The 284,790-nt window shown below is 39.8% G+C and overlaps 2 protein-coding genes across 2 annotated transcripts; one reads left to right on the top strand and one right to left on the bottom strand.

The window, feature by feature from the left end:
• Positions 1 to 55,576: 55,576 nt before the first annotated feature.
• Positions 55,577 to 215,116, bottom strand: LOC124802613 (zinc finger protein 771-like). The gene is made up of 4 exons (XM_047263499.1): positions 214,960 to 215,116; positions 115,176 to 115,239; positions 74,469 to 74,915; positions 55,577 to 56,320 (listed from the first exon to the last, which is right to left on the bottom strand). Exons 1-4 carry the CDS (start codon positions 214,964 to 214,966, stop codon positions 56,209 to 56,211), a joined length of 630 nt encoding a protein of 209 aa, XP_047119455.1. The 5' UTR covers positions 214,967 to 215,116; the 3' UTR covers positions 55,577 to 56,208.
• Positions 178,381 to 207,074, top strand: LOC124802614. The gene is made up of 4 exons (XM_047263500.1): positions 178,381 to 178,490; positions 189,737 to 189,999; positions 203,669 to 203,836; positions 206,855 to 207,074. The coding sequence occupies exons 2-4, from the start codon at positions 189,831 to 189,833 to the stop codon at positions 206,965 to 206,967; spliced, it is 450 nt and encodes a 149-aa protein (XP_047119456.1). The 5' UTR covers positions 178,381 to 178,490; positions 189,737 to 189,830; the 3' UTR covers positions 206,968 to 207,074.
• Positions 215,117 to 284,790: the final 69,674 nt, after the last annotated feature.

Raw genomic sequence — 284,790 nt, 5'->3', positions numbered from 1 at the left:
TTGTCACAATAGTCAGGATTAGGTACTTTGTGTATGATAAATTTACTAATAGTGCATAACAGTGTTTCATTCTGACAGTGTGTTAATTCTGTAAATACTAGCTGTTCCAGTTTACTGCACTGTATAACCTATTTCGACTATCTTCTGACAGATGATCAGAGTAGTAAGTATTATATTGAAATGTTTTATGTTTTTATGTTATACTTTCTGACATGTTCCACACCACGAGAATCATCTCATTTTTTGGGTCTATGGAACGACAACTTAATCTAATCTACTCTAATCTAATCTAATCTTATCTTATCTCATAATGGATGTGATGTCTTGACTAGATCCACTACCAGCGGTATTTTTATCATGCAAGGAGGACCCAGAGTCTGACATACTTGAAAGTAATATCTTGTGGCAACTTCAATGGCCAAAGCACAATATGGAACCACCATCTCTTCGATCGATGAGGTATGTTGGATGTGATACATTGAACAATAACTTGGAATTTCAGGTTTGAATGAATTACAGAGGTATGTACTGATGATCAAGCTCCCATACAAATGTTGAAGAATACCTATGAAGTACAAATAACAAGAGACAAGTGACGTATTGACATTCCACGAAAATTCTTAAACAACGTACTGAAACGACCATAAAATTGAAGCAAGTTGAAATTTAAAGTAAGCATCCTGATGTACTGACAAAACCACCGATTTGTTAAGTGTTTTATGAATTAAGAAGAAAAATGATTAAGAAGGAGTGTTGAGAGTTAACTATTTTTCTATGTCTTGTTGTTATATGTTGTGCAAGGCGCTTTTATATATGTTCCATGTATTTTTCATCATAATGATATACATAGTAATTACTCTTTTCAGTCACTTGTCTGTTGTTTCTTCTTCGAGCAAACTGTAAGTGAATAAGCTACATTAAAGTGTACTCCTTTAAATTTAATGTAATGGTTACTTAACTTTAAAACAAGAATTTACCAAGATGCACTTATTTATAATGAAGTACTGTCTGAAAGAAGCTGCACAAATATTGAGTCAGATCTTGACTAGATTTTAAAGTGGAGTAAAGATTGACAAATTGCTTTAAATGTTCAGAATACAAAACTGACTACTAAAAATATGATATTAGTACTGATCACTGTATTTATCGATTTTATACTGCCTTACGTGTTTTGGCTTTTTACCATTCTCCTACGTTGTAGAAGAGAAATGTATGAAACGATATAGAGGAAAAGCATTGGTGCAGTTACATATGAGTAAAATGTAATTCATAAAAATGGAATAAGCAAGCACTGAGTAAAAAAACTAATAATATATATAAAATGCAAATCATCAAAAACAAAGAGCAGTAGAATCACCAAAATGCCAGCAACACATTCTTAGCAAAACGAAATTAAAAATTGTCAAACATGGATACAAAGTATCTGGACTACATTCATTCATGACATTTGAGTGCAAACTGACTCATTGTACACATCGAAGTTACTGTACATATCGAAGTATTAGGCGAAGAAGAGCATCGCATGGTAGCATTATATGGCTTTTACAAAAGTTATATGTTTTGAAATACGAAAGTTCTGATACAGTTGTCTGATACAATGTACAGTCTATGACAAAAAAGGGATGCACCATGAGAGAAGTATCGAAATGGAATGGAAATCAGTAGATGTGATGGACATGTACAGAAAATGTAAATGACTTATTCAAGAGAAAGAGCTTCACGAGTTGAGCAAATCAGTGCTTTGTTCCACCTCTGCGCCTTATTTTTTACGCCTTATACAAGTAGTTATTTAGCTTGACGTTGACTGATAGAGTCGATGTATGTCCTCATGAAGAATATTATGCCAAATTCTGTACAGTCGGCTTGTTGGATCATCAAAATCCCAAGCTTGTTGCAAAGCTCTGCCCATAATGCTCCAAATGTTCCCAATTGGAGATGGATCTGGCGACCTTGCTGGCCTAGGTGTGGTCTGGAAAATGAAAAGACAAGCAGCAAAAAACTCTCACTGTGTGTAAGTGGGCATTATCTTGCTGAAATGTATGCCCAGGATGGTTTGCCATGAATGGTAACAAAATGGTCTGTAGAACAGCTTCGACATACCACTGTGTTATAAGGCTGCCACAGATCACAAACAAAAGAAAACTGCTATGAAATGAAATGGCACCATCACTCCTGGGTGTCAAGCCATATGGTGGACGACTGTCCCACCACTGTCTGGGACATTTCTAGGCATGTCTTCGTTGCTCATTGGGGCTCAGTTCGAAGTGGGACTTACCACTCAAGACAATTCTAATACAATCAGATTCCAGGCCAAAAATGTGTCTGGAGATGCCCCAGACAGTAGTGGATTCCAACCCAGGTCTTTGACCCGACAAGCAGGAGTGATGGTCAGGGTTCCATTTCATTGATAGCAGGATGCCTTTGGTTGTCATTCATGTCACCCTCACAGCACAGTGGTACGTCGACGATATTCTACGTCCCTTTTGTTGCCCTTCATACCAAGCCATCTTGGGCTTACATTCTGGCAATATAACACCTGCCTGCACATGGCGGGAATTTATACTGCTAGACCTTGTGCTTGCCAAACACCACCTCTGCGTATAAGGTCGTCGAATCTCTCCCCAACTGAGAATGTTTGGAGTATTATGGGTAACGTTTTCCAACCAAATCGGTATTTTAACGACCTAATGGCTGACTGGCAAAAATTAAGGGACGTCAATGGTAGCATAGACTATAAAGCTCACATCCTGACCTACGTGTTTCAAAAAGCACAACAATTATCTAACCCAAAGACCGAATCTGCACCGAAACAGAAAGTCCCTGGTCCAGTGAGTCAACAAAACTGAGGAAAGACGCTAGAGACAAAGGAAACAATACCAAAAACCAAAAACAGCACTAGAGAGGGCGGTTAGATTGGAACTATACCGTGATACAAAGTAAAGTTATAAAAACAAATTGTACAACGCCAGACATGGTCCTGGAACAGTTTTGTCAAAATTCAGCTATAAACAATACATGGGGCAAACCATTTAAATTTCTAAAAGGAAGGTAAAGATGCCAAAAGTACTGTCAACTCTTAGATGCACAGATAGCTCTTCTACAAGGAGCTGGAGATGTTCAGCAGAGCTGAACAAGCTTCTCCCTGATGACAAAAAGGCTACGAAACATGCAGACACCAACCATCATATAATAGCTTACTCGACTACTGCAAAGACAGGGTTTTGCAATGACAACCAGGAACACAAATGTTATCAAGAAAATAAGAAAAGGATGCCCACAAAGCTCAATCTGTGGGCCAATTTTCTTGGATATTGTCATAGAACTGATCCTAAACAATCTGCATGAAGATGATAGGATGAAGGGTATAGTAGTCTATACTGACTACTTGCTTGTAGTAACAATTTCAAACTCGAGAATGCAACTCGAAAGTAAGGCTGCACAGGTCCATATAAAAATAAGTGACTAGTACAACCATAACAAGCTCACAACTGCTGCAAGCAATACAGTATATTTACTGATCAAAGGGGCCTTACAAAGAAAACCCACCGTTAGGCTGAACAACATTAGCATAGAAGGGAAAATAACAACAAGATACCTAGGGATACACCTCAATGAATGAGTAACATTCACTCACAACCCAAAGAAACACATGAGGCGTGGACATAGAGGTGTACTGCTCAGAATGTCTGGGGCATTTGGCACCATATCTGTGGGAGGCCTATGCATTGTACTTGCAACATACCATATTGATATAACAATTAGACATGGAGCAGCCAGCATACTGGCTCAAAGGGGGAAGACTGGATAAGGTATATGAGATAACAGGGGACCGTATTACAGAAAAAACGCCAATTAAATCTTTGGAAGGTTGAGACATGCCTAAAAGAATGGGAAACATCTGACAAAGGTTGTTGGGTTTTCTCCTTCTTTCTGAACAACCGGAAACGGTTGAGGCTCAGATATGTTGACTCAAACCATGATATGGTTCACTTCCTGATGGGCCATGGCCTGTACCCTACACACCTGCACTGCTTTGGCCTTAGCCAAGTGACATGTGTGAATGTGGGCAACATGGATCCCCCAAACACATTCGTACTAAAATGTGACATACTCACAACTGTAAGGCCAACATTAGAAATTGAAGCCATAGGGGAAGCTTTAAGAGACCAAGATAACTGGTGCATGCTTAACAGCACCACTCATGAAATGTCAAGATACAAGATCATGACCCAAAGACATCTTACATCACAACATGATGTGTGAGACAACAGACATTCAAACACTGATATGGAAACAGATAAACATATAAACACAGATGATGACATGAACACTCAAGTATCATTACATACATATATGACATAGTAGCAGATCACATGCCTGCAACAATACTACAAGTGCCACAATCATGGAATTTAGAAATAAGTTAGTAATAGAAATAAAACAACGTATTTTCTTGTTTGTACAAGCAAATCAAGTAATTTTGTGACATCTTGGGTTGTCGGGTGTTCTGCCGGATATCAGCGTCGTACTGATGGATCAATTGGCCACAGTGTGTACCGAAAACCAACACACACTGATTTATATCTGCAGGCCAGCAGCTGTCACCACCCTGCACAGAGGAATGGGGTTCTGAAGACTTTGGTCCACAGAGCACATGCCCTGTCAGACCAAGAGAATCTACCTATAGAGATAGAACGTCTCAAAACAGTTTTCTCCAAGAATGGATACACAGACAGACAAATTGAGAGGGCACTCCAACCAGCCACAATACCACAGGTTCCTGAATGAGACCAAGATGAAACAAAGAAGGTGGCATATCTGCCCTACGCTGGCTCTATTTCTGCCAGAATCAGTAGGATCCTCCGTAAACACAATATCAAGTGTGTTTTCTGTCCATCCAACAAGATTGGGGGACTACTGGGGAGTGTCAAAGACGACCTGGGGTTACGAAAACCAGGGATTTACAATATACCTTGTCAATGTGGCAGGTCCTACATTGGCCAGACGACAAGAACTGTGGAGGTCAGGTGCAAAGAACATCAGAGGCACACTAGATTAAGACAGGTGACTAAGTCAGCCATTGCTGAACACTGTCTAGAACTAGATCATGCCATGAAGTATGAGAATACCAGAATTCTAGCACAAACACCCAGATTTTGGGACAGTGTTATAAGAGAATCGATAGAAATTAAAATGGCTGACGATCTTATGAACCGTGACACAGGGTACCAGCTAAGCAGAGCCTGGGATCCGGTTCTGGAATTGTTAAAGGAGCAACGGGGCCAGCTGCAACACTGCACAAACAGAAGAACCAGAGACATGGAGATGGAAAACGAGCCCCTGACGGACTGCCAGGAGCACCAGACCGAAGATGGAACACCCAGAAGTGGGACTGGTGGGCGCGGACCGCAGAGGGAACACCTAGAACCGCAGCGGACGGAAAACGGGCAGCAACGCTCCAGCAGGTCGCAGGGAATGGGCGCGGACCACAGAGGAAGCGCCTGCAGCCGTTGGTGGAGGGGGAAGGCCATAGGCATAAATACTGGACCAGGTCCACTCGAGGAGCAGTCTCAGGTCGCACCTGATGAAGGTTACGAGCTACGTGACCGAAATATCGTGCAGTACGACGCTGATATCCGGCAGAACACCCGACAACCCAAGATGTCATTAGATCGACGGGAAAGCCTGAAGAGTTACAAGTAATTTTGTGTTACTGGATCATTATTTTCAAACATATAAACGTCTAATTTGTGAAACGTATACGATACGGACTGTAAAACATGTGGACTTATTAAAATCGTGCATAAAAGTACATATGTAGTATAATAACATGTAAACACACTAACACAAGCGCACAATATAGATAAGAGGCTCCCTTCAGGCAGACATGGCTCAAGGTCACCTTCTGAGGCTCTTCTCCCGCTTACAGCGTGGTTAAGTGGAGAAAGCAACTGTAGTAACAAATAATATTGTCATATCTTACAGATAAATCGCTTAGAGTTAATATCACAACATACATACATATATGCACTACGTGATCAAAAGTATCTGGATACCTGGCTGAAAATGACTTACAAGTTCCTGGCGCCCTCCATCGGTAATGCTGAAATTCAGTATGGTGTTGGCCTTGATGACAACTTCCACTCTCGCAGGCATACGTTTAAATCTGGTGCTGGAAGGTTTCTTGGGGAATAGCAACACATTCTTCACAGAATGCTGCACTGAGGAGAAGCATCGATGTCGGTCGGTGAGGCCTGGCACGAAGTGGGCGTTCCAAAACATCCCAGAGGTGTCCTATAGGATTCGGGTAAGGACTCTGTGCAGGCCAGTTCATTACAGGGATGTTATTGTCGTGTAACCACTCCGCCACAGGCCGTGCATTATGAACAGGTACTCGATCGTGTTGAAAGATGCAATCGCCACCCCCGAATTGCTATTCGACAGTGGGAAGCAAGAATGTGCTTAAAACATCAATGTAGGCCTGTGCTGTGATAGTGCCACGCAAAACAATAAAGGGTGCTCCCCTCCATGGAAAACACGACCACACGATAACATGATTAGCTCTAAATTTTACTGTTGGCACTACACACACTGGCAGATGACATTCACCGGGCATTTGCCATACCCACACCCTGCCATCGGATAACCACATTGTGTACCGTGATTCGTCACTCCACAGGTTTTTCCACTGTTCAGTCGCCCAATGTTTATGCACCTTACACCAAGCGAGGCGTCGTTTGGCATTTACTAGCGTGATGTGTGGCATATGAGCAGCCACTCGACCACGAAATCCAAGTTTTCTCTTCTCCCGCCTAACTGTCATAGTACTTGCAATGGATCTGTGTGATGGTCTGGATAGATATCTGCCTATTACGCATTACGACCGTCTTCAACTGACGGCGGTCTCTGTCAGTCAACAAACAAGGTCGGCCTGTATGCTCTCGTGCTGTATGTGTCCCTTCACGTTTCCACTTCACTATCACATCGGAAACAGAGGACCTAGGGATGTTTAGGAGTGTGGAAATCTCGCTTACAGACGTATGACACAAGTGACACCTAATCTCCTGACCACATTCAAAGTCCATGAGTTACGAGTTCCATAGAGTGCCCCATTCTGCTCTCTCACAATGTATTATAACTACTGAGGTCCTGATATGGAGTACCTGGCAATAGGTGGCAGCACAATGCTCCTAATATGAAAAACGTATGTTTTTGGGGGTGTGCAGATACTTTGATCACATAGTGTAGTATGAGCTATAGTAAAACAGAATATGCAAATTCAAGTGAGACAGGTTCAGAGTGTTTACTGAAGCCCTCCTGCTTGAAATAGCTGGGTAAAGCGATCTCTTTTGCTATCTAAATTTGTCCTTTCATGTGTTATTTTCTTCATAAGGATACAGTAACTTTTTCCAGTTGTACAATATGTATCTTTTGTTTTTATTTTTAATTAACTATTTAATTACTTAAAAACAAGAAAAGTAGCAAAACTCTGTAATGTTGATAATTAAAAAAATAACAAAAGCCCAAAAATCTAATGTGCTAGTTGGATAGAATTTGGCATGATATCCGTCAGGAGGACATTCTGTAACAATCAATACCAAGCCGAATAATTGCTTATGTAAGGGCAAGAGGTGGACCGATGTGTTATCGACTTGCTCAATTTGTGAAGCTCTTTTACTTGAATAAATCATATAGTTTTTCTGAAATTGTAATATTTTCTTTGTCTGTTCATGTATATCACATCTACCTATTTTCATCCCATTCAGATAATGTAATTCTTATTATTATGTAATAGAAATAAGTGAGCATTTACCTTTTCAATAGAATAACAGATGTGTAATTTTGTACCCAGAAATGTATTTATATACAGCCCTTAAAATAGATATAACAGTGTTCCGTCCATAGAATAAAACAAATTTACAAAACAGCATGCAAAATGTAATATATCTAAAGATAGGAAAACACCTGATGAGTGTGTATTTCATATACAGCTCAAGGTGATCAGTAAAAAAATTATCATCTGCTATAGCTTGTGATCATGCACAATGTGGAGCCAGCTATACAAGGTTGTGAGCTACAATAAATCGTTAGTATGCCATCAAACATGTAGTAGTCTTGTGTAACAATATTCCACTTATGGTAGAACCAGTAGTACATAAACATTAAGGTAACAGTTGCAAACATAGGATGCAAAGAATTAATCATAGTGACAATATGCTCTGACACCTAAGTCTGGATGGTTGAACAAAGTAAGATGTTTAATCTCTAATTGCTGTCGATATCACCTAATACTTCGATGTGTACAGTCTACTAGTAAAAATCAATGTCAACAATCAATGTCAACAACCAATTTAGACCAAATAGTTTGTCTCTGCCTATGGATAAATTCAGTTTCATTTTAGGTAAGAATGTGCTACAGATATTTTGGTATGTTCTATCTCTCTTCGTTTTTACAATTTGCGTTTCATCTATTTTATCAATGCTTTTTTTCATGGAGTTCTTGCATCTTTCATTTTTACGAACTGTGTTTTACGTAATTGTACCCTTTCATGTGTTTCCTTCATAGAGCATTTGAGAATGGTGTAAGGCCGAAATGCGTAAGCCAGTACAAAATCAATAAATAAATTGGTCAAGGCTAATATCAGTTTCTGAGTGCGTTAAAAATGTTCTCAACATCTCATAAAACATTTACGCATTTTCCTGCTAAAACTGTGCAAATCAGAAAACGAAAAACCATAGTATCCCATGAGTAAACACAGTTGGAATCGCTCAGCACAAACAAATACCTGAGTGCAACATTTCTTAGGTATATAAATTGGAATGACCACCTACATTCAGTTGTGAGTAAAGCAGGTGGTAGGTCCCGATTTATTGGTATAATACTGGAGAAGTGCAAGCAGTTTACAAAGGAGACTGGTTAAAAATCACTTACTTGACACACTCTAGACTGTTGCTTGAGTATGTGGGACCTGTACCAAAAAGGACTAGCAGGGGATGGTGAATATATACAGGGGAGGGCAGCACGAATGGTCACAGATTTGTCTGATCATTGGCAGAGTCTCACAGTGAAGCTGAAGAAACTAAACTGGTAGAATCTTGAAGAATTCCCAAGAAAACCTACTTGCAAAGTTTCAAGAACTGGCTATAAATGGCGATTCTAAGAATATACTAAAAACTCACATGTGTCGCTCACATAGGGACTCTAAAGGACAAGATTAGATCAATTAAAGCATGCAGTGAGGCATTTAAACAATCATTCGTTCCTCTCTCCATTTGTGATTGGAATGGGGATAAAAACAACACTTACTGGAACCGTGAGATGTACCCTATGCTATCACTTCACAGCAGTTTGTGGAGTATCGATGTAGGTGTAGTACTTATTTCTGAAACTCGCTCTTATTTATCCATGGAATTGCCAAACAAGCCCGTACGTGATATAACAAGTTTGGCAGTTTAACTCACTTGTGAATCAGACGCTGTTCGTGTGTGCCGCATTTTGACAGAAATGGAAATGGCTACAAATGCAGATAAAGTATTTCTAACATTGACTCTGGTACTGTGTTTAAAGGAGATAAAAAGGAAGAAGATGACGAAGAAGAAGAAAACAATAAGCTGGCCCAGGGAATGGTTTAAAATGAGAGGGAAATATACACATTAAAAACCTATTAAAGGAAATTTTACACTCAGACTATGATGGTTACACCAACTTCCTGCACATGGACAGTGAAACTTTCAAAACCTGTTTACAGTCATTTTACCCTGACATGGAAAAAGAAGACATAAGTATGTGAAAATTTATTCTCTCCTAATTGGTACTACGACGATAATCCTTGATTTAGTGTGGAAATACACAACAGAATGAGATAAATTGTAAAAGAACTCTTTTTCAGTAGAGATTGGAATCCATTAGGAAATTTGTGCACCACGACGACACAGAAAGTTTGCAAACAAGAGAAACTCCAACATGGATCATATTACATTACATTAGTACTTGTCCCATAGATCATGAATACAACATTTCGTAATGATGTGGAACGTGTCACTTAAACATAAGTTTTCTTTACACAATCTAATTTTTTTACAAGTACTACTTCATATCTAAAAATTCATCTACAGAGTGGAACGAGTTGTCATTCAGAAATCCTTTAATTTGTTTTTAAATGTTGGTTGGCTATATGTCAGTCTTTTAATTATATATGGCAAATGACCAAAGACTTTTGCAGCATTTGAAACTTTTTTTATTTTTTCCTATCGATTTCAGTCACAGAGTGAACATCTTCAGTGCTAAAATAAAATACATACACACAAAGTCAAACCTAAACGAGCAGTGCCACGTGTAAATTTTTAGTAGAGAACATTGAGTTTTACAAGATAAAATACATAACAAGACTAAGTCCAGTGGACTCATGTAATCATGCAAAAATATAACTTCAGGCAAAGGTGTTTACAGAGAAGAACATCCCACATAGCAGGTAAGATTCAAACTGAGCCAGCTGCTTACGAAAACTTACACAGCTAAGCTGCCCTCTTTATTGAATACATTTACGATAAAGAGTATTTGACTGCACAGCAAAAGGCAGTAGGTTCTACAGAGATTAATATTAAATAAAAACAGAATTATAGACTTAAAAATATATAGCTATAAAAATATAGTGTACGAAAATATGACGCTTCTAGCGCTAACTAGGTCGTTCAATGGAATTACAGGCAATTTAGAATTGTTTATGTATCAACAGAATTGTCTTTTCTAGAAATATTTGTTAATTAAATCATGATATCATCAATAAAACTGTAGTTCCATGTGGCCAAGACATTTTAATAAGAACTATACGTGTCTTAAATGTCTGCTAAGGTTTTATTGATGATATCATGACTTCATTAACATAAATTTCTAGAAAAGACAATTTTATTGTTAAATAAGCAACTCGAAATTGGTTTTAATTTCGTTCAACAACCTAGTGTTCATATTTCCTTGCACTATGGTTTTCTGACAACATATTTTAACTCTACCATTTTTCTTTTTATTTAATATAAATTTCTGTACAACTTATTGTCTTCCACTGTAAAAAAAAAACTCTGTATCATAAATGTATTCAATTAGGAGGGTACCAATGACGTTCTCCACAAGCATGGAGCTTAACTGCATAAGTTTTTATAAGCAGCTGGCTCAGTTTGAATGTTACCTGCTAGTTGGCATGTTTTTCACTATGAACACCTATGTTTGAGGTTGTATTTTGTGCATGATTGTATGAGACCAGTGGATTTAGTCTTGGTATGTATTTTATCTTCTAAAACTCAATGCTCTCTATTGCAAGTTGACACATTTGTTTGTGCATTGATCATTTAGATTTGACTTTGTGTGTTTTTATTTTATACTAGCACTGAAGATGTTCACTCTGTGACTGAAATCGATATGCAATAATAAAGAAAAGCTGTTTCAGATTTATACAACCAATGCTGTATTTTCCCTTGTTTGCAATTTCTCTTTAACCATATACAGTGAAACGTCAATACAAACAACGATCGAAATCTTGTCAAATTTTCCGTAAAACAAAATGTCTCTAAAACGTATCAAATATGCTCTATGTTACACAAACACACCAAAAAGCTTTGCACTCAGTCAGTTATTTTGCAGACATAGTAAAGTCTGAGAAATTGGTTGATGATGTGCAGGAGCCTTAGAATCAAAGCTCAGAATCTTACCTCTAGAGAGGCAACTTCCTTGGAGCCTAAATACAGAGAAAATAGACTCTCTAACTAACATATAACTGTGTTTCCACATGCATGAATTTGTTACAAGTGCCTGCCACTACCAATAACTTTATATCCAATTTAGCATTTCCACAGACTCAAGTTAGAAGCAGTACTTTCAAGAAGTCGGCAAGTATATTTATTTGTACAAGAGGTAATAGTTGTGCAGTATCTAGCTAAGGAGCTTATAGTGACATAAACGAAGAAAAAACAGGCCCACAAATGACGGGTATGGAAATGGGTATCTCATAGAAAGCATTTGAGAACATCCGATATGCCAGTAATAGAGCTAATTGTCAAGGACGCATCAGAAATGATTTTCGAAAGAGTAAAATCAATTTTAACTCCTTTTGAGCCTCGACACAATACATGTACATGAGATGTCATGCCGGCTCATGTTATATTACATGAAATATTGTGTTATCTGGCAATTGGTGAGACTTCAACATCACTACAATACCCATACCACAGTGGTAATATATACAACACAATATATAGGAAATTAAGGTTTTTATCTCAGCAGTTCTCCTTTGTTTCATTTTTGGAGCTAGTCAAGATTCTGATGGATCACAGGTGCTGTCAATATAACATTTCATTTAGGTACTCAGTTTTTTACCCAAACTTTGTACTACTCTGTACAACAGGGTTTACTAAATGATTACACCAATATAAACACTGTTGTATTTACATGGGATTTTAATTACAGTCCAAAGTAATTTTAAATCTCTAAAGCCACAAATAAATTTTGATATTTCCACTTCATCATAAAATTCGTATTCAATGATTAAAGCAAGAGATTATTGTCATTATACTGAAATAAAAAATATCTTTATGCTATTGACTGTTCTACACTAATACGAACTTCAGCAACTCCACACTTTCGATAACAGTACTTTTCAACTCCGTTCACTTCAACTGATGTTCTGTTACTTCAGTATACATAAGTAATCATGAGAAATTGTTGCATCGCTGTAATAAGATTCCTATTGCATTGTTTAAGAACTTTTGCCACTTAACAAAATATTTATTTACTTAGTTGCAGACCAAGAGCATAATTAGCTGTGATGCCAACTATTTAGGTACATAAGCAAACAATTCAAGAACTGTGCTACTGAATGCATGAGAACAGAATGAGAGCAGATCCTTGTACTGACAGTAGCTGAAACTCATAGGTGATGGTGGGGCAAGTGACTTTACACAAGAAAGTTAAATGACTTTAACTTTCGTAAATTGTATGAAAGCTGGCATGACAGTGTGTGAGTAAGGTTTTTCCACATGAAGAGTGACATACTCAAGTGGTGGTGGAGATATCTATTCCAAATGGCTTTGGCCCAAAAGTTAATTTCAACATGCAACAACAGTGGTGCCACAGAAAGTGGCATGACAGTTCAAATGACAGTTTTGCCCTGAGATTCTGTTTCCAGATACTGCTGTCAAAATTCTAGTGGCACCATTTTGTTATGTGATATTACAATGGCTCACTAAAATGAGTATGGACATTTACAGATATTTCTCCAATGAGGACATCGCTCTAAAATTTTCGTCTTTTATAGAATTGAGTCGGTTAGTTTCGAGACATGTCATGCTATAAGAATTACATTTTAGGTGAAACAAAAAACTTATTATAGCCCAGAAAATTGATGGTTATTCACCCAATATCTGAATAAAAATTCTGTATTTCAGTTCATGGAGGGCGAGGGGGCAAGTGGGCTCTCTTGCTCCTTCCCACACCTTGTATACTGCTATTAGTATAGTACAAATGATGTTGGACTGAAATCGGTCTATTTGGCTGTAGAGACAGACGTATAGGCAGGCAACACGGCCGTTTGCCCGAGACATCAAAATTTAGGGGCGCCATTTTGGCCGTTAGGTGTGAGAAAAATATTGATGTGTTAAGCACTTAACAATAGAAAATTATTACTGCAGGGAAACATAAAATTTAAGCTCTAGTGATGTGAATGGTTTCTGTCATGAAGGTTATCTACTCTATCATAATTATGATGATGAATCTTGCTTTGTGGCCTGTTGCTGCAAGATCGAGACTGTTAATTTGATCATCACTGCTCTATGTGGTGGTGAAGGTTCTCCACTCACTCTGGGACACCACTGTCATGATTGTGTGGTCTACTGTTATGTGACTCACAGTAAAGTGAGCAGCAACTGTGTGCCCTTTGTGGTATGGAACTCTCAGGCCGCCACTACTACTCACAATTGCCCATTTTTTGGAGGTAATCACATCTCTAATAAAGCATTATTTAATTTGATAGATGCTAGTTTATCGTAAGCGATTATCAAATTGAAGCAATGAAAGCGTTTTTAAATAAAATAAAAAATTGATTTATTCAGAATGAATGTTTATTGAATCAATAAAATACTGTCCCAGATTTGAATGTATAGTATAAGTGTAATTATTTGAATTTTAGTTTTATGAAAATATTTATTAATTAATAGTAGAAGGCATTTATTAAGTTCTTTGCATCGACAAAACACGTTTTATTATAATATATTAGAATAAGTGAAATGATTGAAATCTCAAAACTCAAGATTAACAAAAAATTTTATGACCATCCTTATTTTACTAAAATATTTTTATTATAAAATACATGCATAATATCGTCAGGCTTTTTTACATTCATAGGACACAAAAAAGATATTCTCTGTAGGCTATAAAATTTTTTGTGTCAATTGATGGAATATAATTTTGAAGTAATGTCAATTACGATTATATCTTTTTTAGGACAAAGATAAATCTTTATTTTGTATATTTTTATAGTTTGCATTGTTTAATTTGGGTTACATACATACCTTTTTTTCAGAATGTCTAGCGATTTCAACTTCTCTCCCCATTAAACTGAAGTTAAATTATTATGACTGAATAATATCTGGTTACTTGAATGGGAACGTTTGGGCAAGGCAAGTCGCTTCCCCAATATTTTAACAAAAAAATCTCCCATTCTCTCAGGTATAAATTTAATTCCTGTTTAATTTCTCAAGTGTATAATGCAACATGATGAATAATATAAAACAATTGTAATCATACTTTGTCTGTCTTTCAATTTCAAATTCTGCACCTGCAATAAAATTGCTGTGGTTCTGCGGACTTCCTACAATCATTGAGTCTGAAAATTCTTAAAATAGTCAGAGGCACAATTGAACGCCATGGGGAAGCCATCTTGGGTGCTATGATGTACTCACTCTGCAGCATTGGAATTAGTGTCCAAGACGTGCATTAATTTCGATAAAAATCCATAAATTACTCTCTCAAACTAGTGCATGGTTCAGGCTTTACTGACTTACCAGGAAACAAAGTTCCCTACATTATTAGATGTGTCCACTAAATAATATATGAAGCCACAGACAAGAGAGAAGTCAAAATAACCAAAGAATTAAATGTACCTATCCCATTCATGAAATTACATTTTTCCATAAATGATCTTTATAACTACATTACAGAATACATGATCCTCTAGTACAAGATGAAATGTTTTCATAATTAAACAAATTACATGCCATATTCAAAATGTGAGCTGCCAACAATGTCGCCAATTACTGTTCCACTGTGATCATATTCTCCACAATTGCTAAATTAGAAGTAAGTACGTTTATTGTACACATAATGGCCCACATTACATCCACAGAGCTTTTGTATCACGAGTTACAGATGATCTCTTTCTCTCTCACACTCATAAAGAGTCTCTGATTCACATAGACCACTCGCACAGCTATGCATAAACATTTGCGCTAAAAGAAAAAAAAAGTGACAGAGAAAGGGTGATATTACAGGGTCTAGGAAAACGTTACCAGTACAAAAAATAGGTCTTCAAAAGCAGACCGAAAGGCGAAAACGATCTGGCACATCCACAGTTGCACCAAAACAAATGCTGACACTGAGAACGGAACATAAACTAAAATATAAAAGTAAATACAGATGATGATGTCAAACATATATACACAGTTTCGAATCAACTAGAACTGACAACACTCTGATTATCATTATCAGATGAAAGGTTTCAAAAAAATTGACACCAATGTGACACACACAGAAGGCGTTATACAACATTTGTGTACAGATTCAGCATTATGGTCAAGAATTTTAGGAGACACTGAAATAAGTTTTTTAATAAGACAAAGTCCACCTAAACTACTGCATAATTACAATTTTCCTTCCAATGACACTAGCTGACATTTTAGCACAAAATATTATACAGAAATTTTAAGCAATGGAGAGAAAGTTTTATGAGATGGCTAGTGCAGCCACTTTCACAAAACTGCATTTACTGTTTTTATTGCAAGTTGTTTTACTGCTGTATAGTTATCTCTCTTTCAAATAAGGATTTTCAAAGTTAGAAGCTCCAGGTGAAACTTTAAAAGAGCACGAAATTTTCAAAAACGATATTCAGGCAAAAGTCATGGCTAGAAAGAATCTTAGGTTAAAAGTTATAAAACCATAGATGTAGCCACTGAAAGTATTCATGCAGAAACAAATCGCTGGAACAAGGTGCTTTTAAGAAGAATAGCAATTACTAAACTGTGGCAAAAGTGGACTGCCTTTTCAAGGCTCAAGTGATAAGTCTAATAACGGTAATTCCTTAAAACATAGTTGAGTTGCTTTGTGAATTTGATACTATTATGGAAGAGACCATCTGTAGAGTGTTCAAGAAAGAAGAGACAGAAGCCTCACTATCTTGTGAAAAATGTACAAAATGAGAAAATACATCTGCTTCAACAAAGCGTAAATTCTCATATTATTGATGAATTTTAAAAAATACAAAGATTGTACCATAATTTTAGACTGTATTCCGGACATTAGCATATGTGGTAGATGACTCTTGTAATTAGACATGTTTAACCCTTTAATGGGCGCATTTTTTGTGGCGACTCAGCGAAGCTAATTTTTTTGCATCAAATTAGAATTGTGATCAATTTATTATTTTTTAATAATTTATATTTGTGATTTAGGTCTAAAAGTTATGGTGGTAAATATATCAGTACAGCACTTTTTTAAACCTTACATTTTTGGTGGTAAACCGATTTCCCACTTGTGAGGTTTACACTTTTGTGGGAAGAAGATATCCCATTTCCATTTTATAAGCTGTAACATGTTGGCATTACATGTAAAAAAAATTTTAAGTAGATGGTGATTTTTTTATTTTACTTTATTTCAAAAACATTTACATTACAAATTTACAAGTAATAATTATTTTTCAACAACATGTTCAAATGATTGATTTACAAGTAATAATTCTTTTTCAACAAAATATTGAAATGATTGTTATATTTTCTTTTTATTTTCCATGAAACTGACAGAAGCATGGTTCGATACACAGGGGTACGGTGCAGGAGCAGCATACATATTTCGTTCGCTTGACACGAGCTTTTGTTGAACACTTTCGGCACCGTCTGTAGGTTGTTTCTAAAACTGGCATATGATCACCTACTTTTGCCAGTCGAACATGATCTGGTATGGTGTTCTTCTTAGTTAGAATGGTTACTGGACGTCCTTTTTTGTGGGATGTAAAGCCATCTATCAATTGTTTTGCGAGTCGTAATCGAAAGTTCAATTGATCATCATATCCCTCTTGTCCTTTATTAGTTTTGTACAGTACAAAGGCATTTACAGCTGCCATGTCTAATAGGAAATAGAGAATATGATGCCACCACTTACGAAAACGTCGACCTATTGCATAATGTTCCCTAAGTTGATCAAAGTGATCTACACCTCCCATTATGGTATTGTATGTTGCCACAGCTGTGGCACACGTAACCATGCTGGTTGTGCCATCCTTATTCTTTCTTGAGACAAGTGTGGTATCTCTAGGATTGTCTGAAGTTGTCAAAATAGTGACAGGTTTGTTGACCATCCATTTTATAGCTGCAATGCCACGTTTGCATTGAAACTGAAATTCTCCTCTTTTCAAGGTACATTTATCTTTCATCATTGAAGGAAGCCCTTTCCGGTTTGCTCTGACAGTCCCTATAGAGTAGATTCCATTGTTCAAAAGCATTTGCATTACATTCATTGTGGTGAAGAAGTTGTCAAACTCTACTAAACTGTTACTATATTTCAGGTCTAGGGGGAGGCTAATGACTACACACTCTCCCAGAGAATTTTCTGTCCATCAGACATTTGATTTTCCTGTGTAAATATCAAATTTCATGACATAGCCAGTCTTTGAATCTGCTAAACACCATACCTTGTATCCTCGTTTTCCTGGCTTGAGAGGTATATACTGATTGAGCGAAGATCGTCCCTTGAAAGATATCATGCTTTCATCCACAGCCAATACCTTACTAGCAGTGTATGGCTTACGAATTGCGTTGTTCAGAAAGGTTATGAGGTCTGACCTTGTGAAGTTTATTGTGGTTTGGATGCCCTCCTGGAGGATTAGGCCTGTTGTCATTTATGTGAATACTTTCACATATCTTTTTGAAACGTTTGCATGTCATAGGTTTCGATATGCAAGGCTGGCCTAAGGCAGGGTCTGAACTCCAGTAGTGCACTACACTTGACAACACAACCACACCCATCAAGATATTCATTCCAATCCAGGCCTGTAACTCCTCTACAGATAAATTTGTCCAGATATTTGTTGACTCACTTACAGTCTGACCAGATTGCCGTTTTTGTTTCTGTTGCTCTGCAAACAGATTTGTCTGCTGAACCACATACTCCAGCATCTCATTGGTAAATAAAGAAAGGAAGTAGTCTCTCTCTGTGCTGTGTTTTGTCAATGGGTGGTTGACAACTGGTTCTCCTTTTGTATCAACGCGAAGAAAGTCGAAAACAGCAGTGTCATAGGACCATTCCTCTTCTGCCAATGGCTCTTCTTCACTTACGGTACTGTCACTAGAAATATCGACGTCCATGGAGCAAGAATTGTTTGCACTGTTATTGATATTAGGTTGTGGAACCAAACACAGATCAACGTCTGAAACAAATTCATCTTCTGATGCTTCATCACTTTCTATTTCATAATCCTCAGGATCGCTAGGTAGTGAAAATAGCAACTCCAACGGTTTTTCTGGTGTGTATTTCTTAGTATAGGCGTGCTTCTTTGACATTTTTGCTACGAAAAGCAAGGAAAGATCGTGAGACGAACAATAAGTGATATGATATTCCAATTATATTTGCCACCAATATTAAAATTTACTTACCACAATGTGAAAAAAGTAAAGCTATGAGCTGATAATAGTGACACAGACATATACTTCAGAAGCAAAGCAAACTCTTCCGACAACAGTAGTGATCCTGTTATACACACAAACTGATTGTTGTAGCAGTTTTCATACACCTGGTACAGTTTACTACCACAAGATGTCAGGCAAATGCAGCGATGGTAAAACGTATTCCCAGAAGCACTGTGGTACCTCGATGTTTGTGGTAAGTATGCTTCCCAAAGAAATTGTGGTATATATATTTCCCGAGGCCCTTTCAGGAACGACTTTTGGTGGTAAGCATACTTCCCAAGAACCCTGGGAACACCATTATTTGGTGGGATATATACTTCCCACAGCCCTAAAAGCTATGTTTAACAACAAACAGAAACCAGAGCTAGTGCAGCAGACTACCACTAGGGGCCAGGAGCGTACGGAAGTGGGACCACGTATTTCCATGAATGCAGTAAAGGAATACCATTAGTGGGAAGTATATCTCACACAGCCTGCGAAAGGATTAACCTACAAGTAAACAAACACATGCTCAGTGACTGGTCAGTAACCCTATCACACAGCCAACGAGTGTTGTTACGCCACTGGAAATAGATCCAACTTCCAGGTGGGAAGAGGCAACACATTAGAATTCCCATCGTTTATGTAAATGGGTTGTTTAGTTTCGGATCATACCATGCCATATGAACAATACTGGATAGGTGAAACAAAAATGTGTGGGACAAATAAAAGTGTCCTGGAGAACAGAGTTCCAGGGTACAAAGAAAACATCAGAGGAAATTAAATACAGTACTAACCTGACTATATCAGTTTTATTGCAAGTGACCACCATTCATCTCTTGGCATTACTGGGCCCTGGTCAGCAAGTTGCTAATGGCAGATAAGAGTTGGGCTGCTGGATTTACTGTGATTTCATCCTAAATGTTCTGCTGCAGGGTTGTTGCGATGAACCTTAGACTTCGTGGTTCCCCACACAAAATAATCACACACTGGCAGATCAGATGACCTGGATGGCCATCTAGGGCCGCGACCAGACCGACCTCTGCTAACAGCTCCATCATGTGTGAAGATTGTGTAAATGTGCTCCAAGGTTCGACTGGCCATATGGGCAGTTGCTCCATCCCATTGGCAAGTAACTGTAAGTCTACAAATGGTTTCAAAATGTCTGGGTCACTTTTATTTGCCCAACCCTGTATCAATAAAAAAGGGTGGCAGGTGGGGTGGCTGGAGAGTTGACAAGTGCACCCTGTTGCCTCCCCTTGTGGACACACATGAGTGCACTGTTGTTAGGTACTACTACTTAGACTTCGAGACACTCTAATGTCTAACACATAAAAAAGTGTTCAGGTTTTTTGGAATCATGATGTTGTTTAAGCCCTGTTTATCTCAAGCTTTAAGCCGGGTTCACAGATGCGTCTAATGTGGTGCCACGCCTTGTGGCTTGCTGTAGTGGCATTGTCATCTACTGTTCACACAGAACACCACAAATTCTCGTAGAAAGATAAATCAGGGGAAACAAACACATTTATAAAAGAAAGAATACTTAGGGATGAAAATGCTGTATGCAATGGCAAACTAACCAACAGCTGCCGTAGACACGTCACTTTCGTATTATATTCGTTGATATGGCACTTTGAATAACTAATTTTTAGTTTAACAGCTGCCACATCACACTCTGGGACTATTTCCTGCGTATAATCCACAGTTTATACAATGATTGGTCTCACAAATTATAAAGTTTATACAACTCGCATTTTTGTTTACATATATTAAGTTTCTTTATTCATTCAAAAATCTTTTAATACTGTGGGACACATCATTGGTTTGAGCGCGCGCACAAACTGCTGCAGATATTCAAACACTGGTTACTGTTCTTGTAGTTCTAGAAGCTGTGGAAGTGTACCTGCTGACTACTGTTTTCACTTTTTTCAGAAATAAAATAAAAAACCAACTGAAATCGAATGGTGTGCAGCAGCAATTACACCGCGATAACTGCGACAGAATAATCGTGTTTCGAAATATTGCCACCAGGGAGCAGTGGTGATAGGAAAGTGCCACAACAAAGTACAACTAGCTGAACTTTTTATGGCGTGAGAAAAATTAAGTTTCTTATGTTGCGCCACTAAAAACTGGGAGTTCACACTTGCAACTGCAGTATGCCACTAGCTGTGGCGACACTTTTGTTGCATGAGTGAATCCAGCTTTAGTGATGCACCCTAACTGATTCTCTCTAAAAGACAGTCCACACGAATGTAATCTTGAGCACAGTTCCATATAGATACAACATGCAAAAACTGAACAGCAGAATCTATGCTGCAAACAAATTCTCAATGAGCACTGCGAAATATTACGAGCATGTATTGGTTATGGATGTCAATACATTTCTCAGCAGAAGTGAATATACAAAGCATAGGCTTCACTTACGACTTGAAGGCAAAGAGAAATCATTTAGACATTTAAACCTAGCCATAGAGACCAATCTGCAAATATCAGCTCTAGCAAACATACAATGTGAAGACCTTTCAGCAAATATGGAAGTGGAAATACAAGAAAATCCAACTCGACAGTGATGAAAGGAAAACAAGGAGCCACAAGAAATCCATTCAACACCTTCATCATCCAAAGAAGTCGCAACAAAACAAAACTATCGAAGAGTAAATCCGGACATGACAGCAGAAACACCATCTAGCCCAAAAATAGCAACTCAATCAAGTTCAACATCCGAAAATGTTCAATATACAACAAGAAATGTTCAACTACATTCTGTATCAGTATCACTGAAAGTTGTAACAAGATCTTCCACATGACAATGCAAACCTCCAGCCTACAACCAGGATTTTCTCTGGGCAAGAACAACAACAGCTTCCCGCTAGCAAAGGTGCAGAAAGTAAACTCCATAAACCGACCTACAGGAGAACTTGGTGAGTGGTGCCCCAAAACTTTATCCACACTCTAAAGTACATAAAACGCTGACATAAATCAGAAACTAGTACACCTTAAAATATTACTCCATAACATGCAGACAATCGTTAGAAATAGATCTATTCCTGAAAACTAATTTACGATTCGGTGTTCTCTGTATCGCTGAACATTGGCTAACAAAAGATAAAATTGAAAACCTACCAGTTGGAGAATATAATCTAGCTAGTTACTCTTGTCAAAATGAAAGTAAGGGAGGTGGTACAGCTATCTATGTTAAAAGGAATGTGAACAACAAATGCCTGACAAAGCACAGCAGTACACTAATAGTAAATGATTTTGAATTTTCTTCTATTGTCTTGGCAGACTCTGACATACTGGTATTGAACTTGCATAGATCTCCCACATTAAATATCCAGGCTTTCAATCACTCTCTTGTAGTGCTACTAAATAAACTTTATGAATAAATAAATTTTTTCTAATATGTGGAGATTGTAATATCGAATTCCCTAAACCTGGAAAAAGCAAAGATGAATTGCTAAATATTGTTGATTCATTCCACTTATCCCCAACTGTTACAACCCCAACCAGGATCATTGAAAACTCAAAATCAGCTCTTGACCAGATCTTTATAAATGTAGATACACAATAATAATCAACTGAAACCATTAACACAGGCTACATTGACCACAAAGTCTAGATGCTGACAGCAAATTTGAATTGTGAGAAGCAATGTCCTCTAAGAACAACAGTGCAAAGGCAGTTTAATGAAGAAAACACTGAGGTTTTTACTATCTTCTAAAGACTGAGAACTGGTCACAGGTATTTGAAAAAATTATGGAAACAGCATGTTTAATTACTTTAATAAACAGTTCTTAATTATTCCCATTAAAGTCAAAGAGAATTGGAAACAAATGCACAAATTAACAGGTAACAAAATAGATAAAAATCTCTGGCCAAAAAAAGTGCTACCTGAAACATGAAACACCATGAGATGGATGATAAGTTTAGAACATACTGTAAGCCTTATTGTATTATATACAAACAAGTAATTCAGCAAGCACAAAAATTATATACAGATATAATATATTATATTAATAACAGAATCTAAAAAAAAGAAAGATATTTAGAAAGTTGTGAAAAATAAAATTAGTGACAAGCACCATGCTACAAAACAAAACTTTGAAACTAAATCTAAATGTTGAGTCGACATCAGAACCAGAAAAAATCTTAAATGCTTTTAATGACTATTTCAGTACATTAGCTGAAAAGCTGATGAAGAAGAACTTCCATAGAGCCAGTACTCAGCACCCAACACATGAGGAAACCGTAAGAGCAACTAGATTTCTCCACAAAGCCTCAAAAACTGCAGTGCTCACAGTTGTAAAAAGACTAAAAAATAAATACTCCAATGGCAGTGACAACATACCAGATTTTATTGTAAAGAAGTGTGGGGAACACATTGTCGAACCACACACTGTTATAATTAATGCATCCTTCACTAATGATCTTTTCTCTGACGACCTAAACGTTGTTAAAGTTACTACACTCCACAAAAAGGGGTCAGAAAATGATGTAGCTAAGTACAGCCCAGTAGCACAGCTCAGCGCATTTCAAAAATATTAGAGAAATTGTTTTACACCAGATTAGAAAGTTCTTTTAACAGATTCTCTAATTTTGGAGCACCACTGTGGATTTAGAAAAGCTAAAACAACCACCACAGCAGTGTATGAATATTTCAACACATCCTTAAAATCATTAAATAATAAGGGAGGAGGAGATTGGTGTTTAACGTCCCGTCGACAACGAGGTCATTAGAGATGGAGCGCAAGCTCGGGTGAGGGAAGGATGGGGAAGGAAATCGGCCGTGCCCTTTCAAAGGAACCATCCCGGCATTTGCCTGAAGCGATTTAGGGAAACCACGAAAAACCTAAATCAGGATGGCCGGAGATGGGATTGAACCGTTGTCCTCCCGAATGCGAGTCCAGTGTGCTAACCACTGCGCCACCTCGCTCGGTCATTAAATAATAAAGAAATTACTACTAGGAGTATTGAGATTTGTCTAAAGCTTTTGACATTGTTGACCACACCATACTCCTTAGAAAGTTAGCTAATAAAGATGTGAGGGGAACTGCAAACCAATGGCTAGAATCATATTTATCGAACAGAGCGCAAAAAAGGTGAAATGCGATGTGCAAAAAGAATACCAATGTTCATCAGTGTTCCGTGCACTCCTCCGAGAAAATGCCTGTTACATATGGTGTACCACAAGGATCAACCCTGGGACCCATACTGTTTCCATTAATATTGATGGCATAAATACGAAACTAACTTCAGGGCATACTACACTATTTTCAGATGACAAACGTATTCTGGGAACAGGCATGGACAAAGCTGAATGTGATCACAAGATTAAACCACTTATGTCATCACTGAGTGAATGGTTCAGTGAGAACAATCTCACCATAAATGTGCGAAAAACAACCTACATAAGTTTCAGCCTCTCATCTCAAAAACGATAAATATCCGACATGCTCCTATACAATCAAGATCTCTTCAGTGTGAGTTCCGTTAAGTTCCTTGGTATAGGGCTTGAAGAATATCTTAAATGGAACACACATTTCAGTCATATCTCAAAACATAAAGAGATAAGATTCATGTCGCACTCTTTTTCCTACTCTAAAGATACTGAACCTTCCATGCCTATATATATTTGAAACAATAGTCTTTGTAAGAGAATATTTAAGAACCTCCAATGCCTATCAGCTGAACAGCTCTGTGCACAATTACACAACAAGAAATGGCAATAACATTCATGTCTCATATGCCAGAACATCAGCCTACCAGAAGAGTATCCTTCATAGAGGCACACAATTGTATAACCACCTTCCTAACAACATCAAGTTGGTAAAGCAAAACAGCTTGTTCAAAAAAAAAATAGTTGTACATGTAACGTATTAATGTAGATATGTGTAGTCCACAACATTGTATTGATCTTATTACATATATACACTACTGGCCATTAAAATTGCTACACCAAGAAGAAATGCAGATGATAAACGGGTATTCATTGGACAAATATATTATACTAGAACTGACATGTGATTACATTTTCACCCAATTTGGGTGCATAGATCCTGAGAAATCAGTACCCAGAACAACCTCCTCTGGCCTTGATACGCCTGGGCATTGAGTCAAGCAGAGCTTGGATGGCTGCCCATGCAACTTCAACACAATACCACAGTTCATCAATAGTAGTGACTGGCATATTGTGACGAGCCAGTTGTTCGACCACAATTGACCAGACGTTTTCAACTGGTGAGAGATCTGGAGAATGTGCTGGCCAGGGCAGCAGTCGAACATTTTCTGTATTCAGAAAGGCCCGTACAGGACCTGCAACATGCGGTCGTACACTATCCTACTGAAATGTAGGCTTTCACAGGGATTGAATGAAGGGTAGAGCCATGGGGCGTAACACATCTGAAATGTAACGTCCACTGTTCAAAGTGCCGTCAATGCGAACAAGAGGTGACCAAGAGTGTAACCAATGGCACCCCATACCATCACGCCAGGTGATATGGCAGTATGGCGATGACAAATACACACTTCCAATGTGCGTTCACCGCGATGTTGCCAAACACGGATGCGACCATCATGATGCTGTAAACAGAACCTGGATTCATAAGAAAAAATGACGTTTTACCATTCGTGCACCCAGGTTCGTCGTTGAGTACACCATCACAGGCGCTCCTGTCTGTGATGCAGCGTCAAGGGTAACCTCAGTTATGGTCTCCGAGCTGATAGTCCATGCTGCTGCAAACGTCGTCGAACTGTTCGTGCAGATGGTTGTTGTCTTGCAAACGTCCCCATCTGTTGACTCAGGGATCGTTACAGCCATGCGGATAAGATGCCTGTCATCTCGACTGCTAAGGATACGAGGCCGTTAGGATCCAGCACGGAGTTCCGTATTACCCTCCTGAACCCACCGATTCCATATTCTGCCAACAGTCATTGGATCTCGACCAATGCGAGCAGCAATGTCGCGATACGATAAACCGCAATCGCGATAGGCTATAATCCTACCTTTCTCAAAGTCAGAAACGTGATGGTACACATTTGTCCTCCTTACACGAGGCATCACAACAACGTTTCACCAGGCAATGCCGGTCATCTGCTGTTTGTATATGAGAAATCGGTTGGAAACTTTCCTCATGTCAGCACCTTGTAGGTGTCGCCACTGGCGCCAACCATGTGTGAATGCTCTGACAAGCTAAACATTTGCATATCACAGCATCTTCTTCCTGTTGGTTAAATTTCGCGTCTGCAGCACGTCATCTTCGTGGTGTAACAATTTTAATGGCCAGAGTGTGTGTGTGTGTGTGTGTGTGTGTGTGTGTGTCTATATATATATATATATATATATATATATATGTGTGTAATTTTTAACTTTCTGTATCATTAATTGACCTGCCCAAAATCTGTACAAGTTGACACAGGACCAAAACTAAATAAAAAAGTTCTCAACTGTGTGTTATATACTAAGGGTACTCAGCAAATCAGTCATCAAGTTAGTCCTTACACAAGTATATTATTCTTACTTTCACTCCACACTACAGTATGTGATCATATTCTGTGGGAATGCAGCACATATACCTTTAAAAAGCAAAAGAAAAGGGAAAAAAAGCAGTATGTATAATATGCAATCTGAGATGTAATGAATCACGCAAGCAACATTTCAAGAAACTTGCCATTATGACACTGACATCTGTTTACATTTGTAGTATTATAATATTCCTTAAAACCTACCTATTAAGCAAAGACCGCCCATTAATATTAAATGAACACATTCATAAATACAAAACAAAACATCAGTCTGACCTACATATGGTCCAGTCCAAAACAACCTATCAGCTGAAATTGAAAATAAAAGTGAAATACCAAAAGTTTTCACACATATTTTAAAGAAATTTCTTTTTGTGCAAAAGTTTTACAGCGTAAATGATTTTTTTAAAAGCTAATAAATGTTAACAAATTTCTTAATAACTGATCACTAAAGCCTGATTATAATGCATGTTTCCTTTAAGTATAAACAATTGAAAGTGCAATGTAATGTCTATTACCTTCTTGTAATATTGAACAAACTTTCATCAAACAACAAAACTGTAGCAATATAATTGTAAAAATTACTTGTAAAAATGTATGCTGACTTGTCCAATATTACTTGTGCGAATTGTACAATTTTATGATTACTTGGATCAATAAAATACAATACAGTACAATTTAATACAATCCAATCTCAGTCATCATAGTTCCACTCTGCAGATATTGATAGAAGTCGATATAAGTTGCCATTGCTGAGCTAAGCTTCAACATTGCACTACTATAGTGCTACAGCTATTAGATCACTAGAGTTTGCAGTTGTCTTAAACATAAGACAGTCGATACAAAATATACCGAGGTGTACCTAGAACGAGTAGGTAGCTGAAGCTCGGCTTTGCATTTCAACATATGGATTCGTGCCAATTCTCATTGCAACCTAACGATCACTGCAACTGTTCAACAAACAAAATTTAATCTCATATTGATTACAACTAAAAACTACCACATTTTAAAGTGAGTGGCTTAAAAAAAGCTCTGGGAGGGAGGGGGTTGGACCCCTGTATCTATGCCCCTGCACACTTAACAGGGATCATAGAATAATTTAGAAGTGGAAATATTTAATTTGATTGTATATTGTGACTTACAGCAAGAGTAGGTATTAATAATGGAATTGCATTCTTCCCATAGCTTACAGTTATTCATATTGCCTGGTAAGGTTAGTTTCATGACACTGACCTTTTAGACCTATGTTGTAAAGTCAACTGTTAGTTTAGCATGTTATTTGTAATTATTTAGGCATGGGAATAGGACTGGGGTACTTACTTTAGTGTTCACAAGAATGCTTTAGGCACCAATTCCACAGACGTGTGTATGTGGAAAATAACATAGTGTTACTTGACACAAAAATTGCACTGTTTACATATTTTGCAGCTATTTTAGTCTTGGAAAGAACATTATGACACTTGGCAAGCATCGTAGATGTGGAAAATAATTAATTCAAGCAAGAATGGTACACGAATTGAAGTGTGAACGCCACCACCTGTTGGTGGTGACAAATAAAAAAATCTTAAAGCAACCATTGATTTTATTTTGCGTTTTTTATGTTCCATGGGATAGTATTTGAAGTAAAACTCTTCTTCAACTACTACATTTTACTATTTCATTTACTACACTGCATATGCAACCATTGGTTTTTCAATATTTACGGAGAATATGTTTTATACTGATTCTCATATTCCATAAAAAGTTTACCTACCTGTTTAGCAGGTGACGTGTTTACGCATAAAACAGCACAGGAGTACTTTAGAGTTCGCAATCATGTTCTAGACTTCAGTCTGATGCAAACACTGCACTTTTTTGCGTTGCTGACGTATTTTTCAGATATTTTAGACGTGGAGAAAACATTGTGGTACTTGGCAAGTATCACAGAAGTGGGAAATAATTAATTTGTGGTGTCACCATCATGTTTGACTGACTTTGGTAGCAGACGAATTTTCGACGTGGTTTGACATTATTTACTCTCATCAACAAGTGCGCTTTGAGCTGCAGTGCCTGTGTGTGTCTTGCCATGTGGCACGCATGTCATGTTACGCTAATCGGATGTCACATCAAGACAGGACTTGTCAAATGCTCAGTCAGCGAGTTCGGTCTTACCTATGCCTTGTGACACTTCACAATAATTCAGATGTGGAAAATGATTCATTTCAGGCTTCGTTCGATCTTTGCAAGTATGCAAGTGCTGTTTTACGTAATTTTTATACAAATACATTTGAACATGGTGCAAAAGAAAAAATTCTAAGCGTTCAGATACTTTCCTCCATGTTGTAAAGTACTATGAAATACTGACAGTTTCACCCTTCACGTAATTTTTTGAGAAATATGTGTGTGTATTATTTTGTAAGAGAGATATCATGTGCAAGGGAACTTTTTTATTTTATTTCTTTATTGAAACTTCATTCTTGCCATGCCACTGCACGTATGCAAGCAGTCTCTGCATGTAGGCAACCTGATGGGATGCGTTCAAAGTGGTCCAGAATCCTCATAAAAATGGTTCAAATGGCTCTGAGCACTATGAGACTTAACAGCTGAGGTCATCAGTCCCCTAGAACTTGGAACTACTTAAACCTAACTAACATAGGGACATCACGCACATCCATGCCCGAGGCAGGATTCGAACCTGCGACCGGAGCGGTCGCGCGGTTCCAGACTGACGCGCTTAGAACCGCTAGGCCACACCGGCCGGCAGAATCCTCATAGCTAGTGGTACTGGTGCTAATCGGTAAAGACCAGTGGCGGCACAAACTTAAAATGAGTTTGACTTATAACTGGGGTGCATCACTATAGTTGCCTTTAGAAATTCAGCATTATAAACGAACTTGTTTAGTTATTTATCAATATATAGTAAGTTAATTTAGTTAACAATAAAACGCTTTCTGCATATTGATCAAAGTAATGAAGTTATTGACAACTGGGCACGGGAAGGGACTATGTTGACAGTACATCCTAACCATAGGGCACAATATGCTTGGGACTGTAACAGCTGTCCACTTCACTTCAGTTCTGAACACATTCGCATGCTGTCCAATGAGCTGTATTGCGTTTGCTTACCGATTATGACATTCGCTGTGTAAATATGTGAATCATCTTTATAGATACGGGAGGGAACACACACAAATGCTTAGCACACTGCAAATGAATGAACACATTTATTTTAAAATAAATGAAGATCTGCTTTTACACTACATTGTAACAATAAGACAAATAGGTACTTCGAAGACAGTCCGCATCACTCAGATTCTCCCCAGTCCTTGACACCCATTAACTTCTGATGAGTTTTAAAACCTCAGGTTCTCGGTTACCTTTGTCAGACAGTCAGCGAAATTCTTCTAACTTACAATATACTCCAAACTTATGTTACTGGCTTGCACGAAGAAAGTCTTTAAATCCATCTGCTTGGTTCTTTCCAAAGTTTGACGACTTTTAGCAAGTTCCTTGATATCGATAAAAATCTTCATCGGATGAGGCAGAAAACAACATTAACCAATCACACTCACTATATTTACAAGGGTGCTCCCAAAACAAGATTTCGCAAACCTCTCTCACAATACCGTTTCTGGTTGGTCATGTAAACATTCCAAAATCGATTCTTGGAATTCGTTTCTAGCTGCCCGTTTTCCACTTCCGCCACCGATTTTCGCTCCCATATAAACGTAAAACCGTTTACGAAACGTGCTTGGATTGCCAGGTTATGTCAAATGTTTGAGCAATATGGACGGGGTGACTTATTGTGCAATGAAGGAGAATCAGAAATATTAGACTGAACCAAAACTGTCTACCTCTAATATTTACGTGAAGAGAAATAGCGATTATACTTGGCATGGCCTTGACCTCAACACGAATGGGGAGGGTAAACTGGCTGGGAAAATAGCAGCAAAGTGAAGGGGTGTGGGGGCGGGAGAGGCACTGTCATGAGTGATAAAATACCAGTGATTATAGGGTTCAGAAAAGACCCTTTCTTACGTTAGGGAGAAGTGAAGGGATTTTTGGGGGGGGGGGGGGGAGGAGAGGCACTGTCATGAGTAATAAAATACCAATGATTATAGGGTTCAGAAAAGACCCTTTTTTACGTTAGGGAGGACAGAAAGAAAACAAGTTTTGAGAGAGATTCTAGCTTATTACATCAGCATAAACAGCTGTTGGTAAAAAATTTTCAACAATCGGCAGAAATTCCAACTCTACCATCTGGTGAGCAAGATGTATGAAACAGGTGAAATACCCTCAGACTTCAAGAAGAATATAATAATTCCAATCCCAAAGAAAGCAGGTGTTGACAGATGTGAAAATTACCGAACTATCAGTTTAATAAGTCACAGCTGCAAAATACTAACACGAATTCTTTACAGATGAATGGAAAAACTAGTAGAAGCCAACCTCGGGGAAGATCAGTTTGGATTCCGTAGAAACACTGGAACACGTGAGGCAATACTGACCTTACGACTTATCTTAGAAGAAAGATTAAGGAAAGGCAAACCAACGTTTCTAGCATTTGTAGACTTAGAGAAAGCTTTTGACAATGTTGACTGGAATACTCTCTTTCAAATTCTAAAGGTGGCAGGGGTAAAATACAGGGAGCGAAATGCTATTTACAATTTGTACAGAAACCAGATAGCAGTTATAAGAGTCGAGGGACATGAAAGGGAAGCAGTGGTTGGGAAGGGAGTGAGACAGGGTTGTAGCCTCGCTCCGATGTTGTTCAATCTGTATATTGAGCAAGCAGTAAAGGAAACAAAAGAAAAATTTGGAGTAGGTATTAAAATTCATGGAGAAGAAATAAAAACTTTGAGGTTCGGTGATGACATTGTAATTCTGTCAGAGACAGCAAAGGGCTTGGAAGAGCAGTTGAATGGAATGGACAGTGTCTTGAAAGGAGGATATAAGATGGAATGTAGTCTAATTAAGTCGGGTGATGCTGAGGGAATTAGATTAGGAAATGAGACACTTAAAGTAGTAAAGGAGTTTTGCTATTTGGGGAGCAAAATAACTGATGATGGTCGAAGTAGAGAGGATATAAAATGTAGGCTGGCAATGGCAAGGAAAGCGTTTCTGAAGAAGAGAAATTTGTTAACATTGAGTATTGATTTAAGTGTCAGGAAGTCATTTCTGAAAGTATTCGTATGGAGTGTAGCCATGTATGGAAGTGAAACATGGACGATAAATAGTTTGGACAAGAAGAGAATAGAAGCTTTCGAAATGTGGTGCTACAGAAGAATGCTGAAGATTAGATGGGTAGATCACATAACTAATGAGGAAGTATTGAATAGGATTGGGGAGAAGAGAAGTTTGTGGCACAACTTGACCAGAAGAAGGGATCGGTTGGTAGGACATGTTCTGAGGCATCAAGGGATCACCAATTTAGTATTGGAAGATGGCGTGGAGGGTAAAAATCGTAGAGGGAGACCAAGAGATGAATACACTAAGCAGATTCAGAAGGATGTAGGTTGCAGTAGGTACTGGGAGATGAAAAAGCTTGCACAGGATAGAGTAACATGGAGAGCTGCATCAAACCAGTCTCAGGACTGAAGACCACAACAACAACAACCCAATTTCAACTCAGTCAGTGAGAAATGTCAGCTATCTTTATTGCATCAAAGTATTCGAGGACTGAGAAATAAAATTAATTATCTGCACAGATGATTTAGAGTCCTCAAACCCAGCTGACATAATCTGCCTCTCTGAACATCATGTGACCACTGGCATAGAACTTTTAAGTGTTACAGGATTTAGGTTAGCATCTCACTTTTATAGAGAAGAAATTGAGAAAGGAGGAATTTCCACATTCATCAGGACATGGGGTGACTTATTGTGCAATGAAGGAGAATCAGAAATATTAGACTGAACCAAAACTGTCTACCTCTAATATTTACGTGAAGAGAAATAGCGATTATACTAGGCATGGCCTTGACCTCAACACGAATGGGGAGGGTAAACTGGCTGCGAAAATAGCAGCAAAGGGAAGGGGTGTGGGGGCGGGCCGTCGTTGGATAAGCAGCTGCAGCAGCAAGTCGTATACTCCTAGCTCACTCATTTGCTACATAGTTTAATTCTCAATTTCTTTGCGTGTTTTTGGTACTTGCATTGTCTAATTCATAAATTTCTGGCGTATTATAGTATTTGAGAGTTGTAGCATCGCGTTTTAGTACCTGAATAGTGTGAAATCACGTAGTCTCCTTCCGCCGCCGAGCAGTGTGTCAGCAGTTCGCAAGTAGCAGCATTACTGCATTTACTAGGCAATCTTGTATTTTAATAACCGTTTAAATTTTGTGTCGATTTGTTTGCGCTCTCTGTAGATTAGTTCAGACGTTCTTTGCACAACAGTTTTTAACATGGATAGGGACTGCAACTGCTGTGTTCGATGCAGGCTGAGTTGGCATCCCTTCGCTCCCAGCTTCAGGCAGTGTTGGCTTCGGTCACACAGCTTGAGGCTGTTGCCAATGGGCATCACTGTGTGGTTCCGGATGGGGGTTTGTCGGGGACGTCCAGCTCGTCCCACGCATCCCCTGATCGGACTACAACTGTGGTTGCCCGGGATACTGCCCGCATTGAGGCTGATCCCTCACCTGTGGTAGAGTGGGAGGTCGTCTCAAGGTGTGGCAGGGGGCGAAAGACATTCCGGAGGGCTGAACGGAAGGCCTCTCCAGTCTGCCTGACGAACCAGTTTCAGGCCCTGTCTCAGGCTGATACTGATCTTCGGCCTGACATGGCTGCTTGTCCTGTTCCAGAGGTTGCCCCTCAGTCTACAAGATCCGGGCAGTCGCAGAGGGTGGGCTTACTGGTAGTTGGGAGCTCCAACGTCAGGCGCGTAATGGGGCCCCTTAGGGATATGGCAGCAAGAGAGGGGAAGAAAACCAATGTGCACTCCGTGTGCATACCGGGGGGGAGTCATTCCAGATGTGGAAAGGGTCCTTCTGGATGCCATGAAGGGTACACGGTGCACCCATCTGCAGGTGGTCGCTCATGTCGGCACCAATGATGTGTGTCGCTATGGATCCGAGGAAATCCTCTCTGGCTTCTGGCGGCTATCTGAATTGGTGAAGACTGCCAGACTCACTAGTGGGATGAAAGCAGAGCTCACCATCTGCAGCATCGTCGACAGGACTGACTGCGGACCTTTGGTACAGAGTCGAGTGGAGGGTCGGAATCAGAGGCTGAGACGGTTCAGTGACCGTGTGGGCTGCAGATTCCTCGACTTGCGCCATAGGGTGGTGGGGTTTCGGGTTCCGCTGGGCAGGTCAGGAGTCCACTACACGCAACAAGCGGCTACACGGGTAGCAGGGGTTGTGTGGCGTGGGCTGGGCGGTTTTTTAGGTTAGATGGCCTTGGGCAAGTACAGAAAGGGCAACAGCCTAAACGGGTGCAGGGCAAAGTCAGGGCATGCGGGGAACAAGCAGCAATCGGTATTGTAATTGTAAACTGTTGAAGCTGCGTTGGTAAAGTACCGGAACTTCAAGCGCTGATAGAAAGCAACGAAGCCGAAATCGTTATAGGTACAGAAAGCTGGTTGAAGCCAGAGATAAATTCTGCCGAAATTTTTACAAAGGTACAGACGGTGTTTAGAAAGGATAGATTGCATGCAACCGGTGGTGGACTGTTCGTCGCTGTTAGTAGTAGTTTATCCTGTAGTGGAATAGAAGTGGATAGTTCCTGTGAATTATTATGGGTGGAGGTTACACTCAACAACCGAGCTAGGTTAATAATTGGCTCCTTTTACTGACCTCCCGACTCAGCAGCATTAGTGGCAGAACAACTGAGAGAAAATTTGGAATACATTTCACATAAATTTTCTCAGCATGTTATAGTCTTAGGTGGAGATTTCAATTTACCAGATATAGACTGGGACACTCACGTGTTGAGGACGGGTGGTAGGGACAGAGCATCGAGTGACATTATACTGAGTGCACTATCCGAAAATGACCTCGAGCAATTAAACAGAGAACCGAGTCGTGGAGATAACATCTTGGACCTACTGATAACAAACAGACCCGAAATTTTCGAATCTGTAAGCGCAGAACAGAAAATCAGTGACCATAAGGCCGTTGCAGCATCCCTGAATATGGAAGTTAGTAGGAATATAAAAAAAGGGAGGAAGGTTTATCTGTTTAGCAAGAGTAATAGAAGGCAGATTTCAGACTACCTAAAAGATCAAAACGAAAATTTCTGTTCCGACACTGACAATGTTGAGTGTTTACGGAAAAAGTTCAAGGCAATCGTAAAATGCGTTATGTGCCGAGTAAAACTGTGAGGGACGGGAAAAACCCACCGTGGTACAACAACAAAGTTAGGAAACTACTGCGAAAGCAAAGAGAGCTCCACTCCAAGTTTAAACGCAGCCAAAACCTCTCAGACAAGCAGAAGCTAAACGATGTCAAAGTTAGCGTAAGGAGGGCTATGCGTGAAGTGTTCAGTGAATTCGAAAGTAAAATTCTATGTACCGACTTGACAGAAAATCCTAGGAAGTTCTGGTCTTACGTTAAATCAGTAAGTGGCTCGAAACAGCATATCCAGACACTCCGGGATGATGATGGCATTGAAACAGAGGATGACACGCGTAAAGCTGAAATACTAAACACCTTTTTCCAAAGCTGTTTCACAGAGGAAGACCGCACTGCAGTTCCTTCTCTAAATCCTCGCACAAACGAAAAAATGGCTGACATCGAAATAAGTGTCCAAGGAATAGAAAAGCAACTGGAATCACTCAACAGAATTAAGTCCACTGGACCTGACGGGATACCAATTCGATTCTACACAGAGTACGCGAAAGAACTTGCCCCCCTTCTAACAGCCGTGTACCGCAAGTCTCTAGAGGAACGGAAGGTTCCAAATGATTGGAAAAGAGCACAGGTAGTCCCAGTCTTCAAGAAGGGTCGTCGAGCAGATGCGCAAAACTATAGACCTATATCTCTGACGTCAATCTGTTGTAGAATTTTAGAACATGTTTTTTGCTCGAGTATCATGTCGTTTTTGGAAACCCAGAATCTACTATGTAAGAATCAACACGGATTCCGGAAACAGCGATCGTGTGAGACCCAACTCGCTTTATTTGTTCATGAGATCCAGAAAATATTAGATACAGGCTCCCAGGTAGATGCTATTTTTCTTGACTTCTGGAAGGCGTTCGATACAGTTCCGCACTGTCGCCTGATAAAGTAAGAGCCTACGGAATATCAGACCAGCTGTGTGGCTGGATTGAAGAGTTTTTAGCAAACAGAACACAGCATGTTGTTATCAATGGAGAGACGTCTACAGACGTTAAAGTAACCTCTGGCGTGCCACAGGGGAGTGTTATGGAACCATTGCTTTTCACAATATATATAAATGACCTAGTAGATAGCGTCGGAAGTCCCATGCGGCTTTTTGCGGATGATGCTGTAGTATACAGAGAAGTTGCAGCATTAGAAAATTGTAGCGAAATGCAGGAAGATCTGCAGTGGATAGGCACTTGGTGTGCAGGGAGTGGCAACTGACCCTTAACATGGACAAATGTAATATATTGCGAATACATAGAAAGAAGGATCCTTTATTGTATGATTATATGATAGCGGAACAAACACTGGTAGCAGTTACTTCTGGAAAATATCTGGGAGTATGCGTGTGGAACGGTTTGAAGTGGAATGATCATATAAAATTAATTGTTGGTAAGGTGGGTACCAGGTTGAGATTCATTGGGAGAATCCTTAGAAAATGTAGTCCATCAACAAAGGAGGTGGCTTACAAAACACTCGTTCGACCTATACTTGAGTATTGCTCATCAGTGTGGGATCCGTACCAGATCGGGTTGACGGAGGAGATAGAGAAGATCCAAAGAAGAGCGGCGCGTTTTGTCACAGGATTATTTGGTAACCATGATAGCGTTACGGAGATGTTTAACAAACACAAGTGGCAGACTCTGCAAGAGAGGCGCTCTGCATCGCGGTGTAGCTTGCTCGCCAGGTTTCGAGAGGGTGCGTTTCTGGATGAGGTATCGAATATATTGCTTCCCCCTACTTATACCTCCCGAGGAGATCACGAATGTAAAATTAGAGAGATTAGAGCGCGCACGGAGGCTTTCAGACAGTCGTTCTTCCCGCGAACCATACGGACTGGAACAGGAAAGGGAGGTAATGACAGTGGCACGTAAAGTGCCCTCCGCCACACACCGTTGGATGGCTTGCGGAGTATAAATGTAGATGTAGATGAACAGTCATAAATTTAAGAACATAGACATTCATAAATTTTGCCTAGAATAGCATACGAAAGCATGTGCAAGAAAAGTAGAATTTCATTTAAAAAACTCCTTCATAATATTAAGTATATATCAAGCACCTGCAGTTAACTTTAATCTATTCGTAAACCACCTTGAAGCTGTACTGGCCCATTTAACAGCCAAAAACAAGGAAATAGTGGTTGCTGGTGACTTCAATGAAGATTTCCTTAAAGACTCTCCCAATAACAACTCATTTGAGTTAGTAACACTATCATTCAACTTAATTCCCACTGTAAAGTTCCTAACTAGGGTAGCCAATTGCTCACAAACAGCCATTGATAATACCTTTATAGACAAGTCCAATGAACAAAATTATATTACAAAACCAATAGTCAATGGCCTCTCAGGTCATGACATGCACTTCCTTCTGTTAAATGTTAATACTGAACAGGATATAAAATTTGTTAAATCTGAACTCAAGAGGGTAACCAATAAGCCAAAAGTGATTATTTTAGGGCACTCCTCAGAGACATTCACTGGAGTCATGTTTACAGTGCTCATGGCACAAATGAAAAATATAACAATTTTGCTAATAAAGTGCTTACCTCATTTTAGCACTGTTTTCCCCCAAAACTAACTAACGTTAGAGCAAAGTCTACAAAGACTAGAGGTATCTTGTAAACCTGTACCTGTCAAACCAAAACAGTTTTGAGGTTGACGCTATAGCACATTACAAGAAATACTGCAAAATATTAAAGACTGTAATACGGACATCAAAGCAAATATATTACAATGAAAAGCTACTTATATCAGACAACAAAATAAAGACAATATGGGATGTAGTGAAGGAAGAGACTGGTAAAACCAGATGTGAAGAGGGGGAAAATAGCATTAAGAGAAAAATGATACAATGGTGACAGATGTGTATAGTGATACAGAACTTTTTACCAAACATTTTATAACTGTTACTGAAAAGATGGGGTTGTCAGGTTCTGTAGATGCTGCCATGGGATACTTCAGACCAGACTTTTCAAGTAACTTCCCTAATATGAATTTGACCCTCACTACCCCAGCAGAAGTAATGTCCATCATAAAATCTTTAAAATGAAAAACAAGTAGTGGGTATGATGAAATATCAACAAAGTTAATTAAAGAATCTGATTCTCAGATAAGTAACATGTTATGCTGTCTGTGTAACCAGTTGTTTATCAACAGAATATTTCCTGAATGGTTGAAATATGCTGAAGTTAAGCCACTGTTTAAGAAGGGAGATAAAGAATTAAGTGTCAAATTTCCATCCATTTTCACTTTTGCGAGCATTCTCAAAAATTTCAGAAAAGGTAATGTACAATTGGCTTTATAACCGTACACTGGACTCGCATTCGGAAGGACGACGGTTCAATCCCGCGTCCGGCCATCCTGATTTACGTTTTCCGTGATTTCCCTAAATCACTCCAGGCAAATGCTGGGATGGTTCCTCTGAAAGGGCACGGCCGACTTCCTTCCCCATCCTTCCCTAATCTGATGAGACCGATGACCATGCTGTCTGGTCTCCTTCCCCAAACCAACCAACCTTTATAACCGTCTTATCACAAATAATATACTGTCAAAGTCGCAGTTTGGATTTCTAAAGGGTTCTAATATTGAGAAGGCTATCTACACTTATAGTGAAAATGTACTTAATTCATTAGACAAAATTTTGCAGGCAAGTGGTATATTCAGTGATCTGTCAAATACATTTGATTATGTAAATCACAATATCCTTTTAAGTAAATTAAAAGATTAAGATGTAACAGGAAATGCTACAAAATTGTTCAAATCTTATATCTCTGGCAGGAAACAAAGGGTGTTATTAGGAAAGAGACATGTATCAAGATATCAGGCATCATTCAACTGGGAACTAATTACATGTGGGGTCCCACAAGGTTTCTTGTGTATCTCAATGACCTTTCATCAGTAACATTACCAGATGCCAAGTTTGTTTTGTTTGCCGATGGTACAAACATTGCAATAAACAGCAAATCAAGTGTAGTCTTAGAAAGATCGACTAATATAATATTCATGGACTTTAATCACTGGTTCCTAGCCAATTCTTTGTCGCTAAACTTTGAAAAAATACACTACGTACAGTTCAGAACTGGTTAGGGGTGTCCCACGAGTATATTCCTAACATATGAAGACAAGCAGATAGAAGAAATGGACAGTGTTAAATTCTTGGGATTACAGCTTGATAGTGAATTCAACTGCGAGGAGCACACCACAGAAATGCTGAAGCATCTAAACAAATCTCTATTTGCAATGCAGGGGATATAAAAAAGAAAAATCTGGCATACTATGCTTACTTTCACTCCATAATGTCATATGGGATTATTTTTCAGATAACTCATCAAGCCAAGCTAAAGTTTTCTGGGCACAAAAACATGCAATAGGAGTTATATGTGGTGCGAACTCAAGAACATCCTGCAGAGGCCTGTTTAGGGAACTAGGGATACTAACTACTGCTTCCCAATACATTTATTCCTTAATGAAATTTATCATTAAAAATATATCACTGTTTCAGACCAACAGCTCTGTTCATGGAATCAATAGTAGAAATAAGAATAATCTTCGCATGGATTTAAAGTCACTTGCTCTTGTACAAAAAGGTGTGCATTATTCAGGAACACACATTTTCAATAACTTGCCAGCAGCCGTAAAAAGCTTAACAACCAATGAGATTCAGTTTAAGAGAAGCCTAAAGAATTTATTGGTGGCCAACTCCTTCTACTCCAGTGATGAATTTCTAGTAGAACCAACTGATTCAAATGAGAAAGTGCTGGTATGTTGATAGACACAATAAAATAAAAAACACACAAACCCACACAAATATTCAAGCTTTCGCAACCCGTGGTTGTTTCATCAGGAAAGAGGGAAGGAGAGGGAAAGACGAAAGGATGTGGGTTTTAAGGGAGAGGGTAAGGAGTCATTCCGATCCCGGGAGTGGGAAGACTTACCTTAGGGGGAAAAAAGGACAGGTATACACTCGCGCGCACACACACATCCATCCGCATATATATACAGACACAGGCAGACATATATATTTTTCCCATGCAGAATGTTTCCCTCTGCATATATAAATATATGTTTGAAATTTGTGTGTGTGTTTGTGTGTTTTTTATTGTGTCTATCTACCAGTGCTTTCTCATTTGGTAAGTCACAGATCTTTATATAAAATCTAACTTCTGCACCATTTCAGTGCAGTAAAGTGTTCATTGCAAATAACTATTGTAGTAGTATAAATAAAAAACATTTTTTAAAATTTTAAATTCAATGCATTAAGGCGATGTTAATAAATGAGTGTTGTAAAATGATCCTTTCATATAGTGCTCATTAAAAAAATGACAATCATTCCACTTGGGACCTGTGGAAGGTACATTAGCTTATTTGTTTTAGTTGTAAATATTTGTCATCTATTACTGTTTTTCTGATATGTTCTACATCCTGGAGGACCTTCTCACTATGGATCAATTGGAATGAACTATCACCACGGCACCATTGTGAGGTATTTGCTTTCTGTTTTTATTTTATGTTTTCTTTTAGTTTATTTAATAGATATTTGTTACCAGTATTAAAGTTTACTTACCACAATATGAAAACAACCCTAGAAACTATATTACATAATAAAGGTATGATCTGTTACATGTCACAATAATGTATATTGCAGAAGCTGATCCCACGACAAACAAACTGAATGTTGTAGCAGTTTTCATACACCTAGTTCAGTGTACTAGTACAAGATATCAGGCATAGGTATAGTTGGTATGATGTATTCCCAAAAACTTTGGGATATGCCTAAATTGGAGCTAAGTGTGCTTCTCAAGGACAGCAAGTAACAGATTAATTTTGTGAAGTATCCTTTCCAAGCCTCATCCAGAAACTATTTCAGTGGTAACTGTACTTACCAAGAGTCATTAAAACACAGTTGTTTGGTGGGATGTATACTTCCCACAGCCCTGAAGGCTATACTTCACAACAAACAGAAACTACAGCTGGTGCAGCAGACGGCCACTAGATGCCAGGAGTGTATGGAAGTGGTAACACATATTCCCTTAAACGCTGTAAAGAAATACATTTAGCGGGAAGTATATCCTCCATGGCCCGCGAAAGGGTTAATAATATGTAAATATGACAGCAAAAAACAGTTTCCGAGATTCTATTTTCGTCTTTCGGAAGATGTGTCACTTGTAAACATAGTGACTGAAAAAACTGTTCATTCACCTCTCTTACCGATTCTCTCAGCGCAGCAAACTCTGCTTCAATGATACTTACAGTACACCAGTTCGCTGCATTATGCTGCTCCAGATTATAGCTGCACTCACAAAATCCATCAAATATTCAATAAAGAACTCCCTAGTCTACTTTGGTACACATTTCAATTTTCTTACCACCCTTGCGGTAAGCGTGTGCATCATTTATTCTACCTTGCAAATAACATAGTGTGTGCTTACGGCTCGCCACTGCTCCTTACTTGGAATGTTGCTGAACTGGCTTAATTATGACGTTGGATGTGCAGTTTTGTATTTTGATGCATCCTGTTCACTGAGATTGCCTTCATCTGTCACTTTTTGGGGCTTTATGTTTATGATGCGAGGTGTTTTAACAGGTCTGCAATTTTCCATTTTGAATTCCTCATTTGTAATTAGAACTGATGGTCTATGTCATGTTACTCTAAGTCCTTACTTCAGATTCAGCACTTTATTTTGCTTTTCTCGCCATACAACATTAGATCATCCACATATGCAATTACTATGAGTTCACATTGAAGATCACAGTACACACACGGTTCAATTACCAATCGCGACATCCCTTGTTTGCGCAGAAACTCACTGATTGTTTCATTCCATCTTCCACTAGACTGATGCTACCCCTTTTCAAGTCTTCATATCCACTTGCCATTGTTCAGTTCCTCTTGATCTGGTATGCCACTGAATTATCTTCATAGTTTGTCAGTGGCATCTGTGGCACCAAAGGGTAATAACACACAGACTTCATCTTTCATGTCAGCCATCAAATATGCCGCAGGACATCTGAATGATGAATTTCCTAATCTCGTTCAACTGCTATTCCCACAATTAGTCGCATAGTTTTGAATTTTGCAACTGGGCTGTATCATTTGCAAAATCAATTCCTGGTCTTCGCTTACTACCTCAAGTTACCACTTGCAGTCTATATCTGGCAATTCTGCTATTTTCATCACATTTTCGCTTCAAAACCCATATTGTTCCAGTTGTTTTGATATTGCTTCTTGCAATTTGTTTTATTGTCAGTTGACATGGCTTCCTACACACTTCATGGATTTTTCTCCTCTTGTTCCATTCTCCTTTTCAACTGTGCACACCTTTTTCTTTTCAGTTGTTTTTTAGTCAGTCAGTCATTTCGGTGGTTCGACTTGTCGCCCAGAATGTGTTCTGTAGTTTTCGTTTGTGGTGTTTTCTTCTAGTTTGCAGTTATTATCTTCTGTTGTGGAGTAATTATTCTCAGCACTCTCATCCTCCCATTCAGTCTCCTTTACTATGTTGAAGTGTTCGGAAGCTACACACTTCCAAATCTTCACTTTGTTCGACATCTGGTACTACTCCTGCTCGATTTGCAAGTACAAAGAATTTCGTATGACAAACTAATTTTTTTTTCAGTGCTTACGCCGCTAGGTGACACTACTGAATAGTTTGCAGCTCTAGACACCCTGTATAGGCACGAAGTGGCAATTATACAAGAACACCTGGTCATAAAGTTTTACTGATGAAAAAAATGGCGACTAAAAATATAGTCTGGTAATCTCAGAACACTTGCGATGACCCCAGAGTCCTTGCCGTTTGTTCACTGTGCTGCTTAAAACTACATTTACACCTCAGACCGGATATTACATGCATATTTTACATGCATAATTACAGTAACTTTGAACCTATGGATCTCTTGAATGGATAATGATATCGAAATAGTTTCAGGGTTCCTTGAGGACATCACCTTACGAACGTGTGGTAAAGATTTCAACGACTTGCTGTGGACAAAAATTATAGAAGTGGTGATTCCCACTCTTGGTACTTTTGGTACCCAAAAATCTGAATTTTTCATGGTTTTCTCAGGAACCGCTCATGAAGAAATGGTGCTTTTAAAAGGCTCCTAAGGCCTATCTTAGACCACACTAATGCAAAAGCTCCAGGTGATTTGCACAATTTGCCTGGGCTGGAGGAAGGTTTTTAGACACTGTTTCTCATAAGCAGCTCCTAATCAGACCACATGACTATAAAGAATTGCCTCAATTGAGCAAGTGAATTTGTGACTCCCTGTCAGAAGCGTCACAGTTCATCACAAAAGTGATATCTGACATTCCCCAAGGAAACATTATAGGCCCTCTGCTGTTCTTAATCCATGCAAATGGCATAGGACACAATCTGAGCCATCTAGTAAACTCATTAGAAGATCAAAACCAACTGCCAAATGATTTTGACAATACATATGCATGGGGCAAAAATGGCAATACACCTTAAATAATGAATAGTGGAGGTCGACCACATGAATACCATGAGGAATCTCTTAAATTTTGGTTATACAATAAATCACACAAATCTAAAGGGTGTCAATTCAACCAAATATCTTGAGATTACAGTTATGAACAACTTAAATTGGAACAATTATGTAGAAAATGTTGTGTGGAAGCCAAACCTAAAGACTTGGTTTTATTGGTAGAATACTTCGAAAATGCAACAGTCTACTAAAGAGACTACCTATACTACTCTTGAGCATCATTTTCTAGAGTAATATTGCATGGTATGGAATCTGTATATGATAGGATTGATGGAGGACACTGAAAAAGTTCAAAGATGGGCAGCTAGTCTCACATTACTGCGAAATAGGGGAGGAAGTGTCAAAGTTGCAATACACAAGCTGGGGTGGCAACCATTAAAACAAAGGCGTTTTTCATTGCAGTGAAACCTATTCATGAATTTTCAGTCAACTTTTCTCTCTGAATGTAAAAATATTTTGTTGGGGTCTCCCTACATAGGGAGAAACGATCATCATGATAAAATAATAGAAATCAGTGATCACAAAGAAAGATTTAACCATTTGTTTTCCCATGCACTGTTCAGGAGTGGAATGGTAGGGGAATAGTCTGAAGATCCATCTGATGAGCCCTCTGCCAGGCAATTAAATGTGAAATGCAGGGAAGTTATTTAGATGTAGATAAGTGAATAGTTTGTATGCTATTATTGAAACATTCAACATATTTTTTAATTATCAGCGCTCATAAATTTATGTAAAACAGTGCCAATTTTTTTTAATCCAATGTTTTTTTCCCCCCTGACAGATGTACTGAGCTGTTGGTTGTTGGAGCTGTCAAGGCCAGTCAGGATACGTTCTGTAGAAATGGAATTCATACAGTTTTCTTTAAAAATAGGCTGCAGCTCAGATACAAACTGAGTTTAAGATATTGCACAGTCATTAATGGTTAATAATTTCCAAACCGTGATTAGAAAAGTTAAAGCAGTATCCAAAAAACTTCTGACATCTTTCTGTGACTAGCTGAAATGTGGATGCTACATTTCGCAATGGAGATTAAATTGCTGTACAGACAGTAGATTGGAAAAGAGGACACAGCACAGAATCAGATGAAAACTGTCTGCTATTGAGACCCACATGGTATCAACATGAGTGACTATTTAGATGTCACTCCCACTTATCACATTACTGGATGGTTTGGATAATGAGTTGATGCATTAGTGACTTAGATTACTATGCGAAATGTACTGTTGCATTTACGTTATATGTCTATTGTTGCAAGGTATTGTTCCTATGCTCCATGCCTCATTCATTTATCACACAATAAAAACTATAGCATACACAAGTGCACTTCATATTAGCATGCAAAATACCTTACAGCACATTTCTGCAGAATGTTGAACTATCAAATTTAAATATCCATGTACTCTGAATACTTCTCACTGTATAGTTTAATATTAGAGAAAACGTGATTTATTAATAAAAACTTAACAGAACTATAAACAAAAAAATTTAAAATGAAGGAAAATCCTGTTTATTTTTACATCTTTTATCCAGTTTCTTCAATATAAAGAAAGGTACAAGAGTTTACCTATCCATCAAACTTCAGTTCCACCAAAAACAATTTAGTGCAGCAAATTAAAAACGACTAAGTCATTCATGTTAGAGCGGGCTGAGCCAGCTTTGGCAGTGTAGCCACACTATGCATTACCGCTCCATTCGACTGTTGGCTACTGACCGCCACGCACTGCAGTACGTGCGCATGCAGGAAAGGTGACGAGCGCAATAATACCTATACGTCTTTGTGAGAAAGGTGTTGTCATCGAATCGTATGCCTTTAAAATAGGGAGTTGTATAAAATGTGTAAAAATAAAAAAAGCTATGAACATTGGTAACAATAATAGACAGACTTGCATAGTTTATTGTGTCTGTCGTTCAACACAAGAATACCGTGTTGAGTAACTCGGAAAACTGCTGTGCATTTATTTATCTTTCCTATTCTAACTCAGAAAATACAATCTTCTTGTGCTGCCTTGAAAAATAAAATTTGAAAAGTAGAAGAAGCCTTGCAAAAAAATGTATGCCTACTGATACTCTAACAATTTTTATAACACACATAAAATATTTTGCAATATGTGTGAGTACTGGGAAAAATCGCGGCACATACAGGAGTCTTTCTGTCTCCCTTTCGAACCCAGAGAATAAGTTCATCCCAGTGATGGCTTGCCATCTGTAGTCAAAATTATTATTCGGATTGCAGAGGAAATATTCGCACGTGAAATTTTTACATGCCTGTTTTTTAAATGACCTAAGCAAATGTCTGAGCAGTCTACATGTAGAGCATCTTTTTGACACATAGCTGAAAGAATCATATTTCAGAAAATATAAAAAGAGCCTGTCATACATTAAAAATCGTTATTAAAAGAACCAATGGCACATTCTGTTTCTAGACACCTCACTTACAACAAATAACTTATAGTTGTTGATATTATGTCTATTGTACGTAGTTATTGTCATACATAATATAAAACAAGTTTCCATGTGCTGTTTGTTGGGACTAATTTTCGGGAAAGCAAGAACAATTACTATTTCAAAAATGAAGACAGCAGTCCGACTAGCATAAATACAAGTGAAATTTTACATATTTTGATGGATAATACAATAATAAAATTGACGAGTGTAATCACTGAAGACAAGCTTTAAACAAAGTCCACAATGAAATTGCGTAAGAAACTAAATTTTTTTTTATAATTTCTTTACCAGCCAGGCAAACCTATACTCAAGTTAATTAAGACAGGCTTATGATTTACGATATATGTTTAAATGCTTACCGCAGCATTGCAGTACTGTCACAGGGATCCCAAAACATTGTCTTCATCCTTGCTGTTTGATAAAGACGAATCCGAATGGTGAAGATTACTTATGAAAGGCTCCATCACCAAGTCTCTGTTGATTTCATTTTTAAAATCTTCTTCCTGGAGTGTTTCTGAATGTCTTACGCAGTTTGCCCATGCAGATATGCTTACGTTGTCCACTGCTTCATGTGTGAGTCTTTCCACGTCAGCAATTTGGAAGGTACTGTTTCTTTCTGAGATACGGGCTTTAACTTGTGCCCATACCAGCTCAATGGGATTGTAATGGCAGTGATAAGGTGGTAACCTGATTACTCAGTGACCATGCTGTCTTGCCAGTTCATCTATCTCATAAGTGCGGTATTTAGGCTCGTATGCATTTACGAGCACGAGTAACTCTGCCCTGGTCTGTGAGGCTGTGTGAAGAATTCCATTAGGCAACAACCATGAAATAATTTCATCCTTCCTGGTATTTGAAGTAGGCGCCTTATTCACTTGTACAGAGTGCATGCTTGAGTTGTCCATGACAATAACAGAATTCTCTGCCATGTACGGTAGTAGCTGTTGCACAAATCAATGCTTAAAGACAGCATAGGTCATTTCAGACTGATAGTCATCTGATTCCTTTGTCTTCAATGCTTTAAATATTAATTTACTCTCTGGTATAAAGCCTGTCTCTGCAGAACCAGCGTGAAGCACAATAAGGTGTCTCTCTTTTTCCAAAGGAACCTTCAGGCCACCAACATCATCACTTGTCTTCCAGCACATTGGTCTTGAATGGTTCTGGTGAATGTATGTTTCATCGAGATAATAAATACGTGATTTTCCGGCTTGTGCATTTCTCTCAAGAACACGGTTCTTGCTGTCACTTCTCTCTAAGAGCAGTTTTCTTCCGTCATTGCTCTTTCTGTATTTAAATCCCATCTCCCTTAATATTCTGAGCATGGTTGATTTGCTGCCATTGAAACTTTTGGTTTCTTTCATGTAGGAACATAATTTATCTGCCTTAGGATATTCACCTTTGCTATACATGTCGAATATTTTGCACTGTAACACATTCTTGCTGCAATCATCGAGCTCACTTACAAATTTTTTTCGATTTCGGCACTTACCAGGTGACTTAAAAATAGGTGATTTGTTCTTTTCAGTATGTGCTTTGGCTTCACTGGTGATCCGTTGTACAGTTCTCAAACCAATACCACACACCTTAGCTGTTCGTTCTTGGCACTTTGCAACACTGGACAATGCTTTTTTGTCAGCTGTGGCTGCTGCTTCCAGCTCCCCTCTACAGAACTGATACATGTAAAATATTATTTCTCTCACCTGCCTGCATAATACTGGGTGAGATTTGCTGTTGCCACTCATATTACCACAGTACCTTGCAATAACTTCCGAAAAAGCACCACACACAATGCTAAAATCAGTCGTAAACTTGCTCCACATAGAACGACATTAAATCGGGTGCTCGCTATTGCTGACTGACTCCTACTGGTAGGCAGGTCACGTGACTTCCGTGCTACTGTGATTCAGTCCTCACCAGCCAAGTTATATGATGCTCGCTCTAATGCATTAAAATTCAGCTGGTGAAACTATGAAAACTGCAGCACTAAAAGATGATACACAATATTTTCACTGCAATTCTTCAGACTTTCCTGGTGATCTATTGATATCTTTAGGTGTCAGGTATTCTGCAAGATATCAGTCACGTTCTTGTATGATACAGGGTGTCCCACTCAAACCTCCTTGATTTCAAAGACCCCCAGGGGGGGGGGGGGGGGGGGGGGGAACCACACAAAAAAATCCACAGTAGGTACAACAATGAAAAATGCACCACATTGTAGAGCATCTCAAAGAATTTATTTATCATTAATACACCTATACATGTGAACCATTTGTAGCACAAAGAATATCGAGTCTATATACAATTTCTTGCCATGTTCTTTGTAACATTTCCTCTGTTATTGTTGCAATCGCATTAGTGATACAATGTCACGACATAGGAATATCGTCCACTTTGGTTGCATACACTCGGTCCTTCACGAATCCCCACACGAAGAAATCAAGTGGCGTAATGTTGGGTGAACGTGGTGACCAGGCAGTGGGTCCTCCGCATCCGATCCAACGATTGGGAAATTTTCTATCCACGAACTTGCAAACAGCTGTTGGCCAATGCAGCAGAGCTCCATCTTGTTGAAAAATGATGTTTGGTTGCAAGTCTTGTTTCTGAGGGTACGCGAACTGCTCCAACATGTCCAGGTACAGACCTGTTCACTGTTTGTTCCACAAAGAAGAACAGTCCAACAATCATGTCGTGCATTAGCCCACACCAGACATTTAGTTTAGGGCTATCACGAACATGTTCAATGACAACATACGGATTGCGCAAATCCCAAATCCACCTATTAATCCTTCCTGATAGATGAAACGTTGCCTCATCTGAGAATAAACATCTTTACAGGAAGCTGGCATCCATATCAATATATCAATATGCTGCAGCATATCTGTAGCAAATTGTTGTTGGCGTGGTTTGTCATTCAGCATCAGATGTTGCAGAATTTGCACTTTGTAAGCACACATACGAAGATAGTGGTGAACGACATGATGCAATGTTGATCGAGGTACATCATGCCTAGATGCTTGATGAATTGACTTACGTGGGCTTCTGAGAAACATATGTCTGATGTCCTCCACTGTCTCTTCTGAAACTCCGTAACATGCACCATCAAAATGTTTCAGAACACTTCCTGTTGCCAGAAACTTCCTATACCATTCCTTAATTGTTTTCACATCAGGTGGATCACATTCAGACACACGATGATAATTTCTTTGCACAGCAATCGGTGATTTTGTTTCTGCAAACTACACTACTGCTTGTACGCACTGCTGTGGAGTCACAATTTTCACTTCATACGACCATTCTGCACTCTGGCGATGATACTTGGCACTTCTGACGCGGGAATATAAATTCTTTGAGATTCTCTAAATGTGATGCATTTTTCACTGTTGTATTTACTGTGGTTCTTCTCTCCTGTGTCCTTGAAATCAGTGAGTTTTGAGTGGGACACCCTGTATTTCAACATCATGACATATTATCTTCATCAGCCACTACCTGAGACTGCTCATCAATTGGAATGGGGCCAGTACTTATATCTACACTCCTTGGTTTCAGGTGTTCCATCTGCAGCCTCCATACACACTAGCAGCATTCCTTAGACGTTCCCTCTTTGGTCTGGAGCATCTGTCTGTGGGCTGATGTTCTGTTTTTGGTCTGGTTCCAGGCAGTTCCACTTGTTCCCTCTGCAGTTCTCGGTCTGGTGTGGTTCCAGGTATTCCCTTTGCTGTCTACTCCTGCTAGAAGCACTCTGCAACATTCCACCTTCCGTCCAGTGCAACTGTTGCTCCATCTGGTTCATTTCTCATGTTTACACCTCCTGTTCTTCTTTTTGTGGGGTTCTAAAGCTGCTCCCATTGTGGTTTTTCAACTCCAGTGCAGGATCTTAGGCACAAGTGAGTTGGTACCCAGTGTCACAGTTCATCAATGTATTCATCACCTCTATCTCTAGAGACTCTCTTATAGAAGTGTCCCATTATCTGGAGGTCTGTGCCAGAACCCTAGTTTCATCATAGTTCATGGAATGATTGATTTCCAGACAGCAGTCAGCAATGGCTTTTTTATTTGCCTGTCTGAGTCGGGCGTGCCTCTGATGTTTTTTTGCATCAGATGCCCACTGTCCTAGTTATCTGGTCAATGTAAGACATGCCACATTGCAAATATATATTACAAATTCCTAGTTTTCGTAGTCCCATGTCATCTTTCACATTTACCAGTAGCTCTCTTATTTTGATAGGTGGGCAGAACACACACTTGATGTTGTTTTTCACAAGAATCCTGCTGATTTTGGCAGAAACAAGAGCCCGCATAGGGCAGATATGCCACAGTCTTTTCCTCAACTTGCTTGTCTTCTAGATCGTAGGGTGGTTGGCTGGTTGAAGGTCTTTCTGCATCTCTTCAGCCACGTATTCACTCTTTCAGAGCACTGATTGTGGATGCTCTACTTCTACAGCTTGACTATCTGTGGACCAGTGTCTATGGAAATCCATTCTTCTGCAGTGGGTGGTGATAGCTCTGGCATGCAAGTATAAATCAGTGTGTGTAGGTTTGTGGTACACACTGTGGCCAAATGAGCCATCTGGTCTTCTTCTGACAAGAACATCCAGAAATGTCAGTTGGCCACCCTTATACAGTTCCATGGTGAACTTAATATTTGGCGGCATGAGTTCAGATGTACCGGAAGCTCACTGAGCCAATCCCTACCGTAGAGTCAGAATGCAAAAATATCACCCATATACCTGAGGAAGCATGTGAATTTGTATCTAGCTGTCTTTAATGCCTCCTCTTCAAGTCTCTCCATAAATATGTCGGCAGCCACTGGAGACAGAGAGAGACAGAGAGTTGCTCATAGTTACACCTTCTGTCTTCACCTAATATTGGCCCCGATACAGAAAATAAGTTGAGGTCAGTATATTCTAGCAGAGCGTAATCAAATTTCTCTGCAACCAATTCCAGCAAGTCTTTCAGTGGCACTCTAATGAACTGGGAACCACATCAAAACTGTCACTTATATCAGATTCTGAGTCGCGAATCTGGTGAATACACTTCCCCGTATGTAGGAACAGCAGTTCCTTCAAGTACTTGGCTGTTTGGTATGTTGATATGCCAATGTTGCTGACAACTGGGAGCAGTGGTACACACTTTGTGTACTTTTGACAGCCCACAGTCGAAGTTGAACGGGCACTCTCATTTGTAGTTGTTTAATGACCTTGTCAGGCATACCGGTTCCCTTCAAGAGAGCCTTGGTCTTCCTGTCCACTTTGTTTGTAGGGTCAAAGCCCTTGCTAAATCACTTCCACCAAATGTGGCAGAAGAAATTCACTGGGAGACCTGCAGGGTGCTAACCAGGAACATGCCTCGAAAACTGAACATCTCAAGTGATGAAAATGTTTGCACAGATGAGGCCCTGGGAAGACAACAGGATCATGGTGTTACCAGCAGACAAAGGGAACTCTCTAGTCATTTTTCAGCACGCTGATTATGATGAGAAAGTGTTTGGAGGGCCTGCATGCAGACTTTTGGAATGTCACTCTATGGACAAAGTGGACAAGAAAGACAGGGCACTGTTGAAGGGAACCAGTATGCCTGACATGATCATTATCCAACTACGAATGAGAGCATCAAGTTCCACCTAGACTACAAGGTGATTATAATTAAAGTTAAACTTTCAAAACACTGTAGAAATAATACCACTGGTCACAACGACGTCAAATCGCAATGGAATATTATCGGAGAAGGGGGAAAACGTATGACAGAAGAAAAAAAATAGTGTGAAAGTTGATCAATAGATGGTGCTGTATGTGTTAGAATATGTAAATAAAAACACCTGTCATACATATGACCCACTGAAGTTTGTATAAACATGACGGGTACACGGCTTTTCCTCCTTTCACGTCTGCGACGTTTGCCATGACTGTCTCAATGCAGGATCGCGCCCTCCTTGCAAAAGCTGTATTAATAGAATGATGACTGTGCACACGTCGCTCTGTGAAGTTCTGGACACTGAAGGGTTTGAAAAAAAGGCATTGATCCGATGGCTGCTGTGCTTCTGGAGAAAATGATTTGGAAATTCGAAAAGACGGATTCTTTTGGTGTGCAACCTGGTAGAGGGAGGAAATGAATTGATTCAATGTCAGTGGAAGCAGTGGCCACAGCAATGCAGGAGGAGACAAGCTGTGGTGTGCAAATGTATAGTGCACAGAGAATTGCCCAAACATTGGACATACCTGTGAGCACAGTGTGTAAAATCCTAGAAAACATCCTTCTTTGCTATCCGTTCAAAATTACCCATGTGCAGGAGTTGCTACCTGTTGACCTGCCAGTAAGAGAGACCTTTGCTTTAGAATTTCTTGCTCGCATGGAAGTGGACAAGCACTGGCCATGGAAGATTTTGTGGACAGACGAAGTCCACTTCCATCTGACAGGATACGTCAATACACAGAATTGTGAAATATGGGCAACGGAAAATCCACATGCAGATCAACCAGTACAATTCCATCCTGAAAAGGTCACTGTGTGGTGCAGGTTTATGGCACCATTTATCATAGGGCCATATTTATTTTTCCGAAAAGACAGGTGCTTCCGGCCCTGTTACCTGTACCATCACTGGTAAGTGCTATGAGTGTCTTTTGCGCAACCATATCATTCTAGGTCTCCATAAGTGTGGATGGGATCATTTTTATGCAAGATGGCGCACCTCTGCACACTGCAAATCCAGTTAAGCAGCAGCTGAAGCGCCATTTCGGAAATGCTAGAATTATCAGCCTCCATTTCCCTACAGCCTGGCTGTCCCGATCACCTGATCTTAATCTGTGTGACTTCTGGCTATCTGAAAGATGTGTTCAGTGTTCTGATTGAAAACTTAGCTGCATTGAAGGCACACACTGCGCAACACATTCTGAACGTGACCCCTGAAACACTTCGATCAGTTGTGGAATATGCTGCTTCTTGATTTCAACTTGTTGCAGAAAACAGTGGACAGCATATTGAACATGTTTTGTGCCAGTCACATGGAAATTAGTAATCCGATTTGATTTTGATTTATGCTTTTTATGCGGTTTTGGCCTCAGGACAATTAAAAACTGATGTGATTGATGCTTTTTATGTGGTTTTTGGCCTCAGGACAATTAAAAACTGGTTTTTCCTATCCAATGTGATATCACCTTGCCATGATGGATGGGCTTAAGTAACTAACAGTATCAAACCTCTAAACCCATGCAGACTGGGCGGTACAGTTTGTTTAATGTCAAATGTATGCCTTAGGCATTGTTGTATGATTCATTTGTAGTTGACCACTATTATATTATGATGCTTACAGTGCCTTCTATTGCTACATTTTGTAACTATTTATTTTTCTTCTGCCGTACTTTCCCCCTTCTCTGATAATATTCTGCTGCAATTTGATATCGTCGTGACCAGTGGTGTTATTTCTACAGCAGTCTGAAACTTTAACTTTTATTATAATCACCCTGTATATCGACTGCCAAAAGTACACAAATACGGCATGCCACTGCGCCCAATTGTCAGCAATATTGGCACATCAATATACTCAATGGCCAAGTACTTGAAGAAACTGCTGTTCCTATATATGGGGAAGCGTATTCACCAGATCTGCAACTTGGGACACTTCTTGCAATGTCTCAAGCAACTACATATCACAGAATCTGATATAAAGTTTAGTTGCAGAGAGGCACAAGGAGAAGACATCTGCACACGTGAGCTTTCTTTCTGCTGCTCCTGTTGGAGACTCAACATCTCCTCTGTACGGTTGGTGAGTAGCAATCTATCATTATAAAATATTTTCATTATTCCATCCTAGATTTTCCATTGTTTAATCTGATATAATGGTCAGTTTTGATGTGGTATCCTTGTTTGGAACTGATTGCAGAGAAATTTGACAATGCTCTGCTGGAACTGTTCAGGCATATACTAACTTCAACTTATTTTCTGTACGGGGGCCAATATTAAGAGCAGATAGAAGGGGTAGGTATGAGCAGCTCTTTGTCTCCATAATGGGTTCATGGGGAGATTTGAAAATGAGGCATTAGGGATGACTAGATACAAACCCTCACGCTTCTTTAGGTATATGGGTGATATTTTTGTGATCTGGCCTCATGGTAGGGCTAGGATCAATGAGTTTCTGAAACATCTGAACTCACACCACCCAAATATTAAGTTCACCATGCAACTGGAAAATAATGGCCAATTTCTGTTTCTGGATGTACTTTTCAAATGGAGTGCAGATGGCTTTTTTGGCCTACACACACTGATTTATCCCTGCAAGCCATCAGCTGTCACCACTCAGTCCAGAAGAACAGAGTTCTGTAGATGTTGGTTCACAGAGCATATACTTTGTCAGACACAGATAGTCTGGCTGTGGAAATATAGCATCTACGACTAGTGTTCTGCAAGAATTGTTACACGGCCAAACAGATTCAGAAGGTCTTCAACCTGCCACATGATCTAGAAGAGCAAGAATGTGGCTTATCTGTCCTATGAAGGATCTACTTCTGCCAAAATCAGCAGGATTCTCAGGAAGCACAACATCAAGTACATGTTCTGTCCACCTAACAAAATAAGAGGTCTACTGGAAACTGTAAAAGTTGACCTGGGAATATGAAATGTAATATAACATGCCAATGTGGCATATGGTACATTGGCCAGACAACTGGGACAGTGGACATCAGATGGAAAGGACATGACAGGCACACCCAACTAAGACAGGCAACTCAGTCAGCCATTGCCGAGCACTGTCTGGAACTCAATCACTCCATGAACTATGATGAAACAAGGGTTCTGGCACAGACCCCCAGATACTGTGACAGTGTTATAAGAGAGTCTATATTGATATATGTGATGAACAACCTGATGAATCGAGACACTGGGTACCAACTCAATACAGCCTGGGAGCCTGCACTGGAGTTGCTGGAAACACAATAAGAGCAGCTTTAGAATCCCACAAAAAGAAGAATTGAGGGTGTGGACATGGGAAACAAACCCTAAATAGAGCACCAGGTGAAGGTGACAGATCACAGAGTCCTTCCAGTGGGAGCAAATTACAAAGAGAATACCTGGAACCACAAAGGACTGAAAACGGAATGCCAGCATGCAGACATGTGCATAGAACTGCAGATGCCACACCAGCATTTGGCCTGATGCACCAGGCCGAAGAGGGAATGCCTGAGTATGATTTTAGTGGGAGCAGACTGCAGAGAGAACACCTGGTACTGCAACAGACCAAGAATGAAATGCCTAAGGATGCTGCCAGTGGGAGTAGACCACAGATGGAACACTTGGAATCGACGATGGGGGGAGGAAGAGAGTAGCTATAAATACTAGACCCATTCCACTTGATGAGCAGTCTCAGGTAGCACCTGGAGTCATGCTGTTGAAATACCATGCAAGAATGACGCTGGTAACTGGCAGAGTACTCGACACCTCAAGATGGCAATACTCTCACTTCTTTAGAAGGCTTTTTTTCTTTTTTACTGACTATATGAGACATTGATAAGAGAGATGAATCTACTGCAGTATGTAGCACATAGCTCCACTCTTTGCTTTAGTTACTCTGAAATATAGTATGAGACAGAACAAAACAAAGTGTGAGGCACCTTGTGTGTTTTACAGCTGATATTTTCTTTTTATCTACTATTTGATTAACCACTGTAAAAGTTGCAGGTTTCTCCTTTCTTTTCGGTCTATAGTTGTGATAACTGTGAACTACTTCTACTGGTACCTTGAACTTTTTTTTTTTTATACTTACACTCTCAGAGTTGCACCATATTACCTGTTTTCTCTTGTCTGCTCCACTGCTAATAACCTTGGCTGTAGTTTCTGAAAAAACTCACTTGGATATGCTTTGTCTCACTTTGTTTCTCCCACTTTCAAAGAAAAACAAAATCAATGGCCATAAATAATTATTTATTGTATTGTTGCCATTAGTTTGCAGAACTAGTAGAACTACAGTTACTGTTGTACCTTTCTCCTCAGCAAAGCTTTTTATGTCCAGATAACTTCCAGCAACTTTTAAGTCATTACAGACCAGGTTATCTGTATGGTCCCCTGTGGCTACGTAAATTTTAGTATTTTGCATGCTATTTGCATGCTATATGTGCACTTAGACTTGTATGTTACTGCAATCAAATGCCTGGAATATAAGCAAAAGAGGAGACACTCATCTGTCATTTATGATTTTGTGATTTGCAAAGAAATGTGGGAAAGCTTTGCAAATCACAATGCTTGCTAGAGAAAAGAGGATATGTACCAAACTGTCTGATAATATATTATCACAGTGTGCCTAAATTACCTCGAAAATCTAGTAACACACAAGTGAATGGCTAATCAGTTGGTTTTTCTCTCTGTATCTCCAGCCTATTTAAGGGATAAGTACCCTTAACTTACAGTGATCAGTGCCTGTGTCATTACATGGACATCATTAAACACATCAGTAAATATGATGTAGTGTCCATGGTAACTGTTGCATTTTTACACATTTTGTGTTGTGCTCTCACAACGACATGTGATCATCATTGTTAAGTAGAATGTTTTTCATGAAGGTGTGTCAGGAGGATGTACAGCTGTGTGAAATGTGTGTTACACACAGGACAGGAGAAAGATCGCTCACTGCTGTGGGACTGCATGTGCCTGCAACAGAGTTAATACAACCTTTGTAAACATCATAGTGGAACACATAACAAAGAGATGTTGTTAAGTTGATAAATTAACATATGATACTGAAATATTATTCTAGGGCAGTAACTGTAAGGAGTTGTCATCTATCATTATTAGAAGTAACAATATATGTCAGTAACCAGTAATATTAACATCAGTAAATTTCAATTACTGACATTTAATACTGACAACACTACATCTATGTAAATAATCTATACAGTGCCTTCGTGACAAAGTGAAACCTACAGATTCTTAGAATGTACATGGTGTAAGGGTACAGATATCGATCCTACACTTGAAGGATCTAATCTACCCTTACACGTCTTTGCTACAGCACTGTGGCATTGCTGACACAGATGCCCCATACCTCTAGAAGGGAGAGACTGGTGCCTGTAGATTGTTTGGCATGAAGGAGTGAGTCGGTTGAGCCAGAGCATGTTTGCAGGGCAGATCTCAAGTGCCCGTGTTTCCCGCGATCACACATAACAGTGAAGTATTTTGTGGAAAGATTATACAGAGTCTTGCCCAAGCCACCACAAGAGTAGGATGCGTATGTGTGTGAGCAGAGTGAGAATTTTGAAGCACAGCATTAATTCCATATCAGGGTAGTTGTTATATAATGAAAAGATGATCAAACAGCAAGGAATCGGCAATAGTAAACTCATATAAGTTAATGACAGATGAGTGACTGTAACTATAGTATGAATGTAATCTAAACAAGTGGGGACATGTTGCCTGAATTTAAAGTAGAATAAAATAGCTGTGTTTTACAAAAATGTTCACATATTGTAACCTCCTTCTTTATTATTAAAACATTTTGATAGGGAATGAATTATAGAACAGTGTACAAGAACAGGCAGGGCATTTGCTGTATACTCACAGTCAGAATTTTAATTAATGATGCATGTACCTTGGGGTAAGTTGTTCTCTGAACCCTGGCCACTTGTGACAGTCCAGTGCTTAATATTTTCCAAAGAGCCAGGTTATAGCAATTAATAATCAACTAAAAATCAACAAATAGTATGGGGGCAGCTTAAAACTGACAAGAATATCAGATTAGTAAACAACATTAGTACTATCCTGGATGCACAGCCGAAAGATGATGGAATACAGAACACTGATTTTATATGTGTGAAAAGTAGAAATGGTTTTTATCTTCTATATATACATCTACACCCACATTGTACTAACCACAGTACATATGTCTTGAGTGTGAGTTCTGCCCTTAATTGGTGCAGCATTTCACTTCACAGATCCCTCCTCTGGACACAGCATGAACTGCGAGAGTGCTGAGGTGTGATGGCATGTCAGAACCTTATGGGGCTGTTTCTTACAGGGATCAGTGGAAGTCTGCGTATTTAATGCACTTCTGAGTCAAGATGGCCATCGTCAACTAAGTAAGGCTTGGAACCCAGCTTTTAGTTTGCTCAAAGAACAGAATTAATAAAACCCTGTACCACTACTAGCCGTTTCTTTCCAGTTCCACCTGCAAATGTAGTGAGGTAAAAATGACTGCCTATACAGCTCCATACAAGCCCCAATTTCTCTTCTCTTCTCTTCACAGTCCTTATGCGAGATGTACGTTAGTGGCAGAAGAATTAGTCAGCATTGAGCTGCAATTGCTGGATCTCTAAACACTTCAAAAGTTTTTTGCAAAAAGAACATTGTCTTTCCTCCAGGAATTCCCATTTGAGTTTACAGAGCATGTCCACAATACTCAACAAAAATTGTAGCAAGCCTCTGAACTGTTTTGATGTCTTCCTTTAATCAGACCTAGTGGGGATCCAAAACACTTGAACAATAGGGCCTACTCAAGAATGGATCACTCTATTGTTCTATGTGTGATCTACTTTATAGATGAGCTGCACTTTCCTAGAATTTTCTCAATAAACTGAAGTAGACTATTCACATTCCCTACTGCTGACTTTATGTGCGTGTTCCATTTCATTTCGCTTTGCGATCTTATGCCTAGGTATTTAACCAATGCGACTGTGTATACCAGCACACCACACACTGTATTCAAACATGACAGGATTGTCTTCCTAATCATCTGCATTACCTTCAATTTTTCCATATTTAGAGCAAGCTGCCATTAATCTCATCATGCAGAAATTCTGTCTAAATCATCCAGTATCCTCCAGACATTAATTGATAACGCTTTCCCATACACCACAGTATTATAAGCAAATAGTCACAGATTGCTCCTCATCCTGTCTATCAGATTGTTTATGTATACAGAGAACAAGAGTGGTTCTAGGCACTCCTGACAATACCATTGTCTCTGACATACACTTGCCATCCTGGACAATGTACCGGGTTCTATTATTTAAGTCTTCGAGCCACCCAAATATCTGAGAACATATTCCGTAAGCTCAGATTTTTGTTAAGAGTATGCAGTGGGGCACAGTTGTCAGTAACTAAAGTATATGGAAGACGTTACATGCAAAAGTTTTTGACAAAGAGGAAATTGTTGCTGCCACAAAAGCAGACAGACAATGCACCATATATGGAAACTTAAGATAAACATAAATTACAACAAGCCAGTAGAAATGCAAAAATGGTCCCACAAAGTCAACATGAATTCATTCCCAAGGCTGCTGTGAATCCGGCCACAGTCATAAAGAAGCATGGGGAGCCACCTGATGGTTGGCACGATGTGGTCAGGTTGCAACAACTCGGACTATTTCCTCTACAGTTCCTGGCTGAAAGACTATGTGCTAATGTTTTTGTACACAACACACACCAGTGTATCCGTATATAATAAAAGCACAACCTCATGCTGAAAGGAGGACGGGACTACAACCCAAAGAGCAGGGTCCTCTGTAGGCAGCAGCAGCAGCACTCCATCCCAAATATAAATACAATTTCATAATGCAAAATAATTTCTCAAATGATCAGAAGCTTGGCTCGGAGGTTTGTCCAGCCAGCTGTGTTGTACAAACAAAACAACTAAATTAAAACAGCATCTGTGGTTACTGAAGCTGCAATTTTAGTGCTAGTAATAGGAAAACCATCAACAACAATTTGGAGTATTGCCGAACTCAACGTGAGAGATACAATGAACATACTCATTAGGGCAGTGCAGTGAAATTTAGTGTTAATGGGTTATGGCAGCAGATGAATGACGCACATGCCTCGGCTAACAGCATGACATCATCTGCAATGCCTCTCCTGGGCTAGTGACCAAATCGGTTGGACCCCAGGTGACTGGAAAACTATGGCCTGGTCAGATGAATCTCGATTTCAGTTGGTAAGAGCTGGTGATAGGGTTAGAGTGTGGCATAGACCCCATGAAGCCAAAGACTCAAGTTGTCAACAAAGCACTGTGCAAGCTGGTGGTGGCTCCATAATGGTGTGGGCTGTATTTACATGGAATGGACTGGGCCTTTTGGTCAAACTGAACTGATCACTGACTGGAAATAGTTATATTTGGGTACTTGGAGACCATTTGCAGGCAGTCATGGGCTTCATGTTCCCAAACAACAATAAATTTTTTATGGATGACAGTGCAGCTAGTCACATGGCCACAACTGCTCGCAAGTGGTTTGGAGAACACGCTGGACAATTCGAGTGAATGATTTGTCCACCAAGATCGTCTGACATGAATCCCACTGAACATCATTGGGACATAGTCAAGAGGTCAATCTGTGCGCAAAATCCTCCAATGGCAACACTTTTGCATGTATGGATAGTTATAGATGTTGCCTGGCTCAGTCTTTCTGCAAGGGACTTCTGACACTTGTTGGGTCCATGTCACATCGAGTTGCTGCACTACGCTGCAACAGGAGGTTTTCTATGATGTCGGGAGGTATCCATGACTTTTATCACATCAATGCAGATTTAAAAATGTAGACTATGTCAGTAAAAATTTGAGGTAAATTGGTGAAAAACTTTTCAAGAGTTTTGCTAAAAATACTTCCCCTTTATACAGTATATACTTATATATGCTGTATATTTAAAAATAAGTAGCCTAAGTTCCTCCAAATGTTCATAAGAGTTACATGTATAAATGTGAACTAATTCAGTTAAGAAATTTATAAAATTTTGGTAACAACATTAAGCAATTACTTGTCTTTGCAAAGTAGTATAGATTTTATTTATATATTTATATACCACAAGTATCTTAATAATATATAGCCTATAACTGTCTGAAAAGTTATTACAGTATTGCATAAAAATTTGAAGGAAATCAGTCATGAACTTATCAAGATTTTTGCTAAAAACGTTTCCCATTTATATACATGTGTATATATTTTTAATATATTTTATTTTTAAATATACATCATATATAAGTATATACTGTATAAAGGGGAAACATTTTTAGCAAAACTCTTGAAACATTTTTCACCAATTTATCATGGACCTTGCCGTTGGTGGGGAGGCTTGCATGCCTCAGCGATACAGATTGCCGTACCGTAGGTACAACCACAATGGAGGGGTATCTGTTGAGAGGCCATACAAACGCGTGGTTCCTGAAGAGGGGCAGCAGCCTTTTCAGTAGTTGCAGGGGCAAAAAACAGTCTGGATGATTGGCTGATCTGGCCTTGTAACACTAACCAAAACGGCCTTGCTGTGCTGGTACTGCGAACGGTTGAAAGCAAGGGGAAACTACAGCTGTAATTTTTCCCGAGGGCATGCAGCTTTACTGTATGGTTAATGATGATGGCCTCCTCTTGGGTAAAATATTCCGGAGGTAAAATAGTCCCCCATTCGGATCTTCGGGCGGGGACTACTCAAGAGGACGTTATTAGCAGGAAAAAGAAAACTGGTGTTCTACGGATCAGAGCGTGGAATGTCAGATCCCTTAATCGGGCAGGTAGGTTAGAAAATTTAAAAAGGGAAATGGATAGGTTAAAGTTAGATATAGTGGGAATTAGTGAAGTTCAGTGGCAGGAGGAACAAGACTTTTGGTCAGGTGAATACAGGGTTATAAATACAAAGTCAAATAGGGGTAATGAAGGAGTAGGTTTAGTAATGAATAAAAAAATAGGAATGCAGGTAAGCTACTACAAACAGCATAGTGAATGCATAATTGTGGCCAAGATAGACACAAAGCCCAAACCTCCTACATTAATACAAGTTTATATGCCAACTAGCTCTGCAGATGACGAAGAAATTGAAGAAATGTATGATGAAATAAAAGAAATTACTCAGATAGTGAAGGGAGACGAAAATTTAATAGTCATGGGTGACTGGAATTCAGTGGAAGGAAAAGGGAGAGAAGGAAACGTAGTAGGTGTATAGGGACTGGGGCTAAGAAATGAAAGAGGAAGCCGCCTGGTAGAATTTTGCACAGAGCACAACTTAATCTTAGCTAACACTTGGTTCAAGAATCATAAAAGAAGGTTGTATACATGGAAGAAGCCTGGATATACTGACAGGTTTCAGATAGATTAGATAATGGCAAGACAGAGATTTAAGAACCAGGTATAAATTGTAAGACATTTCCAGGGGCAGATGTGGACTCTGACCACAATATATTGGTTATGGACTGTAGATTAAAACTGTAGAAACTGCAAAAAGGTGGGAATTTAAGGAGATGGGACCTGGATAAACTGACTAAACCAGAGGTTGTACAGAGTTTCAGGGAGAGCATAAGGGAACAATTTACAGGAATGGGGGAAAGAAATACAGTAGAAGAATAATTGGGAAGCTTTGAGGGATGAAGTAGTGAAGGCAGCAGAGGATCAAGTAGGTAAAAGAAGAGGGCTAGTAGAAATCCTTGGGTAACAGAAGAAATATTGAATTTAATTGATGAAAGGAGAAAATATAAAAATGCAGTAAATGAAGCAGGCAAAAAGGAATACAAACGTCTCAAAAATGAGATCGACAGGAAGTGCAAAATGGCTAAGCAGGGATGGCTAGAGGACAAATGTAAGGATGTAGAGGCTTATCTCACTAGTGGTAAGATAGATACAGCCTACAGGGAAATTAAAGAGACCTTCAGAGAAAAGAGAACCACTTGTATGAATATCAAAAGCTCAGATGGAAACCCAGTTCTAAGCAAAGAAGGGAAAGCAGAAAGGTGGAAGGAGTATATAGAGGGTCTATACAAGGGCGATGTACTTGAGGACAATATTATAGAAATGGAAGAGGATGTAGATGAAGATGAAATGGGAGATATGATACTGCGTGAAGAGTTTGACAGAGCACTGAAAGACCTGAGTCGAAACAAGGCCCCGGGAGTAGATAACATTCCATTAGAACTACTGACAGCCTTGGGAGAGCCAGTCCTGACAAAACTCTACCATCTGGTGAGCAAGATGTATGAGACACGCAAAATTCCCTCAGACTTCAAGAAGAATATAATAATTCCAATCCCAAAGAAAGCAGGTGTTGACAGATGTGAAAATTACTGAACTATCAGTTTAATAAGTCACAGCTACAAAATACTAACGCGAATTCTTTACAGACAAATAGAAAAACTAGTAGAAGCTGACCTTGGGGAAGATCAGTTTGGATTCCATAGAAATATGGGAACACGTGGGGCAATACTGACCCAACGACTTATCTTCGAAGCCAGATTAAGGAAAGGCAAAACTACGTTTCTAGCATTTGTAGACTTAGAGAAAGCTTTTGACAATGTTGACTGGAATACTCTCTTTCAAATTCTGAAGGTGGCAGGGGTAAAATACAGGGAGTGAAAGGCTATTTACAATTTGTACAGAAACCAAAAGGCAGTTATAAGAGTTGAGGGGTATGAAAGGGGAAGCAGTGGTTGGGAAGGGAGTGAGACAGGGTTGTAGTCTCTCCCTGATGTTATTCAATCTGTATAGTGAGCAAGCAGTGAAGGAAACAAAAGAAAAATTCGGAGTAGGTATTAAAATCCATGGAGAAGAAATAAAAACTTTGAGGTTCGCCGATGACATTGTAATTCTGTCAGAGACAGCAAAGGGCTTGGAAGAGCAGTTGAATGGAATGGATAGTGTCTTGAAAGGAGGAGGATATAAGATGAACATCAACAAAAGCAAAACGAGGATAATGGAATGTAGTCGAATTAAGTCAGGTGATGCTGAGGGTATTAGATTAGGAAATGAGACACTTAAAGTAGTGAAGGAGTTTTGCTATTTGGGGAGCAAAATAACTGATGATGGTCAAAGTAGATAGGATATAAAATGTAGACTGGCAATGGCAAGGAAAGCGTTTCTGAAGAAGGGAAATTTGTTAACATCCAGTACTGATTTAAGTGTCAGGAAGTCGTTTCTGAAAGTATTTGTATGGAGTGTAGCCACGTATGGAAGTGAAACATGGACGATAAATAGTTTAGACAAGAAGTGAATAGAAGCTTTCGAAATGTGGTGCTACAGAAGAATGCTGAAGATTAGATGGGTAGATCACATAACTAATGAGGAGGTATTGAATGGGATTGGGGAGAAGAGAAGTTTGTGGCACAACTTGACTAGAAGAAGGGATTGATTGATAGGACATGTTCTGAGGCATCAAGGGATCACCAATTTAGTATTAGAGGGCAGCGTGGAGGGTAAAAATCGTAGAGGGAGACCTAGAGATAAATACACCAAGCAGATTCAGAAGGATGTAGGTTGCAGTAGGTACTGGGAGATGAAGAAGCTTGCACAGGATAGAGTAGCATGGAGAGCTGCATCAAACCAGTCTCAGGACTGAAGAAAACGACAACACAACATTGGATGTCACAGCCTAGATAAATATCTGAGATCAGTTTCAAAATTACAGCTACCAGGAAAGTCTGATGTCTCACACAAGGAGTGATGTAGAGCCTCAGTTGTACAATTTCTAATAATTACAAAAAACAGTGGAGACAGCTTTTGGTTTAAAAGAGTTTAATTGGGGCTGTAGTTTACCTCCACTGACGTATAATATTTAGAGTTCGACAGAGGGGATGGATATCAATGACAAGATTCACAGTTGACTTTGCTCTCCCAGTTGAAACTGCAGAAGGTTTTGAAAATTTATTGTTGAGTGGACATAGTGATTTATGTGGAGCACAAACAAAGACAGCCATAAAATAATCAGCAGTATCAAAAATGAAAACAGCTTGGTAAACTATACAGCTTGAGGAGATAAAGTGAAACACTTTAAATAATGCTGTTATCTAGACAAAAGACCACAAAAGCTGGTGAAACTAGCAGTGAGAAAAATTAAGAGAATGATCAGAAACTAGAAAAGGATTTGAAATGTTTGTGGTGAAGGACATCAAAAATTGAATGGAAAAATAAAGCATAAATGAAAAAGTATTGGTCAGAATACATAACAAAAGAAGTTAATTGGGAACCCAGACTAAAAGCAACAAAACATTTGTGGGATGTATAGTGCAGTACTCTGTTACAGTGAGATAGTAAGGATAAGAAACAATTTCAGTGTATTATATAAATGTTCCGTTCAACAGACATAATAGATGTTCTGATACGAAAGGATTAATACACAATAGAAACAAGTAACACAACGGATGTAAGAACAAAGTTCACCAATTAATTCTCTCTCTCTCTCTCTCTCTCTCTCTGTCTTGTGAAAGAAAGTTTATAGAACTGCTGGCGAATAATTATGTTGAGAAAGTTTTTAGTATTGCCAATAGGCACATACAATGGGATGTGTACTTCACAGTGGTTTGCAGGTTACTGATGTAGATGTAGATAGAAAAGTACACAAAACTATCCTGGTTTTTGGTATATTACCTCCTTTCTTGGCAAGGAGAGAGGGATAGATTGGGGACAGTTGGAAATGAAGGGTACTTCACTCAAACCACAGCATGAGAGTTTTCTCAAGTCAGTGTTCTTTTTCATACAAGTAAATTTATAATTTGTCATAATGACTAACCTCATAACTCACTGTTACAGAATAATTACTTATTGTGATGCATGGAAAGTATTGGTTAAGAATCACAAATTATTTAGGAATAAAAGAGGCAACTCACCTAAAGGCAGAAGGGCTGTGTTGTTGAGATACACACACACACACATAAGGTACAGAGCTTTCGGAAAGTAATTCCCTTCTCAAGCTGCAGGGAGACAGGTGTGTGTGTGTGTGTGTGTGTGTGTGTGTGTGTGTGTGTGTGTGTGTGTGTGTGTGTGTGTGTGTATTTCTCCTACAGCTTGAGAAGGGAATTCCATTCCTTAATTACGTATTGTAATGGAGATAGTTAAATATTTATCAGTATTTATCAGTTACCATGAATAATAATCAAGTATCACTCAAATCTCATCACCAGTTACTATTAAAAACAGTATTGACCACAATTTATTTAATAAGGTGACCGGTTTCGACCACTACTGTGGTCATCTTCAGACCTATAAGTTGTATACAAAGCTCTAATTAGAGGGCTACATACATTAAACAGAATACATAAAGTTATAAAGCTATAAAACGTTGAATTACCATTGAGTAGGAACCTCTTTGTTGGAGAATCACTACTGGAGAAACCAGTGCACGTCTTACTATATATAATGGAGGCTCCACCCACTTCTGACTGCATGATGTCATTATTAACCAATGAGTTATAAGTCGAATTACAAATTTAAAATTTCTTAGTTAAAAGAACATTGTCAAGAATTAGAAATAAATACACACTAAACTTAGCTTATTAAACAGCTATTGTCAATTAAGAAGCATTAAAAATATTTAAATATGTAGGAAAATGAACTTCGGTTTGGCAGTAGATGAGTTGCCCTCTCGAGGCCTGTCAGTGAACCATTTGGAACCACTGGTTGCTATGGTGAAGTTAGACGCCGTTGCAAAGATGATGCAGCAGGCTTTCTTCACTGAAGTTGTTGTACAGTCGATAGTCGAAGTGGGTGGAGCCTCCATTATATATAGTAAGACGTGCACTGGTTTCTCCAGTAGTGATTCTCCAACAAAGAGGTTCCTACTCAATGGTAATTCAACGTTTTATAGCTTTATAACTTTATGTATTCTGTTTAATGTATGTAGCCCTCTAATTAGAGCTTTGTATACAACTTATAGGTCTGAAGATGACCACAGTAGTGGTCGAAACCGGTCACCTTATTAAATAAATTGTGGTCAAGACTGTTTTTAATAGTAATTATTTATAAGACATTGATCACTGCTGTTCCCATAATGCATTCAAAAGTAATTCATCACCAGTTGGTACAGTTGTGTGATGTGTAGATTAAATATTTAGAGCAATATCACTATTAGAAAAACATCTGTAACATAATCACCTGGACTCTGGAAACTGAACAAGTTACTGTACAAGGATATTGGCACATACTGTGCATCATCTGCCATTGTGTAATATTGATAGTCATTGGTAAATGACCTGCAGGTCATCAGTTTGACTCTCATCATTCACAATTATTTATCATCTGGCAGTTATGATTTCCAGAATACTTTGGGACTTACCTGTTTATGAAATACTGTAAATTTCTAAAACATTCTTTTATAAATATAATGAGGAGAAATCTCTGCAGAGGCAGACAGTTCAGCTCTGTGTGTACTTTCATGAGATCAGTAAATGTGCTTTCAGTGTGAAGTGATAGTTCTTGTTGATGACTTGCTGTCATAACTGGTAATTCATTTAAGATTCTAAAAGACACAGTTTGGAAGAGTCATAGGGTGTCTTGGACACTGACACTGCCATAGCTTCAATAAGGCTACATGGAGCCTTCACCTTAATGAGAAGGAATCCAAATACAAACAGCACATAAAAGTAATTTTTGTCCACAATGGATGCAGTTGAACTCTATGACAGTTTCTTTATAGGGTGTAGAATAATAACCACTACCAGAAACAATAGAAGGTGATTTTATTTAACACATGACAGGTTTTGGGTTTGCTCTCATTTTCAGGTGGTTTACATCCATTTACACATTTCTGTTTGAGTTGTGTCTATTAGGTCATCATCACATTATTTGCTTTTTATTTAAACGGTGAGCTCCAGCACTGAATATGGAAACATGTAAATGAATGTAAACCACCTGAAGATGGGTGCATGATCCCAACAAAATAGTTAATGAGATCTGACCTTGTCATAATAATTGCAGCAGCTGGGATGACACGATGTGTCTTGTCAGCACCTACTTTTACTTCTACGATACAATCCAGAAGAGTTTTGATAACCACAATGAAAAGCTCAAGAGGTGGGGCACACTTCCAGTGGGAATAAAGCAAACATTTGGTGACAACCAACAGCAGGTCTTCATAAGTGAAGAACAATTGAGAGACAGAGCCCAGCAGCAGGGGAAGGTAACACATTTGTTTACACGAAGTGACACTGGACACACAGTGAACCTGACTACAAAGGAGGCTGAATAAGTTTCACACTAATGAAGGATGTGACTAGGGATGTGTATCACAGAATACTGTCGACATATATCAACACAACAGAGAACTTAATTAAGTGACATCAATTAGTTAAGTCAAGATTTTCATTTATCATTGACACCAATCTCAATAAGGCAGACTGACTCAGGAAAGGCATCAAAAACCCTGGGCTTAAGCTGCAACCATCAGGTAAGTTCTTGATAAAATACATTCAAGTGGCTCCAATACCAATTCAAAAGCTGTGCAGAAAAAGGACACTTGGAGAATGAAAGAAATATACCAGTATGTTTCTGTTGTGGACGACTTGAACACATTATATGTTATTGTAAAGAAAGAATATTATTTGATGACCATTATGCTGCAAGACAATAAACATCAGGCCAACTCTGTCCACGTATTTGGGCCTGCTGGTCTAGTGATAAAGAGTGTACCTGGAAACTGAAAGATTGCAGGATCAAATCCTGGCCAGACCACAGACTTTTCAATCTGTCTTTAACCTAGCCTTCACCTCCCAATGACATCAGAATTTACCAGGAATGACACATGGCTCAGGTTCCATATGAAAATGTAGGTCTCCTTTTCCGTGGTAGGATTACTGTGGCAGTTTGTGGACACAGAGGTTGCTGCAATGACATACAACTGAAAGACTTGCACAAGACCACTAAGCAACAATGAATATTTCACTTGACATTTGGTAATTGCAGATGACTACAGCCGACTTGTGTGGCAAAAACCTATCTCCTTACCCTGGTTGAGGCTGCTTTCCAATTTGCTGCAGTAATTTAATTCACTGTGGAGTGGTTTCAGCTGCTTTCCCAGTCACCAAAACAATGAGAACTAAACAAGACGACGTGCTATGTAGGTGATGCCATCACATTTTGCTGAAGATTGCACATGGAAAATACACCATCAAGAACATGCCTTGAAGGACCACTGTCAAAGGGCAGAACACAACCCTTTTTGAATTTCCAGTTTTAGTGGAATGCAGCCATAATGGTGTCCTTGAATGTGAATTACTGTAGGCATCACAAGTAATAACAAAGTGTCGAAAATGTAAATACTCGATTGACGAAGACACTCCAACAAGTTCATACAACAATGGTTGCTTTGGGCAACTGTCTACCACAGAAAACACATTCTTATGCCACCACCATCAATGGGATGAGTTGTGGTTAACAGTCTGGATGCTCAGTTAAAATGTGAAACTCTAGATAACTGCTAAATGTTACACACTTTCAAAAAAGAAAATATATATGAAAATGGGAATCATAACCCTCAAAAGTCAGCAGGGAGAGGGAGCTGTGGGTCACCAACTGCCACGAACAGCTGCAACTCACCCGTCGAACCTATCCAGCAGGGTCAGCTCAGTACCATCAATGAAGACTCATGCTACTCTACCATTACCAATTACCCACTGAAGGAAACCACTATCCAGCCACCAACAGATTCTGCCTTGATTGAGGAACAATGTTGCTGTCTGTAGGGTATTCTCTGTCAATTTTGGGTGCAGACAAGGCAGATCAGACAAACTAAAGTGAAACACCAAATAAACACTGGGGATCAATCCCCCCCCCAAAAAAAAAAAAAAATTGGCTGTCTCCAGCTGAATAATGAAAAATACAGAAGAAGTGAAGAAGATCTTGTGAAGTGACATCATTCAGCCATCACATTGTCCTCCTCTGTGGTCCTAGTGAAGAAGGAAGATACTACATAGTTTTTCTGTGCTGATTATGAGCGGCTGAACAACCTCATCAGAAAGGATGTATACACATTGCTTCAAACTGATCGCATTTTGGATCACCTGAAGGGAGGGAAGTATATCTCCACTACAGATACCCAAACTGACCACTGGCAGATTGAGGTTGACACAGATGACTGGAAAAAGAAGTCTCTCATAACACCTTACGAGTTCAAAGATATTCCATCTGGTCCATGCGGCAATCCAGCCACCTTTGAACACAGTTGGACAATATGCTTCAACATCTAACCTGTTTGACAGCAGTGATGAATTGTGTCCTTGATGCACGTTACTGCCTAAATCTGAAAAATGACTCTTCATTGCCCAAGGAAAAAGAATCTTGGGGTGATAAGTTAACTATTTATTTATTTTCAAGTTCCATGGATACTCTATGTGAGTGTACCACTAGGGTGTAGAATGTGTGAGATTATTACAATAATAACTCTATGCAAATGGTCATGAGGCTTACAAGCTAAATCATATGTAAACAGATATACGAGGTTCAAGTGTCCAAATAACAACACAGATTATAGTAGTAATGATGGTTACACAAACAAATTATAAGGCTTACATTCGAATTCATACAAAAAGCATTCTGCCAACAACTGATATACCAGTGCTATATAGCCATTTCTTATAGGAATGCTTAAAATTAAACACATTTCACTAATTATTACACATTGTCAGAAAATTCTTGTAAAGAACAGAAAGAACTATTTAAAAGATAAAGCTACTTTTTTGAATTCAGTCTTATCCCCAATAACTGGTATAACATGGCCTGGAAGTTTATCATATAATTTTATGCTTGAATAATGTACTCTTTTCTGAAGCTTGCTAAGATTTTTTATATCTTTGTAAGATCATGTTTATTTCTTGTATTATTATCATGATATTCACTGCTTGTTCTGTAAATTGTATTATTATTGTTAACAAAGCAATTTAGTGAAAAGATGCATTGGCTTGGCATGATAAGAATCCCCAGTTGTTTGAATAAATTTCTGTGAGAGCATCTAGGGTGCATTCTACCCATAATAACTAAAAAGTGTCTTTCCTGATCCAGAAAACGTGAGACCCATAACAGATTTTCCAAGCCCTTGACAGATTCTTGAAGTGACAGGCTACTGTGGAATGTGATTTAACTACAGCTGCTTTGTAAAGGATTTCATTTTCAAGGTACAATCACAACAAGAACTAATGTAGGGAGACATCTCATTTTTATGGAGGTAGGAGAAAGAAAGATCTTTCTCTATCCTTAAAGAGGTATTGAAATCTTCATCAGCCATGACACTTTTCGATGAGATGTCATAGCTGTATACAAAAATGGATACAAACAAAGGCTATCAACTGCATTTCATTAAGCCCAAGAAAGGAACCTTACAATGGTGGTGATATCACACTCATTGTTACATTAACAAACATTGAAGCTGAGTAAAGTGAAAAGCCAGCATTTTCGAAGACCAAAGAGGCCTTGGAGAAGAAAGACTTTGTCAAAGGAGAATTCAGGTTAATACATAGAACATTTTATAAAAGGAATTACAAGCCAATGGAACACAAATTGTTGCTAATCATCCAAGCTGTTTTCAGCCTGTGTTACTGGCACAATTTCATAATATTCCAACATCAGGTCACTTGAGTTTTGCAAAGACCCATGACAGAACTGGAAACTGTTTATCACTGGGCATGTCTCTACTGGTATGTCAAATATGATGTAAGTTACTGTAGGGAACACTAGTGATGGAATTATATTCCTCAGTTACCCCCAGGAGATCTGTTACTAGTTCTTCCTGCAGTTGCTACATTTCCCTGGATTTAAATTGACCTCTTGGTGAGATTTCGTAAGTCAACAAATGGGAATAAATGGACAGTAGTGTGCAGTACACATCTCACCAGCTGTGCTGTCCCCAAGCCTGTACTGACTGCAGAAGCTCCAGAAATTGCAATACTTCTTGTCAAAGGAATAAGTCTGACACATGGAACACCACAACTAATAATATCTGATTGTGGAAGAATACACCAGTCAACACTAGTGTCAGAAGCAATTTAACAAAGCAACATTGTTCATAGGAGAATGATTACCTACCACTTACAGATGAACTGCCACATGGAATTTTCTAATAGGATGCTGGCAGATATGCTCTTGATGTACATTAACTTCAGCCATAGAGGCTGGGCTACAATATTGCTTGTCGTGACATTCACATACAACATAACAAAGCAACACACTACAGGTACTGTGCCTTTTCCCTGAATCACAGTAAAGAGGCTGACACAACAATGGATACTTAGATTCCATTTCAATTTGGCTATCACGAGCTAATCACCACAACTGAAGAAGTAAGACAGCTGGCATGTGTAACAATCTTGTACAGGATAAGGATCTCGGATGCTGTAAAGACAAACACACTATCGTTTAAGATAGAGGACTGCAGCACCATTCCCCCATTCAATTATCGAACAAACGAAAGGATGGCTGACATAGTGTTTAGTGTATCTGGAATTGTAAAACAGTTAAGATCCTTAGATGCCAGAAAGGCATCTGGCCCAGACGGTATCCCTGTACGATTAGATGTTGACTATGCTACAAATATAGCTCCATTCTTAACCGTCATCTATCAGAGATCATTGGAACGGCAGAAAGTTCCACAGGACTGGAAGAAGGCCCAGGTCATAGCAATCTATAAAAAGGGTAGAAAATCGTATGCACATAATTACTGGCCAATTTCACTGACATCAATTTGCTGTAGAATCATGGAACATATTTTGAATTCAGACATAATGATCTTTCAGGACTCTGAGAAGCTCATCTGCAGAAACTAGCATGGTTTTAGGAAACAGCGGTCATGCGAGACATAGCTGGCCCTATTTGTGCATGATATACAACAGGCTCTAGATACCGGCTCCCAGGTTGATGCCATATTTCTCGACTTTCGAAAGGCGTTCGACTCAGTTCTGCATCATAGCTTGCTACAAAAAGTGCGCGCTTACGGTCTATCCAATGACATATGCGGTTGGATAGAAAGTTTTCTAACAGACAGGGAGCAGTATGTCATCCTGAACGGGTAACTTCAACAGAAACAAGAGTAACTTCAGGTGTGCCCCAGGGCAGTGTAATAGGTCCTCTGCTTTTTATGATTTACATAAACGATCTGGTTGATGGTACTGACAGCGGCCTTAGACTGTTTGCCGATGATGCTGTAGTCTATAGGAAAGTAGAATCACACGAAAGATGTGAACAAATCAATGAGGATTTGCAGAAAATAAATGTGTGGTGTAATGACTGGCAGTTACCTCTCAATATTAGTAAGTGTAACCTACTGCGTATAACAAGGCAAAAATTCACATTAATGTATGAGTACAAAATAAATGATCAGTCTTTGGAAGCGGTAACATCCGTCAAGTATCTGGGTGTGACTATTCGAAATGATCTCAAATGGAATGATCAGATTACACAAGTAACGGGTAAGGCGAACTCTAGATTGCGGTTTATTGGTAGAATCCTGAAGCGATGTAGTCCTTCAACAAAGGAAATAGCTTACAATACTTTAGTTTGTCCAGTCTTAGAGTATTGTTCGTCTGTATGGGACCCTTACCAGTTGGGTCTGATTCAAGAGATTGAGAAGGTCTAAAGAAGAGTGGCAAGATTCGTGACTGGTACATTTAGCCATCGCGAGAGCGTTACAAATCTCATAGAAAGTTTGAAGTGGGACACACTTGCAGATAGACGATGCGCTAAACGGTAGGGGCTACTCACTAAATTTTGAAATCCAATCTTCACCAAGGATGTAGAGCATATATTATTACCACCAACTTTCAAATCGCGTTATGGTCATCAATCAAAGTTTAGGGAAATAAGAGCTCATACTGAGGCGTTCAGACGGTCGTTTTTCCCTTGCGTGATCCGCGTGTGGAACAGGGGGGGGAAATATGACTTTGGCGCGAATTGTGTCCCCCGCCACACACTGCTTGGTGGCTGGTGGAGTATATATGTAGATGTAGATGAGGTATAAGCTATATTCTAAGGAACCTAGTATGGATTTTTACACCTGTGGAAAAGGTAGAACTTTCAGAAAAAGTATTAAAGAGCTACTTTGGCCTGTACTGAATCACATATTGCTTGTCAGAAATCATCTGTGAAGTTCAGTTTGATACCCATCAGCACAATCATACAAAAGATCACTGTCTAGATAAAAATCCAGGAAGCACACAGGTCATTTTTCTGTGAGAGAAGGGAGCAATGTCATGCTCTCTATGGTATCTGCATTGATAAAGCCATTAAAGTTACTTGCCGGTGAATGCATGTCACCTGTTGAATTTCCGCCATTTCCGGTAATGTATCATTTGATACTGCATTTGTGATTTCTATGTGGTATTGAGAATTTTATACATATGGAATATTTTAATTTATGAAAACATTCTATGTATGAGCAAATAGGAACGCACACTCTCATTAGGCATGCAGTTAAGCTTGAAAAGTACTTTTGTGTGAGATCAATAAACGTTTCCCGTGTGAAGTGTTCATTCTATAATCGAAGATACTGCTCTTGTAATTAGTAATTGATTTCAGGTAGAGATTTTAAAAATAACCACATAGTACAATGATGTATCACGCAAGTAGTGGGTAAAATAATTTATCATAAACAGATTAATTTCTCACACAACTTAAACCATTACTGGCATTCAGCATCACTTGTTGTGTTGAGGCTAGTGGTCTAGTAGCACAGTGTGTGCCTGGAAACCATGATGTCATGGGATAAAATCCCAGACAAACTACAGAACTTTTTAATCTGCCTTTAATCAAGCCATCACCTCTCAATGATGTGAGGAGTCATCAGGAATGACACATGGTTCAGATTCCATATTAACCTGTAGGTCCCCTTTTCCTTGTTGGACGCCAAAGTGGCATCCAATTGAAAGACTTGCACCAGGTCACTGAGACAATGAAATTAAATATTATCGCTCCTCACAAAGAGTATATGAAGAACAAGATTCGAGAAAAATGAGACTGCAACATGATAAGTGATGGTGCAAGAAAATGTGAAAGGTAACTTCTTATCTTTTATGTGTGCCTGTTCTACCGTGAACGTAACAGCAACTTGTACATTAGATATAAAAGTCAGATGAAGTTACCTTTGGAGATGTGTATTCTGGCCAAATGCCTTCCCACACTGGGCCAGTGGACAAAGATACGGGCGGTCACCAGTGTGTATTCTCTCATGTTTACGCAAGTGATCAATACGGGAGAATCTTCGCCCACAACCTGCTTGAGAACACACATGGGGACGTTCACCAGTATGTGTGAGAAAGTGCTGGTCAAGATGCTGTGCGCGAACAAATCGTTTCCCACATCTAGGGCATGTGTAAGGTCGAGTGTTGTAGCCTTCATGAGATCGGCGGTGCCTGGCTAAGTTATCAGAGCGTGAGAAACTCTTGCCACAATCAGGACAGGTGTGGTTTGATTGGTTTTGTTCCAATTCCTCATCTGTGCTCTCATTCTCCAGCTTCACCTCCACAAGAAAGGGTGGCAGAGCTTCATGAGTCTCTTCATCTAAGTCATTACTATCCTCCCACAGGAACCTGGAAATAAATACCAACAGATGAAACTACATAAAAAGTATTGCAGACTACAGAGCAAGACAAGTTTTATATGGCATTTAGCTAGCAGAATAACAGGTTTTCAGGATAATCTGTCAGCAGGATTATATGATACTTTTCCAATAAGCACACCTATTTTTTTCTGCTGTAGAAATGGAATTACTCTGGATACATAGTTTGAATATCAACTTATGTATATTATAACAAGAAAAACAATCAATTATTGATAAAATTATTTAATTTAATAGATAAAAAAAATCTACTCACCAAGCAGTGGCAGAACACACACATAAAAGACTGTTGTGATTGGCAAACTTCTGGAGCCAGGGGTTCCTTCTTCTGGCAGAATGGTTGAAGGGGAAGGAAGAAGGGTGAAGGAAAAGTGCTGGAGAGATCTATGAAAAGGGGAAAGTTACCCAGAACCGTGGGCCGGAGGAGACTTACCATATGGGATGAGAAGGTAATACTCTAGACTCTCCTTCTCATCTGTAAGTCTCCCCTAGATTAGATTACATTAGTTCTTGTTCCATAGATCATGAATACGACACTTCGTAATGATGTGGAATGTGCCTCAGTTTGGGTGACTTTCCCGTTTTCTTCTGCCTGAAGAAGGTGCCTCTGGCACCGAAAGCTTGCCAATCACAACAGTCTTTTATGTGTGTGTTTTGCCATTGCTTGGTGAGTAAACTTATGTATACTGACACTGTACTTTCAGTTAACCCACTGAAGGTGTTTTTTTTTTTTTTTTTTCTTTCTTTTGGCGTAGACAGTGGTCTATCTTTCCACAAGCTATTGTGCCTTGTAACGTGCTACCATTGAAAAATCTTACTGAAGGAGCTACCGAGTCAGAAGTCACATTTCCTTCTCAATGAAGTAGGAGAAATTGAGTGAAGGGGACTAAATGATGAACTATACGAAACTGTAGGTATTAGGTGGTAAAGGTTGTTGATTTGAAGCAAAATAAATTATATTTGTGGTGAATTTTAGTTTTTATTCAAAACACTCTTCTTGTCACATTACACAACCACTTGATTTAACAGTCTCAAAATCTGTTTGTTGTGCAGCCCTTAATGTGATGATCAAAATAAAGTTATTGCAGTTCATATATCTTGAACATCAATGTTATTGCTTCCATTAGCTCAATTCTTCTACCTCAATATTACTCTCTTTTCAGGTTTTCAGCTGCAATTAATTCTGTAAATGTTAGCAGTTCCAGTTTACTGTAATATATTCACATATCTTGATGATCTTCTGACTAATGATCACAGAAGTGGTATTACATTCAAATGTTCTATGTTTTTATGTTACCTTTCTGCCATGTTTCACACCCACAAGAATCATCTCATTTTTGGGTCTATGGAATGAAAACTGAATCTAACCTAATCTAATCTTGGTTCCAAAACTGCGACAATATTCAGTATACTGTATTTACTTTCAAACTTAAGGTTGCAAAGGTAATTCATTACTTACAAAATAATTATATATGTGCATTATTCATAAGATTTAATATCTCAAAACAAGACTTATTTTCCTTTTGTTCTTTTACTGTTCATAAATGCAAACATTGTATTTTAAAGTCTCAATCCAACTTGATGAAAGTTAAGATCCTTCCTCTAAAATTGTGATCTAACACTTTTTTACATTTGGAAAAGCTGTAACACATTTTTCACTTACAATTTCAATTTTTAAAATATTCTGAAGACACATAACACCTATCCAAGAAAACAGCCTACTAAATATGTTGTCTGAACAGCATGATATAGGAACAAGAGAAGACTTCTCACCAAATATGAAACAAACTTATTTACCAACTTATTGTCCTTTTAGCTCAATGTATTTTATTCAATGGTCTTCCAATGAGCAGATTCCATTTCTTAAGTCTATGTTCAGGAAATCTGAAAAATATCCATATACAGCTGTCAAAACCTTTTCATTTGCTTCAAAAATTCCAGTCACAAATATCTTTAGATTTGGGAATAAGTGAAGTCAGAGCTGTCAAATCTGGTTTTCAGGTCAGCTGTTCCTACAATCTGAACTTCACTTCCCTCAGGTTTCCTTAACTTAAGCACCTTCACAATTAATTCCATTCACCTGATGAAGATTATTTTCTTTCTTTCAGTGACAGTTCTGGTCTTTCCTCACATATTTTGTTCCACTTGGTTCAAAAGATGTAATACTATTACTCAAGTTACTGTTATACCTTTGGCAAGGTAGTCAATAAAAATAATTCCCTATAAATCCCAGAAAACACAGCCCATAACCTCTCCACACATGAAATCAACACTGGCTTTTTGCAGCACCATCAGCTTCCACCTACTGCTTTAAATGGTATATCATGTCTAGTTGGAAGTTGTGGACCAACACCTTGGCACAAAGCTCTTTTTAAAAGGACCAAGCACTACTGAAAACTTCATTTCCATGCCCACTACACAAAGCTTTTGCATAGTTAGCTGTGCCAAGTCACAAGGCAACAACCTCACAGTAGAATTCAGGGCTGCTGCAGAGTATCACAGCCTCGGCTTGTTGAGCAAGCATTCCCATGTACTTACTGATAACAAACCTGGGCTACGTGGTTTCTCCTGGTCTGTGATTTAGACTTTATTGTTACCTGCTATTAAGATTGGTTTGCTAGACTTGCCTGTCTGCCTATTGTAGTTACTGTCTTTGCTCACCATTAGCCAACACTCATGTTTTCGGTGAATGAATCAACAGCGTATTGGTGCACTGAGAACACGGTTCGTATTCAAATGCTTCCCAAATGGTACTACTGTGGTGTCACCGCCAGACACCACACTTGCTAGGTGGTAGCTTTAAATCGGCTGCGGTCCATTAGTACATGTCGGACCCGCGTGTCGCCACTGTGTGATCGCAGACCGAGCGCCACCACAAGGCAGGTCTCGAGATACGGAATAGCACTCGCCCAGTTGTACGGACGACTTTGCTAGCGACTACATGGACGAAGCATTGCTCATTAGACGAGCCAACAGTTAGAATAGCCTTCAGCTAAGTCAATGGCTACGACCTAGCAAGGCGCCATTAGTAACATTGCATGTATCTAAAGAGTCTCACTTGTATCGCCACAATCTCCAGATGTACCAAAAGGATGGATTAAAATTAAGTATTACAGAAGCTACGTACTTTTCTTTATAGCATTCATTACGTATCCTGTTACAGACCTATCGCTTGCCTGCTAAACGCGTGCCTTCAGTAATTTTCCTTTTGTTGTCCGGATGTCTTCCACGACGTCAACTGCCACAATCCAAGCGTTGTCTGCTGTCTTTTGCATTGAAGGTCTTCCGCAGACTATTGTTTCCGACAATGGCCCACAATTCATGTCCGCAGAATTTCAGTCATTCTGCCGGGCCAATGGTATTCAACATCTGACATCCGCGCCGTTTTCGCCTCAGTCAAACGGTGCCGCTGAACGATTGGTCCGGACTTTCAAGTCACAGATGTTGAAGTTGAAAGAGTCGCATTCTCGGGAGGACACGTTGTTGCTCTTTTTGTCATCGTATCGCTCTCAGCCCCGAGATGGTCGCTCGCCGACTGAGTTGCTCCACGGTCGTCCTCATCGAACCTTGATGTCTTGCTGCATCCACCGCATCAGGTTCCTGTGCAGCGGCAGACTCCTGCTTTTGCTCCAGGCGACGTTGTATTCTATCGCAACTTTCGCGGTTCACGGCGTTGGCTCGCAGGGCGCATTCTTCGCTGCCTCGGCCACGCGATGTATTTCGTTTTGGGGGCCTCTGGTGAGGTGCGTCGGCATCTCAATCAGCTGCGCCTCTGTCGTCGCACGGGTTCTGCCGCTCCCCGTCTGCTTTCAGCGACGGTGCCGTCCGGTCAGCGCCCTGGTGACCCATCTAATGGCTCGCCTCATCCCCAGGTGTTACCGACGATGCCTTCCATTTTGCCCCATGGCGACGCGCCGCCGCCGCCTGTCCTCCAGCCGGCGCGCCCGCAGTGGACGCTTTGCTGCAGCCGCCAAGCGCCTCCCTGGGTCACGCGCCGCCGATCGCTTCCCGTGACCAGCTGTCCTCCACCATGGACCTCTTGCCCGCTCCAGACCACATGACGTCATCGCGCATTGGATACCCAGACGCAATGGAGGTCGACCCTTCGGCCCCTCCTGTCTCTTTACGGGTGCATACACCGCATGTTGACGAGCACCCTGGACTAGGTTTTCAGGCGTTTCGCAGCTCCCCTCGGACCGAATGGCCGGGTGCGGGTGGCACAGCCTCGCCTGTTGTTAGGCTCCCCACCTCATCGCATACGGCAACATGGGGTCCTCCCCACGGCGGGCGGAAGCCTTATAACACGACCGTTCGCCGATTTGCGGGGGAGGAATGTGGTGTCACCGCCAGACACCACACTTGCTAGGTGGTAGCTTTAAATCGGCCGCGGTCCATTAGTACATGTCGGACCCGCGTGTCGCCACTGTGTGATCGCAGACCGAGCGCCACCACAAGGCAGGTCTCGAGATACGGAATAGCACTCGCCCAGTTGTATGGATGACTTTGCCAGCGACTACATGGACGAAGCATTGCTCATTAGACGAGCCAATAGTTAGAATAGCCTTCAGCTAAGTCAATGGCTACGACCTAGCAAGGCGCCATTAGTAACATTGCATGTATCTAAAGAGTCTCACTTGTATCGCCACAATCTCCAGATGTACCAAAAGGATGGATTAAAATTAAGTATTACAGAAGCTACGTACTTTTCTTTATAGCATTCATTACGTATCCTGTTACAGACCTATCACTTGCCTGCTAAACGCGTGCCTTTCGGCTACTTCCGTGGCGTGGCTGTCTTGCTACGCCACAACAACTACAATGTTCTCCTCGACTAACGTGTGAGTTATTTAACAAAATTCCAAAGTATTGTGGTGGTCAAGAGGCATCCACCTGCAGCAGTTTTTCATTTTGTGTATTCCCAGAAGAGTCAGAAACTATTACTTTCTGTGATTTATTTATTAATAATTTGTGCTTAATAAAATCTGTGTTGTTGGAGAAGCAGACTTATAATAGTTACAGTTTTGGAATGTTCTTTTATATACACCGTCTTGAAGAAAAGTGTGGCCATATCAGAGTCCAGTCACCAATTATTCAACTGCTGAAAATGGAGGAGCAGGTTTGTTACACACCCTGCTCAAATGCACTTCTGTTCACAATAAAAGTAAAATAAGTAAATAAAAATAAAACAAGTACACATGGCAGCATGTTGTTACACATTAGTTACTTGAACAAAACACATGCAACGTGACTACTTAGCAAGGTTGTCAAAAAACTTTTCAGAAGAACAAGTTGACACTTGACTTACACTACTGCACAGGCACCAACATAAAAGAAAGTAAAATTTCATTGTTTTCAATGTCATCTCTGTGTCTAACCGAAGGCTTTTCTTCTTGCCTTCATGCTTATTTTTTGTAAAGAAATTGTGTACAACCTTACATCTGGATGATGCTACTTTAACATGGCACTAGGAATGCTGACTCTGTCGGTGCTCCAGTGCTCGTGCACCCTCTCCAAACTTTTTTTGGGGTGTTCAGCAACCACACAAAGTCAGGAATGAAAATAAAACAGAAAAAAATAGAAGTTGGGGAACAATTCAAAACTGTCAACTATGCCAGTTTTGACACTGTGGCCTCATGTTGGCCCATGCAAGCATGGCCTAAAACTTCTCACTCCTCCAGAAACAACTCACAAGTGTTCAGCACTAGCCTCTCACGAAAACATCATGAAAGCTCTCAAACATTACGTCCAATGGGCAACAGGTGGCAGAGACTTAAAACGCTGGTTTTGTGTCGATCAATATTCACTCACTCAGTACTGTTCTTTGTGGAGGAGTAAATTTGTACTGTGTAGCATGGTATGATTTAGATGAAACCAATGACATCTGTCAACAAGAGCAGTTTCGATTTGCTTTATTTTTTGGTTTCTATAATACTGAATCTACTGTAGCTGAAGTATTGTTGACTATATTAATGTATGTTCTCACTTGTTTTTCTCTAGATGTCAAGTCATGCAGAAGTATTGGTACTGACTGAGCTGCAAATATGACTGATGCTTTCTCTGGGTTGCAAGCAGAAATCAGAGGAACTGAGCAGCAACTTCTTCATGTTAACTGTCTGGCTCTTTCTTTGAACTTTGTGACTCAAGAGACAATGCAAAATGTGACCATGGTGAGAGATACCTTTCAAATGTGACAGAAATGTTCAATTTTGCACACGGGCCCCTCAAGTGACTAGCAAAAGAGTCTCTGCAAGCTGCCCAACATGTTAGTTTTATTTGTCCTGTAGCTCTCTGGCCTTTTTGCACTGTAAGGTGGTGCTGTAGAATAAGTTTGCTGAAAACTGTTTTCCAGAATACGAACACATAATTTTGTTCTTCGAGGAACTAAAGTTCAAAAAAATTGGACGCCGGTGCTAAAGCTAAATATTTCTTATATTTTGTGTTCTTTTGTATTTGTCTTTGTTACAACATTTCTCATCCCAGTTTTAAAGCCAGTTGAAATTGTGAACGCTTTTCTAAAAAATTCTCTCTACAGCTCCAAAAGGCCATGGACAATAATAATAGTGTCCAAGATGTTGTGAAGTTATCTCAAATTGATGACAGATTTAATGAAGTATGAAACTCTTGTTTGAAACTGTCCAAAAAATTCGACATCAGAGACCCAAAACTTCCAAAAATTTGAAAGATTTCGCAAACCTTGATGATGGCGCTCTACCCTGTGCTTTTGACAGCACCCATGATTATTGCCAGATAATTTATTTTCAGGTTTTAGATATTGTGATTTATTGTTTCAAGTATCAATTTTTTAAAGTTCCTCTGACTCTTCTTCAAACAAATAGAAACATTTCTTCTTTCCAAAACTAAAGATTGCATTTATCTAGTAGAATTTTATTAGGATGACTTTGAGCCAGAGAGATTAACTTTGCACAGAAACATGATGTTAGATGAGTGTAAATCTAAAAATTATTTTGTTGGAAGTACAGATGACTTAGTGATCTTCTGTTCCTCAAACATGCATGTCGGTGAATTGATTCCAGAGGTGATGAATTTGATAAAGATCACTTTAGCTATATGAGCCTCTAAATTTACAGGAGAATGCTCTTTCTATGCCTCTATACAATTAAAAACTTTAGAGAAATTGAACAATAACACTGTCATGTGTGTCCATGCCATGAACAAGAAGCAAAAAAACTGAAACGTGACACTGCAGCGAAAATTTTCATCAAACAATCCACTGTTGGTAGGAACACATTCTTTATGTGTATGAAATAGAAATTACAGGAAGATTTGAAAAAATAAAACAATTCTCTGTGGACTATATTTTGTATTAATTAACTAGTGTGGTAAAATAAATAATAGTTTGTTTACCTTCATCAAGTCCTGCTCACTGAAAAATTCCTGAAACTGGATTTTAAGGAAAGTTAGTTTTTAACATTTGTGAACTTTGATTCAAAGCACCCGCATTGATTTTCAAAAGCTGGCACTCCTGCATGGCACACTGTCCACTTCCCTTCTTCTTCTTCTTCTATAGTCCTAAGTTCACTGTGAACCTTGGCCTCTCCAACAATTCTCTGCCATGAACCAACACTGTAGCTTTCCATCCTCTACAGCCTATTTTCTGCAGGTAATACATTACTCCATCTATCCATCTGATTTTCAGTTGGCTCTGTCTTCTTTTAAACACTGAGTTTCTGTCTAACATGCTTTTAACTACTTCTGTATCATTCATCCTTGCCATGTGCCCCACCTATTCCAATCTGATTGATTTCACCATTCTTCCAACCGGTGGGTCTTTATACACAGCATAAAGCTCTTGACTGTACTCGCTCCACCATCTTCCTCTTTCACAGTTTAGGCCAATGATTCTTCAAAGTATCTCTCTCTCACAGACATCAAGAATGCCAATATCTTTTGATATTAATAGCCAAGTTTCTGAGGCATATGTAAGCACTGATCTTAAAAATGTTTTATAACTCATTAATCTGGTGATGTGAGTTAAGAGAATCGAGGAAAATAGATTTTTTAAAAATAATGCAAAACAGGTGCTGTTGGCATTCAGTCAATATTTGTGCTCGTCTGCTCAAGTACAATGACATCTCCTCACTGACTTCCAAGTTTTTGCAACAATACCTATGCCTTTGGCATAGATAGGTATTTGCACCGATTTATAAAAGATAGTTCCCTTGTAGCAGGTGCACATACTCCACAACCTTCTCCGAGGCGACATTAAAAAGGAGACATCTCAGTGCATCTCCTTGTCTTAAACAATCTCATATATCTACTGGATCAGTCCCATTCTCATCCATCTGTTGACCTCTTTCATTATCATTCTCACAAAACTTGACAATTTTGCAGGAGCTCCTAGTTCAATCGAAACAAGGTACAGTTGATCTTCGTCTTTGTTAGCATATGCTGATTTTTAGTCTCTGAAGAAATGATGCTTGTCAATCACAAAATCAACAGTCTTTTCTAAAATTTGCTTTGAGGTGAAGATCTGATCTATTGCTGATTTCCCTGGGAGAAATCCATACTGGTATGAGACAATCTCTCTCTGAACAACTAGGAAGAGACCATCAAACAAGATGTTGGAGAACACTTTGCATTCCAGTTTAGCACCTTCATTCCTCAACAGCTCCACGTTACCATGATGCACTGTCCACTTCCATTGCTTTTAGTGTTTTTTCCCTATTTTTTGTTCAGAGATGAGACTTCAGAATGACTTGATGCAACTTGCCACAACTTCTTCTCCTGTGCCACTCTTTACATCTCACAGTAGCACTTACATCCAATTTTCTTGATTAGTTGTTAGATACCGTATATTTCAATCAAAGAATTTGACGAGCACTGGAAGACCTATGAAGAAACAAATCCTCTGCAGTAAATGACTTTCCCTCAGAATTACTGAGATCCTTGGGAAAGCCAGCCACTACAAAACTGTTCCACCTGATATGCAATGTGTCTGACACAGGCAAATTACCCTCATGCTGCAAGAAGAATGTATGGTAATAATTCAAAATCCAAAGAAGGGAGATGCTGAGACATGTGACTATTACTGTACCATCAGTTTAGTAAATAGTGGTTCCAAAATACTGACATAAATTATTTTTAGTAGAATGTAAAAACTAGTTGAGGCCAACCAGATGCAAGATCAGTTTACATTCTGTAGAAATTTAGGAACACATGAAGCAATACTGACTATGACTTATCTTACATTGAAGACCAGTAAACATACATTCATAGCATTTTTAGGATTAGAAAAAGATTTGGACAATGTTGGGTGGAAGAGCCTACACTCTTTGAATTTGTGAAGGTAGCAGGCGTGTAAATATAGGAAGCAAAAGATTACCTACAACTTGTAGAGTACCCAGACTGTAGCTATAAGACTCATAGGACATGAAAGGAAAGCAGTAGTTGAAAAGAGTGTGAGACAGGGATGTATCCCTGATGATGTCCAATCTGTACAGTGAGCAAGCAGTGAAAACCAAGGAGGAACTTGGAAAGAAAATTAATGTTTAGGGAAAAGAAATAAAAACTTTGAGGTTTGCAGAGAACATTGTAATTCTATCAGAGATGGCATTGGACTTGTAAGATCAGTTGTACAGAATTGATGGTGTCTTGAAATGAGGTTATGAGACGCTTATCAATAAAAGTAAAACAAATTAATGTGTTATAGTCACATTAAATCAGGTGATATTTACACAATTAGATGGGGAAATAATATGCTAAACATAGTAGACCAGTTTTGTTATTTGGCCATCAAATGTAAATGACAATAGCTGAAGTAGGAAAGATATAAAACGCAGACTGGCAACAGCAAGGTAAGTGTTTCTGCAACATAAATGTTTGTTAACATCAAATATAGATTTATGTGCTAGGCAGTCCTGTCTGACAGTGCTTGTCTGGAATGTAGCTTTGCATGGAAGTGAAACATCAATGATAAACAGTCCAGACAGGAGAATAGAAGCTTTCTATGATGCTACAGGAGAATCTTTAAAATTGTATGGGGGGACTGTATTACTAAGGAGGTAGTTAGTGTTCCATGGATCACTTGCATGATAAATTGTAATGATGTAGAACGTATTACTTTATAATTTTTGTACATATGACTATATTTACATTTACATGCTTTTTTTTAAGCACCGTGACCCCTTTTTGTACTAAAGACAACCTTAGAATGTCATAATGAATGTCATTTTTTTCTTCTGGTATTGTAATCATGTACATCATTATTACTTTTGGACTGCAGTAGATTGTTTACAACAAACTTCAAACTTCATAAGGAATTACATATACTGTGAAGCAGCAGTCAGAACGCCTGATTCCTCAAACAGATGTCTACAAGATGATTATGGATGTGCACCACATTAATCTTACAGCATGTTTTTGAGCAAAGAAGACTTTCTTTCTTAAAGATGAGTTACAGCTGAATACTATTCCACATGACATCACTGAATGAAAATGTGAAAACTATGTCAATTTCCTGATTTGCCTCTCCCCAGTTTTCACAATGATTCTAAGTGCAAATGTGGCTCTGAAGTGAGTTGTTTTACAAGTTCCAAAATATGTTTTTTCCAGTTTAAATTCTCATCAATATGGCCACCTAAAAATTTTGAAGTTTATACTCTATTTATTGTTTACTCACCAAGTGTCACACTTATCATTGGTGTAGTACCTCTAGGTGTACAGAACTGAACATATTGTCTTTTTAATATTGAGAGTGAGACTTTTGCAGAAAACCAATCAATGATGCTTTTAAGAACATTGTTTACCATTTCTTCTGTTACTGTATATATGCTTGGACTGATTACACTACTAGCGTCACCCGCAAAAATAACTAATTCTGCTTGTAGTATATTAAATGGAAGATTCTTTACATGTATGAGGAACAATAGTGGATCTAAAAGTGAGCCTTGGGGGCACCCCTATGTGATTCCTCCCCAGTCAGAATTATATCCCCAGGACTACATTGGTTGAATTACTAACTACAGCTTTCTGCAGTCTTTTGGTTGGGTATGACATCATCCATTGGTTGGCTATATCAACAGTGTCATAAAACTTCAGTTTATCTAGGAGAATTTTGTGATTCACACAGATAAATGCCTTAGATAGGCTGCATAAAATACCAACTGGCGCTGTTTTGTTACTTAATGCTTGTAAAATCTGTTGAGTGGACATAAAAATGCCATTCTCAGTAGCACAACTCTTCTGACACCCAAAATGTGATCTACTCAGGATATTATTGTCTTGGAGAGAAAAGATATTTATGATACAATTTCACTAAGAGAAGATATTGGTTGATTGGACACAACCTAAGGCACTGAGGAATCATCAGTTTGGTAATGGAGTGAATTGTGGGGGGTAAAAATTCTAGAAGGAACCAAGAACTGGCTGCAGTAAGCAGGGTCAAACTGATGTAGGTTGCAGTAATTATGTTGTGATGAAGAGCAGTGCACAGGACAGGTTAGCTTGGTAAGCTGCATCAAACCAGTCTTTGGACTGATGTTTATGACAGCACTTCAGTTCCTCTTTAAAGTTTTTGGTCTCTCAGACTTCCTTTAGAAATTCCCCTATGTCTTAGCATGTGCTGTATCATCCCGCCCCTTCTTTTAGTCAGTGTTAATTTTTAGCATCCTTCTATAATAACACATCAGAAATGCTCCAATTCTGTTCTTTTCCAGTTTTCCCATGGTCTATAATTCACTTTCATACAATGCTTTACTTTAGAAATACATTATCAGAAATTTCTTCCTCAAATTAAGGGCTATGTTTGATATTGGGCGACTTAGTGAGGAATGCCACCTTTTCCTGCACTAATCTGCTTCTTACACCCTCTTCACTTTGTCTGTCATCTGCTACCTTGCTTCAAGGTAGCAGAATTCCTTCACTTCATCTGCTACATGGCACTCAATTGTGACAGTAAGTTTGTCACTTCAGCCTTAATTATTTTTTATTTTCTTTGGTATTCTATTGGTTGATATTCAATGCTCATTAGACAGTTCACCCACTCAGCTGGTCGTGTGATTCTTTCATACATTCACTGAGCATAACAATGTCATCAGCACTGATGTCCTTTCGCCATGAATTTTAATCTCGGTGCTGAACGTTTCTTTTATAACCGTAATTGCTTCTTCCATGAACTGGTGCAACAGCAGTGGAGAAACACTCCATCCTTGCCTTATGGATTTTTTAATCTGCAATATTTTCCCTTGATCTTTCATTTACATTGTTCTAAAGTCTTGCCTCAATTGTAAACCACACCACCAAAACTGCCTCTCAGCTGCCTTTTTCTTTCATGTAGCCAAACTGATTGCCATCTAACAAATCTTCACTTGGCATTCCTGTTATTCTGTATATTATAGTTGCCTGCAATTTTGGAATCATGAACTGCCAACCTGACAGTACAAAAGTTCTCACATTTATCTACCTTGAATGTCTTTGGCATTGTGTGGAAGACATACTTCTGAAAAGTCTGTTGGTATCTCTGCAGTCCCATAGGTTCTAAACACAAGCTTCAATAGTTTTCACCAGTTCGTTGAATGATTTTAAATATCCTGAAGTATTATTATCTATGCTTTCTGCATTTCTTGTTCACAAGTCTTCCATAGCTCTATCAAACTCTGACTGTAATTCTGTGTACCCTATGTATTCCAAGTCAACAAACATTTGGATTAATAAAAAAAATTCCCTGGATCACCATTAAGCTTGGTGTGACTGTGCCACAACTCATTGTATTGCTGTATTCCTTTCTTTTCCTGAACATTTTTATATTTATTTCTTTCACTGAGCAATAGAAGTATTTCCTCTGCTACCCTATATTTCTTCACAGTTGGCTTCCTTGTATCTATACTTGTCTGTCCAACTTTTGAATGTCCACTCTTCTTCAACTAAGCTACTTATTTACGTAGTTCCAAAATTTGTTAGGGAATGACCTGGAATTAGATTTGGTAATTTTTTTTTTCCATTTCTGTCACAGTTAGGTGTAATTTATACCGGCTACTAGTTTCAAATGTGCCATACAATCTGAAATCAGACCTGTATTACAAGTGCTTATCAAAGCAAAATTCCAGTGACATACTTCCACACAACACACAGTCATTGATTGTTGTTATTACAAGCATGATACATTCAATAGTGCAGTGCAGTGAGAGCTGAAAATTTGTGCCATACTGGGATTCAGATCTGGATTTCCTGCTTATTGTGAGAAGTTGCCTTAAGCATTAGGTTATCTGGGCACACCTACAGGACTGATTCAAATTTTCATCACTGCTGATGTTTCTTCCTACAATTTACAAATACTGCAACCCGAAGTTGACACTTGAGATATGTGGTAGTAGCACCTTAAGGGGGATTTGATGGAGGACCATGACTTATCCTACCATGAAGGTATAGATAAAAGAACTGAATTAGCTCCACTGAAATGAAATGAAAGTTTTGATGGGGATGAAATAAATGAAGATCAATGAATTGAAACAACATAAGCGTAAACTATTCAGAAATGCTGAACCTGTAATGTAATAAATCCTTACTGACTACATATTCATTACATTTCAGGTTCCTCAGATCTGAATCATTTGAGCTGATGTCATTTTATATGATTACATTGCTATTGTTTTCATTATTACTGGTCAGATTATTTCATTCAGTGTATTTAATTCATTTAATACTCAAGAGTCTCTACACTCGTTGCTGGTGTAAGAGTCACCGCGAATGTGCCTGGACTTTCTTTCTCCTTTAACCATTCCTTCCAGTAGCTGTCTGATTTCTCTCACACATGCACTGAGCCAATTCCAAGTTTATTCTACATAGTATTTAGTGTTAACTGTATAAGGAAAAGGATGAAAAGACTGCTACAAGTTTAGCTTTTGGCCAAAGCCTTCTTTATAGAAAGGAACACACACACATTCATTCACACAAGCAAGTAGCAAGTACACTTCACATAAATATTAATGCTATCTCTGGCAACTTGGACCAGAATGCAACTGTCATATGAATGGAAACAGCAATCAGGAGGGCACAGGAAGGGGAACTGGAAGGGAATGGACAGCATGATAGGGGGAGAGGGGTGGCGTTTGGCAGCGTATGCAGGGACTAGATGGAGGTGTGACAAGACACTCACCAAGCACAGCATAGAGGGGCTGCAGGGAGAGAAGATGGGGAAATGGGGGGAAAGGAGAGTAGCAGGGGAGGGGAAAGATGTGGGGGTTTGTTGGTAGAGAGCAGCACACAATGATGGTGGGGGACATCTTTTCTGCTAATGCACCCACCCATCTTTCCCCATCCCAGCTCCTCTCCTTTCCCACTTCTCCTTTTCCACTTCTCATTTCCCCCTCCCTCCCCACCTCACTGGCTTGTTACGCCTCCATCTACTTCCTACATGCTCCATCACACAGCGCTCTTCTCTCCCCCCATCCGTTTCCTGCTACCCTTTCCTTATCCCCTTCAGCCCCAACCCCTCCAGATTGCCACTTTTGCTCATATGACATTTGCATCCCGGTCCAAGCTGCCAGAGATAACAGTCATGTGGTGAGGTGTGCCTGCTTGTGTGAATGAATGTGTGTGTGTGTGTGTGTGTGTGTGTGTGTGTGTGTGTGTGTGTGTGTGTTTCCTTTTCTTAAGAAGGTTTTGGCCAAAAGCTAAATGTGTAGCAGTCTTTCTGGTGTGCCTGTGTGCAACGCAACATGTCATCTCAACACTGAGTAGCAATCTATCCTACTTTTCGACATTCCAATCTGGAATTTCCATTGTCTGATTTAGTATTTAGTGTTGCTTTTTTCAGCCTAGCTTTTTAATCTGAAAAGAGTACTTTACTCATATATTACATTGTAACACTAAGAAATGTGTATGTTTTCTGTATACTTGTAAAAACCAAATAAAATTGTTATCTATTCCAAAACTATGTCAGTTAGGATGATACAAAACTTTGAGACAGTTCTGCCTGCTTTATTTATTTTGTTTGATGTCCTCGGTGGCGACGTACTGCATTGCTACACTGGCTGAAAATTGTGTAGTGGATTCCGACACTGACTACTGTAAATAATTAAGCTGACAGGTGTACAGTTGCGTTTCACAGTACTTTAATTTCACTGTTCACAACTCCCTAATAATACACAGTTATATGGCCAATGCACTATTGTTTAACTTTCGATAAGCCTCATTAATAGTTTGCAGGCAAACCTCCATATACTGTTACAATAGTTTCCTGTTGAACGTCTATGAGCAGTACAACCTAACCACAAAGTTCACCGTTCTTGAAGAATAATCAGGTACGTATGGAGCAGACACTGCCATTGTTTTTACACATGGCCTAATTGTTTAACACTTATTACACGGTTAAGTTGAAGCATTGTTGTTTTTCTAGTCAACACAGATTTCTCGTCTGAAACTCAGCTGTAGACTGACTGTCTTGTGACCAAAAATCGGGCCCTTATATATCATTACAATAATAGGTACTAAAACTACACATTGTTTAAAGTTAAATCTACAGAAATTACAATTAAAACTTGACTCATTAAATTAACTGAATACATCGAAAAATTGGTTCTTTTTAACAGTTTCTTCTACTACAAGGGTTAAGCTGAATTATTTGTTTAAATCATGAAATTAAAAATATAAGTAGGCAAACACTACTTTTGACAAAACTGGTAACTACTTTGGAATGAATTAAGGGCTGGCTTTGTTAACATGTTTTCGAATAGAGATAAATAGATCCTTTAAGATGACTAGTATTTCATCTTCCAAATGTTTAAAATTAATACAGAATTTATATTTGTTTATATGTCAACAATAGAATTTCAGTTACAAAACAATTACTGATTTCACCCTATAATGAAAGATACTAACTAGGAATAGTTAAAATAAATTAGAAAATCAATTATGACATAAAAAATAAGCACAAAATTAGATCTGGCATTATATTCTTTAAAACTGAGGGTCAATCTTTCTCTTATATGAAAATGCACATTATACACACATATGTTAATGGTAATTAGGTCAAAGTGAAAAAACAAAATTAAAGAGGCAGACGGCAAAACAAGAGCGGAATTAAAATTATCCCAGCTTGCTTCATCACAACTTCAACATTGTGAATAATATTGCTACATGCAGTGCATAATTTGCTGTGATGTAGCAGATACTGGCACCACCTGGCAAAGAGCAGGTCATCGATTCGATTCCTGTTTCATGCACTTATTTATCATTTAACATTTGTGTTTTCTGGAACCTTCTGGAACAAAAGTGATTTGTCAGGAAGTTCTATGTATGTATAAACAGGAGAATTCTCTGCTGAAGCAGCCAGCTGAGATCCATGTATACTTTGTGTGTGCTCAAGAAACAACCATTCACTGTGAAGTGTAAGTTCTTGTTGATAATCTTGCTCTCCCAAATCATCCTAGATTCTACATGAGAATACCTTTCTTTGACTCTACTGCAAATTCTACTTTTCAGCTTCAGATACTTTGCAGTCTTCCATTAGTGTCACTGGCTCATACTAACAACATGACATTCACACACCAGTGACAATGTTTCAAATGAAATGTGAGTTGTAGCTTTAAGTGTCCCTATAGTTTTCTACAACATACACTGACTATACTTAGATTATTTGTCTTCAGTATCAATCTATCTGCTGCCTTAGTTTTGGGCAAGATGTTTGATTTCCCCTTTTCACACTCCATTCTTGTTATGTATCAGAGGGTGATGTGTATAATTTTTTCGTCAAATAGTTTATTCAGTTTTTTTGTGTAAGTCTATGTGTTTATAAATCTGATTCGGGCCTACTGTGTCTACATGCTGTCTAATGTCTACAATTACTATATTGATCTCTTTGTTTTGTATATTTGATAATTTTACTTTGTCCCTGCTCACTTTATTGTGATGCACATCCATTGTGCTCAACAGTAGACTATTTGTTGAATCTGCTCTGTAGTGCAAGTGACTTGTACACTATAACTGTGATTTCTCATGATTTTAACTTCAGTGGTTTAATATATTTGTCACTCTTGCTAATATTATACATTTTTACTGCAATGGACATGTTATCTATATTTCCTATGTTATTTTTTGTTGTTGTTATTGTAAGGGATAGTGCAAAGCATACTTTAGGATCTGCATGTGCATCAGTCTTCTTCTGGGTATTTAGTATGGCCTTTTACATATTGGCATCTGTCTGATGATCAATATTCAATATTTCATCTTTTAATTCTTCAATTCTAGCTGCCAGCTGGGTTTGCAGCATTGTACATTGAAATATCTGTGCTCTGATTTCTGTGGCTAGTTCACTGGCATAAGCTCTTGGATAACTGAGTTCTCTATGTATTCTGCCAGACTTAAGACATTGTGACTGATTCTAAGAAAAATATTGTTCAGAGAGGAAGGATGTTTAACAGTATCCATTTCATTTGGTAATAATATTCCTAAGGAGTGCCACCATGGTACAGTGCATCACCAATTTCTAAGTACTGTAGCTGGAGGTTTTCTTTTCCTTTCGGTTGTAAGTGATGTGAAATCTGATTAGGTTTTAGCTGAGGAGGTTGCACTGTGTTTCACAATGATGTAACTGTATTTACTCTCCATTGTCTATCCTGGCAAACAGCTGTTGCAAAAACATTAAGTATGCCACACATTCTTTGCTGCTGTGGTTGCAATTTATCTTATGATAATGACACAGTATGCATCCAACTGACTCGTTGTTGCATTAATTCACAGTATGCATCCAACTGACTCGTTGCTGCATTAATTCATCTGGTGACCAAGTTGAGCACAACTGCCACATATCTGGTGTTGTGCATTACAATGTTTCATTCTGTGGTTAAGGTCATGGCGGTTAAAATATACTGGAAATGAAGCAAAGTCTTTAATGTTATGTTTCTGGAATCCTATGTACACCTTTCCTCTTTCCAGTAGTACAGTCCTAAGTTGTGGAGTTACTTCAGTAGCCCGACGATATCTGTTTCTAAGCTGAGGACCCATATTGAAGCAGTGTTTTATCTCTAAGAATTCAGATCTCTCCACTTTGTCTTTTGAATTTAATTCAGAAAGTTTTTCTAATAGTTCTTCATCAGTTGTTTCTTTTTGTCTGTCATGTATTGTCAGCAGAGGTCTTTTCTTTTTCATTAGTTTGCATTTGATATTCACAATTATTTTAACTTTATTGAAGGTTTTTTTTACTGTCTTTTTTGGTTTTGGCCTCTATGATTATTCTCTGTATCATTCTAATGGCTTAGACCTTGAGATTGTCCTTTACAGTGTTAATTCATCTGTGAAGTCTTTTCCTCACCGCCTTGGCATCCTCATTGTCTGTTGCTGGGATGATGACAGTGTTTATGTTCTTTACATATTGTATTTTTGCCACAGAGCTCGAACCTCTGTTTGTAATACTATCCCAGGTGAGGTGGCCTTTGCTGCATATAAGACAGATGACCTTGCAACTTGCACTCTACATTTTTCATTTTCTTGTTTGAGCCTGCAGTTTTCCTCTTACAGCAGTTTAATTTTGGTTTCAAGGTCTGGTCTTGACTTTCTAACTGATTCTGCACAAGTCTTCAAGTTTCACAGCAGATCTCATAAATTTGTCCTCCCATTCACACCTGTTGGTGCCTCCACACATCTAATGTGTCTTCGATCTCTTCTAGGGTTTCCATCAGTTTTTTTCTGTTTGTGCCAATTTGAAACATACTTTATGATATCCTGGATTCCATTTTTCCATTTTAGGGAGTTGCAAGTCTTCTAGTTGGTAGCAATCCATTCCCTTACTGGGAGTCCTGCAAATGCTTGATCTTCGGGAGTCCATGGTTTAGCGGTAACAATGCTTATTTACTTTTCCTTTGCCCACTGATGATGTGATGCTCACACAGTGGATGTGTTCTGTAGTGATGGTGCAGCTGGAGCCAAGTCCGCTCGGCTGATGTGTTGCCAAGGAATGCGGCAAGGCTCCGCAGCCCCATGTAAACAAACATGGGCTGCTTGTGAAAGCAGCGTGATGATCACAGTCAGAGATATGTATACAGTCCACTCAGCAGACATGTATTTCACTTAGATTACTTCGGCATATTCTTTGTGGTTCTAGGGCAAAGGAACACCACCATTGCCACAAATGCCACTGCATGGCTGTCACATATGTTGCAATATACACTCCTGGAAATTGAAATAAGAACACCGTGAATTCATTGTCCCAGGAAGGGGAAACTTTATTGACACATTCCTGGGGTCAGATACATCACATGATCACACTGACAGAACCACAGGCACATAGACACAGGCAACAGAGCATGCACAATGTCGGCACTAGTACAGTGTATATCCACCATGCAGGCTGCTATTCTTCCATGGAGACGATCTTAGAGATGCTGGACGTAGTCCTGTGGAACGGCTTGCCATGCCATTTCCACCTGGCGCCTCAGTTGGACCAGCGTTCGTGCTGGACGTGCAGACCGCGTGAGACGACGCTTCATCCAGTCCCAAACATGCTCAATGGGGGACAGATCCGGAGATCTTGCTGGCCAGGGTAGTTGACTTACACCTTCTAGAGCACGTTGGGTGGTACGGGATACATGCGGACGTGCATTGTCCTGTTGGAACAGCAAGTTCCCTTGCCGGTCTAGGAATGGTAGAACGATGGGTTCGATGACGGTTTGGATGTACCGTGCACTATTCAGTGTCCCCTCGACGATCACCAGTGGTGTACGGCCTGTGTAGTAGATCGCTCCCCACACCATGATGCCGGGTGTTGGCCCTGTGTACCTCGGTCGTATGCAGTCCAAATTGTGGCGCTCACCCGCACGGCGCCAAACACGCATACGACCATCATTGGCACCAAGGCAGAAGCGACTCTCATCGCTGAAGACGACACGTCTCCATTCGTCCCTCCATTCACGCCTGTCGCGACACCACTGGAGGCGGGCTGCACGATGTTGGGGCGTGAGCAGAAGACGGCCTAACGGTGTGCGGGACCGTAGCCCAGCTTCATGGAGACGGTTGCGAATGGTCCTCGCCGATACCCCAGGAGCAACAGTGTCCCTAATTTGCTGGGAAGTGGCGGTGCGGTCCCCTACGGCACTGCGTAGGATCCTACGGTCTTGGCGTGCATCCGTGCGTCGCTGCGGTCCGGTCCCAGGTCGACGGGCACGTGCACCTTCCGCCGACCACTGGCGACAACATCGATGTACTGTGGAGACCTCACGCCCCACGTGTTGAGCAATTCGGCGGTACGTCCACCCGGCCTCCCGCATGCCCACTATACGCCCTCGCTCAAAGTCCGTCAACTGCACATACGGTTCACGTCCACGCTGTCGCGGCATGCTACCAGTGTTAAAGACTGCGATGGAGCTCCGTATGCCACGGCAAACTGGCTGACACTGACGGCGGCGGTGCACAAATGCTGCGCAGCTAGCGCCATTCGACGGCCAACACCGCAGTTCCTGGTGTGTCCGCTGTGCCGTGCGTGTGATCATTGCTTGTACAGCCCTCTCGCAGTGTCCGGAGCAAGTATGGTGGGTCTGACACACCGGTGTCAATGTGTTCTTTTTTCCAGTTCCAGGAGTGTATTTTAGGTTTTCGTGAGTTTTGACAAAATTATAAAAAAAGTTTGTGTAAACATGAGGCGAAACAAATTATACAATGAGATCACAAGCACACAACGTATTACCCATCACATAATGTCCAAGCACCAACTCACAATTAATTACTTGGATTAATCCCGAGAAAAAGCATCACAATATGGAGTGACTGTCTATATAGTCAGTGACATAAACTGTATAAACTACCAACAGAGGAAACAAAAAATCCAGTCATTTTATCCACAATGACAGCCAAAGATGTATCAATGATCCATGGATGGAGACAGTCAGCAGAATATCTGCCTGGCAAACTCCTCTCAGATGAAGGTCAAAAGGATAACCAACTCCTTAGGCAACTTAGATATGCGCTAAACAATAGATAGAACAATACTTTAATAACTACACTGCTCACTGAAGAAGTAGCCCTAGTCGTAGTGAAAATGAAAAATGTTCATGCTGAAGTTCTCAAACAAATAAAAGTACAACTGTTACATTCCTAATCAGAATGCTGAATGACTCCTTAACTCTGGGTAGGATGCCTCCCAGCTTGAAATTAGCAAAAGTTGTTACAATAAAAAGGTCTGAGGATAAAGAACTGGCTGATCAGAAAAGCTACAGACCAACTTATTTGATTAACATGCTTGCAGAGGTTCAGGAAAGGATGTTCTGTGGCAGGTTACATTCACACAGGGAGCTTCAGGGACTTATCAACCCAATTTGGTTTAACGAAAGTGAAATGTATTCACAGTGCATTTAACAAGGCAAACGTAAAAGTAGAGATATGTAACAAAAATATGTAATAGCAACGTGAACTGACATTGCACAAGCATTTGATAGTTTATGACGGTCCACCTTGTTTGCCCGGATGCTTGAACTAAAGGTCACCAGTCCCCATATTACAGCCTCATATATTATTGTACATACAGAGTTGTGGAATGGTAAGCCGGTACACAAAAAGTAATAAAAAGTACTAGCAAAGGGTGTTCACAGGGGTCAATTTCTGGGTCAATATTTTGTGATTTGACAATTGTAACTCTCTTGTGCCAACTGGAAGAAGACTGGCAAGTAGTTGGTGTGGTGGCACATGCCAATCATGTTTTGGCTGTTGTGTCAGGGAAGTTAAGAGCCAAGTTGAAGGAAATGTTAAATATGGTCCCCTCTTGGATACAGTGATGTTGGGTGACCAAAAAGTTAACTATACTCCCTAAGTATCAACTATCACTACATAGAAATCCTGCAGTTAAACTATAAATCATCTCTATCACCAGACAAACAATCAGGTGATACATGTCAGTCCAACTGGTCGAAAAGCAAACATAACAAGCAACATTATGCACAAAACCTTGACTGTGCCTCATGAGCTAAGTACAAGCTGCTGCTGAATGCAGTGCCAACCTATCATGATGCCATTTTAGATCCAATTTAGGCTACTCAGCAAATGTCAGGGCTCACAGACTTCGGTGTGCATGGAACAGGCAAATCTGCAACATGCACAGAGGTATATGCTCATCTGACTCAAAAGGGTCTTTGGCACCATGCCAACCAATGATTTTCTATTATCCTCAGAAACCTTCCAGTAGACATTACAGTAAGATGTTTTGCAGCCTCCTGCTGGTTATGTAAAGGGGGTCTGCTGAAATTCCAGATATTGTTAGACCAAAGGGTAACAAACAAAGTCCAACTTCTGAACTTGAAAGTGGGTACATGGCAGAATGACTGGAACAACAGTGAAAGGTCTCAAATAGACCATCAATTATTCCCACATATCTGAGAATGCCTAGTCCTTGGCCATCTAAACCCCAGTCAGGGCATGGTACATTACTTAACAGGACATGGCCCATATTCAGTTCACTGTACAAGTTCAACAAGAAAGTCAATGAAGCTGGTCATTGTGGACATAAAGCAACACCCCACCACATTGTTTTTAACTGTGACACATATAATGGAACTGGAGAACTAACAGAGACTAACTGACCACCATACAAAGTTATAAGAAATAATGAATGGCAGACTACGTTGTTAACATCATGAAAAAGACAAATTTTCCAGGGTATGGCAATTGTCCTCTACAAAATCCCTTCCATCCTGCACAGCATCACCACAGGAGCATCAATGTGAATAATGAAGTGTTTACAGTATCACATCAGCACAGCATCCAGCTCTACCTTGGTGACAGTGAGGAGGAGATGTGCGTTGAAGGGAGGTGCATAACATTGTAGTGCCTCAAGAATTTCAGTGTAAATTTTCAAAACACTCGGCCTTCCACCGTCTTGAACATACAATATTTTAGGTATGAGTGCGGTATAGTGAGAACATTTCTACTGATCCACCTGTTTCTATGTGCAGGTCAGAAGTTTGTTATTAGAAGACTGTAAGAGGGACGAGTCACCGACGACGACAAGTGTTTGCCGCCAGTGCTACAGAAGACGTGATGAAAACTCAAGGAATAATTATGTAGTATTCTTTGATGTGTTAGTGTCTGTGTTGACTGTAAAACAGATTAATGAACAATTGAATATAGATTTCTATGCACGTTCATGTCTTGGACTGAGAGAAGTCAAGCCGCATGTTTATGTTTTCATATAGTTTTTAAACCAACTCTTATGTCTCAATGTACTTAATTATTTCTAAAGCTCAAGATACGAGTGAGATGAAGAAGATATTTACATGTCTAAGAAAAGAATTTTGTTCTGCATAGCAGTTCTATTACATTGTTAATCAACGAGTACGTTGACACTTAAGTTCATATACATCATCGATAGATTACAGAAATAAGATGATGTTATTTTCTGTCACCAAAAAGTGTTAGAATGTAGCGACCTAAGTGACAGGACCCGAAAGAAACGGGAATTTAAAGACAGAAGCGGAAAGAAGACATCAGCTGTTACCATAGCAACCAGGCCTAACAAGATATGAGAGCTGTTTCCAGTAATCGTATTGAGTCTAATAAACCAATGGAAGAAAGTTGTGAATGCTAAGCAGTAAAAGACTTGAGAAAGTAATAGTGGAGAAAACTGGAGAGAAGACCTCAACTTTTCGACTAGGAAGATTGGGCACAGAGAGTAAGCAGTCTTCACACACGTACATCATGCCAATGCCGATGCAGTAACCAGCCACCGACGCCAACTGCACCAGCTGCTGCTCACCCAAGCTGACTCTACGTCCGCTTGCCAACGACGACGCTGAAACCAACATTTGATGCCACCAGCGCCAGTGCTGTCCACCGGCACTGATTATACATTTGCTCACCAATGCAGCTAGAACTCTCCACCAGGTGAGCGAAAACCAATAATTATTTCGTAAACGTTGAGAGGAGGGTTGAATGATAAACTGTTGTTATAGTTATTATACTAAGTGGTGAATTTTGTTTTAGATGATTACTAGGTCTAAGATCAATAAAATTATGGATCAAGAACAGCAACAAACTTAAGGACCAGCCAAGGCCATGACAGTGAATAGGGACATGCCAGACTGGACTGAAGCGGCAAATTTAATCAAAGGACTAAGTCTAAAGTTAGACTCAGTAAATACTCAGTTAAATGCTAGATTAGATGACCAAAGTGCTAAATTAGATGACCTGAAGGCTGATTCAGCCACCCTAAGTGAAAAATTAGATGCTCAAAGTGAAATCTTGAACAGTCAAGCAGCAAATATAGTTTTATTAAGGACTGAATTTGATTCTTTAAATAATAAGGTAGAAAATCTGAAGTTAGATTTAAAGAGTGAACTCACTAGTTCTTTGAATACTCATGTTAATCAACTATTTACTGAATTTAACCATAGACAGAATGAGCGTTTTCAGAGTTTTACAAAGAAACTAGAATTTGATGCCAAAAGTAATAATAAAGAACCCGAGCTTAACGAAAAATTAGAATCTTGTGAAAATGTATGTAATGTTAAATTTAATTCCGTAAGACAGGAAATGGATATCTTGAAAGAAAGCACAGATCGACCTAAGGAAGTAATATCGATTATTCAATCGAAAATTCCAGTGATAGTATACGAGCTGTTACTACACGAGCTGTCAGTTCGCAAGTAAATAATGTAGAACAAAATTTCAAAGAAAAAATAGTTAACTTTGACATTATAAATGTAAGTAGTCTGGCAGAACCTTTTGAGCTAATTATAGACCGAGAAATTACTGAGAGCATAATCTCCACAAACGTTTCGACTGTTGCTTTTTCCAAACCTAATGATAATAACAAGGTTAGACACAACTTGTGTGAAGAATGCAAACTTGTCCAGGACAGTGTAGAAAATAGAATAACTTTACTTAATGTTGTGTTTCCTAGTAAAGTGGTGATTGTTTTGTTGTGGGGAAACTTTCAAACAAAATTTAACGAGAAGTATTGGTCCATGAGTAATCAAGTGAGATTAATATCAGATCCATGGGATCCAGGCGGAGTCACATCTGTTTCTCCCAGGGATGTTAATATTCTGTGTTAACGGGCGGAGTGATGACCGTTGGATCCCTAGTTGTTTTCGGTGTTTCCTCAACCTTCGTTTTCCTGCACAGAATTCCCTTCAATTCTTCAACTATTCTGTAATCTATTCTTGAATTCTTAAACTATCCTATAATTTTAGTACATAGGAAACCGGATATGTCTACAAGATTAGAACCAATTTAAGAGAAACACAGATGAACAGTGATCTTTAGACATGAAATGACACGAATAAAATGTTATATTAGTGAAAAGTATCATATCATGGTACTATTCAAACAAAATGATATCTAGACGTCATAAACTGAACAGAGTACTTTATGTGTGTATAAAATATAGTGTAAAGTGATTAGCTAAACAACTGTTTGATTGTAGTGTATAATTTTCTATATTTATAGAATATTTCATACCTTTTGTGAGACGTTATGTCAATGGGAGGGTTTGTATCACTTTTGGAAGGGGTGGGTACTGTAAGTACAAGCATGACAAACACTAATCACACACCCCACCTTTCAGACAACCCTCGTAGACAAGTGTAATTGATTCTTCGCCATTTGCTGTTCCGTAGGTGTTACTAAGATTTTTCTTCGAGGGCTACAAACGTGAAGGTGAGAATGTCCATTCTATAGGAGACGTTTAACATTGTACCTCCTCCGGCCTCTCATTCAAGTACCGGAGAAGCAGGAATCCTGGGAAAGGGGGGAGGGAAGGGTTTTCCTGTCTTTGGGGTTATCTTCTTTCTCTTCTTCAATCTTAGCAACCAGTTCTACTTTTTCCTTTCTTACTTCTCATCTGAGTACCGGTCGATCTTTTCCTCTTTCCGTATGCATATACTTCTATTGCAGAAGTCCTTCTTATTTTTCGTGGTTTCCAATAACCTTAAACTTATTTCATATAAGTAGGCCGAAGAATCAGGATAGACAAACACACATCTACATACACACAAAGATACACTTAAACACAATCAGGGGGTCCCTTCCCAGGGAAACGGTGAAGACCTCAACAGCAGTGAAGGCAGTGATGAAGATCATCAGAACAGTGGAACTGGCAGAAGAGGCAGGCTTTTGTATAAAAACACCAGACTGTAGCATCTGTTCCCACAGTGGGTGGCTACAAAGGCGTCTGTCCCACATGTTAGTGGCAGCCTCACTTTCAATTCTGAGCTTGAATTTTTATCATCAAAAGGTTCAACTACCTTTCCCCAAACCAAACTTTAACCTAAGACAAGATGGTAAATTTAAAAAGGAAAACTACTCCAGGAAGTAACCAATCTTTCATCACTATTCATGGTAGTGCCACTAGGCCTTTGGATTCTGGAGGGCCTAGAACACCATGTAAGGAAGAGTCGGAGCTTCCTAGTACTAATTCAAAGATACGACCCAAGAAAAAACATCTACTGGGGATGCTGTGAACATCAACACACTTATGAAAGTTGGAATACTAGAACACCTAACAGACACACTCAATCAACACAACATACTTATATTAGCATTTCAAGAAACAAGGTATCTGGATAAAAATGCATTTGAGTCAGGTGGATACAGGATCTACAAAGGAAAACCAGCCATTACAAATTTCAATAATATGACTATATTAGGGACTGCATTTACGGAATCGATAACTAATTTTAGCTCCCCATCAGAATGAGTTTCTTTTCTGATGTTCAAGTCAGACAATAAACGTTACACTATTATAAATGCACATGCACCTATCAACCAACATAACAGAATAAATGTTGACAAAGTGGAAGATTTTTGGGAAATGTTAGAACACAAAACATCCATATTACCAAAAGAACATAAAAAATTTTAGTGGGTGACTTTAATGCACAAGTTGGCAAAGAAATAAAATTTAAATCAGTAGTTGGAGATTACCCAGCACGTGCAAGAACCAACAGAAATGGGGAAAGACTCATAGATTTTTGTAAACAATTTGATCTAAAACTAATGTCGAGATGTTTCAGGAAACTTGCAAAGAAAAAAATGTGGGTATCACCTAATTCAAATCAAGGTGAATATCAGTTGGACCATGTGGCAATAACGACTCGCAACTACAGGGAAATGTTGGATGTCAGAGTGAGGAAGGGCCTAAACACAGACTCAGACCATTATCTGACTGAAATAAAGACCATGTTCCAACCAAACAAACCTAAGCAAAAACCAAGATGATTTCCAAGAGTAAACACTAAATTGCCCATGCAAAATCAGGACAAATTCTGTGACATACTAAACACTAGAAAAATGGATGATTGGGAAGAAATTAAAGAAACAATGCTAGAGTCAGTTAAAGAAATGGAACAACCATGAAGAATACCAAGACACAGATGGTGGAACGAGCTGTGTGTTGAAGCAATTGATAATCCACTAAAGGCATGGAAAAAATGGAACAGTAATAAGAAACATGAATACTGGGAAGAGTTTAAAGAAGAAAGGAAAAAGACAGCAAAAATCATCAGATCAGTGAAAAGAAAATATGACAAAAACAGATTAGAAGAAATGGGTTCAGACTTTAAAAGGAACAATGCTAGAGACTTCTATAAGCCTTTCAGAGAAGTTTACACTTCAAAGATAAAAATGGAAAAATGGTTTTAAGCAATAAAGGGAACTGCCAAATTTTAGCTGAAATAATTTGAAAATCTATTAAACTGTGAAGAGCCTAATGACAGAGTACAATTTCAAAAACCACAACATGAAAACCCACCATCGGAACCACCTATAGTGGAAGAAATAGAAAAGATTATCAAAGCATTGAAGAATAACAAAGCACCAGGAGAGGATGGGATAGTAGCAGAAATGTGGGAACTAGGGGTTTTATCCCCATGGCAGAAAATTCACAAAGTAATTAAAGACATTTGGACAAAAGGAATCATACCCAGTGACTGGAAACAAGCATTGATCTATACTCTCCATAAAAAAGGAGATAAAACAGACACCAACAACTACAGGGGCATATCCTTGTTACCAGAGACATACAAAATACTTTCTAAAGCACTTTTCAATAGAATAGAGGAACGAGCAGGACCTAATATAGGAGATTATCAAGCAGGATTTACAAAAGGTAGATCATGTGCAGAACAGATTCTTAATTTAAAAACCATTCTGGGAGTGACAGCTATACAAAATAAAAATACAGTAGTTACTTTCGTAGACTTCAAGAAGACCTATGACTCAGTTGACAGACAAACACTATTCCAGATACTTTATGAATCAAGGATAGATGAAAACACCAGAAGACTTGTTGAACAAACGCTCACAGGTACAACAACAAGAATTAAGTTTCAAGGTGAAATTTCTGAATCATTCAAAATCAAAACAGGAGTTTGACAAGGAGATGGACTGTCCCCAATTCCCTTTAACTTGGTTTTAGATAAAATAGTAAAAACATGGGAAAGCACATTAATAAACAGAGGCACAAAGGGTATAAGCATGGACCAAGGAAAGAACAAATCTGAAGTGAAATGTTTAGCCTTTGCGCATGATATGGCATTGATAACTGAGAACCAAACAGACGCAACAGTTATGCTTGATCTGTTACACGAGATTGCTAAAAAGACTGGGCTAAAAATATCCTATGAAAAAACTGAGTATATAGAACACCAACATAATACAGAAAAGTTTATGAAAACAAAGTATGAAAAAATTAAAAGAGTTGATAGATTCAAATACCTGGGGGAATAGATCCAAGCCAATGGACTGGATAACACAACAAATAAATAAAGAAAAAAAAAAAGTTAGAATTTGCATATAAATTAACACAAAACTACTACAATAAGAAATCAATATCCATACAAGCGAAGATTAGACATTATAATTCAGTTATTAGGACACAAGCAACGTATGTATCAGAGTGCCTAACATTGAATAAGAAAGGCGAATTAAGAGAACTAGAAAAAAAGAGAGAGAAAAATACTAAGAAAAATTCTAGGTCCTGAGAAAAACAAAGAAAATAAGTGGATTAAAAGGAGAAATGAAGACTTATACAAAAATAGAGAAAAGATCACAGATACAATGAGGAAGAGATGGCTAAAATTTTATGGACATTTAAAAAGAATGGAAGAAACACAGACTACAAAGAAAATTTTTAATTACGTTAGTAAGATGAAAAAAAATTGTAGGATGGATAGAAGCAGTAAAGAAAGACGCCAACATAGCTGGCCAAATTCATAAATAAATAAAAAAAGTATATATATAAAAGAAAGGAAGAAGGGTAGCAATCAACTCATGCACCTAGAAATACAGGAGCAGGAGAACATGTGTAATAATTATAAAACAGTGATAAGCTAAATTGGTGTTAATCGTGATAGTCATTTGTGAAAATTCATGGTTGCAAGTACTCTGATGAGTTATAGAGTAGTGAGACTCGATCAATACGTGTAGGCATAGTATCTACTGAGAGTCGGTAAATACAGATAGACATAGCATCTACTATGTGTGGTCATGATATACAGTAGGAGTGAGGAGTGAAAGAGGACTCTAGGGTATTAGAGGGAGTATTGGAAAGTGGAGTTAAGATGTAAAATAGAGTTGTAATTTTATCAGAGAATATTTAAGAACAGTATTCATAAAGATGTATGCTAGGGCAATGAACCTGGAGGTCTACTCAAGAAGGATACGAAGGGCGCACTTGATATTTGTTGGATGAGAAAAAGGGCGGATGGGCAGACCTATGAAAGGCTGACCTAAACTGTGTGGACAGGGGCACCAAGAAGGGGATTGACCTGTACCATAGGAGGATAGGAATAAGAAAGGGGCATACCTACCAAAACAGAAGGAGAAAGGGTACTTCTAGGATCAACCCATGTAACATATAGGTACTGTTCCTAAAGGGAAAAAGGGAAATATCGTGACAGAAGTCACACGTTTTAAGGGATGAGTCTGGTAGGTTTGAATTCTGTGCATCAATAGCCATATTACATTTTAGATTTACAAATGCCCAAGAAGATAACACTTTTATTCTATCCAGAGTTCCTCCAGATTACAATCAGTAATGAATAAGTGCATATTTAGGAAAAGTAGTACAGGAAGTAAGAACGAAGCAGTAGAGTATTCATGAGTTATGTACACCTGGAATTTACGATTACAAGAGGAACAGAAAACAAAAATTTGGTACTCACGAATTTTTGGAGTGTGAAAAGAGCTAACTCCAACATGCACTGAAAGGTTCAAGTTTTATAATTGTGGTAAAATATGCACAGTTATTAGTAGAAAGAGATGTACTGTTAAAAGATAATTCTTTATCTTGTGAGATATTATTGTATTTAATGAATATGTATAAAATACCGCGTGTTCGAGCTAAGGGGAGGGATATGTACGGCCTCAGGAGTTTCGGTGTAAATTCTAGAAACACTCAGCCTTCCATCATCTCTAACAACCGATATTTTACGTACGAATGTGGGAGAGTGAGAACGTTTCTACCGATCCACCTGTTTCTACGTGCAGGTCGGAAGTTTGTTATTAGAAGACTGTAAGAGGGGCGAGTCACTGACGATGACAAGTGTTTGCCGCCAGCACCACAGAAGATGTTATGAAACCTCAAGGAATAATTATGTAGTATTCTTTGATGTGTTAGTGCTGTGTTTATTGTAAAAAAGACTAATGAACAATGGAATACAGATTTCTATGCACATTCATGTATTGGACTCGCTCGAGGCTAGGAACTCCCCCCCACGTCTTAGTTCTGCATGAGGCAGGATGCATGTGATGCCTCTAAATTATTGTATTGTTACTATGATATTGAACTTGTGTTTTATCGAGTCTGAAGTTTAAAGATGCCAGTTGGCTTGTCAGAGTTTACTTACTTATGTGAAAAAGAGTAAATGTTGCTTTGTGTTGAGAGATGAAAATATACCAAGAATGAACGGAAAGTGTTCCATGAGTACACAAATTATTTCAAGGATAGAGAAGTAGCTTAATAAATTCCTTTAACCCGCTATAGTCTTCGGAGAAGAAGCTTTTGGGAGATTGACGTAGCTGATTACCCAGAGAAGAGAATCGGCTGCAAACAACACGTAAGTCAATTGCGAGAGACGAGTGAGTCTTGCCCCTCAGTACCACACCGTCTCGTGTCGTCCGAAAAACGTTAGAACGTATGAAATGTAATACAGCACTGTAAACAACTCTGATACTTTTCTGAAGCTATTAATAATAATAATAATACTATTACTAATAAAAATAAATCAATAAATATGGATATAAAATGTAATTATTATGGGAGAGAGAGAGAACAGTAATGTGCCCTGATGCTGTTCCAGAGCATACAGATATTTATATATAAATGCACTAATATTTTTTTGTAAGAAGATAGTATTCATTCTACCTGTTTCTCTCAGCCCATAGCCCTCTTCTTTAGGACCTAGTCTGAAGTGTGTCTTATTTAATATCATTTGTCCACTATTCATTCTTCATCTCCATTTTCAAACCACAGACTACACAGAATGGACATTAGAGAACTCTCTAATGTTCGTTCTAAGTGTTCTATTTACTGTTGTTGAGTCAGCCATAATTCCACTCTGATCATCACTGGAGGGGCAGTTTTTGTACACAGGTTATTGCATGTATTTTTCATGCTTACGACACAGATGGTTTGAAAATGGACACAGGTATACGAAACCAGTCACTCTCAAGAAATAAAAAAGATACTTCTCAGTGCAACTTATGACGGAGCTTCAACCATTTATTTCAAACTCTCATTTCTCTAGTTTTAGCCCATGCAAATACAGATAGTCCATAATATTGGAACTGATGCATTTACTGAAGAGCCACAGAAACTAGTACACCTGCCTAATATCGTGTAGGGCCACCGCGAGTGCCGCAACACAATGTGACTTGGACTCGACTAATGTCTGAAGTAGTGCTGGAGGGAATTAACACCAAGAATCCTGCAGGGCTATCCATAAATCCATAAAAGTACGAGGGGGTGGAGATCTCTTCTGAGCAGTACATTGCAAGGCATCCCAGATATGCTCAATAATGTTCATGTCTGGGGAGTTTGGTGGCCAGCGGAAGTCTTTAAACCCAATAGTGTGTTCCTGGAGCCACTTTTTAGCAACTCTGGACATGTGGGGTGTCACATTGTCCTGCTGGGATTGCCCAACTCCACTAGAATGCACAATGGACATGAATGGATGTAGTGATCAGACAGGATGCTTACGTACATGTCACCTGTCAGAGTCGTATCCACACATATCAGGGGTCCCATATCATTCTAACTGCACATACCCCACACCGTTACAGAGCCTCCACCAGCTTTAACAGTCCCTTGCTGACATGTAGGGACCATGGATTCATGGGATTGTCTCCATACCCGTACACATCCATCCACTTGATACAATTTGAAATGAGACTTGTATGACCAGGCAACATGTTTCCAGTCATCAACAGTCCAATGTCAGTGATGATGGGCCCAGGTGAGGCAAAATGCTTTGCGTTGTGCAGTCATCAAGGGTATACAAGTGGGCCTTTGGCTCTGAAAGCCTATGTTGATGATGTTTCATTGGATGGTTCACATGCTGACACTTGCTGATGGCCCAGAATTGAGATCTGCAGCAATTTGTGGAAGGGTTGCACTTCTCTCACGTTGAACGATTCACTTCAGTCACTCGTCACGTACTTGCAGGGTCTTTTTCTGGCCAAAGTGATGTCAGAGATTTGATGTTTTTACCGGATTCCTGATATTCATGGTACACTCGTGGAATGGTCATATGGGAAAATCCCCACTTCCTTGTTACCTTGGAAATGCTGTGTCCCATTGCTCATGGCTGACTATAAAACCACATTCAAACTCATTTAAATCTTGATAACCTGGCATTGTAGCAGCAGTAACTGGTCTAACAAGTGCGCTGGACACTTGTTGTCTTATATAAGTGTTGCTAACTACAGCACTGTATTCTGCCTCTTTATATATCTCTGTATTGGAATACGCATGCCTATATCAGTTTCTTTTGGCGCTCCTATGTAATATGTTCACAAATATATACATATTATAAAAATGGGTGTATTTATGTCCTACATCTCCTCTTAAGCCACTGGATTGCTTTGAACCAAACTTTCAAACTTCGTACAATATCACTTACTGTGACGAAAGAAGCATTGTGGGGCAAAAACCACTGCCTATCGAAGGAGTGGAGGTGAAGCCAGAGTGTAGCCCATGATGCACATATCGATGACTTTATTCATCCAGTATTTGATAAAGAGAGCACTTAGTCGCTTGCAACAAACTTTACACACCATTTAAAACCTTACAAAGCTTTTTCTCACTTATAACCCCCACAAAAAGATGAAAGGAAAAGAGTTTATCGCTTACTACATTTCCGCTGGTCATACAATAAAACTATTGCATCAAGCATGATGTTTAATTTATTATGTTTTTATTACTAACTCTATTTGTGACACATTTTGCAGACAGTATTCACATACATTGTGTCACAGGAGGAATGGTCAATATTTGAGGACACGTCATTCAGAGCAAAACGGTCTAGTAAACAGGGGCTCCAAAATGTATACCTTAAAAAGTATGAGCACTTCTTCAGCTTTTATAATGTGAAACAAATCTCTTCTACTGCAAGCTCTTTGCTTTCCACACTTTGTGAGGTGGTTGCATGGACCAGGATGAGAAACAAATGTCCAGTCAAGATGGACTTTTTTCTTGCTTTGATCCATAAATATCCAGTAAAGATGGACTTTTTTCTTGCTTTGATCCATAAATATCCAGTAAACATGGACTCCAAAATACATACCTTTAAGTACTATGTGCATTGTTCAGAAGAAGAGATGTGTTTCAAGTATGGAAGGTTAACAAGTGCTCATAGTTTTTAGGGTATGAAATTTAGAGCCCATGTTTCCCGGACTTTTTTTCTTGTTTGTTTCATACTACCACCTCTCAAAATACGGAAACCAAAGAGTTTGCAGTAGAAGAGATTTTTTCACACTAACAAAGATGAAGAAGTGCTCATAGATCTTAAAGTATGCATCTCAAAAGGCCATGTTTACTAAGATTGATTTTATTCGAATGATCGTTCCTAACATATCCCTGAATATTGACCATTCCTTTTGAGGCAGCTTGTATGCCACTGAATGTACCTGCGAAATTATATCATTGTATGACACATAGACAGATGACAGATGTGAAAATTACCGAACAATCAGTTTAATAAGCCACAGCTGCAAAGTACTAACACGAATTCTTTACAGACGAATGGAAAAACTAGTAGAAGCCGACCTCGGGGAAGATCAGTTTGGATTCCGTAGAAATACTGGAACACGTGAGGCAATACTGATACTACAACTTATCTTAGAAGAAAGATTAAGGAAAGGCAAACCTACGTTTCTAGCATTTGTAGACTTAGAGAAAGCTTTTGACAATGTTGACTGGAATACTCTGTTTCAAATTCTAAAGGTGGCAGGGGTAAAATACAGGGAGCGAAAGGCTATTTACAACTTGTACAGAAACCAGATGGCAGTTATAAGAGTTGAGGGACATGAAAGGGAAGCAGTGGTTGGGAAGGGAGTAAGACAGGGTTGTAGCCTCTCCCCGATGTTATTCAATCTCTATATTGAGCAAGCAGTAAAGGAAACAAAAGAAAAATTTGGAGTAGGTATTAAAATCCATGGAGAAGAAATAAAAACTTTGAGGTTCGCCGATGACATTGTAATTCTGTCAGAGACAGCAAAGGACTTGGAAGAGCAGTTGAACGGAATGGATGGTGTCTTGAAGGGAGGATATAAGATGAACGTCAACAAAAGCAAAACGAGGATAATGGAATGTAGTCGAGTTAAGTCGGGTGATGCTGAGGGTATTAGATTAGGAAATGAGACACTTAAAGTAGTAAAGGAGTTTTGCTATTTGGGGAGCAAAATAACTGATGATGGACGAAGTAGAGAGGATATAAAATGTAGACTGGCAATGGCAAGGAAAGCGTTTCTGAAGAAGAGAAATTTGTTAACATCGAGTATAGATTTAAGTGTTATTTCTGAAAGTATTTGTATGGAGTGTAGCCATGTATGGAAGTGAAACATGGACGGTAAATAGTTTGGACAAGAAGAGAATAGAAGCTTTCGAAATGTGGTGCTACGGAAGAATGCTGAAGATTAGATGGGTAGATCACATAACTAATGAGGAAGTATTGAATAGGATTGGGGAGAAGAGAAGTTTGTGGCACAACTTGACCAGAAGAAGGGATCGGTTGGTAGGACATGTTCTGAGGCATCTAGGGATCACCAATTTAGTATTGGAGGGCAGCGTGGAAGGTAAAAATCATAGGGGGAGACCAAGAGACGAATACACTAAGCAGATTCAGAAGGATGTAGGTTGCAGTAGGTACTGGGAGATGAAGAAGCTTGCACAGGATAGAGTAGCATGGAGAGCTGCATCAAACCAGTCTCAGGACTGAAGACCACAACAACAACAACAACAACGACACATAGTTCAGGAGATGTGACATCATAAACACTGAGATGTATGAAAAATACCACATCATGCATGATGTTTTAATGTATTAGTCCTTCACTACTAACTCTATTCCCAACACATTTCACAGACAATTTTCACATATGCTGCTGAATGTACCTGCAAAATTATATAATTGTATGACACACAGTTCTGGAGATAAGAAGCCATAAACATTGAGCTGCATCACAACGAAACTGCAGGATGAAATTCACTAGAGATAATAGGTGAAATATGTGTACAAATATGTGAGAAATGTGTTAAATATACAAGAAATATATGTGATACATGCTTATACAGGTGAATCCACAGGTAGAAATTTGCTCCTAAACTCCTTGATTGATTTCAACCACAACTGGTACACATGTTACTTACTATACTGTAATATAACAATGAAAACAATCAATTTTTGACAAAATAATTTGATTGTATAGACAAAAAAATCTACTCAGTAAGCGGCGGCAGAGCATGCAAATAAAAGACGGTTGTAATTGGTCAAGCTTTTGGAGGCAGTGGCTTCCTTCCTCAGGCAGAGGGGTTGAAGGGGAAGGAAGAGGGTTGAAGGAAAAGGACTGGGGAGATCTAGGAAAAGGGGTACATTTCAGATGCACTCTGTCTCCCCTAACACGTGGTTATCAGTGACTTTTCTGAAATCTACCCCTTCTCCTAGACCTCTCCAGTCCTTTTCCTTCACCCCGCTCCCTTCCCCTTCAACCACTCTGCCTGAAGAAGGGAGCCACTGCCTCCGAAAGCTTGCCTAATTACAACTGTCTTTTATGTGTGTGCTCTGCTGCTGCTTGCTGAGTAGATATTTTATCTATAAAATTAAATTATTTTACCATCTGGTAAGAAACACTGTGAGTGAAAAACCCGCTGAACTCCTATTGGGGTGAGGGTGACAGAGAAGAGTGGGGGAGGAGGAGTGCAGAGACAGAGAGGGAGGCCAAGGAGATGGAGACTGACAGAGGGTGGAGGAGATGGACAGAAAGGCAGGGAGGAGTAGATGGAGGGAGGGGGGGGAGAGAGAGGGGGGGAGAGAGAGAAGGGGGGGGTGGGGGTGGAGAAGAGGAGATGGAGAGAAAAAGTGAAAGGGAGGAGATGGACACAAAAAGGGTAGAAGAGAAGATGGGCAGGGAAGGGGTGGAGACAGTCAGAGAGAGGGGAAGGATGAGAGGACATACAGTGGGGTGGGGGCTGGAGACGGAGGAGAATGAAATGTGTGTGTGTGTGTGTGTGTGTGTGTATATATATATATATATATATATATATATATATATATATGGGGAAGGAGGAGATGGACTAATTTTAGAAGATTGAAATAAATACATACCCAGGAAACACCAGACATTCAAACTGTGTGTGTGTGTGTGTGTGTGTGTGTTGTCAAATGCATTTTCTCTGGGGTTTGGGCACATATTTAGAATTTAGCCTTTGCAGTGTGTAGCTGAAGTAAGCCCACACAAATACTGCTCATCATGTCTTTCACATGACATCCAGTGTCAACAAAAGGGTTGGTTTGTTTCCTGTTACAAACAAAATGATTTTTAAAGCAGAATTTTATGTCGCTTCTCTTTAAAGCGATCCCACATTAGTCTAGCATGATATTTGTTTTATCAATATATATTAACCTGGAGAGTAAAAATAGGAAGAATAACCAGTACTTCAGCAGTGACTAGGCGGTGCTGTCACTGCCAGAGTACTGATTATTCTTCGCTACGAATAGCGCATTAGACTAATGTGAGATTGCTTTACACAAAGGATAAGTAAATTCCGCTTTAAAAATAATTTTGTTTGTAACAAGAAACGAACTGATACTTTCTGCTGACAGTGAGTTAAAAAACACACACACAAATTTCAAGCTTTTGCAACCCTCGGTTGCTTCATCAGGAAAGAGTGAAGGAGAGGAAAGACGAAAGGATGTGGGTTTTAAGGGAAAGGGTAAGGAGTCATTCAAATCCCGGGAGCGGAAAGACTTACCTTAGGGGGAAAAAAGGACAGGTATACACTCACACACACACACACACACACACACACACACACACACACACATATCCATCCGCACATATACAGACACAAGCAGACATTTCCCGGGATGTTATTATTACCGCTATACTGAGACATAACTTTGTAATCAAACAAACATGTAACAACTTCAAAAAATGTTACAAACAAGACATATTATTTAAATAAAAATAAAACATCTAAAAGAAGCAAAGAAATAAATAATTAAAAATAGTTCTCTACTCTGCAATCTATTAGACCATCAGCTTATTTATTTGCTTCAATTTTCAGTAAAAATTGAGAAGACAAAAGGCACAGTTGTACCAATGTTTGAATCTGAAAGAAGCGCAAGAGTAACAGCACAGAATTTTAACAATTTTCTGATGTGGTTTTAAAACGATCATGGGTATACAGCAGAATGATGCCAATAACTTTACAATATTACAACAGGCTGTTCTGATGATAGTACATACCCCTGGTGCAGTATTGTAAAGTCCTTTTATCTTAATCTCATTTCCGTGTCAATAAAATCTGCCCCAGTCAGTACAGTGGAATGAGTAGAACAAATATATATTGTGAATGTGAGACCCTGTCCTTAATAAACAAGTAATTTCCTGTGCCCATGGAATTCTGATGGTGTAGGAAAAATGAACAATTGAAATGCAAAATTATACTACAACAAAAATTGGAATAATCATCTGTTATGGTTTGAATAAACCACTGTCAAGCAACCACTGGTATCCATCACAGTATTGACATACCTAAGAGCATGCAGTTGGAGTTTAATAAATGTGAAAAGACAATGTAAATCTTAGTTTCATTGGAAAAGTCCTAATCAAGTGTAAGTCATCTAAGAATTAGGTCACTTATATAAACTCTTGTCTGGCAAATTCTTGAATACTCTTCATCAATGTGGAACAATTACGAAGTTGGATTAACGCATGAAAGAGAGAAAATTCAAAGAGGAACAACACAATTTGTCAGACATTTATTTAATAAATGTTACATTGTTACACAAATGCTCAGAATCTGCAATGAGGAAATGTGCTGAGTGCTACATAAAATGTTATTCATATGACTTCCTCCAACATAGCTCTTGTCTAAGTGCAAAGACAGAAGATTACAAAAATGTGGACAGGGAGACACACTGACAGTCATTCTTCCTGTGTGCCACATCAGAACGAAATAGCAAGGGGTTATAGTAATACTAGCAACTATGTACCCTCTGCTACACACTATACAGGAGCTTCTGGGGAAATGATGTGGATGAGGAGCCAATGAGCAGTCATTTGCATAAAATTTCCTTTTAATGGACGCAGTGGGAACAGAGATTTTATTAACTGGAAGAATAATTTTATTCAAAAGTTTAGAACATAGTTGGGTTTCCATTGATGCCTATAAGAGAGAATTTCAGAACATGGCAGCCTATTCCACAACACAATAATTCATTTGCCAGGAGAGCAACATTCATCTGTGACAGCAAACAAATTTCTTACTCCCCACTTATGTGGTTTTTCCAGAAGACACACAACACTAGTTTCAGGTTCAAAGAGATAAATTTCTAGTCTTTTATCTGCTGTCACTGAGCAGTTCTATGAAATTGCGCCATTAATTTATGAAAGTGTGAAAAAATATAAATGTTGAATATTTATTTTTTATTTTTTGTAATGCTAGTCACCTCAAATCTTTGTAACTATTTTAAAAGCAATCAGTTGTCTGTCTTATTATTTTATTAACAATATTATGAAAAGAATAGATTGCTATCCACTGTACAGATCACATGTTGCATGGCAGACAGGCACAATGAAAAGCCTGTTACATATAAGCTTTCGGCCAAAGTCTTTTTCAGAAAAGAGAAACACATGTACCTTCACACAAGCAAGCACCTCGCACACACGACCTCTGATGATGATGTTTGGTTTGTGGGGTACTCAACTGCACAGTCATCAGCGCCCGTACAAAGTCCCAATTTTTACAGAGTCCGTTTTTTTTTTTTTTTTTTTTTTTTTTTTTTTTTTTTTTTTTTTTTTTTTTTTTTTTTTTCCCCTTCCACAATCCAATCTAGCCACTGTCACAAATGGTGGTGATGATGATGAAATTATGAGAACAACACAAAAACCCAGTCCCCGGGCAGAGAAAATCCCGAACCCTGGACCCCATGATCCAGGGGCAGCAACACTAGCCATTAGACCACAAACTGCGAACACACATGACCTCTGGTTGGAATGTCTGGAGATAGTGCTCATGTATGTGTGAAGTATGCTTGCTTGTGTGAATGTGTGGCCTTTCTCTTTTATGAAGAAGGCTTTGGTCAAAAGCTTATAGTAACAGTCTTTCTACCACGCTGTCTGCAACTCAATGTGTCATCTTTATGGTGAGTAAAATCCATCCTTTTCATAACATTGTTGATATTACATTCTGGAATTATTCTGTTGACTAGACGTACACTTCCTGAAAGAACCACACAGTCTGCTGTTATGAAACTTCCTGGTACATTCAAACTGTGTGTCAGAATGGAATTTGAACAAGGAACAGGGTCCTTTGCTGGCAATGCTCTGACTGAGTGAATCACTCAAGTGTGCCTCATGACCAGACTTGAAGCTTCAATCTGCCAGTCTCTCGCACCCACTTTCAAACTGCACTGAAGCAAAAGATAAGGGTCCAACATTATGTCGCAGGCTGGCAAACAATAGTAATGAGAGTAAGAAAGATTGATGGATCAATTTTAGTTCACATTGTGCAACCTAATATTGTGTATTAACAGCTATTTCACATTCTAAATATTCATAAGCAATATACCTTGTCTTATCAAACTCTATTTCTTCACACTGCACAGCAACATCGACCAACTGTGGCCTCTTCCCTGAAACAGAGGGAAAAAACATACTTTACAACACAGAACCAGGAGTTTTACAGCCATCTTTACACTTCACAATAAAACATTAATCAAAATGGCTAACACAGTTTATAATAAATAATTTAAGCAGTATAGGCAACAACTCACTGAGTAGTAAAGGCATTGAGTCATCAAAAGGCACATAAAAAATGGTGAGAACTTCGTTGGCTTCCTAAAAAATCCTTTTTACACACACACACACACACACACACACACACACACACACACACAAGCATGGACTAAATGTAACATAGATTGGGTTGGAGACAGAATATCTGTTTGGGATTAATGGGAAGAATTTTGGGTGGTGAAGGATATTGTTCAGTTCTTCCAGTCTGGTATGACATTGGATAATAAGTCAGTTCCTGTGGGAGGTACGAGGATTAGAGGTGTGTGTCAATATGGGCCCCAAAGTCCCCCTTTAATCTATTCTAACAATCCTTCCCAATCTAGTTCTCCATCTAATTGTGAGCTGCTACCAGAGCAGGCTCACACTTTGCCATGCTGCACTTCTATCTTGTGCAGTTGCTGCCCCTTCCTCCCAGTCACCACCCACATTTCCAAACAATGCTTCCTGCTTCTCTCCTCGTTACTTCCCTCAGCCACTACACCTGACACAATGCCATGACTCCAGTCCAGCTGCAGTGCCGGTACAATGTAGTCAGCCAGGATATAGCCATACAGGTGACAGGCGCACGTACGTGTGTGTGTGTGTGTGTGTGTGTGTGTGTGTGAAAACAAAATTTTGAACACCCAGTTAACAATTGTTAATGATAAGAGGAAAGGAAAGGCCGAATGATAAAATAAATGTCTCTTTACAGTGAACGACATCATCTGAGTACCCTACCCTTAAATGGGATTCCGTGCAATACTTTCCTGAGCATATTTTAAAGTAACGATGTGGGGGAGCAGCAACTGAATCACCTTGTGCCATGTCACTCATTACTACTTTTAAGGTGAGAAGCAAAAAACCTTTTATTTCACTGGAACATTTATTTCTGATGAAAAATCATTAATAAACACAATTGCTTTTCTCCCTCTCGTTTACTTAATCCTTTGGTTACTTTTCACACTTCCAGAAATCACACATTACTTCACTTACCATACTAGTTCCAACACCACTAAATACAATCAATAGAGCTTCAAAGATACATTATTCTTACTATTGTAACTTTACATTACCCTGATAAATCTTTTTCCAAATTTATCTAAAATTTTGGAAAACAAAAAGAAAAATCCTCCATGTCAGAAAGTTTAAATCCCACTACATAATATGGAACACAATGTTGATGATTTACCCAGAATTTTGCACCACTATTACAATATTATTTTGAGATTCGTGCATCATTCACATAGTTCCATTTATGTGGTAAACACGTAGTATCATTTATATACATAAGTGCATCAAACAGATCAACATAATACCTACAAGTCAGTGTCCTTTCATTACGAAACAGTAGCAGCTAATAAAAACAGGGTTATTTGAAGAGGTTGTCAAAAGAAATTGCTAACCCATAAGAGTGTATTTTGAGTTGCTATTTGTTATGTGATTTCATTCAAAGACAAGAACAAAATTACAATAAGATAAAACAAATTACATAGTAAATGGTTGTTTCTAATGGTACATTTGAAAAAAATATGTTATCAGCATGAGTCTCGTTGCAACCCTTGTTCACAGTACGAGCAGCCCTTAGCGGCTTGCCATCTCACAACTGTTCATGACGTCGCCTTTCCGGCTCAGATCTTTTTTAATATGTGACTTGTAAGTACTGCATCTTTTCCAGTCAGTACAAACTTTAATTTTATTAATGTACTATATACCTAATATGTTTTAGGACAGTTAGTCTAATTCTGAAAACGACACTCATAGTAGCGTCCAAACCAGGTCAATTTTGACCGAGGGCTTATTTGTTCCAATATAATTCTGACATGGTCACTGAACCTTAGCAGCTATGTTCAAAGTTTTATCTTCTAGTCAAGTTATGCCACAAATTCCACTTGTTCCCAATTCTATTCAGTACCTTCCCATTAGTAACATGATCTACCCATCTAACCTTCAGCATTCTTCTGTAGCACCACATTTCTAAAGCTTCTGTTCTCTGTTTGTCTAAATTATTTATCGTCCATGTTTCACATCAATACATGGTTACACTCCATACAAATACTTTTAGAAAAGACTTCCTGACACTTAAATCTATACTCAATGTTAATAAATTTCTCTTCTTAAGAAACACTTTTCTTGCCATTGCCAATCTACATTTTATATCCTCTCTATTTTGACCATCATCAGTTATTTTGCTCCCTAAATAGCAAAACTCATCTACTACTTTAAGTGTCTCATTACCTAACCCAATTCCCTCAGCATCATCATCATCATTTAAGACTGATTATGCCTTTCAGCGTTCAGTCTGGAGTATAGGCCCCTTATAAAATTCCTCCATGATCCCCTATTCACTGCTAACATTGGTGCCTCTTCTGATGTTAAACCTATTACTTCAAAATCATTCTTAGCCGAATCCAGGTACCTTCTCCTTGGTCTGCCCTGACTCCTCCTAACCTCTACTGCTGAACCCATGAGTCTCTTGGGTAACCTTGCTTCTCCCATGCGTGTAACATGACCCCACCATCTAAGCCTATTCACCCTGACTGCTACATCTATAGAGTTCATTCCCAGTTTTTCTTTGATTTCCTCATTGTGGACACCCTCCTGCCATTGTTCCCATCTACTAGTACTTGCAATCATCCTAGCTACTTTCATATCCGTAACCTCAACCTTGTTGATAAGGTAACCTGAATCCACCCAGCTTTCGCTCCCATACAACAAAGTTGGTCGAAAGATTGAACGGTGCACAGATAACTTAGTCTTGGTACTGACTTCCTTCTTGCAGAAGAGAGTAGATCGTAGCTGAGTGCTCACTGCACTAGCTTTGCTACACCTTGCTTCCAGTTCTTTCACTATGTTGCCATCCTGTGAGAATATGCATCCTAAGTACTTGAAACCGTCCACCTGTTCTAACTTTGTTCCTCCTATTTGGCACTCAATCCGTTTATATTTCCTTCCCACTGACATTACTTTCGTTTTGGAGATGCTAATCTTCATACCATAGTCCTTACATTTCTGATCTAGCTCTGAAATATTACTTTGCAAACTTTCAATCGAATCTGCCATCACAACTAACTCATCCGCATATGCAAGACTGCTTATTTTGTGTTCACATATCTTAATCTCACCCAGCCATTCTATTGTTTTCAACATATGATCCATAAATAATATGAACAACAGTGGAGACAGGTTGCAGCCTTGTCTTACCCCTGAAACTACTCTGAACCATGAACTCAATTTACCGTCAACTCTAACTGCTGCCTGACTATCCATATAAAGACCTTTAATTGCTTGGAAAAGTTTGTCTCCTATTCCATAATCTCGTAGAACAGACAATAACTTCCTCCTAGGAAGCTGGTCATATACCTTCCCTGTTCCACTCATAACACTTCTCCATCATTTGCCGTAAGCTAAAGATTTGGTCATGACAACCTCTAAGAGGCCTAAACCCACAATGATTTTCATCCAATTGGTCCTCAACTAATACTCGCACTTTCCTTTCTACAATACCTGAGAAGATTTTACCCACAACGTTGATTAGAGAGATACCTCTGTAGTTGTTACAATCTTTTCTGTTTCTATGTTTAAAGATTGGTGTGATTACTACTTTTGTCCAGTCTGATGGAACCTGTCTCGACTCCCAGGCCATTTCAATTATCCTGTGTAGCCATTTAAGACCTGACATTCCACTGTATTTGATGAGTTCCGACTTAATTTCATCCACCCCAGCTGCTTTATTGCACTGCACTCTATTGACCATTTTCTCCACTTCCTCAAATGTGGTCCTATTTCCATCATCATTCCTGTCCCATTGTACATCGAAATCTGAAACATTACTGATCGTATTTTCACCTACATTGAGCAACTCTTCAAAATATTCCCTCCATCTGCCCAAGGCATCAACAGGATTCACCAGCAGTTTTCCTGACCTATCCAAAATACTTGTCATTTCCTTCTTATCTCCCTTTTGAAGACTGCTAATTACACTCCAGAATGGTTTTCCAGCAGCTTGACCCATGGTCTCCAACCTGTTTCCAAAGTCTTCCCAAGATTTCTTCTTGGATGCTGCAATTATCTGTTTGACTTTGTTTCTTTCTTCAACATAACTTTCTCTGTCTACCTGAGTTCTAGTATGTAGCCATCTTTGATACGCCATCTTTTTCCTTTCACAGGCTGCCTTGACTGTGTCATTCCACCAAGCTGTTTGCTTCATCCTACTTTTACACACAACTGTTCCAAGACATTCTTTAGCCACTTCTAGTACTGTGTCCCTGTACCTTGTCCATTCCTTTTCCAATGACTGTAATTGACTACATTCAACTAACTGGTACCTTTCTGAGATCGCTGTTATGTACTTGTGCCTGATTACCTTATCCTGAAGTTTCTCCACTCTTATCCTCCTACATATGGACCTGACCTCCTGCACTTTCGGCCTCACAATCCCAATTTCACTGCAGATTAAATAATGATCAGTGTCATCAAAGAATCCCCTGAATACACGTGTGTCCCTCACAGCCTTCCTGAATTCCTGATCTGTTATTATATAGTCGATGACAGATCTGGTTCCCCTGCCTTCCCAAGTATACCGGTGAATGTTCTTATGTTTAAAAAAGGAGTTTGTGATTACTAAGCCCATACTGGCACAGAAATCCAAGAGTTGTTTCCCGTTCCTGTTGGCCTCCATATCCTCTCCAAATTTACCCATAACCTTTTCATGCCCTTCTGTTCGATTTCCAATCCTGGCATTAAAATCCCCCATGAGCAGAACACTGTCCTTGTCAATTACTCTAACAACTACATCACTGAGTGCCTCATAAAAACTATCCATCTTATCTCGATCTGTCCCTTCACAATGCGAATATACTGACACAATCCTAATTTTTTTGCTAGACACTGCCAAATCTATCCACATCAGTCGTTCGTTTACATACCTTATTGCAACTACACTGGGTTCCATTTCTTTCCTGATGTAAAGCCCTACACCCCATTGTGTTATTCCTGCTTTGACTCCTGACAGGTAGGACTTGTATTCTCCCACTTCCTCTTCTTTCTCACCCCTTACCCGAATGTCACTAACAGCTAAAACGTCCAGCCCCATCTTACTTGCAGCCACTGCCAGCTCTACCTTCTTCCCAGAGTAGCCCCCATTGATATTAACAGCTTCCCATATCATTACCATTTGTTTGCCAAGTCGTATCTTAGGAGTCCCTGGTTTGTCAGTTAGAGGTGGGACTCCATCACCTCCAAAGGTCCGAGGCATTTTGCTCTGATTGTTGCCAGCACCATATTTAAAGTACCAGGGAAGCAGGTTCATGGTGTGGGTTCCTGTAGTCATGTCCTAGTTCATGAACCACAGGCAACGTATGAGTGGCCAATTAAGTGGTCCCGACAGTTGGGATACCAGTTACTTTGGAAGAAGGCTGGGCATCTCGGACATATTCTGAGTCGTGGTCACCTTTGTGCTCATACTGCAAAGACTACCAAATCCACCGGTTAGTCCCTCAACCGTTAGGGGTAAAACCCAATGGGACTCGGGGCAAGTAAGGCTAGCAACCTGCTTCCCTCAGCATCATCTGATTTAATTATACTACATTCCATTATCCTCATTTTGCTTTTGTTGATTTTCATCTTATATCCTCCTTAGAAGGCACTGTACATTCCGTTCAACTGCTCTTCCACGTCCTTTGCTGTCTCTGACAAAATTTCAATGTCAGTGGCACACCTCAAAGTTTTTATTTCTTCTCCATGGATTTTCATTCCTACACCTAATTTTTCTTTTGTTTCTTTTACTGCTTGCTCAATATAAAGACTGGATAACATTGGAGATAGGCTACAACCCTGTCTCACTTCCTTCCCAATCACAGCTTCCCTTTCGTGCTCCTCAACTCTTATAACAGCCAACGGTTTCTGTACAAATTGTAAATAGCCTTTCACTCCCTGTATTTGCCCCTGCCACCTTCAGAATTTGACAGAGAGTACTGCAGCCAACATTGTCAAATGATTTCTCAAAGTCTACAAATACTAGAAATGTATGTTGGCCTTTCCTTAATCTATCTTTTAAGATAAGTCATAGGGTCAGTACTGCCTCATGTGTTCCAACATATTTATGGAATCCAAACTGATCTTCCCCAAGGTCAGCTTCTACCAGTTTTTCCATTCATCTGTAAAGAATTCGTGTCAGTATTTTGCAGCCGTGACTTATTAAGCTGATAGTTCGGTCAGCACCTGATTTCTTTGGGACTGGAATTATAATATACTTCTTGAAGTCTGATGGTATTTGGCCTGTTTCATACAGCTTGCTCACAAGATGGTAGAGTTTTGTCAGGGTTGGCTCTCCCAAGACTATCAGTAGTTCTAATGGAATGTTGTCTATTCCTGGGGCCTTGTTTCGACTTAGGTCTTTCAGTGTTCTATCAAATTCTTCACAAAGTATAATATCTCCCATTTCATCTTCACCTATGTCCTCTTTCATTTCCATAATATTGTCCTCAAGTACATCGCCTTGTATGACCCTCTGTATACTCTTTATACTCCTTCCACCTTTCTGCTTTCCCTTCTTTGGTTAGAACTGGTTTTCCATCTGAGCCCTTAATATTCGTGCAAGTAGTTTTCTTTCCTCCAAAGGTCTCTTTAATTTTCCTGTAGGCAGTGTCTATCTTACCCCTAGTGATATATGCCACTACACCTTTACATTTGTCCCCTAGCCAGCCCTGCTTAGTCATTTTGCACTTCCTGTCAATCTCATTTTTGAGACGTTTGTATTCCATTTTTGCCTGCTTCATTTACTGCATTTTTATATTTTCTCCTTTCATCAATGAAAATCAGTATCTCCTCTGTTACCCAAGGATTTCTAATAGCTCTCGTCTTTTTACCTACTTGATCCTCTGCTGTCTTCACTATTTCATCTCTCAAAGCTACCCATTCTTCTTCTACTGTATTTCTTTCCCCTGTTCTTGTCCATTGTTCCCTGATGCTCTCCCTGAAACTCTCTACAACCTCTGGGTCTTTCAGTTTATCCAGATCCCATATTCTTAAATTCCCACCTTTTAGCAGTTTCTTCAGTTTTAATCTACAGTTCATAACCAATAGGTCATGGTCAGTGTGCACATCTGCCCTGGAAATGACTTACAATTTAAAACCTGGTTCCTAAATCTCTGTCTTACCATTATATAATCTATCTGAAACCTTCCAGTGTCTCCAGGCCTCTTCCCACCATTGAAAATTTATTTCACTTCTGCCGTTGCTTCTTTGATGTATAGACTGAAGAGCAGGACTTTTCAACTGCAACCCTGTCTTACACACACTTCAATCTGAGTACTTTGTCCTTTGTCTTACAGTCTTTTTGTTCCTTCTTGGTTCTTGCTCATGTTGTATATTTAACACCGTTCCCTACAGATTACCCCCATTTTTCTCAGAATTTAAAATATCTTATACCATTTGATTTTGCCAAACACTTTTTATAGGTTCATAAATCCTATGAAGGTGGCTTGATTTTTCTTAATTCTGGCATTTTTCTCTTTCCAAAAGCTGAACTAATCATTATCTAACAAATCCTCGATTTTTTCTTCCATTCTTCTGTATATTATTCTTCTCGGCAACTTGGATACATGTGTTTCAACGCTGATTTTCCAGTCTTCGGGACTGTGTGTATGATATTTTTCCAAAAATCTGATAGTATGCCTCCAGCCTCACAGATTATAGCACCAACTATTGGAAGTGGTTTGGTTGCCACTTCCTCCAATACGTTTAGAAATGATGAAGGAATGTTATCAATGGCTTCAACCTTATTTGATCACAAGTCTTCCAAAGCTCTGCTAAACTCTGACTCTTAATACTGGATCCCATATTTGTACCATATCGACTCCCATTTCTTCTTCAAACATGTCATTGCACAGGCCTCCCCTCATAGAGGCCTTCAAAACATTTTTTTCAACTTATTTTCTCTCTCCATCTCTGTACTTAACAATGGAATTCCCCCCGTCCTCCTAATTTTGATGTCCTTGCTTTTAATTTTACTGAAAACTGTTTTGAATTTTCTATATCCTGAATCAGTCCTTCCGAACCCACGTCTCTTTTGATTTCTTCACATTTCCTGCTGCCATTTCGTCTTAGTTTCCATAAAATTTCTATTTAAACTGTTGTGTTCCTGTCTTTCCCTGAGTATATTTGTAGTACTTTCTTGTCAATCAACTGAAATATTTCTTCTGTTATCCTACGTTTCTTCAGAGATAGCTTCTTTGTACCTACGTTTGTCTGATTATATTATGTGACTGTCCATTTTTAGAGATGTCCATTTCTCTTCAACTGAACTGTCTATTGTGGTATTCATTATTGCAGTATCTACAGCCTCCTTAGTATGAGAGTAACCCAACATCTGCCTCCACTCATTCTTCCAGACAATGCTCTTAAAATTCTATCTATTCTTCATCAATACTACATTTTGGCCCAAGTCCGTATCTGGTCCTGGGTATGCCTTATTATCCAAAAACTGATTTTGAAATCTTTGTCTGACGATGACATAATCGAGCTAAAATCCTCCTGCATCTTCAAGATTTTTCAAAGACTATCTCCTCCTCTTGTGATTTTTGGACATTGTATTTGCTGTTACTAGCTCAAATGTATTTCAGAACTCAAGGAGTCTTTCTCCTTTCTCATTTCCACTAGAAATTACATAATTTACCTTAACTTTATCTTCTATTCCTTCCTCCACTACCATGTTCCAGTCACTCATGATTATTAGACCACCACCACCATTACATACTGAACCACCTGTTCAGTATCCTAACAGACTTTCTTTAACTCTTCATCTTCAGCTAGTAACATCAGCACGTGTACTGGAACTTTTATTGTGGGTTTCTGATCAGAACTACCCTACCACTGAACTGTTCACAGTAACTCACTCTCTGCCCTACCTTCCAATTCACAACAAAACCACTGTTGATATTACGCTATGACCATAAATCTTTATTTCATTTCAGATTACTAAATTGACACTATTACATCTAGTATTTGCATTTCCTTTTTCAGATTTTCTGCCTTCCCTACCACATCCAAATTTCTTGCATTCCACACTATGACTTATTGGTTATTCTATTATTTTCTCATGGTCACCATTCCCTTAACAATCCCCTCTCAGAAATCTGCATGGGGGCTAATCCAGAACGTTTTGTCAATGAGGAGATTAACATGCATTTTTTCCAATTACAGGCCACATGCATTATGGATACACTTTATGGTCTTTAATGTAGTGGTTTCCATTGCCTTCTGTATCCTCAGGTCGTTGATCATTAACAATTCTTCTGCCATATATGAGCAGTTTTGCAGCCCAAAGGGAAGAGGTTGTCCTGAAACTCTGTCTGCTTCTCCAACCTCTTTGACATATAGCCAATGAATTTTGTTCAGAATTTAAGCAGTGGTTGGGATCAAACCAGAGAACCAGGATGTTTTAATTACTAGTCAAAGACGCCACAGTACAGATATGGATTATCTGTTTTTACAGTCTGCAAAAGTCAACATTGACCTCTGTCACTGATATGTGGCAGATGGCTGGACGCACAGTTTCACAGACTGTGCCCAGCCATCTGCCACCTGTCCCCTCTACCTGTTCCCCTAGCTAGTCCACCGACGGCTCCGCACTCTCCCATGAGCCACTTCCCCCCAACCCACTCCCTGCCTCATGCCTCTCTCCCTCCCTCACCCCCCCCTCACCCCAGTGCACTCACTGTGGGCCAGTAAGGAGCTGGCAGTCGATTGAGCACAAAGTAGGGAGACAGGCGTGTGTGTGTGTGTGTGTGTGTGTGTGTGTGTGTGTGTGTGTGTGTGTGTGTGGGCGCGCGCGCGCATGCGTGCATATTTCTCCTACAGCTTGAGAAAATTATTTCATTCCGAAAGCTAGCAAAGTGAAGCTCTGTACCTCTTGTTTGTGTATCTGTCAACAACACAGCACTTCTGCCATTCAGTGAGTTGTCTCCTTTGTTCCTAAATAATTCACAAATCTTTATCAGATGCTTCTCTATGAGCATGAACAATTGTCGTCTGTAATGTCTATAAAATTGCTTCCTGCTGACATTCAACAACCATTTAATTTCATTTAGATAGTTTGAACCTAACATACAGAATACCAGGCCTGCCACATTATCACTTATGCCTTGATTAACCTTGTTTCATGACAATTTCATTATGGTAGACAACAAAATGGCTAATTTTCATTACACAAGACAAAACAGTCTAGTTTTATCCTCTCGTTGTTTTTATGGCAATGACTGTTAACAGCACTATCTTGTTTGGGTGGATTTCAAATTTAGCTCGCAAGTAATTTTCATTACTTCTCAAGCTTGTAAAGTTTTGTAACTTCAACTTTATGTATGTGTAAGCCATTAATAACTTGATGCAGGAAAGTATTTGTTAGATCAACTTTTGCTTCTTATTATATAGATTACTAAACTAATTAACATTCATATACATTTTTACTGAACTCCTACACTAGCAGCTTATTGTACACTGCAAACATGTAGATTACATTTTAGCTGCCAAAAAGTTACACATCTTTTTCTGTTTCACTGATGTTTTCAGAAACTGACTGCACAATAGAGGTATTTTGAGGTTAACAGTTACTTAAAAGTAATGAAATGACATACTTTAGAATTTAAATAATTTGTTAATAAATTTTAGTTTTTAGTTTGCAAAGAGTAATATGTGGTATGGAAGTTGTATTTAAGAAGAAATATTTATTCTTTGTTATCATGCTTTTGTTTTTTGCTTGTCAATAGATATATTGAATATATTTATTTTTTATTTATTATATTGAGACTTCATTTTCAACCTACAAGATATTTTGTCACCTATAATCACTTTAATAATATACCAAAAAGTCAGTAAGTGTTAAACAAAAAAGTACCACATTTACCTTTGGTAAACATACCTCAAAACATAATGCATCCATCAACACATCTAGAGCCATCCCCTTTCATTCATACAGACATACATAATGAATGCATGAAATACAAAGATTCAGGCATATGTCGCCATGTCTATTAAAAAAAAAAAAAAATAAACCTGCCATGTCAACACTTATACTTTGCTCTGTTCACAGCTACTTGTAACTAAAGGTGACATTAAACTGGAAACATGGCAGGCAGCAGTTTAAGGAAGTATGGCATTACTGATGATCGCTGGAGCATCACGGACAAAATCACCATGTTCCGTGGGCTTACTGCATTATACGGTACGTGCTAATTTACTGAAATGCATTTTTTGCAAGTATCACTTACAAACTGAAGATACTATTCCATTTTATTTGTCAATTAATTGACAATACAGCTACTGTGTGAGTGTGTTACTAGAACAAGGGCATTTTTGGAATTCATTGAGTTTAGGGCTTGGCTGAGGTTGCTTCAAGATGACAATCAAAAGTCTTGTTTTTCTTTTTCTCCTGAAAAATCAGCAGGTACAAACATCGGCTGGTTTGAGAAGTATCTGAAATCTACTTCTCAAGCACATGTCATTACACAAACTTCTGTTAAGAAACCCTATACTTCATGTGGCATATCTAAAAGGAATATATCTTCAGATTAATATTCAAGAACAACAAAACAAGGATACTACAATATTAAGACAATATAAACTGTCCACAGACTCACATACACTGCTTTGCTATTATTTTGACATTCCTGTAAACTTAGTGTGCCTTGAACTATGAGTTTCTGCATAAGTATGCAAGAATTCTCGAAGACAACAGATTTGCTGTGCTACTGCAAGTTTCAAAATCAGTGAAAGCATTAAATTTCACAAGGTTCTGCCTATATCTAAAGAGGTGCAACAAATGCTGCTACTGTTGTGTCTTCCATCCAAAGCCTGGTTTAATACAGCTCTCCACATCAGTCAATCCTGTGCAAGCCTGTTCATCTCTATGTTACTACTGCAATCCATATCCATTTGAACCTGTTTACTATAGCCAAGCCATGATCTCTCCCCTATTATTAAATCGATGATCCCCCCCCCCCCCCCCCCAGCAGGTGTCATATCAATAGCTCTGTTATTTTAGTTAAGATTTGCCATCAATTTCTTTTCTCCCCAATTTGATTCAGTATCCTCTCACTAGTTGTATGATCTATCCATCTAATATTCAGCATTCTTCTGTAGCATTGAATTTCAAAAGCTAATAGCCTCTTGTCATCAGTACTATTTTATCATACACATTTCATTTCCATACATCGGTACATTCCAGACAAGTACGATAAAAAAAGACATCCAAACAGTTAAATTTATATTCAATGTTAACAAACTTCTCTTTTTCAGAAACACTTATCTTACTATTGTGTATGCATTTTATGTCCTCTCTACCTTGGTGATTGCCATTTATTTTGCAATACAAATAGCAAAATGCATCTACTGCTTTTTGTGTCTTATTTCCCAACATAGTTCCATGTCTGCCCCGGGTAGCTGAGTGGTCAGCGCAACAGATGTCAATCCCGAGGGCCCGGGTTCAATTCCCGGCTGGGTTGGAGATTTTCTCCGCTCAGGGACTGGGTGTTGTGTTGTCCTAATCATCATCATTTCATCCCCATTGACGCGCAAGTCGCCGATGTGGCGTCAAATCAAAAGATTTGCACCCGGCGAACGGTCTACCCAACGGGAGGCCCTAGTCACATGACATTTACATTTACCTAGTTCCATCAGCACAGCTGATTTAATTTAATGACAGTATATTATTCTTGTACTACTTTTGTTGCTGTTTGTTTTATAACTTCTTTTTACATACATTCAATTCTGCTGACTTCCAAGTCCTTTACGGTCTCTGAAAAAATTATAACACTATCAGAAAATCTCAAAGTTTTTATTTATTCTTCCTGAACATTAACTTCCTTTCCAGATATCTCCTTAGTTTCTTTTAGTGCTTGCTCAGTGTATGCACTGAATAACATTGGGGATATGCTACAACTCTTGTCTCACTCTTTTATCAAATACTGTTTCCTTCCACATCTTTTTGACGCTTATAACTGCAGGCTAGTTTCTGTACAAGTTGTAGATAATCTTCAGAATTTCCAAAAGTGTATACCAGTGAACTTTCTCAAAATCCTTCTCTAAATTGACAAATGCTATAAATGGTGGTTTCCTTTTGCTACTATACTGTGTAAGATTAAGTGGTCACTTGGGATGCCAAGTTGAGAGGGGTGCCATATGCATTCAAGCATACAATTTGTGTACGGGATGTAACATAATTAGTAGTAAAAACTGACACGTGGAAATATATAACAACGAAAACAAAAACATTCCAGTAAACATGGACCTACAAGAGAGACATTTGCAAGATAAATGAAATGTGCAATTACAAGCTGCCACTGCTTCACTATCAAATATTGTCCTAGTTCATACAAATGTATTTGAAATGAAAGCTTCCTGATTAAGTCCCATGTAACCGGCCTCACAATACTACTCTAGCACATGAGATGCAACTATTTACTGGTCAGCTTCCTTGACATGTGACATACAATTTATGTAATTAAACAATATTTCTACAAGTCTTTCCATTTGTCTGTAAATAATTCCTGTCAGTATTATGCAACAATGATTTACTTAAACTGATATTTGGTACTATTCACACCTATCAGCACCTACTTTCTTTCAAACTGGAATTGTCACAATTAAACTGGTGTTTGATCCGCAAGTTTACCTTAGAACCACTAACTACTAATAGGCAGGTAAATGGTTGCCAGTCCTATTTTCCTTAGAGCTTTTTTTTTCAAATTTATTTGGCTTCAGTACAATAGTCAAGCTATAGCCACAGTAAATAACAGGAAGTTTACATTACTAGTTTCGGTGAAGCTCATTCACCATTATCAAATGTAACAAGTATGAAATAAGTTGGCTATTAATTATGACAACCTGAAATGTATGTTACATCTAATCACAACACCTTTGTCATAGGAAACAATACTGTAAATTTATCATGTTAAATTAAACCTCATTATGCAGTAATGGTACAGGAGCAACATCACTGTCATTGATTGCTGTGAAGCTTTTATCGATACAGAACATTAAAATCTCAACATTGTATATGTTGGATTAGGATCGATGTTGTCCAACTACTTGCAAAACTAACCTGACAAGTGAAAAATCATGTCTTATTAATCTTATCTATTCTGCTGTTATTCTGAAACACATATCGTTCAAGTATGAGATCAAACCGTTAACTGAAATATCAGTCTGCACTTTGATAAAGTAAATGAAATAACAACATCCAAGCATGAATAATGCATATTATTATCTGTATATACTGTCTCCAAATAATTGGTCAACTCAGAGACAACAATCTGCAGGTGTTGACCAATTAGTTTGGAGATGCTATATGTACAGATAATAATATGCAAATATTCATGCATGGATGTTGTTATTTCATTAACTTCAACAAGGTGCATTTTGATACTTCACTTAAAAGTTCAACCTCATTTTGAGCAATGTATAATTCAGAATAACAGCAGAATTGCTAAGATTAATAAGATGAGGTTTATTACGCAAGTAGTTGGATAATGTTGATCATAATCCAACATATACGACATTAAGATTTTAATGTTCTGTATAGATAAGCACTTCACAGCAATCTATGGCAATGATGCTGCTTCTTTACCATTACTGCATAATGAGGTTTAATTTAACATGACAGATTTACAGTAGTGTTTCCTATGACAAAGGTGTTGTAGCTAGATGTTACATATATTTCAGGTTCTCATAATTAATAGCTGTCTTATTTCATACTTGTTACATTTGATAATGGTGACTGAGCTTCACCAAAAGTAGTCATGTAAACTTTCTGTAATTTACTGTGACTATGGCTTGACTACTGTACTGAAGTCAAATAAATTTGAAAAAAATTATATTTTGTTGAGCTCCTTAAGACAGTCATGTCTACTTACAAAATTTTCTTAGATTGTTCCATCCAAGAATCTCCATTACCATAATAAACTTCTTATCCTCTATACACTGTATACGTAGCATTTCAAAATACACACTGATCAGCCCGATAATTATGACCACAGGCCTACTATCAATTTAAACCCATCCAGGCGATAGCAGCATCACCTGATGAGGAACGACTGCATGACAGACACACATGGTTCATGTAGTATCAGTGAGTGTGCTGTCCGTGTGTAGAATGGGGAAGGCACGCAACCTATCTGAGTTTGACTGAGGGCAGATTGTGATGGCCTGGAGGCTTGGCACAAGATTTTGGAAACTGTACGACTTGTTGGGTGTTCAGGAAGTTGTGCGTTGAGTGTCCTCGAGACATGGCAAAACCAAGGTGAAACCATGTCCAGACGTCATGGGGTTGGGCAGACACCCCTCTTTACAGATGTCAGGCATTTTAGACTTGGCGGACTCGTAAAACAGCACAGATGGTGAACGGTGACGGAACTAAGATCAGAATTTAATGAGGGCAGAATACAAGTGTGTCTGAACACACAGTGCATTGAACATTCTTAATGATGGGCTTCTGCATCCAACAAACCATGCATGTGTCAATGTCAACAACCACGACACTGTCATCTACAACTGAAATGGGCACATGACCATCGGCACTGGATGCTGGCACAGTGGTAAAGTGTTGGCATGGTCTGATGAACCTCATGCCTTCTTCATCATGCTGATGGGAGGGCACGAATCCGTCGTCTTCCAGGGGAACAACTCCTTGGCATCTGTACTGCAGGATGGAGAAAAGCTGTCGGCGGGTCCATTATGCTCTGGGGAACATTTACATGGGCAAGACACTATGATGGCCAAGGAGTATTGTACATTGACTGTATACCATGTACATCCGTTCATGACGATCATGTTTTCTGATAGCAGTGGAATTTTTCAACAAGATAATGCACCGTGTCATGAGGCCAGGAGTGTAATGGAGTGGTTTGAGGAACACAGTGGCGAGTTCCTAATGATGTACTGGCCCCCCAACTCACCAGATCTAAACCCGATCGAACACAGGTGCAATGCGATTGACTGTGGTGTCAGAGGTCATCACACTCCTCCCCAGAATTTATGGGAATTAGGTGACGTGTGTGTGTGTGTGTGTGTGTGTGTGTGTGTGTGTGTGTGTGTGTGTGTGTGTGTGTGTGTGTGTGTGCGTGTGTGCACAAATGTGGTGCCAATTCATTCCAGTGACCAACCAAGGCCTAACTGCTTCCATGCCATGACGCATCGCTGCTTATATCTGTGCCAAAGGTGGACACACCGGCTATTTGGTGGGTGGTCATAATGGTCTGACTGATCAGTGTATGATTACAATAATGGGTTTCTGGGAAAAGAAATATTTTGGATGAAAAATGTGTTCCCAAAATTACGACAGAAAGTAGCAGATGTCAACAATTTTTGTCTTATTTATAAAGGACGTGATCAAAAGCTCCAGCTTGACTGTGCTCGTGAGATGCGTGAGAAGGAGTACAATTCAATTCGTAAACTTGCCCGAGAAGTGCAAAACTGGCGCGAGACATTGGATAACATCATGGCCGGTGACCGGATAATGCTACAAACCACTTTGCAACGGCAGAAAGATATATTGCTAGCATACCAAAAACACATGCCACAAGTGAGTAATTGTAATTACTTTCTTTAGATAACATGCACATTTCATTTAAAGCACAATACCATAAATTGATTTAAAGTTTCACTATGAATTATATTACACTACTGGCCATTAAAATTGCTACACCACAAAGATGACGTGCCACAGGCGCGAAATTTAACCGACAGGAAGAAGATGCTGTGATATGCAAACAATTAGCTTTTCAGAGCATTCACACAAGGTTGGCACCGGTGGCGACACCTGCAACGTGCTGACATGAGGAAAGTTTCCAACTGATTTCTCATACACAAACAGCAGTTGACCGGCGTTGCCTCGTGAAGCGTTGTAGTGATGCCTCGTGTAAGGAGGAGAAATGCGTACCATCACATTTCCGACTTTGATAAAGGTTGGATCGTAGCCTATCGCAATTGCGGTTTATCGTATTGTGACATTGCTGCTCGCGTTGGTCGAGATCCAATGACTGTTAGCAGAACATGGAATCGGTGGGTTCAGGAGGGTAATACGGAATGCTGTGCTGGATCCAAACAGCCTCATATCACTAGCAGTCAAGATAACAGGCATTTTATTTGCATGGCTGTAACGGATTGTGCAGCCACGTATCGATCCCCTAGTCAACAGATGGGGAAGTTCGCAAGACAACAACCATCTGCACGAATATTTCGACGACGTTTGCAGCAGCTTGGACTATCAGCTCGGAGACCATGGCTGTGGTTACCCTTGACGCCGCATCACAGACAGGAGCACCTGCGATGGTGTACTCAACGACGAACCTGGGCGCACGAATGGCAAAACGTCATTTTTTCGGATGAATCCAGGTTCTGTTTACAGCATCATGATGGTCGCATCCGTGTTTGGCGACATCGTGGTGAACGCACATTGGAAGCGTGTATTCATCATCACCATACTGGCGTATCACCCGGCGTGATGGTATGGGGTGCCACTGGTTACACATCTTGGTCACCTCTTGTTCGCATTGACGGCACTTTAAACAGTGGACGTTACATTTAAGATGTGTTACGGCCCATGCCTCTACCCTTCATTCGATCCCTGCGAAACCCTACATTTCAGCAGGATAATGGACGACTGCATGTTGCAGGTCTTGTGCGGGCCTTTCTGGATACAGAAAATGTTCGACTGCTGCCCTAGCCAGCACATTCTCCAGATCTCTCACCAATTGAAAACGTCTGGTCAATTGTGGTCGAACAACTGGCTTGTCACAATACGCCAGTCACTACTCTCGATGAACTGTGGTATCGTGTTGAAGCTGCATGGGCAGCTGTACCTGTACATGCCATCCAAGCTCTGTTTGACTCAATGCCCAGGCGTATCAAGGCCGTTATTACAGCCAGAGGTGGTTGTTCTGGGTACTGACTTCTCAGGATCTATGCACCCAAATTGGGTGAAAATGTAATCACATGTCTGTTCTAGTATAATATATTTGTCCAATGAATACCCGTTTATCATCTGCATTTCTTCTTGGTGTAACAATTTTAATGGCCAGTAGCGTATAACCCAATCTCTGTAACGAAAATTTGATTCATTTCACACCAGTATGAAAAATCCCTGCAAAGATTTACTTCAATGGAGTAAAATCAGATTGTAACAGGAAGTTATGCAATTCATTCTTAAACTTCAGCACATTCAATATTCTCTGGAAATTGTTTAAAATAATGATAACATGTATAAATTGTGAGTCAGTTTCTGTACAAAGCCACCAGCAGAACAAATCTATTTACATCAAGTTGTCAAAAGGAAGGAATATTAGGGGGATTAGGGTTTAAGTTCTATCACAATGAGGTCATTACAGATGCAACACACACTTGGATAGAAAAAGGCGCTACGGTCGCAGGTTTGAATCCTGCCTCGAGCATGGATGTGTGTGATGTCCTTAGGTTAGTTCAGTTTAACTAGTTCTAAGTTCTAGGGGACTAATGACCTCAGAAGTTGAGTCCCATAGTGCTCAGAGCCATTTGAACCATAGGACAAGGATAGCAAAGGAAATCAACCATGTCCTTCTTTTATAGGAACCATTTGGACATTTGTTGCAGAAAACCTAACTATACAGGGGTAAATGTGGATAAAGCAGTTAGAAAGAGTAGTATTATAAAGCCACGGAGGCTTCAGCAGAGACTCAGTCTTTGTGGTGACTTTAAAAGTTCATCTTATGACAGTTAGCAAAAGATTGAAGAGACACAACATTGTTGGTGTTCAGCTTTCGATTATTACCTACAGTGATGATGTTGCTCAGCATACTTGTTTTTGAACTAACCTACCTTCAGTGTTAAAAGTGGTAGTAAATGACTTATCTAAACATTGTGGCCAGATGTTAGTGACAAAAGAGGACAAACAACAAGGTAAATCAGAAACAGAATCATATAATGGCACAGTCACAATATTTACACGGAATGTATGCAATACGCACTAAGGAGCGACTCAAGTGGACAGCATAGACAAAAAATGGAATTCTTTCTTGGTGTTTCCTAAAACAAGATTAGGATAAAATGTAACAAGGGCATGGTAAAAACAAAGCACAACACTTGAGTTTGAATTATCCTATGCCAGGGAGAGAGTTCCATCTAATTCAGAGGATAGATTGTAATAAAGGGTTCCAGCTAATTCAGAGAACAGGCTATACTGAAGACTAGCAACTATAACACCAAACGATAAACACTTAAGCACAAAGAAACAAATAAAAGGAGTGAAACAAATGAAACTGAGTTCTCAGGCTATAACTGTTAGAAATGATGACATGAAGAAATAGTTATTGTCAACCAGATTCAATGAGCACTTACTAAGACCAATCAACTGTTGAAACTCTATTTAATAATTCCCTTAAGACATATACTGACTTATGGCACTCTTGCTCACCAATGAAAAGAAACAGTACTAAACCAAATAGAAAAGGTAAAAAGCTTAAATGAGAACAAAATAATACTTATTATAAAGACTACCTGAAATGTAAAAAACACTACAAAGCCAACCTTAAACTTGCCAAACAACCTGCCTATGAAAATTACATAGAGGGAGCCCCAAAAAAATGCAAGGCTACTTGGGATATTATACTTCTACCCAAACACAAGAGGTTCAACTTGAGGCAGAAGAGCTCAATAAATATTTTATAACTACAGTAAATGAATTAAAATTAAACAGTCAGACATACCAGCAACTGATATACTTGCTGATCAGCTACCTAAAGGACATGAATTTTACTGTGACCCTGTCACACCAACAGATATACTAAATATTGTTAGAAAATTTTCAAACTCGAAAAGGATGGACTACTACTGGCTATCTAGCTACACAATAAAAAGGACAATACACCTCATTTGCAATCCACTTGCTTTAATTATGAATAAATACCTAGAAGTTGGAGTTTTCCCTGATCAGCTAAAAATGTCCAATGTTATACCTATATACAAAAATGAGAAAAACACCTCCCTGAAAACTATAGACCAGTGTCTATTGTACCGATCTTTTCCAAAATATATGAAGCAGTTTTCCACAAACAGCTAAGCAACTATTTTGAAAAGTATGACCATCTCTGTAATAGACAGCACGGTTTTCGACAAGGGAAAAATATCACCTCTGCAGTCCTTGAAATAGTTAATCAGACATTAACTGCATTTGAAAATAAACAAACAGTCTCACTTGAACTTTGTGGTCTGAGTAAGGCACTTGATTGTATCCCCTTTGACATTCTGCTAGACGAACTAAAGTATTATGGTATAAATAATCCAGAGTTAGAAATAATCAACTCTTACCTAAATAACATGAGACAATTGGTGTCAATTCAAAACAGACACTCTTCTATGAATAGTGTCACATTTGGTGTACCTCAGGGCTCTGTCCTTGATGCTTTCTTCTTCATTGTTGCAATTAATAATTTGCCATCCTATGCTGGGTCTGAGTCAGTTATCTGCTATGTGGGTGAAACAACTTTAATCAGCACAGATCGAGATTTATCAAAGCTCCTCCAGAAATCACAGGACACTCTCACCTCAACACTAAACTGGTTCTCGGGTAACAAACTTCTATGTGATCCAGAGAAAACTCAACATCTGCTGTTGGGACCGGCTAAAGAGGAAGAACCAAAATCCGTAAAACTGCATGGAATACACATTGATTCCAAACTTAACTGGCAACCCCATATCAACCATGTCTGCAAAAAGTTATCAAGGGTGTCCTATCTCATTTGGAAAGTGTCTGATCTAGTGAGTAACAAATATCTCAGAACAGCTGACTTTGGACTTTTTCAGTCTCATATATATTGGGCTGTTACAATGGGGCCACTCATGTCATGTCAGTGATATACTACTGATGCAGAAAAAAGGTGCTACAAATAATGTGCAAGGTTAGTCCAAGGAAACACTGTCATCCTTATACATCAAAATGAAAATAATGACAGTGATAAACCTTTATATTTATGCATCACTGATATATGCTACAAAAGAACACAACAAAATTAAACACCAGAGAGAACACACACTTTCACGACAACAGAAACTGAGTATTGATATTCGTACACATAGGCTGACGAAAACAGGCAACTCTCGTAAAGTGAACTGTTTGAAATTATTTAACAAATTACCACATAGTGCACTCAACACACCTTTCAATAATTTTAAAAGTAAACTGCACAAATGGTTAATAGACAATCTATACTACAGTCTTACAGAATTCTTGGATACTTGTAACATAGAAATTGAGTTTTAAGTCTATGATTGCAATACTGTACAATTGATAAATGTAGCATACATAATTTGTACTTGTAATGTAAACACTAACTAATATAGGCTAGTAATTTCTTATGTATCTTGATATCATTATAAGGCCTATTTCACTACATGCGGTCACAGCAAATAAAAATTAAAAACAAAAACAAACAACTACAATGGCAGCAAAGATGAGACCTAATGATAAACAATCAAGTGAAGATGTAGCAGATTTAGTGTGTCAAGAACTGCACATACCACTGATGGGCATAAATTTAAAAAATACACTCACTAAGGTGGTTATAAAACCTCACACGGTCACTAGGAAGGTAATTCTTACTGCTACATGATATTCTTAATAAGATACTAAAATTGTGTGATAGCTTGATAAACCTTGAACTATTTTCTTAGCATGTCAGTAGGTCAGAGTATTTTCGAACAGACACACAGTAGAAGCATTCACCTCTATAAAATAACAATAAGCACTATTCACCTCTATGTATTGACCCATTTTCTCGTTCCAGTTTTTTCACTGAAGGAAATAAATAAATAGGTAGCCCACAATATACAGCAATTGGGAGCAAGAAAGTGGGGAACTAATCAGTTCTTAAATAACTGAAAGTACAGACTCAAAAGAGTATGACAAAATATCAAACAGGCTTACGCAGATCATGTCACTGCTTATCAGAATGTTCTAGGTCACCTGTGCAGCGTGTCTCTCAAGTGCTGTTTCCAATTTTTCAAACTAATTAAAATGCTCCCTGTTAAAGCATCTAATAAAAAAGGGATAAAGTGAGAATTAGACAGTTAAAGTACAGTTTCTGTACTATAAATGTTTTTGAAAGTTTCTCAGAAGGAGTATACAGGATATTCCAGGAGAAATGGTCAGCATTCAGGGATACAACATAAATGCTCATCCGAAGTATAAAATTCTAATAAACATGGGCTGTAAAATACTTATCTTAAGAACTATGAGAACTTGTTCCATAGAAGGGATGTGTTTCACACTAGTGAAGATGAAGTCCACTTAGCTCTTAAGGTATGCCTTTTAGATCCCCAGTTTCTAGATTTTTTTTCTTTGAATAACTGTTCGTGCCATATTTCTGTATATTAACGACTCCTCCTGGGACACCCTACAAGAGAAGTAACAAATCACAGTCCACATAATTTGCTATCAGACCAATGGTTTGGCTCCACGAAAACATCAATAATGGCTCACAGAGAATAAATTTAACCTTAAATTTAGTAAAATTTTATTACCACAGGATGTGAGCCAAGTGCCTTTGGCTCACATAGTTTAATGGAACGTGAGAAAACATAAAAATAAAATAATACATAATAGTGACTGACTTTTACGATGAACTTGTTAACTGTCCTCCAGCACAGCCTGCATGAAAGGTTCTCTATGAAAAAAAGCCATATATGACCTCAAAAGTGAGATTTTGGCTGATCTAAACATTATCTTATTGCTCTTTCCTGTTACTGCACAAAGACATAAGGTTGTGGACCATAAAATTCCATGTGATAAAAAATGTTATGTCATATATTGCATACCTGTTGCCTGGACAAAGACTTACCATCCACACAAAAATCAGTGTCACACTGATGAAATGCCCTACAGGATTAAAATAAAGTCAGAAAGGAGAAATACAAATATGGAAAAGCTTGGTGTTGGGTCAACTCCTGATCTTAACCTACATAAACGACCTGTCAGTTCAACTTACGTGAAATGTAGTGTAGTAAAATGTATAAAGACACATATCATGTCGCATTGTACATTTTGTTGGTCTTTTTGATAAACTTCTGTATGGTGACCTCTGACAACTTTCACACAACATATTGCAAGTTATGTCCATTGCAATTATGCCTATTGCCTTCACAATTCTATGACATCTTTCATTTTACTGGAATAAATTAATAACAGAAAACTATCACAGCATCCTGTACTCTACAAAAAGAAGGGCTGTGGCTTTCTCTTTACTAATAAAAAAGTTGTTCACTAGTAGTTTCTGGTGAGCAGATTAGCACTAGTTGCAACTGGTAGATAGTTTAGTTTACTTACTCTGTGGTGACTACTTCTTCCTATTAACGTACAAAGTGACTTGTTCTACATCTTTGAATGATCCCTTTTCGTGATGGGATTTGAAGAATATAATGTCAGAATGAATGAACAATTGAATGGCAAAATGAATATCTCCCAATGCCGCAGGATTTACACTACCAGTCTTTACACAGTGGAGGTTGGCATTAAGAGTTGCCATTCATAACTGCTTTGGTTACTGTAATTAAGAACCTTCTTTCATTAACAAACTGTTTTATTTTAAATTATAATCTGGCAAATAATTTATGGACACATTGCATGACCTGACAATGATATTCTGTGCAGCCTATAAGTTAATTTTTATCTTGGCACAATCCAATATCACATCAGCAAGTTCTCCAGCATTATATAAATATATATTTTATGTTAATATTATAATTAATATCATAACACTGTTGTCTCAACTGTTAAAACCAATGAAATATATTACACTTTTCAAGTCAGTATTAGCAACAGACATTATGAATCAGATATTATATAGTATTAACATACATTTGTTACTTCACAGGCCTCATATGACTACTTGGATTACCTGACAAATACACAACGCAAGCAACTGGACCTGCTTCAATATGAAAAGAAAAAGCGGACTGCACATTTTCATAAGTTAATGGTCAGTACAGCCAATATTTGTATAAAATTACTGTGATAGGTGTTAATTATATGATTATCACTAACTTTTTTTAAACACAGTCTGAAAAAATGACTATCGAAGCCAATCTGGAGGCTCTGAGAAAGGACTACACGCAAAGACTGAAGGAGCTGACAATTCAGAACAAGATTCAAGATATTTATGAAAAGCAGAAAAGAGCAATAGCTTTTGTCAGAATATATGAAAGCATTCTGGCAATACAGAGAAAGGTAACAATACTTCCATTGAAATATACTTTTATTTTAGACTTGTTTCACGGATGGGAGGGAGTAAGAGGGCCAAGGGAGAGAATGGCAACATTTAACGCCACACAAAATACAATAATGGTAACTATAATAATTGTGGAAATGGCCAACAACACAAACTAATCTAAATTACAAAGGTAAAGACAGAGGCTGATATGAGAGGAAACGTGAGAGGGTTACTACCTGCCTATTGAAAAAATTTCAGCTGAAGCAGGACAAACACATAATGTTAAAACTATGAAGCAACAAATTTAAAATATTCTTCACCAACAGTTTCTTATCAGAGATGAAAAAGGAAACGAAAAAGATACAAGGACAAAATAATTATGTATTTTTTCACAGGCAAAATTTGCTATTTTTGAGTAGCTTCTGCTCTACCTCTACAATCTTCGTAATTGAACCTTTTCTTTCTCCTGTGTCTGATGATGGTGAAGAAACCATGTAGGCAGTTTCACTAATATATTAGACTACAGAAGTGAGGTTCACATTTGAGTGTATCTCATCTGATAATACTGGCTGCATAATAATTAGTTCTATCGTTGTAGAAGCAGAAATGCAGTAATAAGTATCTGCCTTAGAAACAGTCCCCCCCCCCCCCCCCCTCACCCACAGTCCTGGGAACTTCTCCATACCATTACTAAACCTCACTAATTCTTTCCTTTCAAGTCTTCTGCCAGAAGAAGGAGCCTCTGGCTCCAAAAGCTTGCATGTTTCCACATATTTTTTTACGTGTTCTTTCCTGGAACCACTTGGTGAGTAGATTTTTTATCTACCATGTTATATTTTCAAACACTGGTTATTTTGGAGCATACCTACACTGCTCTCTTTATAACTGAAAAACTCTTACGTAGGAAGGCTATTCTCTTCAGTCTCTTTGTAGAATAACAAGACAAAAAGCTCCAAAAGTTGACAAATGAAAATTACAGGAGAGCATGATTAAGGTTTAATGGTCTGTCTATGAAAACATCAATAGAAACAGAACATAAGCTTTGAATGCACAAACATGCCAAATGAAATTGGCTGTATTCAAAGAATAGTTCCAGCATTTACCTTAATGGATTCAGGGAAACTAGAGAAAACTTAAATCTGGATTGCCAGACAGGGATCTCAGCAAATTAGTCTGGAAATATGACTCTCTCATCAGTCAGACTTATACTTGAATCAACAAGTGCTTAGAAAAAAAGAGATACTTGAAGGAGACTAATAGACTCCTTACGGAAAAATTCTCCGATCAGGTACACAACCTACTAATGATTTCATTTGCGAGCCTTCAACCACAAACTGAATATCAATGCTGCCAATTTCACTGAGAAGAAGTTGTGCAAGTCATACTGACAAAGCAATTTTTTTTCTTTATAAGCACAATATGGTGTAATGTGGGGGAAATGGTAGGTTAGGAGATGATATGAAAATGAGAAAACAATCCACTTTATTTGATTCCTAACATTACTAAAATCTAATTTCTAAAATCTTACTGAAATCTGTACACTTGGGGAAACACTCCCCCTGTTTGAATTATTTGCAGTATATTTATTTACAAATAGTGATTTAATGACTATTAGAGTGTAACTTTTTATAGTGGCAGTTTTATAATGAAATAACATAAAATATTACTCAAAAATGAATTCTAATAAATTTGACTATTTTCAGGATGTGCTGGTATATAACAGCGTCTTAAAAGCTTTACAAACAGATTCATACATTCAGAGTCAATGTATCATACAAACTGTTGAAATGTACCAAATGGCACTAGAAGATGTTGCAACACTTGAAGCTGACAGCAAGACTCTTGAAAAATCAATAATATCTAACATGAAAGCCAAAGAAGCTACCCTTAAAGCTCTAAGGGATGAACTATATGACCTGACAGATGAATGCAAAGCCCTTACATGCAGAGAGGTAATAAGAACAATTTATTACAAGTATGTTTCATTATACATGTCATCTTTTTACTAACTTGGGACAAAAACTGTGTTTTAAATGAGTAACTGTATGCATGATCTCAACAGTAACCCCCTACTGCACATAAATTTGCACTTTTGTTTTATACAATTTGCACTCCTTGTCATTATTCATCATATGAAAAGACTTCTTTTACATCACACAATACAAATGTTGTTGTTGTTGTTTTGGTCTTCAGTCCAGAGACTGGTTTGATGCAGCTCTCCATGCTACTCTATCCTGTGCAACCTTCTTCATCTCTGAGTAACTACTCCAACCTACATCCTTCTGAATCTGCTTAGTATATTTATCTCTTAGTCTCCCTCTACGATTTTTATCCTCCGCACTTCCGTCCAATACTAAATTGGTGATCCTTTGATGCCTCAGAACGTATCCTACCAACCAATCCCTTCGTCTAGTCAAGTTGTGCATCAAATTCCTCTTCTCCCCAATTCTATTCAGTACCTCCTCATTATTTACGTGATCTACCCATCTAATCTTCAACATTCTTCTGCAGCACCACATTTTGAAACCTATTCTCTGTTTGTCTAGACTATTTATCGTCCATGTTTCACTTCCATACGTGGCTACACTCCAAAAAAATACATTCAGAAAAGACTTCCTGACACTTAAATCTATACTTGATGTAAACAAATTTCTCTTCTTCTTCTTCTGCAGAAACGCTTTCCTTGCCATTGCCAGTCTACATTTTATATCCTCTCTAATGCTACAATCATCAATTATTTTGCTCCCCAAATAGCAAAACCCATCTACTACTTTAAGTGCCTCATTTTCTAATCGTATTCCCTCAGCATCATCTGATTTAATTCGATTACATTTCATTATCCTCATTTTGCTTTTGTTGATTTTCGTCTTATATCCTCCTTTCAAGACACTGTCCATTCTGTTCAACTGCTTTTCCAGGTTCTTTGCTGTCTCTGACAGAATTACAATGTCTTCGGCAAACCTCAAGGTTTTTATTTCTTCTCCCTGGATTTTAATTACTACTCCAAATTTTTCTTTGGTTTCCTTTACTGCTTGTTCAATGTACAGATTGAATAACATCGGGGATAGGCTACACCCCTGTCTCACTCCCTTCTCAATCACTGCTTCCCTTTCGTGCCACTCCATCTTGTGACCGACATCTGATTTCTGTACAAATTGTAAATATCTTTCGCTCCCTGTATTTGATCCCTGCCACCATCAGAATTTGAAAGAGAGTATTGCAGTCAACATTATCAAAAGCCTTCTCTAAGTCTACAAATGCTGGAAACGTAGGTTTATCTTTCCTTAATCTATTTTCTAAGACAAGTCGCAGGGTCAGTATTGCCTCACATGTTCCTACATTTCTATGGAATCCGAACTGAGCTTCCCTGAGGTTGGCTTCTATCAGTTTTTCTATTTGTCTGTAAAGAACTGGTTTAGTATTTTGCAGCTGTGACTTATTAAACTGATAGTTCAGTAATTTTCACACCTGTCAACACCTGCTTTCTTTGGAATTGGAATTATTATATTCTTCTTGAAGTATGAGGGTGTTTCGTCCGTCTCATAAATCTTGTTCACCAGATGGTAGAGTTTTGTCAGGTCTGGCTCTTCCAAGGCTATCAGTAGTTCTAATGGCATGTTGTCTACTCATGAGGCCTTGTTTCGACTTAGGTCCTTCAGTGCCCTGTCAAATTCTGCACGCAGCATCATATCTCTCATTTCATCTTCATCTACGTTATCTCCATTTCCATAATATTGCCCTCAAGTACATCGCCCTTGTATAGATGCTCTATATACTCCTTCCACCTTTCTGCTTTCCCTTCTTTGCTTAGAACTGGTTTTCCATCTGAGCTCTTAATATTCATGCAAGTAGTTCTCTTTCCTCCAAAGGTCTCTTTAATTTCCCCGTAGGCAGTGTCTATCTTACCCCTATTTAGATATGCTTCTACACCTTTACATTTATCCTCTAGCCATCCCTGCTTAGCCATTTTGCACTTCCTGTCGATCTCAATTTTGAGACGCTTGTATTCCTTTTTGCTGCTTCATTTACTGCATTTTTATATTTCCTCCTTTCATCAATGAAATTCAATATCTCTTCTGTTACCCATGGGTTTCTACTACTCCTTGTCCTTTTACCTACTTGATCCTCTGCTGCCTTAACGATTTCATCCCTCAAAGCTACCTATTCTTCTTCTACCATATTTCTTTCCCCCGTTCTTGTCAATCTTTCCCTAATGCTCTCTGTGAAACTCTATACAACCTCTGGTTCTTTACAATTCAATACAAACATAGTAAAGCATATGCTGGCATTAGAATAATGAAGATTTTTAATGCAAATGAGGAAACTGTTTATGTTAGTCCATTACAGACTATATGCTACAGTAAAGGTATATTATATGTTTGAATTTTTATTGGTCCTATAAATCCTGATTTTGTACATAGTTTGCACATTTGATATAGGACAAGTCTGATAAATATCTAACAGAAAGCATTATCAAACAATGAAGAAATGAGCATTTGAAAGAAACTTTTGAATAAGAAGAACAACTTTTTCCACATCTAAAATATATTTCAACATCTGTGTTCCAGTCGTTCTATGACATCTGATTCAACCTTCCCTCAGTCAAAGAATTATTCACTGCAACACATTTGTGGAAATGGAATTGTGCTCTGTTTCTACATGAATCATTTGATTTTTGTTTGGGATGTTTGCATATTGTATCAAACTTGAAGAATGTAAGGTTGTGGCATCTATTTCATTTATTTTCATCTTATTTTGGCCGTTCATGTTGTTGTAAGCATTTTTTTAAAGGACAGCCAAAATGAAACTAATCTGAAAACTGTTTTCCCCATTTCCAGTGAGGAGGTAATTGCAAATTGGGACAAGCACATCAATGTTCACATTTTTCAACATGAAAAGCAAAGAGCAGTTCTCTTTCCATCACACCACACTAAACCATTAGAATACATACAGTTCATATATAAGGCTGCTAAAGTTGAAAGAAAGCATTTTCTCCAGATCTGAGGACATGCACAGATGCGGCTTGAAGCCCGACCAGGAGCACATCTAGATGTTGAGGTTATGACCTGGCAGCAGCCATGAGGGCATCAGAGTTCAATGAAAAACACATGAAACTGTTGACATGGATAAATACAACAAAAGACAGACTATAAGACATGAAAACTGAGACAAGAGAAAAAGTTAAGAGGTTTTACAGAAATAAATTCAGCAAGAAGTTGATTCCATGGGCAATAAAAAATGGAACTTGTCTTGGGTAGTCCATGGAATGATTCGATTAAAACAAGACACAGCAGATAATTCGAACCAAGAGGCAGTTGTTACCTTGTCGCATTTATTATAGCTTTTGAAGATTCGCTACCAAATCCTTGGATGGAGCACAGAAGCATACAGTCATGTCAAGCAACTTGGATACTGAACCAGAAGCTGGGGCAAGCAGATACATCACAAACTGAATAGTTACTAGCAGTTCAGACATGTACTCCTGGAGTATTACTAGCCACAGCAAAAAGGAATTGAAAGATAAGCATTCTTATTAATTTGACTTCTATCTACAACCTGAATGACACAATGTTAAATAAATCCATAGAAATTCCTAGAATTGATAGCTAGATCAGCGCCTGAGAGAAGAGGATTTGTTAGCATTATTTGTACTGTAAATGTCACAAGGTGGACAAGACAGGTTTGTAGACTGTGTAAAAGACAAATTGGAAATATTTTTAAAAGGTTGAATGGATGGCAAATAAATGAGATGGTATTTTAGGGTATAATTATAGGCAAAAATGCTGAGGGTACCACTCAGCTCTACCAGACTGAAACTAATGATGGGACAGAATAAAGATGCAAATAAATTTGGGTCTCCGCAAGCATGGGAAAAAAATGTCAACAGAAGCACCCAACAACTGCAATGTACAAATAAAGAAAACTGAGAAGGGCAAGAGTGGCTACAGCAAGTGGATCAAGTTGACTTTGGAATTACTGAACTATCCAATGAGAACAATAAAAACAGCAGAAGTTATGAAAAAAATAGCGACTTTTGGAAGTGGGTATATATGCTAATGAAGACGAAAAAGAGGAATTAAATGCACAGGCAGAAAGAGAGGTGGAGAGAAATGGATATCCAGAGAAAAAAATTACATAAGAAGATAGATACAGGAATAATTATCCCAAATCAGTGTAGTGAGTGAACCTTTGCTACTCAATCCACTACATACTTTATTATGAATAAGGCTGCTAGATTATTGTAAAGATGTAATTGAGATAAATCTTGTGTTAGATTATACAAAATGCAGGCCAGATACATGACAACATAGATAGTTATGTGATCTCTCAGGTTTTCTCCGAATTATTGATTAATAATGTGATTCTAGGTGTTCTGCAGAGTTGTTGTTTCCATGTTATGCATAATATTTCAATGACTGACCCAACTGTCTTCTTCAGTGTCTGTCTGGACTCAAACCAGACTGTGAACTACTGTTGATCACACACCACTATTTATAGCCAAGTTCAATTCCCAGCACCTGCTAGTTTTGATGCTCTTTTGTTTTTCAGAACCTGCACTGATGTTCCACAAACCACAAACTCTAGAGGAATTTTCCAACTCTGGTGGATGTAATGCCCAGTGATATCTAAATAAACTGAGCACTGGACCCCACCCACTGCATAAATGAAATCTCCATCCCTGTTTACTAGATTTTCTGACATCTTCATTTAGATGGACTCCTCAATTATGCTCTCCCAGAAATTTGGCTTTTGTATCGCAATACTGGACTCATTATATTTCATTTCATGATTATATTTGAGGCAGTGTTCAGTGACAGCTGATTTGTCTGGTTGTCTTAGTCGAGTGTGTCGTCGTTCCTTGCATTTCTCTTTGAGTGTTTCCAGTAAGACATGCCACATTTACATGGAATGTCATACACACCCAGCTTTAGGAGACCAAGATCATCTTCAAATTACAAAGAAGAATTTTCAACACTGCAGTAGTCACGCCACGTTTTGTACCATCAGTGGCCGTTGTGGACTGTCATTGCACATGGATATAAAAATAGATTTACAAGTAAAAAAAAACCAACAAAGTAACTGTGAATATATAATTTACTATGTTTAAATTTTAATGGCAGCTCAGATACGCATGTGCTCTGAAGCAAGCTGATAAGGCAACAGGTGCAGAAAATCTCTCAATCTGCCACTGCCTGGGTTGTTAGCAGCATGACTTACTGAAGAATTGATATGTCCAACATTAAGTAGGTAATAAAATGTGACCATAAGCTATCAGTAAGTGGGTGTTGCACAGTTGTAGACAGCACACTACTTATCACGCATGTCTTCATCTCCTTTCGTCATAAAGCACAAAACTATCTTTCCTGCTTTGCTCGTCTCTTTATCAAGATTGCCATCATGCTGGAGACTGGATACAGGTACAGCATTTTTGTCTTTCTTAGAAAAACAGTACGTAATACCAGTATAATGTATCTTTTTTAAACAAACATATCTGAATCCTCTGGATGCTTACCAGGCTTTGTGAATTCAAGTAGCAATGTGATTCTACAAAAATATATAAATAGAACAATTAACTAATCTGTACCTAACAAAACAATGTAACTAATAAAAGGCAACAATGCAATAATAATGAACCCCCTGAGAGTAAACTATAATACGGCTATGACGACTTTCCTTTTACGATATCTTCTAAAGGCAATAATGCAGATTATATAGAATGCTGTTGCTTGTGCAGGACTGGCAGTCCTTAACTGTTGACTGTTCTACCGCCGCAGCTCTTGTCCAAATGAAACGCTAGAGTAATGTAGTACTGCTGACTGCAAGAAGGTACTTGGGTCATGTGATTCCTAGGTCAAAAGACAAGGAAAGGAAAAATATGTTTGTGTGGACTGTCAGTCTGCATGCGACTATTGCAGGGTTAACTTTGTTGAAAGGAGTGAAACATACTGGATGCACTGTTTCTGTAGAAGTCTACCAATCTTTCCACACATTAGGCCAGCATAAGGTGGATGAGCAATTTTTGGCTTTTCTTCCTTAGTTTCAGTCTCAACCTTTTTATCTGGCATTTTTGTTTTCGAACTCTTTAGCACTGAATTCCTTTGTGACAGATGGTGATGACGCAAGTTGTGGAGATAAAGGTCAGAGTGTGTAAGTTTTCTATACCCACTATGATTCAGGAAATTCGGTGCTAAAGATTCCCGTTCATGGAGCTCAAACATATTCAGACAAGGAGAGCTTTGTCAAAGAATTGACAACACCTACAAATAGTGTTCCAAAGGAATGGGTACTCAGACCACCAAACTGAACAATCAGTCGAAAACAGGAATGCCTGAGAAAGAGGTTGAGACTGACTGAGAAAGATAAGCCAAAAACTACGTATGTTGGTCAACTATGAAGAAAGATCCGTTCTTTTGGATATGTCCGAAAGAACAGATACCATCGTAGTATATATATATAGTTAAGGCTCACCAGCCACTTGACCATCTTCTTCTTCTGTGTGAATGCACAAACAGTGCCCGAACTCTTACGGGAATCGGCAACGCGCCGCGAATAATGAGTATAATGGGCAGGGGCACTATGAATGTAGTGCGGGACAATACGTTGAGAATGTGGGTTTCTCGGGAGGCATGCCAGAGATAAATCCCTGCAGTCGCGCTATCCTCTGTGTCCTCGGTGGCTCAGATGGATAGAGCGTCTGCCATGTAAGCAGGAGATCCTGGGTTCGAGTCCTGGTCGGGACACACATTTTCATCTGTCCCCGTTGACGTATGTCAACACCTGTAAGCAGCTAAGGGTGTTCATTTCATTGTAATTTCAGCTTAACACTTTGACAAGGCAAAACAGCAAGTGTGCATCTCCACCTGCTGTGGAGGTGCATTTATATTTTAGTGTTGTAACTTGGTGCTGCCTTGAAAGTCACTGACCATAGGGTCTGGGCGATAATGTCAACATGTGAACATAGGAACAATCATTCTGAGATGTCATATCAATACAGCAGTACATATTGTGAGCTATGAGTTATGAGAGATCCGTATCATCTGCAGTTGTAAATGAAATTGTACAGTAGGCCATTACATGAACCAGAGTTGGAAAATGCTGGGAAAATTTATGTTTTATGGAATATTACTGCAGGCTCTGAAAAACAAAAAACCATCAAAACTTTACTGGGCATCAGGAATTGAATTTAACTATAAATAACAGCACACAGCCAACAATAGTTCACACTCTGATTTGAGTCCAGGGAGTGAGCACACACAACAGCAAAACTTGAAGCATCTGAAGATGATGTCTGTGCCAGCTGTTGAAACATTGTGCATAAAATGGAAAGAACAATTCATCAGAACACTCAGAAGCACACCATTAAATAGTTATGAACAGCATGAGCAAGTATTTAAGGAACAAGAAACAACATGAAATACATATGTTATTGTTGAATGAATGTGGCAAATAGGAGTGAGAGAAGGAGAGAGAGAGGAGAGAGAGAGGAGAGAGAGAGAGAGAGAGAGAGAGAGAGAGAGAATTCTGGATTGAATCATCACCCCACTGGTTTGATGTGGATTGCCACAACTTCCCCTCCTGTGGTAACCTCTTCGTCTCACAAGGCACCCCTTGAATGTGAGGTTGCAAGCTCAGTTTTTAGTAAGGCTCATTTGAGAGCGCTGGGTTAACAGTTATGACAGGAAAAATATTAGCTGCTAATGACTCAGTATGTGCATCAGGAAGGAGACAGAAAATGAGTGCCCGGAAGTTGAAGAGATCAACCTTCTACAGGATGTATGTATTACACTTTTCAAAATAGACATCTTTGACATTCAAGAAATGAAATGTTCAAAACAAACTATCAACTTGCAACATGAACACCAAATGAAAAATGGTGCACAACAGTGATCACAAAGGTTCGCACCATCCAGGTCGAAGGTGAACGTATAGGATGTTCATCTAGGAATCCACTCGTATAGAATGCATGTAGAATCTATTGGCATAACAGCATGATGAGAACTGATGGAATGTGATGGCATGCAACAGTCTGTTGTAGAGCTTATCAAGAAACTGACTATCCTTTAAGGCGTAGCTGCAGATAGTGCAATAATATGTTTTATAGGCAGGGAAAAAACAAACGTTCAGAGGCTGAATTTGTCCAGTGGATCCAGGTGGTATGAATTACAATGTCACACACTTTTCATGAGACATAGTTTGCTTTAAAAAAACTAAGATTTTTATATGCAAACCAGGAAGCAAGCAAAAGCAAGTTATTTTGACCAGCTATTGGCCAAAAGCAGTGCTCACACCATAGTTGCCATTCTCTTACATCCATTTTGCCACTTTTGCTTGCTTTGACATAAATATTCCATATTGCCCTTGCAAGATCATGCACGTGATGAAGAGCTGTAGGGAACAATGCACCTCCAACTTCTTGCAGCACAATAAATAACTTTCTAGCCAATATACCATCTGATTAACAGTTGGCATAGTAGTATACAAATGCGTTAAGGCACTGACGTTAGTTGATCTTGATATGGCTCTCTCGGTATCTCTAATTTCCACAGTTCCTTTCATATGCATTTCCTCTTCTTCAAATCCCATCTGCTTAAGGTTGAACACAAATTCCTTACTGAAAAATGGGATAAGTTTATTTATACCATCTACAAATTTTCAGGCCAATACCACAATTTGCTGTGCATTGTCTAGTTGATACTTTTTTTTGAAATTTCATTATTTTATGTCTTCCAATTCTGTACAACTGTTTGATGTTAAGCAACCATCCCCTGCTTCCCTTGAAATCACTGTAACCTATGTTGCACGTAATTTCATGTGCATAACATAGTGTGTCAGTATCATCCTGTAAATTATATCGAGCATTCTTTAAGTGTGCAAACACCAATTTTTGTAACAAGTGTGCCTTGTCCTCTCGACTATCCTTAGTTCTTCTTACGCACCACATGGTCATATTGTTGCGGACTTATTCGAAATCTGTTTTTTCTACATGGCTTGACACCTACTTCAGTATCACTTTCACTTTTTAAGCATGTATTGTCATCACTGTACTCCTCATGCACACTGTCTGCACAGTTGAGAGTATGTGATACCACACATTGCACTGACCCATCTTGTAGAAATGCTAATATTTTATCTGCCATTTCTTTCTAACTCTGCAAAATTCCTTGGGTTCCTTTCTGATTAACTGTCAACTTTGGCAACTGTTGTAGATATAAGGCAATGTTTGATTTGTTTCTTGTTGCCACTGCTCTGCTTTGTATCAACACCACTAACAGTGTGGCAATGTTGTGAGTTACATGTTGACTAAGCAGTTCAATTACGCTCTGTAGCCACACACTGTGCTCACCATTGGATATCTCCAGTCCTGCCCCTGTTGCCATTAGCAGCCAATATCATGATTGCTTGGTAGACAATATGTAGGGTGTCTAATACCAAAAACATAATTGGCCTTTGGCGACCTTGCACTTAAGGAGTTCCTTCTCAGTGCAGCACTTACACCCAAAGTCCTCAATGTTTGTTTGATGTATCCCAGTCTTTGTCTTCCACTATAGCTTTGCTCTGTGCAGAATCATTTAGTACTAAGAAAGTTACTCACTGATGTCTTAACAAATGTCCTATCCCTCCCTGTAATCAATGTTTTACATAAAATTCTTTACTAGCTGATTCTGTGCATAATTTATGGAATCTGAATATCCAAAAAGTAAATACTTAAACCAGCTGTTAATGGGATACCATCTGTTGTCTGCTCTTATATGAGAGCCACATAAAGCAGAAAAGTAAAGTACTGTTGAATGTGCTATAGACAAAACAGATGTAGCAGGTATAACATAGGATGAAGTGGACCAAAGAAATGAAGAATGAATGGAGTGCTTTTATGGAGACATTAAGAATGAGGTTTGAACAGATAATAAAAAACTGTGGGGCTCTCAAGACAAAACTTTACAATAAAAAAACCCATAAGATGACAAGATCAAAAACATGCATATGCACCTGTGTTTATCGCTATGTCTGTGGGCGGTAATGTACTAAATGGCAATAAAGTGAACAGCAGTCAACAGCGATGCATTGAAGTTGAAATGGAATTAACACAAAGAGTTTCATGTGTAAGTTATTTAGATCGGGTAATAGAAGAGCGCAAGTCAGAAGTATTTATAAGACGCAGTCATATGAAAATGAGACAGATGTAAAAAAGTAAGTAAACTGTTTATTATTTCAAAAGTAATAACCATAACTATTAGTGCATTTATCCCAATTTGAAAAAAGATGGTCAAGGCATTCATGGAAAAATTTTTGCGGTTACCTATTCAAAGCATATTGATAGCCACAAATGTCTTTTTTCAGAGCACCAAAAATACAGCAGTCGCATGGGGAGAGATTGGGACATATGGAGGATGTGTAAGGACCTCCCAGAACAACTTCTGCAGCATAGTCGAAACAATCTTGGCAACACGGGGGCGTGCGTTATTCAATTAGAATCAACTAAAGTACAAGTTGAAAACAGAAAAAGTGTAGGCCCCAAAAAATGTAAAAAAGCTTTTGTATTTCCTATGAAAGTAAATTATTTTGAAGAGTTTACACCTAATGTCAACCAAATACACCATCTCTCAAACAAACTGCAAAAGACAGGTGCAAAATTTATTTGGACCACAGCATGCAAAGAGGCTTTACTATCACTAAAGTCATGCTTAAAATTGCTCCGCTCCCCCTCCATGCCTGGCTACATTTACATCAGACACACATTTAGTATCAGCCACTTATATTTCACAGTGTGGCAAAGGTGTGAAAATCCAAATAGATCGCAACAGTCCATAGCTCATATTTCCAAAATACTGTCAGTGGTAAAACTAAATTACTCACACACAGGTTAGGAGACCAAACTATCAAAATTCCATGCATCAGTATTCCTCTTGAAACAGTCCAACACCTACAAAGGCTCCTCAGTAATTACAGCTATTCAATTTATTACAGACACACCACATGCAAACCCCCCCCCCCCCCCCCTTCCTCCCCTGATGAAGCCTCATCCCAAATGTAGGTGTTCAAACTATGAGTTTTACATGGACAAGGTGCTCCTCAAACCTGGATTGTAGCTTTCACTACATGCTATACTATTTTCCTACTACAGCATATGAAGCAATAAAAATTACATGATAAGAGCTGTTGGGGCTGTAACTGTGGTTAAACATTTTCAGTTTGGATGACCACAGAGCCTACCATCACGCACAATGCGAGTGACAATTCTCACTCTGGCAACACCTAAATATTAGCTACAGTGTCACCCTGCTGTCAACAGAAGATTCAGAAGACAGGGTGGTTTGTTTTGAACACATGCTAGCTGCAGGTACTATAGTGTTTCTCAATTATCGCCACAGTGGATTTTACAGGTGAAGGCTCTTGCAATGCAGTATATCCATTGGCTGGATATGGACAATGACACAGAGTGGGCAGTCCAGGATTGCAACACTCACACCACCTAACAAGCAGAGTCTTCACAGTAGTGCTCTTAATGGCCCATACCCAATCATCAGTGGGAGTGGGTGCACATATTGTTTGTGGGTCCATTATGGACGCAGCATGGTTGACGGGTATGGGAGATCTATCCTGTTTACTGTTACTTTACCTGGAAGTGAGCCACCACACTGCAGGTTATGATTCAGACCCTAGCAAGAACTTTGCCAATGAGGGGGTTCTATGTATAACAGTCACACAAAAAGCCCAGAATTCGTATTCACAGTTATCCACAACTTCTCCCATATGGATGGATCTGCACTTGAGCATCTCCAGTGGTTGGATAGATCACAGCACACCAAAATGTGGACAGTGATGAAAACAGCGTCTTCAGAGAAAAATCTCATCAGTTTACTCTCAACATACAACTAAATTTCTGTCCACAACTGCGGCCTCTACCTGAACATACTTCATGGATGCAGGTATAGAGTACTCCTGTATCTGTTTACCCGCTACAATGTGCCTAAGAAACACAACAGTGTCTTTATTAATGCCTAATATATAAAGAGAAATTCTGAGATCATCCACAATTGGGCATTGAAAGAAATCCAATGGCGACAAGTGAAAATTTGTGCCAGACGAGGACTCGAACCTAAATTTCCTGCTTGTCGGTCACCTTAACTACTTCAGCTACCCAAGCATGCTTCCCGTCCAACCCAATTTACCACATGTTGCACACAACAGATGTAATGCCACCTGTCCATTATCATCATTGCTCTCAGCCTCACCTGATTCCTTCAAAATTTCAGATGAAGAGTGCATTCACACTAAAGGAACCATTGCTTGACTCCAAGGCACATATATTTATATGTGTGGTGTCAGTTCTTGCAGACATGATACCTTCAGTGCAGATGCACTGTTCATTTGACCTCTTGGGAGGATCAGGTGGGGCCATGAGCAATGAGGATAATGAACATGGGATACTAAGTCTGTAGTGTGCAACTTGTGGGAATTTGGGATGGATGTGATGCATGCTTAGGTAGCTGAAATGATTCAGGTGATTGCTCGCAAAAAGTGGGAAATCCAGGTTTGAGTCCTGGTCTGGCACAAATTTTCACTTGTTGCCACTGCATTTATTTCAATTTTATTTTATTTTATTCTTTTTTATTTTTTTTATTTTACACGTCTAGTTCTGTCGGACCAGATTGAGGAGCAAATCTCTAAGGTAATGGAACTCGTCAGTACATGAAATTACAACATAAAAGTAATAACCAATAAACTAAAATGTTTATGAAGCCAAAGAAACACAAGCCATAAGTTTATGTAAACGCAATCAACGATATAACACAGGAATCAGATTAATTTTTCAAGGAACTCCTCGACAGAATAGAAGGAGTGACCCATGAGGAAACTCTTCGGCTTTGATTTGAAAGTGCATGAATTGCTGCTAAGATTTTTTAATTCTTGTGGTAGCTGATTGAAAATGGACGCTGAAGTACACTGCACACCTTTCTGCACAAGAGTCAAGGAAGTGGGACCCAAATGCAGATTCGATTTCCATCTAGTATTAACTGAGTGAAAGCTGCTAACTCTTGGGAATAAGCTGATACTGTTAACAAGAAATGACAATAAAGAAGATATATATTGAGAGGCTAGTGCCTGATAGCAGCTTTTGTCATGAAAACCTATAATGTTGCTTCATTCTATGACCGTGCTGGAGCCTTTGATTTGTGGACTACAAAATTCTACATGAAAAACCAAAATGATATAGCATTAAGGACTTCTTTCCAGCATGAATGGTGTCTTACCTTCATGACAGGAAATAATAAAACATACTATCTAAACCATAGTAATTAAATGAAACTCAGAATAGGGTACACAAAATGTGGTACATTTGCTTCATAGTGGGTACCACAGCAATGCATTTATTAAAAGACAGTGATATTTTCTGCTTTTACTGTATTAACTTCATCTGTTTATAACTAGTTTCAGTCTTCTACACCATTCTCAAGTGATTTTGTAGTTCTGCAACAGAAAACTATGCATTATATATTGAAATGTCAGTGTTCTTAAATTCATTTTGGTTCACAAATGCTGTCTTGTTGATTTGACAGCATTTGTGAACTAAAAGCAATTAAAAACACTAAAGACACTGACATTTCAATATGAAAGGCATAGTTTTCTATTATATAACCACAAAATCACTTGAGAATGGGCTACAAGAGAAACTAGTCATGAACAAATAAAATTAATACAATATAAGGTGAAAGTGACACTTTCTTTTAATAAAATGTGGTGTCATACAAATCTCATTATGATGTCCCCTTCTGTTTCTACTAACATAAATCACTTTTTAGTGACTTTTAAAGGTTTGTCCTTCATTGATGACAGAAGAATACTAATTGAGGATCTAAACTTAACCATACCAGGCACAACCCAATTGATGGCTCAGCTGGCCTACACCTGGCTCACAGAAAACAATTAAAAGTGGATCACAGAAAACAATTAAATGTCTTAATCTCACAAAAGTGTATAATGCACAATTTGAAAATAAGAGTGTCAATACATGGGAACACTAATCAAGCTCGGTTTGGTGTTTTGTATTCAGAAGTATACTTCTCCGAGTTGACTTGAAGATAAGTATGATGAATTATTTTGCTTGGTTTCAGTCCATGTTCCCTTACAGAATTATCTTCTGGAGAAAAGCCACTAAATTATTTACTCAGCATAAGGGATCAATAAGAATACTTTGTAAAGTTGATAAAAGAGATATTGCAAATGCTTTTGGGACTCCTACACACATTTAAAACTTATTTATTCCTTAACAGTATTTGTTGACTGAATTCTGATTTACATAAGACAAAAAAATTCCATATAGAGTTTGCCCCCTTGCCTAGGATTAACAGTATAGGTCTGTATTTTGGTCTAAATGTCAACAAGTTGCTGTCTTTGGCACAACAATAAACTGAGAATTCCTATAAAACCAAGAGAAAATTAAAAACTTACCTCATTAAACATGGATACCAATTACGTGATAATCTAGATGGAAGATCTAAATACTGCTATTATCTGCATGTCAAGTAGCAACACTCGGTGTAAACAGACTTCTATTTCTACAGCAAACAAATAAATATTGTTCTGTGGCATATATCAGTTAAGTAAGCCTTCCCGTTAATTTAACAATGTACCAGTTTCACAGCATTTAATTAGTAATGTATTTTCTAACAGCCCTTCTCTGTTTAAGGGCAATATTTCTGGAACACAATGACTGAACTGACAGACAGAGACGGCAGGGGAAGTGGGGTAGAGGTGCGAGGTGGGGGGGAAGGTGAGAGAAGTGAAGGGTGGCTGCTATTCCTCTCTAACTTATATCTTTCACAGAATGATTATTCAGCTTTGCTCAATTAAGCCAAAGTTTCTGCTAGTTACAACCAAGTAATAACTATATCTTGTAATACATTTGAACTGCAACTGTCTAGTACACTGTTCCACATATTTGTACAAAATTACTGACTCAGCCTCACACAATATTTATAGAATTTAAGATAATATTTCTATGTAGGGTGATGAAGACCTCAAAGATCAAGTGGAAAGAACACCAAGTGAAATGGAACTAGCTGAGGAGTTGACCCACCTTGAAATGACAATGAGGAAAATCCAGAACTTCACATCTGTCTCTATCTGCGATGAAATTTTTCCTAGGTAAAACTCATGAATGTCGCAAACATAAAAATATTCTTTGACACAACTCAAAAATTGCAAATTATTACAAATATGATGGCTTTGATTTGTTTCTAAAAGCTAAAAATTAACAACCAGTATAAGGACAGAAACATCAATCTTATCATGACATTCCTTCCTACCAGGATAAAAAATCAGCTTCAGGAAAAGCAATGGATTGTCGAGCGACTGCAGCGAGCTTCTCAGCTCTATTACATGACATCGGAGAAGAAAAGCACAGCAGAGATGGCAGCTGTTTCCTTGAGGAATGCAATATCTGAAATTGCTTGCAAGTAAGTTACAAATAAAGTAAAATAAAATGCTTAGACATAATGAGCAATGTGGTACTGAAACAAAAATATTTGCTAATTGTCTGAATCATAATATTGTAATATACTGTCTTTCACTGGAGAAATTAAGACTTTAGTTTTTCAAATTACTTTAGTTTCAGCTGTGAAACCATTTTCAATTGAAAGTACATTGAGATGTGTTGGACCAATTGCACCAGATAAGGAAGTACGTACAGCCTTACAGAACTTGCAGGACCTTTTCTTGTGAGAAATGCTACTATTGCACATGCTTTTCAAGTAGCACAAACCATTGGATACCACTTACAGGGTGAAGCAGAGGTTTCAGGACAGCAATGTGACAGGGAATTGACATCATGATACCTTGGACAGTCAACTGAGCCAACAACAAGCTTTAGCACAAAATATCCCCCCCCCCCCCCCCCGCATTGTATGCATACCTGCAAACAAATGCTCCATTCTGATATATATATATATAGGCAGCAGCTGAAGGTATTTATGGTGCAGACAGTACACTGTTATGACTGTCGTGTTCAGGTTGCTTTCATATACACAGTTTGACCCAAGACGGATGGTAAATATTCAGGGGTATGACAGGAATGACCATTTGAAGGAAAAAAACTTCATATGGACATGTGGCCTATTCCGAATGGCTGTTGAGATAGAACACATTTAATGTACATTGCTATTTACTTTCAGTATTATTCATTACCTGTACTACAACAGGTAGTGAACATAAAAATATGCATTTTACAGAGTATCATATGAAAAATATGTATTTTTAACCACCGCATGTACAAACACAGTTAACCAATGCCTCTCACTAATACACCTTCAGTCCCCCACACTACCGCACTTACAACACACCAAGGACAACTGCACTTTCAATGGGATAGTTTAATGGCAGAAAGACATGCTGAGCAAATAGGCTGAAAGCAACAAGGTAGGTTGGGCTAGGATAAAATGTCAATGAGGTTTGGTGGGTGGACACACACATGAGTGGCACTAGCCCACAAAAAAATGCACATTAAATAAGTTCTATCATGGAAACCATATGGAATGCACATACTGCCATAAACCAAGAAATTTCCAAGTGTATGTCACAGCTGCACAAGACAATGTAAAACTGGCTGCCCCAGCACTGTTCCATCAATAAATATATTTACTATCACCTTTAATCCTGAAACATGTTAACATACAATTTTATTGTTGTTTGGTCAACTGCATTATTTATTTCAAGTGGATATGGTAGTATCAATGTTGTTGGTTAAACTGCAATCCCCCGCACTCCTATCTTTTACCTACTCTTAAAACTCCAGGAACCTAGCCCCACAGGTCTCCCTACTGGTCATCGCATTGTGGCTGGGCACAATGCTCCCACGGAATGAACCTCTGCCTTTGCTGAAAAACACCTCCAAACTATTGTCTGCAAATGCTCATCCTGCAATGAAGACACTGATCATTTCCTTCATCACCTCTCTACAGTTCCTATCCCATTATCACCAGACTCTTTGTTGGTCAGGGTGGATGTAACATGCTTTTACAATATCCACCATGCAATCTTTCGCGACATGGCCCTGATACCAAATCCACAATTGCTTTCTTAATGCTCCTAGCCAACCATATCCTGACCCACAATTATTTCACTTTCAAATGCCAGATCTACATAAATAAATCTGTGGTACTGCCATGGATACTCACATGGCACCATCTTATTCCAACTTATTTGTGGGTCATCTGGAGGAATCCTTCTTATACAGTCAACACCTAAAACCTCTTGTCTAGTTCACAATCACTTATGACATTTTCATGACCTGGACTTAAGGCAAGGAAAACTTATGTTCTTTCCTCCATAACCTCAACACTTATTCCCAATTCTGCTTTACCTGGTTCTTCTCAACTCACAGAGGCACTTTCTTAGATGTTGATCTCCATCCCTCAAATGGCTCAATAAATACATCTGTCCACATCAGGCACATCAAACTACCCAGAGTACCTCCACTTTGACAGCTGTCAACTGTTCTTCCTTACAACCTCCCCATCTGTGGATGATGCAACTGTACCGGAATGCAGGAGTTCTCAAAATATATTGATGACCTTATCAGGACCTCTGCTGATGACAATATCCTATCCAGCTCATTCATAAACAAATCTCCCATGCCACCTGGTCCTCAGACATTAAAAAACCTGTTAACCAACCACTCCTCTGATCATGCAGTATCACCCTGGCCTTCAAAAGCTCAATCACATCCTCCAATAGTTTCGGTTACCTCTTGTCATGCCTTCAGATGAGGAACATCCTACACACAATGCTGACCACATCTCTCACAGCAGTGTTCTGCCACAACCCAATCTACATAATATCGTTGTACATCCCTATTCTAATCCTACTTCCCATGGGTCATTCCTTTGTGGCCAGGCTAGGTGCAAGACCTGTTGCATACACCCACACACAACATCCTATCACAGTCCAGTCACAGGCATTCCCTACCAAATAAAAGGCAGGGCCATGTGTGCAAGCAGCCGTGCTATATATCAGCTATGCTGCACTCACTGTAAGAATTCTACATTGGCATGGAAAGTAACCAACTGTCTGCTTGCCAGAATGGCCACTGCCAAACTGTGGCCAATCGCAAACTTGACCATCCACTTGCTAAGCATGCTGCACACCTCAACACGGATGAGTTCAACAGCTGCCTTGTTATGCGGACCATATGGATACTGCCTTTCAGCCTAAGTTTTTCTGACCTACACAGAGGGGGATTGTTATCCTGGCATATGCTGTGTCACTCAATCCCCTTGGCCTAAACCTCCACTAACCCATTCCCACAACCTCATCTTACCTTCTCCCTTCCCTCTTCTGTCCAAACCTCACCTTCTTGATCCAAATCATGCACCACCTTCTCCCACCACTCTTCTCCTCCCCCTCCACCCTCCCATGTGGGTACCCCCCCTCCCCCCGTTTCTCTCTTTCCTCTCTTCTCTCTCATTTTCAATCCCAATCGCTTCTCTCCCCCATCATGTACTGTCTTTTCATCCTCACCTTTCTCTCTTGTTTTCCCCTCCTTTTCCCTCTTCTTACATCCCTTTTTGCTCTAACCTCTGTATTCCTTTCGTCCTGTTGTGTGGCTGCAGAGTCATCTGTCCAAACACCTGCCTCTTTCCCACTATCCCCTCCTTGCACCCATCTCTATAACCTCCCTGTCTCTTATCAGATCAAGCAACTGCTTTCAATAATCAAGTATCAGTAACCAGTCTTGCTGTGACCATGGGAGTGTGCATTTGGGTGCCTGTATGGTTGTGTATACTTGCATTACAAAAAGAGCTACTGTTCGAAAGCCAATGTGAATGCTGTTTTCTGTTATGTGTTTCTGTGCTCTGTGCATTGATCCACTGTAGGTGACTGGTTACCTTTCCCTTATTTTACATATATGTAACCTGACTCCCCAAGCTTACAGGTGGTGCAACAACATTTGCTAACATAACATACAGTCAGCAACAAACACCTAATTAAATTTCATATAACATTAGAAGTATCCAATAAATGAGTTTTGTACAAACTACCTTTCCTTATTGTAGCACACTTAGGCTCAAGAAATATGGGGGTGATTCAGAAGTAAAGAACAGATTTCGATTGTTTATTACAAACTCTGAAACATATTGTGCATATCACTTGATAGAGGAAGGTCCTGCAGTCTTATGTTCACACAAACACTATGCCATACACCTAACGTGAGCACCATGCATTTCTCATAAAACATCAAAATGGTAGTCCATTCCTGTTTAACCAATAGCTTCAAAAACTTGCTTTCTCAGCTCTTGAAGAGTAGCTGCCATAAGTGGGACAAAGACTCTGGCTTTCATGTATCCCCACAGAAAAAAAATAAATCGCAAAGTGTGAGGTGTTTGGCGACCTGGGAGGCCAAAAGCGATGAACACGATCTTGTTAGCCGCCTCTTCCAATCCAACATTGTGGGATGGTGGTGTTAAGGTAACACCACACCTCAAGCTGAAAGTGAGGAGGACTGCCATCAAGCATAAAAATGAAATCACTGGAATCTTCGTGAAGTTGAGAAAACCACCAATTTTGCAGCATGTCCAAGTATAACATCCCTGTTACACTTTCTTCCACAAAAAAGGGAGGTCCATAAACTTCGTGAACAGAAACAGCACAAAAGACATTCAGCAATTATCTTTAATGTTTGACGACAATGCCAGGATTTTGTGACCCCCAAATTCTTACATTATGGCAGTGTACTTCACTCGATAGCTGAAACATTGATTCGACTGAAAAGAGGAGTTGTACAGAAACGGTGTTCTCTGCCATGTTGTTGTTGTTGTTGTTGTTGTTATGGCCGTCAGTCCTGAGACTGGTTTGATGCAGCTCCGTAAGCTACTCTATCCTGTGCAAGCTTCTTCATCTCCCAGTACCTACTGCAACCTACATCCTTCTGAATCTGCTTGGTGTATTCATCTCTTGGTCTCCCTCTATGATTTTTACCCTCCACGCTGCCCTCCAGTACTAAATTGGTGATCCCTTGATGCCTCAGAACATGTCCTACCAACTGATCCCTTCTTCCAGTCAAGTTGTGCCACAAACTTCTCTTCTCCTCAGTCTAATTCAATACCTCCTCATTAGCTATGTGATCTACCCATCTAATCTTCAGCATTTCAAAAGCTCCTATTCTCTTCTTGGCCAAACTATTTATCGTCCATGTTTCACTTCCATACATGGCTACACTCCATACAAATACTTTCAGAAACGACTTCCTGACACTTAAGTCTATACTCGATGTTAACAAATTTCTCTTCTTCAGAAACGCTTTCCTTGCCATTGCCAGTCTACATTTTATATCCTCTCTACTTTGACTGTCATCAGTTATTTTGCTCCCCAAATAGCAAAACTCCTTTACTACTTTAAGTGTCTCGTTTCCTAATCTAATTCCCTCAGCATCACCTGACTTAATTCGACTACATTCCATTATCCTCATTTTGCTTTTGTTGGTGTTCATATTATATCCTCTTTTCAAGACACTATCCATTCCGTTCAACTGCTCTTCCAAGTCCTTTGCTGTTTCTGACAGGATTACAATGTCATTGGCAAACCTCAAAGTTTTTATTTCTTCTCCATGGATTTAAATACCTACTCCAAATTTTCTTTTGTTTCCTTTACTGCTTGCTCAATATACAGATTGAAAAACATCAGGGATAGGCTACAACCCTGTCTCACTCCCTTCCCAACCACTGCTTCCCTTTCATGTCCCTCGACTCTTATAACTGCCATCTGGTTTCGGTACAAATTGTAAATAGCCTTTCGATCCTTGTATTTTACCCCTGCCACCTTCAGAATTTGAAAGAGAGTATTCCAGTCAACATTGTCAAAAGTTTTCTAAGTCTACAAATGCTAAAAATGTAGTTTTGCCTTTCCTTAATCTACCTTCTAAGATAAGTCGTAGGATCAATATTGCCTCACGTGATCCAGCATTTCTACGGAATCCAAACTGATCTTCCCTGAGGTCGGCTTCTACTAGTTTTTCCATTCGTCTGTAAAGAATTTGCGTTAGTATTTTGCAGCCGTGACTTATTAAACCGATAGTTCGGTAATTTTCATATCTGTCAACACCTGCTTTCTTTGGGATTGGAATTATTATATTCTTCTTGAAGTCTGAGGGTATTTCGCCTGTCTCATATATCTTGCTCACCAGATGGTAGAGTTTTGTCAGGACTGGCTCTCTCAAGGCTGTCAATAGTTCTAATGGAATGTTGTCTACTCCGGGGCCTTGTTTCGACTCAGGTCTTTCAGTGCTGTGTCAAACTCTTCATGAAGTATCATATCTCCCATTTCATCTTCATCTACATCCTCTTCCATTTCCATAATATTGTCCTCAAGTACAGCGCCCTTGTATAGACCCTCTATGTACTCCTTCCACCTTTCTGCTTTCCCTTCTTTGCTTAGAACTGGGTTTTCATCTGAGCTCTTGATATTCATACAAGTGGTTCTCTTTTTCTCCAAATGTCTCCTTAGTTTTCCTGTAGGCAGTAACTATCTTACCCCTAGTGAGATAAGCCTCTGCATCCTTACATTGTCCTCTAGCCATCCCTGCTTAGCCATTTTGCACTTCGTGTCGATCTCATTTTTGAGACGTTTGTATTCCTTTTTGCCTGCTTCATTTACTGCATTTTTATATTTTCTCCTTTCAGCAATTAAATTCAATATATCTTCTGTTACCCAAGGATTTCTACTAGCCCTCGTCTTTTTACCTACTTTATCCTCTGCTGCCTTCATTATTTCATTCCTCAAAGCTACCCATTCTTCGTCTACTGTATTTCTTTCCCCCATTCCTGTCAATTGTTCTCGTATGCTCTCCCTGAAACTCTGCACAACCTCTGGTTCTTTCAGTTTATCCAGGTCCCATCTCCTTAAATTCCCACCTTTTTGCAGTTTCTTCAGTTTTAATCTACAGTTCATAACCAATAGATTGTGGTCAGAGTCCACATCTGCCCCTGGTAATGTCTTACAATTTAAAACCTGGTTCCTAAATCTCTATCTTACCATTATATAATCTGTCTGAAGCCTGTCAGTATCTCCAGGCTTCTTCCATGGTCTCTGCCATATCCTCTGCAAAATTCCCTTTTGTTATGCTTGCAGGGACACAATTGCTGCAGTAACTGCAACTTGTATGGTTACATATGCAGGCGTCTTTTCAGAAAATGCCACACTGTTATTTGAGGAAGTTTAAGTTGCTGGCCTGCCTGTCTTGAGGATTTTCGAGGGCTCCTTGTGAACACAAGCTAGGATACATTTGACATTTTCATGTGATCTGCATGGCTGACCAGTGCTCTTCCCTATGCATAAGCAACCAACTTCCACGAATTTTGTACGACAGTCATAAATCTGCTTGCACAGAGGTGGCTTCTTGCTAAATCAAGGGTGGAATGCATGCTGCACTTGAAAAATGGATTGAATTCGCACAAATTGCAACAAACAAAGTGATTTCTTTAGTGGTGTAGTTACCATGTTGCTACAAACAAACAACAGCACAGCAGTGCCGAAACTTTGAACCTTCCTCTATTTAGTGACACGCGCAATGTGTTTCTGTCTTTTATAGCTAGTCTATAATAAACAATCGAAATCTGTTCTTTCTTTTCTTGTTTGACACATTTAAGGGTTTTACATTTTCATTTCATGAGACTAGTATCATCAGTAAAGAAAGGATTTTAAGGTGCAAACCTTTCCAAAAAAAACCTCTCCTAAAGAAAAGAAATTTGTTAACATTGAATAAAGTTTTAAGTGTTAGGAAGACTTTTCTGAAAGTATCTGTACGGAGTGTAGCCATGTAGGCAGTGAAACATGGACGATTAACACTTTGGGTAAGAAGAGAATAGAAACTTTTGAAATGTGGTGCTACAGAAGAACACAGAAGATTAGAGAGGTAGATCACGTATCTAATGAGGTGGTACTGAATAGGACTGAAAAGAAAAGAAATTTGTTGTGCAAACTGGCTAGAAGAAGAGATCAATTGGTAAGACACATTCTGAGACATTAAGGGATCACCAATTTAGTACTGGAGGGAAGAATGGGGTGATAAATCATAGAGGGAGACCAAGATATGAATACAGTAAGCAGGATCAGAAGAATGTAAATTGCAGCAGTTATTTGGAGATGAAGAGGCTTGCACAGGATAGAATAGCATGGACAACCCATCAACCAATCTTTGGACTGAAGATCACAACACAGCTATTTTCACACGGACAGGTCAACACATGCTTTGGGGAGCATGAAATGAAGCAAAATATGCACAGTTCGTTGCACCTTTTGGGAGGTTACTATATTTTACACTTTTTCCCTTATACCCCATGATTAAGCACCTTTCCTCCAATATTCATTTGTGATTTTAATAGATTAGACAATTTTTTTTCTGTTCTTGAACAGGATTTTAAGATTTTGTTTAGTCAGTATTCGACATTGGTCAATAAATATTAAAATATAATTTATGTAAAGTACCAGTAATTATTCATACCCCCAGCAACAAAAACCAACTCTGTTACAACGGTCAGCTTTCAACTATGAAATCAAATAAAATTTAAATAAATGATGCTGCAACAGTGCAACATAAATTCAATTAGTGCTGGCATGAATTTAATGATATCTGTCTGTCAACTTTGTACTGCCTTATTGGCCATGTTAGTGTTTTACCAGACAGATTTTTCACAACAAAATCATGCTGAAGGTTAAGAAGGAGAAATAGCTACGTGCCCTTTCAGAAGAATTCACTTTTGGAAGAAGTCAACACCCTGCAAAGTAAATATTGCAGTCGATGACAAGTATAAAAGAAACAGAACAAAACAGCACATCCACAACAATGAACATTTAAAGAACACTGCACTTTGCAAGTCGAAACCTAAGCAAGCTACTCTATACACGCCTTCGCTTCAGGATCTGGAAAGCAGCAGTCACTGAATGAGCTTAGTGTGGATCTTGTCATGGAATTAATCCAGTCGGGATTTCCAATCCACAAGGTAAACAATCTTGCTTTCAAATCATTAACAAAGGTTAATGATGGATGAGAGCACTCTGAGAACAAGTTACATACAGTCAATTCATGACAATGTTTTAGAGAAAATGAAAGAGGCAGTTGGCAAACATGAAGTTGGATTCTTTTTAGATGAAACTACTGATGAGCTGTAAAGATATATTTTGAATGTGTTGGTTTTTCCATTACCTGGTGAATGGATAAAACCTTTGCTTTTTAAAATGTATCAACTTGAAAAGACAAATGACTGCATGATAATGCATTCATTCAATGACTCAAGCTTGAACCTGTGGACATGGGACATACAATACAAAAGTCATGCTTGTGGTGACTGATCAAGCATGCTACATGCTTTTGGTTTTCCAACAATTGAAAGGCATGTACCTCAACCTCAACCATATGAAATACACTCCTGGAAATTGAAATAAGAACACCGTGAATTCATTGTCCCAGGAAGGGGAAACTTTATTGACACATTCCTGGGGTCAGATACATCACATGATCACACTGACAGAACCACAGGCACATAGACACAGGCAACAGAGCATGCACAATGTCGGCACTAGAACAGTGTATATCCACCTTTCGCAGCAATGCAGGCTGCTATTCTCCCATGGAGACGATCATAGAGATGCTGGATGTAGTCCTGTGGAACGGCTTGCCATGCCATTTCCACCTGGCGCCTCAGTTGGACCAGCGTTCATGCTGGACGTGCAGACCGCGTGAGACGACGCTTCATCCAGTCCCAAACATGCTCAATGGGGGACAGATCCGGAGATCTTGCTGGCCAGGGTAGTTGACTTACACCTTCTAGAGCACGTTGGGTGGCACGGGATACATGCGGACGTGCATTGTCCTGTTGGAACAGCAAGTTCCCTTGCCGGTCTAGAAATGGTAGAACGATGGGTTCGATGACGGTTTGGATGTACCGTGCACTATTCAGTGTCCCCTCGACGATCGCCAGTGGTGTACGGCCAGTGTAGGAGATCGCTCCCCACACCATGATGCCGGGTGTTGGCCCTGTGTGCCTCGGTCGTATGCAGTCCTGATTGTGGCGCTCACCTGCACGGCGCCAAACACGCATACGACCATCATTGGCACCAAGGCAGAAGCGACTCTCATCGCTGAAGACGACACGTCTCCATTCGTCCCTCCATTCACACCTGTCGCGACACCACTGGTGGCGGGCTGCACGATGTTGGGGCGTGAGCAGAAGACGGCCTAACGGTGTGCGGGACCGTAGCCCAGCTTCATGGAGATGGTTGCGAATGGTCCTCCCCAATACCCCAGGAGCAACAGTGTCCCTAATTTGCTGGGAAGTGGCGATGCGGTCCCCTACGGCACTGCGTAGGATCCTACGGTCTTGGCTTGCATCCGTGCGTCGCTGTGGTCCGTTCCCAGGTCGACGGGCACGTGCACCTTCTGCCGACCACTGGCGACAACATCGATGTACTGTGGAGACCTCACGCCCCACGTGTTGAGCAATTCGGCGGTACGTCCACCCGGCCTCCCGCATGCCCACTATACGCCCTCGCTCAAAGTCCGTCAACTGCACATACGGTTCACGTCCACACTGTCGCGGCATGCTACCAGTGTTAAAGACTGCGATGGAGCTCCGTATGCCACGGCAAACTGGCTGACACTGACGGCAGCAGTGCACAAATGCTGTCCAGCTAGCGTCATTCGACGGCCAACACCGCGGTTCCTGGTGTGTCCGCTGTGCCGTGCATGTGATCATTGCTTGTACAGCCCTCTCGCAGTGTCCGGAGCAAGTATGGTGGGTCTGACACACCGGTGTCAATGTGTTCTTTTTTCCATTTCCAGGAGTGTATATTGCACATGGTCAACACCTTGTGTGTGAAAGTATTAAGGGAGTATTGCTACAGGGTAAATGACTTTGTTGCTGCACTGAAGAAGATTCTGTTAAAGGTTCCCAGTTGTCAAGTATTACATGAAAAAATGACAGGGCTCCACCTTCCACAGTTCCCACAAGATGGGCTACTTGGATAAGATACACAAACTTCTTGTGCAAAAACTTTGATAAAATAAAAAATTACATATGTGCCCTAGACTCAATGAATGCAGCAGTCATCAAGCAACCCCAACAATTTGTTAACAACAAAGACCTATAGTTGGAACTTTTTGCAGTGTGTGGCTACATGTATTTACCTGATGTGATTCAGAGTCTGGAAGAAGAAGGTAGAGAGAAGAAGGAACAGCGGAAGAAGTTGATGAGTGTTAGAAACGTACTTGATGGATCTGCTACAGACATATTTGAATTAAATTAGATAAACAGTACAGATGTGGAAACCTTTGCAAATTTGACTCAACTTCCTTTATTGGTGCTGACAAGATATGCTCCACTGGCTTCTGTAGATGATGAACAGAGTTTCTCTGCATAAGGAGCTACTGACTTCGAAGTGCCAGTGACTTAGTGTCAAAAACATTGAAATGATGTGTTGGTTACTGTCTCCAGAAGTAATCAAACCATTAGCAGTCAGTCTGTTGACCACTCAATTAGTAGTGATTAAAAACACAATCCAGAATTCATGCCTGTGTGTTAATTTTAAACCCATGATTAATGGGCTGTTAGTCACAGATTCATGTTTATAAGAACTTACCATATAGTGGAGATGCTGAGTCGCAGATAGGCACAACAAAAAGAGTTTCACACTTCAAGCTTTCGACCAATGGCCTTTGTCAACAATAGACACACACACCCGCACACACACACACACACGTTGTGTGTCTATTGTTGACAAAGGCCATTGGCTGAAAGCTTTAAGTGTGAACCTCTTTTTGTTGTGCCTATCTGCGACTCAGTATCTCTGCTATATGGTGAGTAGCAACTTTCCTTCTCATAATATTGTTACACTCCATCCTGGATTTTCCATAGTTTGTTTATAAGAACTGCTTGCCAAATTAAAAGGCAGCTAGGGTTTTTTTTTTTCAAACATTGACCGTTTATATGCTACTTGTACGTCCTTTCAGACAAAAAATGTTAGCAGCAGCATAAAAAAATTATAAAAAAAATAAAAAGAGAAAAAAGAAATCGGCCAAAGGGGAAGTAGGACTAACTGCACAAACTTAAATATGTATATGCATAGTTCATACATCCTGGAAATCGAGAATCTCAACGATTTTTGCCTGTTATTATCGATACTGCTGAGATATCCGTTCTGGGAATTCCAAGACTGTATCAAAATCTTTAAAGCAGTTCCTCAGACTAGCTTGGACAATACAAAAAGAAGTGAGTATTGGACTTCAGTTTAATTGTAGAGAGAAAATTTAATAAAACATTTTTTATTTACTCACTAAAACAAGGCTGCAACCTGTCTCCACTGTTGTTCATATTATTTATGGATCATATGTTCAAAACAATAGACTGGCGGGGTGAGATTAAGATTTGTGAACACAAAATAAGCAGTCTTGCATATGCGGATGACTTAGTTGTGATGGCAGATTCGATTGACAGTTTGCAGAGTAATATTTCAGAGCTAGATCAGAAATGTAAGGACTATGGTATGAAGATTAGCATCTCCAAAACGAAAGTAATGTCAGTGGGAAAGAAATATAAATGGATTGAGTGCCAAATAGGAGGAACAAAGTTAGAACAGGTGGACGGTTTCAAGTACTTAGGATGCATATTCTCACAGGATGGCAACATAGTGAAAGAACTGGAAGCGAGGTGTAGCAAGGCTAATGCAGTGAGCGCTCAGCTACGATCTACTCTCTTCTGCAAGAAGGAAGTCAGTACCAAGACTAAGTTATCTGTGCACCGTTCAATCTTTCGACCAACTTTGTTGTATGGGAGCGAAAGCTGGGTGGATTCAGGTTACCTTATCAATAAGGTTGAGGTTACGGATATGAAAGTAGCTAGGATGATTGCAGGTACTAGTAGATGGGAACAATGGCAGGAGGGTGTCCACAATGAGGAAATCAAAGAAAAACTGGGAATGAACTCTATAGATGTAGCAGTCAGGGCGAACAGGCTTAGATGGTGGGGTCATGTTACACGCATGGGAGAAGCAAGGTTACCCAAGAGACTCATGGGTTCAGCAGTAGAGGGTAGGAGGAGTCGGGGCAGACCAAGGAGAAGGTACCTGGATTCGGTTAAGAATGATTTTGAAGTAATAGGTTTAACATCAGAAGAGGCACCAATGTTAGCACTGAATAGGGGATCATGGAGGAATTTTATAAGGGGGGCTATGCTCCAGACTGAACGCTGAAAGGCATAATCAGTCTTAAATGATGATGATGATGATGATCACTAAAACATGACTACAACTTAATGTTTGTAAGCAATAATGTTTGTCTATTATGCTTTTGATGGAAGATGAATGCAATATATGTTCAAATTGCAAAAGATATTTTTTATGTGTTACAATTACAATTTAACATGTTTCAGATTTTTTACTTTACATGCACTGTGAAACCTTGCTTCTTGGTGAATTGCATAGTTCTAGGTCAATGAGAATTACCCTATAGGTTTTGATTAGTGAGTTTGCAGGTGTCAAAATATGTGACATAAATGAGTGAATCTTTGATTGCATTGACTTTGGTACTTAATTTTTTTACACTGTCAAGGGGCCATAGACTTCAGTATATGACATGAATTTGAACTGATATGCCAAACTACTCCAGATGAAAAGGGTCTTATGAGATGGACAGACACACAGACAGATGGATAAAAAATGACAACATTTTTTTGTGTTATATAGAGTTACAAATTAACATTTTTCATTTTTCTTCCTTTTCTTGTATTGTGAAATCTTGCCTCTTGCCAAATTTCATGACTCTAGGTCAACAGGAAGCATCCTATGGGTTTTGACTAGTGAGTTTTTGAGTATTAAAATATATGACATAACTGGCCATATCTTTTGAATAAAATGACTTACGAGCTTAAAATTTTTACACCTCCAAGGAACAATAGGCCTTAATATGTGATGTAGTAAATTTGAACTTGATACGTATACCTCTTCTTGAGAGAAAAAGGTTCCTAAGAGACAGACAGACAGACAGATGGACAACAAAGTGGTCCTATAAGGATTCCATTTCTACTGATTGATGCATGGAACCCTAAAAACACTGCATTTGATCCCTGTAGGTATCAGCTCATACCACTTGGAGTGGCTGGCATGTGTGTAAGGTTTTGTCAGTTCCTTGAACAACTGGTGTATACAACTGAAGATTGTTCAAATTATTTAGACATCAGTGTAGGTGAGGGGGGGGGGGGGGGGGGGAACCACATGGGAATATTACGTACAGGATCTACATACCCTTTTATTGGAATCAAAAACACCCACTCGCAATTACAATTTGTGAAATCATCAAAATCACATCCCTCAATACATCAGAAAAAAGATGAAGGGAAATATTCAAATGATTAAATAAAATACTTACCAAATCTTGTTACATAACTACCCGGTGAAATACTAGTTTTGGCTACTGACAGATGCAACACAGCAAAGGATTTTACAGTGGGAATCATAGAATGTGCATGAAGACTTTCACATTATTAAATTTTACATCTGCAGATGTGGCAAACAATTTTATTTAGTGACAGATTACAAAGCCTTATTAGCATCTTTAGCGCAGCAGCTCAACTACCATAAAAGACTGCAATTGTGGGCACGTTTTCCTAGAAATTATAATTGTGTAATACCTCTGAATTTTTATGTACAAACTGTTATTCTTTGTGTTTCCATATTTGCAGCCTTCTGCCACTAGAGGGCTCCGAACTGTAGCATGTAACAAGGTGGTGTGTAATGTAACTGTGTCAGCGCACGAGAAAAGGCATGCTGTAAGCAAGTTTCAAATTCAAAGAGATCATCCACACATGAAGCACCCTCTCCTTCAGCATGATGATGTCACACCTCATATGAGTTCCGCAACATCTGTAACAATCTGACATCTTCGGTTCACTGTAATCTATCATCCTCCACACAGTCTCAACTTGGACATATCTGATTTTCATCTGTTTCCAAAACTTAAACACCTTCGAGACTTCATTTTGATAGCGATGAAGTGGTGCAAGCAAGGACGAGGTTGTGGCTCCATCAACAAAGTCAATCGTTCTACAGTGATTGTATCAAGAAACTGTGTTCTCATCAGGAGAATTGTGGTTGTTGCCAGGGTGACTATGTTGAGAAATAATTATGTAAACATGAAGAATAGAGTTGTAGAAAGTTAACAACATTTGTTTTATTTAAAAAAAACTTTAAGATTTCTCTCATAAAAAATTTGGAGGCATTACTTTTCAGTGTGCTAGGGTAAAATTAGGAAATTAAGAAAAATCAGCACCCAGTGCACTAACGGTAATGTGCTATTATGTCTCCCGAAAGGCCAAGACCCAGAACTTGATGCACAAGAACTCAGATGTGTCCAATCAGACATGGAAGCCCAAAAACCCTATTTGGAACTTCATGACAATATTCCTACTATATGTGCAGTACCTGTTGTGACAGATGTGTCAGAAAAAAGACACCACACATTCATGATTCCATGGTCATATACATACACAATGAAAGAGACATACCGTACCAATAGCAGCTGCACAAGGACACTGAAATAATTCAGTGGCAACAACTGAAAATTTGTGTGGGCCAGGACTAGAACCCAGTTTTGCCACTTAATGTGAGTGGTCATCTTGATCCCTTTGGCTATCTGAGCACGCTTTCCGACCAACCCAATTTTCCACCTTGTCACACACTACTTCTGTACCACCCCTGTCCTCACCATCCTCACTGCTGACAGCATTTAGCGTGATTTCCGCAAGTTGTCGTATCTGGAGTGAAAGGGGTTCGAACTCTTGGATGTATCACGCTAAATGCTGGGAAATGAGGATAATGGACAGAGGTGGAAGTAGTGTGCGACAAGTTGGGAATTTGGGTTGGGCAGAAACACTGCTTGGACAGCCGAAGGGGCTAAAGTGACAACTCGTATAAAGGTGGAAATCTGTTTTCTAATCCTGGTCCCGCACAAATTTTCATTTGTTGCCACTAAATTATTTCAATGTCCTCAAATTTGAATTTTGGCTTTAAGTTATTTGTATAAATATAAAGGAGTGAGAATTAGTTGTCAAATTTTGTTTGGTGGTATACATATAAAACATATATACAAAATATGATGTGTTTATACTATGGTAAAAATTAGGCATAGAATACGACTTTGGAGAAGAAATACTTACATTGCCTTACATATACCTTTAATTACGCTAACAAGCTGTTTTATACTGGTAGCTTTACTTAAAAAAAAATTTTTTTACAGGCTGTCATTTTCAAACTAAAACAAACAAATACTGTCTTGCTTAAGATGGAATATCTCTCCAGTTTCTCTCACCAAGTACGAAAAAAACACGAGCATAACCACCCAAAAATCGAATCTAGAAGCAATTACCATAATTATTAGGTTGAATAGATTAATGCAAGTCACAAATTATTATCAATACACTTTACAGAAGCAACCAGCAATGTCTTCCTGTTGAGGTAGGGATTGACTCATTCTATTTCCCTGAAGAATTTCCTATGTGATGGACTGACAGAACATCGTGTGTGAATGAATAACTGTACAGGTCTCATAGCTAGCTATTGTTCCATGCTGCCTGATCAAGATATTTAAATTTTTAACTCTTTTAATTTTTCTGTCCTGTTTTTTTTTTCTTCTGAAATTGTTTTCAAAATGTTGATTTTTCTTGTTGTTACTGATTTATGTCTGTCAGTAATGCAAGATCATTGACAAAAGCTAACCACTGAATTCTGAAGTTCATATATTTAAAGTACAAATGCTTCTACTTAAATGTGTGTTTTTGGTGGACAGGGGTCATCATGACTCACCCCCAACACCACCCCTTGTATCTGCATCTGATACATTAAACAAGTTTGCATTTATTTATAAATATATGGAATACATTGATTCAGATTTGTGCCTATTTCCTTCTATGTTGCAACTTTTTCCATTTTTGTACTTGGTATGGCATTTTTAGCACAGAAAAATACATGTGCACACACCAAGTCAATGCATTTTTCACTTGCTTCCAACATTTCCCACACTTGTGCGGTGGACAGTATTACAATATCATTGGCAAAAGCTAAGACTGAATCCCAAATTCTGTGCAGGATCGCCAGTATTTACGCCGACTGCACAACACTGCCAGTGTGCTACTCCAAAGTCGGGAAAGTATGATAACTCCAGGTCATTCACTAGCAGGCACTACGCTCACCCTGACAATCCAATGAACCCAGAACACGTTCATCTCACTGAACGATGCCTGCCAGCATTACTGGATGCTGACAAGGAAGACAACCACCCTGAAGAAGAGAATGCGGAAGAGGTGGCTAGGCAACTACAACGCCTCAAAATCAGAGGCGAGTGCCCCAACTTGCCCACAAATGAACAGCTGCATCAGATGACACCAGCTGCAACAGGATATCTAGCAAGTATCTCCAACAAAATCCTCTGCTCAGGGAAGAATCCAATACACAAATCTGGGAAGAACTCATGTCCAGCAATGAGTTTTCATTCGAAAAATTTGCTTCAAGCATTGAGCAACATATTTGAGTGCATCCATCCACTCCATCTTCGGCAAAACATACAGCCTAAGACCTGCTCCTGGAAGAGCAATCCTCCACCTTACAAAGACGCACTCGATGCCCTCGAACATCAGGAATACTTTGGGGTGGTATTCGTAGGTGTTTCTAGAGCTTTTGACTCAATGTGGCATGTGAAACTACTGTATAAACCCCTGGATATGGGGGTGCCTCTGACACATGTATACCTACTGAAATCGTGCCTTGAAGGAAGAAGCTCCCTTGTCAAGGCAGAAGGACTATCTACAAATCTTTGCATCCATGCAGAAGTGCCTGAAGCTTCTGTGCTTGGCCCACAGTTGTACTCTTTACACAGCAGACATTCAAAGAACTGAGTACAATTATCTCACTACGCATAGAAGACTGTGCTCTTTTCCAATGGCATCAACTCTGAGCATCTTCAATGTCGACTCCAAGAAGCATGTGATGCTGTCTGCTACACCTCAAAAACAGGGCTTTTTGTTTCACAATTTACCTTCTGTAAGACATTCCTTCAGCCAACCTCTCCAAGGTCACAGTGGTGTATCCAGTCCGAAAGAACTTTTGCCAGGCTGAGCAGCAATTGTACGCACAGAAGAAGCAGTCAAATAATAGACATATTCGCACTCTGGGATGAAGAGCACAATGGTCAAATACCAGTAGATAGCCATACCTGCTGCATTACGAGTGAGTTGTCAGCAAGAAAGGGGAAAAAAATAAAAGGTAGAAGAGAAACAACAACTAAATATGCAAGGAAAACAAGAACACCCAAAAATTAAATTGCAGGCACAAGTGAAAACTTTTAACTCCAGAAATGGGATCTCCCATGTATCTAGCCCCAGCTACCATTCCATGTTCAAGACTGTTAATCCCTATCGTGTGGACGTAATCACATCGCAAACCTTTTCGCATGAATCACCTGCGTACAAATGACAACAACGCCAATGCACTTGCATTCTATACCTTGTGTGCGCGATATACTGGACATCCAATACCGTAGCCGGCAGACGGCAGGGCACGTGTGGGATCATTGAGTAGTGGTGGGGGCTGCTGGAAGGCGCTGAAAGGGAAATGCCGAGCACTGGAGGGGAAATGCAGTTCTAAACTGAAGACTACGCTCATATTTTTTGTAAATATTAAGCCGAGCCCCTTCACGCCCACATTAGCGTGGTGGCCATTCATAAAGATCTGTCACAACCTCTTTGGTTAGTATCTAGAAAGAATCCTGCCGAAAATGCACCGATTTATTTTCGCCTGTTTTGTTGGCCATCTGTAACTTTCAGAGAAGTGTAACGAGGTGGGAATTTTGAGTAAAACCTACACATTTATCTTGTTGTTATATTAAAATTTGCTTCTTTTGACAAAACTCAGCGGAGTTTACACAGTCTCGCTTCAGTAGCACGTTATGCCGGTGCAATTGCGAGAGAATTATGAAACAGAAGTTTATTAAGTGAGGAACTGAGGAAACTAAGGTCAGGATCTCATGAGAAAGCGCATCGTCGGTACAACATTAACGTGTAAATTACTTCACTTATGTTGTTCCAAAATCCATAGCATTTCTCCTTTCGTCAGCTAACCATGGTCCTTAAAAATTACATTATTTCATCGGAAAAGTCTGTAGTTAGTGGAATAACACGTTAGATAATGAAATTTTGCATAATAACCATATGGCAAAATACTCTCCTCTTTGTATGCTACCATTTGACGAAATCTCATATCGATATGTCAAACCGTTAATGAAATATTAGGAATGCTGCGGATATTTCACTCCAGCTTTATTGCTGGCACAATGCTATCGCAAACGAATGCGTTACATCAAATCAGTTTTCTCATGATTGGTGACAGACCTTCACCTTCACCCTAGTCTAAAGAAAAATTCAGTATGTTAGCTAAATTTCGTACGCAGTAACATATTATGTAATTATGCACCAAACGCAAAATCATAGAGAGCCTGTTCTTCATTGCAAACTTTTTCTAATTTAGTGCAATGTCTGACTTTCACGTAAATATTACAAGAACTATGGCCATTAACGAAATGATGGGCGCATCATAAAGAACCTGGCATATAAAGCTACAAGTAAAGCAAAAATCAATTTATTTTGCCAAATAGTTTCTGTAAAATCGTTTGAGAAATACTGTAGGGAGTGCGCGTCGAATCTGTCATCGCTGACGGCCAAAAGGTTGCAAACGAGTGTTGGCCTCACCTGAACAAACGAAGGACCTCGCCCAGCGCTTGAGACGATAACTGGTCACTAATGAATCGGCCATCGTATCCTACCGCAATCTGTACATGTGCAAAAAACTTCCTGGTAGATTAAAACTGTGTGCCGGACCGAGATTCGAACTCGGCAGAAGAACTGGCAGAAGTAAAGCTGTGAGGATGGGGCGTGAGTCGTGCTTGGGTAGCTCAGTCGGTAGAGCACTTGCCAGCGAAAGGCAAAGGTCCGGAGTTCGAGTCTCGGTCCAGTTTTAATCTGCCAGGAAGCTTCATATCAGCGCACACTCCGCTGCAGAGTGAAAATCTCAAAAAAAAAAAGTTCGAGTCTCGGTCCGGCACACAGTTTTAATCTGCCAGGAAGTTTCATACCAGCGCACACTCCGCTGCAGAGTGAAAATCTCATTCTGTATATGTGCATATTGCTATCACCTCAGTGTATTAAAAGTCATTACCGTTTTCTTATTCATACTTTAGCTGTGTAATTTTCATTTAAAAAATCGTGTACAGTCGCAATCTTTGGAAACTAGTTGCGCTATGACTGTCGTGCCGTTATTTAATACACGCTGTGAAAATGGCTGGCGCTGCTTCTTGCTCCTTTGTGAAAACACGCGCGTGGAACACCGTTAAAAAAGTTGTTCCTAATCGCTACCGTTAGAGAATGGTGATTGGGTAATAGAAAGTCGTTGATTCGCTCCTCACATTGTTCTCTTTTCGTTCAGTTCGAATACCTACGTCATTTAAATACAAAATTCATCAAATACACGCTAATTAATCAAAATTTTATGAAGAATGCACGTCTCTTGTTTCTAATTACATACTGCAAGCAAATTTCCAGTTTTCATTTCAAATATAAATTCTTAAGCAACTATATTTTATAAAACATTATTAATGTAAATTGTTTATAAAACATTATTAATGTAAATTGTTTAAATTTAAAGTAGGCTACTACAAGAGGTGTGTCACACGATCCAGAATAATACGCGTTGTAGAAACACGAAAAACAGTAATTTTCACTGCATCGCACTTACCGTACAAATGCTGCATTTTTACAGTTGCTACCGAACCACTGCAATCTGTAAAAGGACTTGCACGAGAAGTAAAAATAAATTTAAGTTGCCAGATGTACTGGAACTTCGTCACAGGTCAACGATGAATGCTGCAGAATAGCATGTCATAAAATAAGACGAGAAAATGTGACGCTTCATAGATTCTGTTGCTGATCGCCTCGATATTAACATGGCAAATAACAATTCCAATTGTGAAACGCATTCTTCGGAATCGGTTATGAAAGGAATTCCGAGATTATCGGACGCCTGAATGAATTCCTTCAGTGGCTTCAGTATTTAACTATACGGTGAAATCCCTGCAATACGCTTTTACCTCACATGTGGCTCACGTAGAGAACTTACCCTGTATTTGGGTTAGGAATTTTTGTAACTCTTGTTTTTATGTACGATAGTATGTTAGCTAAGAACGAGAACATGTTGTTTTTCGTTTGATTCCCTAAAAATGTTATTAAAGGAGTGTCGTTGTATATTATTCCATTTGTTTGTAAATTAACTGACATTCGAAGCAATATCATTTCTCTGCTTGTCTCTTTTTCATGTCTAAACTGTTCATATCACTGCAGGTTAGTTCGACCAGCTAGCCGGCCACTGCTGCCCGAGTTAAATGCTGTGCTAAAGCTGTCGTCCCGTTTTATCGCTGAGAGAATGTGCGCATGACGCACAGCATAAAACGTATACTTATTATCGCACCCGACTGTATTCCGGAAAGATTGTCCTCGCTTCCATATGAAACAAAATCCAATGAGATTCCAAAAAACGCGGAATAATACATGGTGTAATGTTTACATCAGGTTTATTCTTACGATGAATACAGTATATTTCACTCTACAGTAATAATTTCATACTCCTGTGTGTAAAATTAATAGCATTTCCTTACTGATCTGATCGTCCGCAGCTCATACGAAGTTGGCAGCGTTGCGCTGTTACTGGGTTATGCTTTAAAACGTATAAAGGCTCAAAAGTGCTTGCTAGGCTAAGAGATACAACTTTTCTCGTTCCATTTTTCGCTGTTATCGCATATGGTAAGTGGGCTACCTACTTTATCAGGGCTATTTTGACCTAGTGGGTGTTGTAAATATGTAATAATATCATATTTCACAGACCCACGGACTGCCCTTTCATATTTCCGTGTGCGTGACGCTACAGCCATTTGTATTTGTACATATCACTATCCCATGGTTTTTGTCTCCTCGGTGTATTAACTGTCATCAAAGTTTTTCTTAAGGTACGTTTACACTGGGATACATGTATCGCGACATGTATGAGCGACATGTCAATTTGACATGTCGCGATACATCACCTCATACAAAAATTCACGGAACTTGTATGCGGACCCTCGAGCTCATACATGTCGCGTATACATTTTGTATATCGCTTTTTGGCCATATACGCGACATGTATGAGCGACATTTGAACTCGCGCATGCGCAGTACTATCATTTCCTGTCGTCTTGTCGACTGCCGCTTGTTTCGACGATTAGCGCATGCGTAGTACCAGGCACTTTGGCGGCTGTTTGAGTTTTGAAGGTGCCGACTGTCGTTTCGACGTTAATGTATCTGCGTAGAATATCAAAAAGTGCCATATGCAACATTATTCTTCGTGTTTGCGAGGCCATTGTGCAAGTTTTATCCCAAGAAGTGAAGGTAAAAGTTTTATATATATATATATATCAGAGTATGTAATACATTATATAATTTTTTCATGCATCTGGCACGTATATCAATGTTTTGCTATTATTCCGGCGGCCTCGCGTGATAATGCTGACAACGGATGCCGACAATCGTGTGTGAGACGTTGGCATTAGCAATCGCGCGACAATGCAAATGTTTTGTCATGAAATCTTCGTTTTACGAGGAATCCCCAGTGGCTAAAAAACGGAGTGTTACTGCCCACTGATCCTCTGGTGGAATCGCTTCCCGAAAGTTTGTGTTGGTTTTGGACACAAGAGGAGCCACAAGTGATAACAAACCGCGGAAATCCTCCATACTCATCCTAACATAATTTCTAAAATATGCGCCATCCTCTAGCGTTAATTCGCGAGAAACTCTCTGTGCCACCATCCACGCTTCCTCCGCCTTTTCTTCCTATCATCTTCCAAAAGAGCAAGTGTATCAGCACATAAAAATGTGAAATCTTCCAAATCGTCGTCGGAAGCTATCGCACAGTGATACATATCAACCAGTGTAAACGCACGCTCATACATGTATGAAGTCGATACTTGTCAACTCATACAAGTCGCGATACATGTCGCAAAGTCGCATATACATGTATCTCATACATGTGCCGATACAAATCGCAGTGTAAACGCACCTTTATTTATACTTTAGCTGTGTAATTTTAATCCCATGGGAACTTTTTTAATATACCTCTTGTTCTCGCAGATTTAGCTATCGATATATTAACTCGCCTGTACTCTCTTTCTTTAGTTGGGCGATAACATCTGACAACTACAATAGCAGTTACAAATACTGGATGTTGTTTTGTGAATAAAGCTTTCACACTGCAGACAAAATGGGATACCTGTATAGCATAAATTTGCCACCGGATATGAAATAATTTGTCTGCTGTGTACCTCTGCTATTTCAAATCTATTAGGTACCAGCGGTACACAAGGTGTTTGTTTTAACTTGAGCCAACATAATATCTCGAAAACAGCACATCGCACGAAAATAGCGTTCTACATGAGAAGTTAATGTTAGTAAACGGGGCCGGCCGATGTGGCCGAGTGGTTCTAGGCGCTTCAGTCTGGAACCGCGCGACCGCTACGTCGCAGGTTCGAATCCTGCCTCGGGCATGGATGTGTGTGATGTCCTTAGGTTAGGTTTAAGTAGTTCTAAGTTCTAGGGGACTGATAACCTCAGAAGTTAAGTCCCATAGTGCTCAGAGCCATTTGAACCATTTTTAGTAAACGCGACATCTGTATGTGCTACAACTGGTCACCAGGCGTTGTCAACTCTGTATCTTCAAATGAGAACTCCCCATGTTTATTGCATATTCAAACTCTACGCCAAAAAATTGGTACGGTTTACTCAAACCATTGTTTTCCGTTCGTGGTAGATGGCGCTGTAATCCACAAACGACAAGTGTGCCTGTTTTTGCAATTAAGAAGCGACGCATTTGATTCTATTTTTCATTTACGACGTAAATGTAAATCTTTGTGTTCAGATGGCTGTATGATATTCAAATGTTACCTGAGTGTTGCAAATTCGATTTTATATATGGCCAGAGACTGCCTTTTATATAGCAAATAGGTCACTTGTATGGTAATGTAGTTTTCTGTTTCATCCGGAGTTGATTGTGGTGAGCCCCAAACCGTCGGAATTCTTGATTTCGGGGGCCGCCCTCGAACCTCGTCGTCAGGGTGACTGATTTCGGTGTGGGTTTCCACGCAACTCTCACGCTGGCTGCTACACCGCTACCGGCGGAGTACAAACCACAACCATGTCCATGAAGTGATAGTGACAGGTGCACCTGCCATGGATACACGCATATCGTGTAAAGACTCACACGTTCACCGAAGTCGGGTACTCCAATGGTTCAGAGGCAGGAGGACTCACCGAAGTCAAGCACCCCAATGGTGGGAGGCAAGAGTATTCACCGACATCAAGCATCCCGGTGGGAACAGAACACTATTACATCCGCGTCGTTGTTCCTGAATCACGCTAAACGTTGTTTCTAACCATATACTGAAGTGGCTAACCATATTGCATTTTACAATCAAATTTGCCAAATTTGCACGACTAAAGTAATATTGTAAATGAAAGGTAGAATCAAATGCGTCGGCTCGTAATTGCAAAAACCGGAACACTCGATATTTGTCGACTTCAGTGCCATCTACTCCGAATAGAAAACAATGGTTTGAGTAACCCGTACGTTTATTTTTATTTATTTATTTTTTTTGCGTGGAATCCGAATATGCAATAAAAACGAGGGGGTTGCCATTTGAAAATACTAAGTTGACAACGCAGACGCAGGGGGGTGGTGGGCAGTTGTAGCACAGACCGATGTCCACTTTACTAATATTGACTTTTCACCTAGAAATTTTTTTCGTGCGGTGCGTCGCTTCCGAGATATTAAGTTATCTCGAGTTAAAACTAACACCCTGTATATTGCAAATAGACAAGGTTCTGGTTTCATATTTAAAGGTAACTTCGATATGTTAATAATGTTTCTTCCGCATAATTTCTGTGAACACAATATGAGAGACGGAAAGACACTAAACTTTTCAATGAAAACTCTACAGATTAAATCTGCTTCATCAAGAACACGCAGTAAGTGACAGCGCGATGGAAAACGCCGACTCCGACGAAAAGGCGGTAGGATGCACTGCCTAGCAAACACCCACATCATTGTTGCTGTCCCATTTGATGATATATACAGAGAGGTTCAAAAAAATGTATCCACTGTTCCGAAATTCGTAACTGGCAAACTAATTGACGGAGTTGTCTCATTTTTTGTGAAAGTGTAGCTTAAAGACCAACTTAAAGATATCACTGCAGGTGTTCGAAATGGTCACCATTAACATCCACACACAAACGATGCCGCCTAACTGCAGCACGAACTACTGACTGCAACGTGTTCAGTTGGATATTTGCACATGAATGTACGATGGACTCTCTAAGTTCATCCAGTGTGCGTGGCTTTTGTCGATAAACGATGTCCTTTAGTGTTCCCCACAGGTAAAAGTCTAGAGGAATTAGATCTGGGGACGTGGTGGATACCCCACAGCACCTCTATGGCCTATCCGTCTTCCACGGGCACAGTTACCGGTGAGGTGTACCTTCAGAAGCTTCAGACATCCATTTTACCTGCCACCCGAGACTTGTATGGAAAGGGAAGGGTTTACTTTCAACAAGATGGTGCCCCAGCCCAATACCAAAATCGTGTTAGGGCGTATCTTGACGAAAATATACCAGGAAGATGGATAGGCTGTAGAGGTATTGTGGAGTAACCACCACGTTCCCCAGACCTAACTCCTCTGGACTTTTACCTGTGGGGAACACTAAAGGACGTAGTTTATCAACAAAAGCCACGCACACTGGATGAACTTCGAGAGTCCATCGTACATTCATGTGCAAATATCCAACTGAACACGTTGCAGTCAGTAGTTCGTGCTGCAGTTTGGCGGCATCTTTTGTGTGTGGATGTTAATGGTGACCATTTCGAACACCTACAGTGATATCTTTAAGTTGGTCTTTAAGCTACACTTTCACAAAAAATGAGACAACTCCGTCAATTAGTTTGCAAGTTATGGACTTTTAAACAGTGGATACATTTTTTTTGGACCCCTCTGTGTGTGTGTGTGTGTGTGTGGGTGTGTGTGTGAGAGAGAGAGAGAGAGAGAGAGAGGGGGGGGGGGCTGCTCCCACATAGCGCACCGTGTTCCTACTATGCTCCTTGCGTATTATGCCCACAACAACAAACCGTGTGCCGTCTGTGTTCTGTCAACAATGGAACAAATAGACGAAGATATTGCGTGGCTCTTGGGGCTTGTTTAGTTTCGTTGAGGACTGTGGAGATTGGATGATTTCCCAGAAATAGGTGTGATTTTGCTGTGGCAGTACAGCTCTGGAACCTGTTGAACCTTCATTTGAATAGTTCAAGGAAAACAGAAAACTTTGGGACAAATGGCTATTTTCATTTCCTTTCCTCGTTCTTCAACATTTCAATTTATTTTGTGTTAACAATGCGGAATATCTATTTTTTTATTTCCACAGTGTCGTGTGGGAAAACATCATTGTATCTGCTATATCTCCCAAAAATATCATTAATATTCTTTTCTTCTCTGGCACTTGGGGAAGTTTGCTGGGGCCCGCTCATGGCTCTTACAAAATCAGTTCATGCAGTTTCCAGATGGTTATCTGCGCTTCCATGCGAGATCGAAGACCTTTGGCTTCCGTTTATTTGGCCAGCACGTTTTAACCTTAGCTTCTCAGCTTTTTTCCCCACCACACTGTCCTATGTGCGCCTGAGTGACCACTACGTTTAAATAGTCATAGAAATTGCATTCAGCAATTTCAGTGGAACAGTTCAGATTTTATGTAAAAGATTGCGTTAATACCACACAAGAAATACTAAATCGGATTGTAAAGTTAATTTTTATGAAAAAATGCATTTAAACAGAAAATTGTACAAAATGAACACAATATTACATGATAACGTTAATGCTATGAAAACTCAAATACCCTGCATTCCGCATGTTACTTTTTGCAATGTTTTTATTGTTTATTATTCTTGTAACATAAAAAAATCCCACAAAATATTAAAAAAATGAAAATTACACCAGTCCTTTTTAGTTGTTTAACTTCCTTCTGACAGCTTTACTTTGCACTAGCTGGAAATTCTTCTACAGATTTCAGATCAGATTGGCTTCGTGCAACAATGGAAAATATGCCTCTCTCTTCATTTCTGGGTCACAGGTGGAACACATTTTGCGTTTTTCCAATCGTTCTACAACAACTTGTATTCTTGGCTCTGCTACACGCAAAACACGGTGAAGGATGCACGAAGTTAACGGGATAAGTGGTACCAGCTCTCTCGATTTTTTATCTTGGTGTCACCAAAGAGTTTACAAGCTTCTTCAGCAATTAAAGCGGTTCGCCTGAGTATTGTCTTTGTAGGATTTGTGAAGGGCAAACGCGTTCACCCCACTTACGTCCAACATGCGGAAAAATAATGCCATTAGCCATCGTTGGAAGAGGCTTGGCCGACTAGCGATATTTGTTTTGACCTAACGCATTTCCAGCAGAACCTTCAGCTAAAAATTCTCCACACGTCTGTTTTCATGTCTTTAATCACTTGTTTCATTCAAGGAATTCACAGGTAGAAAAACAAATTCTGTCATGCTATTACAATACTGTATTATGTTCACTTTCAATTTCGTTGTCCCTATCTGATCCAATATCATTTCCTAAACCGTCCTCAAACCATTTTAAAGCAGTATCCTCAAAGCCAGTGTCCGTAACATGAACAGTCGACGTAGACCTGGCTACAGAATCCCGGGAAAGAACAACTAGACAGCGCTGTAATCTCCCACCCCATAGAGAACCTGTATACAGAGTGTGGCCATAGGTGAAGTTGCCCGTGATTGGTTGATTAGCTTTGGCGCCATTTTTCTGCCAAACTTCTCTCGCGCTTCGTATGTTCGCCGTGCTTTTGAGTTGAAGTTCAGAGGACTTTTGGAAACGATTAAAAGGTATTTGAATTATTGTGAGACTTGTGATGCGTTGTGCATGCATGTTCGATTTAGTTGTATATCATTTTTAGTACGTAATTAGCGTTTGCGATCTTAAATATGAGTTGATTTTAAGGTGTCAGTTTTTTTAAATACTTTTAATCAAGCATAACAGATAGGCCTATTACAATTTACTGCATTTTTAAGCTCTTATTTCTGTAACAGTTCGTGCGTACTGGTAGCATCACCCTTGCTGGAAACGGAAAGTTCCTGTAATTGTTGTGCCATGCTCATTCGACTTAATAGCGTCAAACTTTATTTCGTTCCGAATCAGAACACTAGGCATTATTTTGGTTTCAGTATTATTGCCTGACTGTTGACGCAGACAAGTTGTAAGCACATTTTCCGCAGTAGTCGTGGTTGCTGAAACATTATTCGTAGTAAATAATTGTAGGTACTCTTGAAGACAGTTTTAATAGGCCTACTTACTGTGGGGTAGAAGGGATACGGTAGTTTTCTTGTTATATTTGGTCGTTATTACAGTAGCCTACATGTAACATTACCTGATTTTTGTAATCTTTTTCGTTTGTTATCTACGAGAGGTATTCAGTCGTAAGTAGTTGTTTAGTTGTGACATGCAAAAAGTTTGAAGACGTGACAAGAAGTACTAATACGTCTCACACTTTTTGCATGTCACAACTAAACAACTGCTTACGACTGTCATTCATCTGGCGTAATACAGGTACGTCAAATCTTTAGCGCTATGCACTTCCGATACAAAACAAATGCTATACACTATATTTTTTTATTTACGTTACTTTCATTGCAATATGTCTAGTAAGCGAACTTTAAAGGAGATAAATGTAAGTAACGAATAATTTTTACAGCCACTGTATCTAATTTTCCTGTGCTGTACGTAGTAGGCTACTATGAGTATATCATAGCTGTAAAGAAAGGCATTTAACGAATGATTTCGCCATATTGTCTTGTGCTTTTGATTCGGTGAGTGTGTACTCCACTACTGGCCATTCAAAAGTCCCGCCCGCAGTTTGGCAGAAAAATGGCCGCCGTATCGTCTGGTTGGCCACTCTCTCCCTATATAGGCTCTCTACCACCCCACCAATAGCGACAGAGTAACAATAAATTCTAGTGGCCTGTGAGACAGCACCTAGGACGTTATGGGCTAATGTTGTAGATCTTGCAGGAGAGGAAGTACTGCGGCCCATCGAGGATGGACCGTTTTCTTCTCCATTAACATCATGTAGGGAAAGTTGAACGTTGGTAAAAGTCTGGCGGTTATGGAGAAACGTAATTAACAACTTCATTCCATCCCCCCAGTTTCCATTTCTTTATCCTCTTTGCAGCCTGGCTAGATGTGGTTTTGCGTCTAGCACGAGCGCGAATAAAATACGTCAGTGGCGCCCATTTGCTTCTGCATTCATCAACAACAAGGACGCAAAACTACATCTGAATGTGAAGAGTATTTATCACTGTTACCTTCAGCAAGTACAACAAAAGATAACACGAACAGGAAAACAAAACTTATACTTAGGCGGCCACTGTGGCCGAACGGTTCTAGGCGCTTCAGTCCGGAACCGCGTTGCTGCTACAGTCGCAGGTTCGAATCCTGCCTCGGGCATGGAGGTGTGTGATGTCCTTGGGCTAGTTAGGTTTAAGCAGTTCTAAGTCTAGGGGACTGACGACCTCAGATGTTAAGTCCCATAGTGCTTAGAGCCATTTGAACCATCTGAACTTATACTCACTGGATTTGTTAAGCTCCTCAGTGGGTCCTTCGATATATTGTCTTAGAAACGATACTGTCGTAATGTTTATCAACAAATAGTAGAGTTCTGGATGCTGTTGAACACCAGGTCCTCGTCCATTACGAAAAGCACACAGTTCGGGCAAAGCCGAACACGAGCGACTGCCAACAGGCGACGTACCGGTGCATTGATGGTGTTCGTGCAGTTTCCACATGATGTACTGTGTTCCCCCTGCGCACCTTTCATTTTACGTGGAATCGATCTCCCGACAGATAGCCTACAGCAGCGACACAGCAGGCTATGTGGAAACGAAGTACATGACGCCTGTGCAAAGTGAAGAGGACGGGTTCAGCCGCGACCCCATACTTCATGACAGTCAGAGCACATTCTCAACACGGTACCCTACATGGAAACCGGCCCTTAATTTGCCGCGATTTTACCCACGGACCTGATTTGACCAGCTCATCTTTATTACATTACGTTGTTGTTGACTTCAGTCTGAAGACTGGTTTGACGCAACTTGCCACCACAGAGTAGACAGCATACAGAAAGGAAAGTATACGATGGATTTTTATGTAGTCAAGAGTTGCAGGCCGCTGGTGGCCGAGCGGTTCTAGGCGCTTCAGTCTGGAACCGCGCGACCACTACGGTCGCAGGTTCGAATCCTGCCTCGGGCATGGATGTGTGTGATGTCCTTAGGTTAGTTAGGTTTAAGTAGTTCTAAGCTCTAGGGGACTGATGACCTGAGATGTTAAGTCCCATAATGCTCAGAGCCATAGTCAAGTGTTGCACTCGACGCCATATTGAAAGCAAGTTGGTTACTAATAAGGCTCGAAATAGGCATTCTTATGAGACAGAAGTAATCTAACCGGCGGAATGAAAACTTTTACATAGGAAACGCTAATGAAACAAGTTGTGATGACTCTGTAGTTAAAAACTTATCACATAAACTTTTAACTTCATCAATGTTGACATGTGGGCATATCGATGTTTCCCTTACAGCAGTTTTATTTTGCTTCTTAAATTTTCTTTTCTGGGACTTTTGAGTTGATAAATCAACTTCACTTCCAATGAAACAGCTGTCACGGTAAACTGCAGGAGTTTCAGTGTTTGTATCAGAGTTGGAATTATCATTTGTGCTTCCAGCCTGAAAGTAACACACACATATTATTTATTTGCATTTCTGATTGCCAGTCATTAATGACGACTGACAGCCGTCCGAAATTACTTTGTTGTTGGCGGGCGGGAGCACCCTCAGTGGTTACGGTGATCAAAATGGTTCAAATGGCTCTGAGCACTATGGGACTTAGAACTACTTAAACCTAACTAACCTAAGGACAGCACACAACAGCCAGTCATCATACGGTATTCATTCGCAGCGGGTAATCCGGGTTCGAATCCCTATCCGGCATAAATTTCCACATGTCGCTAGTAGGTTGTTGTTGTTGTTGTTGTGGTCTTCAGTCTTGAGACTGGTTTGATGCAGCTCTCTATGCTACTCTATCCTGTGCAAGCTTCTTCATCTCCCAGTACCTACTGCAACCTACATCCTTCTGAATCTGCTTAGTGTATTCATCTCTTGATCTTGGTCTAGTAGGTAGCATATCTATAATGCTATCTAACACAGCTGATGCCATGACATTCATAGTCAGCGACTTAATTTCGAATTAATGTGGGTATTGCTTTAAGAGAAGACATTGGACTGCATTAAAATTTAATTTATACAAATTAGGCCCACGTCTATAAGTTCACTCTAACACGTTACGTAATATGAATCATATTCGTTTAATAAATGACGATTGATACGTGTTGCAAAGATACTTTTGTCAACGTCTGTCCTAAATATGAGATGTGTTTCAGCTTTTCCTTTTTGTAGGGCTAACTGTTAGTTCTTCCTCAATTTCTTCCAGCAGTAAGTACAACAATGTCGCTAATGTGAGACAGTGCTTCTACCTGCTCGAAGTGTTCATGACTGAGCTGCAGATTACCTGTACGTTGTGCTGTCACGCAGTGCGCTCGAATAAAATTAACTTCTATTCCCTCCATACTGTACTCACACGTGGAGTAAGCAGCGATGTATCACTTAAAAAGAACCAAGCTTAAAGAAGACTGCAACCACATTTTTCACTGCAAACTCTATGCTGTAGAGTACTAGGGGGCTTGTGACAGAATAGAACCACCAGCATCTGACACTGGTTGAGACTGAGATAGAAAATACAGTCAAGAAGACGTGCACGGAACGTCAAGAGTACACTTAAATGAAATAGTCAAGCAAATCGATGGGTGCTGAATCAATCTGGTGCTATAAGCATCTTAAAATTCCTTCATGTTATAATCAAAAAATATTCAACTTGTGCGGCTGGAAAATCGTGAGATACTTTCAAGAAATTCTGTAAGCCTCATGGTACATGGTGGCTCCTTTTTTTTTTATTTTTGTTGCTTACCAACAATTAGCTAAGGGAAAAAGAGGAAAGCACAGTGGTGGTTCAATTCTAGATGGGGGAGACAGTGGATCTGTCATAAATTGATCCTGGCATTTATGTGGAATGATTGGAAAACAACAGAAAACATGCAACAGTGCTCTCTCTTGAAGAAGCAAGCTAGTGTAAAGCAATTATCAACATGATTATATATTAAAAACGAATTTCTGGACTTAAAATTGACAACTGGCTATGCATTGTAGATAATGCTCGTTATGCTGTGGTTCAAATGACAGATTGAAGTAAATATCTTTCTAAAGGGCTCAATAAGTGAAGACTCAATTTTAAAGAACGTGAGAGCCTACTAATTTCAAGACTTGTGTACCACTTATGTCGTTAGTGAGAGGTGCTTTTAAAAGTGATTTTGGCTTCTTTAAGTTTTTCAACAGGAGATTAGGAAGAAAAATGAAAGAAAAATATTATTTACATCAATACGGAGATGGAATTGTGTGTGACGCCTATATATCACAAGCCATTTAATAAAAGAGTCTGCAGCTTACATAACTTGCAATAAAATAATATATATGAAGTAGATGACAGCTCTTCCCTACCTTACCCAAACCCTCCCCCTCATCCCCTCCCCAAAAAAGACCCTGCATGAAGGAGTTCAATGATGCAGTTTTCATATACACTGTCACTTCATGTCAAGTCTTCAGGTATACTAAGAGTGTTTCTTATTCTCCTACGTAGCTTACGTACAATTTTTGACATTTATAATGCTACTGAGTACTTTATTTTTCTTCACCCTTGACTATAATAAGGACTTTAAAGGATATATCCTTCTGTGACAAATGTATTTCTCTGAAGTTCTCTAATAACAATTATAATCAAGCTCAGATTTGTATTTACAGATATGAGGCTGAGAAGTCTGGTGTATTGGATGAAACACAAACACAACAACAGCTAGTCGATCAATGCAATGAAGACATAAAGGAGAAAGGAAAAATGTTCATTACAATCAGAATGTCACTACAAATGTTGTACAGTAAGTTAGATTGTATTCGTCGGCCAACAGACAAAGCTGAACACATGGACTCACTGGTGGCCATTGAGTCTAGTGAGCTTGGTCGAGAAAAGAGTGAAGAGAGCATTGAGCCACTTCCTTCAGAAGACCGTAAGTAAAAATCAGTTGGACAGTGAAATAGTTCAATATGAGAGACAGAATGGGTAGCACAGAAGAATGTTTAAGATAAAACCATTAATTGTGAGAAAGTTTTTAAAGAGTTATATATTTTATCTTAAAAATTCTTCTGCATGTACTGCCATGTTATCTCACAAAAGACTTAAAATGTTTAAATATCCAAATTTTTGTCCATATCACAGTGACCTTTCTCTGGGAAAAATAGTCTATGTCCTGAGGAAAGCTGTTGCAACAGGGTCAAAATGTTGGTTATTTTACTATTTTACACCCAGAAGGATTTTAATGAGATTGGCATCAGCCATAGAAAAACAACTTTTTCCATATCCCACCGCCCCCATGAATTTTACTGCATGAGCAAACGAGCAGAAAATACTAGAAAATCAGAAGAGTATTTTCAATAGTTTCACCCATGAAATGGCAAAGTCATTGTCTAAGTTTAAAAGCACTGTTTGAATGTCACAATTTGTAAAATTTGTTATGTTTACAATTTTTCAAGAAAAGCCTATGTAGCATAAAATGGTTGCTAAAAAGGCATTGCCACTTAGTACACAATTGGGTGGCATCTGTAAGTTCTCATTAACATTGATTTTGATGCTATTCAATTCCTTATCACTTTAATCCCTAACCTCTTTTGCAATAAGCATAGCATTATGTGCATACACTGTAGTAGCCACCAGAAAGATCGCTGGAGGCGCACATTGGCACGGCGCGTCACGGACGGTAGTTGCCGCAAGTAGAGTCCCGTCCACCAGAGGGCACGCGAGAATTCGGACGTGACCTCTGCCGGCATGACAACAACAACAACAACAACAACTCCGGCAGCACGGGCCGTGCCCAGTCAGTTAACATCGGGCATGCCTAGGACACAGTCCCGGTCTACGCTAAGTGCAGTGCGACGTAAACGTGAACAGTGTTACTACATACATCCTCTGACATTTCATCCTTTTGCCAAAATGAGCTACACAATTTTTGCTGGTGATTACAAAAGTGTCACTATCACTATATCACCCCTGAATGGAATTCTGTCACATCCTAAAACATCTCCAAACGTACTGCTGTTAAACCAGAACTTTCCGTAGAATTTGATGTGGCACTTAGCGCAATCTGGTACAATTTCACCTAACATGTATTTAAGATTTGTTGCTTATTTCACTAAGCAGCTTCTCATTTGACCTCACAAGGTTGAGTAATTTTTTCCCATATGTTTCAACCACATAAAAATCTGAGGGTTCAATGGAAACTGAATCCGGGACCAAAGTGTTGACAGCCAGCACTACTAACCACTAGACTGTGGAAGTTGTCAAATATGATATTCTTAAAGAAAATGAGTTTCAGATTGTGTCTGCTGATATTGCACTATTTGTGACTAACACCTACAAATGTAGGGTACTAGTATTTATCAGCAACATATTTCACACTACGATGCATTCATAATTATTAAAAATAAATTAAACTCAGTGGTACTGTCATATTGTAGTACATTCACTTTGTTTTAATTCCACAGCTATGCATGTTAGTGTCCACACCACTGAAGTGCCAAACTGTCATGTTTCTCTCTTAATTCATTCATATATGAATACCATCCAAATGTACACTCCAACTAAACAAGATTTACTTGGTGTGAGTGTTTTCTGTGTGTAAATGATCACCTCCAATGAGTCGGACAATACATTTCAAAGTAAAGTGCAAAAGATTATTGTTCAGCTTAATAGAAAAACTGAACACAAAATAGATCAGTTACTGATATTAGGTACATCCACCTTTGAGAAAATAACAGCATCTCCAACAGGTAACATATTCTGGACTTCAAATTTACAATAAGTAGCAGATATATCTGTCCCATTATAAATGGAAGAAGGGAAGTTTGCCGGCAGTATGAAAAAGCAGGAGGTTTTTAAACTTTCTAATTAACGTTCAGGCACAGCACAAGTTATCACTAATTGTTTGCCTTCTTGTGTTACTTCTGCCCCTCTGTACTATGTTCTCCATACTTCCGTTACTCTGCTATAAAAAAATTGCTATTTGAGAATTTTATTTTGATATGTTCTACACTGTTGAAGATCTCTTCAATATGGCTCTACAGACTGAAAGTTCAGTTGCACTGAAGTTCTCATTTTTATAACACCTATAGCTATAAAACTAGACCTCTGAGTATTATTTGTGAATGTTTCAAGAAGCCATCAAACACTCGTTTGTTCCATTGTGTGTTTTTATCTGTATGCTCTTCAAGCCACTAGCTTAGTTTCAAATTACTATTCATTTGATGAGTAATAAGCCAAGACACTGTTGAGACTGAAAACTATTCTATTAATGGGAGTGAAAAGCTTAAAAATTTGTGCCACACTGATGCTTGAACTCAGGGTTTTGACTTTCTGTGATCAGTGCAACTACCAACCCAAGCAATTCTCACCGTTAAACACAAGATTTCAGTTTGTTACGAACTTCACTGATTTGTCCTTTTATAGTAGTTTTTCCCTTCCCCAGATCACCCAGACTCGTAACTGGCTTGTAGTCCTCTATGTGAAGTGTCGTTCGACTAATTTTATCTGGTTGATCACTGCGTAGAGGACTGAAGAATATTAGTAGTTTCTGTCCTGAAGCCTGGTTCATAGAGTTTTCTAAACAGGTTCTCAATACATAACTGAAAAGTCTAAAATTGCAACTAATACCATCTGCAGTGAGCAGCATTAGTCATATTACATTTCCATAGGGGAACACCTGTATAATTTTTGAAAAACTTATACAAAACTACCTCACACTGCCCATGGAACCTATCCTCACACCACAGCAGGCTGGATTCTGTCCTGAATAAAGATTTACCATACACAGGTGCTCAATCAAACTCGGCACATTGAGGACAGTTTCCAAGAGGGCTATGTAATGGGTGCCATTTTCCATTGACCTTATGGCTGCAAATGACACCATCAATCTCTGACTCATCATGCACAGTGTATGTGCTGCAACTAAAGACATTAATCTTACAAACATCAACAGAAACCTGCTCCACAATCTGAGGTTCTTAGTGGAGTTTTAGGGAAGATAAAGCAGAGGGAGAAACCGGAGGAATGGCCTGCCACAGGAAAGTGTGCTGGCACCACTACTCTTCAACCTACTCCAATGATCAACCCCTCCCTGCAGGTATAAGTAGCTTTATATACATAGATGACAGGTCAATTACAGGACAAGGGAAAACATTTTAGGAGGTAGAACAGTGCCTGTATTATCAAAATAACCAGTTGAAACCAAATCCAACAAAAACACGAGTGTATGCCTTTCACCACCTTCAGAACAAGCAAGCTGACAGAAAACTACAGATCAAAAGGAAGGGACTGCTATTAGAACATTGTTCCAACCCCAAATACCTGGGTGTAACATACAAACAGCACTGCCTTAACATCAAACTAAAATTTAGCATAAGAAATAATATCATTCACAGCTGATAACTCTAAATGGGGAGCCAAACCCAGGATTATCAAAACCTCAGCATTTGCCCGCAGTCACTCTATTGGGAAGTATGCATTCCCAGTTTAGTATAGATCAGCACACACAAAGCAAGCTGATGTTGCCCTCACTGAGACAAGCAGAATCACCAACGTATTTGTGAAGCCCACACCTCAGGACAATATCCATCACCTGGTATTGCCCCTTCAGCTACTGAAGAGAGGCAACAGCTTTTAAATAAGGATTTAAATCAGCAGAATCAGAACGCAAACTCCTCTTCAGTCTTCGACCGGCTCACCAGTGATTAAAATTAAGACGAAGCTTCCTGAGATTGATGGAAGATTATGAAGAGCCTAAAACCAGAATAGACCTTTGGAGGAAGACCTCAAATCAAGACTGTATGGAGCAGAAAGAGGAACTAGCAACAGTATGCGATGAAACTGGGGGACCCTCGAAGGCATGAAACAGACTACATACGGGTACCACAAGGTGGAGAGAGAGTCTCAATAAATGGGGCTACTCCACAGACTCTAACCTCTGCAAACCACGTTTCATAAGTACACCTGTCCACTGTGCCCAACCAAATGCGCTGTAGAGGATCTCATGGCAGCAAAGCTGCAGTTGATGCCACCCGTTTCTGGGCAAGAAGTGTTTAGCTTTAGCTTAAAATCATGATATGTATTTCCTATTTTCATATTTGATGTACTGTAATCTTTACATAGTTTTATATCTACAATTATACATTATGTTTCTTTGTATATATATTTTATGTGAGAATGTTCTACAGATTATAATATGCAACTTTGTGATGTTTCTGACATGAGTAAATAAGTAAATAAATGAGGGGAATACCAGGAATTACTTCAATGCCTGTAGGTGATTCTCCATCCAGGAAATGTGCAAAGTGTCAGTTGTCACAAGATTTTTGATCCAATACCCACCTTGTAGCAGATCACTAACACATGCTTGTGCGATGGTGCTTGGCTCAGAGTCAAGGTGGTTTGAATTTTAATGGTGGATGAAATTTGATTTTCACTGCCAATAGTTTACCGGCAAGGGGTGGAGGGGTGGTGGTGTACAGTTCATGATCACCAGTTTTTGCACTAATGACCTGGATGAAATTTTAAACATCCCTATAGTATGTCATGAAGTGAAGGCATATGACATGGTTGATGGTGATCCATCCATCGGATTGGGATTTTAGACTCGGCAGACCCCATGGTGCTGTTTGAGAAGAATAGGCTATTTGCCAGCACCAGGATTCACCCTTTTCCATCTATCATCATCATCATCATCATCATCATCACCATACAACACAAAAATACCATTACACTCACCTACACTCTACAAAATACATGTCTGACACAATTCTCATACATCAATGAGGAAAGGGGCCAATGTGGATGGAGGAAGAACACCCCTTCCTACAACAGGCAGGTGACTCCACCCAATGAAATAACCCTCAATAAGCCCATACAACATCTATAGTTTTTTGATCCAGTTATGAAACTGGTTAGATATACACTGCTAGCCATTAAAGTTACAGTGCCAGGAAGGTTACTAATGCATGTGCAGTATAGTAGGAAGAATACTTGGTTAAATTAGTAGGTGATCTGGAAATATTCAGGATGTGAAATTTAGTACACAGAGTTGCCACCTCTGGCAGCAATGATGGCTTTAATTTGGCTGGTCATCAAGCTGAACTGAGGTTGGATGACAGATGTGGGTACATCATTCCACGCTGCTTCAAGTCTGTGGCAAAGTTATCAGTCATAGTGGTTCCTGAGTGGTGAAGTGTATTGTATTTCCATCAAGCAGTGACGACATTCCACCAGTGGCCAGTGATATGGAGGTGGACTAGATTAGTCGCCTCGACTGGGGCCACAGAGTAGTCACTGAGCTGCACAGTGGTAGAGGCCATCAGAAGGAGCAGCTCAAATGGACAATCCCTTCAATTCTTCTACATATATATACTCCACAAACAACCACCACACCAGCACATGGTGGAGGGCACCCCGAGCCACTGCTAGTCATTTCTTTTCCTGTTCCACTTGCAAATAGAGCGAAGGAAAAATGTCTTAATTTTAATAATCAACAGGCCGAGGCAGTTTCAGATAAATTTACAGTCTGGCGATAATTAATGGATTTGTAGTTTTAGCTTGACGATGTCCACTACGAACAAACGGAAGTTACTGTTAGTCTGAAGAAGGTTGGGTTATCCCGACTGAAACCTAGGTAAATTCTAGGTAAACAGTGCAATTGATGCTGTCGATTATTAAAATTAATACTTATACAGTTGCTGACAGGGCCGCGAAATGTTGAAGATATTTAAGGAAAAATGCCTGTCTAAAAGCTTCCATATGAGCCCTAATATCTTGTACCTTATCTCCGTGATCCTTACATGCGATATATGTTGGGAGGTAGTAGAATTGTTCTGTAGTCAAAATCATACACCATTTCTTTATATTCCTCAACAGTGTTCCTCAAATAGAATGTCACCTTTCCCCCAGGGATCCCAATTTGAGTTGCTGAAGCATGTCCATAAAAACTGTGTGTTGTTCGAACCTACCAGTAACTAATCTACCAACACACCTCTGACTTGCTTCAATGTCTTCCTTTAGTCTGACATGGTACAGATTCCAAACATTCAGGTAGCACTCAAGAATAGTTTCCTTCAATTCTCCCAATATATCAGTGTTGACCACTTGCCTTCCCTACCACAATCCTCACAAGTTCATATGTTTTCATATTGCTTTGCAATGTTGTGACCAGATATTTAAATGAGGTTTCTGTATCAAGCAGGACACTACTAATGCTTCATACATCCATAGTTGAAATGGAGGACAGTGGGACGTCAGCTGGTATAAATTTATATTAAAAATGAAGAAATTCCTCCAGCTGTATTTAAGGTGTCGATTTTATTTTGGAAATTAGTTTCAAAGTTGTAACAATGTCATCTTCACGCCCAGCACTTGTTGACGTCAACTGTGTGTGGCTGACACTAGAAGTCAGTGGTGAGATATGGACATGCTCCATGTGGAAGGTGGGTTGTAACTCACTTCTCACCTTCCACACTGAGCACGTCCATATCTCACCACTGACTTCTAGTATCAGGCGTATGCAGTTGACATCAACAAGTGTTGGGCTGAAGATGACGTTGTTACAACGTTGAAACTAGTTGCCAAAATAAAATAGACACCTTAAATACAGCTGGAGGAATTTCTTCATTTTTAATATAAAACTACTAATGCTGTATCCAAATGATATGGGTTTTGTTTTTCCTACTCATCCACATTAACTTACGTTTTTCTACATTATGAGCTAGCTGCCGTTCACCACACAGACTATAAATCTGGTCTAAGTCATCTTGTATCGTCCTACAGTCACCCAATTTCAACACCTTACCATGCACTACAGCATCATTAGTAAACAACTGCAGACTGCCCGCCAAATCATTACGTATATAGAAAATCACTATCACAAGTGCCTGGGGCACTCCTGTCGGTATACTGTCTCTGGTGAACACCTGCATCGAGGACAATGTAGTGGGTCATATCTTCGAGCTACACACATATCTGTGAACCTATTCCATATGCTTGCACCTTGTTTAACTGCCTGCAGTGGGGCACTGTATCAAACACTTTCCAGAAATCTAGAAATATGGAGTCTGCCTGTTGCTCTTGATTCATAGTTTGCAGTATATCTTGGCTGTTTTAAAGAAGTTCACACCCCACCATAATAAAGCACTCCTTTAAGCATCATTAAAGTAATATCTTGACTACTTTACTTTGGATTTGGATTCTGATTTGTTTGTAACTGGGACAGTTTGTTTATTGTTTACAATGGCCTTTGTATCCATTCTGGAATTTAACAGCTTGCAACTTCCTGGGTGAAGTTGTGCATTGTCAGTTCCAAGCTTGTATGGTTTGTGATCTGCAAGAGTTTCAATTTTACTCCAATCACTGATTGGGGGACTCAACTATTGTGCATTTAAATAACAATTTGCGTTTGTCCAACACGATACAAAAGTGGTGACAAGGGAGTTCAAATGTGCATCCTTCCGTTGGAAGAGTTTATGGAATTACTGAAGTAGTAGTTGCAATTACATCAACTGCACCTGAAGCAGCAGCAGCAGCTTGCCAGCCAACAAGCTCCATCATTCCCAGCTTTCGCTAGTTTCGACAGGACACAATGGCACTGGGAAACATATTTGCATCATTTTTGCTGTACCACCCAATCTTGCTGAATTGAAAAAACACCCTGCGTCTTTCCCTTGTGACATCACAGTCCGCGACTGCAAACTTAGCAGAGGTATGCCTTAAGTTTTCATTAATGGCAAAGCAATGATAACCACAAACATTACTCAACCTATTGCATCCAGTGTCTGGGAGTCCAGTATCACCAAGCGCACCCTTATTACCACTCAGTCACCCTAATCTAGGTTCACACATTTTACGACAAGCTGGACAGGATGTCGGGCATTGTTGGCCATATTGGTCATCAAATGTTTGATGTCGTGGTAGGACAAAACCAGCTGCACCATCATACAAATCAATTTAGCCTGGAACAGCAGCAGATTGTCATGTTTCCAGCTACGCAGAATGTGCAGGACCAAGCATTACTGGTTTTGTGCCCATACCCACCAGCACACTGCAGCATCAACAGTGTGTTCTTTCTCTGTGATCGCTATCGATCAGCCACCTCTGCCCTGTTAAAAGTTCCACCCACACCAAGTGTTTCAGTGGCAACAACGAAGTCCTGACAGAGACAGAGAGCAGCACATGGAGACAGAGCCAGTTTCAGGGCTTTTAGCTCCTACAGTCCCAACAGCCGGCATCAGCACAGCACACTTTTCAGTAGGCCACTCCACTGACACCCCCTCCCTCTGTTGCCAGTGTTGAATGAAACAGATGTCATGATCTCATTGTCACCTAGTATGCTGACCGATCCCTTAGTCGGGATTTCTGCACCTCCTGCTCCCCCTCCATTGTCAATCCCATTATTTTTTGGACCATTTCTGAATCAATGCGTCAATTAAAAGGGAGATTTTGGCCACCATACCTAGAAAGCTTTTCATCTTCCTCCCAATCTCTGCAGTATCATTGTCAGACCCTATGATCCTTGTGCACCCATCTCTCTACCTTGTAGATCCTACCCCTGTGACCATTTTTGCTGCAAGACTTGTCCTATGCACCCTCCTACCACCACCTATTCCAGCCCTGTAACTGGCAAAACATATACTATCCCAGGGAGAGCCACCTGTGGACAACATGACAATAGTGATCTCGGTGTCTGTTTCACCAAATGTGCCATCTGAATTCTTCCCCCAGACAACAATTTTTCAGAACTCCGCATGAGAACTAGCACTACAACACATGTCCTTGGTTCTCGTGAACCACCTGGCCTTAATTCACATTAATTTCCTCCATCTCAGCATTTCTTCACAGTAACTACTCTTTTCTTCACTCCATTTTAGTTTTGTACATCTTTTGTTGTCTTACCTGTCTATTTTTCATTGCACCCCTCCTTCCCTCTGTTAGGTACAATGCACTTAGCTTTTCACTCTTATTACCTCATGTATGATGTTTAAGCAGTAATCTCTGTCTTGCATATTATCCTGTCTACCACCTTCAAGCTCTCACGTTTTCAACTTTTGTCCACTGCAGCCCCCAATAATCAGTCTTTCCTTCTCATCCCGTCCGGTAAGTCTCCCCTGACCGGGCTTCTGGGTGACTTTTCTGAGCTGTATCCCTTTTCCCTAAACCTCTCCAGTCCTTTTCCTTCACTCCTCATCCTTCCCCTTTAACTCTTTTGACAGAAGAAGGAGCCACTGGCTCCAATAACTTGTAAAAGTTAAACTATTTCATGAGTGTGTTCCCCTGCTGCTGCTTGTTGAGTAGGTTTTTTTTATCTATCCATTTACATTATATTATCAATAATTGATTACTTTCATTGTTGCACCTTCATCAAGTAGTGACAGAAATATTTCAATTCTATTGAGCTTTGGACTTGGATTTCTATTTGCATACAACTGTGATTATTTGTTTATTGAATACATTCTTGAATTTATCAGCTGGCAACTTCCTAGATGAAGTCACACATCAGCATCACACAGCATGTACCATTTTGGACATGTTCTGCAACAGTCTGAACTTTACTCTGAGCACCACACAGCAGGACTTGGACAATTGTGTGTGTAAAGAACAATCGGAGTTTGTATCCAGAACGGCACAAAATCATGCAAATCTCTTGGCAACCCATTTTCAATGGACAACAGATCTGCAGAATGTGCTGGCCAGTGCAACTATCAAAATGACTTACTTCAGAACAACAGCTGGGCAATATGTGATCCAGTGTTATTTGGTTGAAAAATAACATCATGAAGACCTTGAAGATAGGGGACAACAACAAGTTTTAACATGGCAGAAATCTAATGTCTGCTGTCCAAATTACTGATTATGTGAACCAGATGTGATACCAATGTGCATCCAATGCCATGTCAGAACATCACACCACGTGGTGGTGGGCCCATATACTGATGACTAATATAATCTGGCAACATTCATTCTCTCTGCGGCCTCCACATATGGATACACCCATTGTGAAGCTGTACACAGGACCGGAAATCTTCCAAAAAGGTGACTTGGTGTCACTCCTGTGTCCAGCTTTATCACTGGGCACACCAGTCTCACCACACCTCTCTCGGCTGCTGTATCAAGGGGATGCTCCAACAATCATTGCCATGCTGACAATCAGTGGTGCTCCACATGATGTTGCACTGTGTGTGTGGATACTTGTCTTTCTGAGAAGTCAATTTCCTGACACAAGCTCTGTGTCATGGCTGAAGGATGCTGTACAAAAAAGCAAACAATATGCATGCCCTCTTGGGCACTAAAAGTGTGTGGCCATTAAGCTACTGAAACTGCCGAGTATGGCCTTCCTGAATCCATCAATTCCATATTTGTTTAACAGTCATAGAATATTGATCAACGTGAGCAATAATATTAAGGAATCATTGAAACGCCGTTCGATATGCTATGATGTTGCTGCTGTCAGATTTCTACACGTGCTGCTTCTGCTTGTTATATGAGGCATAACAGGATCTTCTCGTAAACAACCAACATTCAAATGGGAGCTCTGAAAATGAAACCCACTGCAGAATTGTTCCTCCGATACAGAATGCAGATGGCATTACTCCCTACCTGCTTTGTGTGGATGCACTGCAATGGTAATCAACTGCATACACTTCATGTCAATTTGACATTGGCTTCATACCATCTTCTTGGTGTAGCATTTTTAATGGCCAGCAGTATAGTGCTAAAACATACTTTCTTTAAGTGCCAATATGGCAGTGAATAAAAAGCTTTTTGGAAGCTTGGAAACAATGAAGCAACCTTGTTTTCTCTATCCATCACATTGAGGACCACGAGTGAGGAATGTGAGTTGGTTTTGCACAATTAATGTGTACAGGACTTGTGCAATTAGCCTACCATGAAGAAGATTATTTTGTATCAAGTATGTGAAATGAAATGATCATATGGCATTACTTACCAGGAACCCCATCTGAGGTTGTTTGTACCAGACAGATCATTATGTATGAATGGAGAATATGTTCTGCTAGAATATGTGAATGATAGAGGATGGCAGCTCTGTGGTTCAGTTCTACTGAATTTTTTGTAAGTTAGGTATGGCCAGTGTTCTTTTCTAATTCTGTTTTTACAGGTGGCTGTTTCATTATAAGAGTTCCACTTTAAATTACCATTGTTCCAAAGTACAATAGATTTTTGTAAAGAGTGGTACAAACTGACCAGACTTGTTTTCTACTGTAATATAGATTACCCACTGGGCAACAGTTTTTCTTCATAAAATTGTTGTATTCCAATTCATTATATGCTGCAAAAATTCAGTCTCCCAGTGTGACCCCAGCTTCCTACTACATTGAAACTGATTATGCACAAACATGACTAGGTATCAGTGATACTATTTAGCTGGCAACTTCCTCATGGATTAAAACGGTGTGCCAGAACAAGACTCAAACCTGGAATGTTGCCCTTCACTCTTACCAACAGTAGTACATAAACATGATCCCTCGACCTCCCCCCCCCCCCCCCCCCCCCCCTCTACAGTGTCAGTTGTGCCAGTACCTTTCTCATACTTCCCAGACTTCACATAAAATAAATCTTACTGGACTATTCTCCTGAAAGAAATAACACTGTGGAGCCATAACCTAAAGGTCATTTCCAGAATAAATCTGGAGAGGCAACTTATGTCAGTTTCATGTTGAATGGCGACATAGTTTTGGTATTCTATGACGAATAGCTCTAGGTAGAGATCTCCAGTAGTCAAATCCATTAAATATGTTCTGACTTTCTTCAAACTGATACTGAATTGATACATCTGACTGAGTTGCAGTTAGGATGTAAGTTTGGTTTGCAAAGATTTTTCTAAGGGGTTAGGGGTTGGGGCAGTTGAATGCTTCTACAGCTGGACACTAACATTTTGATATTCTCATCTATATGGAAGATTTCTTGTGGTCTGATGTGAGTACTTGAGAGTCCTCTGGAGGAACATTCATCCTGAACTGATAGGTCTTTGATTTTAAAAACTTCTTGTATGAATTCCACACAATTGACTACACTGGCTGCTGCCTCTGATAAGTAATGCACCTTGATCCATTTATGGGGAAACTGCAGTCACCAAAGCTGATAGCACAAGCTTAGGAACTTACAACCTAGACATTCATACAGTTATTGAAGTCTCTGCATCACATCTTCCCAAATAATGGAAATGAAGTAGTGTTACAGACTGTGAGCCTTATCACACACCAAGAGCAAATCTTGTTGTTTTCACCTTCTCTCAGTTTAACCCACATATCTAGACAGCAGATGCAATGTCAAAGCCTAACATCCAGTATTGGTCGGTGCTCACAATTGTAAATGAAACCTTGCATGATCTGTTGGTTGTTAAATGAAGTAAGGAAGATTAGGATTTAATGCCACACTGATGATGTCATTAAAGCTCAGGTTGGACAAGGAAGGACTAGGATACTGACCAAGTCCTTTACAAATGAAGCGTCTTTCTGTGATCGGTCCATAAAACTATGGGAAACCTAAATCAGACTGTCTGGATGGGTATTTGAACCCCTCTCCTCCTAAATGCAAGTCCAGAGGCATAACACACTGAGGATGGACCCCAAGTTTACTTGTGTTTCGTATGCCATCCATTATTGATGGATCTCAAGGTAAAGCCTGTTTTCTACACACTTTCCATAGATGCCTCTTGCTGTGATATATTTTACCTGCCTCTGATTATTTAGATGTTTACACCAGTAGTCAATGAATTGAACCTGATTGTTTTTATGTGCTTTTTGCTTATTTAGCATTTTGATTGTACATGAATAACTCAAATAGTTATTATTTTCATTTTGAAGTTCCTCCTGCTTTTAGAGATGGCCTTATTCAGAAAAAAGAAGGAAATGAAAGAATCTGAAATATTTTCAAAGCTTTTTGATGATGATTATTCAGATGTTCCTAGTGAGAATGAAGATTCAGATGAAAGTATGAATGAATGTTTTTATGGTTCTCAGGATGATTCCAGTGACAGTGACATTATTAGGATTGTAAAGAAGCATACAGTGGCAGTGTTTTTAAGGAATCCTGAAGATAATGATGAAGATGATTCTGTTCTCTTGAATGATTCGTTTTGTCATAATGTTAACATCGCATTACCTCACTTGCTCTATAGATTGTCAGTTTCCACACACACACACACAAGACTTTTTACAATACAAAAATGATTCTGAAACCTGTATGTCTTGCTTGTTTTTTGATGTCTTTTTATTTTCTTTTAGATCATTGTCTATGTTGTATCTTACCATAAGGAATCAATAATTTCCTTTCTTTCATCAGTTCACCTTCAGTTTTACAACAGTTACTGTGAAATTTTCACCCTTTCTCTCTCTCTTATTTATTTGTCTTCCTATCTGTTCTTATTATTCCCAATGTGCTTGTTCCTCCTCCCCCTCTCCTTGCACAACTGTAAATTTATGGATGATTTGTGAATTTAATTAAATGTCACTCTGATAAAGTCTTACATTTATTTATGTAATTCCTAAACAATAGGATAATACAATTCAATAATACAAATACGGCACTGATAATTTTGTCAAAAAAGAAGGCTTAAAACTTTTTTATTCTTACAGCTCTAGAAATACTCCGCCAAGTTATGATACGATCAAGAAAGCTTATAAGCCATGCTACGCTGGCTTTGAATGAAGAAGAATTGGAAGATGCAAGAGCATTATTCCAAACAACTGTTACTGAAAAAATTAGCAGAGCTGAATATGGTGAAGCTGATAAGGAAGAACAAGGTGAGTAAAGCAAATAATATATTTATGATACCCCCAGTTTAAGAATAAAAAACTACACCGTCAATGAATCTGTAGTAAAATTAGTTTAGTTTTTTTTGTGTGTAATAAGACTTCTGTGATTAAATAGTATATATATGTTAGGTGATGATATGCACAACTTATAAATGTGACTTATAATTATATAGACATCTTAATATTCATTTTATCTACAATTGTACATACTCCTGTAAATGGATATGATTAAACTATCCAAACACATAAAAATGGGTTTAGCAATGGATTGATTAAATTTTTTTTAATTAGTCTGTCTTCTGATTGACTTGGTGCAGCCTGCCAACCTCCACATGTCAGAGTAGCACTTGTCTACTAGGTAAACAATAGAGGCGAAAGTCTGCATTCCTGTCTTACACCCTTTTTAATCTGAGTACTCTGTCCTTGGCCTTTCATTCTTGTTGTTTCCTCTTGATTCTGGTATATTACCCATCTTTCCCTATAGCTCACTCCAGTTTTTCCCAGAATTTCAAACATTTGGCACCATGTTACATTGTCAAATGCTTTTTATACGTCAACAGATCATATGAACATATCTTGTGTTGTGGCTCGCCAATCATTCAAAGTGCCGTCGCGCAATTACGCACGTCCTCTACATGCGGCGCTGTCTGCCAGCCATGCAGCAGCCGTGCCACCTAAGCGGCCAGCCAGCCAGCGGCCGCTAGACTTGGACTCAGTGCTCATTCGAATGTTACCGTGTTAACATGTCTTGCTTTGTCAACTTGCTCAGTGACTTAAATGTATTGTGCCATTTTTGAAATATGTGTGTTCAACTTGATGTTATAACATCTTGACCGTTCTTATGTCTTGCCTCATTATCAAGCACTGCAGTACAGGCTGTCTGGTGCCTTTACCTTTCCTAAAGCCAAACTGATTGACCTCTAACAGAATCTAATTTTCTGCCTTACTTTTGTCGGCAGCTGGCTGACCTGTTAAACTGATTGTGCAATAGTTCTCACACTTATCAGATTTCTGCTATTTCCAAATGTGTGTAGATAATTTTCTTCCATAAGTCCAATGTCTTCAATCTCATATATTCTATGTACCAGCTTGAATAGTCATCTGGTTGTTACTTCCTTCAATGATTTAAAAAAATTCTGGACACGTGCTGTCTGTCCATTCTTCCTTACTAGATATCAAGCCCTCCAAATCCCTGTTAAATTCTGATTCTAATACTGGATCCCCCATGTTTCCATATCAACTCTCCTTTATTCTTGTGTCTTATCATCAGATAAGACCTCCCCTTATTACTGGCAATAACTCTTTCCAACTAGCCACTCTCCTGGAATTCTCAGTGGAATTCCCATTGCACTCTAGATGTTGATGTTCTTGCATTTAATTCCATCGAAGGTTGTTTTGATTTTCCTATATGCTGGATCAGTTTTTCGGATGACCATTTCTTTTTCAATTTCTTCACATTTTTCATGCAGCCATTTCGTCTCAGATTCTCTCAACTTCCTACTTATTTCATTCTGGACTTATAAATCTGTTCTCTTAACACTTTTCTGCTTGCTTCTTTCTTCCATCAATTGAGTATTCTTCAATTACCCAAGGTTTCTTCGCAGTTCACTTCCTTGTACTTATGTCTGTCAGGCCATCTTCTGTGACACTGTTCTTCTTAGAGATGTACATTCCTCTTCAACTAAACTGACTACTGTAGTATTCATTATTGAAGTATCTACAGTTTTAGAGAACTTCAAACACATCTTATTGTCAGTATCCCACTTCTTTCCACCTTGATTCTTCCAGACAATTTTCGCAATCTTTTGTTTACTCTTCATCTTTACTAAATTGTGATCTGACTTCATATCTGCTTATGGGTAAGCCTTACAACCCAGTATCTAATTTTGGAATCTTTGTATGACTATGATGAAATCCAGCTGGGGTCTTCCCATGTCTTTGGGCCTTTTCCAAATAGACCTTCTCTTCCTGTGATCCTTGAATAGTATAATATTCATTATTACTAGAAAAGTATAATATTCATTATTACTAGCTGAACTTTACTGCAGAACTCCATTAGCCTTTCTCCTCTCTCATTCCTACTACGAAGTCCATACAGCCTACTACCAAGTCCATAGTGTCCCGTAAATCTTTCTTCTGTTCCTTCCCCTACTACTGTGTTCCAGTCTCCCACAATTTTTAGGTTTTCATCTCCCTTTACATACTGAATTACTCATTCAATATCCTCAAATCATCACTCTCTCTCTCTCTCTCTCTCTCTCTCTACTGCTTCACCTTCTGCTTGTGACGTTCTCATATGTACCAGAAGTATTGTGGCTGATGTGGGTTTGCTATCTATTATGATGAGAACTGTTCACAGTAACTCACTCTCTGTCCTCTCTTTCTATTAATAAGGTATCCTATTCCTATTAACATTTTTGCTGCTGTTGATATTGCCCTTTATTCACCTGATAAGGATATCTCATCTTCTTTCCATTTCAATTTGCTGCTCACGCAATGTGGGGAATTCATCCTTAATCTTTAGTCAATGGAGGGATCATCATGACAAATTCAAGTCCCATGTCCTGCAGATACAAATTACGTGTCTTTAATGCAAAGGTTTCCATTGCATTCTGCATCCCCATAGCATTAATCATTGCTGATTAATATTTCTTTAAGGGGCAGTTTCCCATCCAACGGGCAAGAGGGTGCTCCAAACCTCTGTCAACTCCTCTGCCCTTTTTGACACGGCCATTGGCAGAATGAGGGTGATTTCTTACACCATTGCTGATGATTTTTATTCAGAACTTAACTATTGGCTGGGTTCGAACCCAGGAACCATGACTTTTGATTACTGGTTGAAGACACTACTCAAAGTCCACAGTGAACAAGTTAACTAGTATTGGAAAATAAAAGATGAATATATGGAATGAGCAGGGCAATATATGAATAAAAATAATACTAGAACATTAGAAATATGGTACCTCAGCTATGAGACATTTACATTATTCTATCATTCTGTTTCAGAAATTATGGTTGACTATGATGTCGATGATCCATCTGTGCTAACAAGAGCAGAGATTAAGACAACAAGTAAGAAGATTGTAGCACAATTTGAGAAATCACTATATGATTTCTAAGACTGGAGGTACACATGTGCAATACATCAGTAGAACATTAAAGCATGTAATACGAAACAAAACCTGTACAAAATCGAACCATTTTGTGAAGCTCATACAATTTTACATAGGCCTACACGAATACTATGAACATTGTGGAGTTTTCTGCCTGAAATAAAATTCTCAACATGGCTCACTGCATTTTCCACTTGCATCACTGACAACAATATGATACTGTGCGCACAAGGATTCAGAAATGCAAAACTTTTCAGCGTAGCTTATCCACAAATTCTATGCGCATGTAGCAGCACAGGCTGAACTTTTAGAGTTAACACTGATACTTCAGGATTATTCAGATGTTATTCTACAATATTCTTCATGTTTCCTGTGTTGGTTAGTTTCTGTATCTTTGCTATCATTAACTTTTAATATACAAATTACTCAACTGTCCCTCGATTTTTTGTGGAGATGCATGCAGCCAATTAGTGGAGTATCAGCAAGTTAACTGTCAACAATATGTGACCACTACTGAAATGCAAAAGCCAATGCTGTTCACACTGAAAGTTGTTCAGGGTTTGTTGTTTGCTTTCTACAGTTAATACAAACCTGTGTCTTGTTTATGGGCTTTCATTACAGACTAAACTTTGTTTCTACTCACTGTTGTATGCACATTCAACTTCCATTTTCTTGAGGCAGGACAGTGTTTTCAATTGTCTCCTTGTATTGTGTTCACATCCAATCAATTTTAATTGCATCTAGCCTCTGCATTTGCACAGTTTTTGTGAATATGTTGTTAACATTGTCATTTTATATTTGGGGAGTAAGTGGATGTTGTAGAATGCGAATATCTGGCATTCTGGTAAGAGCTGCCGGAGTTGGCACTCGTGTGTGTGAGGTGTGCTTGCTTGTGAATGAAGGCTGTGGCTGAAAGCTCTGTGTGTGTGTTTTAATATCGCCTGCCTGAAACTTTTCTTCTTTACAGTAAGTACCAAACTATCGTTTTCCTACATTGTGAAAAACTGATAAAAAGAATTTCAAAATGTTGGATTATGCTGTGAATTGCATAATAAGAAAGCACCCCTGTGAAATGATGCTACTTATTCAGTACTGTACTTTTCATTTCAACAGGGAAATAAGACTTATAAATTATAGAGTGCAGCAATCAGTCATGCTTTTTTTAGATTTTATTACGCAAATCCAGATTTCAGCTAGTGGCTAGCCACTCTCAATGCACTATTATCTATTCTCGATGCATGTAAGTCCCTGTTGTTTGGGCGTCAGTCACATTTCTTTGAATACTACTGAGTAGTGGCTAGCCATTCTCAGTGCACCATTTTCTATTCTCGATGCATGTAAGTTCCTGTTGTTCGGGTGTCAGTCACATTTCTGTTAATTCTACTGAGTGACAGGAACTTACATGCACTCGAGAATAGAAAATAGTGCACTGAGAATGGCTAGCCACTAGCCGAAATCTGAATTTGCATCATAAAATCTAAAAAAGGACAACTGATTGCTGCACTCTATAATTTATAAGCCACGTAACAGTCACTGAGTGCAACCACTTTCCAAATGGAAGGTACCCTGATGGAGAGAAATAAGAATTTGGCAGAAGAAGCTCCTCTCGGTCTGCCAATTTCTTAACGACTGGGGGATCCAGAATGTGCATTCTCCTCAACGTACATTTAAACACCAGGTACTAACACTGAATACAGAGAACCATTTCTCTTGCCTCCAATAGAAGAGCATTATTCGACACTGAAGGCATCATTCCAGTATATTATAATGCAGCATACTACATTTTTCTCTTTTTTTGTGAATGATGTGTGTATGAGGCAGAGTGCAAAGAATATTTCTCTCTTGTTAATGCCTTGGAAGAATATGTCTGATATGGGCATGCCATGTCAGTCATGGTTTGTACATTAATCCCAGGAATCATGCAGCTGAGATTACTAATATCGAATGGCAGCACATATTGAATGTTGAAATGTACATGGGGTAATGTTTTTTTCTCGCCAATTAGAGTTACAGATCAAAACTGTATTGCAGTTGTATTACAGAAGGCTTCCGCAGGATGAAAGAAAATACATTCACATACAGTACTGTTCCTCAGAAGTAGACATCACTACCATCTGGTTGCAAATTGTGTGCACCCTTTTGTTTCTTTTCACCAACCAATGCAAAGAATAAAAAGAGGAAATGGATCAAGCTATTGCAATTGTGTCTAAAGGGAAAATAATACTTACAAGCCCAGAGGCACTTCACTTAAATTCTACACTAAGCAGACCAAGGTTATTGTCCAAAAGACCATACATACTTTGCGGAGAATGCATTGTTCTCAATTGCCCTTGTCATCAAGGCAAATGAAAAAGATGGAGGTGTGTCTGTGCATGTGTGGGTGCTCGTATGTGTGCATGAAATAAGATGCACACACTGGGTATCTAAATTCAAAAACTGTTTGGAGAACATTTTCAAGAAAGGCTACCACCAGCAGTGATGGCAATTGTTTGTAGCTTTCTGAAGCCTTATTGGAATCCTGCATTGTGATGGAAAAACACTGGCAGACAAACGAGAGAGATCAGCTGCAGTTTAACACATGGGGCAGGCACCAGAATGTGGAAACACAAAATGGATGGAAGGGGAGGGGTGGAAAATTACCATAAATTGATTTTGGAAAGGTGATATAATGAAAAGGTGCACTACTGGCTAAGTTCTCATCTTTTGATTTCAAGGTAGCTCTAAGTGTCCAGATGGCCTGTGCAATATAGCAGACAAGGTAACTTGTGCACCATAATAGTATTTTTGGTATTCCCACTGCAAGCAATTCATCCGGTATTATTCATTTAGGGCCAATTTTTCCAGGTAGTGAATGGACAGTGCCAGTTAGTATATGGGATATGTCGTGTGTCATTTATTTATTTATTTATTTATATGTCAAGTTCTGTAGGACCAAATTGAGGAGCAAATCTCCAAGGTCATGGAACATGTCAGTACATGAACTTACAACATAAAAGTAATAACAGGTAAAAATAAATGTTCATGAACCTGAAAGAAAATCAGTCCATAAGTTTAAGCAAACGCTATCAGCAATACAATGAGAATCAGCTTAATTTTTCAAGGAACTCCTCGACAGAATAGAGGAAACTCTTTAGTTTCGATTTGAAAGCGCGTGGATTACTGCTATGATTTTTGAATTCGAGTGTTAGCTTATTGAAAATGGATGCAGCAGTATATTGCACACCTTTTTGCACAAGAGTTAAGGAAGTCCGATCCAAATGGAGGTTTGATTTCTGCCGAGTATTAACCGAGTGAAAGCTGCTTATTGTTGGAAATAAACTAATATTGGTAACAAGAAACAATAAGGAATATACATATTGAGAGGCCAATGTCAAAATACCCAGACTCGTGAACAGAGGTCGACAAGAGGTTCATGAACTCACACCACTTATTGCCCGAACAGCCCGTTTCTGAGCCAAAAATATCCTTCTAGAATGGGAAGAGTTACCCCAAAACATAATTCCATATGACATAAGTGAATGAAAATAAGCAAAGTAGACTAATTTACGTGTCGAAGTATCACTCACTTTCGATGCCATTCGAATAGTGAAAATGGCAGTATTAAGTCTTTGAACAAGATCCTGAACGTGGGCTTTCCACGACAGCTTACTATCTATCTGAACACCTAGGAATTTGAACTGTTCAGTTTCACTAATGATATGCCCGTTCTGTGAGATTAAAACGTCAGGTTTTGTTTAATTGTGTGTTAGAAACTGTAAAAACTGAGTCTTACTGTGATTTAACATTAGTTTATTTTCTACAAGCCATGAACTGAGGTCATGTACTGTACTATTGAAACCGAGTCAATGTTGCACACAACATCCTTTACTACCAAGCTAGTGTCATCAGCAAACAGAAATATTTTAGAGTTACCCATAATACTAGAGGGCATATCATTTATACAAATGAGGATCAGGAGTGGCCCCAACACTGATCCCTGGGGCACCCCCCACTTGACAGTACCCCACTCACATCCCACATCACAGCCGTTATCAACATAGTGAATAATGACCTTTTGCTGCCTGTTGCTAAAGTAAGAGGTGAACCAATTGTGAGCTACTCCCCTTATTCCGTAATGGTCCTACTTCTGGAGCAATATTGTGAGATCAACACAGTCAAATGCCTTTGTTAAATCAAAAAATACACCAAGCGTTCGAAACTTTTTGTTTAGCCCATCCAGTACCTCACAGAGGAAAGAGAATATAGCATTTTCAGTTGTCAAACGACTTCTAAAGCTGAACTGTACATTTTATAGGAAACAGTGTGATATAAAATGATCAATTAACCCTACATACACAGCCTTTTCGATAACTTTTGCAAACACTGATGGCATAGAAATAGGTCTAAAATTATCTACACTATCCTTTTCTCCCTTTTTATAAAGCGGCTTTACTACTGAGTACTTTAATCGCTCAGGAAACTGACCATTCCTAAAGGAAAAATTACAAATATGACTAAATACAGGGCTAACATGTGCAGCACAGTACTTTAATATTCTACTAGACACTCCATCATAACCATGAGAGTCCTTAGTCTTCAGTGATTTAATTATTGACTCAATCTCCCTCTTGTCTGTATCACAGAGGAGTATTTCAGACGTCAATCTCGGAAAGGCATTTGCTAAGAAATTTATTTGATTTCCTGTAGAAACTAAATTTTTATTTAATTCACCAGCAATGCTCAGAAAATGGTTGTTAAATACTGTACATATATCTGATTTATCAGTAACAGAAATATTATTACTGCGAACTGACTTTATATCATCAACCTTGTGCTGCTGACCAGACACTTCTTCACAACTGACCATATGGCTTTAATTTTATCCTGTGAATTAGCTTTTCTATTTGCATACCACATACTTTTTGCCTTGCTGATAACTTTTTTAAGCACCTTACAATACTGTTTGTAATGGGCTACTGTAGCTTGATTGTGACTACTTCTAACATTTTCATATAATTCCCACTTTGTTGCACATTATATCCTTATCCCACTAGTCAGCCAACCGGGCTGTCCATTACTGCTAGTATCCCGTTTAGAATGTTCTAATGGAAAGCAACTCTCAAAGAGCATAGAAATGTGTTATGGAAAGCATTGTATTTATCATCTATATTATCGGCACTATAAACGTCTTGCCAATCTTGTTCCTTGACAAGTTTTGAAAAACTCTCTATTGCTGTTGGATTAACTTTCCTACGTAGTTTGTAATTAAATACGACATTGGTTTGAGTACAAAAACCTTTTAGTGTTAAAATTTGTGCATCATGGTCTGAAAGGCCATTCACCCTTTTACTAACAGAATGTCCATCTACTAATGAAGAATGAATAAAAATATTGTCTATGACTGTGCTACTGTTCCCCTGCACCATAGTTGGAAAAAACACAGTTTGCATCAGATCATATGAATTTAGGAGATCTACCAACATCCTTTTTCTTGCACAATCATGTACAAAATAAATATTGAAGTCACCACATATAACTACTTTCTGGTACTTCCTACAAAGTGAATCAAGAACCCTCTCTAGCTTAAGCAAAAATGCTCTGAAGTCGGAGTTAGGGGACCTATAAACAACAGCAATTAGAAGTTTAGTTTCACTAAATTCAACTAATGCTGCACAACTTTAAAATATCTGTTCAGTGCAGTGTCGTGATACGTCTATGCACTCAAATGAAATACTGTTTTTTACGTACAGAGCCACTCCCCCACCCCACAAGGAACTCCTTGAGAAACAGCCAGCTAATCTGTAGCCTGGTAAAGGAAGCCTCTGAATTATCAAATTATCAGGTTTTGGCATTGGTGAATCTGAAGGAAGTGACTGCAAGGGACAGGTGTTGCAGTAACATGCAGTGTTTCATACTTAGAGGCATAGATGGGTGGTTTGTGAATACCATGGGTTTGACTATAATTTTATGCAGATTTTGTGGGCAATGGAGAAACTCTGTATAGTAGGGTGAATATAGCATGCAGATTGATTTTATTTATGGGTATAACTTAATTCTGCTGTAGCAGTGCATTATGAGTTTGAGTTATGGGATGGTACTAGGTTAGGAGCTGGGTTTTGGGGAATAATTAAGGTAGTGGTGGTGGTGGAGAGGAGGGATTCACTGGGAGAATAGTTTCCAAACGAGGTCAGGGGATAACAGTGAGAGAGCAAAGTGTGGTTCGGATTATTAATATAGATTCTGAAGGATTTATTGCTGAAATATATATATTTAGCAAGGATGTTACAGATGTAAAGAAGGGAAAATCTGAGAAGTGCTTACATGTCCTAGTGAATCGGAAAACTGCATCCTTGAATACAACCTGTGGTATGAAGAAGGATGTGATGCATGTCAAATGGGATAAGAAGTTGAAATTACGGGAGTGGGTTTCTATACCAGACACACAGACTGCTAAAATATCTTCAATAACCATGTACCAAAACAAAGTGAAGGTACAGCTTCTGCAATATCCATGAAAAGGTTCTTAAAACAGCTGTTGAGTTGTTCCAACATATTGTTCTATGATCTTGGATGGGGAATATTGTCCTGAAAGTGTCAAGAACATTTTTATCTCCCTCCAGGCAAACTGGAGTAACAATTCTCGTTATAAAGGTCTTCATGAAAGCTTCAACACCAAGCATCAATGTAAATATGGGTTTTAAAAATCTATTATACATTTCAGAATGAGCTCTGGGAAGCCATTGAAATTTCTACTATATGGATGACCCATTTTAGATACAATTTTAAGCCCTAAGCACTTGGTAATGTATGTCCACTTGAATGCAAAATTCTCAAGCAACTATTTTACCCACAGTACTCAAACTGATATCTTTATCTGCATCAGTTCAAAATCCTATATCCAGTTTTAGGTTTACATGGCTTCCCCAAATAACTAAAGGAAAATTCTGGGATGGTTCCTTCAGAAAAACTAAATAGCCCATTCCTTACAAATTTAAGTCTAGAGCCTGGCTTAACTTCACCACTATGCCAGTTTTCTTCAGAAAATACTTATATACAGTACGGAATAACAGGAATGTGACAGTAAACTTTTTCAAATGCACAAAAGACAGTTTCATATTTCCGCTTATACTTACTTGTTTCTACTTTCTTTCATTAATGAAACTGTTGCGTCTTTCTGTTGCGAAACTGTTGTGAAAAAAGGGTTATATTCCATATTAAAAAGAGCACATATTCCTCTCAGAAATTGCTTCATAGCATTGTCCTAGAAATTGATTTCTTTACCGCCTCAGCACAGAGCTCTTTCTTATGAAAAATCCTATACAAATGAAACTAGAATGAAAGGAAGACGAAGCAATAAAATTGATTAAATATTTCGAGCTGGTTAAGAAAGAGTGGGATTCGGCTTCGCCCAAGTGCGTGTAAAACAACTAATGCACCAATGTCTCAGAGAGGTGGAAAAGGGATGAGAGAAGTATGGAGAAAGGGTAGAAACAAAAACGGAAAAAGGGAGGTTTGAGGTGGAGAAAGAAAATGCCTCCTAGAAGCTTGTCACACGAACGCTGAGGGGTGATCTATAACTTTTAACGGAAACATCACCATTCCAACTTAACCAATAAAATAACAATTTTACTTGTAATGGGGGAATTACAGCGAAGCTGAGGAAAGCAGCTGGTACATATATTCCTCAACTGGTTCTCTCTGTATGATTTGTTACTACAAACTGCTGGGGCATACCACATCTCCCAGCAGACCTGTTAATCTTCCGTCACTTACTGTCACTCCCTTCTAAATACAAGCTATCGCCCGGTAAACAACAATGAAGAAAATGTCTGTGTTAAGCAGGCCTAGGATAAACAATCTTATGCACGAAAAAAGTAAACTAAGGTCTCTAACAGTTCACGCCAGACAGAAGCTGCTGCCTGGGATACTTCTGTATACGACAGCTTGTGTTTATTTGTTTACATAATACATTATCGGTACTTAATCACGAAGAAAATAAATTTTGAGCATAATATTCACCTTCCATTCCTCACAGCACTCTACAATGTTGCATCTTCTGAATTCCGGTACGTTATAAATAAATAGCTTTCCCACTGTCCTTTTCAAAGTAGACATATACAACATTCATGTTTACACTGCGTCAATTCAACATAAACAAGGCTGCAAGCAAAGATGCTAACGAAAGTACATGACTTGCTGAAGTAACTCGATTATGAAGTATCGATGTTCAATTAAATAACTCCGCAGTACATTCGTGATTTGGCAGCGACAGTAATATTAGAATGCATCAATATAAAATTGAAAATACTCTTTACAATCATAAGTCTTATATCAATCCTTCAATGTGTACTTTTGTTCAGAATTTTTTTAATTGAATTAAGTTGGTTTATTTTCCTATAAACAACTGTTGCTTTGTATAAGCCATCGTAAGTACGTACATGATTATACAAATGATTATACAGATGGGTAACGTATATAAAAATTGTTACATAGATATTGCTTATCTTTGTGTTACGTGGCATAATGTTGAAAAATGTTTTACCAGCATGTAAAAATTATTTTGGGCTTTACTTGAACAAGTCCAAGGAATGCCCAGCAAATTCCTGTTTCTGGTTTTATTTGAGGGTGTATATAACTTTCTTTCATACATGTGGATATTATGTTTGGCATGCATAAGTCCTTTGAGTATGTACAGGCTGGGGACTGTAAGTATTTTGTGCTCAATAAAGTACGGTCTACAATAAGTCGAATTTCTCAAAACAAATATTTATAATGGCTTTCTTCGGTCAGAGAAAAACCTTTCCCCAAAGAAATATTCCATAATCCAAGTGTGTATGAAAAAGAGCATACTATGCCATACACATGAGCTATTTACTCACACAATCCTTCAGTTTCCTAAGGAGAAATAAAACTCTGGCCAACTTACTCCAGAGCTTTTCAGTGTGGGCATTCCAAAATAATTTACTATCGAGGTATATGGTTAACAATTTTGCAGGATACTAGAGTTCGTTTTGACCTTTAATAATATCTCCAAGTGAAAAGAGGATGTGCTTCATTTTATTTTTATATAATGTCAACTTATTTTCATGTGGCCACTCATTGGCCTTTTCCACCAGGATATTGTTCATGTGATCGATAACATTCACATCATTATGTGATGTGATAAAAGTTGTGTCATAGGTGTACATCACGGATTTATGTGTAATAAGTTGTGCAGATCATTCACATCTACATTAAACAAGAAAGACCCCAGCACAAATCCGTGTGGGACTCAATATTTTACCTTTAGAATACCAGAGTTTTATTTGAATGTATAACAAGCATTTGATTTCTGTTTGTCAAAGATGATTTCAGAAATACTACTTCTAGGCTAGTTATTCCATATTTTTGAAGTTTCTTAATTAAAATGCTATGTGAGACAGTGTCAGATGCTTTAGTTAGATCTACTACAAATGTATAGGTGTGCTCCCTGTTTTCAAAACCATGTGGTATTGTTAATACAACTTCTTGAAATGTATTATTTGTTGATAGCTCATTTCGGTATATATATTGGGTCTTGTTAAGTAGATTGTAACACTCAAGAAAATATTTAATTGGTCTTTCATTAAAGTCTCAATGATTTTAGATTTTATTGGCACTGTTTCTATGGGTCTGTAATTTTGGAGGTGAATATCCGTTTCCTTTTTTATGTGTGGACAAGATAATTTTCAGTTTTATGCAGTCTGGAAAGAACAAATATATTATTTATTGTTTTCCTTAGAATAAAATTGGAGAAAGTATGTATGTCTTCAGTCATGGAGTTTCTCAGTGATCTGACTGCATCCAGTATATCTTCAGGATAGTTTGTTCTCATCCCAAATTTTTGTAAGTCTGCTGTCATCTCTGTTTTCTGCAATTTGGGAAGTCTGTCCTCACTGACATCTAAGTTACTTTCATCTACCATAGCTAACTTTTCTACTTTCATCTACCATAGCTAACTTTTCAGAATTTATGAGACTATTATGTAGCTCATCTGCACTTAGTGTACAGGTAAATTTTCTGCAGTTAGTTCTGTTTCTGCTTCAACTATTTTTCAAGTTGCCTTACGTTTGTTACTAGACTGAGAAATATAATTGGCTTTTTTCAATGCAGAAATGATATCTTTTCTGTAAGAGTTTTAATTTGGTATATGAATGTCTCCTTCCCCATGAACCATAGACCTTGCCGTTGGTGGGGAGGCTTGCGTGCCTCAGTGATACAGATGGCCGTACCTTAGGAACAACCACAACGGAGGGGTATCTGTTGAGAGGCCAGACAAACGTGTGGTTCCTGATGAGGGGCAGCAGCCTTTTCAGTAGTTGCAGGGCCAACAGTCTGGATGATTGACTGATCTGGCCTTGTAACATTAACCAAAACGGCCTTGCTGTGCTGGTACTGCGAATTGCTGAAAGCAAGGGGAAACTATGGCCATAATTTTTCCCAAGGGCATGCAGCTTTACTGTATGGATAAATGTTGGCGTCCTCTTGGGTAAAATATTCTGGAGGTAAAATAGTCCCCCATTCGGATCTCTGGGCGGGGACTACTCAAGAGGATGTCGTTATCAGGAAAAAGAAAACTGGCGTTCTACGGATCGGAGCATGGAATGTCAGATCCCTTAACCGGGCAGGTAGATTAGAAAATTTAAAAAGGGAAATGGATAGGTTGCAGTTAGATATAGTGGGAATTAGTGAAGTTCGGTGGCAGGAGGAACAAGACTTTTGGTCAGGTGAATACAGGGTTATAAACGCAAAATCAAATAGGGGTAATGCAGGAGTAGGTTTAATAATGAATAAAAAATAGGAGTGCGGGTTAGCTACTACAAACAGCATAGTGAACACATTATTGTGGCGAAGATAGACACAAAGCCCACGCCTACTACAGTAGTGCAAGTTTATATGCCAACTAGCTCTGCAGATGATGAAGAAATTGAAGAAATGTATGATGGGATAAAAGAAAGAAGTTATTAAGGTAGTGAAGGGAGATGAAAATTTAATAGTCATGGGTGACTGGAATTCGAGAGTAGGAAAAGGGAGAGAAGGAAACATAGTAGGTGAATATGGATTGGGGCTAAGAAATGAAAGAGGAAGCCGCCTGGTAGAGTTTTGCACAGAGCATAATTTAATCATAACTAACACTTGGTTCAAGAACCATAAAAGAAGATTGTATACATGGAAGAATCCTGGAGATACTAGAAGGTGTCAGATAGATTATATACTGGTAAGACAGAGATTTAGGAACCAGCTTTTAAATTGTTGGACATTACCAGGGGCAGATGTGGACTCTGACCACAATCTCTTGGTTATGAACTGTAGATTAAAACTGAAGAAACTGCAAAAAGGTGGGAATTTAAGGAGATGAGACCTGGATAAACTGAAAGAACCAGAGGTTGTACAGAGTTTCAGGGAGAGTATAACGGAACTATTGGCAGGAATGGGGGAAAGAAGTACAGTAGAAGAAGAATGGGTAGCTCTGAGGGATGAAGTAGTGAAGGCAGCAGAGGATCAAGCAGGTAAAAAGACGAGGGCCAGTAAAACTCTTTGGGTAACAGAAGAAATATTGAACTTAATTGATGAAACGAGAAAATTAAAAACTGCAGTAAATGGCAGGCAAAACGGAATACAGACATCTCAAAAAATGAGATCGACAGGAAGTGCAAAATGGCTAAGTACGGATGGCTAGAGGACAAATGTAAGGATGTTGAGGCTTATCTCACTAGGGGCAAGATAGATACTCCATACAGGAAAATTAAAGAGACCATTGGAGAAAAGAGAACCACTTGTATGAATATCAAGAGCTCAGATGGAAACCCAGTTCTAAGCAAAGAAGGGAAAGCAGAAAGGTGGAAGGAGTATATAGAGGGTCTATACAAGGGCGATGTACTTGAGGACAATATTAAGGAAATGGAAGAGGATGTAGATGAAGACGAAATGGGAGATACGATACTGCGTGAAAAGTTTGACAGAGCACTGAAAGACCTGAGTCGAAACAAAGCCCCAGGAGTAGACAACATTCCATTAGAACTACTGACGGCCTTGGGAGAGCCAGTCCTGTCAAAACTCTACCATCTGGTGAGCAAGATGTATGAGACAGGCGAAATACCCTCAGACTTCAAGAAGAGTAAAATAATTTCAATCCCAAAGAAGCAGGTGTTGACAGATGTGAAAATTACCAAACTATCAGTTTAATAAGTCATAGCTGCAAAATACTAACGCGAATTCCTTACAGACGAATGGAAAAAATGGTAGAAGCCGACCTCGGGGACGATCAGTTTGGATTCCGTAGAAATGTTGGAACACGTGAGGCAATACTGACCCTACGACTTATCTTAGAAGGTAGATTAAGGAAAGGCAAAACTACATTTCTAACATTTGTAGACTTAGAGAAAGCTTTTGACAATGTTGACTGGAATACTCTGTTTCAAATTCTAAAGGTGGCAGGGGTAAAATACAGGGAGCGAAAGGCTATTTACAACTTGTACAGAAACCAGATGGCAGTTATAAGAGTTGAGGGACATGAAAGGGAAGCAGTGGTTGGGAAGGGAGTAAGACAGGGTTGTAGCCTCTCCCCGATGTTATTCAATCTCTATATTGAGCAAGCAGTAAAGGAAACAAAAGAAAAATTTGGAGTAGGTATTAAAATCCATGGAGAAGAAATAAAAACTTTGAGGTTCGCCGATGACATTGTAATTCTGTCAGAGACAGCAAAGGACTTGGAAGAGCAGTTGAACGGAATGGATGGTGTCTTGAAGGGAGGATATAAGATGAACGTCAACAAAAGCAAAACGAGGATAATGGAATGTAGTCGAGTTAAGTCGGGTGATGCTGAGGGTATTAGATTAGGAAATGAGACACTTAAAGTAGTAAAGGAGTTTTGCTATTTGGGGAGCAAAATAACTGATGATGGACGAAGTAGAGAGGATATAAAATGTAGACTGGCAATGGCAAGGAAAGCGTTTCTGAAGAAGAGAAATTTGTTAACATCGAGTATAGATTTAAGTGTTATTTCTGAAAGTATTTGTATGGAGTGTAGCCATGTATGGAAGTGAAACATGGACGATAAATAGTCTAGACAAACAGAGAATAGAAGCATTCGAAATGTGGTGCTATAGAAGAATGCTGAAGATTAGATGGGTAGATCACATAACTAATGATGTAGTATTGAACAGAATTGGGGAGAAGAGAAGTATGTGGCAAAACTTGACAGAAAGAAGGGACCAGTTAGTAGGACATGTTCTGAGGCATCAAGGGATCACAAATTTAGTATTGGAGGGCAGCGTGGAGGGTAAAAATCATAGAGGGAGACCAAGAGATGAATACACTAAGCAGATTCATAAGGATGTGGGTTGCAGTGAGTACTGGGAGATGAAGAAGCTTGCACAGGATAGGGTAGCATGGAGAGCTGCATCAAACCAGTCTCGGGACAAAGACCACAACAACAACAACATGATTGTCTATACCTATTATTAATACACGATGTCACAGAAAATTTTTAACAGAGTTCTTCAGTTATCAAAGTATGGCGAATACCAGTCAGTTACACCTCCATTCTCTTTGATCTATTGCATTTAGTAATGAGGGGACAATATTCATTATAGACAATAGTTACTGTATACAAATAATCAAAAGCATCACTTAATGATTCTTCCCCATGACAGTGGTACACCAATCAACACACACGTCTTTTGCATAGCCTCATAAAATTTCTTCTTTGAGCTGCTGTAGTCATAACGTGACTTAAAAATGTTTCTGGAAAACATTATACCAGAACTTTGCGAAAATTCCTTGATGATCCTGTAAGAGGTCCATGATTAAGGAATTTGTTGCTAGCGCACTCCAGCAGATGTAATTTCGATGGATTGCTCACGCGCTACCTGCGATGTGTAAGGTATAAGAGAATCTCAGACCAGAGAGCAGTGTTGTTAGCAGTAGGAACTGTGTAGCAGTAGGAGTAAGCAGTAGGTAGCAGTCTGGTGTATCGTGTTGTCTGGGCCAGTCATGTGGAACGATGGCGGTGCCTGAGCATTGTAGTATAAGGTAAAAGGAGCCTCGCGCATATGTAGTATTGTTATATGAAGTCCCATGTAAATGCTTTCAAAAAGAAATCTCTTAATAATAATCTTTCTTATAAAAATTAACTTTTGACAATCATTCAACTCAATTTAAAGATTTTACTAATTTCTCCAATCCATGGTCATCCTGATTATTGTAAATAAAAATCAGTTATTTCTTTTTATACATGACAAATCTATCGGCCAGCATTGCACAGGGCTGTGCCAGAAAAATTTCTTATAGAAGCAGATATATATGCGTTATTCGGCGACCTTATTGAGGTAAGAATTTCAGTTTATTCAGAATGATCTTTCAGGGCAATGACGCAGCGCTGCTGACGTCCAAAATATACCGGTTTAAATTCACAGTCAATTATTGAAAGGTTATAAGTGAGCAACAATTTTATTGAGAGATTAGTAACATTGTATTATTGGTAGTTTATGGAATTCATTTATTGGGAGGTTTCGCTGAATGTGAATTACAAATAATTATATTTTTACTGTTGGGATGTTATTATATAATTTTTCTGTTGGGAGGTTACAATCTCTTTACTTTGTTTAACGAGTGTTGCAATTTAATAGCAACTGATGAGCCAGTTTTTTCAAGTGTACGAGTTTTAACAAAACATTATATTAAATAGCTGAAGCTTGTTTCGCCTTCTTCTGGTAACTTACTATTTACAGAAAAACTCGATTTTTTCAAAAAATATAACAGAAGCCTTTTTAAGATATACTGCTATTTGTATTGCAGTTGTACAATGGATTAAACTTATTACCAATTGTCGTGATGCTAATGTTAGTTGACTTCAGAAAGAGTGACTAAGAGTAAAGCCAGTACTGACTCTTATGGTGTGTCACATGGTATATTCCTCCATTTTAAGATTAATTTCATTTTTGAGACACAGTCTGTCAGTATGGCTCCATATTAAGAATCTTTGCAAGGGTGTTGCCATTAATGGCATATCAGTTTAATCTTTCAGGTGGAACTCTACGATCTACAAATTCAGATGATTTGGTAAGGTCATAGAATATACCAGAATTGCTAGTCTTCTTGTTTAGCTCTGCCATGACTTAGTTTGTGCCGTTTTGTATGGCTTTCTCCAAGAAGAATTTTTTACAAAAGTGAACTGTGAAGTTATTGACAAAAATTGTTTGGAAAAATGACTTAGTAGTCTATCATTTCTCAGATTTTTCAGAAGCCTTTGACACTCGAAGGAATGAAATGTATTTGTAATTAGAAGCAACTTTGTTTGCCCAGTTTCATAAGTGATTGTTACTACAGGCTGGTTGTAATTAAACTTTCGCTATTTGAGTCAATGAAAATGGAAAATTATTTACTGTATGTGTACTCAACTGTTTCTATGTGCTGCAGCTTTAGAATTGTTGTTCATGTTGGCATTATGACTCGCCATTAGGCGTCGGTACTGGTATGGCAACATAGGGCTGATACAAAAGCTTCAGTGTGCATTACACTTGCAGACAGTCAACATGGGTGTGGACAAGGTGAGTGGGGCTTTTCTCATAAAGCTGATTTATCAAAACAATAGCAAAAGTGCTGTTGCTCTTTGCAACTATCGACACATTGAATTAATCTGGGGAAGTCCTCTTTCTGCACAGGGGTTGAAGAAGTTCGGAAGTTTGAATTAACTGGTGATTTGGGAATCGTTCCTGGGAGAAGCTGATGATGAGTTGCACCAAAAATTGTTGAAGAAGTAACTGTTGCCATGGCTGAGAATGCTGGATGCAATGTGCAACCTTTAAGCAATGCATGAGCTGTGTCACAACAGCTCAACATTCTATGGTCCACCATTTTAAAAGTGCTGGAAACAATTCTGAAATAATATCTATTGCAGCTCCGGGCTGGCGTGGATGCAGATGGTCATCACATTGAGAAACATTTGTAACCTGGAATGTAAACATGGTGTGCAATTAACAAATTCCTTTCATTCGTTTATTTGTTATTTCTTTCCTGCATGTCCTTACAAATGTTTCCACAATGTTTCATTGTCCTATGATGACTCGTTTGTCATTGGGTTCCTCTCAATTAGCGAAAGTTTAATTATAACCACAGTATACATAATGTTTATAGTAGTTTGGAAATATACCTGACTTACTGGGGGGGGGGGGGGGGGCTTATGGGCTCTCAACGTCGAGGTCATTCGATTGATATTTATAATCTAATCTGATATAAAAGTCACCAATCTCCTCTGCAGGTCTAAATGGCTTTATGTGTGAATTCGTGTTTATTCCCTGTTTAATAATGTTCCAATATGTGCATGTGGTCAGTTTTTTTAGGTTTTCTAAAATAAAAGTTATCTAAGTATTAGAATAAACGTATTTGTGATTGCTCAAAATGCTTCCAGAAAAAACAATACACTAAAACAGCAGTCTTGAACTCTTTGAAGCAAATCCTAGATGCTACAGACACAGATGAATTAACTTGTAGGCTGTTTCTGTACTTATCTGAAGTATTTAATCTGATCAACCACAACCTCATAAATAAGATATTATATGGTTATATTATCCAAGGCATAATCTACAACTGATTTAAGTTTTATCTTTCTGGCAATCAACACATGCTAGGAACATGATAATATAAATTCGTTTCCCGGATGTATGAAAGTTAGTTATGGAATACATCAAGCCTCTTTATTAGGCCCCTGTTATTCTTGCTTTTATAAATTACTTATCATAGCACTTATTAGCTGCAGAACCAGCTTTGTTTGCAAATGACCCTAGTGTTTTTATCAAAGGGCATAAAAAGCTGATTTACAGCAAAACGACTCCAAGAAACCAGAAAGAAGCTTTGGAGAAAAATTTATGGCGATCAATGGCAAAAACACAGTATGTATTAGTTTTATAGAGATAAGAAACTATAAAGTAAAAAAAATGGGATAATCTAGCAGTGATCAGATATTTGCATTAACTTGTTAGGAGCACGTACTTTTTTTGCTAGGAAGACATGCTGAGCTATTCAACAAACAAAATGTTGAAGGATTGCTGTAAAAATGCATCTACTACTGAAAAGTTCATATCCTGTTACTATATGGTGTGCTTGTTTGCAAAACAGCCATTTATATTAAAAAACTAGCATAATGGATACTGAAAGAGGTTACCAAAAGAAACTGTGCAGTAACGTTTTTAACTTGTAACTCATGAGGCTACTTTTCTGGAATGCGCACTATGACATGTGATCTCTGGAAATCCCATATTTAAACTGAGAGTTAAGTTGTAAATCATTTGAAAATTTAAATTATGTAACATTGAATTTTAATTGTTCAAACGTTACTTGTCGATTTTATTGCACTAAATGAAGCCTACAGTATTTTACTTTTGCGATACAAAATCACATACTTCTGTTTAGTTTTTTAGATAGTACACCAAAACCAGCTATTAGAGAACTGAATTTTACATTCTGAAAAATTATAGTGTCTCTGTAGCAAGCAAACTGTCACATAAAACTAAATTGCAGATTTTAAACTTGCATATAAAAATTTTAATCTCCCTTAGCAGTGGACAGCTGCTATGCTATTAGTACGGTAATGCATGGGGCTACTGGGTCCTCACTACACATTGACGCCTTCACATGTTTCAGACATGGCACAGCAAAGTATTCTTTGAGGCATCAACAGCATGTACGTTAGTTAATTCATTCTACTGTTTTTGCCTTCTTTTTGTTTTCATAACTTCTCCTCGTCAGCCAACACATAGCTTGGGAAACAGACATTGGGCTATTAATTGGTTTATTGAAAGAGCAGTCAGTTTTATGGGGCAAAACTACAGAACATGACAGGGGTAGGATTTACACAAAAAGAGTGGATTGATATATTCAAGGAATTCAGTGGAACATTTCAGAACATGAATAATAACTCAAAAAATGAATTTGGTAAATAAGTTGTTCAACCACTTAAATATGTTTTATTGTATAATTTAGAACCATATGTTTACAATGAGTGGGGTAAATAACAGTCTTCCAAAAAAAATTGTTCTAGAGAACTGCTACTTTACAAACCCTGCTGAAGTCAAAGCTTAATCCCCAATTATGTCAACATATTGTTTGCTGAAATTGATGATATACTCATTCGAGTTTAGTGGAAGAATTTTTCAGGATGGCTAAGGGGCTATCGAAATTGCACGTGAAATGTCCCAAATTCATTCCTTTTTAAGCTGTTTGCATGAATTAACTGTGAGCTGTCTCTATTTCTTCTATTTAAATGATGGTAAACTAAAATCCATGCTAGCATCTGTCCACATTCCATTTAAATACTGAGAGACAGGGAAGGAATAAAATGCATCTACTGTGTCATGAACAACAGCAACTGAATAAATGTGAAATCACAACAGCAGCGGCCATGTATGCAGTGCTGAAAAGACGGCTACTAGACAAGTGTGAAATGGTCCATATTGTGATATGTTGGAAAGGTCACAGGAGGCGATTCAGAAAATACGACTAGGATTATTTTAACAAGGTATTGTGTCACTGTATGACAACATTCGACAGCATATGGTCTCAGTCATGTGCAATTCAGTTTGGTGTTTCAGATGAACACCTTCCATACAGCCCAGATCCCACATCAAGTGATTTTCATCTCTTCAGTCTGCTCAAGAAACACCAGGCTGGTCGCCACTTCAGAATTAATGCCAGTGATATTAACGGCATCTCTGTCGACCACCCCTGGTCTGCTGCTTGCTGCTCGCAGCTACGTGGGAAAGGGTACTTTTAAATATCTGCCCAGCACACCAATTGGCGAGCTCACTTCCATCGTTCATTGTCTCCAATGGTGCAATCCATGAACTCCACTAGTGGACGCTAAGTTGACATGATCTCGCTGTGTGTGACTGATTAGCAGTCACATCTTTTTAGGCAGCCACAGTCAGAGCTTCACTCTCACGTTCAGTGCATGTATAGATTTATCAATATTAGTACGGAAGACTGAAGTGAGGACAGTACGTTGACATAGCATGACGGTACTAAGTGTTACTAATATTAGGAGACTCGTCAGAGTGCATCAGTACTAAAGACATTTGTTGCTTTCAAGAACGTTACTGTCACTGTTACTCTCACTCAGTATTACAGTAGAACCTACAGCTATACAAAATTATGTACATCTCAATTATTAAGTTTCATATTGTAAATGAACTTATTAATGTGTTATCTGTTTGTAGATGTCTGATTGTGTTTACTGGTCACCTCCATTCCCAACAAATCAATGCTGACGTTCAGAATGATGTTAAGTGTTTCCAAGACCTGAACCTTGATTTATTTGATCATTATCAACAGACTGGTAAACTGATGGAACAAATGCTTGGACAACCATGATAACTATGTGAAAAAGTAAGAAATACCAGTCCTTAGCGACTTTGTGTATCTGATTCACCTTACTTTTTGAACCTGCTCGTAATTTGCTGGTAGGGTACGTTAAATACTGCAAAAGAGAGACAGATGTTGAATCACACTTGTAATTTACTGATGGGGCTTTTTAAATTATGCAAATGAAAGACAGATGTCTCACAAGGAATCCTTGAGGTACTGTACACAAAAGATGCTCCTGTTGTATATGTATGTGCGTAATAAACACAATTTCAAGCTTTTGGGAGGAAATGAACGTTTTTCTTCCCAGAAAAAGTCGGTTTTATTGGCTCTTTTTGGAGGACACAAACGTTTTTCTTCCTATAATAAGTCGTTTTTATTGGCTCAGCCAGGACCATACGTTGCCAAGGTTGCTCAAATACAACATAAATAAAGTATGTTAGTGTGAGTTAAAGTACTCCAGAGAGTTTGGTTTTGGCAGTGATGGTGTAGTCCAGTCAGCTGTCTTACTCTCCTTCATATTAATCATATTATCTCAGTTCACCAGTCACATTGCACATGACATGAAACTGAATAAATAAACATTAGCTTAAATGTCAGTACTTAAACCGATTATTTTACAAATGCAAATTTACACTATAAATAATAATCAGAACAACCTACACTCCTGGAAATTGAAATAAGAACACCGTGAATTCATTGTCCCAGGAAGGGGAAACTTTATTGACACATTCCTGGGGTCAGATACATCACATGATCACACTGACAGAACCACAGGCACATAGACACAGGCAACAGAGCATGCACAATGTCGGCACTAGTACAGTGTATATCCACCTTTCGCAGCAATGCAGGCTGCTATTCTCCCATGGAGACGATCGTAGAGATGCTGGATGTAGTCCTGTGGAACGGCTTGCCATGCCATTTCCACCTGGCGCCTCAGTTGGACCAGCGTTCGTGCTGGACGTGCAGACCGCGTGAGACGACGCTTCATCCAGTCCCAAACATGCTCAATGGGGGACAGATCTGGAGATCTTGCTGGCCAGGGTAGTTGACTTACACCTTCTAGAGCACGTTGGGTGGCACGGGATACATGCGGACGTGCATTGTCATGTTGGAACAGCAAGTTCCCTTGCCGGTCTAGGAATGGTAGAACGATGGGTTCGATGACGGTTTGGATGTACCGTGCACTATTCAGTGTCCCCTCGACGATCACCAGTGGTGTACGGCCAGTGTAGGAGATCGCTCCCCACACCATGATGCCGGGTGTTGGCCCTGTGTGCCTCGGTCGTATGCAGTCCTGATTGTGGAGCTCACCTGCACGGCGCCAAACACGCATACGACCATCATTGGCACCAAGGCAGAAGCGACTCTCATCGCTGAAGACGACACGTCTCCATTCGTCCCTCCATTCACGCCTGTCGCGACACCACTGGAGGCGGGCTGCACGATGTTGGGGCGTGAGCGGAAGACGGCCTAACGGTGTGCGGGACCGTAGCCCAGCTTCATGGAGACGGTTGCGAATGGTCCTCGCCGATACCCCAGGAGCAACAGTGTCCCTAATTTGCTGGGAAGTGGCGGTGCGGTCCCCTACGGCACTGCGTAGGATCCTACGGTCTTGGCGTGCATCCGTGCATCGCTGCGGTCCGGTCCCAGGTCGACGGGCACGTGCACCTTCCGCCGACCACTGGCGACAACATCGATGTACTGTGGAGACCTCACGCCCCACGTGTTGAGCAATTCGGCGGTACGTCCACCCGGCCTCCCGCATGCCCACTATACGCCCTCGCTCAAAGTCCGTCAACTGCACATACGGTTCACGTCCACGCTGTCGCGGCATGCTACCAGTGTTAAAGACTGCGATGGAGCTCCGTACGCCACGGCAAACTGGCTGACACTGACGGCGGCGGTGCACAAATGCTGCGCAGCTAGCGCCATTCGACGGCCAACACCGCGGTTCCTGGTGTGTCCGCTGTGCCGTGCGTGTCATCATTGCTTGTACAGCCCTCTCGCAGTGTCCGGAGCAAGTATGGTGGGTCTGACACACCGGTGTCAATGTGTTCTTTTTTCCATTTCCAGGAGTGTAGTTACAAACCTTCCCCAACAGACCCTCCCACTATAACTCCATCTACTGTTAGAAAAAACTCTGTCAACAGTGCAAAAGGTACCCTCAAAACTTATCATCTCAAAGTTACTACAAACACGCACATGTTGCAATAACACTGCAGGCAAAGAGAAACACTAGGAGGAGCCCCTTGCAATATTTCAAGTTACTCCAGATCAGTGGTTCATAACGTGGAAGGTCCCACCTTTCTGGTGGCTTATGAAAAATCTAAGGAGACAAATTTAGGGGCATCAAGAATCAACCATTGGCCGTTTGGCAGTAATGGATGAAAAGTTTCATTGATAGTAAAAATCACTGAATGCATGTTTTGGAACATCAATCCACATGTGTAGAAGGAATTTCAGTACCTTATACCAGCTACTACTTGTATAACTGAAAAAGTGAAAGTGTAGGAACAGCCTGGTCAGCAAGCGAAAGAGCTAAAAAGATTACATTGATCATCATCAAAATGAAAAGAAATTTGATGTTACCCATTGATAATGTAATTCGATTTTGAAAGACTTCGTACACCTTGGGTACCAAGTTTCTATATCTCAGGTGAGCTTTTGATACAGTAAACATTTGATGCTATGGGACAAGGAATCATGGCTAAGCCTCATTTTATATGAATGATTACATTCACATTAATATTTTCCTTATCTCATTTTACTCCAGTTACGACATCCATAAAGGCTGAGTATTATAAATGAAATATTTTCTACATCTTATAGCGTCCCCAGTGCTATATTACGAAAAGACTTAAAAGACAGTATTTATAAAGAAGAGACATTTAAAAATTTAATATATTTTTATCATGTAGCCATAAAATAATAATTTCTCTGTGTAGGTTTCGAGTGCAAAGAAATATAACAAAATGATCTAAAGAAATGACAAGATACGCTCTTTTGTTAATTTTTTAGTCGTCTTCACTTCTTCTCTTGTCTTCGTTGTGTGTAGACGGACATCTTGCGAGTGCTGGCAAATGTAAGCATATTTGTATGAGTTAAGCAGATAATATATTGATTTAATATTATTGTGCACTTTTAATTTGTAAGAGGTGATCCCGATTTCATGTCCGCCTTCCTTGAATTAACCTGCATTCAAGTAATTTACAGTTCAACAATCGCAGCAGCTGATGCAGCCAATGACGCCATTACATGGCGATATTAACTTATGAAAAATTAGCGGAAGCGAAAAACTCGCCCGCTGTTAACATAATATTAATTTTTCTCCACAGCCGCCCGACATTGCAGAAAATGCATAGCTTTAAGATTCTTATTTTCAGTACCATAGCCGAGAGCCAGAGCCAGGACTCCGACTGCAATACAACGGTTAACAGAGGTAAGAAAAAATACTCTCGCGCGTGTGTGGGCCACAATTGTAATTAATAACTAAAGATCTTTTGCTTTAAAGTGAACTGACTAGCCAAGGAAATTAATATGAAAAGTTTATTCCAATGTTCAACTTGTATGCTCATGTTTTAAGATTCAGCGAATCTAACATTCATTAACGTAACAAATAATTTAAGATTAATATTGTTAAAAAGGAGAACGTCACAAAAGCATTTAACCGTAAATCAAAATTGAATGAAATATCATTTTTATTAAGGCCCACCACATAAGTCGGCAACAATCAAAATAATAATAATAATATATTAAATTACGACGACCAATGGACGCGATGCTCATAATAGTAGCCAATTATTACGTAAATGCTATGCATAAAGTGTGACCCATGTTGAAGCATTCAACTCATAGTAGACATTAACGAAAGTTCCAGTAGGGGAGAGATCCTGAGTAGTAGATGCTTTTTGTAAATTGGCTTAAATAATATTTTATTCTATTAGTGTATGTTAACGATCCCTATACATACTAGAAACAACATAAAAGAGTAATACGTGAAAACTTTGTTAATCTGAAATATTTCCTTTTAAAAATGTTGGATGCTATAAGAAGTGTGTATATATCTGATTTTTTTCAATGATGCCTAATATGTGGTGGTGACGACCATTAGTTTAAAAATAAGTATTTTTCAGTACACCACACTTTATATTATCAAAAATAACTAGTACATGCTTCCAAACTGTGTTTTCATTGTTTTTTCACTAAATGAAATAATCAGGCGAAATTACAAAACACTCAAACTACAATATGTTAGTTACTGATTGATGTCACAAACAAAAGATTCCAATTCCCTCTCTTCAATGCTATAGGGACAGCACTTGCAACAGTTTTGGATGATGATTCTAATGACAGGCCTAGGGTTTCCAGTGCTCTAGTTGATTTGCTACACCTTCTTTATTCACCATTTCTTTGCAGTGTTCTTCAAGGGCCCTTTTAAATGGGGAAGTTGTTACTGTACCTGCTGTTCTTGATGGTCGTCATACTGTGTTAGGATTGTTAGACTGACCTACTGTTGATGGTGTGTAAATCTGGAATGGTGAGACTGTCTTGTTAGCATTGGTGCACCCATCTCTTGAGCAAGCCATTTTCGTTTCCTAACGGAAGGAATTCATGATCAGCAAAGAGTGTGTGTGTGTGTGTGTGTGTGTGTGTGTGTGTGTGTGTGTGTGTGTGTGTGTGTACAATCTAACTTCTGCACCATTTCAGTGCAGTAATGTGTTCATTGTAAATAAGTGTTATAGTAGTTGTATTACTCGTTTATTACCTTATAAATAAATAAACAACTTTTTTATTTCAAATTCAGTGCATCAGTATTTGTAAAATCATTCTCTCTTAAAGTGTTCATTAAAAATGATGATCATTCCACTTGGGATCTGTGGAATGGTACATTAGCTTATTTGTTTGAGTTGTAAATATTTGTCTTGTATTGTTGTTTTTCTGAAATGTTCTACATCCTGGAGGACCTACAGATCACTACAGATCAGTTGGAATGAAAGTAAATCTAATCTAATCTAATCAAAGATATGCTTGTTGAAGGGAACTATGCCACATGACTGAAACCCTTGCATAGAAATTTCGAGGAAAGCACATTTAGAACAAGCATTTCTCATCAGTTCACCCCTCTAGTAGGAAGTTAAGGCTCTGAATAGATGTTCAGGCATCGAAGACTCCACAGTTTGGCTGTAGTAAGTCTTAAACAGATCCATGAAGGACGCATCTGAAGGTTGCAACTTGTGTGTCATATCCAGAAGCAGACACACAATAATGATAAGTCAACTTCGTACACTCCAAGAAGAGATGAAACCACTCTGTGAACATATGAAACTGAATTGATCCAGAATAGTGACAGCTAGCTGTAGTTCCTAGAGGACAACCAACCAACTGGTCAGCTTTCATATTTTTTCGATGGAGGACTATCAAAAATGGAATGAACATACAGGCCACATTCATACAGGAAACCACTGTCATTAGAGACTCTCTTTCTTGGCAAGACAAACTTCTAACCTCTTTCTTCCATTTAACACTATTTTCGAACGTCGACTCTGAACAACAGTTATTCCGGTTTCTTTACATTAAACGCTTTCGCTGGATTGACATTTACTTTCTCTTGTTCAGGCTTTAGAAATAGAAATTCACTCTTTCCTTGGAAAATCCTTTCACTCTAGCTAGCAACAATGAGTTTGGTGTACTCAGGCTGAGAGATGGACGCCGCTTTAAAAAGATCTTTAACCATTTTTTCCCTGCTGCTCCTTTTAAGAGTGGAAATGGATGATCAATATTGTTTCTCACAGCGATTTCTAAAGATATTCAAATGGTATCAGAAGATCTTAATCCATAATACCTGTTCCTCATGACCTTGGAGTATCTAACTTAGTCTATCTCCAGCCCACGCTTCGTTTACGCCATTTACTTTATATTATATATAGTCTTCATGAGTTGAGCACATTATACAGTTTCGAAACTTTTAAATACCCTATCTTTGTTCCCCACTTAAGAGGCTCCCTTCTTGGGAGGGGCAACCACATGGTCCCTTAGGTAAATCTGACATTACTTCCACTTTCTTCGGTCAGGTTTTCTTCTGTTTTCTTTTCCGTCTACCTGTCTTGACCAATTCTTGTTTTTTTCGCACCAGATGTTATTAGGTTACAAGATCCAAAGGTGTCTTCCATTTTCATTCTCCAATCTTATAAGCAATGGAGGAGGAAGGTCTCTGCAGGCGTTATGAAGCCAGCCTTCCTCAGGGAGCAAATTCTTAAGTCAGCGTCTGGTCCTCCAAGTTGAGAGTTATGCGATGAGACTGGTAACCTATCCAAGCAAACATTTTTATTCTGGAAAACCCTCAAAATACGTTCAAGATAAAATCCGAAAATCATTGACAACGACCAGTCAAGGAAAAGTCTAAGAACTACAGAATAAAAGCAACACTCAGTATTGCCATATGGAACATACAGGGTCTGTGTACACATGAAGCCGGGCTTAACAAACGCTCAAAGGTTATAATATCAATTCATCAGTCATTACAGGAACCTAAAAGAAGCTGAAAGGTACCAAATATCTTCCACATTATCTTGGGTTATACAGTGAAATAGCATCCAAGTAAAGAGAATGTATTGGAGTGGCAGTACTTCGATACAGAGAATAGGAAGATAACATACAGGAGTATTCACTAGTAAACGAAAGGGTGATCACAGTGATAATGAAATTTGATGCAGGACTCCGAAAGGTATAGGAACCTATGCACCAGAGAGAGGAAGGAGGAGGATAAAGATCTGTACTACAAAGACTTACAGAAACATCTGAAAAAAAGAAACAAAGCTGACCACATAATCTTGGTAAGAATAGTTAAAGAACCCATCAGCCAGTTGATTGACAACAGTGAAGAAGATTAATTAATAACAATGGCATAAAATTGAGAGAGTTTGCCACCTTTGATGAACTAAAAGTAAGCAATACATTTCTTAAGAAGAAAGATATATGTAAATACACATAATCAGAATGAGGCTACAGATCCCTTCTTAATTATGCAATAGTAAATAAAAATCTAGGTGCAAGGGTGATAGACACACAAGTATATACGCTGATCAGCTAGTAACATTGTGACCACCCACCTAATAGCTGTTAAGTCCACCTTTGGCATGGATAACAGCAGAGATACATCATGGCATGGAAGCAAGGAGGACTTAGTAGGTCGCTGGAGGGAGTTGGCACCACATCTGCACAGAAAAGTCATATAATTCCTGTAAATTCAGGAGAGGGGGGGGGGGGGGTGATTAGCTCTGATGCCACATTCATTCACATCCCAGACATGTTCGATTGGGTTCAGATCTGGCTAGTTGGGGAGCTACCATATCAGTTGGGAACTCTCCACAGTGTTCCTCGAACCACTCGATCACACTCCTTGACTCGTGACATGGCGAATTATCTTGTTGAAAACTGCCACTGTCATAGGGAAACATGAATTTCATGAAGGGGTGTAGGTGATCTGCAACAAGTGTCCAATACTCCTTGGAAGTCATGGTGCCTTGCACGAGCTCTACTGGACCCATGGATGTGCACGTGAATGTTACCCAGAGCATGATAGAGCTGCTGTCAGCTGGTCTCTGTCTCGCCACACAGGTGTCAAGGCGTTGTTCCCCTGGAAGACGACGGATTGGCGCCCTACCATCGGCATGATGAAGAAGGTATTGGGGGTCATTAAACCTAATAACGCTCTGCCACTGCTCCAACGTCGAGTGCCGATGATCATGTGCCCATTTCAGTCATAGTTGTCGATGTCATGATGTTAACATAGGCACATCCATGGGTCGTCGGCTGTGGAGGCCCATCGTTAGAAGTGTTATGTGCACTGTGTGTTCAGACACACTCTGCCCAGCGTTAAAATCTGATATTTTCGCCACAGTTCACCGCCTATCCTGTTTTCCCAGCCTACGTTGTCCACATCTGTAATGAGGGGTGGCCACCCAATCTCACTACATCTGGATGTGGTTTCACATTGGTTTCGACACTTGTTGAAGATATTCACCACCGCACTCCTTGAACATCCGAAAAGTCGTGTAGTTTCCGAAATGCTCCAGGTCATCACAAATTGCCCTCAGTCAAACTTAAATCGCTTCCCCATTCTGCACAGGGACAGCACTCTCACTGATACTACATGCACCATGCGTGTGTCTGACTAGCAAGTCATTCCTCACCACGTGACGCTGCTATCGCCTGGACGGCTTTATATCGCTAGTAGGTCGGTGGTCATAATGTTCTAGCTGATCAGTGTAGGGAGATAAATGTAAGTACGGACAACTGTCTTGTTAAATCAGAGATCTAGTTGTGGGAAAGACACAGAACAAGAGGCAAATTAAAGCAAATCCAAACAATTCTTTTAAGGTACATCTGTTACAAGAAGAGAGTTTAAGGAATCTATATCAGTGCAGGTTAACAAAGCTAATCCAAAAAATACCTTTAAGCAATGGTCTGACTGAAGAATGGACAAACATTAAAACATCTGTAATACAGGTGGCTGAAGAAGCACTAGGTGAAAAAACTAAATGAATCGATAATGGGGACTTAAGATTTGGAATAAAGAGACAGAACAACCTCAAAAAAGAAAAATGAAGTATACGGGGAATTCTTACATAAACAGACTGAGGAAGTTAAAGAAAAAATAATGAAATCAGAAATGAAACAAAAAATAATAAGATAGGCACATAGATCATTATGGGATACATTTATAAACAGAATTGAACATGACATGCACAGTAGAAGGGAAATAGCATATAAACTGATCAGACAGCTAAAAAGAACAGGCAAAGATACTGCGAATGTAAATATCAGTCCTTCAGAAAACAGGATAAATTAATACATGAAATTACTGTACAATCCAGATGCAGAAGAGCCAAGGGAAGAGAGAGCAGGGAAGGGACAAACCTAATAGATTTGACAGAATCAAAACAGGCATTCAGGGAAACAAAATAAAATTAAAAAAAAGAAAACAGAAAAATCCCTGGGTTAGATGGAATTAACTCAGAATTGATAATTTACGGTGGAACACGTCTAGAATTCAAAATGCTCCATTTATATAATACGTATTGGCACTAAGGTGAAATACAAGAAGAATGGTTCAAATGGCTCTGAGCACTGTGGGACTTAACATCTATGGTCAGCAGTCCCCTAGAACTTAGAACTACTTAAACCTAACCAACCTAAGGACATCACACAACACCCAGTCATCACGAGGCAGAGAAAATTCCTGACCCCACCGGGAATCGAACCCGGGAACCCGGGCGTGGGAAGCGAGAACGCCACCGCACGACCACGAGCTGCAGACTACAAGAAGAATGGAGATGCGCTCAAGTTATTTACAGTTTTAAAAAAGGAAACAAGACTATCACAACTAATTACAGGGGAATCAGTGTTCTGAATAGGACTTATAAAATCTGCAGCAAAATAATTAATGAAAGGCTTCGAAATATCTGACTCAATTTTATTAGGACAGCAAGCAGGCTTTTTTAAAGGCAGACCTTGCGACGACGATGTTTTCATTATGAAACAAATTACGGTAGAGTCCCGCTATTTCGAAGTAATTGGGACCGAACACTGATCAGTTTAGAGGGAATTCGGAATAGGCGGATTTAATGAATAATATCTACGTATTGACTTTTTAAGGCGTAAATTAAGTGCGAGGACATGTGCTAGTGACCTCTGACGACTCATACCGCAGACGCCCTACCTATCCCTCTCCCTCCCGCGTTTCAAACACATTAATACAAATTTGTTGTGAAGTTCTGTTCATGAGTGTTGAGTTACTTTACTGAGTCACTGTGACGTTTTTATTTATGTTCGTAGTCCAACTGTTAAGCAATAAACACTGCAAGTAAACAAAGTCGTTCTTCGTGTTCTTTAAAACAAAAACTTGGTGAAATAAAGACCGGACAAGGGAGAAAGTGCAACTAAATCATCGATCGAATACGGTGTCTTAAAAGCAACGATTCGTAACTGGAAGACAAAACAAAAGATTGATCAGTTTTGTTCCGGTTCGCCGGCCGCGGTAGCCGAGCGGTTCTAGGCGCTACAGTCTGGAACCGCGCGACCGCTACGGTAGCAGGTTCGAATCCTGTCTCGGGCATGGATGTGTGTGATGTCCCTAGGTTAGTTACGTATAAGTAGTTCTACGTTCTAGGGGACTGATGACCTCAGAAGTTAAGCCCCATAGTGCTCAGAGCCATTTGAACAATTTGTTCTGGTTCAAGTGAAATAACTCTTGAAAAGCGGTAAAGAACGACTGTGTTCACACGAAAAACTTGACGAGCCAATGTTGTGGTTCACTCAGGAAAGACAGAAAGCAATCCCCACATCTGGTCCTTTGATAAAAGAAAGGGCGCTTCAACTGAACAAGCTTATGGATGGTCACTCATCATTTGCATCTAGCCGTGATTTCTTGCATCGTCGGAAGAAAAGACACTGAATTAGCCAGCTCACGATTGCTGGGGAGATGCTGTCGGCTGACAACGAAGCAGCTGCCAGTTACCTACAAGAATTTACAGATCTTGTTTCTTTTCATAACTGCTCACCGCAACCAGTCTACAAAGCGGATGAAACTGGACTGCATTTTAATGTTTTCCTTACTAAATTGTTGCTTCGCAAGACAATAAATCTGCCTCAGGGTTTACAATGGACAAACAACGTCTAACTGTCTTAGCTTGCAGCAACGCCTCGGCAACAAACTTCCGCTGACTGCGATAGGCAATACGGCGAAACCACGAGCTTTCGAAAATATTAACATCAGCTCACTTCCTGCGTATTACAAGAATAAAAAAAAGGCTTGGCTGGAGCGCGACTTGTTCAAGGAATGGTTCGAGAGCCAGTTTGTCCCCAAAAGTTCAGTAGACAAAACGGATCGCCTAATCGTGCTCTGCTGCTTGTAGACAATGCTCCGTCCCACCCAGAAGAAACGAAACTGGTTCATGGAGACGTCAAAGCAGTTTTTTTGCCACTGTATGTAACTTCTTCAGCCTATGGACCGGGGTGCATTCAGGCCATTAAACAGAAATACCGAAAAATATTGCTTCACACCGTAGTTGAAGAAGATGGAAATGAAGTCAGAATCCTGTAAAAACTTAAGAAAATTACAATAAAAGACGTAATTTACAGGTTGGCTGAAGCATGGGATAACACTACTAAAGGCGAATTACAAAAATCATGGGAAAACCACTGGCCTACATTGGAATTTGTTGAAACAGGTTTTACACCAGTGAAAGACTGTATCCTACTTCCACTAGTCAAGAAAATCGCTGGCTGCGAAGACAGAAGAAAGCTGTGTTGAGGAGTGGACTGCTGTTGACGACAATGGCCACCAGGAGTACGGAGGCGAAGATATTGTAGTAGTGGCGCAGGGCTCATCAGCTCAGATCAGCTCGGAGGAGGTGAACACTCAAACTGAACTCAATATCACACACAGACGTGACAAATGCCCTTGACCTCGCCTTAAGCTACTTCGAACAGCACGCTTCATCAATACCAAATGCTGTTATGTTCATGCGTTGAGGGCGGAACACTGCATCCTCAAGTCAATTGAATGGTCTTCGTCAGAAAAAAGTACCTAACTTTACTTCTTAACTGTGTGTAAATTGGTTATTTGCTGTGTTTAGCAGTGATTAAAAATGATTCTACAGAATTGTATAAGTGGAGCCGACATGTACTGTAAGTAACCAGTGTTCATTGCAATATGATTTCGTCTGTTTTCATCAAGCGTAGGCTCTATGTATGTCTCTGTTTAACTTCTTCGTACGTTTTTTCACTTACATCTTCTTAATTTCTCCTTTTTTAAGTTCAAAAAATCGGTATCTTTTCTGAACTCTCTTCGGAATAGGCGGATTTTCGATATAGCGGGCTACGGAATAGCGTGACCTATTGCATAAAAAAGACGAGAATTCAATTTGTAGATGCACCTAGCATTTATAGATTTTGGGAAGGTATTTGACCACATCCGCATAAAAAATCTCTGGCCAATAATGGAGAAAAGACGTTTTCTCAGACACCAGATAAAAGTGTCACAGGTTTCATAAAAAAACACCAAAATAAGATTAGACAGTGGCAAAGAGCTGACACTAGAAATGGAGATCAACCAAGGAGTGAGGAAGGCTACGTCGATGACCTGGTCAGGGAGTGAATGATGGACAGCATACCTCAAGGTATAAGAAATGGGCCAGGCATATTTCTAAATACATTACTTTTTGCTGACGACTAGGTATCATACCCGACAGTGAAGACAAGTTACAGATAGTGGTATATAGATTAAACAATGTAAACCTAAATTTGTAGTCTAGAAATCTCAACAACAAAAACAAAAACAATGACATTTTCAGGAAAAAACCTCACATGAGGTACCTACTAAGATAATCATGAATAATATAGTAATAGATCAAGTGTGCCATTTCCAGCATTTGCAGTATCTAGGCTCTGACAGTACCTTTCAAGAAGTGAAAGACACAAATTAGAAAAATTAACACCTATCAACACATATGTGGAACTGTAAGAAGAACAGTGAAGGGTAAAAACTGGAAGGGAAACCCAAATGAAATTTTATAAAGCCATGGCATTAATCACAGTACTATATGGAGCAGAAATTTGGACATTAAGCTCAAAAGACCAAAGACAACTTAAGACATCAGAAATTAAGTTCCTTAGGTCAATGATAGGCTCCACAAGAGAAGACAGAACAAGAACTGCTGGTACAGCCATGAACCGAAAAAATAATCCTACGAAAGCAGGATTGGAAATAGTACGTATTGCGTATGTCAACTGAGGAAATCAGTCGAGAAGCAATGGAATACAATCCTTCTCTAAGAAGGAGAGTGAAAAAGTCGAGGAAGAGGCGGTGTGGCCCGAACAGGCCCCTAAGTCCTAATCCCAGAGTGACAGAAGAAGATCTTTTTTTTTCCTTAACTGCATTAACAGCTTCGGTCATGAACTGCTGATTCCATTGTTTCCGTTTTTTTGCATTTTTTAAAGCTGACATCGGTAAAACAAAGCTGTCAACATGAGGTAAATAACCGAAGCCTACTATAGGACATCCGATACTGATAACCTACTAACTGTTGATAACGAGGCCCCTTCACATCACAAAAACAGATACTCATAGAATGGAAATTATGTTGCGTATAAAATGACTTAGAACTCAAATATTTGTTTCGAAACATACACTCGGAGATTACATACAAGCAATGCTTGATAAATGTTTATGCTTAACTGATATCTTCAGATACAGTAACCGCTACAAAATATTTCTCAGCTGCTGTCTCGCAACACTTCCCTCTAAGTTAGCATGTGCTATTCTTCCTAACAAATTGAAAATGACCGAATAAGAGGAGAAGGCAAAGCACTTCATGGTAGAGAGCAGCATTCATACTGTGTGATGTTGGGGAACGTCCTGGTAACTGGGCACCTGCCCTTTATTATTCAGGAAACAAATAACTAGATGAACTTTGACTGTGGCATCGACAGTTTACACAGGCCAACAAGAAATATGGGAAAAAAGGAAAAATAAGGTCGAAATGTCCACTGGAGATTTTAATTCCCAACCTTTGTCAACCAGCATGTGGTTTTTCGACTCATGAAAACAACTGCAACCATCCTGTGGGGAAGCAAGTAGGACTTGCGCTGTGGCTTCCCATGCTACACGAAAGTGGTGTTAAGTTTTGAACGCATAGTGTACTGGTCATCCCTGGACTGCATGCAGTAGCATGCTCGAGATGTGGTACGTTGCTCAGTGGGTGAGGTTGTGCAATAACGCATAATCATGATGTTTGATAGATGACGTTTATAAATTTTTATGCCACTCAGTCTAGATCTGCCTGAAAGTAAATATGGCCAAGCTTGACTTAATTTCAAACAGTGTTTTTCTAAATATGTTACTTCCTTGTAAATATTAAGGCAACTGAAACAATAAATATATACTCTAAATGTGCTGGACATGCTTTTTTTAGTTTTAAAATATCGGTCTAAAGTCATTTATGAATATTTTCATTATTCTTCAAATTATAGAGAAAAAATAATTTTCTGGTGTTAAACATAAAAACACGGTAAAATTAAAGCAAGAGGCCCGTCAAAAAAATCAGGAACATTCGTAATTTCGCGCCAATGGTGTGTTGGAACGAAATGCGGTTGGCTTCCCTGCACTCGCCTGCGTTTATTGTGTAACTGCCGTAAGTTTCGTTGTTGTGTGTCTGTTAATTGTTGTTCACTGAGGTATTGAGTAGAGCGTTGTGTCGCACAGTTTGCGAATTTTGAGATGGCAGAGTTAGAGGAGCAAAGCATCTGCATTAAATTTTGCATGAAACTCAAGAAAACCTTTACACACCAAACGACGCAGGAAGCCTACGGTGACGAGTGCTTAAGCTGCACGCGGTGTTACAAGTGGTTCTCGCGGTTTAAAAATGGCCGGACGGAAGTTAAAGATGACCCCTTCAGAAGGCCCTTTGACGTCTACCGACGACGCTCATGGGTCAACGAAACTGTGCGAGCCAACCGAAGACTGACTGTCCGATAGATTTCAGAAGAATGTAATATTTCAGGTGGACAATGTCATGAAATCCTGACACAACATCATGGAATGCATCTTGTTGCCGACAAGTTCGTCCCACGGCTCATGAGTCAAGACCAGAAAAACCTTGGTCTCGCAGTCTGTGGAGAGCTTTTCGATAGCGCAAATGAGAATGAAATGTTCCTTAAGGGAATCATAACTGGGTCTACGGTTATGATGTTGAGACCAAGGGTCAGTCTTCACAATGGTCCGAGAAAGATTCTCGAAGATCAAAAAAGCTCTCCAGGTCAGGTAAAATGTTAAAGCCATGCTGACAGCTTTCTCTGACTTTGAAGCATGAGTTCATCATGAATTTGTGCCACAGTGACAAACTGTCAATCGACTGTACTATCGGGACGCATTGTGGTGCCTGCAAGAAAATGTGAGAAGGAAACGTCCTGAAATGTGGCGGGACAATTCACGGCTCTTGTATCACGATAACGCACTCTCACATTCATTCCTGTTGGTGCATGACTATTGCACAAAAAACGAAGTCGCTGTACTGTATCATCCTCCGTTCTCTCCAGATGTGGCCTCTGCAGACTTTTTTTTGTTTCCAAAGTTCGAAGACCCTTGAAAGGACGAAGATTTGCTGCGATAGACGAGATTTAAGAAAAATTTCAGACGGCGCTTCGCGTGATCCAGCAAGAGGCTGACCAAGACTGCTTCCGGAAGTGAAAATGGCGTTGGGAGCGGGGTATCAATTGTGGAGGAGAGTATTTCGAAGGAGACCATGCACAATAAGTGAAGGGTAAGCGCAGAAAAAATTTGTGGACAAATTTCCGGAATTTTTCGAACATACCTCGTACAGCTTAGATATTTCGACGTCAGTTTCAGCTGAGTAAGTTAGAAAGCTGTAGGAATTTACCCAACTGTAATATTTTAAAGTACAGTGAATATTAATCGTGCTGTGTTGGAGGTGAAGGACTATGACTCAGTTTCAACTTCACTTCAAACTGATGATGATGGTAAGGTCCCATAGTCCTTGACAGAGCGTAGGGGACGATGCGAGAAACCCGCACCGCCGTACGAGGCAAGGTCCTAGCAGAGGTGGTTTGCCATTGCCTTCCTCTGACCGTAATGGGGATGAATGATGATGATGATGAGGACGACACAACAACACCCAGTCATCTCGAGGCAGGTGAAAATCCCTGACCCCGCCGAGAATCGAACCCGGGACCCCGTGGCTCGGTAAGTGAGAACGCTACCGCGAGACCACGAGCTAGCTGGATTAATGAGGCAAAGGGATGGTATTTCTCCAGAAATAAAGTACACTGGTGGCCACTAAAACTGCAACCACGAGCTAGCTAGATTAATGAGGCGAAGGGATAGTATTTCTTCAGAAATAAAGTACACTGGTGGCCATTAAAACTGCAACACCAGGAATGATAGCGAATAACGAAACTTTACTTATTGTGCGTATACATTATAATAGGAGAAATAGTGGTATGGGAAAGGGTGCTCCGTTAGTTCTTTTAGTAGCTCACGGGTTCAGCAGGAGCCTGGAATTCGGAGGAGAATTTTCCCAAGGGGAATGCCAATCTTGTGGCACCAGTTTTAAGCCGTCCTACTAAGGACGTATAAACGCACGCGGACAAGAAGCTGGTGACCTCACAGCGTGGAGTCTACGTTTCACTACTCCGCAAAGTGTAAAATGAAGAATCTGACATGTCAGATCTTTGTCTCGTGGAGACGAACACGGCCAATGAGATGCAACGTTGTCTTTACGTCAGAAGCAGATCTTTGGATCCGCCATACAGTAAGAAGTTGAACTTCGTATTCGGTGTTTTTTTCCATTATAGACACGTGGTATGAAAATAAGCTGTTTCAAAGCATCAATAAATTGAGGCTATCTCGAAAACCAGTCGTTTTAGATACCATTTGTTGTGATAAAATGACAGGAAACTACATGTTGATAGATAAAGGCATCCCATGTTTGATGTTTTTAGTGATATAACATGTGTTCCATAGAAGAATACCTGTACAATGCTTCGGCACAACGACGATCTATCAGTAGCGCCTCGTTTTGGTACAATTTATCATAGTTAAATATCATGTAATGGCATTTGTAGATACAGTCTTTAAAAAGCGTATACCTTATACGGAGACCTGTCTGCCATATTGAAGCCGTAGGGTAATTAATAGCATCATGAGTTGTGAAGAGAAAGGTAACAGTTTCGTATTCGCTTCGTTCCAAATGAATTTTTCCACCTTTTGGTTTCTGAAAGATTCTGGGCTTCCTTATTAATTCAATAGAAGTGTCATCTGCAGCAGTCGATGCTATTTATAATATATAACTTACACTGAGGTGGCAAAAATCACGGGTTGTGTGACGTCCCCTGGTAAGACATTCACAAAATCGTTCTAATGTATGTGAAAAAAAGAAACATTTATCTGTATTATTATTATCATTATTTCATTTCTGTATGAGCGGTTGTTGATTATGTAGACCCTGTAAAAAAAGAAATAGTCTTTTTTCATTTTTATGTTTGTGCAATAATTATGTATCTACATATTGCAAATAACGTCTGTGGTCGGCGAGTGTAGAAATCAAAGCAGACAATGATAATTAAAAAAGATAACAAAGATGCATTTAAATTGTCTATAAATAGTGGAGGTTAAAACATTACTCTCTGTCTCCTTGTAGCCGTTAAAGTTGTAAGAGCCTGTAACATTCGATTGAACGCTTGGTTAGCTTTCTTTTGTTCCTTGTTTGAGAAAGACGCCAATGGAAGCTGATGAATAAAAAAGGTGTGCACTTTAAATTTATGTTGATTTTTGAATATAGAAATTATTAAAAATACTTGTAATAATTTATTGCTAGCTTGCCCAGTATTTCATTCCACATTTTTAGACGTTTTCAGCATATTTAGAATTTTTCATGACGCAGAGCTGTGCAGCGATCGCGGGAGCCGCTGGCGCGGCAAATTCAAATGAAACTGAATGAAAACAGTTTTCCCGCAATTAAGCGGCAGGTAACAGTACATTAAAATTATTTCTTTCAGCTTCCCCGAGACCTCAGAGGTGAATGGAGGATTTTATTATGTCATTTTCAGGTGGACGTGGGCAACTGCTAATACAATATCAGTGACGTTTAAAATCAGAGCAATAAAATTTTACTTTTGTGATATCAAAGACTGTTGTGATGAAACCTGTTCTGGCTAATAATACAAAAACCAAATTTCATTTTTAGCTTCATGCTCTCGTGTTAGTCGTGGCAATCAATAGTGTCCACATATTAAAAAATCCACTGCAGCTTTTATGTTTAGCGAACATAGCATATTGTAACTTCTGTACGTATAATAATAGTAATTTTCAGTGCATTTCAGAGATGAAAGTAGCGAAGAACATGTTTAATTTCATAATTACTTACAGAAATGATACCGTGTTCCATTCCTAAATAGCCAGATCAGGGTTATATAAAAATAGTTTGCAAGTTAAAGATCATACGTGCACAGCGGGAAATCTTTTAGTGTTGTGTGAATCCCCACGTAATAGACCAAGGTGCACAAAGTTAAAATATTTTCAACTGCAGAAACTAATGGTGAGAATCGCATTTTATCTGTTATGCTCCAACAATAAGCAATATACAGTTAATTAAAATATTATGCCGTATAAACTGCATATAAATTCAAAAGCGCGGTGAGGATTACGCGACAGTTGCTTCCTTATATCGTGTCGTACGTCCTTTTTCCCGGCATAGTGCAGCACCTCGGCGTGGCGTGAACAAACAAGCCGTTGGAAGGCCCCTGCAGAAATATTGAGCTGTACTGCCTCGAGAACCGTCCATAACTGCAAAAGTGTTGCCAGTGCAGGGGCTGCTCACTAAATTCCGAAATCCGATCTTCGCCGAGGATGTAGAGTATATATTATTACCACCAACTTTCAAAGGGTGCATCGTCACCATTCAAAGATAAGGGAAATTAGAGCTCGTACTGAGGCGTTCAGACAGTCGTTTTTCCCTCGCACGATCCGCGAGTGGAACAGACGGGGAGAAATACGACTTTGGCGCGAATTGTGCCCTCCGCCACACACAGCTTGGTGGCTAGCGGAGTATATATGTAGATGTAGATTTTCTGCACGAACTGACTTCTGGATTGTATATCCATAAATGTTCGATGGGATTCATGTCAGATGACCTGGATGGCCAGGTCCAGAACCAATCGCGGGCAATTGTGGCCCAATGACACAGTGCATTGTTGTCCATGAAAATTCCCTCGTTGTTTGGGAACATGAAGTTCAGGAATTGTGTAAATGGTCTACAACAAGCTGAACATAACCATTTCCAGTCAATGATCGGTTCAATTGGAACAGAGTCCATTCTATGGAAACATAGCCACCGATACGTTGCACAGTGACTTGTTAACAAGTTGGGGCTACGGCTTCGTGATGTCTGCACCGTAGTCGCACCCTTCCATCAGCTCTTACCAACTGAAATCGGGACTCCTCAGACCGGGCCAGGGTCCAATCGACATGGTCAAAAGCCCAGGAGAAGCGCCGCGGGCGATATCGTGCTGTTAGCGAAGGCACTCGCGTCGGTCGTCTGCCGCCGTAACCCATTGACGCCAATTCGCCGCACTGTCCTATCGCATACGTTTGTCGTACGTCCTGCGTTGATTTACGTGATTATTTCACACATTGTTGCTTGTCTGTTAGCACCGACAGGTCTATGTTAACGCCGCTGCTCTCGGAGCCGGCCGATCTGGCCAAGCGGTTCTAGGCGCTTCAGTCTGGAACCGTGTGACCGCTACGGTCGCAGGTTCGAATACTGCCTCGGGCATGGATGTGTGTGATGGCCTTAGGTTAGTTAGGTTTAAGTAGTTCTAAGTTCTAGGGACTGATGACCTCAGATGTTAAGTCCCATAGTGCTCAGAGCCATTTGAACCATTTTTTGAACTTCTCTCGGTCGTTAACTGAAGGCCGTCGGTCACTGCGTTGTCTGTGCTGAGAGGTGATGCCTGAAATTTGGTATTCTCAGCACACTCTTTACACTGTGAATCTTGAAATAATGAATTTCCCAACGATTTCCAAAATGGCAAATCCCATGCGTTTACTCCAACTTCCATTCCGCGTTCCAAGTGTGTTAATTCCTGTCAGGCGGCCATAATCACGTTGGACTCCTTTTTACATGAATCACCCGATTACAAATGACAGCACCGTCAATGCACTGCCCTTTTATACCTCGTGTACGCGATGCTACCGCCATCTGTATATGTGCATATCGGTATCTCATGACTTTTGTCACCTCAGTGTGTTTGCGGCAATTGTTGTTTCATAAGCCAACGACTCGAGTGTTTCCCGAGTGTCTAGAAATCTTTACGCGACTGCTAATCTATCTCAGAAAGAAAACACAAGTTACAGTCAGGAAGTTTTTATTATTGTGAAGCGAAATTCGCGCACTCGGACTTCGCAGTGCGACTCCTCACATACCAGCGATAAAAAAAATGTCTCTCACAAAATTTCGTGCGACGAGTACATCTGGCGGAAAAAGTACGTTAAAGAGTGGCAACCTGGCAACACTGTACCCACATGTATGGTAACTACCTCTGTCAGCAGAAATTAGTTGTGCTCTACAATCGGCACAGTGGATGAATTTTTGGGTTAGCATGCAGGAGGTCCAGGGTTCGATATCGGGTTACACCGCATTTTTTAATTTGCTAATTTCATTCTGACATTTCGTACTGTAATATATACCGTTCCTTAGGTCATATGTATCCTTCATTTACAACATTTTATAACGCTGGACATAACAAATACATGGTTAGACAAATAAGAAATAGACAGTTGAAACAAATGACCTGTCAGAGGACAGAATAGCTACAAAACCAATATCAATTTCGAGATGCTAAAGAAGACAGCGCAATACAGTAACACACCCTCTATTGTCATTTATACTAAATGTAATATGAGCGCTCAGATGTCGCACATTAGCAACGAGTGACAATAGTAGTGTCCATTTTAATGACGGCATGGCCTTCACAACAGTACATTGTCCTCAGAACAACGGATGCTCAAAGCGACCTCCCGGCACGTCCAAACATTGTGCAATGCGCCGGATCATTCAGCTCTGGATCTTTCACAGCACAGCTGCGAAGTAACAAGAGCAGCACAAACACGCGCTACCAATTCTTCCACATTCGTCGGCATAACAGAGTAGATGTGCTCCTTCAGGTGTCCACGCAGGAAGATATCCAGGAGATTTAGGTCAGGTGAACGCGGTGGCCATACAACTGGACCTCCATCTCCGAGCCATTTCCCTGGAAATGTTCTGTCCAAATACTGTCGCACATTAGTTCCAGAGTGCGGAGGTGCACCATCATGTTGGAACTGTATCCTCTGCCGAACGTGGAGTGGAATATCTTCCAGCGCATGAGGCAGATAGTTTTAGAAAAATGCATGATATCTTCAAGCAGTCAACCGGTCAGGCAACATGTAGGGACCCTAACACCAATCGCCCAATATTCCGGCCCAGACGTTGATAGCAAAGCGAACTTGATATTCACGGTCGCGGGCGACGTGAGAGCTAACGTCACTCCACTGGTGGGCATCGTGCATATTGAAGACTCGCTGACCATATTACGGTGTCCACGAAGTCACCGTTGGCTTCCTGTTGTTGTTGTTGGAACCACTGGATTCTGTCACGGACACGTTACTCCGCTCGCAACTAGTCCCTGTCTGGTGCACAGCGAATACAGTATAAACAGTTCTGCGCGGGTTTCACCTAATGTACTTTACCCGTCTGACAGATATTGTTCTGACTGATTCATCCCAACACCGCTAACTGTGAAACGTTTGGTTTCGAATTACACTGTTTCCCTAATGGTAACAGACGGGATATTTCCACAATCCCATCGATAGAATAATAATGATAACAATAATAATAATCCATTGGCATACGTACTAAACAGCATGCAGTTACCTGACTCAGAGACGAAAGGCATAATTAGAGGAACCATGGTGATAACACATACAAATAGTAACCGACTTTGGACATTATTCGCAAAGCATGTTGCTAGTTCTATTGGTAACGTAAGGCCCTAACGAAACTTAATGGACCTGAACGAGGCAAGAATAATAATAGTTGGTACTAATCTATAGGACAGTTGAAGGAGGGTACAAAGAAAACAGGTTCCGCATCTAGTAGATGAAGTTGTGCGAATAAATTCACGCCCACGACGTGGAAAGGGCTTCTTTCAAACCTGACCAATCTTCCATTTCTACGATTGTAGGAAGTGAAAATGTTTTCTAGAGGACCCGCTGCAATCGCTGTTGGCGATTAAGATGCCAGGTACCGTACCATCTGGACTGTTGTTGTTGTGGTCTTCAGTCCTGAGACTGGTTTGAAGCAGCTCTCCATGCTACTCTATCCTGTGCAAGCTTCTTCATCTCCAGTAAAGCTGCATGTCCTCGGGAAAAATTACGGCTGTAGTTTCCCCTTGCTTTCAGCCGTTCGCAGTACCAGCGCAGCAAGGCCGTTTTGGTTAATGTTACAAGGCCAGATCAGTCAATCATCCAGACTGTTGCCCCTGCAACTACTGAAAAGGCTGCTGCCCCTCTTCAGGAACCACATGTTTGTCTGGCCTCTCAACAGATACCCCTCCGTTGTGGTTGCACCTACGGTACGGCCATCTGTATCGCTGAGGCATCTGGACTACATTTACCAAATATAAAACATATACCTCAACCTAGGATCGAACCATCGACCTCCAGAATGCTAATCCACTGCACAAACTGTATAGCAGGACTAATGTCTGCGGGGAGAGGTAGTTACCCTACATGTGGTTACAGTGTTGCCAGATAACTATTGCCACCTAGAATAACTCCGAAGTATGATAGGAGCTGAAACGTTTGTGGAACAAAAGTTGCATGGGACAACGGGGGCCATAATGTGACGTTGGTTTTTTGTTGCTAGGTGGGGTCGCGTCAGAGATATGAATGTCAACTTTGTTTTTTCTTTTTTTTTTTTTTTTAATGGTACGCTATAGTTTGGTACTTATTTTCTGATAGCGGCTATCGAGACAAATCCAATGATGTGTAACAGTAAGTTCTTTGAAGGTCAACGAAGGTCACAAAGGTGGCATGAACGTCCATTTACAGAAGGTGTTCGAAGTGATGACCATTGATATCAATGCAGTGCTGCAATCTTCTTATCATGGATTGAATGGTATTCCTCATCACATCGGCACTTATCGAAGCAAGTGCTCTGACAATTCTCTCTCGCATATCTTCAGGTGTAGTTGGAGCTTCTTTACAAACAATGTCTTATAAGTCTCTAGATCTCACTGAATTTCGTTGGCATTCTCCGTAAATGAGAAGCATATCGACTTTTTCTTCGAAGGAATATATCATTCACGTTCGCTTGATTCAACGGTACTAGTCTTACCATTCCTATTAGTGTTCTACTGCGAAACCATCGAATGGTGTTTATGTGTCAATGGCACGTTAGATAGATACGCCGTATTTGGCGAATATTTACTATTTGCACGATATACGAGAGAGAACTGTCAGAGCATATGCTTCGATAAGTGCTGGAGTGATAAGGAACACGACTCAATCCATGATAAGAAGATTGCATTACATACTAGTAGATGTTATTAGGTGACTCAATTGAATATTCATCCCATTTTCGGTTTTAAATTGAACATAATTCAAGATACCAATGGTCATCACTTCGAACACCTTCTGTAAATGGACGTTTATGCCACCTTGCTGACCTTCGTTGACCTTGAAAGACCTTACTTTTACACATCACTGGATTCGTCTCGATAGCCGCTATCAGAAAATAAGTACCAAACTATACCATCCCATTTAAAAAACAAAGTTGACCTTCATATCTCTGACGCGACCCCTCCTAGCAACAAAAAGCAAACGTCATATTATGGCCCCTTTGTCCCATGCAAAATTATTCCCACAAACTTTTCAGCTCCTATCGTACTTTCGGAGTTATTTGAGGTGGCAATAGTTAGTGACTCACCCTGTATATATATATCGACTGCCTCATGTTTTTATCTTGACAGAAAATATCTTTTTCAAAGAAGTGAACAACTTCGAAAAAATCTCTTCTTCGATCTTCGATTCAAATGAAATCACGAAACGAATCTCGATCTTGAAATCTTTGTGGTGAAGTACGTTACTTCAGGGTGTTGACATTCAATGCGACATGGAGAATATCGATATTATGATGCGCAAACTGAGATTAAATATTACACTCGAATTATGTTCAATTTAAAACCGAAAATAGGATGAATATTCAGCTGAGTTACCTAATAACATCTACTAGTATGTAACCCAGATCTTTGTACAGCATGGCGTCGAGTTCCTCTACTAGCAGTTCACTGTTGTTCGCGATTTTTTTTTTTTTCGCTTGTCTTCGACAATCGCTAGCAGAGTTTACGCAACTATCTAGCGCGCGTCCATTTTCGTAAAGCGACACGCCAGATGCAGCCAGACACTGTCAATGGAAAGCACTGCGGTCGCACATCACGATGAGGAGCACGTTGTGTTCCTTGAGACGCAGCAGGTCGTTTCAAAGCCTGCAGCGATCACGACGGACACCACGTCTTATGGGCTTCACGATGAGAAGCGTGTCCCATATGAGGACGACTTTAGGCAGACCTTCGCAGCCAGCCAAGTGATATGTGGCCCCATCTGCTGAAGTAATTCTGCACGTTGCAGCACCCTGCAAAGTAGGGTTCCGACATCAGTGGCTGACACTGAGTTGCTACATGGTGTAGTGCAATGTGATATTTCCTCGCCGACAGCATGACAATAGAATCCTGACAAAACAATTCTGGCTGGAGGGAGATCAGTGCTCCTTGCTCATCGAGTAGCGGCATTTCTTCAGTGTCATGCATTCAACTGGTGCAATCTCTGTGCCAGTCATCACTTAAATGAATGGCTAAGCTACTCCAGCCTCATTGAGCAACATCAACAACGAGGCGAAGTCGCTGATGTCATGGCCATTAGCTAGTCCTGATGGTTCCACACTTCAAACTGGATCCACTGAGACGAGGCCGCCCGGTGGATGCCGTCGTCTGACACTCCAGCCAGTCTCTGAGAGTCCTGGGTTCGAAGTACAGCATGGACACTTTCCGCCAGCATTACAGGCTCATCGAACAGCGTGAACTAGGCGAAGTCACTGAGTTAGTAGCCATCAGGTAGTCCTCACGATTCTGCTCTTCAAACTGGATCCACCTAGGTGAGGCTGCCCAGTGTGTGCCATCGCCTGATCCTCCAGCCAGTCTGTGAGATTCCACAGTTCGACGTGGGACTTGCAAACTTTCCGTCGGGACTGTAGTCTCAACGTGCAGGATCAGTAACAAAGTGAAGTCGCTGATGTACGAGCCATCAGCTAATCATGATGGTGCAGCACTTCGAATCGGGTTCGCTGAGACGAGGCTGTCTAGTGAGTGCCATTACCTAAACCTCCAGCCAGTCTCTGAGGATCCTGGGTTTGACTTATAGACTGCACACTTTCGACCAGCGCTACAGTCTCATCGAGCATCTTTAACATCTAGGCAAAGTTGCTAATGTAAGAGCCATCAGCTAGTCCTGATTGTTCTGCACTTCAAACTGGATCCTCTAAGGCGATGTCGCCCAGAGGATGCAATCACCCGACATCCCAGACACTATCTGAGCATTCTGGGTTCGACGTTGGGCCTGCACACTTTCTGACAGTGCTAAAGCCTCATCGAGCAGCATCAAGCATTGGAGGGAAGTGTGGAGTGAAAAACTGTAGAGGGAGAGCAAGAGATGAATACAGTAAGCATGTTCAGAAGAATGTAGGTGGCAGCAGTTAGAGATGAAGAGGCTTGCACAGGACAGAGTAGCATGGAGAGCTGCATCAAACCAGTCTTCAGAGTGACGCCGAAAACAACAACAACAACGTTAATGATTACTGCAGTGCAATATTTAAACAAATACACTCTTTAGGCATACAGATTTACACTTCATAGTTTCGCAGTGGTATATGGCATCATGAGTTTACGAAATCATATCCAATTACAGTTTGGCACTTGTGGTCTTTTTCCCTTGTTCTAACAATGATCGTCAGTGAATGTTTCAAGACAGGATATTTTAAACTGTCACTTACCAAATTTTTTCAGTTTTATTAATGTTTATATGTGTAGAGTCAAACAATGTAATGACAAATTGTAGCTTAATTCCTCTTCTTCTTCAGTTAGGGTGCTTTATAAATTTGGTAAGGTGATTAGCAAATCGTAAATACTGATAGCGTTTCCATGTAGTCTACAAGTAAGTTGACCACCCTAGCAAACGTATTGTTGTTAAATATGTTTGTATACTATTTCCATCTTCTCAGAAACACTGACCTGTATGGTCACAACTCAGGCAACAGCATATTTTAATCAGATTGTGTAATTAGTTAGTGATTAGTTATTAATGTAAGAATTAAAAAGATGTAGGACCAATATGCTTCTCGGAGGTAGACCATTTTGCCGTCGTAACCAGACGATTCTGTTGTCTATAGCAAAAATAAGATGTGGAACCCCTGCGTACCTCTTTATGTGTGGGGCAATTTATCATTATGGTCATTTCGCGAGATTTATGCGGTAGGAAGTAATATATTGCCCAGAATGCCTTTCGTCAGAATTTAGATTTGGAAAACACTGGCAAGGGTAAGGGACAGGATGATAGGGCATTTGTGAAGACATGATAGAATGACTTCCATGGTACTAGATGGAGCTGTAGAGAGCAAAAATTGTAGAGGAAGACAGAGATTGGAATACATCCAGAAAATAATTGAGGACGTAGGTTGCTGAGATGAAGAGGCTGGCACAGGAAAGGAATTCGTGAGGGGCCAGATCATACCAGAAGACTGATAACTCAAAAAAAAAAAAATCCGACAACGAAATGTGCAGCTCTTCGTTGGATCTCGCCTGTCTTGTTCATTAATCCAACCTGATAAAGGTCACACGCTGACACGTACTATTCAAAAACAACTGTTTGACGAAGTGTTTTGCAACCCACTTCTTTCGTGGATAAAATTTGCCTCAGGCATGCACCTGCTTTTCCTACTATTTGCCTTTTCGATGGAGGGCTATGAAAACCTCATAACTCCGTCTGTCTGTCAAAACTCTTACTTCCAGTAACCAATAACTCTATAATCAACGAGAGATATGAAAGTGCATAGATTTCTCTAATCTGTCAACAACTAGGCTTCTGTCTACAGTTACACATGTAGCAACTTAAGGCTGGTCCGTATGGTTACCTCTGGGTATTTTATACACTACTGGCCATTAAAATTGCTACACCAAGAAGAAATACAGATGATAAATGGATATTCATTGGACAAATATGTTATACTAGAACTGACATGTGATTACATTTTCACGTAATTTGGGTGTATAGATCCTGAGAAATCGGTACCCAGAACAACCACCTCTGGCCTTAACAACGGCCTTGATACGCCTGGTCATTGAGTCAAACACAGCTTGGATGGCGTGTACAGGTACAGCTGCCCATGCAGCTTCAACACAATACCACATTTCATCAAGAGTAGTGACTGGTGTATTGTGACGAGCCAGTTGCTCGGGCACCATTGACCAGACTTTTCAGTTGGTGAGAGATCTGGAGAATGTGCCGGCCAGGGCAGCAGTCGAACATTTTCTGTATCCAGAAAGGCCTGTACAGGACCTGCAACATGCGCTCGTGCATAACCCGGCTGAAATGTAGGGTTTCGCAGGGATCGAATGAAGGGTAGAGCAACGGGTCGTAACACATCTGAAATGTAACGTTCACTGTTCAAAGGGCCGTCAGTTCGAACAAGAGGTGACCGAGACGTGTAACCAATGGCACCCCATACCATTTCGCCGGGTGATTCGCCAGTATGAGGAATACACGCTTCCATTGTGCGTTCACCGCAATGTCGTCAAACACTATTGCGACCATCATGACGCTGTAAACAGAACCTGGATTCGTCCGAAAAAACGACGTTTTGCCATTCGTGCACCGAGATTCGTCGTTGAGTACACCATCGCAGGCGCTCCTTCTGTGATGCAGCGCCAAGGGTAACCGCAGCCATGGTCTCCGAGCTGATAGTCCATGCTGCTGCAAACGTCATCGAACTGTTCGTGCAGATGGTTGTTGTCTTGTAAACGTCCCCAGCTGTTGATTCAGGGATCGAGACGTGGCTGCACGATACGTTTCAGCCATGCGGAAAGATGCCTGTCATCTCGACTGCTAGTGATACGAGGCCGTTGGGATCCAGCACGGCGTTCCGTATTACCCTCCTGAACCCACCGATTCCATATTCTGCTAACAGTCATTGGATCTCGACCAACGCGAGCAGCAGTGTCACGATACGATAAACCGCAATCGCGATAGGCTACAATCCGACCTATATTAAAGTCGGAAACGTGACGGTGCGCATTTCTCCTCCTTACACGAGGCATCACAACAACGTTTCACCAGGCAACGCCAGTCAACTGCTGTTTGTGTATGAGAAATCGGTTGGAAACGTCCCTCATGTCAGCACGTTGTAGGTGTCGCCACCGGCGCCAACTTTGTGTGATTGCTCTGAAAATCTAATAATTTGCATTTCACAGCATCTTCTTCCTGTCGGTTAAATTTCGCGTCTGTAGCACGTCATTTTTGTGGTGTAGCAATTTTAATGGCCAGTAGTGTAGTTGTTGTTGCTGCCACTGATTAATCAGGAATAGTGTAATAGAACAGTAGTGGGTGTCTTTGCCTATTTATATGAAATATATTGCATTTACTTACGTCCACATCCCTGTACCAATAATTAATTCGCTACAGCATTCTGTCATTGCTGTCTTCTTCTAATAGACAACTGCAAAAGCTGCGATGAAGCTCATGGACCGCTCAACATTTAGGTACATAATCTACAGTCCACCACCTATACAAACAATGGATCATCATTTTAATCGAATCCAAATCTGAATGAATATGTATTATAACTTTTTTTCGTGTTTCTTGTAACAGCAAACATCCACTGATCCACTGATGTCTGAGTACTTCAACGTATGACCGCTTTCCGTTGATATTTACAGTAAATGTTGAAACTTCCTGGCAGATTAAAGCTGTGTGCCGGACCGAGACTCGAACTCGGGACCTTTGCCTTTCGCGACCAAGTGCTCTACCATCTGAGCTACCGGAGGACGACTCACGCCACGGCCTCTCAGCTTTACTTCTGCCAGTACCTCGTCTCCTACTTTCCAAACTTTACAGAAGCTCTCCTGCGAACCTAGCAGAACTAGCACTTCTGGAAGAAAGAATATTGCGGAGACATGGGTTAGCCACAGCCTGGGGGATGTTTCCAGAATGAGATTTTCACTCTGCAGCGGAGAGTGCGCTGATGTGAAACTTCCTGGCAGATTAGAACTGTGTGCCGGACCGAGACTCGAACTCTGCGAGGAAGTTTCATATGAGCGCACACTCCGCTGCAGCGCGAATATCTCATTCTGGATACAGTAAATGTTGCTATTCTGCATTATTTAGTTATATCCAGCATTTTCCGTTGACTGTAATATGAAGCCTTGCTTACATATCTGCAATGGGCTGCTCTTCTTCCAGCAACTGTTTTTATCGTATGCAGTGTTTTCGTTCTGCTTCTATTTCCAATTTTCTTTCGCGCACCGCCACATGTTAACTGCACTTAAAGGAGTAATTTTTCTACTATGGAACTGTTTAAGTCCAATTGACACATTGGTTCTTTTTCCTAAGACCTGTAGAACAACGTTGTTTGCGGAAGTCAATCCTAACTCGCTAATACCTATTTTTGTACGGTATTGTGGAGGCTAATGTCCTAAAGTGATACATACCGCCAACCCCCAATCTGTTTGTGACGGTTTTGATTTATTTGATCCGTGATCAGAGACATTAATTCAGAACTTGTACTGCTATAATCAACCTGCGTCTGTTTTGTATACGCACTGCTACTCTACATCACGAAAACATCTTAGGTAGGAAATTTAGAAGCGTATACAAAATGTCCATATTTAAAGTTCCAGATTCAAGAAGCTGTAGAACCACTGCTCAGAATGAGGTCAAATTTAAACAGCGTATTATTAACGCAGGGAGAAACGTCATGAGAAAAAAAAATTAACGAAAATTTGACCAATAGGTAGTGTTGTGAGTGTGAGAGTATAAATACGAACAGACAGACCGCACTCGGCTGTTCCTCAGTATGCGCTCAAGATGCCCTTCGTGACCGTCTCCAGGCTGTTGATTAGGCTCTTCTACTAGATTGGTGACTGTGTGCCAACAGCTCTGCAGAAGTTCCAGATAATCAAGGACACTGGTGCTATGTCTGCTAAGGGTCTGGAGAAAAGATTACAAAATTCGGAAAGAGAGGTTCTCTTGATGTGCACTGTGGCAGAGGGAGGAAAGCAGTTGATCCGACATATGTCAAAGATGTGGCCACAGCATTGCACGAGGGCTTGTATGGTCATGTGCGAACATACAGTGCATAGCGACCTGCCCGAACGTTGGAAATACATGCGAGCACGGTGCATAAGATCTTACAAGACATTCTGCATTGCTATCCATTCAAACTCACCCATGTTCAGAAGTTGCTTCCTGCTGACCTGTCAGCAAGACAAACGTTCGCTCTGGAATTGCTTGCTTGCGTGGAAGTGGACAATGAATGGCCATGCGACATTCTGTGGACAGACGAAGCCCATTTCCATCTCAAAAGACATGTCAATACACAGAATTGCAGAACAATGGCAATGTAAAATCTGCTTACACATCAACCGGTAGCCCTTCATTCTGCAAAAGTGACTGTGTGGTGCGAGTTGACGGCATCGTTTATCGTAGGTCCATATTTTTTCGAGGGGATGGGTCCTGCTACCTGTACCGTCACCGGTAAACCCTATGAGAGTCTTTTACACACGAACGTCATTCCAAATCTTCAACAGCGTGGATGAGTGCGTCATTTTCATTCAATATTGCGCTCCTCCGCACATTGCACAGCTAGTGAAGCGGCTGAAGCTGATGCATTTCGGAAATTCTAGAATTATCAGCCATCGTTTTCCTAGAGCCTGACCGTCCAGATCACCTGATCTTAATCCGTGTAACTTCTGGCTGTGGGGTTATCTCAAAGATGTTTTGTTCAGTACTCCAATTACGAACGTATCTGAACTGAAGGTACGCACTGCGCAACGCATTCTGAACACGACTCCCTAGACACTCTGAACTATTGTGGAACATGCTGTTTCTCGATTTCAACTGGTGACAGAAAACAGTCGGCAGCATACTGAACACGTGTTGCGCCAGTCTTACGACAGTTAGAAATCGATGTAATTTTCATTTTTATGCAGTTCTTGGCCCCAGGATAATTAAAAACCAATTTTCCCATCCGATATGGAACGACCTTGCCGTGTTGGATGATCTTATCTAACTAACAGTGTCACAGCTGTTGACCGCCAGACTTGTGCAGTCATTCATAATGAACAGTACAGACGGTGTAATGTGCAACTCAGACCATAGGCGCCATATTGCCATTCATCTGTCATTTGTAGCCTACGGCATTTTCGTTAAGACGCTTACAGCGCCGTCTACTGGAAAATTTTCGTTAAACTTTTTTGTTCCATAAGGAGTTCTCCCTACGTCAAAATATGCTTTTCAAATTTGACCATATTCTGAGTAGTAGTTCTGTTTCTACAGCGTTTTGAAACTGGAACTGTATTACGGACACCCTGTATTTAATAAAGTATAAGCCTTGATGTCTTTTTAATGTAAGATGTCATTCCCAAGCTAACACTATGTCTAATCCATGTAACTGTAATCATCGCTATCACCTCACCCAGGTTAATTTTCCGTGCTGAGAACATAAATGGAGGACAGCATGCTCAAGGATAAACACGAAGGTGGTTCATTAAAACTTTTTCCTTCTCCTTTTCTCTTTCTGCTCGTATGAGGTTAGTCAGCTGTCTGATCCAGCTTCTCAACTCGATCCACCTTGTGTAGTGTCCCCCTAAAATCCTGAAGCGTGCTTGGTGAATTAGGCACTTGGCCGTTATGGGTGCCAGCGGGATGTGTGGAGTTTAGGAGACTAAAACATGTAACTGTAGAATGCCTTTTCCATAGTAGCTACAAGAAACGAAGTAAGCCATTCCCCACTCTGAAATTTTTTGCAGAGCATTGCAACCCTGCCGCTGATTACTTTGCTTATAAAAATACTAATGACTCCATTTTTTTGAGAAATAGTGTGAAAAAAACTCATTTTTTTAAAAAATCGAGCTTTTACCAGTGGGATGTACTCTCCATACTATATACAGCGACACTATTGTAATTTGCAGTGGATGTAGTGTGCTCTTAGATAACCTTAAGGTTTACAAATCGAGTTTTTACTGCCAGCAGATTAGCTTGCCACAATTTTTCTGTAACATGTAGATTTATGGATTTTGACACAAAGTTGCTTGTTTTCGATAACAAGGCACTGATTTCGAGCCTGACGCAAAGAGAAATAGTTTTTAACGGATAGCGGAGAGATAAAACAATTGTATGCTATCAAGTTCTGTACTTTTATAGAGTATGGAGAAAATTTTTAAAGTATATTTTCAGAACCATATTTATTAATATATAGATATCCATGTTGCATTGGGTACACTGTAAAGAAATTTTATTAGTGCAAAAATGCCTAGCACCACCATGGATTTATAAAGAGCAGATTAATACCATGCTCTTGAGTGAGGAAGACACACAGCGGAGCATTTTATAAGATGATTACCGACTCATAAATTTATGTGTCATTTCATTTTGTTCAAACACTTGATTTGACACAATCGCTGTGTATAGTGGGACATTTTAGTCTGGTATTGGTGAGTTATTTTATCTATTTGAATGTTTGATTCGAATCGCGTAAGCGCCTACAGACCACTAAGACGTCAACAGTAGCTTACACAATCACCACACCATGTGAGAGCATATATAGTTACACAATATTTTGCTATCTCGACCAAAGAATTTGCAACCATGTATCTGTAATGCAGCGCAAACCATGCAAAATATCTAAAATATCTATTTATCTTCCATATGTCCGATGTCCAAAGTACAATGGAAACTAACTTGTATTGCTGTATGTCTCAGTAGTGCTATATACATGTGTTTCATACTCCAAGTACTTAATATGGAGCAGTTCAAGTCTGTTCGATACATCGGTTCTTTTTCTTTAGATCTACTGAATTATACTGTTCGTTGGAAACATCCCTAATTAGGTAACATCTATATTTGTCGGTATCGTGGAGAAGATTGTTCTAAATTGAGGAAAATATGTGGCTCCAGATTTAACATAACACTTCTGAATAACAGTTAATATATCGTCCTTGCTGGAGTTTGTGTGAAATATCTCCACATAGTGTGCATGAAACCAATTAAAACTAAATGCAGACAGAACATGGTTTATAATCTTCTCTTGCTCTTGAATTGTCTGCAAGGTTTATTTGAAAATCGCTCAGCTTCCATGTGTTGTTATTGCCCTAGTAGACCATTCTTCTCTGCGGCTGGTCCCGGCGGAGGTTCGAGTCCTTCCTCTGGCATGGATGTGTGTGTTTGTCTTTAGGATAATTTAGGTTAAGTAGTGTGTACGCTTAGGGACTGATGACCTTAACAGTTAAGTCCCATAAGATTTCACACACATTTGAATATTTTTAGACCATTCTCACAGCGCTGTTAGACCGTCTTTCACAAGGTCATACACACACAATCCATTACATAATTATAAATTACACTACTGGCCATTAAAATTGCTACACCACAAAGATGATGTGCTACAGGCGCGAAAATTAATCGACAGGAAGAAGATGCTGTGATATGCAAATGATTAGCTTTTCAGAGCAATCACACAAGGCTGGCGCCGGTGGCGACACATACAACGTGCTGACATGAGGAAAGTTTCCAACCGATTTCTCATACACAAACAGCAGTTGACTGGCGTTGCCTGGTGAAACGTTGTTGTGATGCCTCGTGTAAGGAGGAGGAATGCGTACCATCACGTTTCTGACTTTGATAAAGGTCGGATTGTAGCCTATCGCGATTGCGGTTTATCGTATCGCAACATTGCTGCTCGCGTTGGTCGAGATCCAATGACTGTTAGCAGAATATGGAATCGGTGGGTTCAGGAGGGTAATACGGAACGCCGTGCTGGAACCCAGCGGCCTCGTGTCACTAGCAGTCGAGATGACAGGCATCTTATCCGCATGGCTGTAACGGATCTTGCAGCCACGTCTCGATCCCTGAGTCAACAGATGGGGACGTTTACAAGACAACAACCACCTGCACGAACAGTTCGATGACGTTTGCAGCAGCATGGACTATCAGCTCGGAGACCATGGCAGCGGTTACGCTTGACGCTGCATCACAGACAGGAGCGCCTGCGATGGTGTACTCAACGACGAACCTGGGTGCACGAATGGCAAAACGTCATTTTTTCGGACGAATCCAGGTTCTGTTTACAGCATCATGATGGTCGCATCCGTGTTTGACGACATCGCGGTGAACGCAGATTGGAAGCGTGTATTCGTCATCGTCATACTGGCGTATCACGAGGCGTGATTATATGGGGTGTCATTGGTTACACGTCTCGGTCACCTCTTGTTCGCATTGAAGGCACTTTGAACAGTGGACGTTACATTTCAGATGTGTTACGACCCGTTGCTCTACCCTTCATTCGATCCCTGCGAAACCCTACATTTCAGCCGGGTTATGCACGAGCGCATGTTGCAGGTCCTGTACAGGCCTTTCTGGATACAGAAAATGTTCGACTGCTGCCCTGGCCGGCACATTCTCCAGATCTCTCACCAACTGAAAAGTCTGGTCAATGGTGGCCGAGCAACTGGCTCGTCACAATACGCCAGTCACTACTCTTGATGAACTGTGGTATCGTGTTGAAGCAGCATTGGCTGCATCCAAGCTCTGTTTGACTCAATGCCCAGGCGTATCAAGGCCGTTATTACGGCCAGAGGTGGTTGTTCTGGGTACTGATTTCTCAAGATCTATACACCCAAATTGCGTGAAAATGTAATCACATGTCAGTTCTAGTATAATATATTTGCCCACTGAATACCCGTTTATCATCTGCATTTCTTCTTGGTGTAGCAATTTTAATGGCAAGTAGTGTATAATGTTCTTTAGTCAGGGAAGATGCAAAAGTTCCTGCTAAATGCACATGAGGGTATATGATAAAGCTAAAATGGTTGCTGAATGTTGCTTACAATAACATTACTGTTTCCCTGCACACAGTAATAGTGGGTTGATATTAGGGAGTCAGAATTCTCCATTTTCTCAAGAAATCGTAGCAAAATCTTACTTTAAATCCACATTTATAAACTAATGGATTTCTACATGAAACTGCTGTAATATTTTGGGAAACTGGCCCATTAGAAGGTCCATTTTAGTGTTGGCCAATTCCAATTTACATTGACGAAAAAAAAAATCGCAACACTAAGAAGGAGTTGTGCGACATAAAGTACAGTTGGTAGACGAGTCTCTACATGTGAAAGATGGTGACTTTTCAAATTTCGCGCCAGTCGCATAAGAGTGGCGTTAGTAGCGCCGCTATTATGATGCAAATTAGATTTGCTGTAAACACATGCTCTAACAGTCGTGAGCGTTAGTTACCTATGAGATTCGACATGGTGGATTGATGTTGATCAAGAATGCATTTAAGGCACGCGTCATACTGCATTTGTAGCAGCAATCTGAGCAGCAGCTAGCACCACAGTGACACAACGAACTGTTACAACTCTGCCGCGCGGAGTGATCGCTCGGTTTGAGACGCCACGTCACGGATTGCGCGGCCCCTCCCACCGGAGGTTCGAATCCTCCCTCGGGCACGGTTAAATGCGTTGTTCTTAGCATAAGTCAGTTGAAGTAGTGTGCAAATCTAGGGACCGATGACCTCAGCACTTTGGTCCCTTAGGAATTCACACACATTTGAACACTTTTCTCGATACAACTCTGTTACTTCCAGGACAGCTCCGAGCCAGACGTTCTGTAGCGTGCATTCCACTTACCCCAAACCACTGCCATCTGCGACTTCAATGGTGTCAAGTGAGAGTTTAATTGGGGGTGGGGGGGGGGGGCAGGATGGAGGTCTGCTGTGTTTTCTGATGAAAGCTGGTCATTACTTGGATGGCAGTGATGGCCTTGTGTTGAATAAAAGTCTCTCGGTATCCATGCCGCGTCAATTCAGGATAAAACTCCAAGCTTTCGACCACTACCTCCATGGTCGTCGTCAGGGCTAAAACTGACTGTCGTGAACCTGACGACGACCATGGAGGTAGTGGTCAAAAGATTGGAGTTTTATCCTGAATTGACGCGGCATGTACACCGAGATACTTTTATTCAAGAAATACGTCGCGAAAGACTTCGTAGCCATGGCCTTGTGTTGATTAGAAGGAGACCAGTTGAGGGCCTGCAACCAACCTGTCTCAGTGGTAGACACACTGGACCTACACCTCGAGTTATGGTCTGGGCTGCGATATCATACGACAGCGGGAGCAGTCTCGTGGTTATCCCACGAAACATGACTGCAAATTTATTCGTCTATCTGGTGGTTCGACCTGTTGTGCTGGAATTCACGAATGAGGGTGTTCTCAACAGTATAACGCTCGCCCACATTCCGCTGTTGTAAATCAGGGTGTTCTACACAGTGTCCATATGTTTCCTTGGCCTACTTGGTCACTAGATCTGTCTCCAGTCAAGCACATACGGAACATCATCGGACGACAATTCCATTGCCATCCACCAACATCATTAACCGCCCCTGTACTGTCCGACCAAGTGTAACATGTACAGAAAACCATCCCAAAAACTGACACCCGACATCTTTATAGCACAATAGATGCACATTTACATGCTTGCATTCAACTTTCTGTCTGTTACACCGATTATCAATGTACTAGTATTTCACATTTTCAATGGCTTATCTCGAGCTTGGATTAACCTGTGATCTTGCAATGTTAATCACTTGAATGTATTACCTAGGCACATGTATTCCCGGAATTTCATTACTCTACATTAATTATTTTTTATTATTTTTAATTATTATTTACTCTACATTAATTGTTATGACTGTATATTAACTAATTTTTCCTTCAGTGTATGGTATAACTACATATTTTTTTGGTAACTTCTCGAAACGATTTCTAGTGCTTCCTTGACAATTTTTCCCAGTATGCATCTTGCTCCCTTGCAGGAGAAATCGTAGTTTAAACTTGACATAATGTCTCTAGAATGTATCATGTTTCTCCTGTTAAAGTACAGTTTTGCGATGTCTTCTTCCTCTTATACTGGGCGAATCTCAAATATTTCGGAAATGGAAAGTGCTACTGACGTGCGGTTTTCATATAATTGATTGCTAGTCAGAGGGTCGTATTGTTAGCCATCAAGAGATAGTAATAATACTTAGAAAGTGTGTTTTTTGTGGAAACATACACTTTTTTAAATGAAAAAATGTCTATTGACCCAAAATCAGGGTCAATTAGAATATCAGCGGCGTCTGGCACGGGATTCTAATGCAAGCCGTTTACGAAATGCTGTACTTTGAAAAGTTCCCACACCGACACTTGAATAATAACTGTGGTAGTACGCACTAAAGAACAACACAAGCTCATACGCTAGTTATGTGTATTCTGACCAGTAACGAGACAATTGACCCTCACAGTTTGTGTTCAAAATTACCACCGGCAGCGGCAATACATCCTTCCAGTCTGGTATGTACCGACTGCAGCAAAGGTACTGGAATTTCAGAGATGTTCGAGCACGCTGCCGTAATATCGTAGGATGTAACTACTATGTCATTGTAGATGGCGACTTTCAGCTTCCGCCTTGGAAAAATGTCTTCAGGCGTCAAATTCGTGGAACGTTCGTGGCTCTAATCCAACGATTTGGAAACAATTCGTGCCACAGATCATCCTAGTGTGCATAGGAATGTTTTCTAGCATCCGTGGAATATGGTCTTTTAGGAAGATGCGATAGTTCCGCGGATTCAGTGTTCAGTCTATGAAAAATAGCCCTATGAGCTGATGGTTCACTATCCAACACCACTGGTTTGTACTCCATGGACGCTGACGTTCCACCTGACGAAGCCGATGGGGATTCTGAAGAGACCAACAGCTCATGTTTCGGAGGTTTTCCTGGCTGTAATTCGTAAACGTGGCTTCATCAGTAAACATGATACACAATACATCTGGAGTATCCTGTCTTAGTGCCCATACATGGAAGTTAACATGATTCTCATAATCGTTTACATGCAGGTCTTCAGGGAAAGAGATGTGATAGCGATGGAACCTATGTCGATGGAGGATGCGTGTGATAATTGCCTGACTCATGCCACTTCCTCGTGAGATTGCACGGGAGCTAACGTGCAGATCAACTGAAGCAGCAGCAAGATCGTTAATTTCTCCATCTACTGTTTTCACTCGTTTCCTTCTGTTATGTTATCTGAGTGTTACATTACCAATTTCATATAGCTGCTTGAAGAAGTTAAAAATAACGGCCGAGATGGTTGACATCTATTGGGGTATCTTGATGCATACACCGTACAAGAACGAACTGTATTCTTTCCTACACTCTCCATGCTCCATGAGCATGTCGACTTTTTCTGCATTGGTAAATCCCATCTTCCACTCATGATCTAATGGTTGAACTTTCACATAATAACTGACTAGCAAGTGGAAATGAACTCAAGGAGCACACAAGCATACTGTAGGCAAGCATAACATCGTACCTAGCAACTGCACAGGTTGAATGGCACAAACAAGTGTCGGGATCGAAACTTTTCAAAATACGATATCTCGTAAACGACTCGCACTAGAATCCTGCAACAAACACTGCTAACATTCTAATTTATATTTCGTTAACGTCAGTGAACATTGTTCCATTTAAAAACGTATCTTTGTACAAAAAACACACTTTCTAAGTATTATTAAAATCTGCTTGTCGGCTAACAGTACGAGTCCCTGACTACCAATCCGTTCTGTGGAAACCTCACATCAATGGCACTTCCATTTCTGCAATATCCGCAGTGCAAGTTTTAGGTGATTCGCCCTGTATATCTAGGGCTTAGATCAAAGCACCACAGCTTCTGGAAAAATTCCGGTTATTGTCAGTTAACCATGCTTTTTTGTAATGGTATCTGTGCAATCGGTGTACTATTACTAATCTGGGAATTGTAAACGATTCCTGCGTATGGATGTAGGCAACGAATTGTAATTGTTAAGTAACAGAGTCTGATATTCTCCATGCAATACAGCACTGAGTCACTACTGGATTAGTGAAGTGCGCAAGCCGCCTCTGACATGCTACTCCCATCTCACCCAGCGCATATTAACTGCAGAGTCTTGTACTGTAGGGAAGCAAGGGAGAAGATGTTGTTGTGAGTGGCCAGTATCCTCTTTCTACAACACATGTGCACATGTGGATTCATATGGTTCTTTATTTGCATGAATCTGCTACTTAACTTGAATAAAGTCCATGTTCATGGTACAAGCTCATCAGTAACAGTCCTCTTGCAGACAGTATCGGTAATCTTGCTATACTCATAGTTCTTGTCGCTGTGTACTATCGTACCCTGTGGTTCAAATGGCTCTGAGCACTATGGGACTTAACATCTGTGGTCATCAGTCCCCTAGAACTTAGAACTATTTAAACCTAACTAACCTAAGGACATCGCACACATCCATGCCCGAGGCAGGACTCGAACCTGCGACCGTAGCAGTCACGCGGCTCCGGACTGAGCGCCTAGAACAGCGAGACCACCGCGGCCGGCTCGTACCCTGTGACCCGCTCTGCGAGTGGACTGACAGACGTCAAAGTGGAGCGTGAGTTAGTGAGTCACTGCGGCCCTCCGGTCAGCTGCACCGGCCTAAATACTTGATGTCGAGAGGGCTTTGGCAGCGTGTTGCTTATCGGTGTGTCTCTGGCCCCTCTCGCGATAGGCGCGGTTGATCGAGCGCCTACTATCGATCTTCGCGCTACATCTTTGCTGGTGACAGCTTATGCCAACAGGTTAAGAGATGACACAGGATTGTATAATAGTTAAGTGATAACAATAGCATTCTGTAGGGAATAAAATTGTGTTTATTAACCATATGGGCGGATGTTTACGCCGATAAGCTGAATTATTACCTGCTTATCCTGCGTTTTCGCACTAAAATATTGGTTCCTTAATGTTGTCCATTTCCTTTGAAGAATGTATTACGATCATGATGTAAATCATGAGCTATCCTTGTATTAACTGTCTTGATACACATTGTAGATGTGTGGTACATCGCTTTAACTAAAATAACTGTGTCGTTTCGGCATACATAATTCTGCAGCATTTTTTTGCAAACTCTACCATAGGATTTGTGGCTGTGCAATGTAAGCTAAGTAGAATATCCAAAACGTTTACTTAGCTTACACATCTGTCACATCCAAAGTACCATATAAACTAATTTGATATCATGGTCAAAAGTATCAGAACGATGTGAATTACATTACGACTGATTTGAATGCAGCCCACGTAAATAAAGTCATATAGGTCCTCTGATCTCTTTTAAGTACTCTTGTTTGCCTATACACAAAGGTTACCACATCTGACCACTAGAAAACACTGGTCTGTATATGGCAATAAATCTAGATGTAAATTAATGTAAGAGCAGTCCAAATGAAAACAAGGCAGATGGAAAAGAGTAAGTAAACTGTTTATTAATCCAAAAGCAATCGTCACTAACTATTAATACATTTATTGAACAGTGACGCAAGATTGACAATGCTTTCATGAAAAATGATTGTGGTTGCTTGCAGTACCATGGTTGTACCCAGATGTGCTCATCTTCGTCCGAAGCAAACTGACGGCTACGAATATCATTCTTCGGGGCTCCAAAACTATGGAAATCGCATGGGGAGAGATCGGGACTGTATGCACAGTGCAAGGGCTTCCCAGCGAAACTGCTGCAGCGTATTCTGAAGAACCTTGCCCAACATGTTGCCAAAGATGTTCGAACAACGCTGCAGAAGTTTCGTGCGAATTCCTTACATTTCCTAAATACCGTCCCAACCTGTCCTTATGCGATTTCTATATTCGTAGCATGTAAGCTTTCACGGCCGGCGTCTTCATTAATAAAAACGTTCGGGCTGAATTGCCGTGGTCCATATATAAAACTACTTCTCCTCCCTGACGTTTCGTTGCCGGCTGCGGGCAACATCTTCTGAGGTGAGTCGGCGACTCACCTCAGAAGATGTTGCCCGCAGCCGGCAACGAAACGTCAGGGAGGAGAAGAAGTTTTATACATGGACCACGGCAATTCAGCCCGGAAATTTTTATTAACGATTTCTATATTGTTGGAGTCCTGAAAAGAGAGATTTGTGATCGTCGATTTGCTTTGGACGAAGAGGTACACCCTTGAGTACAATGATGGTTCCATAGGGAACTGCAAACATTTATACATGAAGGTAGTGACCATCTTGCCTCACAGTGGGATAAATGGTTTAACAGTTATCCTCTTTCTTTTGAAATAATAAACAGCTTACTTACTTTTTTCTATCTCCCTAGTTTTCATTGGACTGCCTCTCATACTAAGATATACAGGTATCAGAAAACCCGTCATTAGAGGTGAGGCAATGTTTAAATTTTATTAATTCAAATTTGTTACAATAACTGACATTTCGGAAAGCAAGTCTTCACTTGGAATTAATTGACGAAACTTTTTGTATTGGGTTATGGCCTGGGAGTCTTACCCAACTGTTGTCAATGGTAACTAACCTCGAAAGATCTTAATAGGTTTTATTCGTAAATAACAAAGTGTGCATCTGTTTAAACTTGAAATGATATGATTCAAAAGTTTGTGTTGGACAGGGACTCGAATTCAGCATCTTACAGAACTGTTAATTAAGGGCAATAAAATGTTGGATATAGAATAATTTCAAGAGTATCGAGTTATTTGAAACTCAAATGAAAAGGAAAATTTTTGGTCAGATCAGGTCTCGAAGCTGCATCTCTCGTCCTTGGCCGCGTGGGGTAGCCGCGTGGTGTGAGTCGTCTTGACACGGACCGCGCGGCTCCCCCCGTCGGAGGTTCGAGTCCTCCCTCGGGCATGGGTGTGTGTGTCATCCTTACGGTAAGTTAGTTTAAGTTAGATTAAGTAAGCTTAGGGACCGATGACCTCAGCAGTTTGGTCCCAAAGGATCTTACCACGAATTTTTTGTAGTCCTTGGGTTTCTAGGGACTGATAGACGTTAAGCATTTTTTATGCAACATAGTAACCAGGTAATACGTATATTGAAATAATGGATCGAAAATTCTGTGGTTACCTGGAGTCCAGTTTCAGACAGGTTGTCGTAGACTGCACACGAAGATACGTTAACTAGCTGATTCTTTTTAATTAATAGCTAGGAGTGGCGTGTTTGAGCCTGAAATTATGTGATGAAAAGTTCTGTATGCCACAAATTGTCATCGTTGAAAATGCATGGAGACAGAGTAAACGTCATGACTATTTTTCAGCAGTAGTTTTGTGTCGATATGCTACTGCATGACGAAATGTTTTTGTGCCGGACCAGGGTTCCATCCCAGGCATGGGCCTTTCGTAGAGACCGTAAAGAGTTTGGAATGTTGGGAAACAATGAAATGATGGAACTATATAGTCCCGAAATGGTTAAAATCCCATAAATGGGAGATCTGGGTTCGAATCCTAGTCCAGTACTACTATGTTCTACATCTTAAGTTAAAATACAATACGAAACAAATGCCACGTGACATCACATGACAACTGGTTCATTAATAAAATTTCTGGTATAAGGAAGATTACTCTTGACAGAGTTTGTACTTGCCTCAACTTCCGCCTCGGTTATGGTCCAACCTACCTCCGGGACGTCGTGTTTAATGTGGTTTTGGAACCACACATTCCCATAGTTGTTTCGATTGCGCTGCAGAAGTTTCGCTGGGAATCCCTTACGCATCATCCATACGATCTCGATATATCGCCATGCGATTTCCATACTTTTGGAACCCTGAAGAGAGACATTCGTGAATGTCGATTTGCTTCAGACGAAGAGGCGCACATCTGGGTACAGTCATTTTTCCGAGAAGGCGTTGGCTGTTTTGTCGCACAGTGAGATAAATGTACATACAGTTGTGACGATTCCTTTTTAAATAATAAACAGTTTATTTCTGTCTCATTTTCTTTTGACTGCCGTTGTCGAGAAGCGAATACTTTGTGATGCAACAAGTGATTATTGTCATAATTAGTGAATACCGAAGGCAATATATTGTAAAGTGTTAAGACGTATTTGAATTGCCTGTGTGGGGCCAGACTGAATTGTTGGTATTAATTACTTTTACTATATTAAGAATATATTTTTTGTTATTCAAGCCCTGTTCAAGTCCATTCTGGCCACAAAGAGTCTTTGGTTTTACAATAATATTCGACATCTTGTTAAATTGGTCTTTTGCATGGTAAATAAAGTGTTAGTAAAAATAAATTTCGGACACCCACAAATCCCAGCCCGAACCCACTCCATTTAAACCCCACACTACATGCTTAAGGGATGGACACATTTCACACTTCAGACACCCATTTTTAATCAGCATAAACAGACGCTCTTGACCTCTGGCAACGCCAATTAAACAACACAGAGTTGCACGGTGGTTTCATGTCCACGTAAAACACGGTGTCCTTTCACCACGACTCGAGGAGAGTCCGTGAAGGTTGGACCAAGATAGACGCCGATGTCGCGGCAAGTAGAAACTGTGTCACCAGTAACCTTTCTTAAAACAGAAAATTCATTTTATAAATGAACCAGTCATTATGTAAGGTCAAATGGCTATTATTTCTTGATGCATTTGAACTTGGAACTTTGAAAATATTGGTACTGGAAAGAGATTCAAACTCAGAACTCCTCTCAGATGGAACTGATCCACTCAGCAAGATACAGTCTCATCATCTACTGTTTATCTAAGACTAAAAACTCCTCAAGGACTCCACGAAAGGCGGATGTCTAGGTTAGGATCCTGCTCTGGCTCAAACATTTCCATGTCGTTTCAGGCTGCATGAGCATACGAAACTACAGGCGAAATATAATTATGATTTTCAACGTCTATCTATGCGCTGTCAACAATAATTGTTGGTGTCAGTTAGATACATACTTTGCATCATATCATTTCAGGTTCAACATGCCACTTCTAGATACTGGTGAAAAAGAATTCGATACTTAACGTCTCCTCGTTTGTAGTCAACGACGATGATACCTACATGTTAGATACTTCCAGTCGGCACAAATCTTTTCGTAACACAATGAGTTCAAGCAAACGCACATCTCGCTACTGATTCAATAAATAGATATTTAATGTCAGTTCGTGACCAGGAAACAACGACGATAGTTGCCGGGTTCAAATCCTGGCAAGGCAAAACTTTTTTGTCTTGCTATTTCAGTTTCAGTCATCAAGGTACTGGTGAAAAGTTTCGATGTCCAACATTTCATTCTGCTTAGTTAATGACCTATTAGACTCTGGGTTTGAAACGTTGTCTAGCACAAAGGTTTACACCATATCAAGTTTAAACATGCGTACACTTCGTTATTTGTGAATGAAACCATATTTAAGATCTTTCGTGGTTAGTTAACAGGGACGATAGCTGCTGGAAATGAATCCCGGATCTAAGTCCTGTACAAGAGTTTTCGTCGTGTAATATAAACTGACATTTGCTTTCTGAAATGTCATTTCTTATAACAGATTTGATTTTACAAACTTCAAGATCTGCGTCATCTCTTATAACTTCTTTCCCGATATTTGCGTTATCGAACCATTAATTAGCATTGTAACTGATTGCCATACAGAGGAATGTTCTTTAGTGGTCTTTTGTAGTAACATTTTTATATAGTCGAGCGACTGTATAGAAAACAGATTAGAAGCCCTGCAAGAAAGTTACATTATGCGGTTTGCATAGGAATCAAGCGGACCGCAGTTTAGGTCGTTTGGGTACTTTTGAGCGTGACAGTACATTACTGTACAAAGTGACCTGTGGCAGTTTTCTAAATATGTGGTTAAGGCTACCTGTCTCGATTCTAACATTGTTGTGCTGTTACTTTCAAAGAGGCCTCTTACAGAGATCTCTTTCCAAGCTATTTTATTTTTATAATATAGAATTTCCGAGCTATACACTTGTTACCCATCCTTAGGTTGGTTGGTTCTGAGAAGAACCGTTGTGAAGTAGTTTCGCGTTCATGCTTAAGCCAAGAGATCCATAGTAGATAAGGACTCTTGTACAAACTCGCAAATGTTATACACTGCCAAACCACAATCAGGCTAATAAACAACATACTATCTGAGAGATACTACCAAGTAATCCTTGGCAACCAACTAAGCAGACAATGGTTCAAATGGCTCTGAGCACTATGGGATTTAACGTCTGAGCTCATCAGTCCCCTAGAACTTAGAACTACTTAAACCTACCTATCCTAAGGACTTCACACACATCCATGCCCGAGGCAGGACTCGAACCTCCGACTGTAGCGGTCGCGCGGTTCCAGACTGAAGCGCCTAGAACCGCTCGACCACACCAGCCGGCCAACTAAACAGACAGAAGAAACCTGATAATGGTCTCAGTTTTGGCACCAATCCCGTTCAACTTTTATACAGCTGACCTCCCTGAAACAGAGTCAAGGAAGTTCATCTATGCAGAAGATCTGGCCTTGGCCACCAAACAGAAGTTGGTGAGGAGCTTCTATCCGCGGATCTAAGCACAATAGATGAATTCTTCAAAAAGTGGAGACTGATACCAAATCCAACGAAGACTGAAGTCAGCTGCTATCACGTTAGCAACATAATGGCCAATGCGAAGTTGAATGTCACCGTTAATGGTCAGGTCCATCATCACCAAGGCTCTCCAAAATATCTAGGAGTGACTCTTCATAGAACACTCTCTTACAGGAATCACATAGAAAACACCGCAACAAAGTTGAGATCACGCAATAAGATCATACAGAAGTTAAGCGGTATCTCATGGGGCTCAAGAGCTACGACACTCGATGCGCTGCCTTAGGGCAGGTCTATTCTGTTGCCGAATAGACGTAGCTTAATAGCACACATGTGAGAAAAATTGACGTGGAGCTAAATGCAGCAATGATGACAATAACAGGCTGCATCAAATGTACTCCTCTATATTGGTTACCACCTCTAAGCATTCCTCCGAAGACAGGACGCCCTCCGCAAGGAATACCAAAAATTACTTAAAATCCCCGCGCTTCCAATGCACTCTGACATTCCTGCACTCCGAATGAACCGATTAAACTCTAGGCAGCCATCTGTCCTACTGGCAGAATCGCTACAGGCAGCTACTTTCAGTATCAACAAAGAGTGGACAGAAATGTGGAACACTTTCTCATGAGGAACATCAGACCCTCCGAAGACCTGACACAAGACCAGCCGGTATGGAACTAACGTGAGATGCGTGGAAAAAAATTAATCATATCCGCACAGGCCGCGGTATCTGTGCTGAAAACCTCTACCGATGGGGAAGGGCTTCATCTTCTCAATGTGACTGTGGAAATGAACGCCAGACGATCCGTCACATTGTAATAAGCTATAGCAGAAGAGCCTACCATGGGAACTTGCAAAATTTCTTTGAAGTGACAGAGGCAGTCCTTGAATGGGTCGACAAATTATATATTAATTTATAGACTCGTTTATTGAATTATGAAATTAATATATTTTTGTACAATTTTGTAAAAGTATGTAACCCACAATTGTTAGTCGCTGTTCATATGTAAATGCTCAATCTTTAAGGCATCTACATGTAATCCCTAAGACACGTAGCTACTGCTTGTTGAACATTACCCTCATTTCAATAAACTCATAAAGAGAGACGTCTCAGTTATGTTACAGAATAGGAAAGTTTTAAGGCAACGTTTGCATTCAGCACTGCCTTGTTCTGTGTTTGAAATGAGAAATTCCCATGGTAATGATTTGGCAATCTTCTGTTATTAACATAATGAAGAATTACGATCGTGGTAAATCAGTTACACAGGCTATTATGTATCATCGTTAAAAAGCTGTGTTAATATCAAAGCGATTGACACTTTTTGTCTTCGGTCACGGACGACGCTCTCAACAATGCTATGTAGCTTGATACGTCACGAGCAGTTGCCTGACAACATTGCGATTCTTACTCGCGACGATTGTTCTCGTTCTGAGTGCTTACTTGTGCTGCATTAAGTGTTGCGTGTTGTTTAACTAACATCTTACAGAGGTACTTGCTTTCGCAGGTTGTCTGAACTTTCTCAAGTTCTAACAAGAAGACAGAAAGCCAGTATCAGACAGGATTCTGTTGACGAACAGGTAAGTGAGCAGCCACTATCTTTTCTCGACTTCGCATATCCACGCAAGGGTTTTTTGGTGTGGGCATGCAGTGTACTCATCTGCTGCCAAACTCAACGATTTCAGTTGTTCATTCAAAAGTATAAACCAATTTTTTTTAGAAGTTCAGTCCTTTCAAGCTCATTTTACCGGTTGAACTGATTCTTTCTCGTGATCCAAGTTCAAGTTACGAGAGTAATTTTACAAGACGGTCCGGTTTCATCCTTCATTAACAGTTAACGTATGTACTGTGTAATCATTCTGGCATTAGCATGACTATGTTTTAAGCATTCTGTACCTTCTAATGAACTTTTTTATTGTCAAGTATATTTTTCGGCCGTCGTGCTGTTACAAAACTGTATCGCGTGACGTTCCACATATACCAGTTATCACTTATTTTATAGGATGATAAGTTTTTTTACTTTGTGCTACGTGATTCATCAATTGTAGTGATAAGTGCATAATTTGAATAACTGGTAACTGGCTCTGTAAGTGTAATTTAACACATCGTTGTAAGCGGTTTGTGACCACAATAACAAATTTGAATGTCTTTTGGAACATATAGTCAACAGAGGGTAGATTTCCGATTCTCTTTCAAGACTGAATCTGTCACTTTGCATCCATGAATTTGCTGTCACAGAAATCGTGCGCTAAGCATTAACTAGAAGCCAGAGTTGTGTCTTTCGCAGTCGATGCTGTTACCAGTTGAGCTTTCCGAGTACGTCCTTTGGCCAAACTTAATACTTCAGTTTCTCTCTTCCCTGCTCCAACGGTTTCGTCGCAGAAAGAAAGCTTTTTTTTAGCTTCTATGATTTTTGCCAAGTATATATTTACTCTCCGTCGCCGCCAAAAGGCTAGAATCTGTGTTCAAATATGGAATACACAGTTTTAACATGCCTGGCAGTAACTGATTTGTTGCTTGATTTTGTAGTCTTACTTTTCTTACTGAACTCATGAATGCCTAGTTGCACTGAATTTAGCGCTGTAAAGTAATGTGGGCTACGGGCGTGCTTGGGTAATTCAGTCTGTGGAGCACTTTCCCGTGAAAGAGGCAATCGTCCCGAGTTCGAGTCTCGGTCCAGCACACAGTTTTAAGTACATTCCCGCACCGCACGTCGGGCGAGTAGGTTCTACCTATTCTCTCCTCTATCGTAGCGCTACGAGAGCTTCCTTGTTTGTCCTCAGTGCCGTGTGACTCGTATTGTGCGCCACATCGTTGTTTCACTCTCAGCGTCTCGCGCTTGTGACTCGACTTTAGACAAAGCGTTGTCTTGCGCCATGATACGTCGTAGGACTCCGAGGAACATTCCATGTACGGTTAACGTCAGTTTTAGTTTTGACAAGTCCGTGCCACATGTGCAGCCAAGTTCGTTAGAAATTCATGATTGGCTTGTAGATACGATCAAAGTACCTTCAGAAGAGGTTCACATGGCTTACTTCGTTTCTGAATCGTATTTGTTTTACGTAAGTTCCTAAACCTGCTTCAGGTTGCCAGACTCGTATTGCGGCTCGGACAGGAAGTCTCTTTCACTCATTGCGGTAGCTCTAATAGTGTGGTTATACTGGCGAATGCAGAGGTGGAATATACGAATGTTGGGATGTTTAACCTTCGGCCCGAAGTTGATGGTTGTTTCGTCAAGGCTGCCCTGCTTCTGTTTGGGGGAAAATACGAGGGGAACGCTGGTCCGTTCAAAATCGTTCACAAGTTGATAGTAGAGTTATATCCATAGACATGGTGGTGGTCGAACGAATATCCCCTCTCTTTTGCATGTGTGTGAATACGGGGTACATATAATTTACACAGGACAAGAAGGCACCTATTTTATATGTAATGAAAGTGGACACCTCCACACAAATTGCTCACGTCGTGTCACGCCCTTACAATCTACCTGTGAAAATCTTTGACCAACTTCAGTGGAATTGGTTCCCCAAGTGACAACCATTGTGCTTAACCAAGTTACTGAGGGCAACGCGAGTCATTGCATTTCCGCCGTTAACCTCACGCAGCGACTTTGCCGCTATAGCTTCCGTGCCGCCACCACCTCCACTTCAAAACAAGTGTAGACCGACGCAAGACGGTGAGGCGTCGGACGATCCTTCTTCCCTTCTCCCCTCTACTGAAAACAATCCGATGGAGGAGGCCTCTCCCCTGCCAGAGTTCATACCCAATGATAACATGTCAGCTGCTGTTCAAGACTCGAAAGCGTCCAGCTCCCCTCCGATGCGTCTCCCTAGACCGAGACTGCCGCTTCGGAATGACATGAGGACAGACCTGTTCCAGATCTCCGTGCTGTATCCAAGGACTTACCGGCCCTGCCTGTGACGTATTCCCACCCTTCTACTGCACCCCGGGATGGGGAAAAAATGCCACAGGCCAATGTTGATCAAAACCACATCGGCACAAGTGTGCCAGTGGAATACGTGCTGATGGTAAAAGATGTTCCGCCAGTTTTCGTTTCCGTTGATTCTTAGGAGTCGCACCGCCCACCTGTGGAGGAATGGGAAGTATCCTCGGTACCTGATAACTTTCTGCATGAGGCCCCCTCATGTCGACTCGATGTGGCAGTCGCCTTCCCGCAAAGCCGCAACAAACAGCGTTTTCAACCTGAGTGTGAGGCCTCGCGAAAAAAAGGAAACAGAGAAACAGGATAGAAGAGAGAGGTCCACCTCCTTATATTGATATTCATCAATTGATTCTGCCATGGACTCCGATGCACGACTTTAATGGTCACATGCAAGTAATTAGCTACTTTGTTTTGGTAATTTATAGAAGCAGGCCTATATCTTTCTTACCTCCAATGTGAACAGAATTAATTCCGAGCGGTGCTGCGACGTTTCATTTACGATACAAGTGCGACGTGATATTTTTGCAAAAAGTTTTATTTGACCGTTTTTCTATTTCCGGCTTTTCTACTTTCTTTAATGCAGCTGCTGAACTAACTACTGGCACTGTGTTATTTTACAGGGCGGGAACACCACAGACTGATTTCGAATTTCTTGATAACGGCCGAGGAATAGGCTGCACTTTCTGTGATCTTACTTTAATTCTTCTTTATGCCCCTTCAGGATGTGGTCTTTTCACAGATTGCACGCGATTTTATAAAGTGGATAAAGTTCATTTATTTCGTCAAACTCTGCAGAAACTTCCGTTAGGCGGAGATTTTAACTGTGTTTTGCGTCCTGACTCCTAATTATAATTTCAGTAAGGAACTAGACAATTTGGTGCGTTGCTTGCAAATACACGATGCGTGGATCTGTCACTATCCCACTCTCGTCAGGTGTAACGCATTTTACAGCTGCTTCCAGCAGCTGACTCGATCACTTTTTTCTTTCTGATTCTTTATGTGTACAACTGTTAGCTACAGACGTGATATTGAGTGTGTCGTAGCTGTAACCTTAAACCATGTGCCGCAAGAAGTAAAACTGTATCGCCTGCCCTGGATGTTGAACACATCTCTGTTAAAGAATCCTTCGCTCGAGGCTAGCGTTAGAGAGGTTTGGCACCGTAAATTGCGCTCGCAGGACCGTTATCCTTCTCTTATGAAATGTTGGCCAGGGCATGCAAAACCGCGGCTACGGAAAGAATTAATGCATTACGGCGCTGAGGAAGCGAGGAATCTCCTTCCGTCCCAGGAGTTGTGTTATTCCGTCTTGCGACAACTTTATGAAGGTACCAGACAAGCCACCTTACTGGTTATGAATGTGCACCATGTTAAGGCGAAGTTTCTTCAGTTCAAAATATAACAGAAGGACTCAGGGTGCGATCGAAATACCGCTCATTCCGGCAGAATGAACTGACCCCCTTATACCACCTTATGAGGTTGTGGAGCCGTCGAAAAAGAGCATGTATCGCGTCCCTCATTCACACCGATGGTCACGTACTGACGTCACAACATGATATTTCCACAGCGATCTGCCGTTGCTTTACCTACCTTTATGATGTCCCTGCTATTGATATGATTCTCCCTGGTGCATTTACTCTTCTCCTGGCCTGCATTGCGTGATTACTCCCGCATTAAATAATATATCACCTGGTTCGATTCCTCCCTCGGGCATGTGTGTGTGTCCTTAGCGTAAGTTAGTTTAAGTAGTCTTTAAGTCTATCGACCGATGACCTCAGCTGTTTGGTCCCTTAAGAATTCACACACATTTCACCTTTTTTTGCTGGTTCGCCATAGCAAAAATCGCCGGGAGTCGACGGTATGTCTAAGGAATTTTATGTACATTTCTGACCTCTTATAAGTTATGCCACTGCAGCACTGGTAAATGGAGTAATCTGGGGAGGGGGCGGGTGTTACTCCTGACCTCTAGAAGGATGGTACAATCGTTCTAATTCAGAAGACAAACGAACGTCCAGGCACTGCTAAATCACACCACTTAATATCGATTACAAAACTGTCGCCCGGCCGGTTAATAGCCGTTTGTCGATATTGCTAGAGAAAATTCTTGCTCTTCACCAATTCTGTGTGCCTGGGGGCACGATTCTGACTTCTGTAGTCGAATGCCGGGACGTTGTCGCGGTGGCTCCAGCGAATTCTGTCTGTGGAGTCTTACTTTTTGTTGACTTTAGCAAGACATTGGACCGGATCAGTCACAGTCTCTTGATGCAAGTGCTCAAGCGTACTGCGTGTCAGATATTATCCAGTCTTTTTACTGCTATTCACGCCTCTGTTGTGTTGAATGGACAACTTTCTCCCCAGCTCACCATCCGACGGGGCTTACCGCAGGGGAGCCGCCTCTCCATGTCGCTTTTTGCCATCTCCCTAGAACCTCAGCTTCGCCGTATTGCTGATCAGTTACGTGGCTGGAAGATGCTAGGAGAAACCTGCTCGGTATGACCGTACAGAGATGACGTCATGGTACTGCTGCGTCATATCGATGACATGTCCTTTCTCAAGGATATACTGGATTGATATGGGTCTCCCTCTGTGGCGTGAATTGATGAACGGAAACGTGCCCTGTTACCATTGTGGGGTTTTCATCAAGTTCTCATTCCACGGACAATGTTGTTTACTCACCACAAATCGTTTGGGATTACCGTAGATCGCTGCCGATGAAAATAGCTGCGCTCACTTGGCGATCCGGTTGTTTCCTTCGGAAAAGTTGGACTTCGGTATGGTGTGGTAGCTAGGCCTCCTCCCCTTGGAGGGTTGGCACTTCACAATACCAAAGGGAAGGCTTCAATATCGTTTATACTGTGAACGTTTTAGCATGTACTCGGGCTACTCATTCTATTATGTCTCGCTTATTTACGCGTCTGCGACCGTCCAGTCCAATTCTCCCTGCCGATGCTTGCCGGATCAACTCTAAACTGCAGCACATACTTGAATTTCATATTATAATAAGTTTTCTGGGAGCCGACAGTTTATCAGTGACATACCTTACCACTGGATCCGCCCTTTCTCGTTGGGGAGTACAATCATCACTCAGCTCTATTGAAATGGCCGCGCCATTGATATCCTGGAAAACAGTGTGGTCTCACGTTAGTCTTCCCATCCTCCCGATGGAAGTCGCCTCATCGTGGTATAAGGGCATTCAGAATCTGGTCCCGACCAATGAACGCCTCCATCGCATTGGTGTTAGCGCACCTGGCCTTTGTGACACATGTCGTCAACCAAATAGATCACCACACAAGCTTGTCTCTTGTGGTCGAGAACACTGGTACTGGATTCGCTGAAGCTGCTTTCTCGGCTGAACTTCTTCCGTCTCCGGACTTTTTATTTTTCTCTCGGACGAAGACTAACTCGATCGTATGACTCGTCGGACATTGTGATCACTATGTAATCTGGTCTGGCAATGAACCGGATCCCCGTCTTTTCGCCAATATTTCAGGGGATGATAGTACGCACCAAAACAAGAAAAAAAGTCTTACGGCCATGGGTTCTACAAAGTATACGTTTTGACATATGACATATGAACGTGTTCATAGGAGGTGCTCTTGTAATGTCATCAATGGCAATGTATTGCTTGTCCTACTACGGACGCTACAGACGACTATCCGATAATTAACGTTAATTACGACCCCTGGCATAGAATACTGCGAGATATGGAGGCATCACGAACAAGTGATTGCGGATATGAACACCGTTGTTGCATTGGCGCTCCGTGTCAACAGCGTGCTGGGATACTGCCATGCAATAGCGACGTAAACAATAGTTGACTCACTGGTCTGCAGCGAGTTGTTCCGTTTACATTTTGTGATTGTGCAGTAGTCTTGTTACACCTGTTTACGTTCGCGTACATTTTTTCTAACTCCGGGTACTTATGGTGATGGTTGGAATACTTACAGGTCATGCTAAGGTACATGTTGTTCTGATGCTTGTGGTGAGGTACAACATGTTTTCTCTCTCGCAAATACCTTGGCACAACCGCCTTTTATTCCGCGGAGGAAATGGCAGACATGATTCACCATTATGAATTAGCAGATGGAGTTAATATGAGAGCCCGTAACCTGTACACTGAAATATTTCCAGCTCGCAGGTTTCCATCTGTTAAGCTGTTCAGCCAATTCTTCCAGCGTCTTGGGGAAGCAGTTTCCGTAGCACCCAGCAAAGTAGGCCTCGTTCAGTTCACATTCCTGCATTGGAGGAGTGTGTTCTAGGTGCAGTGGACGAATTTCCTGCAACCAGGATGCGACGAATAGCAGTTTCTAAAGGTGTTACTCATCCTCTGGTCTGGCCAGTACTTGATGAGCAATTGTTGTATCCGTACCACGTTCGGTGTGTCCAGTGCCTGAGGGCACAAGACCATTCTGCCAGAGTGCAGACGTGCTCATGGTTCTTGGGGCAGTGTGGTGCAGATCCACAATTTCCATCCAAGATTTTGTTTACTGCTGAGGTAGGGTTTACACGAGATGGCATTGTAAATTTCCATAATCAGTGTACGTGAGCCGATGACCCCATGCAGATCAAGGAACAAAGCATCACAATCGATTCTCAATCAGTCTGTGGGTAGTCGTTCTTGGCGATAGATTACCAGTGCCATTCGTGCTACCACAGAGGTTAACTGGGGCTCGTTATCACTGCCTTCTGAATTACTGAGCATTGTACGTCGGCACCTGACGAGGACATTTGGAAACCGTTGGATTGGCTGGGGATGTCCCAGACCTTGGCCTTCTAGTTCGGTGGACCTAAATCCACTAGACGTTTGGTTATGAGGAAACATGAAGCAATTGCTCTATGTCACTTCAATAAACGATGTGCTGACTCTACACAATCGTACCTTCGTCCATCTCAGGACATTCAGAACCAACCAGAGCGATTTCAAAGAGTGTGAGAATCCTTACACTGAAGGGCAAAGGCATATACTGAGACGAATGGACATCATGTTGTGCACCTCCTCTGAACAAGTGGCCACATGTTAGAATGTACGTTTTGCAGGTCCCATGGTTATAAGACATTTTTTTTCTTGTTTTGATGCGCACAATCATTTCATGAAATACTGGGAAGCTGTTTTTTAACGCCTTGTATATGGTGAACGCTCATCGGAAGCGGCAGAGGCTTCCACGTTATCATTCTGTATTTGCAAATATGCTGCACCTTGTCTTCAGTCGTCACGGTATTGGATACCTTTGTTTCTTCTTTCTCTTTTCCTTCTTATTGTTCTAGAGCATTCTCCTATTGCGTTCTTCCTAGAGAAAAAATATGTTCCCTTTTGAGGCCCCCGAACTGTGGAATTTATGATTGTCTTGTTTTAGTTTCATAAAAATTAAAAACAATTAAGAAAATATATAAAATAAAAAATGAAACAAAGAAGCCAACGTTGTATCATGTCCATGTTGGCGACAGTACCATGACAGCAGGGTAGAGACATCGTGGTCAGGCCTCCGGTTACGACCCCCGCCCACCTTATTTCCAAATCCTGAAACTGACTGCATCCGTTCTTTCTCGTATACAAAAATAATTAAAAAAAGCTGTGAGGTAACGCGGTCTCCTCTTGCAAAGTAGGGGCTACGTGGATCCCCAGATCCAGTCTTGATGAATGATACACTTTTAGCCGTTTCATGACGCAGGGGTAGTAATCAAAACGTCTTTGGTCCCGAGTTCGAACACTGCCATCACTTTAATTTTAAATGTAAATCATCAGCAGGGGCGGCCGAAGACTTCCGACTTGTGAAGCCACCCCCATTCAGCCGACGACCTTGTAAAAGAGGGTGGAGGAGCGGACAGATGTTCAGGGCACTCCCTTGTCCTTGGGTGGGAAATTGCCCCTAAAGGTGGAAGAATCAGCAATGATCAAAGACATGAGGATGCAGAAGTCAATGAAAACCACTGCATTAAAGACATATAATGTGTATCCACAGGTCATATGGCCTGTAATTGGAAAGGTGTTATGATGATTTCTTCACTGGCAAAAGGTTCCGTACTAGCCCCCATTCGGATCTCTGGGAAGGGATTGCCAAATGGAAGGTGACCATGAGAAAAAGATTGAATAATCAAAGTAAGGATAACGTTCTACGTGTCGGGGCGTGAACGTCAGAAGTTTTCACGGTAGGGAAGCTAGAAAATCTGAAAAGGGAATGCAGTGTCTCAATCTAGATGTACTGGGGGTCAGTGAAGTGAAATCGAAAGAAGACAAAGCATTTATGGACAGTTGAGTGTAGGGTAATATCAAGAACGGGAGAAAATGGTATAACGGAAGTAAAATTCGTTATGAATACTAAGATAGGAAGTTAATAGGAATATAAAAAAAGGGAGGAAGGTTTATCTGTTTAGCAAGAGTAATAGAAGGCAGATTTCAGACTACCTAACAGATCAAAACGAAAATTTCTGTTCCGACACTGACAATGTTGAGTGTTTATGGAAAAAGTTCAAGGCAATCGTAAAATGCGTTTTAGACAGGTACGTGCCGAGTAAAACTGTGAGGGACGGGAAAAACCCACCGTGGTACAACAACAAAGTTAGGAAACTACTGCGAAAGCAAAGAGAGCTCCACTCCAAGTTTAAACGCAGCCAAAACCTCTCAGACAAACAGAAGCTAAACGATGTCAAAGTTAGCGTAAGGAGGGCTATGCGTGAAGCGTTCATTGAATTCGAAAGTAAAATTCTATGTACCGACTTGACAGAAAATCCTAGGAAGTTCTGGTCTTACGTTAAATCAGTAAGTGGCTCGAAACAGCATATCCAGACACTACGGGATGATGATGGCATTGAAACAGAGGATGACACGCGTAAAGCTGAAATACTAAACACCTTTTTCCAAAGCTGTTTCACAGAGGAAGACCGCACTGCAGTTCCTTCTCTAAATCCTCGCACAAACGAAAAAATGGCTGACATCGAAATAAGTGTCCAAGGAATAGAAAAGCAACTGGAATCACTCAATAGAGGAAAGTCCACTGGACCTGACGGGATACCAATTCGATTCTACACAGAGTACGCGAAAGAACTTTCCCCCCTTCTAACAGCCGTGTACCGCAAGTCTCTAGAGGAACGGAGGGTTCCAAATGATTGGAAAAGAGCACAGATAGTCCCAGTCTTCAAGAAGGGTCGTCGAGCAGATGCGCAAAACTATAGACCTATATCTCTTACGTCGATCTCTTGTAGAATTTTAGAACATGTTTTTTGCTCGCGTATCATGTCATTTCTGGAAACCCAGAATCTACTATGTAGGAATCAACATGGATTCCGGAAACAGCGATCGTGTGAGACCCAACTCGCCTTATTTGTTCATGAGACCCAGAAAATATTAGATACAGGCTCCCAGGTAGATGCTATTTTTCTTGACTTCCGGAAGGCGTTCGATACAGTTCCGCACTGTCGCCTGATAAACAAAGTAAGAGCCTACGGAATATCAGACCAGCTGTGTGGCTGGATTGAAGAGTTTTTAGCAAACAGAACACAGCATGTTGTTATCAATGGAGAGACGTCTACAGACGTTAAAGTAACCTCTGGCGTGCCACAGGGGAGTGTTATGGGACCATTGCTTTTCACAATATATATAAATGACTTAGTAGATAGTGTCGGAAGTTCCATGCGGCTTTTCGCGGATGATGCTGTAGTATACAGAGAAGTTGCTGCATTAGAAAATTGTAGCGAAATACAGGAAGATCTGCAGCGGATAGGCACTTGGTGCAGGGAGTGGCAACTGACCCTTAACATAGACAAATGTAATGTATTGCGAATACATAGAAAGAAGGATCCTTTATTGTATGATTATATGATAGCCGAACAAACACTGGTAGCAGTTACTTCTGTAAAATATCTGGGAGTATGCGTACGGAACGATTTGAAGTGGAATGATCATATAAAACTAATTGTTGGTAAGGCGGGTACCAGGTTGAGATTCATTGGGAGAGTGCTTAGAAAATGTAGTCCATCAACAAAGGAGGTGGCTTACAAAACACTCGTTCGACCTATACTTGAGTATTGCTCATCAGTGTGGGAACCGTACCAGGTCGGGTTGACGGAGGAGATAGAGAAGATCCAAAGAAGAGCGGCGCGTTTCGTCACTGGGTTATTTGGTAACCGTGATAGCGTTACGGAGATGTTTAATAAACTCAAGTGGCAGACTCTGCAAGAGAGGCGCTCTGCATCGCGGTGTAGCTTGCTCGCCAGGTTTCGAGAGGGTGCGTTTCTGGATGAGGTATCGAATATATTGCTTCCCCCTACTTATACTTCCCGAGGAGATCACGAATGTAAAATTAGAGAGATTAGAGCGCGCACGGAGGCTTTCAGACAGTCGTTCTTCCCGCGAACCATACGCGACTGGAACAGGAAAGGGAGGTAATGACAGTGGCACGTAAAGTGCCCTCCGCCACACACCGTTGGGTGGCTTGCGGAGTATCAATGTAGATGTAGATGTAGATGTAGGGCAAAGAGTGACTTTCTGTGAACAGTTCAGTGACAGAGTTGTTCTCATCAGAATCGACAACAAACCAACACCGCCAACGATAGTTGAGATGTACATGCCGACATCTCAAGCCACAGGTGAAGATATAAAACACGTGTAATGTAACTGAACAGTTAATTCAGTTCGTAAGGCGAGATTAAAATCTAACCGACACGGGAGATTGGATTGCGGATGTAGGGGAGGGAGTAGAAGAAAGGGTTACTGAAAATATGGGCTTGGTAGTAGGAATGAGAGAGGAGAGAAACTGAGTTCAACAATAAATTTCAACTAGTGATAGCGAATAACCAGTTCAAGAATCACAAGAGTGGGAGGTGTACTTGGAAAAGGCCGGGAGATGCGGTAAGCTTTCAGCTAGATTATACCATGGTCAGGCGGAGATACCGAAATCAGATATTCGATTGTAATACGCACCCAGGAGCAGATGTAGACTCAGATCACAGTTTAAGAGACTAGTCGGGAAGAATCAATGGGAAAACAAGTGGGATACGGAAGTACTAAGAACGGATACGCTTGAAGTACTTTGAGGCTATAGATACTGCAATCAAGAATAGTCAGTAGGCAGTTTAGTTGAAGAGGAGTGGACATGTCTAAAAATGGGCAACCACAGAAGTTGGAAAGAAAAACATAGCTACAAAGAAGTTAACTTCGAAGGAATCATGGGTAACAGAAGTAACACTTCAGTCGATCGATGAAAGAAAGAAGTTTCAGCGAAATTCAGGAATACAGAATG

The sequence above is a fragment of the Schistocerca piceifrons genome, chromosome 6, assembly GCF_021461385.2.
Source record: "Schistocerca piceifrons isolate TAMUIC-IGC-003096 chromosome 6, iqSchPice1.1, whole genome shotgun sequence".
NCBI lineage: Eukaryota > Metazoa > Arthropoda > Insecta > Orthoptera > Acrididae > Schistocerca > Schistocerca piceifrons.
Note: the sequence above shows the minus strand (reverse complement) of the source record. Positions and strands in the feature narration are given on the sequence as shown.

Excerpts from the sequence above, each read along its gene's own strand:
- LOC124802614 (XM_047263500.1), top strand. The coding sequence starts at position 189,831 with ATGTTCATTACAATCAGAATGTCACTACAAATGTTGTACAGTAAGTTA. Across the intron at positions 190,000-203,668 it reads GCCACTTCCTTCAGAAGACC|CTCTAGAAATACTCCGCCAA; the intron begins GTAAGTAAAAAT and ends TTATTCTTACAG. Across the intron at positions 203,837-206,854 it reads AGCTGATAAGGAAGAACAAG|AAATTATGGTTGACTATGAT; the intron begins GTGAGTAAAGCA and ends ATTCTGTTTCAG.
- LOC124802613 (XM_047263499.1), bottom strand. Across the intron at positions 74,916-115,175 it reads ATAGAGTTTGATAAGACAAG|GTTCCTGTGGGAGGATAGTA; the intron begins GTATATTGCTTA and ends ATTTATTTCCAG. Across the intron at positions 56,321-74,468 it reads CAGAATACACATCTCCAAAG|GCACATGCAGTCCCACAGCA; the intron begins GTAACTTCATCT and ends ACTCTGTTGCAG.